Here is a 238,038-nt window from a genome sequence, read left to right as displayed (position 1 = left end):
CCCTGCGGAGGAAACTCATTTCGGCCGCTTGTATTCGCGATCTCATTCTTTCGGTCACTACCCAGAGCTTGTGACCATAGGTGAGGGTTGGAACGAAGATCGACCGGTAAATCGAGAGCTTCGCTTTCTGGCCAAGCTCCCTTTTCACCACAACGGACTGGTTAAGCGCCCGCATCACTGCTGACGCTGCCCCAATCCGCCTGTCAATCTCCCGCTCCATCCTACCCTCACTGAACAAGATCCCGAGATACTTAAACTCCTCCACCTGAAGAAGGACCTCCCCCCTGACCTGGAGTGGGCAATCCACCCTTTTCCGGCTGAGGACCATGGCCTCGGACTTGGAGGTGCTGATTCTCATCCCAGCCGCTTCACACTCGGCTGCGAACCGCCCCAGTGAGAGCTGGAGGTCACTGTTCGATGGAGCTAGGAGGACCACGTCATCCGCAAAAAGCAGGGACGAGATTCTCCCATCACTGAACCTGACACCCTCCACCACTCGGCTGCGCCTAGAAATTCTGTCCATAAAAGTTATGAACAGAACCGGTGACAAAGGGCAGCCCTGGCGGAGTCCAACCCTCACCGGGAACAGGTCCAGCTACGCAAACCAGACTCATGCTCCTTCGGTACAGGGACTGGATGGCCCTTAGCAAGGGGCCACCCACCCCATACTCCCGGAGCACCCCCCACAGGATGCCCCTGGGGACACGGTCATAAGCCTTCTCCAAATCCACAAAAGACATGTGGACTGGTTGGGCGAACTCCCATGCCCCCTCCAGCACCCTGGCGAGGGTAAAGAGCTGGTCCACGGTTCCGCGTCCGGGACGAAAACCACATTGCTCCTCCTCGATCCGAGGTTCAACTATCGACCGGATCCTCTTCTCCAGCACCCTGGAGTAGACCTTACCGGGTAGGCTGAGGAGTGTGATCCCCCTGTAGTTGGAACACACCCTCTGGTCCCCTTTCTTGAAAATGGGGACCACCACCCCGGTCTGCCACTCCAGGGGCACTGCCCCCGATGTCCATGCAATGTTGCAGAGGCGTGTCAGCCAAGACAGCCCTACAACATCCAGAGCCTTGAGATATCCGGGATGAATCTCATCCACCCCCGGGGCTCCGCCGCCTCGGAGTTGTTTCACCACCTCGGCGACTTCTGCCCCAGAAATTGGAGGACCCGCCCCTGAGACCCCCGTCTCTGTTTCCTCACTGGAATACGTGTTGGTGGGATTGAGGAGCTCCTCAAAGTATTCCTTCCACCGCCCGACAATGTCCCCAGTTGACGTCAGCAGCTCCCCGCCTCCACTGTAAACAGTGTGAGCAAGTTGTCGCCTTCCCCCCCTGAGGCGCCGGACGGTTTGCCAGAACCTCTTTGGAGCCGATCGATAGTCTTCCTCCATGGCCTCACCGAACTCCTCCCACGCCTGAGTTTTTGCCTCCACGACTCCAGCCCGCCGCGGTACCCGTCAGCTGCTTCCGGAGACCCACAGACCAACCATGCCCTGTAGGCCTCCTTCTTCAGCCTGATGGCTCCTCACCTCTGGTGTCCACCAGCGGGTTCGGGATTACCGCCGCGACTGGCACCAGCGGCCTTGCGGCCACAGCTCGCGACCGCCGCCTCAACAATGGCAGAGCGGAACAAGGCCCATTCGGACTCAATGTCCCCCTCCGCCCTCGGGACGCGGTTGAAGCTCTCCCGGAGGTGGGAGTTGAAGATCATCTGGACAGGTTCTTCCGCCAGGCGTTCCCAGCAGACCCTCACTGTTCGTTTGGGCCTGCCAGGTCTGCGCGGCGTCTTCCCCCACCATCTGATCCAACTCACCACCAGGTGGTGATCAGTTGACAGCTCTGCTCCTCTCTTCACATATGGCCGCAGGTCAAATGATACGACTACAAAGTCGATCATTGACCTGCGACCTAGGATGTCCTGGTGCCACGTGCACCGATGGACATCCTTATGTTTGAACATGGTGTTAGTTATGGCCAAACTGCGACCCGCACAGAAGTCCAATAACTGAACACCACTCGAGTTCAGATCGGGCAGGCCGTTCCTCCCAATCACGCCCCTCCAGGTCCCGCTGTCATTGCCCACATGAGCGTTGAAGTCCCCCAGCAGAACAATGGAGTCCCCGGTTGGGGCACTGTCCAGCACCCGTCCCAGGGACTCCAAAAAGGGTGGGTACTCTGAACTGTTGTTCGGTGCATAAGCACAGACAACAGTCAGGACCCGTTCCCCGACCCAAAGGCGCAGGGAAGCAACCCTTTCGTCTACTGGGGTAAACCCCAACGTACAGGCAGAGAGTCTGGGGGCTATCAGAAAGCCCACCCCGGCCCTCCGCCTCTCACCCTCCTCAGTAACTACTCATTAGTTCCTCATTAGTTCCTCATTAATTACTCATTCGTTCCTCATTAGTTCATCAGTAACTACTCATTAGTTCCTCATTAGTTCCTTAGTAACTACTTGAATTTTGTGTACCTTATTGTAAAGTGTTACCCACTTGTCTCCAAACTTTGTCCGTCTGCCATTGTGCTCATGACTCAACTATCTCATGCCCAACTCCTCATAAGGACTCGCTCCAGTCCCTGATTGGCTGACCGACCAATTTCGCAATACATGATGCGTTTCCTGCTGTAAAGCAGATTTTTTCCGTGAAATTTTGCCCCCGACAGCAGAAGCTTATTACAAAGATTGCAAAGCCACTAAGTAACCTATGTAAACACTGACAGTCTGATTTTACTGTGGCCACTGCCCTGTGCAACCCACATTATTTTCATAATGATATATTTAGGAGAAGATGCTGTCTGTTGCCTCTTCAAGGATTTTACTATAACTGATTTACAATAAAGAATATTTGACCAGAAAAGTTTATTAATTTTAAATTATTACAAAATGACCTCTTTTTCTTTTAACTTTTAGTAGTTTGTGTGTGGGCTGCCTTACAATTTTAAGTTGTGTAATGAACTTGTGAAGTCAAGCTGTTTCCTTTTAACACTGAATACTTTACGCACTTTAAATTCAGAGACAAAAACATTTACATGTATTCTATGAAAGGAAGTAGCAGGTAATTAACTACTTAACAACAACAGTACTTTACATATAAGCCAATTCCTTTTCAGAGCATTTCAGTGTATTGTTCTGCTAGAACTAATTTGTCCTTTGAGCTAAATCTGGTTATAAAAGCATAACTTTTGTTTAACACCTACTGTTGTTTCAGCAGCAGTTCTGTGACTTAAAAACAGTCATTTATATGAAAGGTTATAAACACGTTTCCCTTGCTTCATCAGGTTTGCTCTTGTGTGCGGCGCAGCTATGTATTTACTATCAATGGTCATTTATATGTTTTTATAATTATGGTAATATATAACCTAGCAGTTAAAAAAAAAACCTTTCACACATATTGCACCTCTCTTCACCCCCAAATCAACAAATGCATGCTTGCTGGGTAAAAACAGCAGATGCCACGGATGAGAAAAGAATTGTTGAAGGAGTTAAAAACACAGAAAAATAGTGAGACTGTAAAAGGCCAGTCGAGAAGAGAACAAAAAATGTGCTGTGTGGCAATGAATGCGTAGTAAGTTGGAATCACTTAAACTTTTTTGACATGAAAAGAAAAGAGGGTGTCATTTTCGGTGGCCTTGAACAGAGCTCCACTGATATCCACAGCTCTGTCGATAAGCACTTTCTCACGTGTGTGTTTCATCTCAGTTTAAAGTCCAAGACACACTGCTCATGCTGTCTTATTGGATGGCTGTTTGACTAGAGTGTCTGGATTTCCTCTTTAATGAAAAGTGACATTTCATTATGAAGGTGCCAGCCGCTGACATCAGCTATGGTGGTGTTTCTGTTGCACTGATTGCTGCAACTTTTACTGCTGTTGATGTTAATAATGGGGCAGATAATGATGCTGGCTGGAGTGCTGATGGGTGACCATAATGATGATAATAATGTCTTTAGATCATACATGACTAATAACATGACAGGAAATCTGTGACATTTTATATCAGGAAATGTGTGTTTGCTGCTCCACTGCTGATTCAGTGATGTAATTGAACACTGAACAGTGATAGAAATAGAAAAAACACCATCCGCAGAAAGTCAAGCTGTTTGAGTGACACGCAAAAACATGGCAGTCAAAGTTTATCCCCCCCATAATAAAAAAAAAAAAAATCAGATTTACCAGATATATTTCAGTTTCTGTCAGCAGCAGGGAGCAATGCAGATAGTTTTATGATTTGTAAGCTGGGCCATGATCAGGGCTGCTTTACCCTGCGTAACCTTTTTTATGAAATTCTACCTAAAATGGAGTGTATTAGCTCACAGTAATACAAAGTTTCAGTTTTGTTTTTTGAACCTGCCAGGATCACCAAATAGAATATGACACCCCCAAAATAAGCACTCGCACACCAGAGTGCTTTTCACAGGCGCTCATAAAACTGATGAAGTGCTAGTGTAGAATGAAATTAATTAGCAAAAAAAGGCTAAGAGACGTGTGATGGTGAGATCAACCTAAAGTACAGAGGCGGAGGGGTGGGTCGGAGTACAGATATAGCATCCAGAGGAGAATGAGACAAGGCGGCGGTGAGGGGAGAGCTGAGGGATAGGAAAATCAGCATTTCAATTACATGAAAGCAATTGTTTTTTATCTTGAGTGCAAGTTAATGAAACTAATTAGTCTTTGCGGCATGAACCCTCTGGCACGTCAGATAATCGCCAGAGGCTTAGATAGTGCCAGTCAATTTTTAGCTTACTGCAGTAGAGGAGAAAAACAAACAGGGTCTTATCGCTCCAGCAGGCATTACACCTGGGGTTTACATCAACTTCAAGACCTCTCTTCACCTTTCCAGGTTACTTAGTGGCCATTTACATGAGGTATCCACAACATAACACTTCTCTCTGCTACAAGCCTTCGGGTCCTTATAACAACTTAATTAGCATTTGATTGAGAACTCCACCAGGAAATTTGAATATCTATCTGGAATAGAACATAGCCACCCTTAGGAAGCCAAGGCTCCTGTCTGCTTTAAAAAACTGTGTGCATTTGATGCATTGCTATGCAGCACAGGTAGACAAAGACCCTCACATTTCTATGTAACAATAAGTGTATTGAGAATTTCACTTAAAGCCCGAACTACCCAGGAACGAAGACACCTTTGCTTTCTGCAAACCCAGACTCCAATACTAAGATCTTTTAGCAAAAATGCCTATGTTTGGGAAGTACTGAGCATACGACTGCATAAATGAGACCTGAATTAACGTGTGGGAGTTTGTAAATGGAGGTTTTGATGGTGCCATGCCATTGTTATGATGGCCAAAAAATCCAAAGACCCATTAGTCCAAAAAAATGCACCCACTGGACCAAAAGCACATTCCCCTAACAGCGCCTGATCTCCAAAACAAACAACCCAGTTGGCTGCAGTTTCCCAGCGGCATGTGAGCAACTGATCCCAGATGCTTTTACCAACCCTTCATGCGGCACTTGAGCCATAAAACATGGGTGTTTTAAGCCAAGCCTTTTCCTATCCCCAACCAAGTGTTGTATGTGCCTAGACCTAACCACACATTCACCACAGTGTTGTTGACAAATGATATGTATCCATGGTTTACAGAAACGTTAAATGCGTGTGTGTATTTTTGGAGAAATGGGACTTTGTTTTTGGGATAAAGGGCAGTCAGAAACAGTGGTGGCCCTAGCACATTTGGTGCCCTAGACGAGTAAACAATACAATAATATATCACATTGTAAAATAATAATAAAATGTATACATTAACTTACTAATTGAACTATGCGCCGATTTTGCAGTGATACTGATACCAATGTTTAAAATCACAATTATGCCAATAGCCGATACAGATAGTTTTATATTTTTTGTTGTTATTTGTTTTTCTTTTGTACCAGGGAGACACGGAAATCTATACTGTACCTCAGAATGAGCACAAATCCAATAATACATATTTATGAAACAACCTTTAACATAACCTTCTTTCACATGAAAACCATTTATAGAAAATAAGCAAAACACCTTTTTACTTTATATGATACATTATAATTCCCTCTTTAATATCTGTTTGATATTGTTGCGAAAACATCAACAAATTTCTCCTTCAAACAGCTGAATTAATTCAAGTTTCTCACTAAAAGCTCTTTTTACCAGATTACATTGAACACAGCGTGAGAGCATTATAATTTACCTTCGCCCAAAACTAATTTTAACTGAATAGCGCTTGAACGCTTCACAGTGTAAATCAGTGCAACCTCTGTGATCTGTTGGTTGTGGCCACCGGCTACTCAGAGGTAACGATAACTAGCTCTCCTCCTGCCGATTTCTACATGGATTTGTTTGTTTGTTATTTTCATGTTCATTCTCTCCACATACACTCCTCTCAGTAGAGTGGTGGTAGATGAGTGTCGTTTCAGCAGTACAGTGGTAGTTGAGTGGGCATCAGAAGGTTTTGTTGTTTTGACATGATAACAATGCAGTGTGTTTCAGGGTTCACATGACATTGGATAACTCACCCACCTCAACCAGAGAGCAGGTTAAGTGTGACAACCTGGGGAGGGGGGCGGCAGGGACCCAGAAAAAAGGCCTCTCTATTATTTAGTACGCTTTGCTATGTAGTTATGTTGCTTTGGCCTTAAGTAATATTTTAAAAATAACAGTAGTAAAAAAATAGTAAAAGATAAACATTGTGATTTTTTTTCTTCCGCCCTTTTGTGGTGGGTGGGACATTTTTAGACTAACGGGGCTTCAGATTTTTTGACTGTGGAAGAATGGGCAGTCCGTGTTTTGAGATATTTTTGCTGTGGATGTGGAAGGGATGTTGTCTTAACAAATTGAAGGTAGCATGGCATGACTTATTGATTTACAAATGTTCATTTGAGTTTTAAGTGAATTCTAAGAGGACACTGAAAAGAAGAAGGTGACACTGAGTTTGCAGTTCCAGAGCTGACAAAGGCCAGGTCAAGGTTTTGGGACCATAAGTCACACCCTGCCAGAGGCTCTAGAGCAGCGGTGGGGCTCAGAGGTTAGCAGGTCACATAGATAGGCAGGAGACTGACCATTCAAGGGTTTACCATTAAGCAGTAATAAAACTGATTCTAAAAATATCACATATACTTCACGCTGTCTGGTTGCTTCTCTTAGAATGTATTAAATCTGAATATACTCCAGTCTTTGCTGATACCAAAATAACGTGCATCACAGTAGTCAAGTCTGGAGGAGATAAAAGCGTGGGTGACCTTTTCTGGATCTGCAGATGAAAGGAGTGACCTGATCTCGGTTAAATGTCTCAGCTGGATGAAGCGGGACTGTATCACTTTAATCACCTGAGCGTTAAAAGACAACACTGAGGTTACAGGCCCCCCCACCTTTTTTTTTTTTTTTTTTTTGTTTAGCAATTGTCAATTTAACATCTTACAAGACTGTTTCAATGCAGTTCAGGTAGAGCCCATCAAAGAGGTGTTGTGTGCACAGAGGGAAGGTTGTAATAATAGAGACGTAAAGCACAAGGCCAAAGCGTTCCACTTTAGCTAGGACACAAGCACAAAAGGTTAGCTCTAGTACAAGGTCTCTGATAATGGTGTCTGGTCATGTAACAGGCCGTGAGAGAGGAGAAAATGCAGGCCACTTCTTGTATCAGACAGTGTGAGCAGTGGGAACTGTCTGAGGTGCTGAACTCAAACTGCAGCATAAAAAAGCAGTCAATGGAGATCTGTCTGTGGTGCTGAACCACCATGCACACTGGCCCGTCGCACCGGGAACAAAAATGAAGACAACTGAGACAGAAGCCCATTTCCTTGACATGTAACGTGAACTTTAGTTTATAGCATATTCATAAAACAGCTCTCTAACAGTTGCATGGAGGATTCATGAATAATTAATCTCTTTTGTTGTAACCTAAGTTCATCTGAATTGTTATCCATGTGTTTCAGTGTGAATGTTTAAGCCTGTTAAATATGCTTCTAGCAAATATTTTATGCATTCAGCTTAATTTTTTAAAATGATGCTTACAGAGAGCTAAAGAAAAAAAAAAACAGACCAAAAAAAAAGGCAGTGAGCGATCCAGAATTTAACTGAAAAGGTCAGAACTTTGTGGTGTTGCAGCGATAGATTGCCCCCACATTGATCTGACAAAGCATCACCTTGTGTTTCTTGTTTTAATACCAACTATCGATTGACTGACCTTCATGTATATAAATGGACACTACCCTCAATGTGGCCGACATGGATTCCTTCCACTTATATCTGTTTGTCAAAGCTCTTAGAACCCCCAGCTTGTCAATCAATAGTCAGAACTGCATGGGGATCTTTCGATCCACATCAGAAAGTAATGAAAAACAGTATTAGGTGCACTGGCTTCAGTCATGTTGTGGATTGCAGGAGGGAAATAGCTCTGTTTTGTAAAGCCTTTTATAGACTTAGGCATTATTTCAATTAGAGTTGTTGCACAGATCTGGGCAAAAGTAGTCAAAACCTGCATTAAATTATTAATCATTAAAGTCCCCATAAAACGGAAGTGAATATTTGAGTGTTATACAGTTACAGCTGGGATTTCAGTCAAATCCTTCACATTTGATGAAGATGGCTCAGAGGTGGGCGGGCTTAGAGTTTAGTGCGATGTAAAGCTACAGTCAAGTCCACTCCTGAACGGACTGTGGGTGTGTTCTGAATCGCATACTTTTTCTTTTTACTTTTAGGAGATACTGCAGCTGCCATAATATAGTATGTACTGTTGCATGCAGTATGCACACAATTGTGACATACTACTTTCTCATAACATCAGGCCTTGAACTTTGACAATCTTGCTTTTATATCCGTTACCTTGGAGATAAATCAAATGGCATTTATCTAGATGGAGATCTATCCAGAGAGCTCTGCTGTTGTTACTTTGCAATGTATGTAGTGTAATTTAAAAGTTATACCTGCACAGATTGCAGATTCTAACATATTATATTTGTGACAGTGAAATTACATCTGCATTTCTCTGTCATTATTATTTCTATAGTTATGTCCTTTTGTTGTTTGTAATGTTTATGATTATTTTGTTCACTTAATTAATATTCCTAGTATGACTGTTCAACTGGTCATCAGTAACTTGAATGTGCTGTCAGCCATCATTGAGATCTCTGACTCAGTCGATGTGACGTATACTCGGCTGTTCAGAGGATTGTGGGTCAGAATAGGCAGAAAAGCATGCTGGCTTACATACTGCAAAATCAGACCGAATGTAGTAGAACATTCTGGTATTTTTGGCACGCTGCATTTGACATGATATGTATTGGGACATATTAAATCTTTTTCTGACATACTATATTGTATGGTATTATGGGTGTTGGAACACAGTTTATATAAAGATAGATGCTGTGACAGCTCCCCAAAGTGAAGCCAAAACATCTTGATCGCCCCCTGATGGCTGGCTGCAGCATAGGTCATGTTAACTGATATGACAAGGGCCAAACTAAAAACTCAAAGTACACGCCAAAGTTGGTTTCTATCATTTTGGATAGTTCTTATCATAGTGATGTATGTTCAAGTTTTCCAATACGTTTGATTATAACCAGTTATTTAAAGGAGCTATATGTAAGAAATACAAAGCAAATAGTCGTAAAATCCTCCTAATATGTCACAGAGACTAAGGAATAATGTTCATATAACATACTGATCTCACCGACAACAACAGTATGGTCAGAATATTCACATTTAAAAAAATATTTTACGGTCCGCAAATCATGTTTATGTTTTGAATTTGTGTTTTGGCCTGTTGCACCACCCACCGCCATCTACCAGTCACGTAGTCAGTAGAGTCTCAGCGTCAGTTACAGTTACAACTGAGCTACAGCAGCACGGCAAGCAGCATTAGCAGTGTCCCAATACATAGCATTAGCAGCCGGCTCCTCCGCTGTATCCCGGCAGCAGCGTTACCAGCAGAGAAGCCGGACTTGCTCGAATGGTCCACTGGAAAACCGAAGATCAAGGACGCGGCTGCCGTGGCCCTGGGCAAACAAATCAGTCTCCAGCGTGCCGCTGTCCAACAACCTCGAATCCGTAGGGGAGGGGGGGCGGACACGACTCACAGCAGTATTTTGAATTTGAGTGCAGTAACCGTTTTGGCCACATTCTTACATACAGCGGCTTTAGTGCAATGAAAAGGGGGTTTGATGTCAAAGCGGGGCGTCCAGCCAGGATGAATGACTACAGGCCTCACACATAATGAAAACACTGGAGAGGCTGATCCTCTGACACCTGAGGCCTCACGTCTGGACTGGGTTGGATTGGGATGGGTCTAGTGGCTATGTGAGACTGATGCTCTTCAACTTCTCCAGTGCGTTTAATACCATCTGACCCCACATTCTGCGGGACAAACTTGAGGGGATCGGGGTAGACTCCTACCTCACCTACTGGGTGTCTTAGACTATCTGACGGGACGACCACAGTTTGTCAGGCTGGAGAACTGTGTGTCTGACACAGTCTTGAGCAGCACTGGGGCTCCACAGGGGACTGTACTGGCACCATTCCTATTCACCCTGTACACATCAGATTTTCAGCACCACTCTGAGTCCTGCCATGTCCAGAAATACTCAGACGACACTGTGATCATGGCGTGTATCTGGAGTGATGGGGAAGGCGAGTATAGGGAGCTGGTGAGGACCTTCACTCACTCACCTTGCCAACAGGCTGGACTGGTCGACCAACTCTGATGCCCTCTTCAAGAAAGGTCAGAGTTGGCTCCACTTCCTTCGCAGGCTGTGGTCCTTTAACGTGTGCGGTGACACGCTGTGCATGTTTTACAAGTCAGTGGTGGAGAGTGCTCTGCTGTATGCTGTACTCTGCTGGGGAGGAAGCCTGACGGACAGGAATAGGAAACAGCTGGATAAGCTCATCAGACTCTGACCCATCAGACTCTTTAATGCCTCAGTTGGGGGAGGAACCACATAGCTCATTCCCCTGCTCCATCTGCACACCCTCCTGCATTTTTGCACTTTCTACTTTTGTTATTGTATTGTGTGTTTCCAGAGTTGGGTATAACGCATTACAAAGTAACGCGTTAGAGTACTTTGATTACTTTTTGCAGTAACGAGTAACCTAACACATTAGTTTGCTGTTTGAGTAATCAAATACTTGAGTACATTTTCAAACAAGACATCAGTTACTTCCGTTACTTTTAGAACGCTGGTCCTTCAGCTCTGAAACAGCAACGACTGTCGTTTGGTTCTAATAACGGAGATAACGTTAAACCTGTCAGTCCGAAAGAAGCCATGAAGCCTGTGGCTCACTACGTGGTCGCAGAAATGCTGCCGTTGTCTACGGTGGAGTCTAAACAGGTGGAGTAGGACTCGCTGACAGACATATTTCAGACTCAGGACTTGCATTATGCCTGATACACGCTACACGACTTTTCTGCCCGTTCTGAAAGTCACTATGTCACATTACACGATTGCGGAGTCGTAAAATCGTGCCGTGACTTGGCCGACAGACATGACACACTACACGATGGTACTCAACAATTATCCCCGGTCGTCTTTCACGGCGTGTGTGATGTCATCGGGTTATTCTTGTCCTATTTTTATTACTTTTATTATTATTTCAGTCACTGTGTCTGTTCATGTGCCAGCCGACATGTTGTTGTAGTCACCTAAAAGCGTCAGCAGATGGCAGGAGCTACATTTGAAGTACCGTAGGCAAACATCCAAGCCACTGTATCCTCCACAAGCAAGTTCCTAAAAATGTTTTACAATAAAAGCCTATTTAGAAAATGGAGGGATTCTCTCAGCCGAGGTTATAAGGGACTTTTAATATGAAGGAAAATCAGGAAGTGTTGAGTTTGAAATGACGATGCAATGTGTTAACTTTATAAAGACAACAGGAGCGGATATAAAGTAAAAATATACAATAAAAACACAGAGGGATTAATAAATAACGGAGCGTCTATAATATAGTCTGTTTCAAATGAAGCTGGGAGCCTCTGCAGTTGTGGTGAGTAAAAGCCCCGCCGCTATTTGTTTGTTTGTTATTACTTTATGTCCGACCGTGAAGATGTACCATTGTTTGCTAGCTTGATGCTAATGACAGTACTCATTGGGTTGACAAAGTGCCTCTGCTGTTTCACACCATCATTTCCCCCTTTTACTCTGTGTGGTAACATCCCTAGAGGAAATATTAAAAATGCTGGGGTGTTGTTGTCATACAGTTGTCTACGGCAGCAGATCGTTCTGTGTTTCTACTGGTCAAAGTGACGGCTGTGATGGGAGAATTGGATCTCAGTGAAGGGCAAGTGGTCCATAACTTTAATTTTGGAGACAAAGTAATGTAGGCTTAGCACCCTGTGGTCCATTGCCCAATAGGAAATGTAGAATACTCAAAAGTACTTTAAAAGTGCTTGAGTTACTTTTCTCAGGGAGTAACGTTGGAAGTACTTTTAAAGTAATTGAGTTACTTTACTCAGGGAGTAACGCAGTAAAGTAACTGGATACTTTTTAAAAAAGTAACACAGTAAAGTACTTTGATTACTTTTAAAGTGACCCTTACCCAACTCTGACTGTTTCCATGTAGATTATTTTTATTCTTATTTTACTTTATTTTATGTTATATGTATATTACTCATTTACACCCTGTTTTTTACTTGACCTATCTATACTTGTAATTTGTATGTGCATTAGTCACTGGACACAACAATTTCCCTATGGGGATTAATACAGTATCTATCTATCTATCTATCTATCTATCTATGATTGACAGCTGTGAGTACCATTCAGTGTACGGGTGGGAACTCAATTCCATAAAGATTGTTATATGCAGACACTGGCTCCAAAAGAGGTCACCAGTGCAAGATGGAAGCGGCCATATCCGGAGACGCAACATCCATCTATATACAATCATTGCTCCACACACACACCTTCAGGAGGAGGAGGGACAGATGAATGGATTTCACTTCTGCCACCTTTCTTTGGGAAATAAAAAAACTAATATCCAAACACACATCTCTTCCTGTCTCTCTCCAAAGTGCTCTGTTAAGTAGCTACTACAACCCACAAACAGTGAAGTGATGTGACAGTGTGGCCAGCTTGTCACCCAAAGTCTCATTTGATTGAATGAACTTCTGTAAACACCCCTGAGTGCAGGATGAGTCATCAAACATTTGAAACCATTTTACCTGGTTTTACAGAAAGAGAAAAGACATGGATGTAAAAATTACTTTGATTCTGATTTGTTGTCGTATATCTGGCGAATCACAAGAGATAAATGGTCAGTTAAGACAAGGACACAAGATTTATCTGGAAAAATGCATTTTTAATTTCATAGGGACTTTGACAAGAAAATGTATTGCATGAAATCAATAAATATGTTTCAATATCAACAAGAAATCTCTATCTCTCTATATCTGAGGCTAAATCAAGGCCTGCAGTGCAAGTGCTTAAAACACCATGCTTTGATTGGACAAATTTATTATAAGCTCAGCTGCAGCCAGTAAAAACTGAGTACTTATTGAAGAGAACTACAGAAAAACTTGCAGAGTGAAGTTAGTGAAGTTATTTGGCTCTCATACCCAGTGCATGGGAACCCAGAATCTAGAGGGAGATAGAAGTTTGATAGTGAAGTACTGAAGCTCCAACTAGGTCAGAACTATTCCTGGTCTCCCACCATATGCTAAAAGGTGCTCCAGTATACTGGCGGTTGTAAGTGGAAAAATATCAGTGTAGCTGCAAATCCACTATGGGTGTTGAAACCTCAGGGTGGTTACTGCAGTGCAGCCAGTGTCCAGCAGCTGGTCAGCCAGTTAGCTCTCTAATACTGTGTATGCCTAAAACCCAGCTGCACAAAAGAGGGAGCGAGCCAGCGTGCATTTACCAGAGAGTAGCTGATTTATCTATTCTTTGAAGCTGCTATTTAATAACAAGGTGCGAGCTGAGTCAGAGCTTATTCTAAATCAATACATCAGGGAAAAGTATCAGAAATGTGTACTAAAATCTCTGAAATCTTAAAACGATTTCAACTTTATCTCTGGACTCCACTCATGTTTAAATCTGACATAAACCTAAAACCACTGCTGCTCTGTCTCTCTTGGCCCTCAGTTTAAAAACACACATGCACACACAAAAAAGAATTGGATTGGATGAGACTGGTTGAGCCTATAAATTATACTCTGGAGCCAAGGGCCACACTATGAACCACAACCATGTTGTGTAGAAGGCATGAAGACACGGCTCATACAGTTTTATGTTTATGTACATGTTCCAAGTGCGTTAGTACATATTCATGAATACATTGTGGTTTCCTACTATTATTTATTCCAGAGTACTGGGAAGCTTGCACAGTATATGATGTACTGTATATCAGTGCTGTGCACAAACCAATTTCACTGAATGTATCTGTTTGTTACTCAGTGGCAACCTCTGAGGCTGAAAATAAGCCAATGTGGAAGTGTCAGAAACTGCAGTTCCTTTAATGGCCACTGGGGGCTGGCTCCAAAACACAGTAAATCTCCATAGACTCGAATGTTAAAATGCCCAACTTTACAGCACAAATAAACATGTTTACAGCCTGGTACAAACAATGGTTTTGGTCTTTTTGGCTAATTTCAACATTAACGACAACTGTACAGGGGGTCGATTTGTTTATAACTCATCTGTTTGCGTGCATATTCAAGAGTGGGCTACATGAGTGACAGGCTCTCCGCTAGGCGACGCTACAGTCTTTAGTCAGATCCACCCCTCCCTCCTCTACAGCTCCACCCTCTCATCCAAGTATGGTCACCTCTGGCTCCAAAGAAGATGTCAACTGCCAAAAGGCCAAACTTGAGGTTTCTTAAATGGGAGCCCACTAACCAATGAGTGACATTTCAGTAGCTACACCCCTATTTTTTTTACAATCTGTAATGAACATGAACGAGAGCATCCGGCTTTTGCAACACTTAACAATGCTTACACACTGCGTTTTAAGTTTTAAGGCACCCGGCATCTTTTGTTGCATCAAAGAAGTTTTCCCCTAGCTTAAAACATGAACCATGCCTTATCACTAACCCTAACCACAAAGGGGTTTTACCCTAACCAAACCACAAAGGGGGTGGGGGTGGGGGGTGGGGGGGACATGCATTTTAACAGGAGGGAAAAACCTTAAGACAGGTAAACAGCCTTTGACACAACACCAGCATACTTAGTGCAACTGGCAATTCTGACAACGCAGCTACCGCTATTGCTGAAGCAAGCTCATATGAGTTTTATTAACAAATAAGTACAGATTCGAAATGAAAACACACTTATTTTTTATGCAAACTGGGCATGAAAAATCAAGTCCAAATGTCTTTAGTGCTATATCGTAGGCAACTGGACTTGCTTGAGTTTCTTAAAGATATTTCGCCTCTCATCCATGAAGCTTCTTCAGTTCTAATGGTCACCACTTATCACCCACCTACAGTGCAGTCTTGGGATCCATCCCTAGACAAGTTAACACCTATTCTCACCTGGACCCATCTAACCCTAATGACACACATGATGGCTGGGTGGGTCAACGTCTCACATGTGACCTCAGTGATGGTGTAAGGGTTCACACCCACACCCACTTGGATGAGAGGTAAAACATCTTCAAGAAACTCAAGCAAGTCCAGTTGCCGACAGTATAGTACTTAAGATTACCATGACCTGGATGACAGAGAATCTGCACCAACAAGTCAGAATGTCAGTTGCGTTGGCAACCAATCTGAAACTACACATTGAATTGAAGCACCCAACCAGTCAAATCTGTGAGTAAATAATGATCACATGATTTTATTTAATTTCTTTTAAAAGGGAGAAATAAGCATAAACTTGTTAATTTCTTGGACTGTGAACTATGAACATAAACTGGTTTATTTAAGTCTGTTTGAACTGAACTTGCGAAGTGTGAACATGCACAACACTGGTGTACATTGCATTTATAGGGAAGCAAAAGTTAATCATTTTGGGAAATACACTTAATCACTTTCTTGCCAAGAACTAAATGAGAAGATGATAATTATGTTATTCATATAGAACCTTTCAAAACAAAGCTGCAAATTGCTTATCAATAAAAACAATGATTCATCAAAATTAAGCTTAATCTCAAAAACATGTAAAAGACAGCAAACAGTATAAAACAGTATAAAAGTATAAAAAAAAAATGATAAAAGTGAGTTGTAAGTAGAAATTTAAAAGAGGTCACTGAGTTTGTTTGCCTGAGATCCTCAGGCAGGGGGTTCCACAGCTGACGGGCTTGAACAGCAAGAGCTCTGTCACCTTAACTGACAAATCAGCATTTTGAAACCATTAGCAGAACCTTGTGGGAGGATCTCAGGCAGCAATCAGGCTCATGGGGAATGAACAGATCACAGATATAGGCAGGATAATACTCTTCTGTCTCTGTGCACTCTGTGTGCTAAACATGAAGCTACTACCAGCAGTCAGCTGACTCAGCTCAGGACACTGGAAACAAGGAGAAACAGCCAGCCTTGACGGAGCTGCCCAAAGGTAACAAAATCTGCCTACAACCAGTTGCCCAGCAACACCAGCAAGTTACATCTACTATCCAAGAAATGGTCTGTCACAACCATCTGTAAAATGGTGATTTATCATTTTTCACACTTTGGTTTTCGTACAGTCAAACATCCAAGATATATCCTATGAATCAGCAAACTTCAGAGTTGCTTCGTTATTTTTGAACTGTTTCCCCCGCTCCCATTCTTTTAAGCTTCCGTGCAGATACGAGAGTGGTATCTCCTTAAACAAACTTATCCTTTCAGCATAAGATAAAGAATCGCAGCATCAACATCAAGTGAGACTTGTGCGTCCTCAGAAATTACAACATTGTTTTTTCATTCATGTCCAATGCCGCCGTCACAAGTGCCATGTGCCAGAAGAACATGCCACCATCACAGAAACTAAATACCCCCATCAACCTATTGTTTTTTTTTCTTGGCATCTCCAAGATGTGTCCAGGATCTTTAATTAAGTCTGCAGTGTCAGGAGGGGATGTCCATATTACTCCTCTGACATTTCAGCTCCACTGATATGGAAACCAGAAGTGCACAGATTCCATTAAGTGTGCAGGGTGCGTGGCAGCAGAACACGGGGCACCCGCGGGATTCCTAAAGTGGCATTTCCTCGGCCTGTCATATCCTCTCTGCGAGTAATGAAATCAGTTTGGCTCCTTCACTCCTAGCTCAGCGCTGTCTGATATATTTGGGTTTTGGTGAAAGAAAGGAAGAAAAAAATAAAGTTTAGTAGGGATTGTGACGAGGACAAAAAAAAAAAAAAAAGTTAAAATTGATTTGCATTGCTGTTTTTGAATCAAACATCTTTCACTGCAATGATAGAGACTATGATTAGATGGAATATAGCAATTGCTTAATTAATGAGGTGTTTCCACCAAGGAAATATATCTGTCTCATATTTTACTGTCTTGTTTATTTCCGTACAAGATTATATTCAAAGCACTACTTCTAACCAGACTCCCACAAAGTGCAGCACACCTGACTGAGCTCTCCATCATTCCCTTTTCCAGCCCATCTGCCTCATTAGAGAAATGCTTTCCTCACAGCTTCCATTAAAGGATAACATCGCCCGATTTCAGCTCAATTTAGAAATCATTAGATCCTCACTGCCAGGCTTTTAATATCCAGTAGAGAATCTTTCACAAGTACAGTTCTAAAATGCCTAAAACACGCATGGTTAGCGTTCCTAACTAGGAAAACTCTGATGCATCACAGTATAAAATCTGATCCCACACAGACCTGCTTAAGGTTTCTGAGAGGAGCCTTGTCTTTGTGTGTAAAGTCCCGACCAATAAATGAACCCTAACAACACCATCCTCAGACTAGAGGGCTGTGTCAGCCGAGCTGTCAGAGGAGCAGCTGGATTCTTTCTGAGCCGAATCTCTTGAAGACAATTGAACACTTTGTCTGCTACCTCACCGGAATGAAGCTTGAAGTGGGATTATCTGGTTATCTGCTTATGCCCTTGATATCTGCTATGACTGACTCTGCAGCCCCAAAAACATCAGAGCTGATGATAGCACAGAAAAATACAGAAGTAAGATTTTTGGGCTGCCTGTAAAGCAAAGGCTGAAGAGGGGGTGCTTCAGGGTGCATAAAGATGAATTCTTTCAATCCTGCTCCTGGAAATAAAATAAAACAGCTGGTGCTAACTGCTCAAAGGCAACAACAACACACACTGATATGCACTCCTAAAGGTTCTGTATGTTACTTTTTGCTAGAATTAATTGTTTTTTATCGCCAATGGCTGAACAGGTTGTAACATAGTCTAAAAGACTTCTCCATACTTTCTCGGTTGCCTGTAGCAGCCTGTGGACTGACTTCTAAGTAACTCAATTTCTTTCCTGGAAAATCCAAAGCATGTGACATCCACATTTCTGAATGCCTTGCTTCTCTTCAGTTCCACTACAGCGCTAGGGTTGCCACCTTGGATTTGTGAAAAAAAGGGATGTGGATAGGGAAATTCCATTGATTCATTCAAAAGTCAAAAATGTGTGTTATCTGAAAGAAACATGCAATATTTACATCTAAGATCATAGAAAAATAGTCAACCAAGTGCAATGATGTCCTCCAAGATAATATTATAATATTATAAATATATAAAAAAAAAATTGGGCATGGGGGGGGGGGCAAATGTCCCCCTCAATGTATATGGTGACTACGGCCCTGTCAGCATGCATAATTAGGCTGCAGTTGTCTGGGTGCGCAAAGGTGAAGTGGCTGGTCTTGTCATACAAAGTTTGATGGAGTGTCAACTGGACAATATGGAGATATTTGCATCTTGAAAGCCGGACTACACATGTGGATAGACAGGGAGAAACACACGCAAGCCCAAGACGTGGTAAGATATGATATTCCTCACTATATGAAGTGACTGATAACAAGATCTGTATAATGGATTGGAAAGAAATTCGTCAGGTTTTTATTTTGTAGACAATCAATCTGTATTTATAGCGTGATGGGATGACAGCACAATGATGTGTGTGGTGTCCTTGGAAAGCTCTGCTCCTGCGTTTTCATGTGATATGCGTGGCATTTCTGTGCGAGCCTGCATTTGCGAGTAATCCATCCAAGAGTAATGTGTGTGCAAAGCTGTATGAAATCTCTTTTATACATAATTTTAGTGTAACTTTATTATTTGTTTTGCTGTGAAAACATTCGGAAAGCTACGATTCCGCTGTTTCACGTGATATGCGTGGTTTCTCGCTATGACGCACGGTCGCGGAGAAAAACCATAGAGAAGAACAGGTGTGAATTTGGACGCGCTATGCTTCGTTCGGCCCGTAGGGTTAATTATAAATGGAAAAAAATACAAATTCAAACATGATTGGATGTACAAATATACTAAGTGAACTGTTAGGACTTCCCACAGCTCCTCTTACCTCTTTGCTGTCTCTCTGACACTGACACAGATGTTCTTGAGCCTGTTGCACTGATTCTGGATGGACTCCTTGGCCTGCTGCTGCTGCATTTTCCCCAAAAAACGGGACAAATTGTGTCCCGGGAGAGATTTTTTTTTCCTGGGACAGCTGATGAAAAAAGAGAACAATTCTGGGAAAAACGGGACAGGTGGCAACTCTATAAAGCGCTAAGTGTGTACCAGTAGTTAGCGTGTCACTATCACTGAGGTGCGGAGTGAGATGAAGGGACCGCGGGCTGTGCTAGCTAGTTGTCAAATTTGTGGTTTAATAAACAGGAAATCCTTAAAATGTAGTGCTCCACAGTGCTGAAAAAACTCCAACATCAGAGGAAGCGCTGACATGCGGAATATATCATGATATTGTGGTTTTAGCTGGCTAATGTTGCTAACACAGACGATTTGCTAGCTAGCTAGCTAACAAAGCAAAGTACTGGCTAATAAACGTAATTTAAGTCATCCAGGTATGACTTGGCTGCTTTACTGGCTATCTTGCTGTTTGCAAATTACTTTGTCAGCTAATGTGAGGAAGCAATCCAACACCCGATCAGTGCAGGATAGTTAAGTGAGGCCTACAGCTGGCTTGCTACCTTAGCTCAACGTTAATCGCTAGCAAAACACTGAATGGATTTGTCAATTGGCTAGCTTGCCAAAAGCTAATGTGATACATGATACTAAGTCAGTTGGTGTTAAATTAACTGACAATAACAGATGTAATGGCACAAAGTGCTTTGAAAGATGCAGTAGCGGCTGACGAAATATCTGTAACCTGAATGAATGTTAGCCAGCTTGCTTACTATTCTACATGGTACCTCGAAACAACAGCTTGCAATGTAATTTGCACACAGTAAGGTAGGACGATACGATATGATATGATACGATACGATACGATACGATATACTTTATTGTCCCACTAAGGGAAATTTGTCTTGGACTCAGCAACTGCGCCATAAATGCCTTGACAGCCAAAATGACAACAAACAATACATCAGCAGCCATACCAACCCAACAACAATGACATTACAGTATTGCATGTATCCCATAACATTGCACATAACACATACATATGCCATGCATACATAACACATGCTAAAAGATCACCATAATAAAAGCACTATAAAAATGATTGCACAATCTTCGGCCTCAAGCAGAATTGTTTAAAAGTTTGATGGAGGTTGGAACAAATGAACTCTTAAAACGGTTGAGTTTGCAGTTAGGGACTCTACATCGTCTGCCCAAGGGTAGGAGGTCATATTCTAAATGAAGAATATGGGATGGATCAGTCACTATCCACTAGTGGATCCAGCGGTCCAAATGAAATATAGAACATTGCAGACAGTAACCTAACATTACTCTAAATATGATTAAAATTTATTTTCCAACTCAGCCTTGTGTTTGTTACTGTTTTTGTCTACACCCAGGTGCTCTCTCATGGCTACTGAGTACGTGCACTGGAGTGCGAGCAACAGGAGGCTGACTGTGGTTCACATAAAGGCCTCAGAAAAATGTGTAATTTCTGAAAGTTACATACAGAACTTTTAAAAGCCACTGTCATTATAAAGTAACATAAGCCCTGATTTATTTTGTAGAGGATTTTACAGCTTCTAAGTTTTTCTATGACGTCTACCCTATATGTAAAGACCTTACACAGAAGATCAATTAAGACTGTCAATCTCATGAACCTGGTGCTCAGTGCCTCAGATATTCTTTACCATGAGAGCATAAATCTAATCACTCTGTCCTGTTTTTACATGGAAAAACTCTGGCTGGGTTTAAAAATGGGCTGCCGGCTCAGCGTCCTAAATTTCACTGGGCCCTGACAGGTTGATGCCATATTTACTGTATGAAATATAATGCAATGAGATGTGGCTATTAGAATGGCTGTAGCTCTTTTTGATCAGAGTCCTCTGCAGCACAGAGCTGTCAGTGGAGCTCCGTGAGTTTTTTATTGGGTCGGAGATGCACAGCTCATCAGGGAGCCGGTGTAACGGATAGATGGATCCTGTGGGGTTCGTGTATACGAGTGCGACACAGACAAGCTCAATAGGTCTGGATGTTTCTACAGGGTTGCTTTACTTACTGTTAAACAACCCTTTACAGCGTGAAAATGGAGACACTAACCCTTTTGGTTGTGAGTGCCTAAATGAGACAAGATATTACATGTAAAATATTTGTGACCTTGGAATTCTAAGGCTCTGTCTGCATTCTGAGCTACTCTGAGATACTGAGCTTTAAAGTTTCACATCTGAGATAGAAAAACCGATGCACAGCAATGTTCTTTTGTCAAAATGACAGGCATCCTGAGGGAACCTTAGATGTATAGCACTTTTAAAATATTTTGTTTTTAGAGCAGGTGTTTTGCCTATAGAACCTCAATATGTGAATGAAGTTATGATATCTGGGAAAAGAAAACAAGTCAGCAACATGCTTTAATTTAGACACTAAAAGCTTTAGTCACATCAGACATGGACAGATCTAAACCAGCTGTACAGTTGTAACGTTTCACCAACAACACATTTTAAAGCAATACAAAGGAATAAAACATTCTATTGATTTTTGCTGATATTTTATCTCTTCATTTTATGTTGGTTTTCCATTAGTTGCTGTCCCTTTGTCTGCTGTTCATCTTTTCACTGCTCCTTTGCTCTCTTTTCTGTTGCCTCCACTCTTCTGCTTGGATAAAGGGCTCAGAAGGTAAAGTGGTCGTCTACCAATCCCAAGGTCAGTGGTTTGATCCATGGCCACCATGTGGAGGTGTGCTTGGGCAAGATACTGAACATCAAATGGTGTGTCAGTGTGTGATAATGTTCTGTCTGATGAGCAGGTGGATTGTAGGACAGCCTTGGCCACCGCTGTATGAATGTGTGTGACTGCTGCTTATGTTCTGAAGCACTTTGAGTGGTTGCTATGACTAGAAAAACGCTACATAAATAAGCTAGAGTATGAATGTAATCCCTGTAATCAGTTTTTGTCTACTGAAGTACACAAGTTACAAGCAAAACAGACATGAACCCACTTCAGAGCACAGTAGACGTAGCCATGTTTAACAACTAGCAGCGAAAAAAAAAAAAAATTAAATGTCAGACTTCTACATATTAAAACCCCAGTTATAATTGCTGTCATCTCAGTTATTAATGATAACATTAATCTTTAACAAACATTACCATGAGCAGTGTAATTAACTTTGGCAAGCTATCTTTCAAGCTTGAGAGCTAATGTTAAAAATCCACTTTTCAAGTTCAAACAAGATAAAAAATGACTCTTAACTTAGCTGTAACAGTGCTGTTTACAATGTTATTCAATCAGGAGAGACTTAATTGAAAGAGATGCTTAAAGAGTAATTAAATTAAATTTATTGAGATAATGTACAACAGGAAAGTTGAAGAAAAATGAATCTTTGGCACAAAGACACAATGGTGATGTCATATTTTAAAGGGGTAGTGATGCTATGAGCTGAATGTGAGTCTTCCCAAGATGAAGTACAGACACTGGTGGTGGTGAAGGGGTGAGGAGCAATGGCTGAATGAGATGTGGAGCAGAGCTTCTGATGAAATCACTGGAAGGACCATCTTGTTGTGATGGAATGAGGGGCGTTTATGAGGGGTTTATTTCAACCCGTCTCCTATCGTCCTAAATTTGTTTCAAGTCACTAATGACGTAGAAATAATAGTTAGCATGTTAGCCGTTAGTCTAGATACAGCCGTAGTGTCAGACCTGTTAAAACTTAATTGAACGGGCATCCTTTCAAGTGCAAAGTGAGTCCACTAAACAAGCTTTTTTTTCCCACAAAGACCGCCTCATATCGTTAGGATAAATGTCAGAGAACATATAGAAAACGACATGTAAACGTGTTGTCTTACCTTACCGGTGTGGTGCCATGTTTGTTGTTTACCATTTAGCTAAGGCTGCAACCGGTCCCATTCCTTGCAACAGAGGTATTCCTCTTCTGTGGGCATTGGGGTACAGCATTCACATATTTATTTGAGCCAGAATACACTGACGAAGAGCTTTGTGAAATTGGAGAACGGAGGAGGAGAGAGAGAGAGGAGCAACAGGTAGAGGATGAGAGAGGAGGAATGGCTGCTGGAAGGCTTTAGCTCTGGAAATTGGTGGTGTAACATTACCTGTGAATGCTGTACCCCCATGCCCACAGAAGAGGAATACCTCTGAATACCTCCCAATCAAATCACAACTCCTGGATTAAACGGTAAATTTTGCCATGTCATTATAGACTTGTAGGATAAGATGCACCCACCCCTGCTTCCTATCCACATCTAAAAGCAAGACATTTGCAAGAGTTTTGCTCAGATGCAAATAAAGAAACAATACAGTTAGCTAGTTATGGCCGCAAAGCATCATCAGGCACAATCTGCCTCCACACCCTTGAAAGTTGGCACAAGAGTGGGCATCCAGTGTCTGACCGATGTGCCTCGCATTTCCCAGGTGGTGAAAAATGCAGCATGTGTCTCAGGCCTTAGGGCTGCACAAGGAAAATATGCAATATGCAATAACATTTTTGAATACCACTATAATGATATGACTTGCAATAACTACGCAGATATTAAAGTGAAGTCAGTTCTTGACTCAGATTTGCACAGCACCTCTGCTTTTGCCACGCTGTGTTTCCTGTATCCAAAAGCCAGCCCCTCTCTGGCATTCACAGTTTTGCCTGCACTCATCTTGCTCAATTAGAGAATGTCTAACAGAGAGGGCTCTGTTCAACAGCGTTCAACAAATTTATCATGTTGTTACCACATTCAAAGTGCAGTATCGCAGTGTTTCTTAATGTGTTTATTGTGCATGTTGACATGCTGATTTTAAAGAAATTCTTTTTATATTGTGCAGGACTAACCTGTATGTGTACTTATTGTATTTTTATGCAGGTCACCACATGACAGACAACACAGCAACACCCTCCAGTTCTTTGGGGATAGCAGCTAGTGAAGAATAAGAACATAGGCTGAACCAAATAACAATGAAATAACCGGCGAGTCCTCCAGCCCAGATCCAGCTCCATTGTGCCAGCTGACATTGACGGAAGCCCTGAGCCTTCCTATATGAGGAGCTCCTAATATCTCGTAGCCTGCTGATGACTGTGCCCTTTCTTCCCCTTTTCCCCATTGTGTCCAATCCACAGATTCGATTTACAGGCCTTTAAAAATGATTCAAACTTTTATTGCACTGCTCACTGAACAGAACACCACTGAAATGAAATATCGGAGGAACAAGGCAGACATATTTTATTTGAAAGTTTTACTCACTTCTAATGTCACAGCTGGCACACAGCGCGGGGTCAGACTTTCATTGTTTTAGTTTTTAAGCTCCATTTTGCTATGGCTGTTAAAATATATTTTACTATTTTCACAGGGGAAATGGGCAGCACTTTTAAAGGACACTGATATATAGTAGACGGTCATGAAAGGTTTTAAGCGAAGAACCGTGTTTTGATCATCTCCCTCCATTCTATCTTTCTCTCACTTTCTCCAGATTAATTGGATGCAAAAAAAAACCCCAAGGCCAAAGCAGTCACTTTGTCTCAGCAAGAGACAGAGTGAGGCCAGATATAGATCCATTTGAGACAAGATGCCAATAACACACAGTTATGATGCATTTACTTACTGTACTGGATGTGATGGAAGTGGAGGAAAATGGCTTGAAAGCTACCTCTAATGACATGCTACATTATGTATATAAAATAATTATTCAGACCTCACATTGCATAAATGTGGAGGAATTATTCTAAGAGCAGAAGACACTCTCCAGCCTTGCCCAGGGGCACTGCATTATATATACAGTACAGTAGGTTGGTATTGCATTAATGTATAGGGAGAAAGAGGTGTGAGGTGGTTGGTAAACTGCAGGTAGTGAGCAGTAAACACATTTCTCATCCCGTGCCTCTCATGGCAGCGTTGCAGTGAACTCATTGATCTGCTCACATGTTGAGGAGGGGCTGCTAAATCACACTTGGGAAATCATCTTTGACCTAAAATGTCACCAGTGGATTTCCACGTGTAAAATGGGCAGGGGAATGGAATGTTAAGAGGAGAGGACAGCCTTGAGAGGATTGTCAACATGGATTTCCTGGATTAGTGTTTGGGGGCAGTGGTGCGGAGTTACTGAAGCTGTGTTTGTGGCTACGGGACGGTAATTAATTAAAAGCGTTTGTAACGCACCCTGCTCCGTCTGATAACGCCAATGCTGATGCAATGTAGTGAAGGAGGAGGTTATCTGAGCAGACCGTGCCCAGAAACTCATTTCATTAGGCCGGCATTATCAATGCCTCTGCATCTTTTCTCCACATCTCTCTTACTGTTATTATCAGCCTCTTCTAAAAACACCGTACCGTGTTTCTTAACCGTCTCCAACCTTCACCACTTAAAATTCATCCCATTAAAGTCCAGAACAGTCAATTTACCAGCATGCTTTAATAGATGAGTCAGGAGGCAGGACTTAGCGGGAGATTGGAGCCGATTGCGCCCCTTGTTCTGTTCATTTGCACAGACCTCGGTTAATTGACTCCTGAGCAGCGATCCATTGGACACACACTATCTGCTGCCAGCCTCTTCCTGACCCCTCTCACGGCAGGGAACAAAAGAGCAGCCATTGTTTAAACAAACTGTTTGTTTTTGTCTGTGGCATGTGTGCAGGTACCTGTTTGTGTGTGTAAAACAGAGATAGGGAGAGAGACAGAGACAAAGATGTTTTTATCTGCTGCAGGGATAATGAGCAGGACGAGTAACAGGGAGATGAGATCAGCAGCAGAAAAGTACGGTATGGTAAGATTGATGTGGATACCAGAATGTGCTTAATGTAAGTCAGCAGCTGATTCATAGCTCTATAAAAGGGGAGAGTATGCAATGAACATGTCTAATTTTCTAATGATACATAGATAGCTGCGGCCTCTTATCTTTCCAGTTGTTCGACAGGATGCTATGGACATGCAGATAAAGCAGTAGAGTTATTGCACTGTACTTCTCCAGAAATTACCTACACTTTTAGTTATGAAACACCTTTAAATATGAACCTAGACAGGTGAACAAGAGGTCATTTGAACTCTCAGGTAGCTAATGATTGGACAGTTTTGGTGTCAGTAATGCTTCATGTAGGGAAAACAAATCCTGGAGACAAAGTCATGCAGCACATTACTGCACCTTATGATTATATTCATCTTTTCTAGTGGTCACAAAGAGGTTATAAAAAATGAGTGAGCATTTTTAGTCAATTGCAGTTGTACTTTCTAGTGACGAAGAGGCAGAAAACAGGCATTTTGTAACATTACTGTATTACTCACCGTGTGGTTGCTGCATCTCGCTTGTTCCACATACTTGTTATTGGGGAACTGCTTAAACATATGAAGCAGGACACAAAGACCAGACACTTCTGTTTTCTTATGTATCAAGGTAAATCCCCACGGTTAAGCACTGACACATTTTTTTAATAGCAACAAAATGATCCTGTTTAAATATACGTTATACATTGATTTGGAAGAGTTTGGAAGATTGCATTCTGAGGCCCTGTTTTGCGCATTGCAAAAAGTGAGGTGAAAAACAAAAAAAAGCTTGCTGGGCTTTTTTATTAATGCCAGCAACCACCCTATCACCTCCTTATCCTAACCTCCCCATGTAATCAATCTACCTTTTATTTTGGCGAGCTAAAACTACCTGCTTATTTTCACAGTAATTAGCAGCTAGTTACTAAAATGGACAGGCAGAACGAACTTGCTCTAGCTGTCACTGAGGGTGAGAGGCTGTCAGCAAATAGTTTGCTGGCCACAGGGAAACAGAGATATGTGCAGGTACGTGAGACCCTAAAAAACAGAGAGTGGATCATGAGGAATACCACCAGTGTCTCCTCCATTGTTACCCCAACTGTAAACTTGTTGCAGTGACCACCACAGGAGGCCCGCCTTTCAAATCATCTCATTGGACAATTAAGTTTGTTTGACTTAAGGCTCACACAAAAAACCCTAACCCAACAGCACAGAAACGCCATACATGTAACAATGCAAAAACAGCAAGCAAAAAGCCACCTCCAGCTGCTTAAACGTCTTCTGTGTAATCGGGGTCTTCCAGCACGATCTCATCCCTTCATGTCATATTTTACTGAAATGAAGCCCGGGGAAAGTGTTTTGCATCGTATCTTAATGCAGAAGGGGTCGGCAGTAGAAGGGTTTGACAGTTAGGTTTAGGTAACACAACTAAGTTATTTTAGGGAAAGGCTGGGGATGCCATTAAAAAACCTGTCTTTGACTGGTACAAACATGGACAAAAAAAAAACAAAAACAGCCAGCTATGAGTGGCGCAAACTGCACAACCGATGTTGTTGTTTGATTGTCTCGAATGCCAGTTTCCTGGGCCAAAGTCCTGTGTGTGTTTGACCTGCCTGCCCTGAGCAGACTCACAGTCTTTAAACTATGTCTGTTTCTCTAAACGTCCAATAATGGCACAGATGGGTTTACATTGGAGTTTGTGGAAAGCCCGGTGCGTCTCACAGGGTGTGATGCCAGTGGCACTGCCCAAGTGGCATATTTTGGCGCTGTGGGTGTAAAACCAGGTTGAGGGTTCACGATCAGTACATAAATTTAATAGTAATTCCTAGAATCACATATCTACTATCATAAAATCCTCCACAAATGAGCCACACCAGAGTCTGCTTGGGAGCAGACCAAGATCCACCACTTTAGTGCAGTTGTTGAGTCTGCACCAGAATTTGACTGTAGTCACTGACTATATACAGTACTTTGTTCACTTGTTTGCTCCAAGCTAAGTGGCTGCATCACACCTCAAATACAGTTCACTATGTACAACAGTTCAGTCTGTTGGTAGTTGCTGTGATATTCACTTCAGACTTGCCTATAGACGCACAGCACATAAGGTTAATGGCTTAATAGCCTATTATTAAGGTCTGAGTGATCAGATTATTGTTGATTCTGTGGCTTGGTCTTTTAATAAACCTTTAATGAGGATAGGTATGTTCTAAGCATTACAGATACCAGCGAGAGGAGCTCCACTACTAAAAGCTACTGATTCATTTAATGACAATGGTGGTTCAGTACAGTCACTGATGGTTATAGATTCGTAGACTAATGTGTGTACTCAACACTTTAACAGATTAAAGTCTGTATACTAATGAGGCAAATGCACCAGAGTTGGTTTAACAGAACCAATCAGGTTTGGTGTTAAAGGCCTAGCCTTCATCAGGATGGTTACAGAAGTTTTTCCTTTAATCGCACCAGCAGCGACATTTGTCAAATCACAGCTGGTAGGAAATTCTTGCTGAGTGCAACTTCGCCATGTTCTGCAGCTTTCACTCTTGCTTTGAATCTGAAGGCGTATCATACAGCTCTGACAGGTTGTGAAGAGTCTGGAATTTCAGAGATTGAGCTTCACAGCCCCTTGCTTAAATTTCTGCCAGGGGTCAAAGGTGACAGATGAGCTTGTGACAGGTGACACAGGCACTTGTTGGCAGCTGTGCCACAGAAACAGCAGTAACCATGGCAATCCAGAGTGAACATGTCAGCACTGGAAGCCTGAACACGCACTGTTCCTACTCTATCATTATTCTGCTACGGATACACCAGCTGGAGAAAGTGCCACAAAGTAGACTTCAAAACAGCCAAAACAATAACACATCTTGTAGAGTGAAACTGAACGATGCTGGAATCAATGTAACTGTGCTGAGTCCAAATATTCCCCACGTCTTTTCAACAAGAAGCATATATCTGGATGCAGCACCGCCGCTTAGTGACTCACAATTTTGGAAGCAGGGCATTGAATTTCACTCATAAATGTTTTAAAATCCAACAATATTTATGATCATCCACTTTTATGGCCAATCTATAGCAGAACCATTAGGCATGCATTAGTGAGTGAAGTATATTTGACCTAATCCTGGTCCTCATTGAGAAGTCAATAGCCTGCATTAAGCCTGCCTAAATAAAAACTATGGCCTGGTGATGTTTTTTGCGCCAGTCACTTGAGTACCACTTTCAAGACCCTCCCGCTCCACCTCCTGCTAATTGGGACATCATAACTTGAACATGATCCCTACTGTGACTATTTTAAACCTCAGGGACACAGAGGAAGAGGCAGGAGAGGAGGAAGGAGACACAGTCCAAGAGAGAGGTAAAAACAGACGGTCACATTTGGAACAGATGTATTGCTGCGTGTTCAGTGAAAGGAAAAGTGAGTATGTCTCTGTAGCCAGTTCCTTTCCACAGTAGTCCCAGGAGTACAAGTATCCATCTAATTACCTCTCCTTCAAATGACCTTTATATTTATGAGTTTGAATATTATTTGAGCTGCAGCTGGATTCTTAAAATGCTCCGAACAGGCTTATCAAATTTGTGTTTTGATAATTACATCAAAGCAAGGAGCAAATGTACAAAAACTGGATTAGTGGCGCCATGGCAGCTTCTATGAAAACAGCCTAATAGGCAATTTGGCGTCCTACTGAGTGCACTTCTAAGGTACAGACTAAAATATGAATATAACTGTTTTCAAATGCCACAGTGTTCCTTTTTCTGCTACTTACTTCTGAGTCACGCACAACCGCTGAATACAACAAAAGGTCCGATCCAAGCATTCACAAACAAAGGATGAAATCTTCCCTACTAACTCCTGATTTTCACTCCTGAGAAGAAAGAGAAGTCTGTCGGCATGGTTCCACCTTCCGCGCTTTGACAGCTGGCTGGTGCAAACCAAGACTGCTGCAGTATTGTAGCTTTGGGCGTGTGTGCTGTGTTTGCGAGATAAATGGCGACATGTGGAAGACTCTCCACAACACTCCACCTCCTTTGTCACCTAGTCAAACTCTCAGGCTGCTCTGGATCAGCTGTCTGGCTGAGGTGAATGGAGACATGAGGGGTGGGATGGCTGTCAGGAACTGTTCCCAGTAGCCCCTCGGCCACTGCGGCTTATCACGCCCTCGAGTGTGTTATATCTCCGTCGCTCTCATCACGCCCAGGGATCTACTGGAAAGTACAAAGAGAAACCTTCCGCAAAACGATCGCCTCACTTCAGCCAAGATGTTTCACATGGCTGTCTTCCAAGAAAATGCACCAGATAGGTTTCAGTTATGGCAACATTGTCAAGGCAGGCTAATGAGAAGAGACAGGTTAAACTGATTAAAATGCAAATGACCCTTGCATTTTCCCCAGAGCTTCTAAATGCTTTTTCCCAGTGCTTTTAAGTGGTTTGAGACGTTACATGTCTACAATTTGAATCCAATTTATAGACATATTGACCCATGAAAATCACATGCAAATGGGATCAGTCGCGCCCAGGTTAAGTGAGCGATCTTGGCAGCGGGTGAGAACTTTACGGCTCACAAATAGCAAACGGATGGCTGGACGTGGCCTGCTTCAGTCCCTCTTTCTCTCTCTCTTCACTCTTCTTCCTCAATAACTCAGCCCTGGCATGAATATAAATGGAGACCGGTGAAGAGCAGGGACCGGGTGCCGGTGAATGGCTCTCTGCTCGGCCTCTGACAGCAGCGCTCCCCTAATGGGTTCAGCCTGACTGGATTCAATCATGTCCCCTGATACCCTCTGAAGAGGATGCAAATTGTCAATCAGACCTCTCTCCCCTCCCCTCGTGCTTCCCATCTTTCGCTGCTGTCTTCACCTCGTTCCCCGTGATCATCCTGCCATCATTCACCTTGCACTTACTTCCCATTTCCTCTTCTTACATCCTTTTACATATTAGTCCCACCTCCTGCTCGCATGTCAGGCCTGTCTTGATTTGCCCCCAAGATACTGACATGAACTTCATCCGGGGTGAATAAAATAATGAGCGTGGAGAAGGTCATGTACATGCAGAATTCATCAATACATAGTAATGTGAGCTATAAAGGAGGCATCAATAGTCTAGGATGCATTTTTGAGTGTTTGTGCTGCACATTAGAGTCTGTGGCATTTTAAAAAATAAAAGCATCCCTCCTCTCTAATCATGGGGAAATAAAAACAGAAGATTTTACACGAGCATTTCTATTACTGAGAGAGGAGAGAGGAGTAACAGGTCCACTGACTCCATAAACACTGGACAGACCAGCAAAAATGAAAGAGGATAATTATGTTTTTGTTTAATCCAACCATTTTAGGCGAACAGCAACAGCTAGGAGGAGATGACATGTTTTGATTTGTAAAGGTTAATGTATTTATTGGATTGCCTCATAATGCAATCATATTTCATTAGCTTCATGTAAAAGCAATCAGACTGTGGAAGCACTTGCTGGGGGGCAGACACAATGAGGAGAAAATTAAACATATTTCCACACCGGATGACAACTTAATCCACCCTGTGGGCTACAGGTGCACCCAACCTAAGTTCAAAACAGAGGGGTTTCTTCATGAGGCTTATTAGTTCGTGCCAAACAATACTCAAGAAGCAGGCTGGGGTATCTTTTGTAGCCCAGTGATTGAAGACAAATACCATGTGACTGAAACTTGGCTGGATTTCAGCTAGGACCTTTGTCTCTGTCTGAAGAATAAAATATATAGTTTCTCACTGCCTTTCAAAACAAGCCATATGTGTGTTTTCTGATGTGAAGCTCCTATGGTTAAGGTTGGGATGAGTTTACACATAGGCAACAAAAGCAACTTCGATAAGGTTGCTGAAAGATGATAGATATTGCTAAATAAACTACCTGGTCAAGGTTTGGGAATAAATTTAATTTCAAAGCTTAATGACAAAAACAGTGACTCCGTCTCTCTTAGGGTGTGTTCTGGAAAAAAACTAAACATGTATTGGATGTGACTTGAATGCATACAAAGTCAATGGAGTGAGACAAGTGGGTGCTAACGTATGCAGCGCAAATTGGGGCCAAAATGTGTACGTGCTAATTGAAAATGTTTCAACTTTAGGGTGAAAAGTAAGGGTAATCCTGCTGCTTTTAGTCTCCACTTCATTAGCAAACAAATGAGAGAAAAAAGAGAAAGACTGAAGAAAAAATCAACTAAAGTTCTGACAGCAGGAAGAGAGTTGTCACACAAATGCACTCAAACACACACACACACATTTTACACAGAGATCATGCAATAGGGCCACTATGGAGTTCATTACTGTGACTTTGCTTTCTTACACAGAACCAAATAATGGCAGCATCTTGTTACCCCAGTGTGTGATTGCATCAGCATTGTTGGGGCAGCAAAAGAGACGTGACAGGTGTGACATGTAACACAACAGCACTGGCCTCTAGTGTGACATATAACGCACTTTGTAAACAAAAACTATGGCATTAAACTTGCAATAACAATCATTTACCGTGGCTGAGCTCGTCCCCTGCAGACATTTTTGGCTGCTGTTATTCTTCTTTGAGTTAGCTGCTAACTGCTTCTAGCTGCTTTTTAGATCGTCTGGTGGTAGGTCTTACACATAACACATCTTAAAATGTCAAACCCATCCCATCCATGGTCTCATCCTGCTGACTGTCCCTTTTACACAGATGTCGAATCGGCGCTGTTACTACCTCGGCTGCTGGCTTAAAGGCGAAACAACTCTGTCACCCCATTCCATGATCGTACCTTTTGTAAAGAACAACGAGGCTGAATAACGGTGCAACATTCCCACCTTGAACAGGCGGTGTAAAAGGGGCTACACATTTGTTGTGTGCGTTCATTACTACCTGCAAGTGCCATTTAACGCCTCTGTTCTGCTTTCCACATGGACAGTCACATGGATATGACATGATGTGGAATCGTGATGGGGAAACATTCAATATTTATACTCCACACAGGTTCCTCCTTGCTACAAAACAATACTCTCCCAAGCTGTAGCAGTGTATCAAAAACTCCAAGGCATGGTGCCACATTTGCACAGATAGGCAAAACCCCCTTGCACTGGACGCAAATTTGTGTTGCCTAGGATACCGATGACATGACCTGCTTCCCCTGCCATTGGCTGTCTTTGTTGGATGGGTTGTTAGGGTAAGAATGTCAGGGTCGGCCAATCAGAGGCAGAGTAAGGCAGAGTACGGCTGGTCATGCCTTCGTTATCCTAAGAAAAGGTAAATTCAGGCACAGAAGACATGTGAAGGGGCATGTCTGATGGTGTGATGCCGTTTTGGCCGCGTGGACACTCGTGACCCTCGTGGTTGCATCAAGCTTCCTGCTTAGCCTAACTGCGAATATGCAGTCATTTCAGTTACTCTTTGGGTTGAACGAACACAGACTGCACACAGATACAAAGATGTGGTGCTAATAAGATGCCACACCTCTTTGGCCTCTGACCTTGTGAGGAAAACCGTTCTTAAGTGATTAAACTGAGCACTGCTGTAGTTTTTCTGAGGAGGAGAATTGCATTATAAACCATATTTCTACACTGGGTGACAACTAAATTCATGCTGTAGGCTTCAGATGGACACAGATTCCTTGTGAATTCAAGAGAGGTCTTCATAAGTCTCATAGCTTGCAGTCCATACTACAGAGATAACAAAACACAAGGACATAAACCTACATGTATGACATGCTAGGCCGAGGTGTCCTTGTAATTTAAAATGAACATTTCTCAGTTCAGTTTCTACCATTTCACAATGTCAGACACATCCACTACCTTTTCTCCTTCATCTAGAACAAAGTTGAAATAGAACAAGTTGCTGCCGCCATGATCGATGACAGGGGTGATGCACTGCAATTAGCTGTGATGAATTGCAAGACTCTTTAGATGCTCTGTAAATAATTGATTTTAAAAAGAAACATCAGATGTAGGCATTCCAAAACTACAAGCATCAGTGTCAGCAGGTGATGTATGGAAGCCCAGTTAAGAGCCCATTTCCCTCCCATTCCACCGGGAGAGGAGAGGCCGCAGTAAATAACCACTACATTGCCAGAGGGGGGAAAAGGAAGCGAGTTGAGAGGAGTGGAGAAAATCTCCTCTACTCTCACTACCTTCCTTTCGTTCTTTCTCCCTCTGCTTCCTACTTATGCTACTTCGTGCATTCATTTCCTCCTGTTTCTCTCTTCCCCCCCTCCCATCTCTCCTCTGTATGTCTCAATCTCCTTTGCTTTCTTGCCCTCTCAATCCTGCTGCTTTCATTTCTGCGTGCCTGGCGGACGATTGCTGAAAGGAAGGTGGAATTGGATGCCTCCTTCACAGAGCTTTCCTTTGAGACTTGTAGGAGATTTTGTTTTGCTGGAGTGAGTTGTTACAGCTCACTGGCTCGTCGTCATCCAAAACATCAACTGTCTGTCACGGTCAGATGTGGCCCTCGAGAGTTCAAAGCATTCAGGACAACAAACATGCATCCATCCATCACGTCATTGAGTACATACACTTAGCAGACTGTGATTCATCTGTGACATGCTAAGATGTTTCTTTTTTTAATTTCCTGTTGTGATTTTCTGTCCTGTCCTGGATTCAGTTGCAGTCGTTATTATCTAGATTTGATGAGTCACTCTAACAGATGTGTGCTCTATAATGCCGTTTTCAAGTATGGCTGAGTCATCCCTAGTTCCTCTCAATGAACAGCGAGAAGTCCCTCTCTCCAACTCCAGTGAATCGTATTGGAAAAATGCAATCCTATGTGGGTGGAACTCTGGTGTTTGACATTCAGCCGTGGCTGAATCTTTCCTCGGGGCTTCACCGCTGCTTCTGACACATCATAATTGTCAGCGGAGGGAAAACGCTGAACACCGTTGTCTTGTGGCTGTAAAAAGTCACTTCAGTTCTTCCATATTACCCCAACCTGCTGAGTCACCAGTACATATAGCGACCGTGGCTGAAAACTACCCCTCGTTTTTTCTACCGATCTCTCCACAGCCAGGCAACAGAGGGTTTAATCCCTTCCCACAGGTTGAACCCATCTCCTTTCTTATCTCCCTCTCTTTCTGCTTCTCTTTGAGTGATGGACAGGCAGCTTGAGCCGTTATGGAACGCAGCCAGACAGGTCAAAGGTGAGCGAGCAGAATAATCCCTTTATGAATCCCTCCTCCCCCACTGAAGTAAAGCTGGCGTAAGGAAGGTCAGCGTGTAGGCTCTGTCCCTCCTCAGCATCAGCCAAAGATTGTACTGCTCTATTCACTCTCTTACCTTGAGAAGCACACCGCTGGCTTATCGCCCTGGAATTGGCTGTGCAGCATGAATGCAGCAGAAGAGAGAAGCCAGATGAATGTCTGAATGGGGCTCGGAATGTGAATGCCTTACCTGTTTCACTTTATCTGCCGCCTGTGTCTCTCTCTCCTCCCTCCTCCTCTCTCTAACTTTTATCTCAATCTTTTCTTCCACACATTCTCTAACTATATGTGCAGGCAATTGAATCTGGCTCTGATCTGTGTGTTTTTAAGATGACCTGAGCAAAGAGTGAGTCTTGTTGAAAGGGATCGTGCCTTTTTGTACAGTACAGCTTTGGATCAAACCTGCTCTACTGCAACACTGTGTCTGGGCGGATACAATATCAGCTGAAAAAACATTCAGGGACTCTGAGGCTTGTCTGAGCCAACTCTCATTTCTGCTGTTTTGCTTCTCCAATAAATGCAGGTCCTTGAAATAGAGACATAATGACAAACTGTGCTGCTTTAAAGCTACTACATATAGCTGGCTGGGTTTTATAAAATAAACACACATTAATAAGAGCTGCAATAATTTATTAATGAGAAATAATAATTCTTCCACTCTTCCGCGAAAGAAATAGTTCCTCAACAAGCAACAGACGGACGCAAAAACACACAGGAGCTATAGAAACACAGTGGAAAGCATGCTTAAAGATTATTTATGTGGGTTGACTATTTAGCTACATTTATCTGGATATCTCCATTAATTGTGCAATTGCTGAAGTAGTGTTCAATTATGTTAGCGCTCCTCTTTGCTAGTATGGGGGTGTCTGACTCTGGACAGGTGCGTTTTAATTGCGCTGTGCCAGAAGCAAGGATGTTGCTCCAGCATTTTCTCTCATAGTTTGGGCGCCAGTATGACTGCAGGGAGGATTCACATTTATGCCCCGTTACTGACATGATTCTCTCGCCTCTAAGCCAGCGTCAGAAAGTTTTTGTACAGTGGTGCTTTGCAGACAGTGGTTGGTGTAGATGGTCTTGGTGCCGGCTGCTTTACAGATCCGTGGCAACATGGAGCCGAGAAAGTTCACCCCCATGGGCTCTCTAGTATACCTAACCATTAAGAGAGAGAAAAATAAGTCCCCTAAACGTTTCAGAGTAACTAAGCTACACTGTAACAAAACAAACAGATGTTACATGTTAACTTACCATACATCGTCAGCGTAGTTTCGCTTTGGATGGAGAAAAAAGGCCGGTGGATTGGGTGGCAGCAGTGACAGATATTTCTCCAGTGAAGCGACAGGACACAATGGGTTCCCTGGCTGCTTGAACATAAATCCCCGCAGACTCTCTTTGTTTCATTCGCTGGCATCCTGGTGGTTTTTGGTGCATTCATTAAATGACAGCGTCACATATTTCTGACCATTTTCGTCCTGTCGGATGATAAATGAGTCAGGCTTCATTTGGCGGTTGCCCTCCTTAGCTCTGCGTCCCATATGCAGCTGCACATCAAACCAAACTTTGTTGACAAGACCCTCAGGTGTGTTTGGATTCAGTGCCTAAGAGAACTTGATTTTCTGAAAGTCTGCGTGTGTTAACGCTTGGTGGTGGGATGTTTTGTCGCGACCTTCTCGGCGAAGTTTCTTCACTACTCCAATGAAGACGTTGTTGCTGGTGGTGAACCCGGTATCGTTCATCAGACACCAGGATCGACTGATGGGCGGATCATTAATGTGAAGGTTAAGCCCCGCACGAAGGCCAACATAACTGCTGAAACCGTAAGCTTCACTTTTCTCGTTCTTCACAGTGGCATAAAACTGGTGGAGATCCAACCAACAATCTTGGTGATCGTTTTAAAATCAATAGCCACCTCCTTCTCAGCACACCAGGTCTGAAAACAGTGAACTGACCACAGAGTCTGTTTAACGGTCCCAGCTCCACCTCTTGCCTTTTCCAGCTCTTCAGTCTCTCTTTCATTAATTTCAGCATGTCTCCTTTCTTCTTTCTCTTCCTTCTCGATCCCATCCATCTCCTCCAGCCACTCATCCATGCTTAATCCACCCAGTAAATCAAAATTCACAACAAAATCCGACATTGTGATAGGTAACAAAACAGGTAACAGCTGCAAACGGTTTAATAATTAAGTAGGCGAAGTAATACAGTGATGCGGTGACAGGTGTATGGTTATAGTGGTTTTACAACGGCTTCCTGCCAATCACAATCAAGGCTTGGATCAACCCGTTTTATAAAACACATTATACATGTTAGGCAATACTTACAATATCGAAAAGGTGAAAAGACTATAAACCATATAGTACAACAAATAATTGTGGAATTAGACCATTAAACTCAGAGAGCGCAGACCTCCGCCAAGCAACTCGGATTTCCTGACATTTTATTATTTTATCCACTTCACTTCAACCGATCACCACCAAAGTTTTGTCATCTGTTCCTCGTCCCATTATCAACCTTTCCTGAAAATTTCACCAAAATCCGTTGAGAACTTTTTGAGTTATTTTGCAGACAAACAAACAGACAAACAGACCAACCTTAGTGGAGGTAAAAATACCAGAGAACATAGCATCAGTGTGGTTTGGTTGACCTTCTGTGTGTGAGCAGTGAGTTTGCTACATTCAACAAGCTCTCTTAGCTCTTTCATTCTCATAGTTACATGAATAAATAACTCTGCTGAATGCCATAATCACATAAACTAGGGCTGTCAAAATAGCTCATACATTTTGTCACATGATGGAGGCAGATGAGATGACACCGTTTGACCGCATGAATGGAACATTTACATTTAAAAAACGCCCGGATGGAACTGTTGATAGGAGCACTGTTCTCTGCAATTTCTGCACTAAGGAATTATCATACCGTCGGAACTACAAACTTGAAATATCACCTCAACGCAAAGCATTTAGCAGCGATCCCCGAGGTCCAAGCCAGCACAGCCTCTGATGCTAGCGCTAGCAGCTCGCCTCATCAAGCCACACTCGACCAAGCGTTCAGATACAGAGTAAATCTACCTGTGACCCACTAACTAACTCCCTTAAAAGATGGATTGCAATGGACTGCAGACCAGTTTCAGTGGTAGAGGATAGGTGTCCAAATTGTGTCCAAAAAAATGAAATTCATTGGAACTGACATTTTTTAAATACTTTCACAATAAAAGTTGATGTATGAGATTAATTTAGATGAATTAATCACAGAGCATGTAATCAATTAGATTAGTTTTTTAATCTCTTGACAGCCCTTACAAAAAGTAACATTAGATCTTATAGCATCAGTGCTGTCTCGTTGACCTCCTGTGTGTGAGCAGTGTATTCACTACATTCAACAAGCTCTCTTAGCTCTTTCATTCTAATTATTACATAAACAACTCTGCTGAATATCACAATTATATAAACACAAGCCAAACAGCTGAAAGAAAAGTAAGTTTTAAACATTTAGACGAAATCAGCATCCCAGCCCACCGTCAGGTACTGCTCAGTGCTGTGGGCATGCGCTTTGTGCTAATGTTAGCTGCTGTTAGCTGCCAAAAGAGAGACTGGTGTGCACTGGCTCGTTCTTAGGCTCAAGGAGTTTGTATGGATTGTGCTGCTGGGTTAGCTTCTAATGTGAGTCTGTGGCTGCGTGGCGGCTCATTCTTTGGTTGTGTGTGTGCTTTGTGCTGCTTTGCGGTGGCCTGTTCTTCGTTCCACCTCCTTCAGCAGACATGCCCCCAGTGTCTCGGAGCATAAAATACTGTTTTTTTCCCCACAATTTTGAAACCTAATTCTAAGCGATTTTTTTTTATTATTTAAATGTGGCTCGGTGGTGGGTGACACATTTCTCTGTGGTATGACATAGTTATTTTTGAGCTACCCGAATATGACAATGGAATAAATTACTTTATGTAAAGGGTAGCTTGTTGAGATGAATCCACAGAGAATTACCACACAATTTTGCAGTTCCCCTCAGCTCTACAGAGGTACTGGTAGGCTAACTGCTAAATAAGAAAGCTTGAAGGTAGAAACTAAAATTTAACTCAGATATTGTCAAGTCCTGTCATCTCTCTTGTGTGAAATTCTTTTGTGATAAAATACATCTCTGTTGCCGCAACTTTTCTTGTATTGGTTCACTTTCCCGGCTCTCGTCAACGTCATTTCCAGACACAGCAGGCAGTTGTTTTCAGTGGAAGAGCTCTCATAAATCCACTATACACTGCCTGCCCGGAATCAAACATCAGACAAAGGAAGCTAGTGACTACCTGGTGAACACAGTGGAGCATTTAGAACAACATATTTCCCTCAGGAGCTGTTGGACACAAAACTACTGTTAAATGGAGAGTTTTCAAATAAATGGTAATGTCAGCCCATCCATGTCTGCTTGATGTGTGAATAGGCAACTCTTTGCTAACCTATTAACTGTATTTAATATGTTGCTGTCTAGTTTACAGCTTGTTCCATTGCACACCAGGTGGCCCAAAAGAGCAATTAGTGCAGGTTTAAAAATCAACACTAGTGTATGGATGTGAAAATAATGTGACATGCATTTTGTTGCTGGATAACTTATTCAATATTCAACTGTTTGTCACATTTCATTGTTGAAATTTGATTAATATGGTATCTTAAACCAGAGTCTTGTCACCAAACAGTCCATATCTGTATTAGAAAACAGTCAAATAAATAAATCACTCCAACTCACTCAGACTCTTTGATGGATTTGTAATTAGTTAAGTAATGTTTAGGAACATTGACAGCTGTCATTCTGAGGGTGTTTTGAGCAATTGTATATTGACTACTTTTCCAATTTGAAAAGTGAAAAACAGCGGGTACTTTTTTTTTTTGTCTCCTTGTTTCTCATCAGCATCACTCTCTTTATCACGCTTTTTTCTCTCAGCGAGTCCCCTGTCTCATCAGTTTAATAGTGGTGTATTGAGCAAGGCATTTCCACAGGTGGTCTCTTCGGGCCAGAACCCAACCCCACTGTCCCCGGTCCAATTACAGCAAGAAGGAGAGGACATTTTTATTGGTCTGTGAGGGGACATTTCCATGGCTGCCATCATCTCCAGGAGTAGAGTCGTCTAGCGCTCAATTACTCCTCCATCCTGAACTGGCAAGGGGAAGAAAATGCCTCCTGCTGAGACCTGGTGAGTCCCAGCGCATTACCAGCACAGAATTTCTGACCTACTTCAAACACAAAAACCCCACAACTTATTTTCACTGCTACCTACAGTATATGATTGAATATGTGGCAAGTAATATTCCCTGGGAGTTTGGGTAGAGAGGCCCCAGTGCACAGACTCTTTAATAACATACTTTTCAATACAACACATAAAAAAGCATTTAAAGCAATTTCAATATGTTTGAGTGCAAAGATGCCATAAGCAATACATTATCTCAAAGGTGTGCATTAAAAAACAAGTGAAAGCCATTTTCAGAGTAATAATAGCTATGATTTGTATAGCATGTTAGAAAACAACATAGACCTAAAAAAAAAAAAAAAGCACTTTATATTCAAACAATCAAAAAAATGAATCCATGCTAGACTTATTTTTTTTGTATGCAGATGATTTGGTTATATTTCCTGCCTGCTGTGTGTACAGTACATACTTGTTTGTAATGGTACTGACTTTGAATAAGTGTCAAAAAGAATAATATAAAAAGATGATAAAAATAGAAAATGTGCCTTTCTTGAATTTCACTTACACTGAGATGGTCTTAGAGTGAGCAGGGAAGTCAGTTGTCTTGGTCAGCTCTTTATATACACGCTAATTAACATACGGACAGTGTCAAAGATTATCTGCTCAGTGCACCACTTGTGAATTATGTTTCCATGGCTTACTGCATGCTGCTTGAAATAAAAAGAGCAGTACACAGGGACTAGCAGTTGCTGATTTGTTTGCCAAGATTTATAGTGCTAGTCATATGTTCATCAACATAAATATGCCCACATGCCAGGCGGCGATAAGGGACCATATATAAATGCATATGCAGATAGCAGCATAATTGGTGCACTGGCAAACAGTTTCTAAAGTTGCACAGATTGTGTGTCTGATATGTAGTGAGAGCTGAGGCATAAACATTCATTTAAGAGTGGGTGACAAGAATGGGTGAAATGGCTGGTGCCATGTTAGAAAATGTTAGAGTGTTAGAATGTTAGAGTGACAAGCTGACCTCTATCAATTGAGATTTTTTACAGCAGCATAAGAGTCCATCAGAGGTCATTACATATCCAACATTAAAAACCAGCCATATGGCTTTGCAGGAAAGTGAAACATTTGGTGTTATTGGACTTCAGACACAAATAAATTTGCATATGGCATTTTTGTGGTGGAAATGAATTTCTTTGGATTGTTTGGCTAAATAGCATACAAATACAAATTGTAGGGGATCTACTTCAGAGCCAAGAGGAACTCCTCAACATTAAGTGTCAGTTGAGAATGCAGAACATTCAGGTACCCTTTAGAGAAATAGAGAACCATTCAATGGAGTGCTGTGCCTGAGACTCCTTTTAAGTCCCCTCACCAGCATCAGTAGCAGGAAGAGATCCTTAGTCAGTTTTTAAAAAAATAGTATGTGGCAGCAGGGAGCATGAACTAGGCGGGAGAGTGTGTTATAGAGGAGGCACTTGTGGTTTGATATCTGGCAGGCAGGACCACAGCAAGCCCAAGATTTAAGCACCAAAATTTTCTCTTTGCCTTGATCGAGGAATCTTGGAGCACTGAGCAGCTGACCAAAGGCAACATGTCCTCAATGGTTCACGTGATATCCAACGAATTAGCACCCCACGAATGACGTTACATACTTAATATTAAGTTACATACCATGTCTCTTTAGTGATAGCTAGTGTGTGTGTGTGTGTGTGTGTGTGTGTGTGTGTGCGCGCGTATATGTATATTTACGTATCTCTATGTGGGGTGGGAGGGTTGGGTTTTTTCTTTTCTTTTTGTTTTCTGTTTTGGATCTTTGCTGTTTTTAACCTCTGTGAGGCACTTTGTGTTACTGTTGTACGAAAAGTGCCATATAAATAAAGTTGATTTGATTTTGATTTGATTTAACATTACGTAAGTTAGGTTTACACAAGTAAAGTTACTTAGGTACAGGAAAAGAAACATGGTGATGACGTACCTTAAAATGACTCAAAAAATCACTTGGTTTTACACAGTTTGGAACTCTGGTCTCCTGGGGAAAGTCCTGTATTTTGTGACTCATTCAGCATCCTACTGCCTCCTTGGGTGAAATACTGTCTTCTTTATTCTTGTGAATGCATTGGTCATGTGTTCACAGCCTTTCCAATTATGTGAGTTATATATGTATCACTGGTTCATGATTGCATGAGATATATTGTAGTACATATACGTATGAACAGGGCATAAGAACAGCCTGCCAAAGGCCTTGGAAGAGAACCACTGGCACTGGCCTCATGACCCTATGCAGCGACAGCAAAGGAAGCAAACTGCTGTAAGGGAAGCAGCCTCAACTCCAATTCAGGTTGCCAACAGGTCTACTCACTCCAGCAACTGACTGGCAGGTGTATATGGTCTTCAGCAAGCAGATTTGACACCACTGCATTGACGTCGTTGAGGCCTGACATGGTCATACTGTTAGAAGTCTCAAAACAGAGGTTCGTGTTTGAGCTGACAGTACAACAGCTGATCACAGAGCTGGAAACAAAAAAGCAGACTCAAGAGAGAGAGCTGCCGTAGTAAAATCAGTCCTTACCTTGTTCAGGGGCAGGCTTAGTGTGAAGGCAGTCAGGACAAGCAGACAAATCGAAAGGGCTATAGCAAGCAAGCAAGCAGGCCATAACAACATTGAATGCCGAAACAACATACACAATCTGGCAGAGAAGGATCACTAGTAACTATATATGTGCCAGGTACTAATGGGATAGTAAGGGGCAGGTGCACAGATCGATGACAGGTGATAGCTAGGGATGCAAACCACAACATAACACAGTCACGCACATAATGCGCCAAACCACCACCACCTGATCCTCTCTCTAAGACTTTACACAGTGGTGTAATGTCACTTGACTTCTGCCTTTTCTTCTAATATAAACATAAACACCAGTGAATTAAAAAATGGCCCAATTATAGAGGAGTGAAGTGTGTCAGTGAGTGACTGACTCAAATTTGCCTCTTGATGAAAATGAGAAAGTAATTAGGGACGCGGCAGCAAAAATAATTTATGTTCATGGCTATGAAATAACAATTTGGCTTTGTGCTTCCCTTCTAGAGTTCATACCGACATGTTAGAGTTTATTCTCCCAGGATCTGCTGACAGTAGAGAAAAGCTAGAGGTAAAGCCCAAGAGGTTTATGTGTGAAGAACTGTATATCCACGAACCTTACCCTCTACACTTAAAATTCCACTGTTACAAATCGACAATATCCTCAAAGCCAGGTTCACCTCAGTAATGAACACCTGTGAGCAAAAGCAGAAAAAGGGCGCTCTGATAAATGTGAAATAAATTATTTCTACAGATCAGGCTCCTTCGTTTCATTAATCATCTTCTTCCCTTCACCATCCACCACTGAGCAAGAGTTGCCGCTTCATACTTCTTCCAAATGAATTTTCTTTCACTGCCTTAATCTTTCCTTATTTTTTTGCTATTTTCTTTCTCTCCCCATGTCTCTGCCTCCCTGTGTCACTCTGTCTTTCTCTCTGATAGAATGTTTTATGGAGCAAGTGTATATGGAGAGCAGGTTTACTAACACAACAACTCCCCTCATCAGATGAAGAAACGCTTGGTTTGCTCCAGTGAGAAATATTGAGACGTATGTAGGAATAATAGTGGACAAGGGCTCATTTTTTGAAGGGGAGCAGAAAGCGACTGGGGGGCGGGGGGTTTAAAATGGTATTTCGGTACAGCTAGCGGGTGCATATTGAAGCTTGTTGGCTGCACTGGTAGGAAGAATTTTATTAGCCAGAGGGAGAAACAGAAAGAAAGAGAATGACAGAATGAGAAAAAAAGACGGAGAGTGAGAGAGCGATATTGGCAAACCCTGCTGTTTAACAGGGCTGCCCAGATCCAAACACAGAGTTGGCCAGTGATTGGTCGGTTGTGGTTAGGTCTTGGCACGGGCTGCAGCGACAGCTGTTTGGAAATGATGGAAGCCCCCGAGAAGGGAAACAGGGAAGAGCGGGACCACAACAACAATCCAGAATTACTGTGAAATTCTGTTGTCCCAGTCCATTCTCCCAACACAGCTCAGACCGAAGCAGAATGGAAAATAGGAGACCGCAACAAATCAACAAAAGGAAAAAATTAAGATACAAATGGGAGACTCGTGTTGGTACTGCACATTGCTGAAAGGAACATGTAGTAATTGGATGCCTTCAATCTTAAGTTCTCCTCTGAGGCTTGTTTGTGGGCCCTGTTTCATTTCATGCCTTCATCTCAGTCCAATGGGACAGATCATAGAGACATTAAGCGCTGAAGACAAAATGAAATTCAACCATGCATGCTATTAACGCTTCTTACAAAAGGAAACATCCACAACTAAGCACATGTACAAATAAGCCTATTTATTGATAATCAAGCCATTTTGTGCAAATATAGCTTGACAGTGTAGAAGCACTAATCAATGCAGTAATTACACTGCAGTCCCTGCTTAATGTGAATCTGGTCACTTAACATGTGGCATGCTTTAACCCAATGGAGATCCAGATGGCAGCTTCACCATTCATAATGGCGTTCACGTTAGATTATTACAGAGAACTATGTGAATACAAAGGACGCCGTCCAAAGGCAACAACACACATCAGCACATAAAACAGAAATAGCTACCACACCACTCTTATTTTTCACCCAGTTTTCATCCATATGAGGAGGTCTCTGTTTAAAGCTACTATTTCACCCACCCAGGTATCACACACTGAGTAATCCAACAGAGTGAATAATAAATCCCTCCTGCATCTCTTTCTCCATTTTGTTACATTGTGTTTTTCTCCATTCAGTCTCTTCCTCCCCAGCAGATTGTAACTCTGTGGGGCTGTGCACATCTGGCTGTCAAATCACACTATGGTGTGTAAAGAACAAGCAGAGGTGATAGCAGAAGAAGAGATGGTCCAGGATGCCCTGTGGCATGGCACAGTAACCAAGGGCAAGGGCTTATTAACCATCTAAAAAAAATTCTACCTTTTCTACTAGACAACCAGATAACAGCAATCGAGATATTTTTGTGAGACGTACATCGACTATATTCACACATCACAGCATACAAAGAAATCACGGTGAAGCTGCAGTTCTGAGACAAAGTTTTCCCCGATATTCATCATCAAGTTCATCTGTCTGTACTCCCCCACAGTACCAACACTATCCTCACTGTCTGCCAGCTTATTTAGCCCCTCAGCTGTGTATTGTTGTGAGTAGCATAGGGTTCATTTTCTGTGAAATGTCAGACTGTGAGTGAGTCAGCCATGGCAGGTGCGTGGGATTGGCATATACTGTAAATCTCTGGTTAACAGTATAATGAGTTAAAGGGGAGCTCCTCCACATGGAAGGAAATGTGTTGGAGGAAAACATATTCCACACAAACAGGACTGGTTGCATGGCTTAAGCGCACGTGCACACACCCACACAAGCACACATATACAAAAGACAGTGGACAGTGGATGCCAGCAGATTCAGTTTGTGAGCATGTGACAGAAGGATGCTCACAGGTTCTTCTCAGGCTGCTGCTGCGGATACAAGTTTGTTTCGGTGGTGGGAAACATCCCAAAAAAGGGCAGGCCGTGAAAACAAATCCCCACTCATCACCACAAAAACAGGTAGAAAGAGCCACAGCCAGCTCGTAATGGGTAATATGGTGATTGCGGTGCCCTGATGAGGTACTCTGCCTTCTATTAAAAGTGCTGTGCTTGGAGCATATCTCACTCTCACCCCTCAAACGCTGGCAGGCGATGACTAAAAGAGGAACATTCAGTCATCCTCGCTCCACACCCTCTCCCAACTAACACACATGCATGTGCAGACGGACACACTCAGACACATTCAAAGTGAGCTGAAGGCTATACTCGCACGTCTCCGACATTGTGGGAAGGGGAGGTTGGGATGTAAAGAGGGGTGGGTTAATAAAGCATTCTTCATTTGCTGATGAAGTCTTGATGCAGAAGTGGGCAGTCTTGCTTTAAGACATGTGATCTGACTCTCTCACAGCTCTCTCTCTCTCTTTCCAGCTGGGCTACATTGTAATACACACACGCGCGCACGCTCACTCACACACTCGCTCTGCCTCTCTGACACAGACTCTCTACTTAGTGCGTTGGAGAGAGGACTGAGGCTCACACTATCAACACAGCTTCTCAATGGGGGGACGCAGCCAAGAGCAGACAGAGCAGTCATTCCACTGGAGCCTTCCGCTGCGCGCGTGAGAAGGAGACGACAAGTGAGGGGGGGTAAATTAGCTCCCTGTCATCACAACATAGGAGTTGTACTGACGGAGAAGAGGCACAGACTGAAGGAAGAAGAGGACAAGAGATCTGCACGTATGTGGCTGATACAGCAGTGACATGTTCAGCCTCCCATCACCTCAGATCCTGGCCAGTTTGTGACACAGACCCCTGGGTGTTTTGCTTTTGGTGACTGTGCTGCCAAGGATTTCAAAAGGACCCGAGCAGCAGGGGTCCAGAGGAGGTGAACACTGAGGTGGGGAGAAAAAACCCAGCATTTTAGATCTTTTTGTGCGGTGTTCGGCTTACCTGGTACTGGAATTTCAGGCAGGAATCCCTGGCTTCAAAGTATGGATGGATTTAAGACAGAGGAGTGAGTCTGACTGAGCTCCTTTCCTTGTGAACACACTGCTCAGGTAAGGGTGTGGGACTTTCGAGGAATACCTTTAGTGTTTGGGGATGGGATGGGTGGGGTAGGGGGGTTGATTTACTAGGGCAAGTGTATGTTAGGTAAAGAAAAATGTGTATGAATGGAGAAAAGGTGATGTGACTTGACTGGGAGACTGTATGCATGTGAGAAAATACGAAAAACAGCTTCCAGAAATACATCATGACAGAATAATATACATGACCGGTATGTTATATAACTTTTGAACAAGTGGGTAAAATAGACTTCTAATAATGACAACATTGCAAGTGCATTACATCTAATAACATGCAATAAAAAGTTGAGATGTAAATATAAGATGGCAGCCTAAATATTATGACACCTCGATCATCCTCTGTGGTTTCACCCTCCTGTATGACAGCCACACACAGGCGGTTTTTAGGGACTCATCAGTGAAGTTGTCTCCCCAGCAGAAGTAGTGCAGGCTGCGAGAAACAAAACGAGTCTCATTTTGTTAAATCAATGTTGCACGCAGGTGCATCATGCGCCTGCAGGTGTGACTGCTGTTTCCACTCCTCGACCGCATCCACTCTCTCACGCTGGACTTAACCAATTACGCACAGAGGAGCTGTCCTCCCTCGCTTTATACGTGACACTACAAAAGTGAGAGTGAACTGCTTTTCTTTCTTACCCGCGTGGAAATAAACAAGATGGATATTTCTACAAAAGCTCTCGTGCGCAATGGAAGCGAGGCTGCAACATCGACAGGAAGAGTTGTGTTTTCTTGAAAGCTGCTTTCTTTCCCTCTGAAGTTGCCGCTAAAAAAAATGATGCCCATGCCTGTTCGTTTTTATTTAAAGTCTACCGTGCGTCTCCACCTCTGGTAAAAACGCCGCTGGTAAGACCCACATTTTATTTTCGGCAAGAATGCCTCCCGATAACCGGGAGGAGCTCAGAATATGCAATATGCTGTTAACCATGCAAGCGCAACGATATTCCTGTGAATATGAAGAAAGCTCCCTTTTCTCTAACCACACAGAAATACTGTGTGGTTAGAGAAAAAGGAAGAAGAGGAAAACATACCCATGGGACCAGTTCACATTTCCACAAAACCGCGGATTATGGTGGATTTAGCACAGGGGTGGGGATTTACAATGTGCTGTTCATAATTGTATGCTTAATTTTCGCTGAATATTAAGCAGTCTCAATGTCACTGAGGGCACACAGCACACGGGTAACATTTAGCAGTCTAATAGCCTTAATCTCAGATGCACATCAAAACACAAAGTGGTCTAGTTGGAACACACAAAGCAAGCAGTGGCTTTTGGAAACAACTTACTGGATCAGGCCTGCTTTCATGGCACTTTGTAACATTCCTGTGTATACAGAGTCCTCGTTTCACTCTGAGATTTCCATGGTTTGAAGTTCATATTCAAGAGACTCCCTGGGGCTCACAGTCTGCTTTATATTCTCTTGTGTATTGAGATATAGTAGAATCCAACTTTAAAGGAGTGTTAGATCACACTGTCACATAGAGCGTCGCATTCACTCAGAGAGTCACCACCTCAGTGAAAAATGACACATGTAAAACATACAGTCAGTGCCTGTGATATCTCAGTGACACAGTGAGTGATTTCGGTGCAATATACTCCTCTCAAAACTGACGATCAGTCCAGGGATTATTCATTTTCTAAACAGTCTAGCTAAACAGGATGCAGTCGGCAGAGAGCCACAGTTTGGCTTGGAGGAGGTGGGTTGATGCTTTTTGAATTTCCCACTGCGGGGTCCTGAATGGAGAGAAGCACTAATAACACCTGGGAAGGAGGAGAGCCTCATTATTCAATGAGGGCTAAGGCGTGTCTCCATATGCTGGCCCTCACCAGCCATTAGGCAGTCGCTGAACAAATCTGCGAGAAGCTGTTAGTGCTTAGAAATGCAGTCTTTTAGAAACTCTGAGAATATTCAAGGCTGTCGTGTTGCTGTGTATGGGACTGTAATTTTCACCATAAAATTTTTACAGTCTGGCAGAGGTTATTTTCCTTTTTCTGCATTTCGGTATTTCTGCATGGTACAAGTCTGTTTCAGACTTCAACAGGTTTTAAGACAGATATTGACATGATTAACTTTCTGTTTCCTTGAAGCCTGTGTCTCCTCTTTTTATGTCTACTCCTAGTGTTATTATGAGGAAATACCTATGCACATACCTTTTAATGAATCACACTAGTAGACATGTTGTTCTGAATATTTCTAGGTGATGTCCACAGATAAAGCAGTGAACTATTTTGTGTCTTTTATTTAGAACACATTAAATCAAACCCAATGTTTGTGTTGTAAATATGTATGGAGACATGCTGTAATACAACTGTTTCCCTGCTGTTTCTCCCCCCGCTGTGTGCCGTCCTGCAGACACGGCCTTACCATGTCCTGGTTGATGGCCATGTGGATTAGCCTCGGCTTCCTGCTGTTGTGCCAGGCCACACTCTACCAGACCATCCAGCAGCACCATGTGGCCCGGCCCGGTCGCACCGACATTCTCACCCTGGGTACGTGTACCTCTTTGTCAGATTTTTCGGCTTCACAGTACCAGTGTTAGAGTGCGAGACGGTTGCCCTCGATGGGGCAGCAGTTCTCAGCCCTGGCTGTTTAAAAGCAACAGCGAGAGACTGCTGCAGTATGTCAGAATGATTTGTCACGGCACTGTACTGTAACGTGATGATTCACCGTGCTCGCAGTCAGGCAAAGGCGATGACTACTAATTGTGCTTCTAATTGCATGTGCTTATATTTAGTCATACTTCATCTTTCTATCCGTATACATTCTGTGCTATTAATAGAAGGAATACGTGGACAGTGTGTTTGACTTTGGTTCTTTGGCTGAGCTGCAAAATGCTTTCAAATAAGGAGCATCTTCAAACATTGTGAGTTAGCTGGTAGGGAGTTGATCTGTGTGTGCAGCAAAGACTTTTTGACTACTACACCCTGAATCTAGCTGGCAGACTGTTACGAGTAGGACAAGCTGTAGGCAAAAATCCCTGTTACTGTGCTAGTAGCCAAGGGAGCTTTGATCACTGTGGCTTAGATGGAAATGACAATTATGTTTCCCTCTTTTGCACTAGCAACGTTTGGCAATTAAGCCCGGCGCCTTCTGCACCGTAGGGGCAAAAGGGGAGGGTAGACGCCGAGGCGGATCTAATTCTCTGATTATGGAAAAGCTTACCAGCATTGCTTGTGGTGTATGTGGGAGTGTTACAGGGAAGGCAAAGGTTTTCTTGAGCAAAGCAGAGGCTTTCTTTAAGCTTCTAACAATGAGTGTGACTCCCATGCTGAACCCTCGTACAGAGTGGGGCTCTCTCTCCAGAAGCCAAGCGGCTGTTAAACATTGATGCTATCTTCTGCTTGGTTCCCTTTGTGTGCGTTGCATTGCCAAGCAAAAGAGGCAGTAATTGAAGCAGAGCAAGAGTGAGGGAGGGAGAAAAAAAAGTCCAGCATTGAATCCTCCCTACTTGTGTTGAACATTGGTGACTTTAAGCAGCATGTCGGAGAATTGGCTTACTTTTGCTTTGGAACAGCTGACACAGGAAAATCCCAGCTATGATAGATAGAAAGTTCTCAAAGTATCTCGGTCCCGTTAATTGGAACAAGAGGGTGAGGGATGAGCGACAGAGAGCTCCGAATGAATTTTTAAAGCCTGGCTTCCAGTTTTTCTGTGTTTTTTTTTTCTTTTTGACTGGTTGGCAAGTCGAGCTTGGTGCCAAAGATGTACAAGGAAGTGCAAGGCTCAGTAAGTGTCTCTTGAATAATGCAGTGGTCCCAAAGGAAAAGAAAGGAAAAAAAAAAATAAGAGCCCCCACCCCGCCACCCCCATCCTCTAACCTCCACCCCCGGCGTAGATCTAGAAGAGTCATCCAGGCAAAAGATAGTTATGGCTGAGGGTTCTCTGGAAGGTTTGCTGTCAGACAGATCTACTCACACTATGACTGCATACAACGCTAAGCCGTCTACGGACACGCACATGCTCACACATTTACACACCATTTTCTCACTGAGGCCATTATGGTGTGGCATTTTCATGGGCCCTCTGGGGATACTGGAGCTGTGTTCAGGACACATCAAGTCTGAGAGGATGCAAGCTTACACTGTACAGATGGATGATAAACACACACGCTGCTGATTTGATGCTTTTCAGTCTCAGATTTCATTTATTTCATTAGACTGATTCAGGCTGAAACACTCAATTCTGACTCACGTCACCAAGAGGTAATCAAAGAGAGATGTTTTACAGTAAACCAACCTTCCCACTGCGACTGATGATTCGTTACAGCGTTACTGTGTTTAGCACTCTCCAGAAAACTTTTGAAACCAAACAAACTGTGAAGGCTGACAGCCATAATTGGTGCTGACACTCATAATCGGAGTATATGTTATAATATTTTACTATCTTAATCAGCAGGCTTCCCAGGGATAATGGTCTGGGCGCTGGGTGAGAACACATCTCTGTCTGTTTTTTTTTCCTTATTGCTGCGCAGCAACTGTACAATTTACAGTATATCATGTTTTTTAAGAGGATTAAGCTGACATCAGTCTTACTCAGCTGTGGAGTGGCGTTAACCGATCTAACCAGAACTGCTCTCTCAGAATTGAAATGCTATGATGAATATTTGAATTAGAATTGATTTTATAATTTGAGAAGCTCTCTGGTTTCATTGAGGCCAGAGCCCTTCAGATATAAATAGATATGGCTATGTAGGACGTAGCAAAAAAAAAAGGAAAGATGTCTTGCCTTGAAAAAAATCCATTGGCTTTCATGCTTTTCTGTTTTTCCATAATCAAATAATATTTCTGTGTTTCTACAGCACGATGAAAAGATGAGTGTTATACACTCTGCCTACAGAAAATGAAGTTGTAAAATGCTTTTGTTAATGAAGCGTGAGAAATACAAGATTCAAAATGTCTTTGCCGATAAACGGATTAATAGAAATCGTGTTTTATCTTAGACTCACACATGCCTTCCCTTTCCTGAGATTATTGAATCATTATCTTTTTATTGCTTGATGACAAGATAGGTGAAACTGCCTTCCTGTACCTTGCAACGTGACATGCTTTGCTACTGTATTGTCTTCTGGAGGGTCACAGGCCAAGTTTTGAAGTGAAATAGGGGGTTGGTATTTGTAAGAAAACATGTCCTGAAATAAATTTTTTGAGGATCTTGGCGTACAGCCCGGCTGACTGTCTGAGAGACTGAGTGGTGCAAAAACTCACACACCATCCCACATAGACAAAGATACACAGACAAGGGGCTGCGAGGGGAAGTGAAGGTCATGTTGAGCTAGGTACAGATGTAATCCTCCGGCCTGTTGAAGCATCTAACAATGTTTGAGAAATCAGCTTATCTGCCTCCTGCAACAGTGAGCTGACAGTGCATAGCGGGGAAAAAAAAAAAAAAAAAAAAAAAAGCAGAAGAAATGCGACTGCCGAGATAAAGTTTCAAGATCGCATTTATTTATTTTTTTCAAATGTTTCCGTGACAAATCGGCATAGTCACCGCTGAGGCAGAGATTGAGTAACGAGTTGCCTGACTGCTTCGTCACCTGCTCAGGAAGCGGCGCTGCTCTCTTTCCCATGAGCCTCTGCTTTCACACAGCCCTCCCCTGCGTCCCAGCTAGAGCGGCTGAAGATTGATGGCGGCCTGATTCTGGGCAGCCAATTCTGGTCTCTCAAGAAATAATCCACTACATTGACAGATGAGCTGAATGTGACATGACACACACAAGCCCGGTTCTGCACTCTCCCCACCTGCCAACACAGTGAGCAGAAGTGTTCACTGCCAAGACCGCTGCTGCACAAACCAGGCCACTCTTGACAGCACATAGTACCGGACTCCATCACAAGTCAGTAAAAGTGTAACCAATTTACATCGTCAGTGCATCGCTGAAGTTACCGTAGATTGGTGTTAAATTGAAAGCGCTCCCTAATGTGGCGCCTCCTCAGTATGATACAGTATTGTCATTAGGCAGGTACTGTATTTATTTACCCTTGTTCAGCTGCAGTATGCATACAGTAGCCATGTTCATAATGTATGAATACCCAGAGGGGCAGTCTGAATATAACAACACTTTAGCTGCTGCTTTGTTTTATTATGACTCTGACAGGGCAGTTTAAGAGAGTCTCAGATCTAATAGAACAACATGATTCCTGTTCCAGGTGCAGCTGTAAAACTAACTCATCTCGTCTGTTACACTTTGATAGCAGTCTGATGCTGACGTTTTGTTTGACCTTTTTTTTGTGTGAGCTATGATGACAAGGCAGTGCAGTGTATATGTGCACTCATACAGAACTATATTATTAAATACTTTATTGTTTAGAGGTCCAGTGTTTAGGATTTAGGGGGATATATTGGCAGAAATGGTGATATAATAAGTGTGTTTTCTTTGGTTCATAATCACCTGAAAATAAGAATCGGATTTTTGTTACCTTTGAATGAGCTGAATATCTGAGCGTGTCCTCGTCTACGGAGTCCACCATGTTGCACTGCCATGTTTTTGTGGTAGCCTAGAACAGACAAACCAAACACTGGCTCTAATAGGGGCAGTCACTTTTTTCAATTGGCCCCTCAGTGAAGAGCCGAACAGTGTCAAGAAAAACACAGATGTTTAATGTGAAACTGCTCTATTTAGTGTTTTTATTGTTCGTCTGTTTATTTGGCTGATAATTCAGCCCCTGGTAAAAGCCTCCTGAATGTCTGGATCTTATGTTATCAAAGAAAAAAGGTGAGCACACATTAGCAGGTGCCGGGATAGCAGCCCGTCTGCAATGAGCTGAACAGTGTCAGATTTGTAACATGACGCTGGTTTATTCAGTGTTTTACCAGTTTAATCAGCTGGTTTATTTGTTTTTGAGTGGAAGAGACTTCTGCAGATAATTTAACTCCCGGTAAAAACCCTAAACTGCATAAAATAACTATGTAGTTACTGTGACATCACCCATAGGTTTGTGGACTGCTGTTTTGCAGCCTGAAGTTTGGCATTTTGGCCGTCGCCATCTTGTTGTTTTTTTTTTGGAGCCAGAAGTGACCATGTTTGGACGAGAGGTCATAGCTGTGAAGAAGTGAGGGGTGGTTTCACCAAAACTGTTTTTTGCACCAGCTGGACATGCTAACATGGGGTCCGTGGGGATTGACTCACTTGTAGAGCCAGCCTTCAGTGGCCATTCAGAGAACCTGCAGTTCTTTGGACTTCCACATTGGCTTCATTTTCCAGCACGAGAGGTTACTGCTTGGTAAAAACCTCCAAAACTAAAGTCCTAAAAGAATGCTAACCAGAAGTTCACGCTTGGCACATGGGAGAAATTTCAGCTGGTTACAATCTGCAGTCCTCATCACTAGATGCCTCTAAATCCTGCACACTGCTCCTTTCAATTACCTGCTGCTGTATCATAATCAAAGGCTCAGAAAAAATGATTCATCTGTGAGTGGTAGCCATAGCCATGCTGATTCTTGGATGTACATAAAAGACCGTTGTGCAGTCAGTACACAAAATGGGTGATGGTATAGCTGAAAAGGATGATAACTAATGCAGTGGTGCTGCTGTTATGTTTTCATCCCCTGATTTGAAATACAGTAGCTTGTAATGTCTAATCGCAGATGATTGGAAGGCATTTTAATGAGCTCATTGTTCAATGTGCCATAATGCTCCCTCAGTGTGGAAAAATCTTTGAGGTGGAAGAAAACATGTAATTACTTTGATTAGTCAAGATGCATCACATGGTCAAACAAGAGCAACAGCCTGAGCATCAGCAAGGATGTGTTGGGAGGATTAAGAAATGCATCTTTGACTTTAAGAACACAACATGTCAAAATACTGTAGTGCTCAGCTTTAGCTTTATGTATCTATTGAAGCTCAAGTTTTTTAACTTCAGATCTAAGGGCTGGAGTTTTCTAAGGAGGGAAAAATCTGACAAGATACAGTGTGTTGAAATAAACCTTGAACTTGATTTAGGATTGCTGTCTTTTGCTAAATGAGGACAGGGTAGAAGTCTGGAAGCCATACATACACACAGTATGAATTGATTTTTTTTCTCCTTCTTCTTTCCATTGGCGAACGGATGGCTGCTTCAGAAGATTGATGATTTTTCTGGCAGTGTTTGGGAATGTGAAGAAATTAGCTTCACTGGCTCACAAACTGAATGCACGTACCGTTTTCAACTGGGAACTCATTTCCATAGTTCTCAGACTCCTCATTACAAGTGTTAGCGGCAGAGACGCAAAAGTGAACACGCACTTTTTTTTCCAACGCAGTCATCTTCAAAGTGGTAATCTTGCTGCCTCGCTTCTTCTGTGGCGTGAGAGCTTTGATGAACAGCGTACCCATCCATACTACCCGCAGGAACAGCTTTCTGTATGGGCTCTCTGTGTTTTTGTTTTGCAATTAAATCAGCTTTATTTACACCCTCATTAAACTGGGGGGACTAATTAGTGTGAGAATTGATGGTGAAAGAAAATTCAATTAAATCACAGTCACTTGAATGGATGACGCCTTAATCATATTTTTCTATCACATCCATGTCATTACTGTCCAGGGTTGTGGGATAGCCTTTTATGTGGTTGCAGTGTAGGCATGTTTTAATCCGCACTACCTTACATGTGTGTATCATGTAAAACTACCTTCTTAAGAGCTAAATTAACCTATAGGGCAACAGAAATCATGAATTATATATGATATATATGATACAGATTTAATTAGAAACATTCATTTTTTGGAACATAGCATCTAAATCCTGCCGTTTGCCAACAAAGGAAGTAGAATCCTATAATCTACCTCCACATGGGATTATAATTGCTTTGAAAACTGTGGGCTTAGGTAGAGAGCTCATCTGCGCTATGTGATCTCACTTTCTATCACACAGCATGCCCTTCGAGGTAATGAAAGCAACCTTTCTAAAAAACTAGGCAATAACTGCCTTATCATTCAGGTGCCGAGCAGCTCTTTCTCCGTGCCTGGCCTCTTCCCCCAGCCCTCCATCGTCTTGCGCCCCCACCTCTCCCTCCTCCCTCCATCTCCTCGTCTCTATCGGCCCCTCAGACGATTTGTCATGGATCAGATGAGACAATTTGTCATGGATTAGTGCACTTAAATGTCTGTGTGATAGTGGAAGCAGTCACTGGAAAAGCTTAGGAATCCTATTACACTGCGTTTTATGGCCAGCGAGAGGGGAGGTAGGAGTGGAGGTTGAATTGGCACTTTCTATGGCCTGTGTGCCATTTCTTGACTTTTTCCAGCGCACATAATCAGATATTCACTTAGAGGTGAGCGCCACTGATGTGTCTAAACTGGGAAAGTAGAACAGAAGTTCGTTCTATACGTTCTTTCTCGGTTCACCACTTGTTCAATATGTTGCTATTTCATTGACTGTTGGCTAAGCCCCGCTACGGCTGCCACGCTTTCTGTTCTTGCACAGCACATTAGCAGTTTACAGTGATAACAGTGGTAGATGTACCTTTTAAAATTTGTTGTCAATTTTGAAACTATGGGCTTTTGATTTCACACGAAGTCAATAAAAGCAGGCTCTGTATACCTGGCTGACTATGTTGGATTTGGGAGCGTACCTATGTTCCCCAGGTTCTATGTTCCCCAGGTCCTATGTTCCCCGCTTTGTATGGGACCCCAAAAGGGTCCTATGTTCCCTGCTTTGTATGGGACCGGGGAACATAGAACTCTTTTTAATAATAAGGGTTCTATGTTCCCCGCTTTTCCCCAAAAGGACCCAGGGAACATAGGCCCTTTTTTTTTAAAAAAAGGGTCCTAACCCTAACCCCTTTTTCTCAAAAGGGTCCTATGTTCCCCGGCAACAGAACCCTTTTTAAGAGTTCTATGTTCCCCGGTCCCATACAAAGCAGGGAACATATTTCCTTTTGGGGAAAGCGGGGAACGTAGGACCCTTTTTTTTTTTTTCCCCGATCGGGGAACATAGAACCAGGGGAACATAGAACCCGGGGAATATAGGGATGACCCCGTTGGATTTTATCCGCTAGAATGCCAACTGTTGCTATCTGATACGATCAGCGGGACTAGCAACTGTAAGCTAATGCTAAAAAGCCAGAGTTGGTTAACAAGAAAGTCTTAAAATGACTTTTTAATGTTTCCATTTTATTTGTTTTAAAACAAGACCCATATAGGGGTCATAAATATGCTGTTGTTACTCTAAAATCTGATAGACTTGCAGTTTAGTTCCCATGCAGTGAAATGTTCCAGTCTTGAACAGGAATTATTTTAATGTAACCTGTAACCCAAGACATGCTCCTTACCTTTGGACAAAAATGCTAGGTTACTATTGTAAGTAGTAAGCTAATTAGCCAGACATGCTAACATTTGCAGCTTACGTTAGAGGACAAAAACCACGAATGTATAAAGAGAACCGGATAGAGTGTCAGAGACAGGGCCCTGTTCACTCCTATGAAAGTTGCTCAGTGGCGTGTAAAGGTAAAAAAGCTTGGGATGAAATCACCTTGACCTTCAGCATTCTGGTGGGCATAGAGCAAGCGCAGTAGGTGACCGAGAGCGAATTTCAACGTGCTAAGCAGCTAACTTCCAGTTTATCCCTCCGCTAACTTGAATAGGGTAAAAAATGGTTTAATTGTGTGGCTCCTATAGACTTTTGAAATGTCATCGGACTGATTGGATCAAATCAACATAGTGAAACGAGGGTTGTGCAACTCAGAAAAATATATCCACTGTTTTACAGATGTCTCTTTCACAATAAAATCTATGGGGAAAACTGTTTTCGGCTCCATTGCTACAGTTGGTTGATATCCAGTTTTGCTGGTCCAGTCTGGTGTTGGTATTCTGGCAAAGAGGTCCACATCAGCAACCTGTGCTGACAGCGTCACTGCACCAAATCCAACTTGTATTGCATTAGTAAAAAGTAATATGACAACATGATAAACATAATATTATGTTTATAAATGGATTAATGGAGCCACTGGTGTCTGCCAGGTGTTGCACAATTTATTAGGCTGGCATCGGCAACATGAAGGAGATCAAATTTCAGTAGATGTTGGAGGGGGACGAGCAGCACACGCTCATTTGATTTTTGGAGTGACAAAGGAAACATGGCAAAGTAAGTCACTCAAGAAAAATAAAACTGTACCACTATGCGACATTTTGAATTTGAAGCTGACAAAAGATACACCCTAACTGCCTGCAAGCTATGCAATGCACTGTTCTGAGATAAATTTTTGTCAGATGCCATGTTTTTTTTTTTCATATATGTAGCTCACTTTGAAATGGATGAAGAACGGCAGATTCACGAAGCTGTAGCGTAGAATTATGTAAACGATGCAGACTTATTTTACTACAAAAACCTAAATAAGGGGCCAGCTGAATGGGAGCAATCACCAGGGAAGTTTCTGGGAAGGTAAATGACCATCGCGAATGACAAGCTGGGTTGCTTGCTGTTGGCTGTATTGTCCTTGTCAGTAAATATCACCGTATGAAACGTGTTTTCTTTTTTAAAAAGTTAACAGTACGTACATAGGAAGATAGCAACTAGACTACTCACCCGAGTGATTACGTCTCTAGTTTGACCTCAAGCACACAGCTGATATTTATATGGCTTGTTTAAATGACATAACAGAAGTACATATTTAATGTGGACAGAGAGTTCTGATGTTAAGTGATGCTACGCGAAATTTAGTTGCTAGTTATTTATTATTTTCCACTCAGAGGTGGAGCCATTAAGTAGGACACCTGGTGAAAGTTGGTATACCGGTTTGGTCCAGTATTTGGTGAAATATCAAACTGGTTTGTGGCCCCACCCTACCCATCCCATCATGTTCTGGACCTGGAAGTTCTAATTCCGCATTTGGCCATTATGTAAAATTGGTTTCAAAGCCCACCACAGTGTCTGTGGGTTTGACACAAATGCATAGCTTTATCCATTTTGTTTGCTCTTGTGTTTTTTTGTTTTGTTAAGGCTAAACAGAAATCCATACATACATAGAGTGTAACTCTCACTAGAGGCTCATGCACACTGCTTCTCTGTGTGGAGAAAGGTAAAGCTTGACAGACCTGTTCTGCCTTGTTACAGTTGTTAAGTTTGACTGGGATGAGGTTCAGGATGTTATTTGCCTTTTAAGATTATTACAATATAAACTTCCCCCCGAATTGTACCTACTCATTTGTAGCCAAATGTGTGCAGTCTGTATTTCGAGTGCCTCTTACAGCAATAAATTATTCAGTGAGAAATAATCTATGTTTTTCTCACTGTTTCATATTCTGTCTTGGCAAACAGATCCTGATTCACCTGTGGCAATATTGCCGTGTCATTAGTGTTTATTGACTCAGTGGTCTTTCTCATCTCAAGCCTTTAACTGAGTGTACTCCTGTGCATTCTCACCCTCCTTGAGTGAGATTAGATTGTAGTAGATTAGATCCTATTCTTCTCTGATGTCAGATAATTGTATCAGACACAGTGCACAGGTGCTATTTAACACAGGTGGCTCACTCCCCCAATTATTTCCAATAAATGGAAGAATATGAAAATGGACAAACCACTCACACAGTGTTCAAACATCTGTTTAGCAATACCTTGAGATACACGTCTGTGTGCCACAGTTAGTCTATTTTCAGCTGTCTGTTTTAAATAGTCTTCTATCTGTACTTTTTTCTGTCAGCTCTTATTTATCTCAGCCCCTCGCAGCACTTCCATTTTATTTATACTAAACAGAGCAGCAGAAAGTTGCTGTATCATACATCATTACCGTCTTTATTCATACAATATCTTATGCAGCTTCGCTCTCACCTCTAGGCCCCTCAAGCCCGTTAGTAGCGTCTTGCTGAAGTGAAATAGCTTGCTTATGTTAATGGAGCAAAGAGACACACTGCCAGGTAATTGTGATGCAGCAGAGCTACTTCGTGGCATCATTTAGAACCACTGCGGGGGACAAATGTTACTCATTGAGTGTTTTGTTTGCAGAGGACTCACTTTGCCCCAGCAACTCATTTACCCAGTGGCAGTCAAATTAGGTTGTCTTAACCATACTACTAATTTACTTTCCAAATCGTTTCGCTGCATTACTTCTGTCTTTGTAGTCTTTTTGCAGTCAATTTTGTATTTTGTAGAACATGTTACCTCTATCTATCTATCTATCTATCTATTTATCTATCTATCTATCGGGTGTAACAATACATGTATTTGTATTGAGCTGTAGAGTATGAGGCTTTTGGGTCAGAACGCATCACATTACAAACCAAATGATACGTTGAACTATCCTTTTACATTAGAAATAACATTTGGAAAATAAAATATACAGCTGAAATCTGAAATTCTCAGTTTTAAGGTGTTCAAAGAGGCAGCCTGCACAATGCAACAGGCAACATGCTGACCACTATCAGACCAGAAATAGAAGATCTTTCAATAACTTATAGGTGTGGTCTTTGGAGCCACTTTGGTTTGGCAGAATCTAAAGAAAACCCCAATACTTTTAGCCATATAACTGTTTTTTTCAGAGGGCCAAAAATAATATTTTAGCCATGTTTTTCTCCTCTCTGGCTTCACTTCTGACATGTTAGGACAGATACAGATAGAATCATTGATTCTAAATTTAAGCTTCTGCCTTTGGACTGATCAATTGCTTCTTCACTGACATTTTAGCTTCTGAAATATTTAAAGTTAAATGTCTCTGTAACAAATATTTTAATATTAATAATGGATCACAGGACTACTGCAAGTAGTGGAAAAACCCACAGAAAATTATTACTCGACTCTGCAGTTTTCCTCAGTTCTACAAAACTTTACAGTGGTTTCAGCTCAGTGTTTTGATTTTCTGGTCCACAACTTTACTGTTTCGGTTCAGTGACAGGGCTCTTATGATGCTGTTATGGCCACTCTTTTCAGCTAAAAAGGCCACTGTATGCCTCGCACCATACAGCAGACTAACAAAGTTAGCTACTATCTGGTAAACATATATAAGAGAGCATTTCGCAACTATAGAAGCCTGATATTCTGTTCTAAATTGGTGGTGGAGACCAAAAACAGAGCTAAAAGGGAGTAAATATCAGACTTGCATACGAGCTTGTTTTCTGCAAAATTACTTAATGCTGGTTTTAAGTGCATCTACTGTATATTCTTCTGCTATCATGTTACCCCTCTAAACGTACACACACTTCACTTACATACACTCAAAATGTGTGAAAACCACTCTATCTTTGTACCTTCCGTGTTTCAGGATTGTTTTCACACTCATAATAACATGAAATTTGAGCTGCATATATTCAATTTGTTGCCAAGGTGACTTGCTTTCTCAGTTTGGCCCAGTGAATCATTCATTCGAGCCCTGACGGGACAAAAATGGATTATGGGGTTCGGAATTATGGAAACAGAAATCCTCTTGCTTGAATATGTCCCCTCTTGTCAAACGAATGATTGAAAGTCTGTCTAAATTTTCCACCCGGGGTGCTCTGTCAGCATTAGCTGAGGTCTATTTGTCTTGTCTGATGTGTCTGGATGAATCTATGCGGCTGCTGTGCCGAGGCAGCACCGTATTGTCTTATCACAGCTTTATCTGACAGCAGACGCTCTAATAATGGAACTTAGGTTGAGATGTCACAGTTAACTGTTCATCACTGCGGTACAGGATACGACAAATGAGATGGACACAGGCAATACCTGAATAAATGGGAAGGATATCTTATTTTAATCTTCATGTTGTGGTTTTTACACTATTGTGCATCTTGCAATGAATGTGCCAGTCACTTTTACTGTACACAGCGAGAATGGTGACAGACTGTTGAAAATGTAGCAGGACAATTAGTAGCCACTGTCCCTGCAATGTATCTTCATTTGCCACAGTATCTCCAGCACATGTCAGGTTCACTGAACATGGCTCAATGCCCTCATACCTTCCTGCTCGGCGCCAGGAGGGTGAGAGAATGAAGGATGAGGTGGCACTTGCATGTGTCTGTCTGTAGCCTAATGACCCAGAGGAGCTCTCTCTCTCTCTCTCTCTCACACACACTGTCTGTCTCCTCACTTTTATGCTCTTTGTCTTTGTCGTTCTCTGGACACCTCGTCTGCCTATTAGCTCTGCAGCTCATCTGCCGCGGGTCTTATCCCAATCTTATTCTTTTACTCACAAGCTCCTCTATGCGTCAGTTCCCTCTGTGGACTTGCCAAGAAAGACACGTTTAACTTCAATGATCATGGGGAAACTGAGCAAAGTTGGCAGGGTGTATTTGCAAGGAAATATTATTTAGAACCTCAGGCAGCCAGGCAGGCTATGTAGGATTTTCTCTTCCTCATCTCACGTCCCAGAGGTTTAAGTGGTATGAGCTACCGAGATTTTCCAACAAAAAGACCTTTTGACCTGCTTTCTGTAAGTTTTGTGAGTTGAGTTTAAATGAGGATTAATGCCTGCTCCGAGGAACTTGTTCAACCTTTTCCCTGAAGGCATCAGGGGAAGTATGAGGATGGCATACATGTAGAAAATAAAAATGTGATTGGAACGGAGCTGATAGAACTGAATACCTTTCCACATGCTGTCTTTGATCATGAAATATTTTCCTCTTCCTCAAGGATTTCAGTCCTCTCTGAGGCATAAACTGCAAGGCACACATGCATGCTAAATAAAGAAGGCTGGAACTGTACTGATGTATAACTGGATCCCTCACCTCAGCTTTTATCATAATATTTTTTTTCTCTGTCCTTGCGGAGTTGAATCTGCATCAAGGCCTGCGAGCTCAAGCTCCTTCATGAAAGACAAACAAAAACATGAGTTTTATAATCTCACAGCTTTTACATTGTAGGACATCCTGGCTAAGTCAGTGTGCAGAATAATTTCATCCTTCGCAGCCACAAAAGGGAAGCATGGTCAGCTGAAATAACATGTCTGTACCCTGCATCTGGCCTAAGCTGTGCGGGTTAATGTATACTGTTTATACCAGTGTTAAAGCTAAAAAAAATAAATCAATGTTTAATCTCCAGCTAAATATTCCTTTATTTATCTTTTTAACGCCCCCAGTTGATGGCCTGTGTTCCTGTAAATGTGTGTGACTTGGTGTAAGCGTGTAATAAAACGTCTACTGAGCTGAGCCAATGTGCTCTGCTCTCGTCAGGATCAAGGGCTTTAGTTTCGCTCTCAGCAGACGCAAAGAAGCACAGTAGCAGTGTGATGTTTCACTGAAGAGAGAAGAAGTACCTCTGGCTCACTTACTGTATATTAGCTTTTCGTATTACATTCCACCTCTTCCCCTGTTTTGCTGAGTGCAAGCCTCGTGTAGAGCTGTGCTCACATCTCGACACGACTCCCCCTCTTCTCTTAGGTGCAATCAAAGCGCAAGCCTTTGATTTAACCATGAATAAAATACAGAAATGTTTTGTGATACATTCAGTGGAGTGAGCAGCACCTCTGTCTCGCTTGAATGTTACAGTTCTCTCCCTCTCTCTTTTTTTTTTATTTAAAGAATGCGTGTCAGGCAGAGAGCTGGCAGACAGAGAAGAAGCTGGCTCTGTCTCAGCACTCATATTAGTCACAGTCACCAATATTATTCATTCACTATCTTAGTCACTTATGTCATACTTTCATATCTTTATCACCTGAGTGATTGGATGTCTGATATGCTCACGTGCTCTTAGCATGATAATTACACTCTGTACATGACAAAGCACCACCTTTACATGAAACATGGCTTCTGCAGGAGTTGCTGCCTCTCACAGTTTGTTGGGATATATAGAGGAGCTGTGCACATTCTGTCAGGGCAGTCACACCACACCGGGTCTCTGTTCAGCAGCATGTTGCTGTAGTGATGTTATTACAGTTTTGGATGATTCACATGAGAGGGCAGGCAGGCAGACAACACATTTTTTTTTTCTCGGCTCTTCAGCAAATGAGAAATGTCACCCACAGCTGCAGCTGGGGCAGGCTTGAGGGGGTACATATTCAAAGAGCTATGACTATTTGTTCCACTGGTGTAATGTAGTTGGCGGTATACACTGGAGGGTAGAGGAATACATGCCAGGAAGGGTGGGCGGTAAAGGAATACTTTGGGAGAACAGAGTGAGGGTGAGGAAGATAAAAACCTCTGAGCAAGACTCATTTAAGAGACTGGAGGTAAGGCTGGGTGGAAATGATAATGACAATTTTCCTGATAGAAATATAACAAATGTTCTATAATTACACCATCCATACAGCAAGAAAGGGGGTGCTTATGTACCTTGGGGTGCTTTCACACCTGCCCTGTTTGGTTCGGTTCATTCAAACTCAAGTCTGTTTGCCCCCTCAGTGCAATTCGTTTGGGCAGGTGTGAACACAGCAATCACACTCAGGTGCGCACCAAAACAACCTGACCTAGACCTTCTTGAAGAGGTGGTCTCAGTCTGGCTACAATTGAACTCTGGTGCAATTCATTTGTGGTGAGAACGTGTTCCGACCTCGATCCGCACCAACTGCAGTCACATCATACATTGTTTGGGTTAAACATGAGCATGTTACAGTCCTGGAGGATTATTAATGTGCACCTCCTCCTGTACTGCCTTATTTTGTGCAAGTTTTCTAGTTGGAGCCGCGCCTCATTTTCAAACTGCATGGTTTGCCTAAAATGAACAATGACAGCAAGATAGTACACGATGACCAGCGCTAAAATCTACCTGCATCATCCCTCCATTGTGACATTAGAAAGTATCACATTTATCTTGCAAGTGTACTCTTCTTCAACGTTTTGTTTACTTCCTGGATTTTTCCCGCATGGAAATTCTGACCAATCAAGAGCAGCTTTCTCACGCAAGGAATTTGATCTGGTCTGCTTGTAAATGCTGCCGTGAGAACATCAACCAACTCTAGGCAATTATGCAACTTTGTAACAAAATTAGTCCCTGATTCGGACCAAAGCAAGAGAACTTTAGGTCTGACAGCACCCTTAAACGCTAGTTGCCCCTTGCCATTAAAGAGAGAAGGAGTAGGGGAAGAGAAACTCGCAATCAAGGCTTACTGTGACATAATGCAATAGCTTGGCGACTAAGCTAATGAATTTGCCACATAACGTTAGCAACAGTAGCTGTAGGCCTGTTGGTAATGTCAGTTAACTTATCTGATACGTTACATCGGCTAACATTACTCAGGAGCAAAAATTTGCTTTAAACTTCAAAGAAATAATGATTTTTATGATTAACTGATAGCGTAATCATCGATATGAGCAGGTAGTTTTTATCCTCATCATTTTTGGCCCTAGCTGCAAGTATGAGTTCGATCTTGAGAATATCTGTTTCTGACACGCTGCTCTCTGCTCTGACATTGTGACATCCACCCTAAGGAAATTAATGTGTGTGCGCTGTGTATGCGGATGTCGTTCTTTGTGTATCACAACATTGTGTCTGGGGTTGAGATGTGCAAATAGAAAAGGATCAGTTCCACTCAAGCACCCACAGAGGTGCAACAGTGTTTTCATTTTCAACCTCGAACTTTCTGTTAGATTGAACCTTAGTCTTTTCATAACTCGGTGTCAGATGTGTCATACAGATTTCAGCCCTCAAAGTACTGTCAGACATCCTGACTTTTGATGACTTTTCTCACAGCAGAACAGCAGTGTCACTTCTGTTTGTGTCTAGTTAATAATAACTGAGTAATTTCACAGTGCATGCCAGATTCATATCTTATTCTGTGTCGTTATTTTTATTTACTTGTCTTGCTTAACCAAAGGACAAACTTTACAGTGTCAAATCAATCTTCAAATTAACTGCTGTTCTGGCTCCAAAAGATGCCTCAAATAAAGATAAAGGGATGTGGGAATAAAGTTTATGGCAGCATGTTTGAGGAGAGTTATTGCTTGTGGAGACCGTGTTCTCCTATGAGAAACTGAAAGCACTGAGAGTGAAACACAGTCGCCAAATATGTCAACAATCAGTGTGGTTTAGACTCCAACCATTAGGGCCAAGATTGGCTCTGATTTTCTTCTGTTTTGTCAAGTTGTGTTTGAAATTATTACATTTTTCTTTTGTTATTTGACTCATGTATGTCTATGTTATGTACTATACAGCAGGTGTTGACTCAAGTCCCAACTTGGACTCGAGTCATACTTAGGTCACAAACTTGATTGCTGTAGACTTGACATGACAGAATTAAAGAAGATGTACAACTGGACTTGAACACCAATGACTCATCACTTCACTTGGACTTGGGCTCTTTGACTTGAGAATACTTGATATCTTCCCCCCAGACCCAAAGATTAAAAAGTATGTTTTTTCAAAAATGAGCATCAAGTCATTTCATGTCCCATCATTTCCTGAATTAACATTAACTCTATTCATTCCCAGTATGTCGATGAACTACTTTGTTTGAGCCAATCCGACAGTATCCAATCAAGTTGCAGGAGAGAGCCAGGAAGAACCCAAATTGGTAACACTTTACTTGAAGGTATCTACATAAGAGTGACATGACACTGTCATAACTACGACATGACATGGTCATGAACCTGTCATGAACATTATGTACATGTCAACGTTTATGACTGCTGTCATTAAGTGTCATTTGGTTTTTGTAAACAAATTTAGTGTCAACTTGTCATGACAAAGACAACTTCTGGCAATGTCACTTTAATTAATGTCAAGTTGTCATGATCAAGACAACCCAAACAATGTCAACTTGTCATTACAAAAAACGAATGACACTTATTGACAGCAGTCATAAACGTTCATGACATGTAAATAATGTTTATGACAAGTTCATGACAGTGTCATGTCATAGTTATGACAGTGTCACCCTTATGTAGATACCTTCAAGTAAAGTGTTACCCTAATATTACATTACTGAACACCAGTTGGAAAATGACATCAGTGTTAATTTCATTTGCATACAAATACTACACAGTGCTAATCAAAAAACAAATCCTGTTGGTCAGAAATTACAGATTCAACAACTTCCAACAAACTTTTTTTTTTCTTAAACAAATTAGAGTACAACATTTTTAAAGCATTAATGATGTTTGTAAATTTTACATATTATTACTCTGTTATTAAAATTGCATTACATTTGATGAAGAGTGCATTATGACTGGTTTAGGACTCGAAATTTAAAGTTTAGGATTTGGGACTTACTCGTATTAACCTAGGAATTGACGCAGCTTGCCTGTCTTGACTTTAGACTTGAGTGCAAAGACTTGAGACTTGATTGTGACTTGCAAAACAATGACTTGGTTCCACCTCTGGTATACAGTAACAATTTTTACTTTGTTATTTAAGTGTTATGTAGTTCTAATCAGGATTAAGGTCATTATATGCTGCAGTGGTTTGGTTAAAACTAGATTTATATTGGTTTTGGCTTTGATCAAAAGTCTGCCAGAGATGCTATCAATACAGTTAGATCTGAAGATGCATAAACTGATATGAAATCACACACACAAAAAAACAACCAAATCAAATTAAGGGTTTATCTTTCATCAGGACTGTTTAATTGTTTCAAAACTTCTTCAAGCAGAAATGCATTTGATGGTTTTAGCTTTTCATGTGTGAGAATTTTATGTTTTTCCTTGTCATATAATTGTAAACTGAATATCTTTGGGTTTTGGACTGATGGTTGGATAAATCAAGAAATTTGAAAATGTCACCTTGGGCTCTGGAAAAGAATATTTTTCACTACACTTTGACATTTTATAGACCAATAAAAAAGAGAATGAGCTGATAAATCAGGAAAATTATATAAAGCTAATAAACAATCATTAGTTGCAGTCCTAGTGACAGTTTGATGTTTGATGCTCATGCTTTTTTTGTATCACTGCTTTAGCCTTTTTAAGTGTAAAGAATCTCAGTATCAAAGCATATGGCTCACTAACATACTGAGCAAGAATTCAGTTGTGTCATTGGTCCTAAATGGTGGGAACCATACTCTCAGTTTCAGAAAGTCAGCTGTTTGTGTGATCAATGTTTCACCTAACACCACTAGAATACGATAAAGACACCTGGAATTACCACTTCAGCGCTGAATCAATGAAGGAAGATTTTCTGGAGCTGGAGGAGATGAAAGTCCTACAGGTGTGCCTAACAGATGTTATCCAACATCAGTGCTGGAGATGAAGGGACCTCTATCACACTCTCTAGCCAGAGGAGTGGTGTGCTAATGTTAGTAGTATTGGTGATATTGGAAGGTGAATACGAGCCCCTCGTAAGGTCTTACAGGCTCTTGTGAACGCACCATCTCATCCTGAGGTGAATTGGATGAGGCGCAGAGTACAGATCTCGTAAGTCCCCTCTAGGAGTCATGGCTCTCTCTGCAAGGGCACTTGTAATAGGTGCCTTACACATGGGACAGCAGCCATAAAACAGTCTCATATTCCTTTTCATGAGGAAGAAGGGATTGTGTAGGCTTAAATGAGGAATGTGGCTCTCATACTGTACTTGTGAATGCAAATAAACACTAAAAGCATGAATGACATGGTTTAACATGAGTAAAGCAGTGTAAAACATTCAAAAAACCATAAAGGAGTTACTTGCTAATCTTGCCAACCTCTTATTGTTAGCCGGGCAGAATGCATGTCCCTATGCTTTGTTGCTGAATACGAGAGTGAAGACAATTAAATCCATGTTTTCTGTGGAAGTGATCCTGTTCAAGCTTGCTTCCATTTGGAGACGGCAGCAATGTGTTTGAACAGTGAGAAGACTTGGCCGATCAATCTCACGTCCCCCGTCCAATGGACTAGACTACCATCGATCATCATTTAGACGTTATATCTCATTCCCAGCAAGATGCTAGTTGCCATCTCGTAACATTTTCCTGTGGAAATTTGCATGTCTGGCTGGATTCACCTGTTTGTGTGCATCTGTGTGTTTGTGAGAAAGAGGGAGGGAGAGAGAATGAGCTTATGTGTATGCAAAAGAACAAGATGGGATGTGTCTGCCTGAGCCAGCCAACCAGCTTGATGCGGTGCTGTTGCTGAAGCCTGGCCAGACAGATGGCATCCATTTGATCAGGGAGATGCTGTAATGGTGGGCCAGGAGTGGCTAAGAGAGGCTGTTATTGGGTCTTCATGAGCAGGCGATATTTCCAGTCTGCCAGCCAGTGACAACTTTAACCTTTTTAAAAGCTTACCTTCTTTTCCCCTACTGCTCCACTCATTTGTTGGCTGATGTGCAAGATCGTTATCAGGACTGTCTCAGAGTTCACAGTGTGTATATTCATCAGTGTTTGCATGTGGACATGCCTGCCTGTCTGTCCACATTTCAAAGGTAATGCTAGTGTTTTTTTAACCCTGATAATAACCACAAGACCTCTGTGGGACCAAAATCAGTTATTAATTTAAACTGATTTATCTATGTAGCCACATCGTGATGTTACTTTTGGCTTCATGCCATTACCTATATTAAATTTTAGCATCAGGATGCTCATAATGAGTTGAAAAACATGGTAATAAAAAATAATAGTATAATAAAATTTATTTGATATAGCACCGATAGCTTTCTGGATTATTTGAAGGTGGTTCAGAGATTTGTTCAGGCAAGTAAAAAGAGTAGCCCAGTTGGGAGGACACAAAAGCATGGTTAATCATCCCTAGCTTAGGGTGAGACACCACAAACCTGAGATTTGCAATATTTCTTCGCTGAACAACACAAGTACGGGTAAGTGATTTAACATGATGATCAAAATGCATGGCCTGATCAAAGTATCACCAAGATTCCTGAAATTTGATTGTATAGCTGACAAAAGGGACACAATACTCCAGGCAACCGTAAAGCTATCTGAATCAATTATTGGAACCTCCGTCTTGTCTATGTTTAATCGTAAGTAGTTGTTTGTCATCCAGTCCTTGATGGCAATCAAACAGCTGTGAAGAGCAAGAAGTTTGTCAGTGCTAACAGGCCTAAACGAGACATACAGTTGAATGTCATCAGCATAACAGTGATATGATATACCCGTGAACTGGCTAATAATTTGACCTGGTGGAAGCATGTATAAAGCAAATAATATAGGAACTAAGACAGAGCTCTGAGGTACACCAGAGGAAAAAGCAGCAGTGTCAGACCTGAAAGGACCCAAGACACAGAGAATGTCTACGTTAAATGTTTACCATGGTCACCAACTTAGTTTAGCGTCTTAGTCCCATACTTTATAAAGATGGACAACATGACAGCTCCCCAAAAGTGAAGCCAAAACAGTTTAATTGCCCCCTGGTGGCTGGCAGCAGTATAGGTCATAAGCCTCCACCTCCATGTAAGTAGATGGGACATGGGTCAAACTGAAAACTCAAAGTACACGTCAAATAAATTTTTCCCAAACAAAGTTTCTGTCATTTTAGGTAGCTCTTGATCTATCTAATTCTTTGCTAAACTCTTCACTAAAAATCAAATATATCAACCTTGTGGTGGTGCTACATGAAAGGTCAGAGGATCACCACAATCAGTAGGTTTTATCCTCTGGAGACAGTGAATGTCTGCAAAGATTTTCAGGGCAATCCATCTGATAATTTTTAAGATATTTACGTCTGAAACAAAGGGATGGATGAACAGAAAATCAGACATTCCTCAGAGTCACACCCCTAGCATGGCTAAAAAGAATTGAGTGCATAAAATAGTGATACTTTTGGATCGGGCGGTCACCACAAAGAGCCTGACCTGTGTATACTATTGCAAAACATCTCTGTGACTGCATTTGTGATTTCTGGAGAGTAGCTCCATGTTGGCTGGATGGTATTTAACTACTCTAAGATGTGGTTTTGTGGCTTATACTGGTGAGATGAATAAACTATGCTGGCCAGTTCTCACTGTAATAAAGACACAGCTCTCCCAGATTTCACAGTATGATCTTTTATATGTTCTTAATAGTTTTTAGATACGTTGTATGTCATGGTGGGCTATATAGACTGTGGCTGTACAGACAATACATAATAGTAAGTGTATTTCACTGTTTGTTTTGGTATTTTTTAATGGAATTGGTCAATGTAATATAAAGATAAAACAACACTAGGTTTATCCTTTAAATATGGGAATGTGCTATGTGATACAGTGGGGAGCTTATGCTGGATTCCTAACCTATTTGTAGGATCTGTAGGCAGATTAAAGTGAACAATTAATTTCTCTGTAAAAGTGAGATATTATCCACAGTGTTGTTTGGTAACGTCACCCAAACAAGCTTGTTTTCGCTATTTTCCAGCAGCACCACTTATACAGATGGCTTCTTTTAAAGGTGTTAGATTTTAATGGGAATAGCTTTGTGCTGCGTTGTCACAGTAGTTTATTTAATCCATCACAGAACATATGCTAAGTACACAGAGTATTAATTTTCCTTGTACACACATTTGATATTAGATGAAAGGCATTAAGCGCAGTGTGTTTAATTTGTCTATTACACTGTGATTGTCTCCCCTTTCTTTTCTCCCTGTTACTTGTCACGGGGCGGACACATTTTCAGGATCACATTCGGCCCTTATCTCGTCACACTTATAAATCCATTTTTAAAAGGTTAGACATTAATGGCGAGAATCCCCTCCTTCCTCCTCCTCTTCTCCCTCCCACTTCTCAGATATGAGATTACACATTTCACCCTGAGCAACAGACAGAAACTAATCCCCAGTCCATGGGAGATATTAGGCCTATGCTCGCCGTGTGGCTGACAGCTCTGCCGGGCCAAATTTTGATATTGGGCATTTAACAGGCCACTGTAAAAAAAAAAAAAAAAAAAAAAAAAAATCCAGCTTCAGTCAGGCACTAAACCACACACAGATGCACATGCACCCACGCACACTCCCACACACTCGCTTTTGCAGCATCTGTGTGCATAAATGAAGACAGAAAATACTCATGGTTGAACTTACACACACACACACACACACACACACACACACACACACACACACACACAGACCCAAATCACATGTTTCATCCTTATGTTGATGAAAAACTGTGCAGCTTGATTTTGAGTATAGCTAATGTTAAATAGCAAGATAAGCATTGGGCCTATCAGAGTAAGTGTGATAAGTATCCCATTAAGTGCCCTATTGCTTCCACTTTCTCTCTGAATCAGTGGATCCTAAGTGGAGAAATTAATATTTAATGCCTCTGGTAGAGTGCTACACACACTTCCTGGGTGACTACATCCAACTCACAGTAGGTTTGACAGCATCAAACCAACCTTTTGACTCACCTTTCCCAGCAGTTGTCTTATCCAAACCTTGAAATGCCTGTATAACCAACATTTCTCAGCACTGCCCCCTTTTCACATTTATCTTTTTTTTTGTTTGTCAATTCACACAAACATGGCTACATATATATTCACGCTGACATGTCCATGTATTCTTCATATATCTTATGGGTGTGGTGCCAAACGTACAGTTTTGTGACATGGACTGGTTAAGCTTGTTGACAAATGTGCTAATGTTCTGAAGCAAACACACAAGTGGCTGCTGTTAATAGCACTATAATCAGCAACACAGTTTGAGATGTAATGACTAAAAGAAGGGTCACGCTGATGACCATGTTACCGATGAACCAGAGGAGAATGGAAACTGTTTCCAAACAGGAAGTCATTCTAGTTGTTTTTAATTAAGACGTATTCATCAGACTGTGGAGAAAACCACATTAACTGCTGGCAGTTTCTCCAGTGGCTGCTGTACTTTACAGCACTAACAATGGCAGCAGTGTCAAACACACCCTCAGTATTTAAATATGAGTAACTAGCGTTCGCTCTTTTTCTAAATGAGAGACAGACTGGACCGCAGTTTTAAGAGCCAGGGGTAATTTACACAGCATTTATCATGCATGTCCAATTCATTAGCATCTAGTGCTTTATGAGGGTATTATAAATTTCAAATCTGAAATTTAACATATGATCTTAGCCTTGTTAACAAAATGGCATCATATGATTCAAGTCTGAACAACAATGTGTGTGGTTTGAACAGATCAATACAAGGTGTTAATACATAGCAGGCCTTTATGTCGGCTCAGAAGTGCCTCACAAGTGCTTGCATGACACTACTTGTAAACACAGGTGTAGATTTCAGGGGGGATGTAAGGCAAATATTCCCTTCAATATTTAGAACATGTGAATTTGTCTCCCCTAATAAAAACATTTAAGTGGCAGAGGGCTTTTATTTGAGAACATTAAAGTCATTTACACCATAAATTGATACAGAAAAGGCAAAAATTGATGCAAAAATTCAACAGAATGCAGGAAATTAAGTGCTTGATGCTCATTTTTTTTCTGCCCCTCTGATGTTCAAACAAAGCCTTTGCCCTTACATGTGCTTATGTGGGTTTTTAGCAAACCATGCAGCGGTCTGACATTGAATTATTTAAATATTTCAAATTTTTTTAGCCATGTTTTCAGTTTTACTCAGAAGCAAACAACTCTTTGACATGAAACAGGCCTCAAAAAAAGGAACAAAAAAGGTGTGAAATGGAAGCAAGCGTTTATTTTTTTTCCTCTCACTATCTGTTCCCCTTATCACTCGCTATAGCAGCATGTAAAACATACATTTCAAAGTACCAAGCTCCTCATCGTTCCTGAGCTTAGATTAAAAGCTGTTCGCTGGTTGTACAAGATCATGTTAACGACACAACTTGAGTTTTGTCGTCTGAGGACGTTTCTTTGAGACCCCGTCAGTCAGTACCACATTGATGAGATTAAAGTGTCTTATGTCTCTTTAACAGCATGCTCACCGCTCAGCCCTGTGTACTGCATACATAGATGCCAGTTGATAGACAGCCAATTTTCTATTGTGCTTGTGTTGTAAATACAGCCTTGAGCTCTGGACGACATTAATGAGTTACTGTATGTGTGTTTAAAACACGAGCCGACACCAAGCCAACGCTAGTCGCACAATTGCAGAAGTGTGTTGGGAGTGGGGGGGGGGCGCTGTCAGCTTGTGTGCTTGGACCCTCTGTTCACACCAGTCCTCTGGTCTAAATCCAATTCATCAGCCCTTAATGGACTGCACAAATTGTCTCTCCAGGATCTTAACTCAAGGAGTGGACGGACTAAGCAGGAATAGAGTGGGAACATATGGTGCATAGTGTTGAGCACAGCATAAAGGCAGGGGCTGGAGAATTAGTCATGACATGTAAAGACATCAAGGTTTTTACAACCATACATCAATTAGAAATTTGTGATTTATTTCCCCCCAAGAAGACGGGAATTCCAGGCCATCCAGAAGAATTATTGGCTTAACAATTACTCAGGACAAAGTCTTTAATTCACAATGAGCAACAAATGTCAGCGTCAATTAGTTTCCCAAACTGAAATTTCTCTTAGGAGCTGAAAGTCACGAGAACGGCGTGTCTGCATTGTGCACGAGTTCAAATGCGCGGTTTGAACTCGTGCAGTTGTCACGCTTTTCATTGCAATCACAGTTGGGAAGAGCGGAACCAATATGTGTGTGTAACAGCGGTTGTGGGGCTGAATGTCACTGCTCACATTTCCAGCGAACATGCACCTGCAACTAAAATTACAGATGGCAAGTTTCACTGGCAATGAGCGCCTGTCGCAGAGCAATGTTCAGTGGCCGGTGGATTCAGCTGTGAGTGGTGCGGTGGAGATCTGAGAGCTATCCTTTCTCCTAAAAAATCCATTTGCTCCCTCCATTTCCCCGCATTTGAACATGATCACACAGCTCACAGGGCTCAACAGCAGCAACAACAACACTAGTAAATTGTCACTCATTTACTCAGGGGCAGCAACACTTACTGGGCACTCTGTTCAACTCCATCAGGCCTTTGATCCCATTTGTGACTGGCGTGTGTTTATGTATGTGTGTTTGAGCGTAATACGCACCAACAAATAAATAGTATTTCTCGGTAAGATTCGGGGATTCTGCTGAAAAGGAGCATAATATCACAGCTTTTCAAATAGGAGCATTTACTGTCGAAGTTTCACTGCAAACACACCTTTAACTCTTTCGCCCCCACAATGTTTTCTTTTTGTTTCTCAGTGTGGTTTTCCTGCCCTCTCTCCAGCTGTCAAATTACCACCCTTCTGACTTGTTTCACTACAACTGATTACTTAGTACAATTTGGGAAGAAGAGTAACACAGGTGTTAGACTGTCTTGCCTTATCTCTTTTTACTTCCCTCCCTGTGTTTTAAATGGAAAGGAGAGTGGGAGAGAATGAACCCATCTGCACCAAAATGACTCATCAGTCCTTTTCTAAGGTTACTAACACCCCTAACAATCCAGGAGCACAAACAGTCCCCCAGCTACTACTGCTACAACATCACCTGTTGTCAGAAAACATGCCGCAAAATCCAGACTGCACCTGCCAACACAGAAGCTCAGCAAGGAAGCTTTTCTTTTTCTTTTTTTTCTTTCTTTTTTTTTTGAGAAAACATCTCAGCTTTTATTGGAAAATGTGAAAATAATCTATTATCACGACCCTATTATTAGGCCTAATCACAGTTTTGTATTGTTCTGATCGTTTTCCGGTGACTGTGTTATGAGAATCAGTTTAGGATCAGTGAGTTTATCACTGGAAGTGGTGGAGCTTTCCCTTCTTTGAATGAGGGACTCCTCCTTACCTTTTCCCTGCACTCTTGCATGCGGCTCCCCTGACCTTACTTCACGCTCCACTTGGCAGGAACACTTAGAGACTTCTCTCCGTCCATCGCTGTTTTCTCTCACCTCTCCCACACCTCCGCTTTCTCTCCCCAGCCCCGGCATAACTGAGGAGATCGACTCTCCATGATTTTTTAATATCGCCCACATCTTGGGCCTCCGTGGCTGAGGTGAGCCGTGTTTTGTGTGATCAGTGTTTTCCAGACTCTACATCTGGTTTTAATCAGGATATCATCTCCCCACTTGGGTCTCCTGAGACAAACATGTCCTGTCCTTTTCACTTTCCTTCCATCACCTTTTGCCTTGCACTTTTCCCTCCACCTTTTGCTTTCCCCTGAAGTGTGAGCATGTTATTTAAGTCTTCGCTGTGAGAGGACTCCCCAGGTAAAGGGTAGAGAAAAGGTGTACGGTGTGAAACGACAGAGAGGTTCCATTCGGAGGTCAGTTACGTGATGGAGGGTAAAGCCGGGGTAATGCACATCGATTGAGCCGGGCAAAGCCTTTACTGAAATATAAATCATCACTAAAATCACATCCTCTGTTTTATTTTAACCCTGTGTTTTTTTTTGCCACCATCATCCACCTTGAATGAGAGTTTGACACCTGTGAACAAAGGCATATAGCTCAGGATGCTAAAGTAAAAGACGTGTGAGATTTTAGTTTATGTTCACACTCTGCTGTATAACACCTGACATAGAGGTGCAAGGCTGTCATAATAGCTCTGCGCCAACAATTCAGAAAGCAAACTTTTTTCAAAGTTATAGGTGTCGCAGTGACAAGTTAAAACTTCTTTGTAGATTCAGTTTTTCTTCTATTTTCCTGCAGAGATTTTTTCATGGATTCACTTTGAGGTAAATATTGTCATTTGTGGGATTAGAGTGGCAAGTCGTGTACAGTGCAGTCTATCAGAGGCTTTTTACCTCTCCGGGTCTCTTAGTGCTCTGGTGTGGGTTGGATCAAAAGCGCTCATCAGATCAGAGGGATGCCAGAGCAGGCCTGAACCCACACCGCAAAGGTCACGGTTCACTCCATTATTCATCAGGCTCCCATGCTAAAGCCGCCGAGTGTTAAGAAAGAAAAGAGAAGGCGAGGGAGCGATCGAGAGATTGATTTAGAGAGGCGTCCCCCTTTCTATACCTGTCCTCCCACAGAGACCCCTGCCAAAAAGTCCTCCTTAGCTATTCCAAAAGCCCCAGCTCTCCTGTGGATAAGGAACAAAGGGTGAAAGCAAAATGCATGAGGGAGCAGCAGAAAGGGAGAGGTAGCAGAGAGAGAGCACCTCCTTCTTGTGTGGCCTGAACCGCCACCTCAAACACCACATCACTTGATTTAGCTATCTCTCCTGTCTCTCAGCACCTCTCTGAGGTCGGAGACCAAAACAGAAAGATGTCCTTTATCTCTACAAATATGACGCCTGCAATGTCACCTTGATGTCCGCGGCTCCCGGCTCCACTTTGCTCCAAGACTCTCGACCACTGGCCAAGATGAGTGGAGTTGCCAAGAACAGAGAGAATATTCATTGGGTAGGCTCCCCTGAAATGTTCCAGCCTCTCCCCATCACCAACAGCTGCAGCACCACCACCACGAAAATATCACTGTGTCATCTAACCCTTTTCTTAACCTGTTATATGTTCTCCAAAGGATAGAAAAGAGCTGAAAACACAAAGCCTGAGATGGGGGTGACAAAAAAAACCCCAACACATTCACACTTTTCCTGTGAAATCTAAATACGTCTGGGGCCCTTGTTGTACATTCTGTTCAGCTATTGTATTCCCTGCGGAGAATACATGCTGTAGCTGTTCCAGGTTGTTTTATTTTATTCTCCTATGCGGTGCCATGGGCTTAGCATTGGCCGTCAGCAAAGCTCTATCTAAACAGTGACCCGCGCTGTGCAGCCTCTCTAGAAATCCCAGTGTCCTCGCCACCCTGGGGAATGTTTCAGGAAAGGAGCACGAGAGGTGAGATCTATAACTGGACACGTATCGCTTTCCTCTCCTCATCCGCCCCCGCTATCTCCCCTATCCCGTCGACACACACCCGTGCACGCCACCTCTGCAGAACAATGAGAGGATTCTGTGATCCCCTGTTGTGCAAAAAAAAAGCTAACTCCCCCCACTCAACTTTTTTTTTTATAATAGCAGCATACAGTATCAGCAGAATTACTGCGGCTCGGCTTCGACGCTGCAGCAGCCTTGCTAGAGTGTGTCAAGCCCAGAGGGGTTTATGGCTTTGATCTAACGCACAATACCCAGTGTGTGAGGTGGAAAAGTGTGCGTACGCAAATGAGCGCACGGCTCACCCACAAATGCTCGTACAAACACACACACACACCTCCACAGACACACACACATACACACACACACACACACATCCCCTTTGATATAGTTCCAGGCTTTTAGTGGGTGATTAGGAGAGGCGACCCAGCTAAGGTCTGGAGTGATAGGAGGAAGCAGGAGCCTGCTGCTCTTTAGTTAGAGGAAACCAATACTCTGTCTGTAGATAGAGGAGTAATTATGCTCAAGGGTTGAGGGGAGAGAGGAGTGAGCATTTTAGAGTACTAGCCAATGAGGGAAGGATGCTTAGGGTGAGGGTGAGGAATACTGTGCTGGGGGGTTGATTTCAGATTTCCCACTGTGTCACCCCCACAGACAGCAATTAAAATTTCTCCAGAGGGGTTTTCTGTGTGTGTGTGTGTTTGTTGTATATATATGTGTGTGTGTGTGTGTGTGTGTGTGTGTGTGTGTGTGTGAGAGAGAGGCTAAGCATATGTGTTTTTACATTATGGTGCAGGGTGCGGTTGTGCATGAATCCATTCAATGCTGCATAAATGCAGTGGAGGCTGCTGCCGCGGTGCATGCACAGATGTGTGTGTGTGAGAGAGTGCACACGCCTGTTTACTGAATCCACTCCCAACACTTGTTGGTGGTCTAAGGGCTATGAAATATTAATGCGCCCTCTCTCTTAATGATTCATAAATTGTATTCCGATACTCGCCATTCTGCTTCTCGTCGCTACTTTCCACTCCCTATAATTGGACCGTTGGCTTGGTTTAAAAAAAAAAAAAAGAAAAAAAGTGCAGTGTGTGGAGCATGAGATGAAAATCAAGTTTCCTCCCTCCTCACACATTTTAGCAAGCCGCATGCAAGTGCTGAGGGATCGTAATGTCAGTAAATAGTATTCATGAACAAATGCTCTCCCTGGGAATGTGTTCTTAGCATTCACACCGACACTGAACCGCGCTGTGTATTTGGCCGGGAAAACCGCCGCAGACTGCCAGTGACACCTTACAAAATATCAGCTTTAGCAGACAGGAAACGAGGGAATGCTTTATTTACTGTAATAAACCCTCCATTATCAGGGGAAAGTTCAGATATTTTTTTCTTGCTCTCTCTGTCTCTCCTCACATTAAGATATGGCGGGGCCTCACTCTAATGTGTGCTAATCTAAAAGAAACAGATTCACATTATGTTTGCTTTATTTATTTATTACCCGGCATCGATCGGAGCCACGGAATCACCACTTAGGACTAAATGAAAAGAAAATAAGCTTCTCACTCTATAGCTTTTTTATCTGCCGTTTCTCTCGGTCCCTTAGCCCTCACGTTGCTCTCTTTGTGATTCAATAACACTTTATGAGATGGCAACATTAATATTTGGACAGGAGATCTCCAGTGGGAGGAGACAGGCTGCTTTAGATGCTTTTTCTCACCACCTTACACTGTCTTTCAGCTCTCTCATACACACAGCTAAACACACACACACAGGCATAACTGGCTCATCTGCAAGACCAGCTGGGTGTCTGCTTACAATAATAGGTGAAGTAATAAACCGTAGAGCTCCACTTACTTGCCTGTCTCCGTGTAACTCGTTGAGCTGATTGGCTTTAGATGGTGACGCGTCTACACTCAGCGAGAGCATACATTTGTGCTTTAGATGAGCTTTACCGTAATCTCCCTCATTACACACACACATGTAATGAGGGGTAAGCTGCTAAGGCTTGTGTAGCAGGTGGGTTGCCATTCATGTCGAAGTAGAAGAATCAAACAAACATGAATTCAGCATGAAAAAGAACACACATGACTGCAGACCTCCTTGTGGATAAGATGCAAAGACATATACAAAGTCTGCCACGTGTATGTTCAGTCACGCTCACCTTCGTTCAAGGATTCATCAGAAATTATCAGTCCCGCTGTAATTCCCTCCTATATCGCTCTCATGAATAGAAAATGTACTGAATATTGCTGATCATCAATCATTTACACACTAGAATGATCCTATCATCCATATCTCTAATACGTAGAAGACACACAGAGTGAGTTGCATCTTATTGTGATTTCTGAAAAAAGGAAAGCAACTGAACAATCAGCCCAAAGATTTAGCAAGAAGCACTCAATAAACCAGGGCCAAGTGGCTCCTCAATCACCCCCCGAGCCCTACTGACTACGGCAAAGGTCAGTTCCTCTGAGAATCCATCAGAACGACCGACCCTAAGATATCTTGGCCGGTGACAGGAGCCTCTTTGTTTTCCTCTGCCTGAACCCATGCTGACCAATGACCAATGAAGATTGATTCAGGATATTATGGGTATATCAACTTCCAGGAGCTAATAAAGCTGGTGCTGCTGTACAGAAAGACAAAGACGAAATGAGATGCTGGTAGGAAAAACAAGCCCAGTGGCCAGAAGAACATGTTGGCATTGTACATTTCTCCAAACCTAGGATACATTTGTATGTGTCATAGGTATCATATCGACTTTTCTAAAATAACATAGTTCTGATTACATGTACATGAGCTTTGTCTTCGGGAAGTGGAGGGGATGGTGGATGGTGTGACATCTAGGCGAGATGGCTGCCAAGCAAAAGACCTCTGTTTGAGACTAACAAAAAAAAAAAAAAAAAAAGTTATTTTTGAGCAAGACATCTGCAGTATTTCCAGTGGCAACTGTGCCACCACGACTGTGTGTTTCTTAGTGAGACATTTGAGTTATTCTTTTTTAGCCGTGATTGTGCCACCAAAACTGTGTTCAGTCAGGACCATTTTAGTCAGAGAAAACTTGATTTACATTTGCAGTATTATATTTGGCGGTATGGCTATGTTCTGGGGCCTCTCCACATTTCCTCGGGCCTACGCAGAACGCCTCTTCCACGCGCCTATGTGGAAAGCATAAGGTGGAGAGAGCATACCTCTCTGCCCTTCCACGTTCAAATAAGGAAAGCCTGAGGCAGAGAGCAAACCCCACTGCCCTTCCATGCGCATACATGGAAAGCCTAAGGCAGGGAGAGCAGCAGCAAAGACCCCCCAGGAACAGAACAGAGCAGCGTCAATGACAAACAGAGATGACACTGATAAGTCAGACACAACATGAAAAGGAGGAGCTGGGGTGGAGGCTGGTTGCAAAGCAGCTTGCAGAGAAAACAGCAACAGTAGGCAGGCAAGAGCAGTTTAAATAGGGTGCCCTGAATGAGATTCGCCAATTGGTTGCATAGAAAGGAATCATGTGATCTATCAGCTGGCTCCCTTCCATCAATCAGCTGCTCCATCAGTTGTTTGGCTGTTTGAGATCAGCTGATGTAGCTCAGATATGAGCTGAGATTGACAACATGTCCTATCTGAACTAACGCTACGCTCAATTTTTTTGGCAGGACATCAGCAGCATTTCCAGCTGTGATTGTGCCACCAAAACCAGGTGTTATACGCAGAGACATGATCTTTTCCTGACCATAACCAAGTGGTTTGTGCCTTAACATAACCACATGTTAATCACAGCATTGCCAAAACATACAGTTTCAACATATCTGTTACACAATAGCCTACAAATAGAGCTGTACAATGCCAACATTTATTCTGAGGTTTCAGTTGAGGAAAAGGGAAAACTGTGCTGCAGACGTTTTCCGTGGGATAGCATGGACTTATGTGTGTCAGAGGCCAGAAATGTGCTGATATGTGATGTAAGACCATGATAGCACTTGCTGCAGGGCTGGAAAAGTAATACATTTCACAAGACAAAAAAGTGTAGGGAAATATTGACATGGGCTGGCATGTGCATACAGCATCCGCACGTGATCGCTGTAATGAGCATATCAACTGTCCATCACCTCACTACATGTGTCAGTACAGACTGAGTATCCTCCCACTTGTGCAGTGTTGTCATGATAATGTCACCCACGCACAAGCGAGACAAGTTAACATGGCTGCCAAGGAAAAGCACAAGTGTCCACTGTCGGTTAGATTAAGCACAAAACATACAATTACTCCCTTGGTGCATTTAACACATGGCTGAGTAGGAAAGTTAAAATTCTCGCCAGGATGGTGGACACACATGGGGCTAGTCACAAGCATGCCGAGCCGTCTTCTTCATTGTCTTTTTTCATTTATTTCATTTTAATTATTTTTAATGAGGTTAACAGAACAGAGTCTGGCAAAGAGAGAAAATAGCTAGCTAGCGGGGAAAGCTTTTTATCACTGGGACAAAGTAAAGGTTGGCTGGCCACCAGTATGATGAAACACAGTGACATTTTTATCATCAGTCCTTACATAAGCTATTCCTGAATACAGTAGGTACAGTGCTGTTTTCTATTGAGATAACTCACCAAACTTTCACAACTTTCATCTTCTGCTTTTTCTTTTTTTTTTATTGCACTGCCACACAGAGCAACACACTCATGTCTGTGCTCCCAAGCGTACAACACGCAAGTCATTAACTGCCCCCACATTTCCTCCCAAAATGAGACACAATACATTCTGAGGCGTGCAACTATGTCCCTTCTTTTCCATCTAAGTGATATATTCAAGCCAGCAGCGACCATCCCTGTTCATCTTTCCACCCACTCTGGGGGGTATGTTGTGATGGTTGGAGACGTGCGCTCAAGGCCCCCGGGCACTTCCACATCTGGAGCCTGCCACTACCGCTCTGATCCAGCAGGCTCGTGAGCTGCAGTGATGACCACCACAGGCCACCCCTCATCCAGTGTCCCTGTCGTTGCCATCTCCTCTGGGTGGGTGGGGGGCTTACACCTCCGCCAGCTGACACGGATGCTGTCCATGTTTATGTATGTGTTAGTTCTAATAATGTTTGGTTCATTTATGTGCCAGGCTCGGCGTTGGTGGACCACCATAATGCGACTTGTCTTGCACTCTGACTTGCCTGTCTGCTACATTTCTGTACTGCCGACAAAGGGCATTGACTGAGCATTGTCTGAGCAATGTCTGTTTATTCACTCGCCTCGGGGTGTTCCAGCACAAGCTGCTGCATAGACTGTAAATGCCTTCCCCACCGTTTCTGTCGCTGCCTCCCACCTACACCCATGTCAATATGTCATATTTATAGTATGCATTGCACAGCATAATAGCAAGTGCTAGCTTTTGATTAGGTTGATGTCTCACGGTAATGCAATTTGATGCTATGTATGGAGGGGGAAATCGAAAAGGACCATTCTCCCAAGATGTCCTTCACCGCCAAACACTTAGTCTGCCTGATGTTTCACCCCATGTTTAAGATAGCAGTGGAGAGGGAGGGAGAGGAGTGCCGAGTGGGAAGCAGAGGCCAGGAGCAGAGAGGAGTGGAAACCTAATAGTGAGGGATGGTTCCGTGACGCGGCCCTACAGAGAGAGATAGCCCTCCATCTCACTTATCTCCTGTTTGCTCAATTTCCTCTGTGTACGACAGTGCACCTGGGGTCTGGCTGCAGCTTCCCAATGCTCCTCAGCGGCAGCCCCCGCGAGATAATAGCCAATCCCGCTCTCCCCACTCCCAAATCAGACAGGGCCAAAGGACCTTGTGCTTTGTTTAAGATTTCCAATGAACAAACCCATGTCCCTGTGGCGGCAAGCCATTACAAAACCAGACAGACTTATATCAGACTCCTTTTTGCTCAGCTAATAGCACAAAGAGAGAAAAAAATGAAAGATCTTTGGTCTCAGACAGAGGTCGTGTCAACTAAAAGGGGTTATTTGGCTATTGTGTGCTACAGGATGATTACTCCATGGATGATAAAAAAAAAATATTCCACTATGATTACCTTGAAGTCAATAATCCAAAGAGTCACCTCAAATCAGAGCATTACTTACAGTATGATTGGCTGGTAATGGGTGTGGATTGTGTGAGCGACACGGCGCGCCGATAACAGCGATAGCAAAGCACTCTGTATACAAAGTTACAGAGCTGCCACTAATGCTTTGATGTCCTCTACCATTATCCTCCCACTCGACACCTTGTCTTTGTGTTTGTTGAAGGAGTCAGATGCAATTATCAGATGGCTCTTGCGGCTGCGTCAATCAGTCTCCGGTCTCCAAGATACCTAACTTCTCTTTCAACTTGGATGTCATATCTGTCTTTATTAAAAACACAACAGCTGCTTTTTATGAAAGCAAGTCACACTCCTCGCTTCCATCCTCTAAATTCATGTGACTGCTGAAGACCTCTAAGTTTGCAAAAGACTTAAAAAAAAATAGCTGATAATTGGATATTTTTTCGTAGCATTTACATCCAGAGCTGTTGTGAGAAACTGAAATGACTGTCATGCATGAATTCTGAATGAGTTTTCTTTCTAGACATGCTGTTCAGCAACCAGTTTCGTCACAATTTATCTGTGTGTAACAGAAATGCTGGTAGATGAAAAAGCATGATGCTCATTTTGCCTCTTGGCCTTCCTGTGGGGTACCAGGCTGATACTTTGTGCAGACAAATCTGTATTTCACAGTGTCCGGGAGTGTCTCGGCCTCACTGCAGCAGAGATAGGCCAAACAGATAGACCGATATAGCATACAGTATCATCCCAAGGGTACATTCTTTCTGGTCAAAGAGGAAAAGAACCGCAGGTGAATCGTTAAGAAATCCAAACCCTCAAAAACCCAAGCACAAATCAATGAGCAGAGCTGCCTGTAAGGAGCGCGCAAACCAAACAGCCTTCGACTTCCCGATTGCCGCACTATCAACATTTCATGTTGATGTGACGGGATCGGCAGCACGCTGGGAAAACCACTTGGGCCCTGTCCATCAGGGCGGAGACATACGAGCCGCTGAGGCCCCTTGGAGATGAAAACACAGATATTACCTACGGGCACTCAGGCGCACAAACACAAATGCAAACTCCACACCGACTGGCACACATTCGCATATACAGTCATGCTTGCTCACACATATTATGAGCAACAGAGCTATCAGAGCTTGTAAGCTGCAAATCCATTTGATATGAGACATCCGAACAGAACAACAGGATAATCAGCAACACCCTGATATGCGGCTCCTCTTTCACTGCTCTACAGTACTTGCCACATTTCCTCCCCCCATGCTCCTTAGTTGTCTACAATAAGCCTCACTCTGAAGGAATCCAATCTTAATATGTAGCATACTAGTGAGGGCTTTTAATGTCTCCTGTTTCTGCACTCTAAAATGCCAAATCATTGCTAACCTACTTAACCTAGCACCTCCGGAAAGGGTGAGAGATTACAGCAGACTTTTATCCCTCCAGTAAAAACCACACTTGCCAGAGAGAGAGATCGGGTGGGGTGGTTCTTTCTTAATAGTCCCCTCTCTAACTAATGCTCTTAAATGATAGATTAAACAAGGAGACTCTTGGTGGTACAGAGGGTGGTGGGGAGATCCAAGAGATCCGTGAGTGAAATCAGAATTAGAGACACATGATGAGGGAAAGGGAGGGGAGATGGGAACAGGAGTGTAAACTGCACACGGCTGGAGTGGAGTCTCAACACAGTCGAGTCTTTCAACACACAAACTCTAAATAATGCAGGTTTAGGCGCACAAACCCCACCTCATAATGTTAACTAAGATTCTATACCACATGCGGTCCTCATACTAATCAATTAGCACTTATGGGATGAACCAACATGCCAGGTTGGGTGTAATGGGAGGCAGTTTAAGCCTTTTATGGTCTTTTATGGTTTATGGTATACAATGGATGTGGTTCGTTAAATAAGGCCTCAGATTCAGAGTCGTCTGGAGGGCTGCCATTAAGAAGGAAGCAAAAGGATGTAGTAACTTAGACCCAGTCAAACCAGGGTTCATAAAGAAACAGATGGTGCTATAGGCCGCCTGTTTACACTACTAGTCTTAACTGCGGGGACATTAAACACACCCACATTGGTATACTCACTCACATTAGCATGACTTGAACTTGGGCAATGTCAAGATAAAAGTCAAGAATGCTTGCTAGTTTATGGAATGTCTGACGCCATTGTAAAATGCAGCAACGTATCATTGAATGCCTTTTTTCCTGACATTGCTCAGGCTCAGTTTAGAGATGCTGCAGTCACTTCTCTTGCCTCTTCGACGACAGCCGGGAGGTGTAAGTTAACTTTTCCTGTTGAAGAGAGGCACTTAACATTGATGTGTGCATGCTGAGATATTTGCTGGTTCATTAACTTGCGAGTGGACATGCTGTGCTTTCTCCCGTGTGTGTGTGATGTCTATGTGTGTGTGGGCGCAGATGCAAATTCATATTGTACATTTTTGCATACCGATGCATGCATCCTTTGTAACTGCAACGTTTCAGTGCAGCACTCTGGTTGCCAACACTGCCCCCCCCCCAGCCTCCTTCTAACACTTGCTCACATTCAGTCGGCGATATTCTGTTTGCCTGCGCCTCCCAGCTCATTAAACGTGCCGGCGTCTTTTGCCTCACAACCGCCGTTATCTAAGAGATGTGCAAACACACAAATAATGACTCATCTACATGTAATTATATCAGATTATTGTCACATTACAGTCACATTACTGCCTCTTTATCAAATGCAATCTATGCAGAACCCCCGCAACTGTCCTTCCGCTTTTAATTCTAGAAGGCATGTGCTTTGACACGAAGTTACATATAATTAAATATAATTGGCGATGTCCCATAAAGACCTTTCTCCTCTCAAGAACAGCCTGATGATTACTGGTTGAGATAGATATCTCGCACAACGCCCGGCCACTGTGCCTGAATGCCACAATTTATTAGTCCAGTCGTCGCACTGGAAATCCTCACTCTCAGAAACACACAAATAACTCTTCATTATCCAGAGAGGATACTGTGAATTCTCTGATTCCATTATGCTAAGAGGAGTCCTGTCAGAGACAAGGAAGCACTTGTGTAATTTGCTTTTTGAATGATTTGTCTCGAGCAAATTATGAGAGCGGAAATATGATTGGATATCATAGTGGGGCAGAAAATTGCTGATGGAAAGAGAGACAGGCCAGAGAAAATAAAGAGCGTAGAGAGCAGAGCGTGTAGTCTATAAATGTTTTAGAACAACTGATACTTGTATTGATGGTCGAATGTGTCTTTGTCAGATAAAAATTCAGCACTGAATCTGGCTGTGAAGAAGCAGTGGGTAGGATTTAGTGGCATCTAGCGCTGGGGAATGCAGATTGCAATCAATTGAATCTTTCCCCAAGTGTCCTGCATGAACTCCTGGTTAGAATTTCTTCAGTGTTCTTCTTCACTTCTACTTCACTGTTTTTTTTTTTGTTTGTTTTTGTTTTTTTTTAACCAGGGGCCAAATTACCTGCAGAAGTCTGTTCCTCTCCAAAAACAAACAGACCAGGTGATAAAAAATCAATAAAAACACTGAGTGAAGACATTTTAATGTGAAAATCCAATGGGTTTTATTCTTTTAAGCTGTTGGGCTGGTCGCGGAGTGGCTGCTAACTACAGTGGCTGATGCGAAAACGTGAATGCCCCTACCTGGAGTGTTTGGTTTGTTCGTTCTGGGCTACTGTAGAAACATGGCGGTGCAACATGATGGACTCTGTACGCTTCGCCCCCTATGTAGATATAAATGGCCCATTCTAAGATAACGAACACACAATTATCATTTTCAAGTGATTATAAACTGAAGAAATCATATTACATTCCATTTCTGCCATATATGTCTCCTTAAATCCTACACACCGGACCTTTAAACATGAAACATCCTGCATGTGCAACTAGCTCCCAACCCTCGAAACATTCAACACCAGCGCTATAAATGATCAACATCTAAACTTAACTTGTATGCTTTTTCAAGAGGAAACAACATGTCACCTTTTATACTTGACAAAAAGGTAAAAATACCCTGACTTTGCTGTGCTTGTGTAGTCATGGGCTCAGTTAAAAATAATACTTTGGCAAACAAAAGTGTTATTAATCCCTACTATGGTTCTTAAAAGGACATATGTGCCTCAGAGGGCAGACTGCAGCTTTTGTGATAGTTAAAAACTGAAATCTATTAGACAGCCAGGCCTTGGAAGTGTAATTAGGCAGCTACCTGGCAAAATTCTCTCTGATGCCAAAGTTTTCAAAGCCCACCTTGCTTCAAAGCAAAGGACCCCTGAAGAAAGGAATCAATTAATTCATTATTTATTATTTACTGACTATACACCGGGATAAACAAAATCTTTTTTAAGCACCTAATGCAACCTCTAAGCTAGGCTCCTAGGAGAATAAACAATGGCTGGTTTTAGTCCTCCATTTCTGGATTCAGTCTCTGCATTTCCTTTCATTGTGTTTGCCACTCGCTGCAGTCTAAGAGATAGTAATATTCAAAACATATGTGCTGTCTGCTTGCAATTATATGACCATTTCATAAGAATGTGAGAGGAAGACTATAGATGGGAAGCATAAAAGAGGTGAGTAAAATCAAATAAAGTGACTAAGACTTGGCAGCATAGTGACAAATGGCAGCTCTGACTCTGACTCACCTTAGGGTGAGGGCCTGGTCGACACCGGGTGATGCTGATGTTGAGTGACGCAGCAGCCCCATTGGCTAATGGGAGCTAAACAAAGCGTCCCCCTTCACACGCTTGGTGACTGGACTGAAAGCAGAATCTGCCTTTCTCACCATGCATTCTCTGTCACACAAATATTTATAATTTCATAAAGAAAGTATTCTCGTTTCAGTGTTACATGCAGTGTAACACATCACAGCATAGCATTAAATTAGTTTTTACTGGCTTAATATTTTTAAACCTACCCAGGCATAGATGTTACTGGAGCAAACATTTCTATGTGCAAATAATGAGGTTGTTTAATGTTATTAAAGAGGTGCCAACATGATAAATGTGTTTTAGTTTAAATCTGGAAATATTGCATTTTTCACTGACCATGTTAAATGTTTTTGGTATTGGAACATAACACAATAGAATATAACAATCTGGGAAACAACAAGATGAATGTAAACCTGAAAATGAACCAGCAGCAGAGCACTGAGCCAATCAGTGTCGTTCAAGGTGAAGCAAACTTTGCCTCCTGACTTTGCATGAGTCAAGTGAAGTCTTTTAACTCAATCAGCCCTCTCTCAGCACACATTTCGAAGTCTGTTTGAAGATTCGGCTGAATTAAGTCACATGCAACAAGCGGCAAGCGAATGTGTGTAAGATTAAAGGCGCATACACAATACGGAGCCTTCGCTGATTACTTCACATTCAGCTGAGATGAGGATTCACCACATCTGCACATATGACTGTGCACGTCAGTGGGGAACTCCTTTCATTTCACATCATAATTTAATGATTCACTGCACATGAAAATAGCACGAGTGCTATGGAGAGTGTCAACATGCCGTCACAAATATATGTTCTAAAGCCAGCAGGGTTTGACATGATTGCTATCAGCTCTCGTTGTAGAGGAGCTGCAGCAGCAGACACTGAGGAGTAAATCACTCTGCATAGATGATTCACAGATGAGAAATTAAGTATTCAACATCTCAGGGAGAGTGCTGTTATTGTAAATAATGACCCTATCAACCTCCCGCATTATGCACAAAACCTGTTCTTCAAACATTACAGCTCGACCGATGTTGTTATTCAACATCAGTAGTGTTGTCACACTGCTACGCCAGAAGTAAAGCTTCCTCTGACAGCCATGCTCTTATTGCCTAACACTTAATTAGCCTTTGTCTGCCATCTGATTTCACCAGCTATTGAGCAATGAATATTTTCAGAAGAGCATCCTTGGGCCTGAGCAAACACTACATCATTAACCCAAGGGGTCTTCACCCGATGAATCGCTGAGCTAGAAACAGAATAAGGTCCAGTGACACGCAAGTTGCTTACAGAACGTGTGAATATAACAATTAATATATTTGACCCTAGACTTCACATTCTTATCCTCACCATCATCCGTTGTTAGGGAAGTGTTTTGTAATTGTTGCCCTCAGATGCTAAGAACCATGCAATGCTATGCAGTGCAGCAGATTCTATGCACAAGGGTTGATGGTTGCCATGGAGACAGATATCTGGACTACCTAAGTTATGATTTATAAAAACACCCTCAGGTATGTAGCCTAGATACTTGAGGCTCTCAGAGGAAGAAACTTCTTGCCTACAAAAAAGTGTCTGGTCAGTCAGGAGTGGGTTTTAAATCCCTCGCAAACATCGTGGCGGTTTAAGAGTCGACCTTTGAGACTTGCAATGGAAAGAAAAACTACATCCTGGCTATTTTGCAAACCTGGTCTGAGTTATGCCAACGGTGTGAAGTCAGAGCAATGGATAATAATGGAAGCAAAATCTGTCAGGACTTTTGGAGTTTGAGTCGGCTCAGGGGCTGTAACCCAAGTGAACTGGAATCATTACGACCTCTTGGACCTGGCTCTGCAGAAATAAAGCTCCGTGCTCAGAGCTGAGGAAAAGGAGGTCAGGGGCCAAACGGTGGCTGGGGAATGGGTCAGTGATTACAGTAAGAGGCCCGGTCGCTCATCGATCCCTCGGCTCAGGCTAGAGCGGGTGAACGAGTGGAGCTCTCACAGACACTACGAGACAGAAATGGAGCTGATGCAAGGAAACAGGAAGAGATGGGGGCCAAGGAGAGGCCAGGGACACTGAGAAGCAGAGGCATGCACTATGAAGTCTTTCCAAATGAGAGTAGGAAGGGCCGTGTCAGCGAGTGTAGTGTAGAGACAACACGGAATGTGTGAAGTGAACCTGAACTGAGCACCCCTGGAGAAATGCTCTGTTCTTGGTCTAGTGGTAAACTAAAAAAATAAATAAATTTGGTGTATTCAATTTTCTTCCCGGAGCATTTGTGTGCAGATACGCACTCTATAAATATAAGCTCTACCTTGACATGTGAAATACTTTTGACTGCACCAAAACTTTAATTACTTTCCAACATGGCCGTGATTATCTCGCTCGCAACCATTTCTTACTGAGAATCACATACTAATGTAGTCCAGTAATCACAGTGAGTAGGGCTTATTGAAAAGCTAATTGCCTATTAGGCTCAACTTGTTGCCTTGGATTTTCCTAGCCCCCGTTATGAGGCTGAGGACTAAAGGGCTTGAGAAAAATATGAGGCGATGTTTTCAAACTTCAGAGAGAAGCTGTCAAGCTGTAATGGAAAATGCCAAGTTCTGCGATGATGGTTTTACACAGGCGGAGCAACAGAAAATATTTATAAAGTTTCAGTCACTTCATCATGCTCCGCCTGCGTGAAAAGACTGTAGCTGAACAAAAATACTGAAATTACCAGCAATATTGTGTGCATCTAAATTTGCATACAAATACACAGAAAATGTGTAAGGTGAAATATGGTGGTGTTTAAGGAGAGTTTGTTGTGTTTAAAGGTCCAGTGTGTCAGATTTAGGGGGATTTAGTGGCTTCTAGCTGTGAGGATTGCAGATTGCAACCAGCTGAAACAACACGGTTTTTACCTTGAGCCAAATTATCTGCAGAGGTCTCCTTCTCTCCAAAACTAATGGACCCGGTGATTTAAACTGGGAGAAACACAGAATTAAGCAATTTCACATTACAAATCAGTGTTTCTCCCAGCTGTTTGGCATGTGGGAGACGGGCCGCTAGCCCAGCACCTGCTAATGTGTGCTCAACTTTTTCCTCTAATAAGTTAAGATCCAGATGTCCTGGAGGTTTTTACCGAAGCTGAATTATCTGCAGAGGTCTCTTCCTCTGGGGTGGGGGGGGTTCATACCACGGGGTAGGGGCGCCCCTCTGTGTGGAGTTTGCATGTTCTTCCCTGTGTCAGTGTGGGTTTTCTCAGGGTACTCCAGCTTCCTCCGACAGTCCAAAGACGTGTGTAAAGCCCAGTTAAGACCAAAGGTTTGTGACAAGAGGAGCTGAAACAAACTACTGTCCTGCAACATTCCAAAAACCTGCTGGTTCAATGCAACTAGATGAGATCGTGTATCATCTCTATGCAACAACTCTCTGTATCTCCACTCTGCTTTCCAGCTTTTCAGGCTGATTTTGTGGCTGAATATAAGTTGTAGTTTCTTAAAATATGAAAGAAGATAGTGATAGTGAGATACTGGCTACAGTTGTATTTGTAGTAGTGATGAAACGGCGATAAACTTAAGACGAGCATCAGAAGGATTCTGTATTCATAATAAATACACCACAATAATCTAAGTAAACAGTGCCAATTAGTTAGTCAATGACAATGTGTGTGTGTGGGGGGGGGCATAACACATGGGGATGGAAACAGGGCTCGGTGGGGACAGAGCACCTGGTGCAGCAGTCATTTTGACTTGACCAGCGGACTTCACTACAAGCGGACTGGCTGTAGAAACAGGGGACCTGCCTGACGTTCTAAAACCAGCTACCGGCGATTTGACCAGTGGAGCTGCAGGTGACACCATCAGCCGGCTTGAGTCGAGTTCAGACAGCAAGTTCACACCACTGCAACTTTTTTTCCTGCAAAGTTCTAAAGCGGTTTCGTCTCGTTGGGAATCTTTGGTCTGAACTGGTCTTCAGTCCATGTGTGAATGTGAGCATGAATCTGTCTCTATGTGTTAGCTCTGTGATAGTCTGGTGACCTGTCTAGGGTGTACCCTGCCTATCGCCCAGTGTCAGCTGGGATAGGCTCCAGCCCCCCTATGACCTCCAACAGGATAAGCGTTTGGCAAAATTAAATGTTTTCTTCCTTTCTAACACAAATGTGCTCATTGATTTAAAATGTGTGTTTTTCTGATGCTCTTGTTGTGGAGGGGTCTGCTCATTATGGTGGGCAACACGAAAACATGAATGGTGCTATCAGGAACCAGTGCTAGATTTGTTTGTTCTGGGCCATTGTAGAAATATGGCAGTACAACCTGGCGATCTTCATAGATGAGGACATACTTCCTATGTGGATATAAATGGCTCATTCGAATGTAACAAAAACACAGTGATACTTCTACACTAAAGAAAACATGGCTCTTGTATTATATCCCCTTTATGCCTATGTGCCCCTAAATCCTACACACTGAACCTTAAAGTTATGTTCACTTCCAAGTTTCTGGCTTATTCTACCAGACAATATACCATCCATACACTCTGAATCAAAGAGTATAGCTCAACTCTGACACACAAGTATACACACACACAAAGTGGACAATCTCATCAAATTGTCCACCCACTCCCACAGTCAGCCCCACTTCTTCTCTGCACTATTATTTTCCTTTCCGAGACCTCTTCATCCCAGTCCCCATGCAGCCCTCACAGTCATTTTACCCCTACTGTGTTAATCAGAGGTGGTGGCTCCAGCAGTATGCCTGCAAGAGTATACACTATAATCTGCCTAAACACACACATGCAGCACAAGCACACACATACACACACTGCACTTGTGCTTATAGGTTGAAATCAGGCTGCTTGGCTCGCTCCTGTGAGTAGAAGAGCTGGATCAGGCAGCAATCTGAGACTATATTGCGCTGATGATGGCCTGAATCGTAATCACTACCTGATGGTACTGAAGGGGCCCACTCAGACCTCAGCTCCTAGCCCCGCACGCCCCACTGCCGGACACATATTATACCCCCCGTCCACGTCCATCATAAAAATGCAAAATGATGTGTTTCGTGCCTCATACACCTCCTCCTTTCATTTTAGACCCTGAGATATCGCTGCTGTTTGATTTGGTGCCACTTAAGACAAGAAAGTGATTCCTGAAATTGTGGATTACCATGCCTGTCGAATGGTGGTGTTTAAAAACAGCCACGACCAATGTTTCATCCCAGCGCTCACAGAAAGCAACATGAGTTTGAGCCAGAGCCACCCCCAACTGAATGCTCGTGGGTATGCTAAATATAGAAACCATTTTCCACATTTCTTTTCATCAACACCGGGGCCATTGCCCAGCATATCATTTTCTCATCATGCAAATTGGCAGAAACTTGTACCATTTGCGTTGTTCATCTATTTGGCAGAGACAGACTGTTCACTTGATGGGGCAACGTCACAAAGCTAACTGGAGGGTTCTGCTTGTTTATTTGACTTCAGTATATTGCACCGTGGTGGAATCGGAAACATATAAAAGTGAGAGACGAGACTGAAGGAAGTTTGGAAGTGTGATTTGATGTGCTGATGCATATTTATGAACTTGATGGTGCAATGACATGTGAAGAGTGAATGAGAGAATACAGCTTTGTGAGTCCAAATTAAAGTTGTCCTGTAAAAACTGTCTTTGTGATGAGAATATGAACAAAACCGAAATAAGATACAACTTGAACAATGATTATAAACCACAACAGTCTGCTGTCCCTTACAGTTTAGAGTTGTGGGACTCTCTAACTTATAAATGTCTAAATAATTCATGTGTCAGCTTCAACAATAAATCAAAAATACTTATACAGTATATTCATTTTAGGAGGAGTAGACAAACTCCAGCCAAACTGCTAGAGGCAGTAAAAAGTGTTTGCATAGTCTGCATGCTATTGGGAAAATATAAATAAAAAAAATACATATATGAATAAATAAATAAATAAATAAATAAATAAAGAAGCTGATAAAAAATAGTAGATAGGGATGAGAATACAACAAGAGGAGGAGTGTCTGCTATTGGCAGGATCTGGCAAAGTGCAGCAGGATAGAGGAAACACACAGGAGAGGAGCCTTAGGTTTCTCATAGATCAGATCTACTGCCACTAACCACACCTGTGTTGTCACCTTCACTTCACTCTAACTCTTTAAGGAGGGAATATGTAGCCAAGAACTCTGGCTGATAAACTCTAACCCAGTGAAAGCACTACAGAATCTGTTCTGTCGCTTACTTGAGAATTGAGGTTACGTGCTTCGGGCACTCTTTAGGTAGCATATTAACTGCACTACATGTTAAGAGATAAGGCAAAGGAATTATCAAAAAGCTGGCCGCTGCAGCAGTGCTTTAACAATGGCTGTCAGCTCAGACCTGGGTCACGTAGTGCATGGGGCACAGCATGGTCACCTGTATTCTGAATTTCTGTATTTCTTGTTTAAGTGAAGGTTTCGCTCCATTTCTCCTTTTCATACATTAAATATGTTTTGACTATATTTAATGATGTGTGCCAAGCAGCGGTGGGAAAAGTACAGAAAAAGTTTTCTTAATTAGCAGTGACACAGTATGAAATACCCATTGATTGATTTCAGATTTTACCCAAGTAGAAGTACATAAGTATAACCAGCAAAATGTTCTTCAAGTATCTAAAGCAAAAGTACTCGTAAGGCAAAATGGCACCATATGTATACATTATTGGACTAGTATCAAGGATGCATTTCCTAGACGTTATAGAAGTATAAAGAAGCATAAAATGGAATCAGTAACAGCTTATCCTGTTTGGGGTTGCGGGGTCCCTGGAGCCTATCCCAGCTGGCAATGGGCAGGGGGCGGGGTACACCCTGGCCAGGTCGCCAGACTGTTGCAGGGCTGACACATAGAGACAGACAACCATTGGTGCTCACATTCACACCTACGGCCATTTTCGAGTCACCAATTAACCTGCATGTCTTTGGACTGTGGGAGGAAGCCGGAGTACCCACAGAAAGCCTACGCTGACATGGGGAGAACATGCAAACTCCACACAGAGGGTCTCCCCCACTGGGTTTGAAAAAGGAACCCTCTTGCTGTGAGGCAGCAATGCTAACCACAGTACCACTGTACCAATATTCCATTTATAAAATGGAATATTGAACTAAAATACAGGTACCTCAAATCTGAACTTGAGGGTCCAGTGTGTAGGATTTAGGGGCATCTATTTGCAGAAATGGAATAAAATATTCATAACTATTTTTTCATTAGATTATAATCATCTCAAAATAAGAATTGTCTTTTTGTCAGGTTAGAATGAGCCATTTAAATTTGGGTATGGAGCAGTTCCTGTTCCACAGAGTCTACCATGTTGTCATGTAGCAGCCTTGGATGGACAAATAAAACACGTTTACATGCAGTAGTCGAGCTAAGCTCATGGCTTGGCTAATCAGTCAAGACGGACTTCTCGCCTTGTCTGAGTATATATTTCTGTATTTCTACAGTTTCTAAGTACGTCTGACTCCGCCTCAATAGGCGGCGCTGTGTCCTTTTTTAATATAGTGCGTACTGCACTAGTTCTGGTTGACTCAAAGAGGAAGCTAATGACGAATGAAGCTGTCGGAGCATGAATGTAGTTTTCTCGTCCGTCCAGAAGTGCGTCTTCTGCTTTTTGGTCACCATGTTTGTTTGTTTGTCTTTCCGGGAGTTACTGAACTGCTGTTACGTCATCTCCTTCTTCTTCCGGGTGAAAGCCTGCGAAAGAAAAAGTGGTGCATGCGCAGCACGCAGAGTCCGACTCCAGTCAGTCTAAGTGGATACATGCAGCATAGTTCGATTTTCAGTCGAATTATCTCAGTGTGTTAGTCCAATTTCAGTCGGACTAAGCAGTTTACATGCATTTAATAGTCCGGTTTCAGTCGGACTAAGCCAATAATTCGATTTTCTCAAGCTGCGTGTACACGTACTGACTGACTCTAGAAAGGGCCATTCACATTTTCGTGTTTTTGTGTTGGCCGCTGTAGTTCTTCTACATGCTTGGCACACAGGAGAAGTTTGAGGTCAGCAATCTCACTGCTAGATGCCACTGAATCCTACACACTGGACCTTTAAGAGCAGTCCTTGAGTAAATGTACTTACACTCCACCACTGGCAACAAGAGCACATCACTGATTTAATTTAATTTTTTACATCTAAGCCTCTGTTTTCTGTCAAATTTAGCCTTATCAGCTGATGTTGTTCAATGATAATGATCACTTCCAAATCAGATTTTGCGTCCCATGTGTCCATTGATTTAAATGTTAATTGTGTGGCAACTTGTTGGTAGTTATTTTACAAACAGGCCTATAACAAGATGATGGGCTGAACCAGCAGGATGTGGTGAATATGATTTAAAAAATATGTTTTTGCTTATCAGGTGTGTCCTAAGTGGATAACATACAAATATAAAAAGTGGTAGATGTCTTAGCAATTTATTTTGATGTTGAAATCTTAAATCATACATAGTGTGGCCCAGTTCCTGAACATCACTTTGGGCTGATTATTGTATCGATTTAAGATATTTTAGATAATTACCTTTAAGTACAGAGCTTTCTGAAGAAGTCTATACATTTTTCAGTAGGGCACCCTATGCAGCAGACTTCTTAATATCTAAAGATGTCAACAGCATACATAGTAAAAGCCCTTTGACCAAGAAAAAAATTTATTCAGACTCACGTCTTGGACTATATTGCTATTCCCCTCCGCAGAACACACTTTTTTACAAATGCCAGAGTCTCAAAAAATGTTGGATCAAAATCTTAAGTCAGATTTTTTTCTTCCCCAGCAAGTACTTTTTTTTGACATGGGTAAAGTTGCCACAAACATCCAGACTTTCAGTGCTAGAGAATTCCAGCGTAGAAAAGAACTTGTGTGTGCTCAAGGGAGAGAAAAATTGTCTCCAAGCATATTTTGTGAGGTGAATGATAAAATGATGCCCACAGGAAATGATATAGTTGAATAGTGAGCAGAAATTACGCTTAGATTCAAGCAAAGTTGCATTTTTCTTCCTGTGGTAGGTCCTTGGCGCTTGTCTGACACTTATTCCACAACGATGTGTGTGGGTCTTTGAACATATTTCCACTCCTGCATGGCTCTCCTGATCTCCCACTGCTACAAGACTAGTGACTATTTTTTTTTCTACATATACGAACAGAAAGGAAAGCAGCAGTTCTTCTTCCATGTCTTCACTCTTAATTTGTTGTAATCACACGTCTTATTTCTGAAAGCGTCTGTTCACAGCACCACAGCTTGACATACACAACAGCCGAGATGATGCTCTTATTGCAGGAATGGAGGAGAGAGGGGAGGAGGACTGTGTGTGTGCGTGTATGTGGTATGTCAAGTCAAATTGTTTTTACATTTCATCTTGTTGGCTCTTTATCTATTCAACTGTTTATCTGCATCTCTGCTGGGGTATGTGCAAGCTCCTGGCGTGCGTCTCTGTGTATGTTTGTGTGCTGCAACTGCCAAAGTAAGGAGGCAGGCAGCTTGCTGTGTCAAGGGCTGTAGGGGGAATGTTCAAACCCCAGTCAGCGGGGGATTGTGTGTGAAATACAGATGTTAGAAATGGCTCGACTGTTTGCCTATTGTTATCATTGCTCTTTGGCTAAGAGAAGAACAGTCTTGGGTTTTGACTTGACAAGGGAGAAACAGAATGATAAATTGTCCCACCAGCTTTCATCCAACCCGCCGCCCCCATGCCCCCCCCCCCCCCCCCCACCTGCATGACAGCCCCACCCTGCTGTAGATAGCAAAAAAAAAAAACCAACAGATTACAAAGTAATACACAGACAGCTACACAATGAGCAGAGGAGATAGGAGTCTCCACCCTCTTGTCTCACCAGCTGCCACACAAGCAAACAGGGCATCAGTTAATAAGGCAAAGGGGGATTATAAAAGTTTCTTTGAATGAGTGATTTCATCTGGCTGAATGGGAGAAAGTAGAGAGACTGACAGTTAGAAATATGTACATGCAGTTATGTTTATATAGCTGGAAGTGCGCATGTGTAATGATGAAATTAAGACATTAGAGTTGTTTAGAGGGGAGCACTGTGTAAAATAATCATGCATTCTGAGATTTATGCGCCTCATGATAATAATTTTAACAACACTTATTTTCCACTAGTGTTATATATACATGCTAATTAGCCAGAAGAACAAAGAAGTCTGCTCTCTGATCTCTCCCACTGAATGCTGACGATGGGCAGTTTGGCTGCAGCAGTAATTAAGTCAAGCGTGTAAGTTGCTCAACAAAGTAACTTGTAATGTTCCTCTGTGAAATGAGGTCTTTTTTTAAAAAAAAAAAAAAGAAAGAAAAAGCTAGACACAACAGAGTAAGTTTTCAGACGTGTCTTTAGCAGATATGCCACCGTTTGAACTGTTTGTGTGGCCTCTGTGCCGGCTGACACTGCGTAAAGGAGGAGATAACAAAACAAAAATGTTTGACAGTAAAAATAGCATGGAACAGAAATCCTCTGGGCTAATTAAAGACTGGGTACATAATGAGAACAAAGTTAGGTGTTAGTCTGAATGCACTAATTAATCTGCAGAGACCATTGACATGGTTGTGGCCATGAATCTTTGCTAATGAATCCATGCATTTTCAGGGAAACTTATATGAACAGAAGCAAAATGCTATTATAGTGTGCTACACTTTGAGACCTTTAACCTCACATGCCCGTAACTCACATCCCCCACATGAATAGCATAGCACACACTGCACTCCAAACCATTCTCCTCCTCCAACACACAAAACCCACATAAACTCATCACTGTCAACCCACCATCCACCTCCCTATAGGAAAAGTAAAAGATCTAAACTCCTCCACCCTGAGCTGCAGGAGCACTCTGGCTGATGTGTAACATTAATTTCTCATGATGTCAGTCAGCTTTCATCAGCGTTAAACTTTAGCATACCCACAAGATGACCGTCCGGGACAGACGTAGGAAGACACCGGAGGGCTATGCGAGAAGATGACTGTCCCCTCCGCCCTGGTGGTGGCATACCCCCACCCCACTGTGAACTGCCATCACAAAAAAAAAGGACAAAAAAGTGAAACTTATACATTTTAATATCTTCTGCCTGGATGCATTCCCTGAGCTGCACGGTCATGTTTCCCAGAATGCCTTCACTGGCTTTCCAATTACAGTAGAGAACAAAACAGGAGATAGGAACAAAAGTGTGTAATGGAAACCCACACTGCCGGGGTGTGTGTGGGTGAATGAGTTGGTGTAGGTTGGTGTCTGGGCTGCGTGGTTGATGCTATATCTAGGTTTCTTTCACTGGTGAGCATGTGCAATATTTAGATACATTATTATATAAAAGAGTGATATAAAGCCTTATGTAAATCCTCAGAGTGATAGATGATTATGTTCTTCTTTTAAGCTGTGATCGTCTTACACCATATGGTACTGCATGCTAAAATACTATGGTTATAAAAATGTAAATTTTGCCTCTGTGTATGAGGTTTTGGTCTGAAGTCAATCAGGATTCTGGGAGCGCATTAAAGCTTTTTCACACTGCTTTTCACTCTGTGCAAGACAGTGAAAAAAACTATATGTCTGCATATTCAACAGATGTTCAGAGTGTGAAATGAAGCAAGCTGCCATTATGCAGTGAGAGCACTTCCAGGTTCATTCTTAATAAGTTTTATGCACGTGCAGATTAAAGAGTTGGGGGGCAACAGCGACACAGAGTGTGACCTCGCACCACGGGTTAGCTGATAGCTCCCGCGGGAACGCAGCGAAAAATTGTTAACCGATAGTGATGCGGTGGATGGAACTTAAGATGCTGGCTGCAGGGCTTTAGGAGCTCCTCACAGTGTTCAGACGTTGTGGGCAGAACAGTGTTTCCATCCATCATGCATCACCTCTCCATGATAGCATAACTTCCACAGCCAGCTAGTTTTACATTATGTATTGTGAGCCAAGTGGTCTTCTGCAGGCTTATTGCCACTAAAGGAGCAGCCAGCGCCTCTCTCTTACTAAAAGGATTTTTTTTCCCTCTCTCTGTCTCACTTGTTTGCCTTTTTGCATTTCCATGAAGAGGAAGAGGCTTTTAATGTAGCACATGCTGGTGCTACACAGAGAAAGACCTTCACTTTCCTACTTTATCATTGGTTCAAGTAATCCAATTGGTCATGGCTAGACAGGAGCAGAAACATGTCTCTGCGTTATCTTACAGTACTTTGAGCTCTGAACTTTAATGATTTTTTTCTTTTTCTTTTTGGGTTGTGTGGGAGAGTGCGCTTTCATCTACCCCAGTGATAGTATTGGTTTATTAAGTGCCTTGAATAATCCTTAAAAATCATTCCCAAGTGCCCTGTCCCCGACAAGTGGGAGGAGGGTGGAAAAAAACTAAAAACAGTTATTCTATTTTTCAGATGGTGGATTTTGTGATACTCTCAGTTCACAGTCGAAAAACCATAAATGAGCAATTCATAGTTTTTTTTGGGGGGGGGGGGGGGACGACGACACTCTTTGTTTGTTTCAAGGCTGCTGTCAAAAGGGGTTGGTGCTTTGGCACAGAGGAAAAGAATCTCACCTCACACAGTTTCAATGAATGACTCTGTAAAACGTGGTTCACCACACAGTGTATAAATATTCAGTCAACGTGCACTCTCCATAGGGATCTATGTGGACTATCAATATGATGGATTAGTCTTTGCCTACTGGAGAAAAAAAATAATTACTCAAAGCAATAATTACACCAGCCCCATGCTGAATTGCACAACACTCAGCCAGTAGATAAGATTTTATTGTCAAAGTGCTGAAGTGAATAACGTCCAACTTGAAGGACAAGTGGAGATCAACAAACTTCACAGGTCGTCTGTGTAGATGTTTTGTTGTCTTTTGTTTCTTGAAGACGTATTTCACTGCTGGAAAGATGGTCTTTTCATGAAGTAAGGCTGTCTATGCAGTAGAAGGATGCAAATACTTTTGAAACTGGTGCTACACGAACAGAGAAAACAGAGAAAGATAGGCTGTGGCATCAGCTTTTGCTTAAGAGGTAAAAAACCTACAACAACCGGAATGCACTGCACCACACCAGACCAATAAACTCTCCTGTTGGTGGGTTACGTAATGTGAGCTTGGCTATAGTGTATCTGCAGCCACAGTTGATCTGAGTTTTGTTTAAGTTTAAAATAAAAGCTGGTTGCAGCAGAGTATCCCTTTAAATAAGTGACAGCTTATTGCAGCTTATATGTCCCAGATGGCCCTGTGTTTCATATCATATTCCACCTGAAACACTGGATTTCAGCTCCCCATGAGGAGTCGCAATGTGGAAATTAGCCAACACTACTCAGCAGAGGTGGGAGTAAGTCACACATGTGCAAGTCACAAGCAAGTCTCAAGTCTTAACCTTCAAGTCCTTGCTTTGAGTCAAGCAAGTCATATGCAGTTCTAATGATATGGTCAAACATTAGCAAAAAAGACACAATCATATATCTTTCTCTGTGAGTTTTGTGGAGAGACAAATGAAGTTGGAGGTCGTGGTGTTGCATACCCCTGATCTCTTTTTACTGCTGTCATCAACACCATAATTCTCGAATACAATACAATACAATTTTATTGTTTTTGGAACAGCCTCCTCCCAGTGGTATAGTTGATGAGATGGGTGGATGAGTAGGTTATCAAGCAGGAAGTGGGTGTACTCTCCTATATTTTCCAGTGGATTTTTGGCTGATAGGTGGGTATACTAGTGAATCTGCTTTTACGTCTGGATTCTTGAGACATGCTCTTGTTGAGGACTTGGCTCAGATTAATCTGATCCCGTTTACTTCTTGCAACGGCATGCCTTTGCTGATGTTGACCCCAGCAGGATTCAAACCCAGGACCTTCTGCGTGGAAGACGAGTGCGCTAACCACTACACTAGAGAGACCCCATAGTGAGGTATACTGTTAATGGCCAGAAAAAGAGGTGGGTATACCCTGTATACCTTCCTCTACATCCTCAATGATAGCTGCTCCGTGTGCTGGCCTCTGCTGGTCAAACGCTTTCTATTAGGTTGCCAGGTTTGCAAACATATCACGAGAAATCACCCAATTGTGTTTCAAAAACAAACAGCAAAAAGCTTCTCAATATCTATAAGAATACAAATATTTAATTCTTCTTTAGAGCCATCTCACTCAAATCTAAGTCAAAGTCTTTTGTCAGTGTTGGTCAAGCAAGTCTAAAGTCCTCAAATTTGCAACTCGAGTCTGACTCCAGTCAAGTCATGTGACTTGAGTCCCCCACCTCTGCTGATCAGAGCCAAATACTCTATGTTCACCACAGCCTCTGGTTTGAAGTTGATGTTTCTTGTGGCTGGGCTGGACCAAATGTTACCCACACAGATCACCCATCCATTATTTAGAGCTGGATCTTGTATGGCAACCCTTAATTTGGTCAGAGTTGTCAGTAGGCAGTTATGGCTGTTGGATAACTGAGTAAAAATGTGAGTGATTTCTGAATGCCCTGCCACATCATTACAGCCTCTTACAGCACATTCCTCCAATGAGGTGTTGGACTGCCGGTTGCATATTAATGGTCACCTCACTTGTGTTTTTGTAGAGTACACAAACACACACTCAGCGTTCTGTTGTTGATATGTTTATTAAATTACCAAAGTCAACAACAGCAGCGCATTCAGCAGTTTAATAAGCTCTTTAATGGGAGAGAAAGCTGTTTGATTATGACTTTCCAACTGGGGTTATGTTGCTTTGGACCTCTGTATGAGCTTGTCTGTTCACATGCAAGTTCATCGTATGGTGGAGATAAGCCCATAGCTAGTGAAGAAACAAGCCGTGCTCCAGTAATTAATTTATCATTGAGTGACAGTTAAGCTGTGGGGCAGAAGCTCGCCTGTCGTTGATAAACAGATAGGAGTTGATTTATGCACAAGTCCAGGGCATGTGCGCTTATCTTCATGTGTTTCTCTGTCTGCTCGTTTCTTTTTGGCATGTGCGCGTGTTTATACATAATGCAGTCACTACACTTGCCCCCTCCTCTAGCTGTGTTTTTATTTAGGTCTCAGAGTCTTCCTTAAGTTGTTTCATAGTGAAGGGATCCATCAAGCAGGAAAAACAACAGAGGAGCAGAGGTCAATTGAGAGTGAGGTGCACATCAGAGGAAACAATGGTTGCTGAATTATTGAGTCCTTCCTGTCCCATCAGCCATTTGTCCCAGGCCTAATGGGTTTCTTCTCTAAAAGGCAGTTGGAGAGAAGGTTTTCTTCTGACATAAAAAAAACAAAACTGGGCCTTCCTCCTGAAAACAGGAGTCTCATGCCTCAGCTTGTTTGGGAATCCTGCATTCAAAATGAAGTCTTTCACTTTCTCTTTGGGTTATCACATTGCTTCCAACTAATAGATACATTTTGACTGCATTATTAATTCAGAGGAACGGTGTCTGAGCTCGTCTGAAACACCGTGCCTACACCCCCCATGGTGCTAGGGTAGGGATAGGGTATTTTTTAACACACTCTCACATACACACAGACATATATTGAAAAAGAGGCATTGACTGACCAGCTGTCTGCAGCCACAGAAGATTCTGTCTGCCAGCTCCTTCGATTAATCCACACTTCTCTGGGCTGCTTAGCTTTAACTCTCATCACACCGCTATCAGTCAATATGAATTGAGTGCACACAAAAATACACACATCTGCACACACACATCAGAAATGTGTCCAGTGACACAGACAGACAGTTGGTAGATACACTGTCACACACACACGCAGCCTTCACACCTTTTCCGGAGCATGTGTGCTCCTGCAGGTTTTATTGGGTGGGCCGCCATCCAGCCATGAGTTCAGGAATCTGGTCTGTCAGCTGGCAGTTGAGACACGGCAGGTGTCTCCTCAGCACAAAAGCAAAGTCAAGGGCCAATAAACAACCACAGCAGGAGAACCCAGGGCCAAATCAATAGCGAGACCATGTGTTCTCTCTGTACTAGTAGCGAGATCTTCTTAATCACATAAAAGCTCGCCTGCTCCTTGCTCATGGCGGTACATTCACACGCACCTCCGCTTCAGCGACATGGAAGTGACACGCTGTGGGCTGCAAACGTCTTCTCTGGAAAGCACGGCATCAGTCGGTACGCTCGCCCAAAACTACAGCTGTTATCCCCCAGTGCCTGTTTGGGCGTGATTGCTGTCAGGTCATTCAAATCAACACATGGGAATCACATCTGCACACATCTACAACACATCTAATTCGCTGAACCGGTAATGTTTTATCTGGAAGCATGCGATGTTCTCAAATGGAAAGTAAGTGTTTTACGTCTCGTGGGTTGAATGCCAACTTGCAAAATCTGCAATTCTTCCATGACTGGAAATGAGAGGAAAAGATGCATCCAAATATGTTGGGGAGTCAGTTGGCTGGATGAAGTTTGACTGAGCTTTGAGTGACTCACGGTGAACTCAGATGCACTCGGGCATGTAGTTACTATGCTGATGTTGTTGAAAATAACTCTCTTTTCTCTCTCAGCATGTTAACTCTGAGCTTTTGTGGAATATAAAGTGCTGTTAGACTCGTAGGACAATGAACCCAGTGCCTATGAGGACAATATATCACATAAATCATAGAGGAACAATTGCTTTTTTTTTCCTTTAAAAAGCATGGGAATTTTTATATAACCTCTCTCACTGTCATCCAGCAATTAGAGGGCTAAGTAAGGTTTTACAGCACAGTATACAGTTAGAGATGTAAAGTGAGAGTCAGGGTGCAAAATGTGCATCCAGCTTATGGGACGACTGATTAATTTCTACTCCATTTTCACTGGTTTATTTTTACACAACCTCAAAGACCTGATTTGTTTCATGGCACAAACATCGCATGAATTCATTAAACTCCTTCTTAACTTAATAACCAGGATACAGCACAATGCAATTTTCCTCTTCCTCAGGATGTTGTTGCACCTTGGAAAAATAATTTTACAGCTTTTATTAAGGTTATCTCCCTCCCCCTCAGCTTTTAAATCTCCCACATTAGTTGGTTTTACGGTGGCTGGAAATATACTTCCCCTGCCCGTTTCTAAATTCCCTCTCAAGAGGTTCATATATCGGCACTGTATGTATGTTCACATACACCCTCAGACTTCAAAGACACACGCTGTCAGCAGCAATCAGCCGACCAGAAGATGTTAACCAAGTATAGATGGCTCCCCTATAGAGTCCAATAAAAAGCTGCACAGCCTTGTGGAGCTGCAGAGCCTCGTTGCCGCTGATTGGTGTTTCCTCAGCCTAACAGTTCGAGCAGTCAGGAGTCAGTCTTTGCCCAGAGCACTGCTCAGACAGTCAGACCCAGCAGTCACATTATATTAATGTAGATACAGAATTAATGAATAATATAGTGGTGGTGCAATGTTAGATTCTAAACATATTCATAATGCATAGCAGAGGCAGCAGCGTGTGCCACTGTGCACTATGATTGTTTTGACTAATTCTTGTATGTCGTCAACAGCGTTGTCTTGAGAACAGAACAAAAAAGGCTTAATTCAACCATGTAGGCACAGTGCAGCACTCAAGTGTAAATCAGCATGCACACATTACAGTTATCTTGGTTATCTTCAACAAGGTAATTGCTTGGGCCCATTCTGGATGTATTAACTAATAATAAGCATTGCAAGAGGAAGACTAAGTGTATTCATATATAACAAAAGATCTGGGCCCGTACAGCTCTGTAGATTACAATGCATCTTCCTGATAGTAGCTCTGATGCAGAGTGCTCTCCACTTCTGGGGAATGTTAGCCCTTTTTTCCCCCCTACTCCAGAATATATAGATGACCAGGCTGTTCTCATGCACTGGTCATACATTTACCTACAAAAAGACATACACCACAATTCGTACATAACCCCACGTAATCATGAGCCAGTAAATTGTGTATAACCCACATAATCAGGGAGGCTGCTATCACGTGACCAATGCGCTGATGGGAGTTATGGTAAATGAATGAATGACTTTAATTTCGGTCTCATAAATCTAGAGAAACAAAGATTATTTCACACAAATTTTCTCACTCTCATTAACTGAATAAGGAATAGGCTGAAGCCTCAGGCTTAGTTTTACCTATCCTACATCAACCAAAGGATAACCCAGAATATCAACAATACCAAAGAAAGAAAATAAATAAATAAATAATTAAAAACATTATTATAATCAAATTATAATCCTCAATTATTTTACATTTTCATCATTTTAGATTTTAAGGCTTTGAAATACATCTGTGTTGTGGCGGTGGATGGTCACAAAACACAGGACTTTCCCCAGGAGACTGGTGTTTGGAAGTAAGTTATTTTAAGGTATGTCATCACCATGTTTCTTTTCCTACACCTAACCAATGTAACTTAACTTACCAAAACCTAAATATGCCCAACCATGATTCTTTTCCTAAACCTAAAGGGTGGAGGGTATGCACATCCAGAAACCTTTACATGTTGGATCAGAAAATCAAACTAAGGCAAGAGCCAGACTAGACTGTGGTTACTAGCGGGGTGTCTTCCAATTGGAAGATCGGCGTTTTGGTCCCCTGCTCCTCCAGTCCGTGTGTCAAAGTATCCTTGGGCAAGATACTGAACCCCAAATTGCTCTCGATGGTTGTTCCATTGGTGTGTGAGTGTGTGTGAATGGTTACAAGGAAGCAAGTGGCACCATGTATGGTATCCTCGACCACCAGTGTGTGACTGTGTATGTGTGCATGGGTGAATATGACACGTGGTGTAAAAGGGCCTTTAGTGGTCAGAAGACTAGAAAAGTGCTATACAAGTGCAGTTCATTCCATTTAATGATGTAATGTATTAATCTAAAAGAGATCATCATCCTGCATCAGTCTCTACTTTTCCTAAACCTATCCTAGTAGGTTAACAGTAATATTACATTAAAAACATAGCATAATTCATATGTCACTAATTTATTAGATATCATACAATCCATTGTATTTGCATTTTCATAAGATATCATATGAACTGTTACATGAGGATACATTGAGACGAGTGGTGGGCAAACAGTGGCAAACAGGCCAACTCCCTCCAACAGCAATATTTATCCCCACTTGAGGAGAGGCACACAAAGCAGGCTAAGCTCCTCACTCTGCATCAGGCTGTGCATAGCACTAATATGACGTGTAATAAATCTCCCAGAAGTATAACACAAATAAATAACATAATCCACTTCATTTAAATGAAACAAGTACCCCTTAAATTAAAACACTGTTTTGTTTCCACAGCTTAAGCCTGAATAGATTAGATTTATGTCAAAACATTTCTTTCGTTCAACTATAAATGAAGCGGCCCACTTTTTCTTTTTTTTTTTTTTATCATATGTGGAGAATATATCAGTTCCATCTCAAGTGTTGCAGTGAAACACAGAAAATACATCTGCATATATGAGTCATTTTTGTGCCAGCTGAGTATTAACATAAGCTGCTGTACCTCTGTTAGCCTGGATTTATTAATGGATGAAATGGCATCTGCTCTTTGATACAATCCCAAAACAAACAGTTTTACATATACATGTTATTTTCAAATTAACTCAAAGAAATAAAGGAATTAAACATATTAAAAGCATACAAATGTATGTACATTGTGGATGGCTGTAAAATATGGGAGCGTATCTATGTTTCCCGGGTTCTATGTTCCCCACTTACACAAAAAAGGTTCTATGTTTCCCGAGTTTTTTTAGTAAGCGGGAAACATAGAATCCTTTTTGGTTGAGCGGGGAACATAGAACCCAGGAAACACAGAACCTGGGAAACATAGGGATGACCCCATAAAATATTACCCTGTGGTAAAAAAAATACTAGATAGGTTTGATGTGATCACTGACCCCTGATGAAGTAGGGCTTGGTACCAAACTCAGTGTTAGCCAAATTAGGTTGGTACAGCTGAGTACCGATTCACATTAAATCCATTGGTGCCAAATGTCGGTATGTGAGAGCATATGTAGGTGAGAATGCTGTGATTAGACAAGAGGCAGAAATGCCACTGCAGTGCTGATGTGCTGCAATAGTTTCATCTTCTGTTTTTTCTTATATTATTTTAGTAATAGCTCAGAGTCATTGCTGGATGAGGAGACACACATAGACACGCATACACACTAGGGCTGCCACGATTAGTCGACTAATCGATGACTAATCGACTATTAAAATAATTGGTGACTATTTTAGTAGTCGACTAATTGGTTTGAGTCATTTTTCATAGAAAAGTACTATAAAAGTACCCCAAAATACTCTTATTGCAGCTTCTTACGTTGAAATATTGGCAGCTTTGTACACTCTCCCGTGACCATGAACTAAAACCCTTTGGCGTGAGTAGGAAACAAGACATTAGATGATATAATTTTGGGGTTTGGGTGAGTTGGACCAACATTTTTCAATATTTTAACACATTTTTTGATGAAATGATTAGTCGACTAATCGAAGAAATAATCAACAGATTAGTCGACAATGAAAATAATCGTTAGTGGCAGCCCTAATACACACACACACACAAGCAGATAAACGGACAGAGACAGAAGATTAGCTTGATGTGTGATTAGAACAGAATTGCATGTTAGTCTAAGATGTCACCCCTGCAGCTTATTCAAAATCTTGAAGAGCATGGAAAAGCTACTGTTAGATATTGTTACCCAAATCTAGGTACTGGAACTGGTACCAGTATTGGTGCAAATGTGAACAGTACTCAACCTTATGAAGTAGACTAACTTAGGTAAATCAAACCAGTGGTGGTGGTTAGTAAATAACACTTTAATTTCCTTACTTTCATACAGGCAGGACTGTCACATTCGTCCATTTTTTTGCAGCAAACATTATATACATTAGGGCTGTACCGGACTCAGAATTATGTCAGTCAGCCATTTTTTATGAATATTAGATGATTCTTTTTTTTTTTTTTCATATAAAGTTTTAAAGTTTGAATGTGGCTCAGTGGGACATTCAGTTTGACAGCAGCAATCATGTAATATACTGTAGTAAACAAGCTAAAACCACTAACACTGGATCGGAAATGTGCAACATCATTTCTTCCAGACACTAGTTATCAAACAAAATACAGAGACTGTGTCATATTAAGTATCTTTGAGCTGTAAATCACCACTTCCAAGCAGTAGAGAGAAGATAATGTTATCTCGGTGTCTTACGGTGGAAAGTTTCTCTTCCTCTGTGCTGCTGCATCACAGCTGTCTGTCTGAGTAGTGTGAAAGTCAAGAGTGCTCATTCAGCAGCAAAATCTGGAGACCAAAACGTCCCCAGAAGTATACTGAAAAGCACACTGACCAGCAAAAAAAACAACAACAACAAACAACTGTTCAACTTGAGGCAATCTCAGTCAACTGAGGGGTCTCTGACTGATGATTCGAATCTCCAACTTTGGAGAGGCAGCCCTGATACACATATAAAATCAAAAGCTGCACACACTTGTCTAAGCTTTTTTTCTGTTTGGTCAGTCAGCTACTTTCATAAACACTGGTCAACTGCCACTAAGGTTTCATATCAGACATGTTATTTATCCTGAGGGTAATTGCAACGTATACAAAAAGACTGAAATAGCAATAAGTGCAAAATATAAAAACTAGGTAACAGTGAGGTCCAAATAAGGTGCTATCCAGTATATACTGTACACACCTTGCCAAAAACAGGTTAACAGTATGGATGTTAAATATAGTAAGGGTGCTTATAAATAGGTTTGTACAGGGTCAAATCTGACACAGTGTTAAAGTTCAAGAGTGCATGGTTAATACAAAATGTTCATGATTATGTCCATGATATTTCCATTAATGTTGCAAATTATGTTCGGCTGTGAGGAGTTAAGTCCTAATGACAAAAATCCAACAAGATACAGTGAGAGACAGAGGTCCTCATGTCATCGCTGCCCATCTCTTGGCCTGAGGTGGATAGAGTAGACAGTGCAGTGGAGTCATATTTAATATATAATCACTGTTATTGTCCTCTTAAGCAACAGCTCAGTTTTTAAAGTGGAATGAAAAAAATATTTGACACTCTTTTAACCAGAAAAGATGAGCCACTCGCAATATTTTTCATAATTTTAGTCTCAGTGTCACCGTCTGACAAGCTGTAACGCCTCCCTGATTAAATTCTCAGTGTCAACTCCACCCTTTAAGATTAGAGCTGCTTGTTAAAAACTGCTAGCTGTGCACATAACATCACAGAAAGCTTTAGTTCCTCGATTTAATGCTATGCAGAATATATATTTTATATTTTATATACAGTATTTATGGGTGAGAAAATGCTTTGTGGATGTGAGCCAAGAACTTCTAAGATGACTCTTCCTAGGATAGAGAGGGAACATCCCCTGTGTGGGATCTGTTATACACACCATTTAACTGAAAAATTGTGTTTTCTTTTCAACATATCTCTGCAGCCATTAGTGAGGATTTGCCCCCACTAGCAAGAAGTTTTTGGTGCTCCGGCAGTACAGCCACACGGCTAACAGCCTTTATCACGACTTGGGATCCACCAGAGCCCGAACAATTACAAGGGCCTGTGTTCTTGTGAATATGTGTCACGTTAAATTTGCCCTGACAGGAAGGAAGGAGGGAAGTGAGGACAGAAATGCTGTAGGGATTAATGTTGAGCTCGGAAGCCCATTTCTTCAAGGCATTAGCTGCCTGGTGGAGCGCTGAGGGCCTGACAGGGAACTATGACACAGCGCGTTGAGCCATTTGGGAGTGTTACAACTGAACACACACACGTTTTCTTGAACCCCAAGTGTTTGTGAGTGTAAGCTACCGCACGGATCACACACCTAACACTTGTATACCTCAGAGAGAGCAGGTAGCTCTGAAGCGCTCTGCTGTGCATAAACAAACATGACCGATTTTTAGTAGCAATAGCATGTAGGACACACCTTCAAAAGTTGAGTGTTCTATCTAAATAAATGCGTAACAAATAAATTATCATTACAGAGTATGAAATTTTAATAAATGGGAGAGGACATAGTGCCAACAGGACCCCAGGCCACTAAACACAGAGGAAAAATAGAGGTTGATAAATGATGCAGGGATGCATATACTATCTACCCACACCCGTCTGTGTTGTATGTAAATAAGTTTGGCCTACAGGTTTGCTCTATCTGAAGGGACGGAGCTCTAAAAACAGGCCAGAGGATTTCAGATTGGTGTTTTAACGCTGTGACCTTTGAGTGAGTTGAATACATGCAGACAGCAGCGTGGAGCCTGATGAATAGCTTGGGTCTTTTCCCAGCTGGGAGAGCAGATGCTGAGAGGAGAAACAGAACATGTTTTTCTATCCTCCTGCACTCTCTTTTTCTCCCTGCCTCTAATCTTATATTAGAGATGTGGGGAGAGGGAGAGTGGTTGGTTGGGAGAGGAGGGGGTGCTCAGGAGATGACACACTATTAACTCTCCTGGCGTTAATCTTAATGCCTCATGCTAGAGGACTATACACAATCCATTTTAATGCAATTAGCTCTTGCCAGGAAGGATGAGTTATTCAATGGGAGCATAATTGCATCCTCAAGTTTTTACACTGGTTCATTCCAGAGATGTAATTACTTTCATACATGGTTTAACACATGGAGCCACTGACACATACAGTGTGTGCACGTAGTCAGCCACTCATGCGTACACAGTCATATGAAATTAAGTTGACACGTAATACATCACACAATTTCACCTGATTATTCAAAGTAGAAAAGTAGAATTGGCCGGCATCAGGTTTCATCAGTGTTGGCATTCACAGAGAATTCCCAAGTAGCAGATCCAGACACACAGGGTCTGGAGATTGATGGGCTGGCTTTGGATGTGTCACCCTGAGGGGGACAACTGTGTCTTCCTGCTGTCCTACAAAGCTTGCTGTTTTGTATTAAAATCAGGATGACAAAAGCTCCAAACATTACCCTTTGTTATTTCAGAGGAAGATAAAGTGGGATGCACAATAAACATGCTGGCATTTTTCCTCCCTTGGTCTGTTTACCCCTTCCTCTCTCTTGCCATCATCACTCTTTTTGGCTTTAAAAGTCTGCTTTGTCTCAAGTATTTCCAAGAGACTTGGCAACAGCATCCTCAACACATTCCTTCTTTTTTACCCGCATCCAGCTCTCCTTCCCATGAGTCTTCTATTTCCGTTTTAAAGTTTGTCATAGTCCATTGATTAGGTTTTTGTTTATGATATCTATACGTGACAGATGGAAAGTTGGAGTTGAAGTGGCTTTTTTCAGAGTTGATTTCTCTCTCCCTTAAGGATAATAGACTTTGAAAACATGAGGACATCGCAAGATGATGACATCTAGTTGAGAGCTATTGCAAGGATACAGAGCACAAAGAGTGGTTTCTCAAAACTTGATAAATTCTTTCGCTGCTCACCGTGAATAGCTTAAACACTAAGTCCCCGCTCCCTTTCCGCCCTATTGTAGTGTATTACACAGAAGGCAAAGATGGAAGGCTTACAGCATTGTCCCTGTGAGGCCAGTGCTTAACTAGTGATGTCTGTGTAAATAAAGGTTCTGTGTAATGGGGGTGGGGGGGGGGGGGGGCAGAGACATAAGCCCAATGAGCTGCCGCAAGGGAGATTGTTCCTCTGCTCTAAGTCTATAAATAATGGAGATGAAAGGGAACTAGGCCTTGAAATTATGTTGAGTGGCCCTGGGCAGCCCATGGGCCCCTGTCAGAGCCAGCGGGGAGAGCGGGCCCTACGTCCACCCACAACTCCAGTCCCAAGCCTCCAGTTAAATTTGGCAAGACAGCGATGCTCAGCCATTTACAATGAGGGGGCTGATCAATTGTTATGCAACTGTTTCACTTCTCCTGCTGTATTTTATTGAGCTAATACACAGCTATGAAGAGAGACCAGAAGAACTCACTGCTGTTTTAAAAGCTTTATTTTGTTGTTGTTGTTGGCATCTAGGAGTCACATGGGTCCTAAAATGTCAACAATATAGAAAACTCGTAGAAAAATATCTCATTTGCTAGAAATTTCCAAAGAGTCTGGGCAATTCTTGGTTATAAACTAAACCTTACAAAAAACTGCCTTTCCCTATTAACAAGCTAGCAGAGAAACATACAATACATATCTGGGGATACAATGTATATCATTACGTGGACATTCACAATATACTCCTTAAACACAACTTTAACCCATTATTAGACAGCACTAAGATAGACTTAGCTAGATGGTCAAATGTCCTAATTTCCTTAGCAGAGCACATTTATTCTGTTGAAATGACTTGCCACCAAGATTTATATTTTTGTTTCAGATGGCCTGTATTTTTCTACAAGTCGTTCTAAACAATTGAAAAAATACATCTCTATGTTTTTTTTGGAATAAATCTAATCCACGTATGCCAAAGGTATATTTAGAAAGGTTAAGGCCAGAGGGTGGACTTGGCTGACCCAATTTCCTACATTATTACCGGGCAGCAAACATATCCAAATTCCCATACTGGATCGGCACATTTTCCAACAAAGTAGGCCCAACTTGAACACTCATGGAGCAACAGTACAGCTTCCCAATTTCCCTCCAAATCCGGATATCCACATTGCAAATTCCATTGTTTAAGACTCCCTTCGAATCTGGAACAGCAAACAAGCATTTTTTCTCTGCTAACAAATAACCACCTTTTCCTTCCGTCACAAATAGACTCAGTGTTTAGCTGTGGCAAACAAATGGTTTTACTTTTTTCTCTGACCTGTTTATCGATAATATTTTCACTACATTCGATTACATATGTAAAAATGCTGATATCCCCAGAACAGTTTTTTAGATATTTGCAAGTCCAGAGTTTTGCTAAAAAGCATTTTACATCCTTCCTTTGTATTCCCCCAGTCAACCATGTACATTACCCATTAAAATTTAAACAGTTATGTATGATGAAATTAAATTTTGATCATACTAGCCCTTGACAAAAATCACATGATCCTGAAGTTACTCAGACAGCCTTTGGAATGATCATTTCTCTCAGGTCGGGGCCCTCACCGCTCCTGTGATGAACCATGTGTCCTTCGCAGTGGCTCCCTCCCATGTCCCACTTATGTTCAGCGGCAGCAGCAGGAGCAGAATGTCCAGATGCAGTGAACCCTGCTCTCTGTAGCAAATCGCTGATAAGCCGCTTTTTCAGGCAAACTGAACATATTCTGCAGTGTTGCCTGAGACCCTTCAAGGGCTCTGTCGATCCCCCGACCCCTGCGGCACGCGTGACCTTGACTACAGAAGCTGTTTCGTATACAGACAGCTGTCATGGCAGAACTGTGACCGGAGGTCACTGATGATGCAGGGGGGATGCACACCAAACCCCCTAAAGCACGTAAGACGCAGTATGACTGACACCTACACACCTTCAACCTTCAGGTAGCTGCTCCCACACACAGACGTGACCCCTTTCCTGCCGTGAACCACACACGTTTCATCCGGGTGAGTTATTACAGTATGTCTTGGCACTGGAGCATCAGATTTCTGCTGCTGAGTTCAGACTTAAACCCACAGTGGACCACACATACAGTATATGAATGTGTAGACACACACAGTTGAGCCGGAGCAATCTGACAGTGCCTCATTGCCTTAATCCTAGACTCCAGTAAGCCATGGAAGTCATTATACTGACCTGCTCTTCCATGTTTCTTTTTTCTCTTCCGCAGTAACTGCCAGGATTATTTAGATATGTTTCACCTCTAAGCTGACTGGATGCTGTGCAAATGCATGCAGTAAGTAAGTGTGTGCTAATGTGTGTGTGAGAACAAAAACATCTTTCGTGCCTATTATTTCTTCGGCTGCTGTTGCGTCTCGCACCGAAAATTGGCACAGAGGCCCAACACGAGGAGAAAAATTTACATGGCTGCTAGTGTGATTCTACATAATAACCCTCACCGTAACCCACTTCAGTGGAGAAAAAAACTGACGCCCAGCCAGAGCCAACGTGTCTATTACCATGCTCTCATGCTCAGGCACGTCTCGTGATGCAGACATCCCGCCAACTCATTTATAAATGATCTGAGAGTATGATACAGCCTTAGGAAAAAAATAGAAAAACGTGTAACTGTCCGAGTGAATTTCACTGACATGGTGCTTTATATAGAGCAGACTGGACTTCAGAGTGGAGAGAGCGAGAAAGTGAATTCCCTTTGGTGTTGAACTCGACTGTTGTACCTTCTGGCTACAGTCGTGGACACACGAGTCCCACTGTGACATTCATTTCATTGGCTTGGTGGTGCAGTATTTACCATTCTATTCCAGCACACTGTGTAAAACACACCTTTTCTGGTTACTGTCTCCCTCACCAGTGCTGCCGTATATAAAACATTTTCTAAAGATGAGGACAGTGAACTGTTGAGGACTTAACTTTAACAATTTCCCTATAAATCTTTCAGTCTGGTAGCTGTGTTAATTTACAGCAGCACATGTCTGCATAATGATAATGCTGTTAGCACTAAGCATCTCTGGAGGAACTATCTGGAAGTGGAACACTCTACTTGTATTTATCTCTGCATGTCCCAGGGAGGCATGTGGGGAATGTGACAGTGGCATCTCTTGTAAAACTGCTAACCCATAGCTCCAGCTTTGGCAAGTATATAAATAAACAAGCTGATACACACATTAGCAGATTGACAGTCCCAGAATAGAACACAATGACAAAGCGATGAGCATGGGAGTGGAAACAAGGCAAGCCTCAAATCTCTGATGAAAATACCTTGGTTAGGTATCACCAAGCTCTTGAGTACCAAATCATTTTGCCATCATCACTGTAATGAACTGTTTTTCTTTTTGTCTGAAACTTGTCAGATCCATGCCCAGCAGGGCTGCCAACTCATATTGACTCTTAAGACTCACCCCAGTGACACTTTTCACACACTCTCACACCACACGTCCATGTTCTCACGCAATAACGAAAAACTAATTTATAACTGATAACATCGTGACACAAAAAGAGGACACTGACAGGGCATGGACAGACGAGACAGAGCAGCACAGTGCAACATGATAAAACACTGTGGTCAAGTAGGCCGCTTGGGTTTTGATGTGTGACTATTCATGCTTTTATGGTCACATCACAGCAAATACAGTGGAAACCTTTTAAAGTGATCACATCTGTCTGGGTCAAATTGATCACTGTAAACAAATGATTATTATCAGGCTGTTCTTGTGCACTATTGGTACATATACCTACAAAAGTAATGCATTTGTATTTGTATATAGCATGGGCTAGTAGTTAGTGTATAACCCATGTAAGTGGAAAGGCTGTGATGACATGACCAATGCACTGACAGCAGTAAAAAAAAAAAAAAAAAAGTAGTAGGTAGGGGCAGGTAGGGGTGGTGGTGGGTCAAAACAGTAGTGTAGTATATGCACTACTTATTTTACTGGCTGCTTACAGTACATGCACCTATCAGCCAAAAAGCCATTTGAATATATAGGAAAGTACACCCACTTCCTCCTTGGTAATCTACTCATCTACCTGGCAGTACACCTACACCATTCACTACAACTACATCACTGGGTTAAACAAACACAGGACTTTCCCCCACGAGACTCATGTTCAGACTGCCTGAAACCAAGGGAACCTTGAGTTATTTTAAGTTATGTCATCACCATGTTTCTTTCCCTGAACCTTATCTACATTACTGTACTTGCCTTTAGGGAAAGAACGTAACTTTATACAAAGTATGCTACAGGACAACGCCATCTGTGGGGTGCTGATTTGTTAGATATCATACGAGCCACTGTATGAGGATACATTGTTATTATGACAGATTCATTTTGTCTTTTCCTTCATTTCTCATGTGATTACCATCTAATTGATATGTACATTTATTACATGAATATAATGTAATGAAATGGACGGCTTCACTTCACTTATCAATTGACTTGGATCGGGCGTCTTTAAGCATGGGTGCTTGTCATGTATGCATTTGTCTCCTCGTCTATTACTAGCAGCCATGACTGTTTCTCTTTGTTTGAGTGGACTACACAAGGGAGCCTGAGGAACACCAAGTATCTCTGCTGCATCTCGTTGGCTTGTTTTTGACAGTTTGTCATGAGCTTCAAGGAGACTATGTTTTTCATTCAGAGAAAATTACTTTCTTTTTCCCATCATGATTTCAATATGCGTGCAGCACCAGCCTCAGGTAGCCAGCTGGACGCAAAAGGGTTACCACAAGGCAAATTATGATTGGATTAAATTACAAAATATAGAAATATGAAATATACAGTAGAGGGCTGCATTGGGATTGGGTCCCAGCGGTCCCAACCCAAATCTTGCGCGGGCGAGACCTTAACCTTAATCACTGCGTGATTATATAAAGGTAGGAAAATAAATAAAATACAGAGGAGGAGTACAGAATATGAAACAGCCTTTATTTCCTTAAAAATTAAATGAAAACAATGAAATAGGAGCGCTATTCCTGACCAGTGCATCAAAAGACATGCAGGCTAGGGAAATGAAACAAACAACCCCATGAATCTTTTTATTAATAGCCTATAAAATGACGTGTTTTCACCTGCGGGACGGGAGAAGACACAAAATCAATGCATCTCTTGTGCGGGCATAAATTCTCAGTTTTGCAGGAGCGGGCGGGAGTGGACATACACATTGCGGGTGCGGGCGGTAGTGTAACACACACGTTGCGGTTACAGGCGGTAATGGTCAGAAATTCAGCGGGAGTGGGCAGGAGCGGGGTGAAGAAAACAGTCCCGCGCGGGGCTCTAATATACAGTATACGAATGACTCCGTCCCAACCTTTTAGATCCATTAAAGCAGTTGATCACTGTAACTGAATCACGTTAAACAGTTTCAACTGTATCAATAAGTCTTGTGGAATATATGACGTCACCATTATGACAACAACAAAAAAGTTTTCTCATTTGGTATTTAAATTCTGTACAGGGTCAGCTCAAATTACATCACGCATTAAAAATATTCCTTTTTTCACTCTCCTAAATTAAAAAATAAATGTTTTCCTTCAGCGGTTTGTTAATATTTTTCAGTATGATCCTGTTCATCATGACCCTGACAGTGATCATGCAAAATGTGAAGCTGTATTTATGTGCCTTTTTTTTTTTTCTTAGATAATTAAGAAGGCATGTGAGCTCAAATACACTAGAACCTTCATACTGTCATGTGCTCATATTTGACCTGTAATAAAAAATCCTTAATAGGTTTGCTAAAAATTTTCAATGGAGTCCTCTTCAGGTTGACTCTGACAATGTCCATGTAAAACCTGAAATCATCTTACTATCTCATTCCAATCTAAATTGAAATGTTCTCAGCCCTGATGCCCACTTCACCTGTGTATAACCTACAGTAGACTTACTATCCATCTCAGGAACTCTCCGGTTCTTGTGTCTTTTACAGTTTAGTTATCAGTCCTCAACATGAGAACCTCTCCTTGCTCTCTTGAGATAATCCCTGGTGAACACTTTTCATTCCCCAGTGGCACAATTAGTCCCAGCATCCTCTCCATTAAGAGCTAACTGATATCTTGTCCTTTTCTTGTATCCTGCAAACATGCAACCGCTTCTTAAACAAGGGTGCACACTGACCATAATGAAAACAGCAGAAACCACAATCAGCCAATATTCAGTTGTAAATAAGACTAAAAATAAGACTTAATACCAATTCTCACAGTGAACGATATTTTAGAAAAGTCTTTGCTCTGTGTGTGTCTAATGCCCTCATCCAGTCCTGCTCTACATGAGACCAACAGAGATACATTTCATTGCAAAAAGTTTCATATTGTACCTGAAAAGAGTTTGTCATGGAGCTGACATCTGCAGCAGAGGTTTTCCTGCTGTAAAGCTGCCCTGACAGGTGACAGATAACTGCTGTATTCATTCAGCAGTTTTATTATTGATAGTAAGCCTATAGGTCTGCTGTGTGGACCATAAAGTAGCAGTTTTATTGTTAAATAAAACATTTACAGAAAATTCTCTTTGTAGGGGAGCATGTGGTCTTTATGGCTGCAGTCAGTGTAGACACTGTCCTCCCAAAATAACAACAGCATCAGTCATTTCAGCAAGAGCCCTGAAACAATAAATGCCTATATTCAAGTGACAAAGTCAAAGTAGGAAGTAAGGTGACGTTGTTATAAAGCCACAAAGTGGGGTGGATGGATGGGTCAACAAAACATCAGACTTTAAATTGGGAGACAGTTGTCTGTTTACTGTCTCCTACCGACAGACAGGGGCGGTTTCTTCTAATGATGACCACAGTCATTCCCAAACCTAAACTTTAACCAATTAGTTATTATAGTTACCATGGCAACAAAGCTCCCCTAGCCTTAACAAAGTAGTTATTTCAACCCAAATCACGCAGTTTCAGTTGTTTCTTGTGTCCAAACCAACAGACACTTGTCAGATCATAAAACAGATTTATTTATCAACTATATTTTTTTCGTTGTGTATTTTATTTATTTCTGCGAGTGAAGTGACTCAAGCATGAAACTGAACTATGATAAAACCACATTGAAATGTTTAGTGGATCAGGAAGGTCTCACTCCTAACTAGTCAAATACCTGATGCTTGGTCAGTGTCCCTCGGCAGCAGATACTGACAGAGGCACCCTTTCACAGCAGTATGAGACACACCGGAGAGCAGAATTTTTGGAGCAAGAACGTCTACATAGGGCAGGCAGGAGGGGAGGTGAATGGGTCAAACAGACTCCGGACTTTCACCCTGGAGACCACTGTTTGTTTTCCATGTGAGATCAAAGGTCACTTGACATATTTTAAACACTGTGTGCTGTGTAGCATACTATGCTAGTGACCTGTGTCATGTGATGTTACAAACCATGCTGTTTTTTTCTAAACATTAGCATGTGCTTTTTTTGCCTAAAACTAAGTACCATAACACGATTTTTTGTTGTTGTTGTTGCTATGATCAAAGGTTATTTCGCAATGAGACTGCATACATTTAACAAGTGTAAGCTGTGAGGAGTAAGTTTATTTGTGAAAAGACACAAAGCATGTAATGAGCGTTAATTGGCATGCCATCCCTGAACATCCAAAACTGACACTGGAAGGGTAACTAAAGCATCATAGTTTGGTGCTGGAGTTGGCCCTGGCACCAAACCATATTTGAGCCATTTACAAGTAAACACATTTCTGTAAAACATTTATAAACAGAGCACAGGTTGCAATTAAGGTCATTCTAAATTTAGACCTCTCTACAACCTGCTTGCTTTGAGTTTCAATCAAGCTGTCCTCTGTTAATTTTTGACAAGGCGATGCACCCCAGGGTAAAGCCAGGCACATTAACCTTGCCCATCCTCCTGGAGCATCTGCTGCATGGTACCCTCAATCAAGGCTGCCCTTCCACCAGAGGTGTGACGGGTCCTCTGTCATCCCCCTGCCTCACAACTCAATGCTGAAGATGGATAGGTGTGAGCCCCCGTGCCCAGGTGAACTACAGTGGGCCCTCTCTGCTATGCTGCTATGGTGCTGCCAGCCCACCAGCTGACCAGGCTGGAGCTGACAGCTACCTGGCCCAGGCACAAAGCTGGATTAGGCAGCAGAGAGCTGCCAGCACTCTTCTGGTACTACAGTAGGACCACAAGCCTTACGACAATTACTCAGCAGGTCTAATTCTGTGTAAAATCAAGCCCACGTACGACATCTACTAACAGTGTTAGTGTAAACAGTTGCTTTAAATACCCAAGGTGACTCCAAGGTGGTACCCCACTGCCTACTGTTGTCTGCAGGGTAATGAGCTGGTGTGATTGATCAGAGGCTGTCAAGGGACATCAGCTGGAGTCCAGCCAGTAATGCTCAACAATCAGCATGGGACCACCATCAGAGGGCAGCCGTGCTCGGACATAAGCTGCAGGGATGTCCTGCACCACACTGCTCACTACATCAGACCTCCAGAGCAAGAGGATTGAAGAAAACCCCACATACTGTTTTTCTGTCTTTCTTTCTCTTTTGTTTGTTTAATTTTAAAGGGCCGTCCTGCTGCATTGTCACAGAATGTCTGTGCTGCGTTCAAATGTTGTTGGTGTCTATGTTGTGGCAGCGTATCGCGGTGTCATGCTTTCCATTTTCCTGAATAACTATATGATGTGGTAATTGCATGGAGCCACAGATAATAACAGCTGTGGTGAATGTTAGAGGAAAAACACATTTTCTTTGTTTTCTTTGTCAGCTCTCTGCTGGCATCCTTTTGCACCATTTTGTGTTTTTTTTTTATTCCCTGTTGCTTTCACACTTTGATTGTGTGTGTCTCTCAGGAGTCTGTGTTCATAGGCACAGTAAGATTGCCTCTAAACGGGCCACTGGTCTCTCATGGTAGGAGATAGAGTCGCCATTATTCAGGCCCTGGCTTCCTCCCAGCTTGCCTGGTCACCCATCCCCAGCTGAGTGACAATGAGGCTGGGCAGCAGAGGAGGCTCAGGGAGGCGAATATGACAGGGAGCAGGCGGCTGTGAATATGGATGGAGGTGCTGCTGGGGAGGTGTGGGTGGTGTTTGGTAGGAGGGGAGGAGGAGGAGGAGGAGGAGGGGAGCCACAGAAGCTGTGGATCCAGAGACCATTCCTCGCCTGTCAGTGAGGTGGCAGAGCGGACAGGCTGCTTCTGTGCTGAGCTCTCCCCGCTCAAGAGCCCAGTAACGCTTAAACACCATGGAACATCCAAAAAAACGTTACTGCTCAGTGACTGTTCAGCACAGGACTACACATCTGAGACGCCTCTTGGCTGCAGGGGCTCAGCAGAGGGAAGTGTAACTAATACAGGAGATAATAAATAAATGTGGTCACCATCTATTTCAAAACTCAAGAAACTGTCAAAATGGCTGCCTTTTGTTGAGATTCCATGATAAAGAACCTCAGTTCAAATAAAAATCCTTTACTCCACACTAAAACCCAGAAAGGCATATTGTGGTAATGACTCATTTTCCTTTTGAAAATTGATAATACAGCGCCTTGGATCCAGTCATATTGATGAAAAAGATTCATGGCCGATGATGTGGGTTTTAACAATGACAGCAAAATTACAATTCATGTCTCACCGCCCGGGCTTTTGCTGCAATCTTTGTGGATATTGTGGGAAACTGTGACTGTTATTAGAGCTTTGTCTGTGTTGAGCAAATTGAGGATATATCTGGGATCTGTGGTTGATCTGAGCGCCTGAGAATCCAACTGCAAACCTTGCAATTATTGCCACAAGTGATGTACACCCTATGGGACTCGGGGAGGGGCAGGGGCTGCTTTCTTTGAGGGAAGCACGGTGACTGGGCTCAGTTCACAGGGAGCTGATACTGTATACTGTGTGTGTGAGTGCATCCATGGGTTCACTCAAGGGTTTCTTTGCTGTTTTTTCTGTATGATGCTTTTCTTCTTGAAGGTTAATTGAATTTGTTGAACCCAGAAATACCCCTTTTTTTTTCATTCCAGAAAAAAAACATATTAGTTTCACCACCAGCAAACAGCAAAAATAGACAAAGCAATATAGCAGCATTTTGTAGCCAAACTAGAGTGGTATTTAGCATGTGTTTTCCTCAAAAGTTACCAAAATGAGGCATCTATCTTTTTATTTTTCATAGGTACCTGGCTCAAAAAAAACCCCACCCACAAAAACCAGCAGTCCAACGCATGACTGCGAGTGTGCAGCAGGTAACATTTCTGTGGGAACACTGGGTTTCCCTGAATTATGCTCAACTCTGCTACCATCGATCAGCACCTCTGTGTGACGGCAGGAAATCACATCATATTACTAGCCCTTCGCTAATGTAGTTAGCGGATATTGTTCTGAGGCGAAGTGTGGACTCGCCCAATGTGATTAAGCCCTATGATGAATTTGCCCTGTTGTTTGGAGACCGTTAACTGACTAGAATGATTGACCTGAACCAAGAGCCTTCTGGGCATTTATTGATGTTCCCCGAGTGTTATTCCTTTAATGACTGCACTCTGATCATTGCCAGCTTTATGGCTTGAGGGAAGCCAAGTTGAGTTAGCAAAGTTAGACTAAATGGAGTTTTAGAGGTTCATGGTCACAAAGCAGGGTTACTGTGCACACGTGGGTTTGGCAGAGTGTTTATCCCCCAGATTGCTGTTTTTACTGAACATTTGTGACGACTGTACGGGCTTTCAGATAGGTAAAGGAGAGCCAAATGCCTGGAGGGCTCAGTTTTCGTACATGTGAGGATGTTAGGCCTCTCCTGGGGTGAGGCCTGGCAGTTTTAGCTAAGACAGAGTGGTCATGGTACTCCATGAGTCCTCTAGGTTTATTTTCAGCAGCCTCAAGAGATACGGGAAAGGGGAGAGGTCAGCAGGTTGAGAATTACCCAGAGTTCCAGAGAGTCATCAGAGAAAAGGATGTGTTTTTTCCAGCAGTGAGTGGTCCTTTTCCTTGCCTCTTTCTACAGTATACTATCTTCCACTATATGACAATGTTTTGTGTGTGTGTGTGTGTGTGTGTGTGTGTGTGTGTGTTTGTATATGTACACGTTCTTGCACTAGCTGATGCCCTACATAGGTTTAAGTGTAGTCTGTCAATCAGTGGGCTATCTGTGCACTCAAGCAGTCCCAAGAGTCAGACCCTTACCTCTTAAATTGACTCCCCCTGGCCATTTTGGCAGAGAGCTGGGGAATGTGAGGAAACAGAGACCAGAGCCATAACAGCACAACAGAAGATGGGTAGCAAGTGTATCACGCACTCACCTGAGTACAGTCTGCACAGCTGAGGATGGGTCAATAACAGCTGGGGTGCATGGTAAAAATAAACACAGGTTTGGTTTTAGTTGGGGAAAAAACAAGGCTACAAACTCTACATGCATCTCAAATTCGAAGGAAATGAACAATTTGGTCCGGTTCCTCGCAGTTCGACGTTTGTTGTATATCATCCCTCTTCTCTCTCTACACTCAGTTCCTGTTATTTCCCTACTCTCGTCTCCCCAGTAGAGACATAAAAAGGCCCCAAAACACTTGCTTTTTCAGCTCATTTAAAGCAACAGTATCATTTAATGTTCCTGACGTCACTTTTGTCAGGCTTCGTAGGTGGACACAGGGAACCAACGCTATTGTTTTATGCTGTTTGAATTTTGCACTGACTACTGCAGCCCTCTGTTAATTTAGAGCCAGATGAAAGCTCAGTTTATTCTGAGCTCCCTGTTTAGATATTCTGATCCATGGGCCATCTGCGCTCATATGGAATGTGTTATATTGCAATTTGCAGTTCGTACAACACTGTCAAAAACAAATCTGTCTTGTAACTTGACTAACAGCTTCGTTTGTCATCGGTTATGTGTTCTTGATGTTTGAAATTGTCAAATAAATTGTGAATTTGTTTAATTTGTTTTTTGTTTTTTTCCCATCTTGGCATTAAACTGACATTTCAGCCAGTCAGTTTGACAGAGCAAACTAAAAAACTTTGCCACTGATAACTGGTTGCTTCATGTTACATCAACAAGGAACTGTTGGATTTCTCTCCTTTAACACAACAGCTAAGGCACCTGTATTGTGCACATGTGACAGCAGGTGACAGGACATCACACGTTTCCCATCCCTCTTTCTTTCAGTGTTAAAAAGCCTTGTGTTTTTTTGGGGTTTTTTTTCCAGAGAGATGGGGGACAAAGAAAATGCACCTTGTGTTCTCTTTATCCCCCATCTCCCCGCCGGGTAAATGGACTTACTGTTAGCTGAAATTGTAGGTTTACTCATTCACAACGAGACACTACAGCACAATATTTTGGCAATTATCTCTTGTGTTGCAAGCCGCTTTATGAAAGCAACAAATCCTGTGTCCTGATCTTCCTGTACCTAGGCGACGAGAAAAAGGCTACCCTTTTTCTGAAACGAGGCACAGAGCACCAGAAAAAAATTAAGGATGTCTTCATAGGATTTTTCTAACAAATGCAATAGCAATGCATACTGTACAATGTCATACACAATATACACTGGCTATATACACATCTACTATTATGTTAAGTATTCTGTTATCAAAATTATTGTACACACTGTAGGTTGCACAAACTCCATGAACTGTGTGCATGTTGGATAACAGCCCTCATTTAACAAGCTGTTGCAGATATACTTGTAAATTTCTCACACAACCAACTCCTTTGTGCGAGAACACTGCCCACATGCTTATGAGTGTGTCCGGCCCATTAGTTGCATGCAAGCCTGTCTATCATGTCCATGTTGTCGCTGTGACCTCACGTTCCTCCTCCATTCCTCCACCCACACACACTGACCCTGTCCCTGACCAACATGCAACATCCCAGATGTGTAGCTGCCCGTCAGCACAGGAGAGGATGCGGATCGTGCCGCATGTTGATTTGAAAACAGCCGCTCACCATACGCCAACTTCCCACTCACAGTAACAATGAGCTCCTGCCTACAGGTACACACACGTTTAACAAGGCACATTGTTATTGTGCAATAAGAAAAGGACCTGATTAGCATCTATGTTATAGGCACCATGTAGTGCTGTGTAAAGAAAACACCATGTGAGTAATGCAGGTGAATAAACACCAGATGCATGGTGAAATGTGGTGACGGCGAGCAGCCTTTAAAGTAACACTTGGAGTCAACAAGAAGACAAAATGAGAGAATTTAAAACAAGCGATCAAAGCGCAGAAGGAAATCATTGCATATGACATTTCTTACATATTCCTGAATATATTACACAAATGATGAATGCATGTTTTCCTAATGATTCCATTGGATTACAATGTATCATAGATGCTGTCGTTTTGCGTACACCCCGTGTTCCCTAAAATATAAATGTTCGATGCGGAGTGTTTCTGCATTTTTGCTCCGTCGCTTTCAATTGTTGCGCACACAGCAGGAATATTATGGCTACTTTAACAATGTAGGGATTGGAGAATCCATGAATACTTAATAAGTGTCTGGTAAAAAAAAAATGATGTAATGGTGATGTAAGCCACTGAAAGCCATTAATCAGAACAGTTAAACCTGAGCCTTGTTTTCTGCTCCAATTCACCTTTTGGTTGTGTCCTTATGAATCTTCTTTGTGCTTCAGTGGTGTCTGTACATACAACATACTGTAGCGTGTGTGTGTGTGTGTGTGTGGTTTGATGTGCGCTTCTCTGTGTTTGTGTCAGGAATACTTTAGAATGTAAATGAATGCGGACTGTTGAGATTTGCGAGTTCTATATGGACGGTCCAGGACAAAAGCCTTTGGTATTCACTTTGAATGTCTGTTCAACACTGATGTCAGCCTTTCAACTGCTGGAATAAAACAATGTAGATCCCTCGCACAGTAGCCCTGAGCTCTGCCATACGTTTGCATACAAGGATCTGAGCCTTAGTGGGGCTGACAATATCACTTCATGACTCACTGTACGCACAGTGGCAATCCTTTGATCCCCATCACTTTGAGTGTTGGATGTGAGACACACACACAGACACAATGGGAGGCATTTTGCCCCCTCCACAGGGGACGCTGATGCATTCAGTAGCGGTGGTGGAAAGTAACTAAGTAGATGTAACTGTACTTTACTGTAATATTTCCATTATTTTGCTACTTTATGCTTCTAAACTACAATAATTTAGAGGCAATTGTTGTGCTTTTTACTGCACTACATTTATTTGATAACTTACATTGCCTCTTTGCAGATTCAGATTAGTAATATAAATTATACTCAACGATGAATTTATGTTTTCTTATCATTAAGATGAGATTTCATTATTCAAGAGGAGAAATTAAAGCTACTACTAGTATGCAAAATAATTAAAATTCCCCCAGCTTTACCAGCTGCAACATTAAGGTGATTAACACATGACTGCATCAGTAATTGCAGCGGTAGTAGCTCAGTCCGTAGGGACTTAGCTGGGGAACCAGAGGGTCGCCAGCTCAACATGGACCACGCATGGAGCATGGACTGGTACCTGGAGAGACATCTGTTCACACTGTGGGCACGACATGTGCCCTTGAGCATGGCATCAAACCCCTAACTGCCCAGGGCGCCTGTACAGGACATCTCTCCATTTCATGCAATTTCCCCTCTGGGATTAATGTGGTGTATCCTCTTCTTCTTCTTCTTCTTCTAATTGTAATCCAGTAATATCATATGCATTTTTCTGAAACAGGCCACTCTGCAGTACTTTTACATTAGTGTATGTTGATCCTAATATTTATGTACCTTTCCTCAAAGGTATAAGAAGGGCTAGGTATTGTTTAAAAAATTAAAACACCAGTACAAATACCAGCACCCTTAAAGTAATACCGGACTTTTATGAGCCTGTAGCCTCCAGCCAATAACAGCACTCAGATGGTAGTCACCAGTAGTGGCATGCATCCAAGAGATAGTTGCGAAAATCACAGCGCCCTAAAATCGTAAATATAGCATGGCGAAATGCAAAGCGGACAAAGCATTTCCCAAACCAGAGTGAATCTTGGGTTGGCTTTCAGTTTCACTGGTGAGCACTGAAGGAGAGGACTGGGCAACATGTTCTCACTCCAACCTTATCATATATCATATATCGTGGACTTTCCACGTCCAGATACAACATGAAAGGTACCTTGGGTGTGTTGGTTGTTGACGTTGTGGGACGCCATGTCAAGTTCTGCCTGTTACATGCAGTCTCTTTCAAAATACACTTCATTTTTCAAAGGAAATTTACCATTTACATACAGTCTCTTTCAAAATAAAAGCACTACGTTGGTGGGGTTTTTTTTCCTTCAACAACTTCAACGCAGGTGGTTGGGTTTAGGAAAAAAGAACAGAGTTTGGTTTTATAATCTTTCAGGACGCAAATACCACTCAACCAAGTGAAAGTCAGTGTTTGTTGGGCTGTAGTTAGATTGCTAAAATATCGGCTTTTCCATTACAACAAATACAATACTGCTACAATAGTACAGTAACTTGCAGCATATGTAGGAGGGACCAGGTTTGAATGTTGTGTTTACAAACAGAAGCCGACGATTCCTGCATTATATACCTTTAAGTATATTCTGAATGCACAACTTCTCCTTGTAACAAAGTATTTCTACCCTGCATTATTGCTACATTTACTTCAATAAAAGGTCTGAGTACTTCATCCACCATTGCTCAATGGAGCCAATTAGAGCTGGAAGCATTTAGTGATTCATGCAACATTTGACACATCCCAGTGGATCTCCCCTTCCCTCTCTCTCCCTCTCTCCCTGCTCCCTTTCTTTCAATCAGTCTGTGTATGTCTCTTACTGGCAGATGAGAATGAGACTCCTCCATCCTGTTCAACTCCATTAAGCAGCTAGTGTGCCTCAGTTCACCACAAATCATAATCTGCTCATGGTGAGAGGGACTACTCAGTGTGGACGGGACTTGACGCCAGAGAGTCACATTGAGTTTAAGTGTGGGAGTGTGTGTGTGTATGTGTGTCTCAGAGAGACAGAGACAGTCAAATTGAATTATTTGCATGTCACACCTAACACCCATCATACCTACACTCATGTCATCCCCCCGTACCAAACATGTATCACTGTCTCGCTGCTGATGTGACATTTCCTGGTACATGGATGACCGCTTTTTCAATCTTTTCCGCTCCTAACACGGAGTGTGCTGGGGCCTCCTTCTCACCTCAGCATGGGATCAGGAGGGGGTCACAACGAGACCTCCCCCCGTGCAGACCTCACAGTGGGACACAGGAGGACTTGTCAGCCACCACTGCACCACATGTTATATTGATAAATCTCGCCCAAATTCAGATACGACAGGCCAGCGTGTCACTGCAGCAAAACACTATTCCCCACGTCTCCCAAGTCAAGCAAGATGGATCTATCGCTGTGCTGCTTTAGTCAAAAGTGTTTGTGTGATTTCTCTGTTTTTGGAAGCTTGTCGCAAAATTTTTGTTGCTGGTAATAAGAATTGAGTGATTGACGGAGAGGGTGGAAATGTACGGAAGAAAGAGTGAGAAATACAGAAACCAGTGAATTGATGTGGTCGCTGCCTGTTTTCTCTTTCTTGCTATAACCCTCTTCCTCTCCTCCACCCGCTCTAAGGCCATTATTAGCATGCATGAGTCTTCCGTTCCTCAGTGCTCTTGGGGAGGCTCTCACCCGGCCAGTTCATATTTAGTCTCCTGAATGAAACATTCATAACTCAGGTATGTGGTCTTAAAAACAATGAGTGCTGCTGCTTCAGAAAGGCCTGCATCAATCACAAGCCCGGAGAAGCCAAGCATGAGATAAAAAAAAGGACTAGTGCCCTTCTTAAAGCGATTTGGGCTCACCTCGGGGGTGGGTGTGGGGGTCACAGGCACACCAGTTCCACAGTGGGATCCACAGAAACTAACAACATCATTTGCATTTTCAGGGACCACCCATGTCTCAGTGGGATTATTATTTTTGCCTTTCAGCTGCTTTATCTCTTAAATACACACAGCCACTACAGAAGTGCAGCCTCATGTTAGCTCTGCCTGGTTTATTTTCAGACTTCAGCCTCCCTCGGTTGTGTAACCTACCTCTCAGCCCCCGCTATTTTTCTGAACACATTAGTGCTGAATTATGGGTATGCATCATGTAATTATTGAAGAAATGCCCACAGAAAAGGCTGTCCCAAGAGACTCAACTGTTGTTATTGTTGTTATTATTATCATCATTAGTGCTATCAGCTTGTCTGCAGAATAAATATTCTGGCTCTCAATTGTAGGACAATTGCTGATTAATCCAGTACAAACAAGGCCTTGCAATTTCTGCCTCAAGAACAAGCACAAAGAGTTCCTCTGCTCAGCAACTCCCTCTATCTCATACCACATCGGCCCTTTCCCCCACTCTCTCTCGTCCTCTTCCCCTGCTGTTGAATCTCCAATTAAACCACTAACATGAGAAAAAGGGAGCACCGTGGGACGCTCTGACCACCCAGCGATAAACCTCTATGGGAATCTAACAAGAACCCCCATTTCTCCATCATTTCGCCTGCTCCTCTCACTTGCAGTTGGACTCCATCTATTTGCTTTGATTATATTAAATAGTGCATTTCAATTTGCGGTCCAATCGAGACCCTATTGGACCCCCTACCTCTTTAAATTTCACACCCCTGTGGGTTTACTCACATGAGTAGCTACAAACAGGAAAATCACAGTTTTGGTGTCCAGTGTACACAAACACCTCAGTGGATACATGCAGTTACCGATGCTTCGGTAAATGGTGAACAGTAGCCTGCAACTCACTACATGCCTTTCCTCTTTCTCTGTTTTTTTTTTTTTTTTTTTTTTGGCTGCCTTTCTTTCAGTTTTGAAATATCAGAGACAGCTGCCACTGCCATTTTAGCATGCGATCCAGGTGCTGTTAGATTGTCTAAAGGCTCCCCAGTGCTGGAGAGAAGGCAGAGCCTCAAGGTCTCCTCTGCCAATAAAGAAGGGGAACAGGTGAAAACAGAAAAAGGAAATTAGTAGCAGTCTGCTCAGTCACACACACGTACAGGCAATTGCCATGTCCCAGAAGAATACACATTCTCCAAATTGTTTGGCTTAAAAAAACAATTTTGAACAAAGTGAAGCAAAACAGGGGTTATATTGTACATACTTGAGACTGCTTGGTAAAATGCCAGCTGGTGTAAGCAGCAGAGCTTTTCCTCCAATGAGAATGTGTTCCAAATGAGAGCTGGTGCACAGCTTCAGTCAGAGGAAAGGGTGAGGACGATGTCGTAAATAGTGTTGGCAGTCAGAGAATTCACTAAAGTATGGCTTGGATGTTTTTCAAGTCTGTCTTGAAACAACACTTAGTTCATCTTTATTGGTTATCATTTGTTGCCTGGGTCCTGACCTTGGAATTCAACCACTCCACCAAGTTGACTGCTTCGTCTGGCAGCATGACATGCAGTTTCTTGGTTAAAATAAACAACTAAAAGCGCCATGGGGTGACTACAATTAGCCAATCAGTGTCACGGGTCATTTCATTGGCTGGAGGCAAAACATGACTCTCCACCACAGGGCTGTAGGCTACACAGGAGTCTTAAAATGTGGTCTTGTTGTGTTATTGGGAGCCTGAATAGAAGGAGTCATGGCTCAAAACTCAAATTTCATCACATACCAGCTGCCCGTCAACTATGGTTAAGTACGATAAGACGAAAGGAATGGACGGAGGCGATGATCAGAAATGCTCACATTAGCAGCGCACACCTCATATCAGGTTAGGAAAAAGTGTTTACTGTTGTAGGGATGAATAACGTTATGTGGATTAAGAGTTATCATGTCCACCAAACACAAATTGGGGAGGTCTTCAGAGGAATATTTGATTACTCTGTAATGCTAACTTTTTAGTGCATTAGCTAATGTTAGCTTTGATAGCAAAACAAAACAGAGGAAATAGTTCAAGTGTGGTAAGTGTGGTATTGGCATAGTAATCAAGCACAAAGCCGGCCATCCCACCTTCACCAGTCCTGTCAAATCATCCATCCACTGTATGAGAGCATACAGGTCGGCCAGTCTGATTACGCCGGTCAGTGTTTACTTTTTCAAGTAACACTTGCAGTACAGGAAAAGTGAGTGACCTGACATAGTGCGTTCGTAAAATCAGAGCCCTGTTGGTCGAAGCAACGGAGCATTATATTTCTACATTTCTACACGAACAACGAACGGTGAAGTTAATCACACATTCACTCCACTCGGCACTCTGCTGCCCAGAGTCCACTCCGCCACTCTGAGAGTGCGGTGCTCTGGATAACCGAACGGTACATTCAGACAGCGCTCCAGATTTACAAAGGGTCCAGTTTGTGCCAGAGTGCGCTCCGACACTCAGAATGAGTATTTCTGAGTGCTCCCTACTCAGAGACTCGTATCATCTTCCTCTATTGTCAAAAACAATACAACAGAACTTAGTAGCTAGCACTGGCTAATGTCTGTGGAGTATTGTGTTGCCCAGCTAAGCCCCGCCCACCAAAAAACATCATACTGTACATGGTACTAACAATAAAAGGGTCTATAGACAAGATGGAAGCTGCTTTTGAGACTGTTTTAAGTCGACATGCTTTCTCAAAATTATAATTTGTTTTGACTGCTCCACTCCACTGTTAAAACCCTGGCAAAACAAGTATGTTGGCATGGCTACACTTCAGTGTGGACTTAGCATGACGTTAGAGTCAGGCGGATATGTGGGTCTTTCATAATTGGTTAGGGAAAATTGATGACCGTCCCCTATGATAATTGGTTAAAGTGGATGCAGTGTCAAACTGAAGATGAAAACGAAATTGACAATCCTGTCCAATATTATGTAATATCATTCGTCCTCTTCATACTTGCCATTGTCACCACTGCATAGTACTGCATTATTATTATTATTATTGTTATTATTACAATTAGAATTATTATTATCTTACTTGTAGCTTTAAGGATACTGAGGTCATGTCCTCTGTATTTTTCCCCAGATATTTTGGGGGGTTAAACCTACAAATGCAGTTTTTTGGGCCACTTGGGAGAAGTGGACTCATTTCTAAAATCCTTGCTACAGGCATGTTTACAGCGTAGTTGCATAAGAACAAGATCACTTCATGGCCAGTCTGGAGGAGGAATGATTACAAACTACAACTCTTTCAATGCACATACTTCAACATAACAGAACTGTATAAGGATGGACTTTGGAAATTCTGATCCTATCCTTTAAAGCTGGTAAATAACAAAGGAGCTGTCATGTATTATTTTCTCCCAACAAAAGCATTAATATGCATGTTTTTATATATAATGTCAAGTATAAATACGCCCACCCTGTGTTGACTGTTATTTCCAGAGCCTAAATATACAAAATCTTAGTCAGCGTCATTGACCGCTGCTATTTTCCTGTTTCCATGCAGGTTGCCTTCATGATGCAGGCGGATGTCACCTTAGAAAGAGTGTAGGTGTTGGAACGTAGGTGTTATTGAAAGAGGAGAGAGGGAGAGATGCAGACTGGGTCCAGTTGTGACAAAAGTGAGTCAGCCAATTGAAATGGGGTTGGTTGCTGCCTTCCTTCCTTCCTTCCTCCTCCTCCTCCTCCTCCTCCTCCACTCTGTAACTCTGTAGGGATTTAGTTATTGTGTATTTTCTCTCCTGTTTGGCAGGTAGTTTTGCCTGATAAATGAGCAGCATTTGAATCGAACAAACAGAGCAGAGGAAATTGCATTCAACAGTAAAAAAGTTTCCTTATCCTTCTCCTCTTCCCACACTCTTTTTTTTCCTTCTCCTTCTTTGACTGTAACAGCTGAGCAGGATAGGTGACAACGTGTGATAGTGCTACTCGAGCTGGGAAAAAAGTGTAGGGGGCATCTTTATGTCTGGCAAAATGGAAATGTTGAGAACTGGCACTCACATACTGTACCTGCTCTCAGTAGAAGAAAGCTGTAGAAGCCCTGTTCCTACCAATGCCAGACACAGGCTCATTTTCTCACTGAGATGAAGAAAAAAAAGAAATGTCTTTCAACCTGCATCCGCTCCTCTATGCTGAGAACAAGGGAAGCTTTCAGTTGAAGTGGAGTATTCAGGCGAAAGAGCGAGTGAGAGAGAAACAGACAGGGAGGAAGAGGGAAAGTGAACGAGGCAGTGAGCTTGGTTCGGGAGCCATTTCATCACTCATTGTGTTGTGAGACTGTCCCACTGCTCGGGCTCAGCGATGCCAACTGCTCGGAGGAAAGCCTCCTGCTGAGTGCTGTCTATTGGCTTCCACTCTGAGAAGATTTGAGGCAACATAAAATGAGCAATTTTGCATAATGCTAACCTCATTTCTGCAGGAGAAATTTTATAAACTTCTCGGCTCTATATTGAAGTCAAACCCTCATGAAAAACTGCCACTTTCAGCCTTTGGACATTATTGTTTTCTGCTAATGTGGTTCAGCACCTCTGGACTGAGCTGCAGTTACAAGTGCATTGTCAAACCTGCCACTTAGTGTTTCAATTTATTTCACTTCAATTCAAACATGGAACATTGTAATTGAATGCCAGTTTCACCACTGCAGGTGACCTCCCATAGTGAAAATTATGTTTTGAATAATGACTCAAACAATAGTTGCCCTACTGTGTCATGACCCTGTTTCTTTAATACTGTGTCAGCATTTCTTGCTCCAAATTCAATTTGCTTTTGTTCACCACTCAGTTTTCTGCAGGGGAGGAATCACGTGTGGCTTTTTCTAACTGCTGAACACAGGTATGAAGGGCTGTTCTCACCAAGAATGGCTACAATGACAGCAATAACTCAAAATATATCCTTTTAAAAATAATTCTAACCCAGGTGGATGGCGGAGTCTAGACCACAGCTACATATAACAATGGCTAACAATATCATTGGTATCACTTTCAAAGTGGTTTGGTGAACAATAGAAACACTGACAGGCAATCAAAATCCATCCCAAATTACAGGGTGCCACGTTTGCTTATATAACCTAATATTAGGCTGCAAATTACACATTTCAGTTAATCTCTTTAAATAGATGAAAAAATATAAAGCTAACTTGTCATCAGACCATAGCCAGTGGGTTCCAAGTTTGCATTTGCCAATGTGTTGCACCTCACAGACTGTTTACCTGCAATTCAAAAGCCACTGGTCCATACTACTCCGACTACAAACAGAAACCAGAACGCTTCCAATACCAAGCTCCTGTGCTGTCAGCTGCAGATTCTGCATATTAATACAGTTTATAGAGATTATTTTACCTTAGACATTCACCCAACCGAGACTTCTGAGGTTTGTTTCGTCTTGACTGAAGTCCTCTTTCGCAGTCTCTAGGATACCACAGGTTAATGTTGAGTCATACCAAAGTATGAATAAAATTTGTCTTCAAAAGATGGTAACAAAGTGTTGGATTCTCCTAACTCTTCTCATCTTTGAATAATTTGTCCTGAAACCATATCCTTCTGGTTCTCTTTTTGTTTATCTGCACAATGTACAGCAGTAACAGGTCAACACAGCTGGAGTGCACAGCGCATGCTTGGCACCACTGTTAACAGAGCATTACTGTTCATCATGGTGGAAGCTCACACCCTTATTATTATAGTTATTTGTGTGTGTGTGTGTGTGTGTGTGTGTGTGTGTGTGTGTGTGTGTGTGTGTGTGTGTGCTAATTACCCCACCGAAAGACAGATTCCTTTGCAGCCAGGAGCTTATCCCTCCAACATGACCCCTGAGTCAGAACTAAAAAGGGTCACCAACACGAGACCTTCATTATACCTCAGCCCCATGCAAATCAACCACACCGACAAACTCCAGTGTTTCAAATAAAAAAATAAAAACCATTTCTGAAAAGGTTAGAGGGTGCCCCGTCCGCCTGTCTTGGAGTCGTCCTTTTCCAAGGTGAGCTCCCCAGCGCCATCATAATTGAAAATTAAGTATTTGCCGCGGTATAATTAAATGGTGACTTCTGAACTCAAATGAGACCTCAGACGCATATTAAGAGATTAGGGCGCTTGGATCTATTCACACACACATGCTCACACACGCAGACATGCACAGTCAAACACGCACACATACAACGACAAGGTAACAAATGGTGACAGCTCCTTAATTATCACCCTGCCTAAGTCGTTAAGGCGCAGCCTCCTACATCACCTTTCGATTTCTGCAGCCCATAAGTTCAGGGAATATCTCATTTATTTTTAATTAATTATCAGATAGCACCATAAAGGTGGTGGTAACAACGAGGGAGAGAGCTAGACAGCTCTTCGGGGGCTAATTCTGGGGGCTTCACTAGTGAACTTTGAGTTTTGGGTGAGGTGGAATCAAAAAAGTTGTTACTCTGTGTTACTCATATGAAAGAGATATCTATTTAAAACACTATTTTTGGTAACACATGGACAAACACTTAAGACTACACAGTGGACATTTTCACAAGCTTTCATTCAGTCGACACGCGTACAAAGGGTCCCTGCACAGCAGCTTAATTGAAACAGATTAGTCAGGGTGAAGCTTCTGGACCATCTTCTGAAAGTGCTCGTCCAGTAATATTATTTTCATTTACTGACCACTTGCTACCTAATGTCTCAGTTCCAATTATCTCCCGCTGCAGAAAACTGTGAAATACTATTATTACTTTAACTATTATAGATTCCTAATGACTCATAAATTAAAGTGGAGGATATTTCTGATATGTGGAACAGAGAGAAAAATGCCGAGAGCCTTTTTTCCCATTTCAACAAATGGAATCATCAGTGGAGTTTGGTTAGTATAAATCTTTTAGCAATGTTAATATAAATATGATTAATGATCATGGATGTTGGCATTTTTATCCACACAGAATTATCCATTAGTTTGATTGGGCTCACTTACTTTCACTTAAATTTATTTCATTTTCTTTCTATTGCCTTCTGTTCCTTTTCAGATCTTGATTGCCCCTGTCAAGTTTTAGAAAGCTCATTTCAATGTATATAAATTAAATAGTCCAGGAAAGAAGTATCAGTTGGCAGGGTGAGGATATCACACCATCTGTAAAGTGAAAATTATACTCACTGATATGTTCTATTTTCTCCACTATTGATAGTATTTGAAGTTTTGTGGGTCAAATAGCAGATGGATTTCAGTCTAGTAATAGCATCACTTAACCGGGATCAGCACAAAACCATAACAATCACATCAATCCCCTTACACAAACTGGGAGGGGATTGTTATGCGTGATGCTTTGAGCTTGGCAGTGGTTTAAATTGATTAGCACGCAGTGTCTCCTACTTAGCCAGAGAGGAGGTGTGCATTTAAAAAAATCACAACAGCCTTTAATCTTGGCCCTGAAACGAGGGCAGAGCAAAGACAATCAATAGCATTAGAATGTAGTTCTCACTCCCACTTATCTCTGTCTCATTCTGTAATATAAGGAGTAGAGAGAACAGGAGTCTTGAAAAGGCTCAGTGCATAATTCAAGCCAAATGTCAGCAAGCTATATGGTGATGTCAGGAAATATGGTTGGGGCCCGCAGCAGCTCAGGGATCGCTTAGCGCAGCACAAGGCCAGCCATTCAACCGAATATCCCAACTGGCTGCTTCAGAGATTGAGTGAAATCTTTTGATATCGACTGGATTTTGGACTTAAGTGTTTTTCCTCCGGCTCAACCTTATTCACTGACTGCATGGGAAATATTTCAATGACATATTACACTTCATTTTGTATCTCTCGCCTCTGTCCACTGCTGTATATAGCCGCCTGCGCGCCATGGATAAATCACTTCCCAGCCAGCTTATTACATGAAATGAAGGAATTCATCATGGTGACAGTCGGCCGTTGCGAGGCGTTCACTGTGATTTATCTGGGAGAAATTGATTGATTCATTAACACTGAGTGAACAGTGCTTTGCTGTGGGGGCAGCACGGCGCATACCTTGCTGCCTTCCACCGTACGTGTTGAAGGAACTCGTCTCCAGTATGGAGGTCTTTGCTGGAGCGTTCCCTGTAGCTGCGTACAGGGGCTCCTATGTGGCCAGCTCAGCTCATTACCTGGCCAGTGTAGTCAGTGGCCCGGAGCTGGGAGCCGGCACTTTGTGGCAATGAACAAAGAGTTCCTAATTAGTTCACCCGTATGCCTTCCGACATAATGGAGAATGTCTTTTAGTATGACAAGGCCTCCTGATTTAACTTTTGCTCAGAGACACTGCAAAGTGAACAGGGCTGAATTACTTCTGGTAGCATGGCTGATGCAAGACCTACACTGAGTCACACATGACAGTTATGAATGCCCTTTACAGTACCGTATATGAAACGATCAATACTTTGAAGCTTTGCTTGAGTGAGCTGAGAAATTCCGATGTGTTCAACTTAGTGTCCTTCAAGGGATGCGCATGCACTTTCATGTGAAAACTTTGTCATATCCAAGGCTGCAGTGTTCTTCGAGGGATTCAATACAAAATTCAGAGGATCTGCGTTGTCTGGACCAGAGACTGTATAAAATAATGGACATAGCTACTGTGAAGTCGCCCATTGGTTTTTGTTCTGGAGACTTGAAGACTCAAGTTTGGCATTTTGGCGGTCACCATCTTGGTTTTTTGGAGCCACAAGTGACCATATTTGGACAAGAGCATGGGGCAGAGGGGCAAGGGGTAGACGGCCTTGACTCAAGCCACCCGTCATTAAATATGCATAACTTTAAGCCTAAATAAAATATATAAGTGGGTAAATTGTATAAAAAGTCACCCACAGCAGCTGTCGTGGGTGTTGAAATGGACACGGTTCTCAACATGGAGGTGGCTCAGCTAGCGGATAGCAGCTTACCGTGCTAACTCCATAAACAGCAATACATAATGGCAGCAGTGCTAACAGAGCTAATGGTGCTAACTCTGGAGAACTATAGAGTGGGTGCTACATTTCTGCGATGACAGTATCTTGATATCTGCGATAACCACTGTATGAGTGAAGTGCAAAGCAGCGGCAATAAGCTAGCCAGTGGGACATGTACGTGCAACCGGACCAGCTTACCACAACAAAGCACAGAGAAGTTCTGATTTCAACACAGACAAGAGGAAGTTGACTTCATTCTCTGCTTGGGACTACATCTTTACATAGCAAATAGTAGTTTGCTGCTATATTAATGCTCTGAGTGTAACATACAGAACCTTTGAATGCACAACAGGAAAAATGTGTTTGACAGTGCTTAAGGAGCTGATTTTATGATGGCTAAAGTTCCAGGTTTCCTCCCTGTTACCTCTCTCCTCTTCTTGGAATGTCTCTTGTGTCAGTTTTATAGGTAGCTTACGTCCTTTCTTCTGTTTAGTGAGACAAATCAAATGGTTCCCACAAATTTTGATCTGATATGGTGATTTCCAAGTGTTTTTCAGGTGCCTCCCTTATAGCCAGATTGTGCATGCGATAGATCTGTGATTGAAAGTCTTCAGCTACTCCTTGCAGGACTGACCCATATTCACGCTTCTGTTTATCTTGTGAAAGAGGAGCTCATAGATACAGTGGGGAAGTTTTGTTGTGTCCTCTAAGAAAAGTTTTAGTTGCATGTTGCGACAAGGTCAGTGAGAGACCAAGTCTTGATGAAGAAAGGAGGAAAAAAAGGCACGTGCCTTGTGATGAGTTATATGAGGAGACACAACAGTATGGCGAGCTTGCTGGCTGGCAACCTGTTCCATCTGTCTTTTTATCCAACTTCCTCTTCCTCCGTCTCTTTTCATTCTTTTCATCTGCCACTTTCATCGGGCTGCAACTGAGGATTATTTTCATTAGACATTCATCAGTGTGTTTTATGTTAAGTCTAAAGAAATAAAAATAAGGAGAGGTCCAAATTCCCAAATCCTTACATTCCATGTTTTTCTAACTCAATTAACAACATGAAAAAGTAAAATCCAGCATCTTCACATTTTAATTGCTCCAACCAGCAAAGCTCAGTCAGTCAGCTGATCCACCACTTTGGTTCAGCTTGAATTTTTGCTCAGACATGCATGATTTTCACAGAAGGAATTGTTATCACTTTGGTGACCCCTCAACTTTTCAATGCGGCTCAATCAGGTCAGACTTTGAATTTGTCCAACTAAACTAATGACTTTTCCTCCAGCCTCAGCCTTACTTTGTTTGTAGTGCTAATTGGCATGGACTGTGTGAACTTCTCTAAGCACACCCGCTATTTTGGTTTATGCATATACACCAGCGCAAAGTGCAAAACGGCTGGCTCTAAGCCAGAGGCATCACTGGTCTCATCACTCTGGAACAGCTGTGCCAATCACAGGGATGCATGACAATAATATCTCAACAAATGAAAAGACGCTTCTTCAGGGAATCATATTGTGTCTGTATGGCACAGAGCAGCGTGATGTGAACACACAGGACCACATCTCTGCAGCCATAGGCAGATGGTGTGCTTTCTTTATTTAATTTGTACAATGATGATAGACACAAGGAATTAAAATGTTGATGAAGCTGTTGATATGATCGCATCAATCTGATGATATCTAACGCAGTGTGACACAACAAAGTTTGCACCCTTATGCGTTCCATGAATAAAACATTAAATAATACAATAGTTAAAGAAAAGTGGAAAGGAGGCAGGACTGGTGAGCTGCTGTAATTTAATGTATCCTGCAAAACACAAAGTTTTAATAGACTGATACAAGTGTGTGTGGTGTCACTGTATGTAATTAGTTACCATGTGTAATGGCACATCCGTATTGGCTGTGACAACAGTGTAATAACCAAAATGCCAATATCTGAAAGGTGACATCATAATACTAGGAAGGAACAAGGATGACAAATTCTTATATTCATATCAGAATTTGTCATCCTTGTTCCTTTATGCTATTGCTTCCACTGTAAAAGATGCTGCTGTGCTACAATGCACTGAGAGTAGGCACCATAGAAGTAGAATGGACAGAGAGGACATTGAACTGTTTGCTGTGGACATTTGACCAGCTCAAAAGAAAATTGAGATTGCTGTTAAGGCGCTGTTATTATGATGACAGCTAGCGACAGTGGAGCCATAAAGTGTCACACTAACTAATTTGAGAACTGCGTTTTTCTTACACAAATTTTCCCTATTAAACAGAAAAAATACAACTGTGGAAAAGACACAACTAAGATGAGTGCATAATTGCCTTGTTAACTGATCGTAAAACAAACTTCATTCAAACTCTACAGAAACAAAATAAAACTCACCATAATCGTCTAAGTTAGTCTTGTTAGTCACCTAGTTAGTCTACTCTTCCAACAAACACCAGCTCTGGTTTGATCAAAATAAATCCTTAAAACACAGGGTTAGATGTGAAAATATGCTGATCTACATGCTGTTTATCCCGTAGTCTCTCATCCTCTGAGCTGTACGCTGAGCAACGGCTCTCACTCATTCTTCGTAGGCAGCCACAGTAGCCTACATTAGGTTTCAACAAACATGAAATGAATGGCAACAAAAGAAACAGGGAAATAACAGTTAGGTATATATAGATAGTAATATTCTAAGAGTAACAAGCTACCTACTTGAAAATGTACTGGGGTACTCCACTGCTCATTTGGTTGTTACTGCAAAACCTCACCTCAGTGAGCTGTGACTTGGCTTGTTCATATGGAAGTTAGCCCACTACAACGGTTGCAATGTCAATGGTACACATACAAATGGCTGCTGATCTCACCATCTTGCTCTGTTCATTTGAATGAATATGTCTGTTTGATTGCCTCCCCCGGGTTGGGAGAGAGTTACTGCCTCAAGCGAGGGAGTTCAAGTATCTCAGGGTCTTGTTCACGAGTGAGGGTAGAATGAAGCGTGAGATGGATCAGCGGTTTGGCGCTGCATCTGAAGTGATGTGGACACTGCACCTGACTGTTGTGGTGATGAGGTGGCTGTGCCAGAGGGCAAAGCTTTCGATTTACTGGTCCATCAATGTCCCAACCCTCACCCATGATCATGAGCTCTGGGTAGTGACCGACATAATGAGATCATGGACACAAGTGGCCGAAATGAGTTTTCTCCTTGGGGTGGCTGGGCTCAGCCATAGAGATAGGGTAAGGAGCTCAGACATCTGGAGGGAGCTCAGAGTAGAGCCGCTGCTCCTTCATGTCAAAAGGGGTAGGCTGGGGTGATTCAGGCATCTGATCAGGGTGCCTCCTGGGCGCCTCCCACTGGAGGTGTTCCAGGCACGTCCCACTGGTAGGAAGCGCCGGGAAAGACCCAGAACACGCTGGAGGGATTACGTCATCTGGCCTGGGAACGCCTTGGGGTCCCCCAGAAGGAGCTGGAAAGCATTGCTGGGGAGAGGGACGTCTGGGGTGCTTTGCTCGGCCTGCTGCTCCTGCGACCCAGCCACAGATAAGCAGATGACAAATGATGGATGTCTGTTCTACTCTCATTCGATTTCTATGGTTGACAAGCATATCCTCCAGGTTGTAAGCATGCACTGTTTGTACATTTTCCTGTTAAAAGTAAAGCACCAAAATTATATCCCACATAATAATAGGCCAGTAATTTATGATAACCCACATATTTTGGAAGGCTGCAATTATGTGACCATTGCACTGCACTGACAGAAGTTAAGAATGGAAAGGTCCTGAGCAATCCTTAAGGTGGCAGGTTGGGGTGGTAGATGGGTCACAAAACACAGGACTTTTCCCAGGAGTATGGTGTTTGTAGTAAAGATTCCTATTTTTCTTTATTTTGTCACTTTTTTCCCTCACTTACCCTTACTTTCTTTCCTCCCCTTTCCTCAGCACAGATTGGTTTCATTTAGGGTTGGGTCGGTATGAGAAAAAAAAAAAAAAAAAGGGTCCGATTTTTGTGAAAAACCTCATCAAGTCCGTAATACCGGATTTTCACCATGTGGGGGTGCACCTGACTCATTTAAAATAAAAAAAAACGACCACAGGACAACAGAGTGACAGTAACACGTTGTTTCTTTTATTCCTCACAAATAAATTTTGCAGCTTACTCAATCAGTGCAAACAAGGGTTGCCTCCTTCGTCTGGCTCAAAGCCAAAGTGTTGCCATAGTGGCGCATTCTTTGATTTCTTCAAGACTAAATTGTCCGCCATTATCGACTCCCCAGGCTACAGTATAGGCCTCGGCGCATGCGCACTCGCACCCCCTAGCTCAGTCCCCGCCTAACCCCCACTCCCACCCCCCTCTCTCTCCTGCTTGCTATGTGCTTGCTGAAGAGGCAGACACAGGTGCTCACGGACTCGGGCGTACTATAAGCGGAGTGGACTCAGGAATGTCGGAATGTCCGCAGTCATTCAGGCTTCCATAGTCGAGTGCACTTCGGCGTTGTAGTTTCCTGTAAAAATGTCCGTGAAAAATCCCCACGATGTGAAAAATACATGCCGAGCAGTCTTTTGTGTGACACTGGTGCGTGGAGCGGAGTCCACGTGGTTGTGCTCTCCGCGCACAGGGATTGCGGACATCCGCTTTTACCAGGTGGACCTTCGCGGAGTCCGCTCCGCGTACGCTCTGCCTGAGTATGCGGTCCGGTCGGTCTCAAAAAAAGAAAACCTGGTCCAAGACGGAGTACCGAACCGAATTAGTATTACCAAGAACCGACCCAGCCCTAGTTCCTTTCACTCTTTGTTCAGTCATTAACCTGATTGAGTTCACCTGCTCAACCCCTAGTTAAACTCTGTACACCCCTTCACTCATTCTTTCTTTGTCATCACATGGGGTGGCGGTGCTTCACAACCCATGTGTTTGCTTCCCCCTTTATGTTTAACTGTGATTTCTTGAGTTTGGGAAAATAAACCTTTGTGTGCAAAAGAGAGTTTCACCAATGATGTATTGTGACCAACGCACATGATAGTAGACCTCTCCTTCTGAACCTCGTCCTTAACAGTGTTTAGAACCGTGAGAAAACTTATGTAAACTTTGACTCATTTTACAGTACGTCCTCACCATGTTTCCTTTCCTAAACATAACCACAGTAACTTTACTTGCCCCAACCTAATCTCCGCAACTTTACATTAATTACATAACTTCAGGTTAAGGACGGGGCTAATTCATAGATATCATACAAACCACTGTATGAGGATACGTTGCTCTAGAATTCACAGACCTGAGAAAAACAATTATCTGTGTCTCGCCATGTTTCTTCTTCTTATCGGAGAGGAGGTGCCCAGCTCCACTCGTGACGTCAACAAAAATCTGCACTATTCTCAGAAGGCCACATGCCAAATTTGAAGGTGATTAATTAAATTCCAAAGAGAACAGGCGGGTCTGAAGACATTTGTATTTTGTATAGAGTTGGCATCTGCCTCAGCCACAGCAACTCTGAAAATGAAAGATAAGAGACCTTTCAAACACATTTAAACAAGCTGCCATTGTGTGCAGCTGAATGAGTCTGTCTGCTTTAAAACACACAGCGGTTTACTGTTACAAAATGCCATCAGTTGTGAAAATGGATAAATAATGGAGCTCTTCCAAAAAGGTCCGCAGAGACAAACATAGGGGTGTCATAGTACAGTAACTACTGGGGATTTACTCTCCTCTTGTTGTGATCAACCATCTGTTGCTGAGTCTTGAGAGCGGCACTCTAATTTGATTTGTGTGCGAGAAACAGCTGGCAAATATCGTTATTGCATTTTCCTCCGTTTAGAGTGCATAGGTGTTGACGGATCAGAGCAATAATGTGAAAATTAATGTACAAATTACCCCATGATGAAATTAATCAAAAACATACTTCTTTGCAACAGTGTCAAGCAAAAGACATCCAGTACAATTCCATTAGGTTCCATTTAGGAACATTTCCTTGCACCGTGCTGAATGCCTCCTTTGCGTGACAGACTTAATTGCAATAATTGTATATAATAACACATGAGAGTCATTTGAAAGTCTAATTTGTGTGTGTATGTGTGTGTGTAACAAATCATTTTTTCTGTCCCCTTCCTGCATGTACTTCATTTTGGCATGCATGCGTCACATCCCCATGCATGCTCTTGAAGAGCGAAGGTGCATTTTTATTGTAATAACTGCCAGCCACTGAGGGCCGCCGGGGTAATGAGAGCCTTGCGTGGTGCGCTCTGCCCTCTTTGAACATGTCACAGTTCAGTCCGGTCAGATGCTATACCTCCCTCCTACACTCCTCTGTTGGAGATGTCTTTAATGAGGGGAAGACCTGAGACATGAGAAGGGAAGGCAGGCAGTGAGAAAAGTGAAATGGAGACATTCTAAGACAAGTATTAGAGTGAAAGATAGCTTTGCAGTGTGTGTGTGTGTGAGAGAGAGAGAGAGAGAGACACAGAGAGAAGTTGATGAGTCTCTAACAAGCGGCTTCATCAGAGTGAGGAATGAGCTGCCAAGCAGGATCTTTCTTTTGACCTACCTTGGAGAGCGATGGATGGATGGATGGATGGATGGATGGATGAATGGATGGACAGATAGATAGAGAAAGACATAACGGAGAGAAATAGGGACAGCATCTACTGAAGTGCTGTGCTCAGGCTCCTTTCTTCATTGCCTTGTCAAGGCAGCTCTTGTGTCTACCTGGAGACAATCACTTATCTCCTATAGCTCTAATCCCACAGTCACGACATGGAGCACCACTGGTAAACAGGCAATGACCAGGCAAATGATGCAGCGGATATGATGGATAAAGAGGATACACACGGTGACTGCTGCTTTTGGCACCATACCAGCTATATCTCTTTTCAAGTTGATGTGTTAAGGGGCGGAGGGTGTGTGTGGGGGGGTATAATATATGGATGAAAGGTAGATACCAGCATGAAAACGTAGTTAAGGTGGACCTTTATGTACCTGAAAATTGTGTTTAACCTTATTTTTCTCCTGGATAAAATATTCACTAAATGTCAACACAATTCAGTTTTTCCAATATATTTATTTTTCTTTGAAGGGAGATTTTCTCTGGTTGCTTTCTTGCTCTCTCTCCCTCTCCCTCCTCCTGCTCTCCTCACTCTCTTTCTCTCCATCACAGAGCTCAGCGCATGCATTGCTCCCGCATTAGTATGCACACTGAGTTCAGTCACACTTTGATGTGCAGCCACATGATTTCACAGTCCACCCTGGTGGCACAGATCAAATTTACAGGTATGTAGAGGCAAGACTGATGACGAGATTCAGGTTTTCATTTCATCTCTACTTAAGGGTTTCACAGTTACCAAACAATATAATGCCCAAGGTGCAGGCAGTGTTTGTGAATAATGCTCAAGCAAGACTCTAAGAATTCGATCATTTTGGTCATTTTGTCACCGTAACTTTGCTTAAGCAAATTTTGAGGCGACAGGAAGATGCATGGAAAACTATTTTTAAACATTTAATCCCTCCTGTCGCTGCGTTTTTTGCAAGTAAGTCCTCTCGTAAGAGGGAGTGACCTTGAGAATCAGCACGGGCACCAGTTCAAAACAAAGTCATGATTCTAATCTTTATAATTAATGGCTACAAGAGCCTATGTCATTCATTATGGCTGATATTTAATCTCGTAGATGGGGGGGATAGTTTCTGTGACTGAATGATGGCATATTTCAATTCATGATTGATTCCTCTCTGCGGAGGATTGCTATGGAAGATGAAGTAATCACTCTCAGTCAGAAAAGAAAAGAGTGAAAAGTTGGGGCTTTTTTTTTTTTGCAGAGCTCCAGCATCCAGTGAGTCAATTCAGTGTGTTCCTAGAATGTTACAAGGTTTGATAAGAAGCCACAGGAAGCTTAAAAATATTTGATTGCAATATTATCTCCGCACACAGAGAAACATAACATGCAATTCATATAAAAAAGCTCTTAATAAACACTTTGACAATATAAAAGTATTGGTTCAAAGAGATGTCAGGAGTGGGGAAAGTTTGTTGTTGTCCTCATCTCTGCGGGACATGAGGCAGAGGCTTGTTAATGATAGACTCATCAATCATTTTTGTAATGAATCATCTCACTCATTGCTCTGGTACGTGGTTCATTTTTCTCTGTTGTGGCCTCAACAATAGAAACAGATGAGACCGAGACTCTTCTCCCACTTGTGTTACCACATCAAGATGTTATCTCCAGCTTAAAAGCTAATCAAGGCGACAGTAATGATATTGAGTGACTGAATTGTGTGTTTTGATGGATATCGCTGTGAGTAATCTGATGCCAAATTGTGTTCCAGTTCTCATATTGTTCCGATTTTAGAGTCTGCAAATAACTGCGCTCCCCTTCTCCGCTCGCTCTCACCCCCACCAACCTGCCCCCCCACCCATCTCTCGTCTCGCCTTTAGTCATTTGTCATAGCTGTGATTCTTTCCCACAGGTGAAGAAATGGGTTGAAAACCCATTTTAGTGCCCTGTGACACAAAAATAGATTATCATTGTCCGATGTCTATTTGGCCTCTAGTTAATCTGTTGCACATTGTGTACTGTGCTGGATTTTCAATAGTCTCCATTCTGCTCTCTGATAGGATTGAGAACCCGTCTCTAAAGGTATCTGCAATGCTTTATGAGGAGGATAATTAGCTTCTACAGTAAAAAAACACCAGTGAGTATAGTGAGAATTAACAGTGAAGACTCCTCTTGTCAAATAATCTTACACACATTCACTGGCTACAGTTACATTTCATCATGGGAGTGTATGGCAACAGTCCCATTTTTGCGATGCTTTCTTTTGGTGGAAATTTGAAGATGGGTTCGTTCAAAAAAGAGTTAATCCAGCAATATAAATACCTGACACGTCTTTATTTTATCTATTCAATACTCATGTTGATGCTACAATCACATGGAAATCCAACATTGCCACAAAACAGTCCTGCATTGCAACATTTCCCATAATGACCTCATACAATCAGATATACACCAGGGGTCTTCAACGCTTTTTAGGCCGATGACCCCATAGCTCAAAGACAGATGGAGCAGGGACCCCCTACATGTAAAAAAAAACTGAGTTGCCTTTGAGATAGCTCTCTGAATATTTTCTTTTCTTCTCCTGTTTGTGTTCGCCTGTAGCTGCTAAGTCAGCAGCAGTTGGAGCATGGCTAGGTGTGTTAGCCTCACCCTCTGCACTATCACAGGTGCTTCTGACATGTGCACAGGGTTACCACATTTGATTTGTGAAAAACCAGGACATTTGACACATGACACAGGGTGTTAGACCACATTTGCAAACATACTGGGCTCTAGTTTCACAGACCGGGCGAGGCGGGGGCGCAGCGCACCTGTGCTTCGCCAACTGGGTGTGGCCAGGCAGATTTTGCAAGTTTGGCACACCGTGCGCGCTGGCGCAGCTACTCCTCTTCCCCACCTCTGTCCCTCCTACCTGCGCAAGTTGGAAAGAAGGAGGAGAGAAGGCGTGAAGTGGGTTTTACACACATCACCAATCAAATGAGCCCCTCTCCTCGCCCTTAAATGCGCTGCGAGAAGGCGTAATGAGAGTTTACTCAATTTGCCATGGCAGAAGAGAGCAGCAGCGTCAGATGGCCAAACTTCTCCCAGGAGGAAACTGATGTTTTGGTCCAAGCTCGCAGTGTCCAAATATACGGAACTGCGAGCAGACCTCCACGGGCTGATGATGCAAAGGTAGCCTGGGAGGAGGTCACTGCAATTGTAAATCAATGTTGCGTTTCTCTCGTGCGCGCGTGTGCTCTCTCTTTCTCTCTCGCAGTCTCACTCTGTTTCTTTTCTTTTGACTTTTCTAAGATGACAGATGCTGAATATATACTCCCTATCTGATGCTGTGGCTGTTTGTGGTTGGCTGAGAGGGATGTGAACTCATTAGTTTGTAGCTGTGTTAATCAAATCAGGTTGGGTTTCCATTACACGCCAATCCCCTTTGATCTGACATCAGATGTGACGGGACAGTCGATATAGAGATACATTTATGTGCTGATTGCAGATAGTTGTATTGAATAGTGGTTTTGTGGCTATTTATTGCATTATTAATGTGCCTGACATTCTGGAAACCTGCCTGTGAGGTTTTGGTGACGTGTGCGCACCGTCCGCCGGTCAGCCAAACTTCGGCTTACACTGGCTGCGCTCCGCCTGCGCTGACAGTAGATGTGGTTTCAGCTGGCGAGCTTTTAGCGCACCTTCGGTGAAGCCTTTTGGCACGAAACTGTCACTGCACCAAGATGGATCTGTTGACACCTCCCCCTGCTGCGCCGCCACACCCATCTCAGCGCACCTCGGTCTGCCAAACTACCAAACTGAGCACGCCTCGGGTTGCGCTGCTCGAAACTAGCTCTGCGCGGGGTTCGCCACCCTGCGCCACGCCCTGACGTGCAGCTGAGCTGATAACACTCAGCAGTCAGATATACGTAGCTGTTGCCCTCCTTTTTGACCATTTGTGGGTCTATCTTCAATAACTACATGTTACCATTTACTGAAATAACAAGAAAAGTCATTAATGTACGAGTAATGCAAGTATGGGTTTATACCACTGTGATGACAAAAACAGGCACGAATAATCTCCAGTTAGTCTGTAATGGGTTGAAGAGACTGGCTGCCATGGACACACATACATTTATAGATACCTATGAACCATTTTTGTCAAGTCATTTCAGAGCGAACCAGGCTTTTGATTCATGCAGTGATTTATCAAAACTGACATTAGACATCTAAATCATCCCAACAGCAGCAGGAGACACGAGAGCAGCCTAACTGCGACATCCGGTCAGGGGCTTTCAAAACAAAATAATCTCTGTACTCTGATGTGGCAGTTATAAAGTGTATAGCTCTGACAGTACGGCAGGGAATACAGTAGTCTACCAACTGCACATGATAATGTAAATGACTGGACAGCCTACCTAAGACAGCGACAGCCCATGCAGCAGTTGCTAGGTAAACTCTCGTATATAAGTATAGGCATATGGCCAATCATCGCTGTGCGTAAAGAGGGAAGTACGGAATAGCAGTAGAAAAATCAGGATTTATTTAGAACTCTGACATTCTGAATTAGGAGTGCATTTTCACAAGAAAACAGATCCTGGGAAAGGATAGTCATTTTCCAGGGCAGTCGCTCAACAAAAGAGAACAGTAACGGGAAAACCAGAACATGTGGAAATCCTCGATGTAGGGTGTGTCAGAGTGTCATGCTCAGAAAGTTACTTTACAATCCATAATGGCTCATTAGAATGTTCTAACACTCTCAGTTATTATGGATAAGTGTGCAAGTTGATTTAGCATTAGCTAGCTAACATGATTGGATTCATGGGTAACGTTACTGTTGTGAACTGTACTGCACTACTTTGTTGGAATCATGTTACAATGTATTTTCAAATATATTTGAATTTTTGAAGAAAAAAAAAAGATAAAATGAATTAAATTCTCAAACAATATTTTGGGGGCTCCTCTGCCGTAACTTTGAGGACTCCCTAGAGGTCGTGGACCCCCCATTGAAGTTATAAACACTATGGCAAAGTATTTTATGGTTGACAAATTTAGATAATCTCGCAGTATAAATCATCATGTCTCCGTCCCTAGTTCAAAATATATACTGTATATAAAATAACAAAAGTAAGAACTGTAGACTTAGAAAAATCGCCATCGATGCAATTAGTGGAACTAATGGTAGTTTTCTCAGTGGAATAACCCCCATGTCCTTTATATGATCCATGGATCAATGATTAATGATAAAAAATGTGATTCAAGTGTTTTTTGTAGTGTATGACCTATCTTCTAACAGGAAGGCATTAACAAATGGCAGGGACATGATCAAATTAAATAAAATGTCTTCATCCACAATGACATATCGCTCTTGGTGACAGCTTCATGCTCCTGTCTTGTACACAACACTCTTCTGTCCTTGACGAGAGCAAGGTCAGCGCTTAATGCATCATCTGACATCGTTACTGTGCATTGTCAAAGCGGAGCTAAGTGTTTAGCACATTGATTTCCCTCCCTTTTGCTCTTCGTTGGATTGATCATCACATGGAAGTCGGTCTTTGTGAAAGTGATCAATGCTCTGCCATGCAATTATCATCTCATAAATGCATCATTTAAAAGCCAATATCCGTTTTAATAAGGGGCATAGTGGAAAACTGCTCATCATGTACATGTCAGGCACATGACACTGGACCCACAGAGAATCGCAGAACACGAGCAAGTGCTGTAAGCTCTCTGTTAATAAATCCCCAACATCCGACACATCTATAGAATATGTAGTCAGCGAGACATCGCATGCTGTACATGCTTGAGACCAGCCTGCTTTGGCTCAGATGGGCCTCTACCAGTTGCTTGGCAAAGCTTTTCACAGCTTTCCAGCCACATTTATAGCCTGGAGTTATGTGTTGATACAGCACATGTGCTAGCGCATTTAAGATGATGTTTGTTCCTGCAAGTGTTTACAATACAATAAATAAATAGATGTATTAATAAGAGAGCATTAGCAGACAGACGGTGAGCCGCAGCCACCTGCCTTAATGCTTAAAGGCAGCATTAAAACATGCAAACATGCCAGTGAGAGGGATACGAGCTTATTAATGCTTATTGCATATGGAGCCCGATTTTGAAAAAATCATACAACTCCCTGATTGCCCAGCTTTACAGAAAGCAGACAGATTATTTGCACAGTAAAGTGCCCTTTCTCCACATACACTACTCTGGGTATTTTTCGCATGCATCCATAATTTGATGTTAAGTGCCTGCTGATGCATTATGCATATTAGATAATGCATTGTGTGTAATACAGGCAGACCTCGCCTGAACCTAGAGTGACATATCGTTCCAGACCCCACATGCACAAGCCCCGGTGTGGCGTGATTGCTGTATGAGACAGCCACCATGTTCCGCACATCACACCTCCTCAACCGTGTCACTCTGTGTAACATTCAAAACAGACCTTAAACCAGACAGAAGATCTGATGTATAATACTCAACAACCCTACATAACATTTCATAACTTTATTATTAGCCATTTGCAGAACTTTTCCCTTTCTTTTTCCTTTTTAGAAGAGGTGAACTGAAACTCATGGTCTCTATTCAAGCCATTTTCCGGGGCTCACAGCATCCAATTGTTTCCCACCAAGGAATGATACCTTTTTGAAGGCTGCTCTATGGTGCCGTTCAAAAAGTCAGTTTTGTGATTTTGAATGGACAATTTAGTTTCTCATTTCGCCATCCGACTCTCATTTAGAGCGAGCAGTGACCTGTGTCATATGGACATTGGATGGAGGTCAGGCACCGCCAACTGTACTGCAGAGTGCAGTAAAACACAGAGAGGTGCGGCCATACCTGCACGCTGTTTTGTAATGACACAGGGGCGTACAGACACACAGCAGAAGAGAGGGATAAAGTATGAAACAAGAAGTGATAAATGGAAGTTTGTAGACTTTATCTAATGCATCTTTTTATGTGACTGTGACAGCATGTAGTAAATTCCATACAATAGTGTTACTGCCACTGTGCTGCACTATTTCTGGCTTCACCCTCCTGTCATGGAAATAAGATAAGCGCGATGTAAGCAAAGGGACACAAGCCATCTCTCCCCTTTACTGCGGGGTTTTATTTTGATGCCACATTTAAAATGCAATGAAGCTCTTCTCCATACAAAATCTAACTGTCATGCGTATAAAAGAGTATCCAACAAAGTTATCCTTACACCTGAAAGACCACAGAAGTAGGTTACATCCTGCATATATTTACCATAATCACCCCCTTTTTCCATTCATCTGTGAGGTAACTTCTGAGAACTTTTAATGTGTTTTCTCCAAAGCGATGTTTTTTTATTTTATTTTTTTATTTTCTAACCTGCCAGCTATTAGTTTTTCATTGCTTTTTCTGAACAACCATGTGGGTAATAAAAGCTTGAATTGACATTTAAGCCATAATGGTTGTCGGCAGCCCCTGTAAGTGCCCCTCCCTTCACTGGGCTTGAGCTTGGCAGTGGGTCTTCTTGCAGCGGGCTGAGTCCATGACACGGCGAGTTATATATGCCAGGGCATTACAGAGCCCTTCTTAATCCGGTTTGTCACGCTGCTCCCTCTGGACTGGGGTAATTTCATGGTGCTGAACTGGTATTGATAGAGCCTTGGTAAATGAGGCACGCAGCAATCGTTAACTTTAATAACCATAAAGATGTGAGCATTGGAGTCATACAGGCCCACGAGAGGAAACCCATACAGGTGATTAAGAATCGACCAGGGCCGTGGCCAGCAGCACCTCGCATCTCTTATTCATACTAATGGAATTACCTGTTAAAGATGTCAAGACTATTACCACCAATGGTGCAATTGCTGCACTATACTTTTCCTATTCAGTAAACTGGAGCTCATTTTCACGTCTCCTTGCATGAAGAACACCTGTTAAAAACAAGCTGCATATTAAGATTTCCCCCTTGTTCTCCTCATTCATCAAACCCATTCAGAGTAGGTTTCTGGAAGTTGGAGCCGCTGTAGTCGAGCAGTATTTAGTATTCTGTAACTACAGCTGGATTCAGAGGTAAGCCATACCAGCAGAGGGGAAAAAAACAACATTGATTCGTGTGACTCCACTATAGCTGGGTCAGTGGTTCCTGTCAGTCAGCTTGAGCTCTGGAGTGTCTTTCTCCCCTCTCTCCCCCACTCCTCTCCCCATCTCCCCCTCCCTCCCTCAGGTTTGTGGTAGCTCCAGGCGCTACTATAGCTGCTATGTCCACTTGTTTGTCTACTCCCATTACTGTGGGTGATGCTGCCTTGGGAGGAAAGTGAAATCCAGGCCACAGAGGGGTCAGTGAGAAACCAGCCTGAAGCCTTCACACTGGCTGAGGTCAGAGAAGCCATGCGGATCACTGCAACAGGGTGCTGATGGGCGCTTGATAAATGGAGAATCCACTCCAGCTCCTGATGCACCAGTGACACTCGGGTCAAAGACGATTTTAAGATCGGATAAACAATGGTTAACAAGGGCTGAGATTAATTTGTTTGTTATTCTCGGAGACAGTCGGCACTGTAAAACGTCCCAAAGCTGGCATTCCACCTGCTTCTTCTTCAGAAGTGTTTTAGTGGCGAGTTGTGCAAGCTCCTCCGGTGGCGTCCCTCCTTGAGGCTATACCTTTTATTATTCATTGGTGGAAGTCAGCCCTCTGGGAAAGGGCTTCAGAGTGAGAACAAGTTGCTGGGGCTCAAGCCTTAGTGGACGATTTACTCTCAAAGGCCAGGAGAACTTCAGTGGCGCAAAAACAAGTACTCCATGTCCAAACCTTAAGAGGACTGCTGTCTCTTCATGTCTTTTACCAACAAAGGACTCTTTCTCATGTGGATTGCACACAGTCAGCGTTCATGTTCACACCTCAGTCTGTGACATGCTTAACAGTATGACTGTAATGTGTCACATGCACAGATATATGCACTATGCACGCAGTCACTCTCTGCCTGTCTCTTATTCTTGCTACTTCACACATTTCTATACTCCACAAGGTGTGATTCAGAGAGCATTAGCACCACAGATGTGATATACTAAATCCTGAAGATATAGCAGTGAGATTTCTCTTTGCAAACTATTCATTTTATTAACTGCTCCTGTTACAGAAATAGAGGATTTCGAGCAGTAAATGAGGGTTGTGTAATTTCTGATAAAATATATAAACCGTATCAGTTGCCAAGAGGAAGGACATGAAAAGTTGTTCCCTGGCACTGCCTCTGAGGCCTCCATTTGGAATCCACTCAACGGTGCTTTGTAGCGTGTTTAAACATTATCCTAAGTAATCAGGGGGAGTGTTCATGAAGTTCTAACTTGATGTTTAAGTAATGAAAAGCTAAATTCTGATGAGCATCATTAAACATATATGCAGTGGGACAGCTGCCCCACAGCCACTTTGATGCTTTTGCTTCTTGAAACAGATCATTAATATTCTTCCTCTATTTTTCCCTTCCCTCAAATCTGAACAACATAAAACTAATCGGAACAAACAGAATGGAGCTTTTTTTAATTTTGGACATATCTGACATCTTTTCAATCAGATGCGTTTTATTATGTTTAAAACTGTGCATCACAAGTCATTAAAAAAGGGGGTCATTTTCCATTATGCATGATTTCACAGAGAGAGAAGTTGACAGAAAAAAACAACTCAATAAACAATCTGATGCTTAATAAAACTTTACGTGGGTTTGAAGTGACTTTTCTGGCGCATGGTACAAAGTAACTTTGTTCACTCACGGCCGCGAGAGTCTCAATTTGTCTTTCAAATGTGCATCATTTTCAGCGATGATTTGAAATGCAGCTCCCGCTCGGCTTCTCGAATAAGAACGGTGTCGAATTTACATTTCTTAGCTCTACACATGTCTACATTTATTTACCGACAATGGAAACCATAATTCCTGTCGCCATCTCAGATGTAAATTGACAATTAGAAGTGGTAAGACACCTAACACAGAAGCACAGGGGAACAACAACAAGCCCACAGAAAAGGAAATGGTGAAGAAAGATGGACTGTGGTTGATGCAGCAGCTGCCTGTCTGGCAAAACAAAACAGGCACTCCAGCATGCAGGCGGAAACGGCTCATTTTCACCTGAGTGTGCACTGATTAAGTTGTTATGACGAGTCCTTGAGAGGCTTAAGTTTTCCCGGCTGCTGTGTTCCTTCCCTCGGCCATATGTCATTACTTAATAACTGTAGCAGCGAGAGGAGCTCTGTGAGAGAGAGAGCTGGAGAGAGAGGAGGTGACAGAAATGCTTGCTGATGGTGAGCCAGTGATTACTGCTCTTGGCCACTCTGCATAGATTATAGTTGTTGACGCTGAAGCCGAGCCAAGATGTAGTGGGAAAATGTTGTTTGTTTGGGTTTTTTCCCATGGTGACATTGTCATGAGCACCTGCATTTATCTTTGTGTCAAAAATTGCCAGATGCAGAGAGATCAGACGGAAGCAGAGTACGTTCTTTGTCACTCAGAGGATGAAAAGAAACTGTCACTTTTACTCCTGTGAGCGCAGAGTATTTGGTCGAATAAACTGTCATGGGTTTGTCATGACCTTGAGTTTATGCACAGCCTATCATGATTCAAGTGTTGTGGTTCTCGATGGTGATCAACATGGGTTTTAAGCATCTTAAGTTGACCATACCGACCCAAATATAAGACAACCTTAATTATAAGATGCCTGTTTTTTCAAACACCTGTTTTTGTATGGAAGTTTTTATTGGACTTTATTATTCGTAACCCACACAAGACAGTCTACAAATGTGTACTATGATCCACTCTTTTTACATTTGTGCTGTGCAAAGTCATATCCACAAAAATACAGCGTGATTTGCAGATGCGCATAACTTACTCTGTAAACACGTACTTTAATTTCACACAAAAAAAGTTACAGGTTTTACAAATGTAAAGAGTTTTACCACAGCAAATACACATGAAGTCATATTTACACATTGGTGGATCCATTTCTACATGTGAAACTGGATTTGTGCATTTGTGGATCATTTCCTGTGAGTTTGTGGATCATGTGATATTTGTGACTTCTTTCCTATTTGTTTGCGTAATTTTGTCCAATTCCTATTCTTCCATGATACACATTTTTACACTAGTTTCCTTGAGAGATGATTAAAGGAAACGGCTCGTCCATCGTAATCCAAGTGCCCTGAAACCGCGGCATGCAAAATTGACTTGAAAAGACGTAATTTACTCCACTTTTATAGCATCATTTCTCACCGTGGTCAGTTAGCCTGCAGGCATGCTGTGTTTACATGGCAACTTGCGCGAGACTCGAGAACTAGCACCACCACTAGCCATCAGCTAGTCTCGCGCGAGCTGCCATGTAAACACAGCACGCCTGCAGGCTACCTGACGTGGCCATTTCCTTTAATCATCTCTCAGGGAAACTAGGGTAAAAATGCAGCTGTCAGTCATGTCGATCACTACTCGTGAGCTGCGGTCAAACTGTCAAATCAGGCAGCGCTGATCAAATATAAATGAAGATTCTGTTACTGCATTGCCTATTTCTCACTTGAAATGTTTCCAGGAACATATTTTAGTGTACTGTTTAGCTGTAAAATGAGAATGTTTGTGACCCGGCCGTTATGTTGGAAACAGTCAACTGAAGTACCAAGCACCGCCCTCCAGCCAGACCAACTTTGTCATGTTACAATTAAACAGTACACTTAGTGATTGACAATAGTGATTAGCATGATTGACAGCTGCGTTAGAGACGCCTAGGCTCGAATTGATTGTTTTTGTTCATGTGCAGTGATGCTACTGGAAGCGCTACAAGGCAAAAGAGGAGGCAGAGGAATATATATTTTTTCAGAGGTTATCTGTGTCATTTAGTGCTGTGTGAATATAGTGATCGTTTCAGCAAATATGACACAAGTTTTTTTAAAGTTACCAACTACAGCTTTAAGGCTTAATATAAATCTCACATTCGTGTAACTTGTCTATCAGTCTACTCACACACTTTTCTGTCAGGCTCTTGGAGCAGTCAGAATAACTTTCTCCGGCAGTCTTTCTGAGCTCATCATCAGCTGTGACAGCCATAATTCTCGGCTGCTTGACAGATGATTCGGTCCACACAGTCCGCTTTCTGCGGTAAAGACGTCTGGAGACGCTTTGGACTCGTTTGTGCTCATCATAAATTTATTTCCTCCATGGCAGCAGAACACAAGCCTCCAGAAAGTTTTAGGGTTAAACTGGGCTCACAAAACATATTAAGGGCTGACTAAAAGTCACACCATGAAGGAACAAAAAAGACCTTAGGCTTGCGAGATTAAGGGTACAAACAAGTCGTAATGCAACACTCTCTGTAGGAGTCGGTGTTACAGTGCTACTCTCTTTGAACACTAATTGTCTATTTGTAATTATTTACACTTATTTGGGCCAATATGGTGCATTCATGTAAGTACAATCTAATGTATATGTGCAACTTTGCTGCCTGTAAATGTTACCAGTCTACAAATCTTAACCTCTGAGTGCCCTGCAGAAAATACTCTGATATGAAGTATGCCTTTTTTATCCTGAGCTTCCATTCCTTCTCCCACTATCTATCTCCACATTTTACAACCTTACCTCATTAACAGCTCCTAATTGGCCGTTGGGCTAAGCTGAAAACAATGAAGCATTGATTTCCTTAAACATAATCACCTCATCCAGTCATTTAATGGCTGCTGTCACTGTGGGCCGCCAAGAGAAAAATGACCAGTCAGTGGTCCCATCGATGCCCTTCACCTCCCCTCACCAAAGGCTAGAGTGCACAGCCACCCACTCCATCTTAGCGGGTTGGTTTAACCCCTTTCGCTGCCTGACAAGCTCCAAGCACTACATCCATCACCACCTGCAGTCTTAAGTTGCTGTGATCCCACACTTCACCACAGTGCGCACACAGTTACTGTTGTGCACTTGAGCGTTTCAGCAGAAGACGCACCGTCTATATATTATGGAACGCCACTAAATATCGTATGCACAAATAAACGCACAAACAAACTCATAGTGGCCCAGACACATACTCAGACGCAGATAATGGATGGTCATTTACCCCACCCGGAGCTCCCAGCTACCTGAATGAAATTATGTCTCGTCCAAGTGGCCATTTGTTGTCTAAGTGGCTCTCGTGACTGGCCCAGTAGAGTCATCGTGGAGCCATTTACACTGCTCTGTCCTCCACATGCCAGATGGTTCATAGTGATCACGCCTAATGTCCACCTGGCTGATGGCTGGACCTCACCCTCTAGCTGATACACACACAAGCATGTGCTTTTGTGTGCATGTGTGTGTGTTAGGGATAATCCGGAATTCTGATGGCAAAAATTATAATAATCATCATAATGATCATAATAATCAAAATCTGAATATCGTGTATTCAGTCAATGTCCAAAAGTAAAACAACAAACAACCATATTTCACTGAAACTTAACTTTGGTCATTTTTTCAAGCTGAAGCCTCACAAACCATGTATCCCTCACATTACTAATGATCAGTTTGGAAACTGCAGCATCGTTTTTATACAGTAGATTATTGAATGTGCCTTAGGTCAACCATTACCAACAGCTTTTTTGGGATTGTTGCAGCCTAAAATGAATGATTTCACAGCAGCTTTTCTAAAACATTGTGATGCATATTGCAATGCTTTTAGGCTTTTTGTTTTTCCAATGAAACTGCAGGGCAAATGAAAATTGTGTTGTTTTTTTTCTTACAATGTATTTAAACTCAGAAGTACTTTGTTCTGGGAAGAATAAAACCACACTGCTCTTAGTTTGTGATTTATACTACTCTAATGTTATCACTAACCATGCATATTTAATCTAACTCACCTTTATTCCTTCGATACTTGCAATAGATGTAGATGCAGCAGCCTGTCATGGTGATCTGTCTCGCCTGCTGTGAATGTGTTTCAGCCATTCTCAAGGTGTTTTGTGGTTGCATCTGGTGCAAAACTGTTTAGCCCCGCTTTCGTGCAGAACATCAGGGAATCGCCGTGCACGGCCTTTAGCAGTATTTTTTGGTTGGTAAATGTGATACATTCATGCTGCACAGGTCTGCATCCTCACAACAAGGAAACAAGTTGGGGGACGTCATGCAGGGGACTGACTGGCTGAGATCAGTGAAACTCACATAAAATGATGGGTCAAATCTGCATGGTCATGCAGAATTCACACAGACTGGCTGAATTTGTGACATCATGGCAGAACATTTTGGAGGGGCTGATATTTCTTTCAGTAAAGTTTGAAAATCAGTAGACTGGGACTTGGTTGATATACTGTAGGTTATCATTGCTCTGTTTTTACTTTAGGTTATTATAATAACTTCAGAAGACATTATTTCCTTTTTTTCCTAATTGTGTTTGGGGCAAATTTTCAGTTAATGCTGAAATGACTCACACGTTGAATTAGTCTGCCTTTCCATTGTGGCAGACTTTCTTCTAAACTACAGTATGTCTGAAATGATGAACATGACTTATGATTCATTTATTGCAAGTCTTCAAAAGTTTTACAGTATTTCCTGTGCAACTTTTGGAATAGAGAATGGCTGTAGTACAGCTGAGGAAGTGCACTCAAATCAGCAGCTTGACATTGCTATTCTGTTAATGTAAAATTGGTGCTTTATCTTTCTGCCTACCAGCTGACCAGTAACATCCAATACCATTTGTTCAACAATTTCATCTTTATAAACCCTAAGCATTAAATATAACTCTTCTAATAAACTCTTTCCAACACTCCCTCCAACAACAACCTCTATGTAACTGAAGCTTTGGTGTTGTTGACTTGTATGTACAGACATTTACAGCTGTCCCTGACTATGTGTTACTATCAGTGTGTTACAGGAAATTGTGTAAGCATTTGCAGTCTGAGCTAATATAGACAATGGACTCAAGTTTGATACACAAACTCGCTTCTGTGCTTAAGTCCCACTGACAGAACGAATTCAAAAGTCACAGAGTGGGACAAATTCCATCACATTAAAACAAGTAACATTAATATGATGGGGATTTCCTTTTGTTGACCCTTGTCAGATGTGCGCTGGTTACACCTCTGTAGTGTTACCTCACAAATCAGGCTTTGAAGCTAGCTGAGGGAATTCGAGCCAATTTAGTATTCTGTGATGCAACGTAAAGTCGTCACTTATTCAGAGATCTGCTTTGACTTGAAAGCCAGTCTGCAGGTCAGGAAGCTGTCAGTAAAATATTCAACAAGCCAACTCATTGTGGGGTTTGGGGTTTTAGCACACTCAGGGGATATTTCTCTTCACTTTTATAGTCTATGTTCTGCCTCCTCCTGCCCAGAAATATCTAACAACAAGCGCTGAGAGAGTGACATTAATACTGCACGACAGCGCGGTCCAGCAGGACTGCAAATGTTTGCCTTTTTAATCCAGAACTCGGCGGCCTTTGGTCTGGCCACGGCAGACATTGATGGGAATGGGAGACGAAAACTGTTGCCAAACTTGTCCAGGCTGCTGGGAGCTCAGTTCCGTAATTCATGACCCGAGCCATTTCAAACATTTGCACAACCAGAGAAACACACACCGGTTGTTGTCATGCCAGTGGAAGCAAATGCATCGTCTCACCGCAGAAGGATGCCCTCTTTAAAACTTGGTACGACCGATTGAAATAAGGCACAAACAAGATGGAATGTGGCATTTGGTTGTCTCCCCTTCTTTTTGCACTCTATCCTCTATTCTGTGTATTGGAGAGGATAAGTTCAACCCTCCTCCTCTCCTCTTCTCTCCTCTCCTCTGTCCAGGGATGAGCTCCAGTTTAATTGTTGGACGCTGGTGTCTGTTGCGGTGGCTGTCAAGGGAAGATAAAGAGTTTTTCCTGGGGCGTAAGGAAAGGGGAGAGCGGTGATGGAGGGCCTCTCTCCTGCAGCTCCGCTGGCTGCATTAGCCCCACGCTTTATAATTGTGTGAAGGGGGCACTTCCAGTGGCTCCCTCATTACTCACTGGCATGGCCAGTACCTGGCAGCCAGACACACCTTGTCCTCTAGCTCTCTCTGTGCCTGGCTCACTCATTTCAGGATGTCCCTCCGCTCCATCACCCCCTCTCACTCCCCTGGGCAATCCTCCCTATTGTTATTTTGACCCAGTACCGCCATTGGCACATTTCGCCTTCTCTTTTCACAGAATTTTTTTGACATCCTCTTTTGTCAGACTGGGACCTATTGTACAGCATTTGCTCTGACCGATGTCACCTATGCTTCAGAGTTAATGCTTTAGTGTAGTATAGCCTAAGACTGTATTGTTTCAGTCATGGGACTCAAAGGTGTCACCCATCTAAGTCTATGTCTGAGGCCTGTGACTGCCAGGATTCCCTGGAGAAGAAGCGTAGACAAATGCTACACACATATTGACAACAAATGAAAGACACCAAGGGTGCAAAGACAGGCACATTATTACACAGCAAGTGCATGATGTGATCTTCATCATAGGCTGATTGGTATGGAGTGAGGACAGCCAGCACTGAGTGAGAGGCAATTAGATGACATAATTGAGATGCCTCGAGGGCCAATTTGTTACACATACTTACAGTGTAAGTGCTCAATGATTGTACTGCAGCGTGCCGAGGTAGTCGAGTTTCCCTAAGCCCATCCTTCATTCACACTATTGTTGCTTATTCAAATCTTAAATGTTGATAAAAATGTATGTATAGTCAATAAAAAGTTACTGTTGTCGTATGCTTCAGTTCATTTTCAGTGACATGTTTCCTCTCTCTCACATGAACTGACCGTGCACCTCGTTGTCTGTCTGTCTGTCTGCAGAGGGAGGTACGTGTGAGGTGATTGCCGCCCACCGATGCTGTAACAAGAATCGCATCGAGGAGCGTTCGCAGACAGTCAAGTGCTCCTGTTTACCGGGGAAAGTGGCCGGGACGACACGCAACAAACCCTCCTGTGTGGATGGTGAGGAAGTCTTCTGTGTTTTAATGTTATGCTGCTGCGGACTATTTAGGATGGACTGTTTAAGACTCTTGTGAGGGAAAAAGTCCTTGTGTATTGTGATATTGCTATTGTGCCCAGCCCAGTATCCTTAGGAGTTATGTACAAATTACATCCAACATGCCAACATTCTCTGCCAGCACAGGAAGTACTGTGCCCTGTAGAGAGAATAACACCATTGAGGTCGTTTATGGGCACGTAGCCCGTTTGACTTTAATGCAAGAGGCTGGAATTTGCAATTTAGCATTCACCATTTTATTAACACTAACTATAACCTGATTATCTGCCATAATTAGTCTTTCCCTAACCATAACTATAACCATACTACAGCTGCCATGAACAGATACAGCAAGAATAAAAAAGTCATCCAATATTGACATTCTTTACCGTCAGTGTTTTCTCCAGAAGTTAGAAATACTATAATTCATAAATGAAATCATTCCGAATTAAAGTTTCCAAGTAGTTTACATGGGAAATATTCATTCCAAATGAGGGTATACATGGGAGATCAGTTTAATCACCTTTTAATCGCCTGTATTTGGGTCCGTGCAAGGTTTGGGGCGGGGAAGGTTTCTGATTAGATAGGGGACAGGCGGATGTTACGTGTTTACATTTACCGGAAGAAAACACTGTAGTCCTCGCTCTGGATCACAAGATGCGTGACGCCGCCGTTCTTAATGCCTTTTTTGGACTTGTTTTGCCTATATTCTTGAAACAGCAGTACAACAACAACCTTGTTCTGCTAATGCTTCGTCTGTTGAGGAGGAGAAGGGAGGTAGAAGGTCAAAGAAGGGACATAGAGGACCGTGCTGTGGTGAATGGAAACCGCTGAGTGCAACAAGTCCGACTGCTCTATCTCAGCCCGTTATGTGCGCTATATACGTCATCGCGCCAGAAGGGCAACGAAACGAGCATGCGCAGAAAGACTGGAATGAACTTAAAGAGGAAAGAGTGTATACAAGTGCGAGAAATTCTTTCATTCGGAATTAGAAACGGAATATTCCAGCCCCTTACATCGGATTGAATTTTCAATCGCATTGGCCATTTTCATTCCGAATTAGGTGTTTACAAGATCACTTTTAATAAGAATGAACTTTCATTATGAATGAGAAGGGAAATAAACTGTCCATGTAAACCCACTCACTGTCATGAAACTAGATTATGATATTACAAGTTTTATTGCAAGGCAGACCATTTAAATAATAGTTATGTAATGGATAGACTTAACTTTTACAAAAGTAATCCCTCTCAATGATCACTTATGACTCATTAGAATCCTGCAGCAGTGTCTTTATTGCCAGAGACCCTGCCATCTGCCCAAATTTTTTCTTCTTATATTGCTGTGGTCAGGGTGTTTCTGGGCTGCAACCTTCGGGCAGTGGTGTGTAGCCATCAGCCAGTAACAACGCACAGGTCAGGACTTATAAAAAGGTAGCCAGGCAGCACACAAGACAAAGCTACAAAAACTGCAGACGCACCCCTGAAAACTGTGAAACAGCAAACTGAAAAAGCTCGTTTTAAAATGATAGTGAATCTGGGGTCAGCTTTCACTTTCCATGGTGAGCACTGAAGGAGAGCGTTGGGATAAAAAGTGACATGGAGTTGGCCTGTTTTCTGTCGGACAGGTAGGTGCCAGTGGTTAGCTTAGTTAGCTTGCTAAATATTGGCTTTTCCATTACAACAAATGTAACACTTATAATAGTAGCCTGCAGTGAACATACAAGCGGAGTAGAGAGGAGGGACAACGTTTGAAAGTTGTGTTTAAAATTCCTGTATAGTATATCTTTAATTATAGTATTACTTTGACGATACGTGTATTATTGAAATACTATATAAGATATTTCTCATCCACTTATTCTGCCATGACACGTGCAGAATAGACAAACATGACATTTCGGAAACAGAAGATGGTTCCAAGGTGAGATTAGCAAGTTCAAAAATACTTATTCTTCATATTCTTTAATAAACACTCAGACAGAGAGCTGCAGCTTATTCCAATATAACTTTCTCCGTTGCCTCTCAGTGATTTTTCTAATAATAAACATACATTCAACTATTAGGAGCCCAGTAGCAGTGTGCTGCGTGGCATCATGGGAGATAAAGGATGATCCAGTTGGGTTGTTGAACACCTGAGCAGGGAGCACGTTGCAGATCACTTTGCCTAAGGCGGTTCAGGCTGATGGAAATGAATAACTAATAAACACAAGTCAGGGAAGCTCCAGGCTAGTGCACCTGAATTACCTCAGCTGAGAAAAACAATCAGGCAGAGGCAGCTCCATGGGAGGAAAAAAAGAAGCCGACAGGAAGTCACAAGTCTACTGAGACAGAACCGCGATGCCCCTATCACTCCACAGAGCTCATTTATTGCTCTTCAGTCTTGATCTTTACACCCCCACCTTCAGCTGAGATCAAAGTCATCTCTCCGACTGCCCTCTCGCCAAGAAGTGGCACCAAAATATCTTCATTATGAGGGATGTTACATGAAGGGTCAGACAGGCCTGCTCAGTGGGCTTCACAGGGTTGGTTAGCCACAGCTGACACTCAAGAAAATCCTAGAATATAAATTAGACATGCGCCAAGGATGACACGTGAAAAACTTGACTCTCTGTTTGATGAGAAATTACCTAAAACCCTGCAAAACTTTTCAGCAAACATTTAAGTTTTTAGTCCTTGAGACATCCTGTTCAAGGAAGGGATGTAGTGTTTGCCCTGTGGTTGGACACATCTCCTGAATGAAACATTTACAGAGCTCTGACCTTGAGATGCAGACTTTGTTGTCCTTGCAAACAACCAGACACTGTCTCTTCCACTGCACCCTAACAGACAAGGGACTGTGGACTCTTTTTATACAGCATTTATTCAGACTGTGTCTGTTTCATGGCCTTAAGACAAACGTAATAAAATAAAATGCCTGAAAACTTAAACATTATTCTGAGATATTGTCATACCCACAACTAAAAATGACACCTCAGTTCTTAAAGCTCCCCTCCAGACTGTTTTACTTATACTAACTCTAATATTTTGTCTAATATTTTTTTTTCCCAAATAAAAAGTTATTTAAAAAAAAAAATCTGAAAAGGGAAGCAGATTTACTCTTTATCTCTCTAAGGAATTCTGGATCTGGCCTTCACCCAGCCCACCACCGCTGTTTGCGGAAGGTTTTAGGTTAGTTAGTGTAGTGCCTCGTACAGACCCAGACTCAGATTTGGAGTCTGTCATGCACCAAAATCAGCAACTAGCCAACGTATCAGAATGCTAAGTGCAATAAGCATTTTTATTTGCTTTATGATTGATGTGTTAAAGACATAGTCTGTGTCCAGTGTTGGGTAAGGGTTACTTTAAAAAGTAATCAAAGTACATTACTGCGTTACTTTCTAAAAGAGTAACTTTACTGCATTACTCCCCGAGTAAAGTAACTCAATTACTTTAAAAGTACTTCCAACGTTACTCCCTGAGAAAAGTAACTCAAGCACTTTTAAAGTACTTTTGAGTATTCTACATTTCCTATTGGGCAATGGACCACAGGGCGCTAAGCCTACATTACTTTGTCTCCAAAATTAAAGTTATGGACCACTTGCCCCTCACTGAGATCCAATTCTCCCATCACAGCCGTCACTTTGACCAGTAGAAACACAGAACGATCTGCTGCCGTACACAACTGTATGACAACAGCACCCCAGCATTTTTAATATTTCCTCTAGGGATGTTACCACACAGAGTAAAAGGGGGAAATGATGGTGTGAAACAGCAGAGGCACTTTGTCAACCCGCTGAGTTAACGTTACTGTCATTAGCATCAAGCTAGCAAACAATGGTACATCCTCACGGTCGGACATAAAGTAATAACATTAACAAATAGCGGCGGGGCTTTTACTCACCACAACTGCAGAGGCTCCCAGCTTCATTTGAAACAGACTACATTATAGATGCTCCGTTATTTATTAATTCCTCTGTGTGTTTATATATTTACTTTTTATCCGCTCCGTTGTCTTTGTAAAGTTAACATATCGCACCGTCATTTCAAACTCAACACTTGTTTCAAATTAAAAGCCCCTTATAACCTCAGCTGAGAGAATCCCTCCATTTTCTAAATAGGCTTTTATTCTGAAATATTTGTCACAACTTCCTGTGGAAGATACAGTATACTGTATTGACAGTTTACTGATGGCGCTTCAAATGTAGCTCCTGCCATCTGCTGACGCTTTTAGGTGACTACAACAACATGTCGGCTGGCACATGAACAGACAGTCTTGTACAGTTCTGGCAGTGACTCAAATAATAGTGACGCGTTAAGTTACTCGTTACTGCAAAAAGTAATCAAAGTACTCTAACGCGTTACTTTGCGTTATACCCAACTCTGTCTGTGTCTCAGATGAGTTATCTTGTAGAACAGTAATGTCTGCGGGGCAGGACTATGATCGTATCTGCTTTGACAATGTATGGTTTAATGTGCATGGAGGTGTATTTGTATTTTGTATTTGTATTTATATTTTTGCGCTCACTATATTATTGCTCTTCTTTTTATTATGTTTGTAGTGTCTTGTAAGCCAATACTGGCTGGGCACCTTTTGTTGACACTTGAAATATTATTTACCTGACCTTTACTTTATACTTAAGCAATATCACACTCGAGCTCGTGATGTTGTACTGTGATATCGTCACGGCTGTGATTCGGTCGTGCCGCCTCGTGCCTACGACCGAATCACAGCAATATCACAGTACATCATCACGAGCTCGAGTGTGATATTGCTTTTATACAGCAGTTCAACAGTTAAATAAGCAACGCTGATTAAGAAATGCTGAAAAATGAGGACAAAATAGATAATTTAAGCATTTTATTTGTCTTCCGCCAACAAAAATAGTTCCCTCAGGACTCCGCTGTCACCGTTGCTATGTAACGCAGACATGGTGCGCCAGGCACTTACTCTTTACACACATTTATCTGCACATTTCCATTAATTGTGCAGCCGGTGAAATAAGTCTCTGGTGACTGCATGGTGGACTGTCGCTTCACAGGCACAGCCAACTCTGCCTTCTGATCTGACAGTATGTTGCTTTTCTCCAAGTCATTGAGCTCCGCTGATGAAACACTGACAAACCTGGATGTGTGCTCAGATGGATTCAGCTTCTCCTCTCCCTCATCTTCCTCTGATGACCATTCATAGTTCAGTTCAAAACTTATTTTAGGAAATAAATCCATATTTTTGGCTGTTTGACAGTGGATGAATTAATTAGCCTACAACGCAACTGCTGACCTAACTGACACTAACCGTCAGTTTTGATTTGATTGTTGATTGCAATCAGCTGTGAGGCGGAGTGATACATACACAGTGAAATAACCGTGATGTTGTACTCCAATATCATCACGGTTTTACTGTCTCTCGACCAATCAGATTGCAGGGCCGGAACTAATTGTTGTATAATGTTTGTTAGATTATTAGCTTGAAGGCTAACTGGCAGGGGCTGACACTGTGTTAATTAAGCAATATCACACTCGAGCTCGTGATGTTATACTCGTATATCATCACAGCTGTGGTATCTCAGCCTGAACACAGCTCCTCTACAGCTTCTCTCCAGGAAACTACGGTCAAGCCAGAGATCAAGGAGGAGAAGGCAGACAGTGCCGAGTGTCCTCCCTCCTCACACACATCAGCCCTCCTACCTTTGCTCTCCTCTGTCACTTCTACCGGAACGGAGATCTGTGTGGGTACATCAGACCCTAAAAAAGAGGGAGGATCATGGGGAGTACCACCAGTTGGTCCAGGGGTTTTGCCTCGATGATAGCTGTTTCCGGGCATATTTTAGGATAACTCAGGGGCAGTTTGACAACTCGCTGTCTATTGTTGAGCCATATAGCTCTGGGTATCCAGCAGCTGCTACCACCAGTTTCTCCTCCATTGTTTACCAACTGTAATACTCGTGACCACCACCGCCTCTCAAATCATCCGATAGGACAATGGGGAAAAAATGGGATGACATGGGGCGTTGTTCTGCTCTGAGTTGAAGTTTTTTCAACTGAAAAATTTCAGAGAGCACCAGCAAAAATGCCAGGCACCAAACGCACAGAAACTGCAAGCAAAAAGCCTCTTTCTCATTAAAAACATTCACAAAAGGTGCCTCCAGCTGCTAAAACGCTTGCTGTGCGATCAGGTCCTAAGACAATGACTGGCTTTTGTATTTGTGACGTACTTAATCTAGCTTGCCAGGTGTATGTTTGAATCTCAGATTTTAGGGAAATGCACAAATATTGTCCTCTTTAACGACAAACTTTACACAGATACAAGTCAGTACAGTCAAGGTTGGACATTTTAGAGGACATAAGAACATAATATTACTGCATAGTTGTCAATGAAGGGGACTTAAAGATGAAAATCATGTGATTGTAAAAGTTGCCAGGAGAAGTTTGACAAAGATATATACGTCAAAACCTAAATGACATGGAAGGTGGAGATGTAGGAGCTATTTTTAACACTTCACGCCTCTATGCCTCAGGCTCCCACAGTGAGAGAGTCCTTGGTATTTCTGTATTGATTAACAAGCACTTATCGAGGGAGTGATGATAAAAATGAAACGACAAGTCACTGAGCAGCAAGCTAGAGTACTGAGCACCACTGCGCCACAATGAAAGAGTTAAGAGGACATGACCTCTTCATTATTTTATTTCCTTTAGCTGGGGCCTTCACCTCCTCTCTCGGATAATTTCCACCTGCTTGAAAGTGAATCAGTCTGTTATTTATTTAACACTGAAACCATCACGGGATAAGGGCTGAAGGGCAGACAAAATAATTATGTGATTATTCATAAGAGCTCATCTGTAGTCGGAAGTGCCACGCTTTGCAAACACGCCATTTAATTAAAGGATCTTTTTTTTGTAAGTGTGGAAATAAATGGACACAGGAGGGGCGAGGGGGGCGCTCCATTCAAGGGTTTTGATTATCTAGGAAAGGTGCTCTAGAAAGTTGCATGTGTTTGTCAACCGGGCCCTGCAGGCTGCCGGTGCACTATGTGAGGGATTATAGACTTGTGGAGTCAGTGGTCTGTCCCCTCCGCAGCGCACCGGCCTGGCCCAGATGGAGCTTTCTCCCCAGGTCCCGGCATTATTAATGTTCCGTCCAGATGAGGAACGATGCAGCAGCCCAGCTCATCTCGCCACCCCCCTGGGGGACACCTGCCGCCCCTGTACCATACACGGGTTATGTTCCCACAAAAGAAAAAATAAAAGATTATAAAGAATTGCCAGTGCTCTGATAGAACAAATCAAAAGTATATCTTCAGAGGTCATTTGGTTTGGACACACATACAGAGCCTGGAGGAATGAACACTCCTTTATCTTTGGCCAAATTCATAGGAACAGGCTGTCTCCCCGATGTGCTGTATTATTGGTCATTAGCATCAAACTCCAACATCAAAGCACACAGTGAGGATCAGTCCCATTGTCGAGTGTTTACTACCTTATGAATGCAGGCCTCGTGGGCTTATTCCAGTTGCTATTGGTAACTGTTTGGGCTGTTATTAAAATATGGGAATGTGACGACAGCTTGCATTGGGAGGTGTCATGCTCAGTGGGGGTCTGCTGTCAGATTATCCCTGTAGTGGGAATTGATTATTAGCTTTGACAAGGAGAACTATGTCCCAGTTATGTCAGGGCCAACGAGGCTCTTAGTGAAGAACATCCCTTTTAACAAGTCAAACGCTCATATCTCTCCAGCCTCGCCGGGCCGATCACATGCACTCAGATTAGGCGCTCATCACTGCACCACTGCCTTTATCCCAGTGTATGAGACATGTAAGCCCTCAGCCACAGTATGGACAAATACACACACACACACACACACACACACACACACACATATGCACTCATTTGCTCGACACATGCATGCAGATGCCCTAATATGCACACATGCTACCACTTTGTGTTGTCATGTAGCTGCTGTAGCAGTAAACTCTTTCAACAAGGGATGCACGCAGATGCCCGCTCGCTGCTGATCACTGATGGGGAATGAACCCTTCTGTTTGGCTGCAGGCGCGTATAGCCGAGCATGACAGGTTGTCATGGTACATTTGAGATACATTCGGGGGGGGGGGAGACACACATGGACGCTACTTGAGGGGAGGGACAAGAAGTGCTACAGATCTTCCACATACATTACTGGTCAAACAGATGCAATCAGAATATCATAAGCATGCTGGAGTCTTTTAAAGATTATTGTTTAATAACTGTTATTAGCAGGAATGTAGTTGATCACACAGAGCTCATTTTTACTGGCAAACCTTCGATTACAAGAAAAGTACATGATCTATCACATGTACAGTATTTCACATGACCCGTTCTCATTACCAGACTATTAAATATTGTCACAGCCCTCGTCATCTCATACCAATGCACAGAGATGCCATTCCTGTGTCTATAGCCCCGTTTCCACTGAGCAGTACGGTATGGTACGGTTCAGTGAGGTACGCTTTTTTTCTGTTTCCACTGTGAAAAGTTGTGGATGGTACCAATGGAACCGTTCAGTACCATCCCCATTTTTGTTCACCCCCCTGTTGGGGTACCTAGCACACAGATCTGGTACTAAAAGGTTGAGCTATGAACAGTCTGCAGTCTGTTGATTGGTTGATAGTAGGAGTTAGTTGTGGCTTATGTAACCACTGTTCATACATTGCAAGTTTTAATACATTAGTAAACTGTAACTAAAAAATAAAGGATGTTTTGCTGCCTCTTGCAGCAGCTGTTGTCTGAGAAAAAATAACTTAATTCACTGAGCCGACTGCCAGCAACTCTTATCTTTTTTTTTAGGATTATTTTTTGGGGGCTTTTATGGCTTTAATGGACAGGACAGTGAAGTATGGAGGAGGGGACAGGACTGAATAGCTGAAACTGAACCCACAGCCTCTGCAGCGAGGACACTGCCTTTGTATAAGGGGTGCCTGCTCTATCTACTAAGCCACGGATACCCCAACTGCCGGCACCTTTTAAGGTTGAACATTTATTTGTAATGTTACTCAATGCATAAGCTGACAACGTGAATCCATCAGCACACCTTAAATTTCAATATGACAACTTTGACCATTCCATTCGTTTTTATCAACTCTCTTGGATGACTTTTAGTGATGAGTGGATCTTCAGGCATTTAGAAATATATATTAATTTCAACCAGATTATGTGAACTGGGTTTATCTCAACCCTCACTCGGAGAAAAAAAAGCATTGCTGAGCATCGTTCCTGTGGGCTATGGCAACACTAAACCCCTGTGCTTGCCTCAGAAGGACTAAATGCACATACCTGCGATTTTTAAATATCCTATCGAGAGAGACTCTCACTGCAGCCTGTTTGTTTTTTGTTTTTTTCTGAAAATGTCAGCATGCAACCTCGCTCTGTGGATGATAAATGAGGTGCAGACTGATAAAGGAGGCAATACAGTGAGTGCTGGATGGAGCAGTGAGTGACAACAACCCCGCCCACATGAAAGAGTACTGTTTGTGTTGGAAACGGGGCTTATGTGACGCAGAGCTGAAACACATTTTGACACATGGTTAATATTGTGAAATGAACGCGGTTAGGTTTAGGCAACACACTAAATACATTTGTTGGGTCACGTGATATAAATATGTCACATGAAAGCCCGGTGCATCTCAAAAACACTAAAGGGTGCCTTAAGCGTGGATATCACACACCAAGGGGCATGACAAAGCAGCAGTGTTTGACACTCTGGGAATATGAACAGGAGATCAGGTGGCACATGTGGGTTTCAGACTTTTTACATGTGATGCATTTGGAGGCACATGGTATTCAGACATTTCATGTGTGATGCATTCACAGATACATGTGGTTTTTCCAGTGTTACACATGTAAAAACATTTAATAGGCTACATATCTGATCTGCAAGGGTTTATTCATTGCTATACATGATTGTATGGAGAGCAAGGTCCAAACTGATAACACCCAAGAACAGTCAAGAAAACATCTCGTCTTCCTATTTTAAAAATCCCTGCCCTCCAACAGTTCGCCTCTCATTGTTCTACAGCCCCCCTGCTACTGTATGCAGTTGGCAGGAGGCAAACCTGCTGCAGATACTGCCTGAGGGGATGGACAGAAGGAGCACATTATACTGTACAATAGAAAACAATAACTCCATTCTCTTACTGACAAACACACACGGGCAGACATAAGGAGAGACTAACAAACAATGAAATTCTCCTGGGTCAAAAAAAAGATGTTTGTGTCTTTGGAAAAGTTGGAGATAATGATTGTGAAACAGGTTTTCTCCTCCATTTTGTCACATCCCACCAAGCTCTCACAGCATCGACGATGTGATTAGACTCTCAACCTTTAACCTGCAAGGAGAGGATCTGACCCTCAGCTGGAGCTGAAAGGTCATCTTAGTTTAGTTTTCCTCTCCTTCTCCCTGTCTCTGTTTTTTTAAGCAATATCATATTTTCTTTCTGCTCTCACTACTGGAGTAACAAAGCCTGTGGTTGAGCTGAGAGAGAAGTAAAGAAACATAAGGCAGCTGTGTGGGAGATACATTTTCATAAATCGCTTTTGTACCCACATAAAGGAAAGGAAATAACCACACAACAAAAGGAGGCATTGTTCAACCATTAATAGGTACACACCTACTCACACACACACAAAACCAACTCCACAGGCACAAAGTTACACTCACTCATTGATGCTCAAAATGCACACAGAATCAAAAATTGAACATATTTTATAGTGCATTGTACTGTATACTGTAATTGCATTTACCACTATATCACATATTTAAGTTGTAACAATTGTGATCCAGAATTACTCCACTTGCTTCATCACTTTTTTTTTTTTTATGGGTCTGTAAACTACTGTTTTTACTGAATGAATCTGAGGCCATGCAGAAGGAAAATCTGTGGCATTTTTATGAATTTATTTGAATAATAATAATAATGATTTTTTTTAAAAAAAAAACTTGCAGATAATAATAAAACGAAAACACAGGAATTTTTACTTCAGTGGTAAGTCAGCGGGTGCTCCGGTGTCCATTACAAATTCAGAAATTCAGAAAAGCTGTGTGATTAGAAAGCCGAACAATGTTTTCTGAATAGCTAATCAAACCACGGCTCTCTCGTTTCGGAGAGGGGCAAAGATTAACGCAGAATAATGACTCTCTGAAGCTGACCTCAGGTTCAAGGGTCCACGTCTCAGTCCTGCTGTAATTATACACTCGCTACATTTGCTTCATGCTCCTGTGACCCTTTCAATACTTTACTGCTGTTGCACAATGCTTGCACTCATACCTCTGTCTCATTAAGATGGAAATCTCAGCTTCTTTTTTTTTTTTCATCATACAGTTTACTGTTACTCTTTTGCTTACTTGTATAATTAAGTGAATGAATGATTGATTGGCTGTTTGTTTGCTTAATAAGTGGGTAATCAGGACACTTGCAGAGCACTGATATAAACTAGGTAATCAGGTAAAGGGAAGAAATAAAGAACCTTCTTTTAGAAAGTGACCTGAATATGAGAGAAAGAGAAAGAGAAAGAAAGAACTGAAGTGTTTACCATGTGGAAAACATCGATCCTCCACCCCAAACTGTAAATTTAACCCAAAAAAATGGCATGAGAATTTAAAGCCTAATTGCTTTCTGCTCCAGATCTTGGCTGACGGCGACCGATTTAAGTGAGTCACCAAAAAACAGACGCTACAACTGACACCATTGGAAAGCCATCGTTTTTGCTATGATTAATTTAAGTCCACCAAGTGCTGCGCGGGCCGCTCCAAGTTAAAAAACATTAACTATTCATTGAGCCCACAGACACGTATTCACATTTTGACACAGACAAAAATCAATTCACTTCCTCATCCGTCAAGGTGTTCAAACATTCTGCTACCTGGCAGGGACGTGTCAGCGGGTTCAATCCATCACAGTGCACGCTCACCAGTGATCTGACAGATGCACTTGTAAAAGGTCCATCGCTTCATGTTTTTCAATCAATTCAAGTCCCACTCTCGGTTGTTTGTCCATCAAAGCTAAATACTCCGGCCTGCTACATGGCTAACATCTTGAATCAAACGCTCCTGCAGTCCTTGTTTGCTGATTATTCCAAGCCCATCTGTCATCTTTGACAGCATACAGCAGCTACTTTATGGTAGCATGTGAGGATCGTGTTAATTGGTGTTGGTGCTTTAAATCACACCGAAAGGCTTTCAGCTTGTAAACAGATGGATCTGAAAATTAATAGTTGGCCCAAAAGGGGTAGTTGGGACGGTGGTCAACTGTCAGCCGCTTACTCCCACCTCCTTATGCACTCCGCAGCAGACACAGAGGAGGAGTAAAGTTTGCTGATGTTGGAACAAAGGTTGTACCCTCTATGCTGACGGTTGCAGCGGGAGTAGTTAAAGTAAAATGACTGTTGGAGGTCAGTGGTCACCAGAGAGTGATGCATGGATCTCGGCCCAGAGATGGCTCTTCTCCAGTGGTCAAGGTCGAAGCCAGATGTCCTGGCCTCAGCCACGGACATGAAGTGTGTGTGTTCACATTAGACTCGTCTGTTTTTTTCCTCCTGGCCATCAAACCAGACATGCCATTAACAGTATTTGGTCGAGTTTTCTGAGATGGACCTGCTGTATTCCACACAGGCTGACTGAAATAGATATTTAAGGCATGAATCAAATTTTTTTTATCATGAATATTTATAAAATATATTTCATAGCCACTGCTCATTAAAGTTTTACTCTCCTTTTACTACAAGATGGGAAGCTGTCAAGGCATTAATTAGGGGTGTGCAAAAATGCTTCTTTTTTTCTTTTAAAGATGGTGCATTAGTCACGTTATCTGGTTTGTGCTGGGGAATAATGCTGCAGCCTTGCTTTAGTTCACAATTTCTGGGTGGTGACATATTTTATGACTAATAATTTGCAATTTGTCAAGACTCTGGTGATCTGTCTTTAATCTTGTAGGCATAATATGTAGTCAATAAGGAGGCAGCACTTACTGTGGCTGGATAGTTGATTTTCAAGCTAAAGAGTCATGACAGGTGCTTCAGCACAGCCTCATAAATACACAGTGTCCATTCTTTTAAAATATTGGCATTAGGCAACTTTATTGATATCACATGATTATGTGCTACCATTTTTAAGTTCACCCCCTACATACTTTAAGACATGCAAAAATACAATGCTTAGACACATAATTTGAAGTGGCATTTTGTATACTATGTTCAATTACCAAGTTAAAAATTCATTAAACTGCATATCATAATGATTTGATACAACAACACATTGTTATTAGCGCTAACCACTGAGCAAACACGTTGCCATCTTGAGCTAAAATCATCGACATTAAAATACTGCTAACAACATGGAAAATACTCTGACATATTCTAATGGCCAAAACAAACCACAGAAACATGTTACCAGTCAAAACAAACAATAAATACAGTGACGCCCGCAAGCTCGTTCATGCAGTCGACTCAAGCTGTTCTGATTCATACACATGCATCACACCTTGCTCCCTATATGTTAATCACAAAACACATTCTCCCAATTGAGTGGTTTATTTAAGATGCAGAAAAATTCCCTGCTCTCCCACTGCTGCCCTGCATCAGCCATTTCAGCCCCACCTCCACCCCAGCATACACCTGCAGGCTCCAGGCTAGGGGGCGAAGATATTTAATCATCACTCCCCAATAATTCATGTAAAAATATCTGCGGGGAGTAATGAGGCCGGAGTCTAGATGCCAAATTATAACTATTGTGTTCGATACTCTAACTGTTCTGCTGCTGTAATAAACATTTTAAACATTAGTCGTCTGATTGAAAGAGAAAAGTGCACTCAGTAGAGTGCAGATCTCCGCCAGGCACCCACCGAGGTTAACTGCAGCCACTCTAGACAATTCTTGTAATTCCAGCAGAAGCAGCGCAGTGCATTTTAGAAATGTCCCAGGAGCTAATAAAGATATGTGCCTAGAAGCACAAATATCAAGGAAAAAAATAACCATATCAACAAAATCTCAAAGTCTACAAAATTGGGCAGGCAAAACACCACAAGCTTCTGATGTGGTACAATATGAGGCTGTGCAGCAGATGGAACAAAACCAGGTCCCAGCCGGACCGTGTAGAGCTGCGCCTGGTGGAATTGTCCCTCCTAGCTTCCCTTAAGCTGAAAACACACCATCATATCCACCTTATTTTTCACAGAAACACGGAGGCAAAACAGAACGCAGCCAGCTTCCGTTTTTTTTGTGTGACACTTCCAGTCCAGCACTCTTGACCACTGTTTAAATGGGAATCGCCTTGTTGTTTACCTTGTTGAGTTTAGCTATATATATATATATATATATATATATATATATATATATATATATATAATATGTATATATATATCACATTTTTCACATCACTATATCACCGTTTAGACTAATCTGATGTTTGTAAAGTATATAAACACAAACAAATGTTACTATTTCTGTGTGCACGTTTAGTAAAAAGATAGAAAAACAGCGTACACGTCACATATTTATTTCTCACAGTTGCGCACACGTTTGGCTGGCATGCAGAAGCACCGTCTGTGTGTCTGTGTGTCGAGGGTGCGAGAGGCTGTGTACCCCGGTGTGTTTTTTCACTGATTCGGTTCTGCAGGTTCTCGGCTGGTACACTGGAGACGGGGATCAAGCAGTTTGTCTCACTCGGGATAGATTGTGCTTTTTTGGTTCATAGTTTTTGATTGACATGCGATTTATTCACGTTTAGAGGGAATAAATTTCCGTTATAACGGAACCGTGGGCACGGTTATCAAAAAAAACGGTAGTTGATCACTATTTACTTCCATGTTTGAAAATAAGGTGGATACATCAGTGGTGAGGAGAGGAGCTGAGCTGCCATAGGAGCAGAGAAAAAGAGCTGCTACAGGAGTCAGTATGTACAAGCAGAGACCCAGTGGGGGAAAAATGCATTTAATTCCAGTGGTGGCAAGGCTAGAAATAGGAGAGTGGCGTAAAGTGCCACAAGGCAGTGCGTCCAGGAGTGTCAATGCACGTCTAGCGAGAGACAAGATGTCATCAAGATAAAAGTGGGTCATGACATGTCAGGTATGGAATTAATCTGCAGATGCTGTGGCTCAAAATGAGATCAAACTTTTCTATAGATGACAGTTTTTCAGCCACAATGAAGGCCAAAATGTGGCCTGCAACAAAAAAGCTGAGCTGATTTCCGGAAGAATCACGAACCCAACTGGCAGGTTAAGAGGAGTGAGGAGTCAGCAGTCAATGATGGCATTAAACAGTCATTAAAACTGTTTTTTCAACAGTTGTGAATCTCCGCAACCATGAGAGGTCAGTGCACAATAAATATTAGGCTGACTGGTCCAGTAGTTTGTGCAATTAGCTCCAGGCAGACAAATGCGCACACACACAAACACACACTACCAAACACATGAACCTCTCCATGCCTTGTAGAGATAAAAATCAATAATCCAGGTTGTGGAATGGCTCCTTTCTTATTAAAGAAAAACACTGTACAGGAATGTAATATTGGCAAACATAGAAATAAATAGTGAACACAGTAACTGTGAAAAACTGTGTAATGCAAAGTAATTCAGGACTCCCCTTGTATAAATCACTGAGGCTTCATATGCACACATTTCAGGGCACAGAGGCTGAGGTGATTTCAGTTCTGTGAAATACAGTAAATATCATTCATCTTTCATGCAAAGCGCCTCTCATCTCTCAGCACCTCATGTGAAGCAGCTCCTGCGTTGTTTTTCCTCCTTCCCTCTCCCTCTCTCTCTCACTCTTTTCCTGCTTTCTCTCTGCTTCCATTTTAAGGAACTGATTTTTGCTTTGCAGGTATTACTTTACCATTTTTAAATTTCAAGCAGATTCATTCATATTGTTAAATATAAATCCTCCTCAGTTGGTGGCATAATGAAAAACAACTTTTCCATACCCCCTCCTCGCTGTGTACCCAGGAGACAGGGCTAAACAGAGTGGTGGTGTCGCGGCACATCATCATCACGCGGTGGAACTGATTAAACGCATCTCCTCAAGCCTAGTCATAATTTGCCACTTAACAAGGAGACTGCTAAGTCCTGTTAAGTGGCAACCCGTAGTTGTGGTGTTGCACCTAAACCACAACTGAATGTAAACATGATTAATGATGTGAAACGCATATTTAGCCCATGGATGAAGGCAGAGGGAGAGAAGGCAAGAGAGAGAGAGAGAGAGAGAGAGAGAGAGGGAGCACAGTGGATGATGGACCAACATGTGGTAATTAGTGGATAAGGTAAACAGCCATGGGGGGAGCTAAAGGGCGGGTTCACAGCCTGTTAGTGGATGCTCTTATTCTGGCAGTGAGTATCCTCGGGGCTCATGGAGGGGAAAATGAAGGAGGAAGTCAGGAAATGCAGCAAGTTCACTAAGCAGCAGTGGGTTGTTGCTCTGTGTCCACCCTGGTATATTCGCATGTGTGTGTGTGTGTGTGTGTGTGTGTGTATCTGTCTGTCTGTCTGTTCACACAGGACTGCAGCACGTTCTGTGCTGTGAGGGACTGCACTTTAACCGTCTTCTTTCATCAGTTGGAAACGGCATGTTGCTCATACTCACAATTGATTGGTGGTTGGCCTGTAACCTTGGCAACACAGGCTGGAGGGGAGAAGATATTTTTCCAGTGGTTCAAAAAAAATGGGTTTGGAAAATGAAATGATACTGGCTAAACTCATCGCATTCAGTCATTTGACCTTCATATCCTCTTTATGTTAACATGATGAAAGGATGAAGAAAACATATTATATGCAGAAAAAAAAATCTGTTTGGGGAAAATATGACTTCTCACCTGAAAAACTGCTTTGAACTTTTGCTGTCAGAAACCTCAGAGGGAGTGCGAGAGACAAAAAAGTTCTTCAAACATCATCTTTAATAAATGAAACAGAACTTTCAGAAATGGTTTAGATTTGTGTGCCATAATTTAATTCAAAGAGAGCTTCACCATGCAAGACGTCTGGTTTTAACAAAAAGAATGAAACACCAGAGAACTACATGAAATGCATTTGTGCAACAGTGCTTTTTAGCTTGCTTGCTGTATATACTCCAGCACGTAATACAGTTGTTCATTACAAACGCATCAAGCATTTCCTCATGTGATTAATTGAACATATGGACGATGGTAAGTTAATTAGGAAAACATATTTAAAAGATTTCTTTAGGGACGTCTCACATATCATGAAAGGTGTTTTGTGCTATCATCCAACACCTGTAACACATTTCAGATTCGTTTTTTCCAGAAGCACACACACACATGCACACACACACACACTGTACACCCAGAGACGTGTGGAGAAAGAGGAGAGGAGGGAGGGAGATCTTGACGAGAAGATGAGAACATATTTGTTTTTGTCAGATAGCTGGAGGAAGAATTCAGTCGATGTTAATGAGAGGCAATTAGTTTTGATTAAAAATGAGATTGCTCCCCTACATGCAATGTAGCTATATCAAAACAAAATAATGATTAATTTCTGTTGGTATAAGACATTATTGTCGACAGCAAAAAGTACCCATGCAGCAACGATACAATTGCTCTGAGGCCGAAGAAGGAAGAAAAACATCCATTTAGAGACTCGGCTGGGTGTTCCTCTGGAGTAGCTTGTAATCTAGTGTGTGGGTGCTGGTGTATGTGTGCGCATATGCAAGTGTGCCTGTGTAGAATATGTACATAAAATATGCTTGCGTGGGAGATTTGGGCATGTGTTCGACTTTTTTTTTGATGATTCCGCCTACATTTTAAACTCTGGTTACTCTTTATGTTTTTAATTGTGCTTTTTTATTGTTTATTTTACTTTCACGGCTCATTATATGTTATTGCAGACGCAGCGGCGAGGCTCTTAACAGAAACCAGTCGTTGGTCCCACATGACCCCAATTCTTGTCGCCCTTCATTGGCTTCTAGTAAAATACAGAATTGATTTTAATTTTTTTCTAGTGACTTAAAGGCCTTGCATGGCCTGGCCCTTGTATATATAGTCTAGTTGTTGAGCCCTTATTTAAACTGTCAGCTACTGATTCTGATCGTCTTTTTAAAGGTATGCTGTGCAAGATTATTGGTTACCGTTTGTGAAAACACTTGTCAGAGTGAAAGTAAAATCCCAGATTTACTCTCATTTGGCGTTTTGCTTGCTATATTTAGAGTGTTTTTGGCGCTGTGTCTATTGGATGCCTGCTGCTTACTGTCTGGTACCTGGTCGCTACCTTATTTATAAAGCCCCGACCTCACCTGAGCGCTGTGGGGGGTACACGCCCATAAACGTCCCAAACACCGAATCTAAGAAAATACAGGCAGAGGACAGAGTCTCTGCAGAAAAATACCCCACCACACACTTCTAGTAGGTCATAAGTGATAACTGAGAAGGGTTAATTCTGCTATAGTATATGTATATTTCATATATAAAAATACATATATATATATATATATATATATATATATATATATATATATATATAGATATATATAGATATATATATATATATATATATATATATATATATATATATATATATATACGGGTTGTACATATATATATATATATATATATATATATATATATATATATATATATGTACATATATACTATACTATACTATACTATATATATATAGAGAGAGAGAGAGAGAGAGAGAGAGAGAGAGAGTCTATACATTTTTTTTAGGGAAAATCCTGCACAGTTTATCCTTAAATCCAGAGGTGACAGTTCTTTTGTGGCTGAAGCTACAAAACTTGACCAGCCTTCCTCATTGCATTAGATCTGTTGAAGCAGCTGCTGCTCAAAACTCATTTTGATAGGTTAACCTTCTTTTACCCACTCTCCGTAAATAGATATATATATGTATACTTGTACTTGTAAGTGTGTATTTTCTCCTCTATGTGAAGTAACTGTGATAGAAAAGGATTTAAATTATATTATATATCTAAGGTTCAGTTTTAAAAACAATTCTTCTTTTTTTTCCGATGAAATTTACAACTTAATTTGTCTCTTTTTTTTTTTGGTTAGTATTATCAGTATTTATATTGGCATCTGTATGTGCATACATACATACGTACATACATACATAAAATAACACTATAACACCAAGTACATTATATTTTGGTAGTTTAAATACAGAGCGTAATATAAATATTTCTGTACACCTATATATACACACATACTTGTCCAATGAAGCTCATTCTTATTGTGATACTGACAGAGTGTGTACACAGGTGTCTGTGTGATAAACTAACCTGCCTTGTTACATGTCTGTGCTCACCTTCCCCAGCGTCCATTGTAATTGGGAAATGGTGGTGTGAGATGGAACCGTGTCTGGAGGGAGAGGAGTGTAAGACTCTGCCTGACAACTCTGGATGGATGTGCTCCTCTGGGAACAAAATCAAGACTACAAGAGTGAGACCTCACACACACACACACACACACAGACACACACACACTTCAGCCTGCATGCACAGACCTACACTCGCAATGCACAGATGCATACGCACATGTGCAATACATGCATTCGCCTGCTCTGTATATGCTCTGTGCTGTATATACACATTTAAACCAGACTATGGCTACACAGTGTCCAAAAAAAAAAAAACAATCATATTGAAATTATTCTGACAGATATTGCAATTGCAATATGAGTTATGATTTTAGTGGGAATGGTAGATTTTGCGTTTCATTTTCACTGAAAATGTTAAACATAAATAATATAAAAATGATGATGATGTCATTATTTGCTGGAGACTGTACCAAACAAGTATGATTTGTAGGCCAGGGCATCTCTCTAGCACCACAATGCTTAATTTGTATATTGTAACACATTTTACCTTTAAAATTTCAGCTCCTGCGATTTGGATATTGCACATGGTCATATTGCGATTTAGATAATAATTTGATTAACTGTGCAGCCCTAACCCTGGCACACACAAAAATATCAGCGTGTTCACAGAGGCACACATTTTCATAGAGTATGTGTCCAAATGTCAGACAGGTTTCACTTTACAGTTCAGCCTCTCTTCTTGGACTTTAAATTACTGGAAATAACAGGCCGCTGTGTTTGAATACTTTGATTAAATGCTTTAACAAAGCTTCCCTGCCAAATGCCTGCTTAATTTTTAATTAATCTTCTGCCATGTAACAATCAAACGAGCGCAGTGTCAAAGCTGCGGGTTAAAAGGATGTGTCACACTGTATAGAGAATACTTAAAAAGCACATCTGTGCCCTCAATATAACAAGGTGGACTCTGTTAGGTGTAAGCAACCTATCTAAGGGCCCATAGTAGTAAAGAACAAACATAAAGCAGGCAGTAAACAAACAGGTGAGCTCTGCCTCAGGCCACACTCCTCTCAGAGATAAAGTTAACTGCCACTCTGCTTCTCCACTGTCTTTTGGCTCTGTAAACTGACTCCGAATGCGGCATGCAAAAATAATGAAGGGGAGTTAAGTCCTCGAAGCCAGCAGTCCAGCACTGTGTGACAGGTTGATCACCCGATTTGTATTCATTTAATTGACTCACCCCCCTACACCTGCTCGTGATCAGCAAACCTCCTGTCTTCTCTTAGAGCTTGGTGACAATGACTTTGAATAGAAGCAGAGACTAATGTGCTGGTAGGGAATGAGGGAGCAGCCAGTGAAGGTTAGACCACACGGGGCTTCCCAAGGTTGTTCTGCAGATTTATATGTCAGTAGATAGACATAAAGCTTTCACTGGACCCCTTCACAGACACCACAGGCCCAAAATTTTCAGAAAGAAGTTGATCGAATGTGGTCTTGCCATCCTGTCAAGGTAAGGTGTGGTACTTGGTTCACTCTAAAGAATGCATCTCTAATTCTCAATTCAGTCCTTTGCACAATTTGAAATAAGTAAACTTGAAAACGTGATTTTCTTTATATAACAGATTATATATATTTTTAAGATACATTAATCAAGATTGTACATTTCTGCACACAAGTGGAGGAGGAGCATTAATGCATATCTATGAGTAAAATGGCTTTCGTCTAATTTTATTAAAACCTGAAAAGAAGAGGGCCAAAAGGTCAGGCCGGAAGCTGCTTTTCTACCCAATACACACGTGTCCTTTTTTCTTGACCCTCTCTTTGCAGAACACCCAGCCATACTCCCCTTTTTAGCTTCCGGAAGCAAAATGCAGAGGATGGGTCAACAGAAATTGAGCTGCATTCTTGCTTCTGTAAAGGTTAGTCTTTTTCTCAAGCTGTTCTTTGTTTTTGTTTTCCCGTCTCTCTCTCACACACATCACTATACTGCACTTGAGTGTCGGGCGGTAGAAGTGGGACCAACTCATGTTCAATGACTTCTCATTAACCCAAATACTCATGTGCGAAATAATCAAGTGTGTGTTTACATGCTGTGCATGATTAGGCAGGCGTGACACAAATACTGAACGCACCACCACCCACTGTAAATATTTATCACTCCGCACAGGCAGCGCACGCATAAATAAAAAGTACGAATTTTCATGTAAACGATACCTAGATGGGTAAACGTGCATGTGCTGCAGCACTCATGGAGTACTGTAGAAACACACACACACACACACAGCGCCAGGTCCACCCCTTAGCAGAACCCTGTTGTCTGTGAACAGTGTAATGGCAGGATCAGTTGCACTTCCTTTCATTGCCTCCTTTGTTCCATGTCCTGTTTTTGCTATCGGCCACTGTGTGGGCTTGATTACAGTGCCTCACGCAGGTCTGCCAATCCCATTAGTCGCTAATCTGTGACATGCTACTTGCTCCTCTGTGTGTGTGCTCGTGTATGAACACACGTGTTTGATGTGTTTGATATGTCTGTGTGTGTGTGTGTGTGTTTCGTGTGCGCGTGCTCACACGTTTGTGCACGAGACCCCCGGGCAGGTCTCTTCCCTTTTTCGTTGTGTGGCTTCTTATCAGGGGCCACTTGATATCCTGATCCCCCCTCTGAGGTCTTGTTGAAGCAGCTATCGGCACACAGCATAGCCCACAGGCTACATGAAAGGCCTTTTTATCCTGCACTCTGCTCTCTTTTTTAATCAACATTCCTCATTCACCTGCCTCTCAGGCCAAATTGCCTCATTTGTATTTGTGCTGTCACAAGCCAGCAAGCTCACAACACAGCATTGTTTTTGTTTGTTTTTTTGGGTTCTTTTAATTCTCAGCTGTTTTTATTTCACCTGCAGGTTTTTCATTTTGCTCTGAAAAGTGTCAGTGAAGCACAATAAGGCAGGCGCACACACACGCACACACATGTTCACGGTTAAAAAGACTCCATTGCCATCTTTCATAAAAAAGGGGCATGAAAAGTAAGAAGCCAAAACAAAGCCAGTGCCTGACACCCATGTTTCTTCTTTTTCTTTCTTTATGTCTTTCAGAGAGGGAGCCCTTCATTGCCTGTTCTGTAGCAGCAGACAAGGCAGGCCCTTTTGTTTGTGGAAGTCACAGTGAGAGCGAGACTGGGGAGCATCTTCCAAAAACACTCGCCCACCATAGATCTGCATTACCCGCTCTGCTCACTGAATAGATCAATCCATTTCTGCTCCCTCCGAACAATTATACACCTTAAGAGAGACAGGCAGAACGAGCGGGGCTGTAATGAAAACATCGCCTCTCCTATTCGTTCTTCTCCCCTGCTTTTCATGATAGCGAGAAGAATTATGTTCATTTGATAACCTTACTGTTAGTGTGCTAGATTGAATATGAATTTGTCATCAAGGCAGGAATGTCATACATACGTAATACAATCCTCATCAGGCATTCAATGAATTTTAATGGCTTTTTTTTTTTTTTTTTTTAGTTGTTTCACAGTGCAACTCATGTACAGTTGTATTTTTAAACTGCATAAGGCCACAGCATTTCTGCTATGGAGTCTGTAATTGTTCAAATCAGTAAGTGCTAAGCATTGAACTCACCACCATCATTCACACTTTGCAGTGTGTGTTCCATTCAACTCGTTTGACATGATTTACTTGCTGTTCAGAGATCCACATGTCCCTTATTAAAAGGAGCAGAGGGGCACTTTTTCAAACAAAATAACACACTGTGACAGGATGTAGCCCATCTGCGAGACAGTTTCAGAGCAAAAGTGACCTGCCAGCAGACGCATCACCATCTATAATTTGTCAAATCGGGAGACCGCACGCTGCAGTTGATCAAAAATGAACTCCGAGCGGCCATGCCACAGACAGTTCAACTCCACCGACAAATCATCTGTTCCATCTCTGTGCTTGACAACACCTCTCCTCCTCCTTCAATCCTGTATAATGTCATAACAATGATAAACATAAAACCATACACAAATGGTAAACAGTGTCTCGTTTGAGATGAGTAATAAAATGCTTTTTAAAAACGTATGAAATTATGAGCCGACAGATGCAGAACACGCTGCTAAGAATGGCCAGGTTGACATTTTATACAGTTTTAGGGGGAGGAGGAGTGCTACTGATTAATTTATACCCATTTTCTTTTTCCATTGTCAATGTCACATTAAATGGATCTTAATGTATTTTGTTGTCTGGAGTCTTCTGTTTTTAGAAGGTGCTGTTTAGTGCTGTTTGAAGAGGTTTCTCAGCTGGCATGATTGATTTGTTCAGCACTAAACAAGAAAGGGGGGAAAGGGTAGGCTGTGTTTGCACTAAATTCTTTTGCTAAGGCAATTGTCCTTGGCTCCTTTTACTAACTGAAGACTGAGTAAATTGCAATTTAATGCAGCCAGAAAATTAGAATGCAGACGGCTTAGTTGCCAGCAAGGATGGGATAGGCAGGAAATCCTTGAGCAATCCACTGCTACCTGCTGCACTGTTCATTTGAAGAGACAGAGGACAAAAAAGAACAGAGGACACTTTCAGTCATACACACACACGCGCATGCACTCACACACACGCACATGGGTTGAAATGACAGCATTTGCATACAACCCCTCTTCTCCCACTAACAAACCTCTGGTGGATTGTTTCTGAGATGGAGAGTGAGCCGTAATGTGTAACCTGTTACTGCTCTTGTTCTGACAGAGGTCATTCTCTGCTATAACATTCTGATATGTCGTTGTACAGTAGATGATACAGATGCAAATGCCGGACAGATGAGCCTGGAGGATTACTGTGTTTAAGGATCAAAGGGAAAAAGGGACCCAATCCGTACAGAGAGAGACACTGTCAAAAGACCTGGAGGTGAAATCAACATGTTAAATCGGAGACTGTGAAGCTATTTAGAGCACACCGGGGAACAGCTGCCGTACAACTAGCCTAACTAAATAGGCATGATGTAGTCAGCAAGGGAGTGCGTCAGTGCTGCTAAGGGTTTCCTTAACATCAGGCTGAGAGACAGCTCATTTTGACATCTGTCTTAACAAGTCATTCTATCTTCAAAAAAAAAAAATTCTTTGAATAGAAAGCTGCCAGTGGGGTTCCACTTGTTTCTAGTGATGCTTCTATTGTTTCTGGAACTTTCTAGAATCCGTATCATCAAACCAGATAGATCTATTTTAGTAACAGGAAATGTTTAGAAATTATTAATCTACATCGAAAATAGAAATAATATGCAAGTAGTTGCCCACTAACCACACTCGCATAGTCTGGTCCTGTCCAAATTTAATAGATTTCTGGCATCTGATATTTAACACACTTAGTGTAGGATAGCTGTCTGGAGCCCCACTACCTGCAGCACCAAATTCCCACTGACAAAGCAAGTTGTTTAAGCAGAAGCGCGCTATCCCCCCCTAAAAAAGAAATGGCGGAGTAGATTCTCGATTACATCAAACTTGGAGGAGTTAACAGAATTCGTTTGATTTGTGTTCCTATTGTTTGTATGGCTCTTCATAGACCACTTCATTCTGACATCTTAGATATGTCATTGTTTACTGTCCATAATACTGGTGTAAAAGATATGAGAAAGAAAGAAACAAAAATGGGCAATTATCTCATTTGTTAATTCAAATAAGTGCAGACGTTCATGTGACAACATTGCTGAATCTGCACCTGGACTCACTTCTGTTCTGTGTTCTGGTCCTTGACATATCACCAGACTTAACTTCTCCACAAAGGCCTCAAATGTCTTTGAAATCTTTTAGCAGGTTTTTAAGATACTAACAGTCCTGCTAACAAACTAACATGACTGAAGACACACCTCGATTAAAGAAGTATTTTACTCCTGGAAAGATGGTCCCTTCCTAAAATTGGGCTGCTTATGCAGTAGAAAGACACAAATATTTTTATAAATTGGTAAAAAAAAAAAAAAAAAAAACGACTGGCCAGGTCACTAACTGTAAAACTCCAAAGTACAGGCAGGCAGTCCTAAAATGGATCCAAGGCACTCCGACTGTAGTTAAAAATCCTTTATCAATACATTGATAAAGCACCGGGTTTCAACTAGAGTCTTCATCAGTGTGTAAAATGCACTTGAAACAGGTTTGCAATTTAAGAAGTCATGTCATACATGTCACATGATATATCGATCTAGCCCTACTAGACCAAAAAAACAACAACAACACATACTATAAATAATTAACATGCTTGTAACAAGAAAAATGGTTCAATGCCAAATAAATAAAAAGGAAACAACAGTGAAATAAAATAAGAATTGTTGTAGAATATTGAATATATATGTATGTATGTACAGTGGTGGAAAAAAGTTTTCGGACACCCTTAAAATTTTACACAATCTCAAATATTATCATGAAATATTTGTGGAAAAATCTTTTTTGTGTTTCAAAAGGTGTGGCTGCATTAGACAGATACAAACAAATACAAATTATATTTTTTTGTTTATTGTTTACAAGAAAAACTAACAAAACTAAATTCCTGACAGTTTCAATATGTCAGTTCTCAACATTGTCGGTGTCAAAGTCAACAAATAACAGAGAATGTGTTCAAAACTGAACAAAAAATAAATAAACCATCACATCATCAAAATAATATTTAGTAGTCCTGCCACTGGCACGTAGTAGAGCTCTAATCCTGGCTGGCATGTTCCCCACGAGCCTTTCACACTGTTGAGGGGTAATCTTGTCCCATTCTTCTTGAATTACTGCTTTTAATTCTTCTAAATTCTTTGGTTTATGCTTTGAAACAGACCTTTTGATAATCCACCACAGATTTTCAATGGGGCTCATGTCCGGGGATTGAGCTGGCCACTCTAAGACCTGGATACTGTGCTCCTGCAGCCAAGCTCTACTGGCCTTGGATGTGTGGCAAGGGGCATTATCTTGTTGAAACATCCAGTTTTTACCTCGACGGAACAGTGCACGCGCAGAAGGGAGCATGTGGGTTTCGAGAATGGTACAGTACTTGGCAGAGTTCAGTGTGCCATCAGAGACAGTGAGATGACCAACACCAGCAGCACTCATGCATCCCCAAACCATGATACTGTCTCCACCATGCTTGACAGTAGGTACTGTACATGCTGGAGATAATGCTTCGCCTGGCCTTCTGCGTACCCTCACATTAGTAGGAGGAAGATAAAGCTGGAAACTGGACTCATCTGACCACAAAATCTTCTTCCAATTCCTGGCTGTCCAGTTCTTGTGTGCCTGGGCCCAACGACGCCGGGTAACCTCTGTCTCTCATTGATCAGGGGCTTCTTGATAGCCTTGTAGGACCTTAAGGCATGATCTAAAAGTCGGCCACGTACAGTGCGGGTGGAACACTGGACACCAGTTTGGTTTGACCACTGCTGCTGAAGCTCCTGTGATGTCATTAGGCGGTTTTGCCTGCACATGCAGATCAGGATGCAGTCATTTCTTGCTGAAGAAACCCTTGGACGCCCAGATCTTGGTTTGTCTTCCAAGCTGTTGGTTTGTCTGTATTTCCACAGAGTGTATCCAACTGCTGAAGGACTGCATCTGTACTTCCTGGCTATCTGGCGGCAGCTGTACCCTTCCTGGCTGAGAATCTTTATCTTCAGGCGTGTTTCCTGCGTTAGGTTCCTTGTTTTAGCCATTTTTGTGTCTGAAGAACTTTCAAATGTGCTGGCTTTATGTAGACATGAAGCTTGGCAACAAAAATTATGTCTTTCAATAAAAAGAACGACCTTCATCACTGGTACCAAAATGACCCAATACTCAAAATTTCTTATGTATTTTTATGGAACCAATCAATTTTAAGTTTTTAATGGCTTTTTTTTAGGATTTATTTAGTATTTTAGCTGTGACTGTACTAAAAGAAATTGCACTTGAAGACCTAAGAGTGATTCTTAATGCAATATTTCACAAATGCATGGGGTGTCCAAAAACTTTTTTCCACCACTGTATGTATGTATGTATGTATGTATGTATGTATGTATAACTCATAATAACTCACAAAAGGATTTGACAGTAGGGATACATTTAAAGCTAAATATTAAAAAGCAGGAAAACTTCATAGGGCTTACAAAGGATCACCTCCAGTAATATATATATATAAACATGTCAGAATCATGTCAAAGAGAAAGCATTTTTTTTTTCACATTACTTTTTAAATTGGTGCTACATGACCAGAGAAAACAGAGGAACAGGGCTGCAATATTTGCTTTTGCTCAAGAGGTAAAAAACCTACAACAACTAGAATACACTGCACTACACCAGACCAGTAAATGCTCCCACTGGTGGATGGTGGAATGCAAGAGGCTTCCCCAAGAACAATATAGCAGCCGGCTGGTAACAAACGATCTTGAATTACAGTTAAACAGTGAGCTAAAATTTGTTTCTGAAAACACTTGAGTCAAGAAATAGGCAACACAGTAACAGAATCTTGGCTTGGTTGATCAGCACCAGGCAACAGGCAACAATATGGTGCCCACTTCCTGTTTACAAACTCTCATCTTACTGCCAAACAGTGCACTAAAATATGTTAATGAAAACATTTTCGGTGAGAAATTGGCAATGCAGTAACAGAATCTTAGTTTATGTTTATGTTTCTTGAGTTGCTTCTATATTGTGTGTGTACGTGGTGGCAGGCAAAAATAAAGAAGCACAATTTGAAGTTCAAGAAACCCTAGAGCCAGCAATGGCGACAATTTGAGCTAAGAGATGAGCAGGGATATCTGGACGCTGCAGAGGGACGCTTTACTGTAGTTCATTTACACACACTGTCCACATTGTTATGATACAAAGCTGGTTGAAAATCAGCAAAGTGCCCTTTGAAGGAGAAAAGGCAGAGCCACAAATGATTTCAGAAAAATCTTTACGTATGTTGATTTAAGTTTAAAACTGGTGAAACAAGTGCACCCCATTGGCAGAAAAAAAAGAGTTAATGATCTACATAATTTGCCAAAAGTAAAACTTTTTGTAGTGTATCAAATAAATCTGCCAAATCAAACTCAGTCTCACAACATTATAACTGCACTGCATTATGTTTTCATACACGCTCATTGCTGATGCTAAATTAAACCCGAATTATAATGCATGAGAGTCTCCTGCCTCTCTGATTGTTCTTTGAAGCATAATCTCCCAGTAACACACAATACAGTGGGTGAATACAGGTGCGCGTGAAACTCTACCCACAGAGCGTGGTCAGTAAACTCATTTGGCACTCTCGCCAGCATGTCCAACATATTGGCGCTCTGAGATTCTCTATGTGCTACAGCTCACACAGTCCCAAGCATCATCCTACGCAGTCAAATCCGCACACCTGGCTACCACCTGCCAAGCCTGCTGGAAATGTCATGGCTGTATTTCTTAGTTGAACAGGATTATGGGATTTCTAATTGGCCCCACAGTGTGCTGGGAACTTAGGTTTCCAATCCAACTGCTCAATCTTAAAGCAGGTAAATAAGTGGAAAATGTGATGAAAGTGAGGAAAAGAAATATTCCGGAAAACAATTACATGCTTTTGCTGCATAGACGATCATAAGAGGGCAAGGAACTCAACTGTTGTAGACATCATGCACACAGTTTTTATCGAGCTCCAGGTTGAGCAGGATGCTGAAAAGAGGGACGTTCAATAGCAGTCTCAAGGTTGCACAATGTACCTTTGAAATGTGTCCTGGTCTGCAACTGAGGCTGAATAAGAGTCCCTGAACCAGAGTCACAGAGAGACAGCTCAGACTCCACAGCAGGAGCCCTGATCCCATTTAGCAAAGCCAAAGTAATTTTATCGGGTTGGAGGAAAATCCTCAGTTGTCATTGGCTGGCTTGGTACGAAGGTGCACACAAGAGTGGTTGTGGGTGTGGGTTGGGCAAGCTAGGGATGTTGGGGATGTGGCCAAAATGGTCTGAGATAAAGTCAAAAATATCAATTTGTGAATCAGATATACACAGCATGGAAACACACCAGGGATTTTTTGTACAAAGAGCTTTCCAGATATTTCCCAATATACCTATAAATGCCAAACACACCTCCATTTTCGGTGCTGTTTCCACTCGTATAAGCTGTCTGTTTTTAGTAGCAGCGGGAACCGGGAGGTGAGACGGGGCTGTACAAAGCCTCCACAGTTCAAAAGACTCCCCCTTGTTTTTGAAACACGCGAACGGAGCAATTCCTCTGGGTCTAATCCTCGCACACTTGTATGCCTTTGTTCTATCTAAGTGTATGTGTGTTTTCTCTCCCTTCCTCTTCCTCCTCTGTGTTGCAGATTCATCCCAGGACCTAACAGAGAGCTCCCATTGCAGGGCCGCGTGCCAGGCTCTTCCCTTCATCTACCCTTTCTCTTCCCACCGAACGGACTAAAACTATTACATCCACGGCTACTGACTGGATTACCTGGGACCACAGAAAGGATATCCACCCAGATAAAACAGCTTTGCTCGCGTGGTGCCAAGGATTTGAAACCAGACTAATCCCCTGTTTGATCAATGAGCCCCATGTTGGTGACTCTCCTCTTCCACACAGCTGTGGCCAGTTTCCGACCTACTCTCCCTCCGTTTCCCTCACTCTGTCTCCCTCTCGAAAACTGAAAAAAAACTTAGCAGGGGTTATTTAGAGGTTGTTAAAACATTATGTGAAGACATTTGCCCTGCCTGAAGGTAAACCAGTTTAGGAGCTTACATGGACCTAAACATGGGATCAAGAGAACTGAGGGCAAAAGGAGGGAAATTACCTTGATATCCTTTTATTTCTGTGTGGAAGACATTTGTTTTTGACTCGCTACCCCCAGCAGGACAGCGTGGCTGTGACAACGCTGTAGAGGTTTGGTTGAAAAACACTGGATTATCAGTGACGGACACCACTAGCAGCCTATGATGAGTTAATGAAGAATCTTTGTGAGGCTTTGGGATCCTCGTGGCCTCGCCTTCATCCTTCACAATGGACATTTTGACTTTTATTCGTGGGCATGCCCGATGTAAATTCATGAGCACTCCTTTTCTTTGTATGTAAAATAATTTGTGTATATATACATATATAAATACATCACATATAAGGTGACAGATCCAAGAAGCTGCAAAATATATTTAAGACTCTATTAGGAGCTCGAGCCCCATGGTGGAATATTGATCAGCCACTGAATATAAGTACAGTTCATACTTAGTCAGAGGCTGGTGTCTAAGTACAGTGTGTATAGGACTGCTTTGCAGTATGCTTGCTTTGGAAAAAGCCACAACAGAGTCATTAAAATAAGTATTGTTCACTTTTGTCATTCAGCAATGTCCTTGGTTAAGCCAGAAAACGCTTGTAGTTTTTGTAAAGATGAGGAAAACACTGTATAGAACTGCCTCACAAAAGAAAGCGGCACTAACAACAACCTCTGAGCTTAGGGCAGCAGGGAGATAGAGCAACAGTGGGACAAACTAGGACCATAATCGGACAGTTAGTGTCCATTTCTGTTGTGGAAAGTGGTCATGGGCAGCTGCTTGACTGCGTCTGTCGTGTAGATCTCCTTCTCACACACCAGAGAGAGATGATTTATTCAAAAAGACAGTGAGAAAGTATTAGTCACAATGGAGAAACATACAGTTATCCCCCAGTAGATATAAGTACATTACAGGACAGCCTTATGAGAAATAAAAATGGTTTTCTATACTGATATGCTGTCTCCCATTCCTTCATATGGTAACTGATATTCTGAAAAATATTCCTCTTTTGGCAATTTGATATGTTGTAATATGTGGGTGGAAGATCTTGTCAGAGTTTCATTTATATGATATGTTAACATTGTGAAGGGAGTTTTTGCTTGAGTAAACAAGCAATCAACAACAGCGCAAGGCGAGTGTGAAAATGACTTACGGGCAGACGACACACACACACACATGTGGTAAACACACAAACAAATCTGTGGTGCTTCATTTATACAATTCCCTTTGTGGCACGGAGGATTTATCAGAACAGCGCATTCAATTCATTCACGCAATTAGAATAAAGATTTCCAATATCAGTGCAGGCAAAATTCCAGATGATTTTCAATATCAACCTCCTCTCCCGGCTGATATGAGATTCGTTTCTTCTCCCAGTGGACGCACTAGTGTACATTCATCATTTAGGAATTTGGCTACTTTCATGGAGCCCGGCGCCTCGCTGAGCAGTCACAGAAGGTATGAAAAAGACAGACGCATCAATCTCCCAGCGGTCTTGCCAGAATCGTGAAGGAATATGCAAAGAGAGAGGGAGCAAAAGCGTGTTTTTTCCTCCTCAATGAGCCGTTCCCGTCTTTGTTTTCTCATATCTAATAGGATTCACTGTCCTGCAGTCTTATTGAGCTTGTGCGAAAGAAAATGAGTCAGGGAGTGAGTTTGTGTGTGTGTGTGTGTGTGTGTGTGTGTGTGTGTGTGTGTGTGTGTGTGTGTGTATGAAAATGTCTCTGGGTGCTTTTTTTGTTGCTGTAAATGAATGCATGTGAGTGTGTGCTTTTGTCTGTTTTACCATGCTTCTGTGTGTATTTTCAGAGAGAGTACCCAGAGTCTGTGAGACAGGCATCCCGCAACGGCGTACTGTGAAGATTATCCTCAAATTCAGTGCTTGTGTAGAAAATCAAGGGATTTCTCCCTCCCTACTTATGCAAGTTCTAAGTGGATTTTTGCTTAAAAGGTGCTTGGGGATCAGAAATGGAAGAGGTGCTTTTTCTTATTCTCTTTTATGCACTCCTTAGCTCTATCCAGCAATGATGGAGTCGTGCTGTGGAGGGAGGTCCTGCTCCATTTTAGGCAGAGCAGAAAGGAACGCAGCATGAATAGATAACAAGGGCCGGTTCCTCCTTCCTCTCCGCGGTGCTGTGCAATCTCAGAAGAGAGACATCCATCAAGTCCTGCCGACCTCCCACCGAGACACAGAGACAGCCATGTCCACATCACACTGGACGGCTAATCAACGCCTGACAGCAAGGACAACCTTTTTCATACAGCCAAGACGTGTGCAGAAGACACCGGACTGTGTTGTTTATAAAACTTGCATTAGTAACTTCCAAGGGTATCTCAAGTAAAACACAAACTTTTGCCTGACGTTGAAGTTAAATGCTCAGTTGCTTTTAGGAGCTTTTAGTGGGAGCCTCCACTCCTCTTTGACACCAATTCCTGTGCACTTTATCACATCCATATTCTTTAATTATTTTGCATAGCAACCTATAATTTGTGGAAAGGGCAGACTCCTTACCTGTGGGGGCTTTGCGGTCTATAATTATAGTCATTATGGGCATGAGTCACTGTGAATGTCGCATTTACAATTAACATCCACTGATGCTGGACAACTAAGAGCATCTCAAAATCATCATTACGCTCAAACTTAGTCTCAATGAAAGCTGTTCAGCAACTTCAGGCATTATTACAAGAGGCTCGTCTGCCATAAAAAGTAATGATATCAGACGATCTTATTTTAGGCTAAATTCCTGATTAATCATTTTAATCACTGGACATAAGAATTGGGAAAATTGCATATCGTTACACACAGCTTACAGCTAACAAGCTAACTAGCAAGTTAATGATGAATAATACTTTTCAGGATTACATAAGCCATGTTTCTACCAATCACTTTCAGTATAGTACCCTTAGATATCCCATGCAGATGTGTACCTACACCGGTTCTGCATGTGCAGTGTAGAAAGTACTCTCAATGCAGGCAGGCTTGTTACTCGCTGCTCCATCCAGCTCTTGCTGTATTTCCTTTTCACAAATGATGTTTGCACCTTACAGATTGTCCATGGAACGGGATCGCATGACACTTTCAGAACAAAAAAGACAGGTTGGAGGGATTAGAGCAGAGCAGGGACGATGCTCTGCCACTGTTTTTTCTGAGGAGGAAATAGAATATTTTCCATTTGCACAAACTGGTTTAAATTCATATATTTTTTAAGTGCTTGAAGATCCAATCGTCACTAATCCATATGTTCTACAAAAGAGCCAATTAAAATAAACAGAATGGTCAGAATTATCATATTAAGATTGAATATGTGTTGATTGATTCACTAGGGCTGGGCAATATATGTGCAATATATCGATATATTTTCAAACAGGATATAGATTTAGATAACACAGTTTATATCGTTATAGGGTCAAGTTGCATTATAAAACGCGTACCAGTGTGCATCTCTCCTCTCTCACACTCTCCGTGCAGCTCCGCCCCACTCGCTCACTCAAAAGTTCTCCAGCAACGCTGAAAGAGACACAGAGCTGCTCCTCTGTTAAATCTGTTAATTAATCTGCAGTCTATAAGGTGCATGTGCTACATTAAATCAGTCTGTGAGATGAATGAAATTACCGCAGTAGCACACGTACAACACACATGTCCTTTTCCACTGTCACTTTTGGCCATATCAAGTCAAGTATGCTGCGCTGAAAGCAGTGATATCTCGCCAACGACCCCGCTTCTCCCCCTCAAGCAAGCCGTGTGTGTTGTGAGATTCTACTCACCTCTGTCTGCAGGAGACCAGAGAGAAAGGCGTTTTTAAAAGTCTCTGTGTGTTCAGCTTTCAGTACTTTTGTAGCTTCTAACGGAATCGCTGTGGTTCAGAGTTTAGTTTCTCTTCTCTGTCCTGCTTTTACTTTAGATATCTGCTTTATTTTACTATTTATGTTCGCTATTAGAAGTTGTGTGGAGTTGCTACTCGAAAACAAATTTTTACAAAACAAAATAATTGGAGACTTTTATTGAAGAATCATTAGCAGAACCTTGCTAGCAGCTTTTCTTCAATAAGGACAAGTCTAATAATGTGGCAGGGAGGAAGAGTTGCACCTCTGCAAACAGCTCAACTCCAACATGTAAGCTTCTTTTACCTGCCTGCTGTGGAAAACACATGCAGCAAAAATAACAGGGGACTTTAGCCGTGGATCAGCTTGCAACATGCAACTGAACATGTAGCTCTTTTTATAGAAAATACAGAGATATACATCGTGTATCACCATTCAGCCTGAAAATACCATAACGTGAATTTTTGTCAATATCGCGCAGCCCTATGATTCACAACATCAGCTCTGAGTAACATGCAAGAAAATTGAACTGAACTGGAGAGCTTGGTGGAAACGTAGCTTTAGTCATTATAAAGATCAAAGAGTTGATACAAAGCAGCACACTACTACACTTTCTCTAAAGTCTGCAACTAAACAGCAAACAGCACACCACTCCTCTGCTGCAACACCATTGTTTGTGACAAATGAACACACACAGTGACGGGTACACAATAAATCACTGTCATGGTCCCATGACACTGCGCCATGACCGCCAACCACGACTACTCTTGTCAGCGAAATGACTTGGCAGTCTATGATTGTCAGCAGCTGCCATAATGACAGTTTATTTCTCTGCTGTCTTACCATTTTCTTTACCTTATTTCCCCTTATGTCTCGACCCAAATGCAACAACTGGCCCCCGTCGGGGACGGCAATGTCGTCACAGACCAGCCTCAATGGGAGATTTCAAACTTAACACTGCCCTGTTAAACAGAGAGCATTTTAATAGCAGTGTATCCATGCAGCTGGACTGACGTCAGCACACAGGTTTTCAATTTCTTGCCACTTGTGATCGAATGAATGAGAACTGGGTTTAAAAAAAAAAGAAAGAGGGACCAGGTAGAGAAAGGGAGCTAATAATACATTGTTGCCAGCCTGAGGGGAGTATACACACATGCAGTGTACAGTATATTTCAAGTCACTGAGATTTAGTCTTATTCCACTCCAACTGTACCTATACATCTCAAACATTACAGAAATGTACAGAAACACTCACTTTCAGTCATTTGTTTTCATGACCTTCTTATAGTGGTACACAGGGGATGTGGATGCCTCTCTAGTCACTGTCGATGCTGTGAGCAGTCTGCTGTTGTCAGAATGGGACCATAACACAACAGGACGAGGACAAGCACACCTTCAAGCTTAAGAAGCTTTTACCTGTGAAATGTTCTATTTCATATGTGAAAACCAAGACATGCATGTGTGTTTTTATATATACTGAGTGACCAGAAGTGCAGGTGCACTGTAATCTGACACAAATAAAACACACCTTGTGTCCTAGCATTGCATCGCATCACATCATACTGTTAGCCTTAGCATTTAGTGTTTGTTTGTTTTTTTGTTTTTTTTTCTGGTCACTGGGTGTATTTATTTATGTATTTATTCATATTCAAATTATGTTTAAAATATCACCTGCCTGCATAATTTGGGAAAAGCACATTTCCTTGTATACTACTACATTTGTTATGTGTTCAGGTATAATAATAACCAGGGACAGGTTGTACTGGTTCTTTTTTATTTTTATTTTTTCTTAGCGGAGGTCAGATGAAATTTCATGTTGTCTGTCCAAGTTTGTATGGAGAGTTCACAACAGCAGCCTGGCCTTCAGGCTGCCTGCCAGAGACAAAGCACTCTGCCGTCAGTCCAAACCTGCCCACACACACAGTATGATGCGGTGAACTTATCTAAAGTTTGGACGATGGAAAGGAAAAAAGTAATGCGTTTGTCTTGCCTACACACTGACTGAAAAAGTTTTGCCATGTCACTGGGTTCACACAACATCTCTTTCACTCTCTGGTAAGGTACCTGAGCTTCCATAGATGTTATTCTGAAATGCGAGAACATTTTCAATCAGTAGTGCTATTTAATAACACCTTCAAGTCGTATCCCAGTCTTTATATTACAACAGGTTTTGCCGCAGTATAGTGACAGTTCATATTTTATTTTATGCGACTCCAGTGACACCCACATGATTGCCAGTTTAAGTTGTCGAGACATTTTGGCCTACTTAAAAGAGAAAAGAGGAGAAAAAAAAACACTTTCCAGCTCACATATTTCTACAAAGGGAACATTTAATGAATTTAAACTCACCACCTTTTTCACACGAAAAACTGTTAAGATGAATGTCTGTGTTCATTCATTATCCAGCTCTGTCTCGTCTACCCCTCACCGCTCAAGGACTTCTCACTGAAAGTCCTTTTCATTCTGTTGCCTTTGAAACTGAATCACTGTCCTTTGTCATTGAATATATCACAAAACGGCAAGCATGAAACCATAACCACAATAATTCATAAAAACTTGTGGATTTACATCACTAGAAACCTCACTTTCCCCAGAAAGATAATTAATACAATACAGACAATCCAGATCAGAGAAACTGTTTTGAGATGACACCGTTAAAGATCAAAATATTGTGACATCTGGCAAACTTTGAAATAAAAATAAAATGATACCACTTGAGAGGGTTGAGAGACATCAGCATTGATCATTTATAATAATACAATAATTAGCGGCTAAACATAGTGCTGGAGTTCTGTCATTTTGCTTTGGAATAGGCTAAGTTTCAGACTGACTAAAATGCAGCTGGTTCATTGAATCTGGAAATGGATTTAAGCAGTTACCTACCTTGCACAGTTTAATGCACTGCCTGTGCATTTTATTGATTTTATCTATGTAGAAAGCCATTAATGGCATATTAACACACTGTTAGAAACAGCTCTCTGCAGAGTGTTTAGTCTGGGTTAATGGTTAAGGTGATTGTCTAATGGGTGCAGGATGGAACCGCTTTCCCCAATTCCACCCTCAGCCAATGAGCTGCTTCGTTCCCTGCTATGCAAATGAGAGGCGCAAGGGCAAGCAGGGATTGTGAAGGACACAGTCTTTGGACCAGGAGGAGACAGAGCTATCCTGGAGGGCCAAGCATGCCTCATTTAGATTCAACACTATCATTTCACTTAGGCAGGTGAAATCTAAGTGCCATGCTTGCACTCCATACAGTGCCAAGAACACAAGCAGGCGTTTCCTCGCATAAGCAATAGAGACAGTTGTGTGTGACCTGTAGTTGTTTTGAAAGTCTAGTTTAGGCTATCAAACCGCGATTTAGTGCGAATTACCATAATGTGCTATCCAGGCCCTAAATGCATATAACTCACAGACAGCCTACGCTGCTTAGCAAATCACCATAACGCAGCAACAAGCACACAGACACACAGGCAGCCAAAAGGGCAGAACACCTTCCTTCATCTAAGTAGCCACTATAGCAAACCTTGCTGCAAGAATGTAATGTTAACATGAGCATGGTGCAGAAATCAATTTAGATGTCATTCCCATGACAGTGCCCCGGCATGACTGTCTAGGGTATTTCTATTTCGTATTACCTTCCCCACCTTGTTTTTCCCCCAGCTATCATCCCAAATAGAATAGTGTCTGTGTCTCAAGGCGATGATCATTGATCCACAATGGAAGTGAGATACTACTGCCTGAGCCATCAGCACAATGCATTTTATTCCTAAGGCCACATTGATGAGTGCGACTAGAACAGACAGACCATACAAAAAGTCCTGCCGTAACACATGACTTAAATGGCTGCTATGCATCATGATGCTGTGCTCAGGACTGCAAATTACCCATGTCATTAAACAAACCCATCTCCTGGAAATTGCATTTGTATGTTACTAATCTTCCTCCTTAATTACGTTGTTGTGGCAACAAAATTGCTGCCTGGATTATGTTCAGAGACAACATTGCTTTCAGGTAAGGAAACACTACATTAATGTATTGTATCACATAGGCTGCAGAATGAGGTGGATGGCAAGGATGGTGGGCGTACAAAGTGCAGGATCTTGACACCAGAACTTGGATGCATGTCCAGACTCATGTCTTAGGTTTAGACAACAAAAGCACTTTGGTTAAGGTAAGGGAAAGATTGTGATTTGGGTTACATGTTACTTAAAAAAAATAATGGTTTTGTTACTACAAGTGGATACTGTATTGTACTGTAATGTGAACTGTATACACTTTTGCGATTTGCCAGACACATCAATAAGAAACATTTCCTCATTATGTTAATAGAAATTATAATTTATGTTTTCCACATTTGCTGTCTCATAAGTTGTATATAAAAATAATTTCTAGCAGACAGGGCCGCATTACATTATATTCCAGCGGCTCTACACGTAACCTGTTCCTCCTTACTATATGTTTACAGGAATAAAATGATTTGGAATTAGTCTACATAAATGATAATATAAAGGCTCACATCTCGTAAGTATGGTACTCTCTTTGATGTCAAATAGAGCTAAAGTTTGGATGATAGCATCGCAATATGCTGTATGACAAGCCTTTATGGTCACAGTTTTGACACAGGCTACCACATGACCACTGCAGAAAATCAGGCTAACACTGATTCAGAATGGCATTGCTGCCAATAAATTGTATTTCTGCACACATGGATGCATAAAAATCAATGCAAAACATCCAGAAAGCCAGTGCCCTGTTCACTCTTTGTCCCTCATGGATCTATTAGGGAGAAATAGTTGACAGCCCTCTGGATAGATGCAGTCCACATCTCATTATTATCTCAAATAATTTCATATTCCATGTATACTTGCACCACTTTGACAGTCGTAACTAGTTACACTCACCCACATACAACTTTACATCAGCCATGCCAAGATTATTTGCTTCAAAATAGACTGTAGTTCTGCAAAGCTGCCATTAGAGGTTGAAAATTGGTACATTTGGCCATCAGGTGACTTGTGGAGCATTAGTGCTTTTCTTAATTAGTTTTTCTGCTAGCTGTCACGATGTTAACCACCCTACCTTCCCTAGCAGACAGCTGATAGAAGACAAATATGTGCATGTGTGTGCCTGTGTATACATAATACCTGTGAGTGACATGAAGCTGTCATTATGCAAGCTGACAAACTCAATAGAGGCACTGTTATAAAAGGTGAGTTTCATCAAGAGGCAGTCAGCACACACTCTCCACTATCAAAGCCACAGCTGGTTACATTTTTGAAAATAACTTTGCGTGATATTTGCTGAAACTCACTCAAATAAATCAATCAATTATTTGTCACAGAAATATACAAGGTACAACTCCAGTGAAATGTGATCCCATGTGTTTAACATCATTCATTCATTAATTTTTCTGTAGCTGCTTATACTATTGGGGTCGCTAGGGGCTGGAGCCCATCCTAGCTGACATTATGTGAGTGGCAGGGTACACCCTGGACAGGTTGCCAGACTATCACAGGGCTGACACATAGAGACAGACAACTATTCATGCTCACACTCACACCCACAGGCAATTTAGAGTCACCAATTAAAAAATCAAAAAAACTGGCACATGCACACCTTTGAAGAGTCTCCTGAACAGGTGCGTAGGAAAAAACTTCAGCAGGTCAAGAAAGAAAAAAGATTCCCGCACACTGTTGCCAACCTTGCAAAATATTTAATGGGACAAGGCAGCTACGTTTCGGTCATTACAACCTTCGTCAGGCAGTGTTGAAACACTGAGTACAAGGCTTAAATGATAAACAACTCAACAGGAGTAACCAATCACAAGCCAAGTAATCAGCATCACAAGCTGTGTGTGATTGGGAACAATCAACAAGGTATACAACCCATCCAGATGACATGAAAACAATTACCACCGTGAACAAAGACAGCTGAAAGAAAGAAAAGATACATCAAAAATACATTTAATACTCAAAATTCATAAAGAACAAAACATAAACATAAGTGTCAACCTCGATAACACTGTATAAAACCTAACTAAGCTACAAAAGAGACCAGTACAATGAAAAGTATTAAAGGGAGGAAAAATATTTTAAATGGAAGAAAAAAGTGCAGATCTAGAATCTAAGTCTAGGAGCAAATCTAAATTATGTCAGCAGTAAAATAAAAAGGGCTAACTGCTGTCACAACAAATGTATCACAAAAGAGCAGTGATTATACAGTAGGTGAATATTTAGAAAAAGATACAGTAAACATATCTACAAAAAGAACTCCAGACGTTCCAGTCAGTGTAATATGCTCTGCCAAGAGGATCTTCAATATCTGCATAATAAAAAAAGACAGCATTATTTTAAGATACATCAAAATGGTCACAAGGTTAGGATACAACAAGAAATAAGCAGCCCTGGGCAGCATAGCATCAAGTAATCAGAGCATCACATTGAGGAGCAACTCATCATTAAGGCCTTTTTGTAAAGTGAAGATCCAATAGGCTTCATGTCTCTTTAGCAACAGATCATGATCACCACCTCTAGGTGGTAACAAAACTTTTTCTATTCCATAAAACCGTAAGGAAGAAATGTCATGTTTTAGCTCATTAAAGTGAACAGCAACAGGATAATCCTGGTCATTCCTATGAATAGCACTCTTGTGTTCACTAATGCGTTGTTTTAGTTTTCTGGTAGTTTTACCAACATAAGATAATCCACACGGACAACGCAATAAATAAACAACGTGAGTAGAGGAGCAGGTGATGACACTTTTGATAGGGAATTTTTTACTTGTATGTGGATGACAAAAGTGTGTCCCTTTAGAGGTATTGTTACATTGTGCACAATTTCCACAGCGGTAATTTCCATTTGGGAGTGGACTGAGTAGAGTCTATATAGGTTGCTCAGGACTGTTCTTGTATGTAAAATTAGCATGTACCAAAAAATCTCTCAAATTACGATCCCATTTAAAAACAAATAGAGGGGGATCTTTAAAAATAGAGGAAAGGTCAGGATCTGTCTGTAGAATATGCCAGCGTTTTTTAAAAACTGACTTGATGACATGAATTGGGAGAATAAGTAGTCATACAAGTAACAGAAAACTTTTTCTGGTTTCTATTGCTGGTAGATAATAGTTCAGTGCGGGTTTTCTGGAGTCCTGTGTTGTAGGCTTGGTCAACCCAAGACTCAGGATATTTGTGTTGAACAAATCTAGATTTCATATCAATCGCTTTTTCCATAAAGTCTGCAGTAGAATAACAGATCCTGGCTTTTAGAAAGACCTCTCTTCAGTGGTGTGGGGTGGGAGCTGGTGGCTAATAAAAGTGTGTTTTTATCTGTCTCTTTTCTATATAAAGTAGTAGACAAAGAACCAGCGCTCTTGAAAATAATAGAAAACTGGTGTAATGGGAGATTTAACAGTCATAAATGCATGTTCAGCAGTAGTGATACTGCTAGTCACTACTGCTGAACATGCATTTATGACTGTTAAAACTCCCATTACACCAGTTTTCTATACTCTGCCAAAAATTCATAAAACCTATGTGGACACTCCACCTGGCAGACCCATTATCGCGGCTATTGGATCATTAACAGAAAAAATCTCAGCATTTGTAGACCATTTCTTACAACCTTTGGTCACAACATTACCTTCATATACCAAAGACTCTATGGACTTCATCAACAATATCAAATCTATTTCACAAGTGGATGACTCTCATATACTGGTCACTATGGATACTGAATCCATTTACACCAATGTTCCATTTGATGAGGGTCTCCTCGCCACAAAGCATTTTTTGGACAAAAGATCTGTTTGTACTCCTAACACACAATGTTCATTGGACCTTATCCAGGAAATTCTTACCGCTAATTAATTCCTCTGTGGTAATGACTATTTCTCCCAGGTCTCAGGAGTGACTATGGGTTCGAAGATGTCTCCCAGCTATGCCTCCTTGTATGTGGGTTTCTTTGATCAAGAACTTATCTTCTCGTCACAGCAGAACCCCTATCTTCAATACATCTCTCACTGGAAAAGGTATTTGGACAACATATTCTTCATATGGACGGGCCCAAAGATGGTGCTGCAGGAGTTTCATAACTTCATTAACTCCAAGAATAAACACCTTCAATTCACACTATCATCTGACAATAACAAAAGAACTTTTTGGACATTTTAGTTATTAAGGAAAACGACATGTCCCAATTTAATCGCATCAGACGGATCTGCAGCACAGATGAGGATTTCAAAACACAAACAAAAGAACTTGAAAAACGATTTAGACAAAGGGGATACAAGGAAACCTCGATACACAATGCCTAATAAGCTGTCTCCAACATGACATAAACTGAATGTCTTATTTAAACTAGATCTAAAAAACAGACTATGGAACTACATTTGCTATGCAGTATTCACCTGTTTCCAGAGACATTGAAAAAACTATTAAAAATCACTGGCATATTGCGGAGACTGATCCTGCCCTGAAGATATGTTTCCCCAAACCTCCCTGAGTGGTACACAAACGATCCCCCAGTCTACGGAATATGCTGGTGAGAGCAGACCCCCCCCCCCAATCACCTTCTCACTTTCTCAGCGACATTCCTTCTGGTAACTATCCATGTGGTCACTGTCAGCAATGTCATTTCACTCAAAAAACAAACTTTTTTAATCATCCTCCTACAAGAAAGAAAATGAAAATTAATGGTATCATAACTTGGCTCCATGGCTGTACATTTTTCAGAGGCGAGGCACATATCTCTACTCTCAGATACACTGGTATCGAGGTCATCAAACAACCACGCAGAGGGGAGGGTTAAACTCTATGTTACTCAAACGGGAGGTTTTCTGGATTCATACACTCGGCACTTTGGCCCCTAAGGGACTCATTGGATTTTGATATTAGACCTTTTCTGTGACTTTTTCTTGTTCAGTATATATGTTTTGAAAATAATTTTCAAATGTGTGAGTGCATATAAATGATAATGTTAACACTGGTGTTTCATTTCCCTACAAAATTAGACGCCTTCTTTTTAAGATGAGTACTTTATGATGGCTCTTAGCCTGAGTCCTACTTTGGGAGTACGAACTAAATTGAGATATAATATATCGTGTAAATACCTTCTTTTTTGTCTTAAACCCAGCCCTAAGTGTATAGGTTATAGATTTTTTATGTATGTGGAAAGGGATGTCTGACTCTGTGTACTTTCCTGTGTATGTGTGTTTTAGAGATCACTCTTTATATATATGTTGGACATTCACTCATATGTATATAATATATATATTTTCCATGTATATTTTTTTCTTGCTTATGCCTGTCTGTTAGTCTTTATATTTGCACAAGTTATTTATTTTATTATATCTTTCTGAACAATGCATGATAGGTATTTAAACATGGCGTTTCCAATGTTCTTGTCATAAGTCTGAGGAAGATCCTGCTGGCTCGAAACGTCACACTATGATTGAATAATTTTTTATATGGGAGCTTCAATTGGTGTGCAGATCATCTCTTTATTTTTTACGTTTACATGCACACCATATTCCTGTATTATTCGGAATATCCTCAATATTCCAGTTGTGCACGAGTCATGTAAACACGTGCATAACCCGATAAAGGTCATATTCCGGTTGGAGAATATTCCAAATAAGACCCCTGGCATTGTGACATGTATACACCTTAACTGGATGCCCCTTACCGGAATATTCAGTAACGTCTCGATTCGCAAGAAATCCTGGGTTGTTGTTATGGTTATGGCAAGCAGGGAGAACAGCAGAACTGGCTTCGTACCTTCATCCACAGACTTCGGGGTGCTCTGGCTGGCGTTTACGGCATAAGCTGGAAGGAAAAGTCCATACACTCGTTTTCTTCTTGCTCTCGTCTTCCATTGTTAAGGACAAAATGGATCAGCAGGAGAGTTATAGTTAAGTTGTGGTGCAAAAGGAGACAACACCATGGAGGGGCATGTTGGATGCATGCATGTTATTTTCCCTGTATATGCTGCCTCTTGGACAGATTATTAGTCAGTACAGCGGAATCTTTTATCATTTTTATGCTGATGATATTCAGCTATACTGCTCTTTTAAAACTGATGAGTCCGGCCAATTGTCTATTTTAAATGATTGTTTGGATGCTATTAAAAGCTGGATGTCTGACAACTACCTCCAGTTAAATTTTAATAAGACAGAATCACTTATAATTGCCCCGGAACACTCCATTCCTGTCATTAAGCATTCTTTGGGGCCTTTAAGTGCTCATGCTCAGCGTACCGTCAGAAATCTAGGTGTCATTCTTGACCAGTCCTTGTCCCTAGACAGTCATGTCAGCCAGCTCATTAGCTCTTTTTTTTCCATTTGAGGAATATTGCTAAATTAAGATCTGTGGTGACCAGAGTTGAGATGGAGATGATTATTCATGCTTTTATTTCCTCTCGTTTAGATTATTATAATGCTCTTTTTACCTGTTTAAACCAAACCACTTTGAACCGGCTCCAAATTGTCCAAAATGCAGCTGCTTGGCTTTTAACCAGTAGTAACAAGAAATCACATATCACACCAATTTTATCCTCTCTGCACTGGCTACTGATCAAATTCCGCATTAATTTTAAAATTTTGGTTTTAACTTTTAGAACTTTACATGGTCAGATGCCACAGTACACTGCGGACCTCCTTCTCCCGTACTCGCCCAATCTGACTCTTAGGTCCACTGACCAGATTTTACTCACCATCCCTAGGACCCATTTTAAAACCAGAGGTGACCGTGCTTTTCAAGCTGTTGCTCCCAAACTCTGGAACGCTCTCCCCTTCTCTCTGAGATCCACAGATTCCTGTACTATTTTTATGAAGCAACTTAAAACATTTTTATTCAGACAGGCCTTTGGCTGACTGATTAAATGTTTTTACCTCCTTTTACCTCTGCTTTATTGCTTTGTGATGTTATATCTGTGAAAGGTGCTATATAAATAAACATTAGTTACTTACTTACTTGGATACAAGACCATGGAGGGGCATGTTGGAGACAATACCAGAAATTTTTCATAGGGGTTGGCCATGTGGGGCCACTTAAAATCTTGAGGTGGCACACCAAAACTAAAAGCCATAATTTCAGGATTTTAATATACTGTTGTAGTGTATAGGCTGGTAAAAAACTATCAGAAAGACTTAAGGAAACGCCTACTGATATATACTTTGGTTTATTGTGTTACATTTATACTAATGATCTAACGTGCATAGACTAATAACAGTACAGTTAACATTTTGAGTTCCACAATAATCTTGTTTTATTGTGTAATGTATGTTTTAGGTGATTGTTTTTAAAATAGGCTAGTTATCCTTTTCCTTAAAAACACACATATACAGCTTAATTTAAAGGTGTACGTTTATTGTAATCAGAACAATTACTGGGAAAAAGCAGGTACTGGCAGATACAAACAGAAGCAAGGACAGAAATACTCATATCTTTGCTTTATGTAACAATTTCCCACCAGGGATCAGTAGTTTCTGATTCTGATTACCAGGCTATACAGGAGGAGGAGATGGCACCATGGATGGAGGAGGGGCGTGTTTGAGGAGACGGCAGCATAGACAGAGGGGGGGCATGTTGGAGTAGATGGCACCATGGATGGAGGAGGGGCGTGTCGGAAGAGGCGGCACCATGGATGGAGGAGGGGCATGTTAGAGGAGACGGCACCATCGATCGCGGAGGGGCGTGTTGGAGGAGACAGCACCATGAAGGAGGGGCGTGTTGGAGGAGACGGCACCATGGATGGAGGGGCATCTTGGAGGAGACGGCATGGATGGAGGGGCACCATGGATGTAGGGGCGTGTTGGAGGAGAAGGCACCATGGATGGAGGAGGGGCGTGTTGGAGTAGATGGCACCATGGATGGAGGAGGGGTGTGTTGCAGGAGACAGCATCATGGAGGGAAGAGGGGCGTGTTCGAGTAGATGGCACCATGTAAGGAGGAGGGACGTGTCAGAGGAGACGGCACCATGGATGAAGGGGCGTGTTGGAGTAGACGGCACCATGGTTGCAGGAGAGGCGTGTTGGAGGAAACAGCGGCAAGGGGGGGCATGTTGGAAGAGGTGGCACAATGGATGGAGGAGAGGCGTGTTGGAGGAGATGAACCATGGATGGAGGCAGGCCGTGTTGGAGGAGACGGCACCATGGATGGAGGAGGGGCATGTTGCAGGAGACGGCAACATGCCCCTCCTCCATGGATGAAGGAGAGGCGTGTTGGAGGAGATGGAACCATGGATGGAGGCAGGCCGTGTTGGAGGAGACGGCACCATGGATGGAGGAGGGGCATGTTGCAGGAGACGGCATCATGGACAGAAGAGGGGCGTGTTGGAGGAAAGGGCAGCATGGATGGAGGTGGTGTGTGTTGGAGGAGACGGCACCATGGATGGAGGAGAGGCGTGTTGGAGTATGTGGCACAATGCATGGAGGAGGGGCGTGTCGGAGGAGACGGCACCATGGATGGAGGAGGGGCGTGTTTGAGGAGATGGCACCATGGATGGAGGAGGGGCGTGTTGGAGGAGACGGCACCACGGTTGCAGGAGGGGCATGTTGGAGGGGAATGCATGGAAGGAGAGGCACCATGGATGGAGGTGGTGTGTGTTGGAGGAGACAGCACCACTGATGGAGGAGGGGCTTGTTAAGGAGACGGTACCATGGATGGAGGGGCGTGCTGGAGGAGAGGGCAGCATGGATGGAGTGGGGGCTAGTTGGAGTGACGGCACCATGGATGGAGGGCCGTGTTGGAGGAGACGGCAGCATAGATGGAGGGGGGGGCATGTTGGAATAGACGGCACCATTTTTGGAGGAGAGGCATGTTGGAGGAGATGGCACCATGGATGGAGGGGCATGTTGGAGGAGATGGCAGCATGGATTGAGCGGGGGCATTTTGTAGTAGACGGCACGATGTTTGCAGGAGAGGCGTGTCGGAGGAGACAGCACCATGGATGGAGGGGCGTTTTGGAGGAGACGGCAGCATGGATGGAGGGGGGGCATGTTGGAGGAGACGGCACCATGTTTGGAGGAGAGCCGTATTGGAGGAGACAGCACCACGGATGGAGAAGAGGCATGTTGGAAAAGATGGCATCATGGATGAAGGATGGGTGTGTCGGGGGAGACGGCACCATGGATGGAGGAGCGTGTTGGAGGAGACGGCACCATGGATGGAGGTGCGCATTGGAGGAGACAGCAGCATGGATGGAGCGGGGGCAAGTTGGAGTACACGGCACCATGGATGGAGGAGGGCATGTTGGAGGAGACAGCACCATGGATGGAGGAGGGGCGTGTTAGAGGAGATGGCACCATCGATTGAGGAGAGGCGTGTTAGAGGACATGTAACCGTGGATGGAAGAAGGGCGTGTTGGAGGAGACGGCGCCATGGATGGAGGGGCGTGTTGGAGGAGACGGCACCATGGATGGAGAAGGGGAGTGTTGGAGGAGACAGCACCATGGATGGAGGAGGGGCGTGTTAGAGGAGATGGCACCATGGATGGAGGAGCTGCTTGTTGCAGGAGACGAAACCAAGGATGGAGGAGGGGCATGTTGGAGGAGATGGCACCATCGATTGAGGAGAGGCGTATTAGAGGACATGTAACCGTGGATGGAAGAAGGGCGTGTTGGAGGAGACGGGGCCATGGATGGAGGGGCGTGTTGGAGGAGACGGCACCATGGATGGAGAAGGGGAGTGTTGGAGGAGACGGCACCATAGATGGAGCGGGGGCATTTTGGAGGAGGCGGCTCTATGGATGGAGGGCCGTGTTGGAGGAGACGGCACCATGGATGGAGGGGCATCTTGGAGGAGACGGCACCATGGATGGAGGGGCATCTTGGAGGAGACGGCACCGTGGATGGAGGAGGGGCGTGTTGGAGAAGATGGCACCATGGATGGAGGAGAGGTGTGTTGGAGTAGATGGCACCATGGATGGAGGAGGTGCGTGTTGGAGGAGACGGCATGGAAGGAGTGGCACCATGTATGGAGGAGGGGCGTGTTGGAGGAGATTGCACCATGGATGGAGGGGCTCTTCTTCTTCTTCTTCTTCTTCTTCTTCTTCTTCTTCTTCTTCTTCTTCTATAGGCGAATCGCTGCCCCCCTCAGGTTGATTGTTGCATTAAATAAGAGCATTTCTGGTAGGCCAGTAGCCCAGGGTCTTTTCTGAAATATGCTGAAACACAGGAATATGTCAATTAACATGTAAGCAGAATATTCCAGTTGCTGTAGCGCATACAAACACCTTATTCGGAAGATTACCTTAACCAGAATATTGACCTTAATTGGAATATGGTGTGCATGTAAACGTAGTCACTGCCACCATCACACCAGTCCTTTTCACTGTGCAGCACACATCTCCTCTCCTTCCCTTACCAGAGTCCTCTGCTCCGTCAGCTCAGCATACAGAAAAAGAGTCGTCTGGTTGAATGAAGCTATCCAGGATTCAGCCATGTTTCAGTGAATCATAGGATATTACAGTTCCTGGAATTCTGTTGGAAACCAATGCGGCTCAGAGGTCATCCAGTTCATTTTCCAACGCCTACACAATGGCCAGCATGATGCTAGTTCAGCTAGTCTCTCTTCATTTTCTCCATCTTTTGTTTGTTTACTGATGTGTACATTTGAAAACCTTGACCTGGCTAGCAAGTGGAAGTAGAAATAGAAGAGAGAACAGGCTGGTGAGTTGATTTCTCCATCCGGATGAGTGATTCTCAGCCACACACCACCACCATACAAGCCAACCACAAAAAGCACCACCAACACTTGCAAAACAGACATAAGAGCATAAATTGAGCAAAAATTCAGCAGAGGTGACAGAGAGGCAATTGGAAATGTCCACACCTATGTCATATACATACAACCTAGGACTATGTAATGTCATGGAATGAAACAGATAACCTGTGAAAAGAAAAAACATGTTCCTCCTCCTCGTCCTACTGCTTCCAAAGGCATTCACTAGAATCTATGTAAGGCAATCAGAAGTGCTACAAGGTGATAGCATGGGCGGAGGAATGATTTTTTTTTTTTTTTAACAGATTATCTGTCTCAGAGAGTTTCAGCAAATATTATGAAAGTTATTTTTTTTTATACAAGTTACCCACTACAGCTTTAAGGGATGCTGTCTTCACCAGTCTTTCATTAAGATTGGAAACTTCTGTGTCTAATGTAGAGTTTTGTGTGACATAAGAAATTATATTTTGTTGGAAAATATTTTACTCAATGGCCTTATGTTTCAAAACATAAATATGTTTAATTAGGGATACTATACCAAAGTGAAATGGTATATCAAACGCAGAAACACTTTCTCTTTGTGTTCAGCCTTGTGTTCAACACGATGCTCCAGATGTTGTTTTGCAAAGTCGTGCAGTTCATTTTCGTTTTCCAATAAATGTTCCTGAGGCGGGGGTGCTGGTGGCTTAGTGGTAGAGCAGGTGCCCCATGTACAAGGCTGTTGCCGCAGCGGCCTGGGTTCGACTCCAGCCTGTGGCCCTTTGCTGCATATCACTCCCCCTCTCTCTCTCCCACCTTCACACTTGTCTGTCCTATACATTAAAGGCTAAAAAGCCCCAAATATATATATATATATATATATATATATATATATATATATATATATATATATTCCTGAGGCAAAGACACTGTAGTTACTATAGTGTCTCTTGTTGTCGTGACCCAGTGGTGGTCAGTGGGGTGCACCTTTCAATTCTGTCTGACCACCTACATTTTGAGCTGCTCCCTCAAATGACCCCTGACTTGAAAGGCACTGATAACCTATTAGAGTGGGCATCATGGTGATATAAAATGCACTTACAGCAGCAACAGCTTTGCTTCACTGAAGCCATCTAGTGCACAGCAGTTCTGTGTGCTTAATTTTCAGTATAGCAAAGCTTTAATGTGAAAGGTTCAACTAGAGTGAAACTGTGCTCCCCAGGTACAGTGCACAGCAGGCTGACGCGGGGATGTCCCCTGCCACTGCTCTCATTTCACGTAACACTTGCAGTGCATTTTCCAGGAGTGCTCAGAGCGAAACTATTTAAACCCGCTCCCCAAATGAACAACTTAGTAAATGAATGCCTGGACTGTGTCATCGATTAAACAGCACAGTCCTTCTGCTATGATTCATAGGCAGGGTGTGTGCACTCAGCCACATAATCTCTCTTTTTCATTTCAGCACCTCCAGAATTGCCTTCTAAACACAAATAATGACGGTGGCAGCAAAGCTCTGCGAGTCTATCCACGAGCTCATATGAAGTGTGTTGATCATTTGGCTGATTCATAATTTTTTGCTACCCAGAAGCTCAGCTCTGTGCTGCAGCAGTCAGATATTTGTTTTACTGCATGCTAAATAGCAATATGTTGCTATTACACAGGGTATATATTAAAGACAATGAAATTACACCTTCTGAAGACACTGTAGTACTTTAAAGAACATGATGTTTCATTGCTGTGTGGAGACACTAACACACAACATAAGGTCTGAAGCACATCATCTTTGTCTTTTTTTAATATCCAGCAAGGTAGCACATTGCTCAAATCGAGCTTTAAGACAGCTTGGAATATTTCTGCTGTTATTACCGAGGTTCATTCAATTTATTAAAGCAAAAGTCAAGGTTACAGTCATCAATAAAGTCCTGGTAATACGGACTCAACTTCACAAGATTATGTCATGCCCATTTCAGCCATGGTGTGTAACATGGCGTGTAATTTTCAGGCCTACCCCCGACTTTGTGTTGTGTGGCAAATGAAAGGAGTGAAAACCTTCCACCTGAACTGACCCCCTCTTTATTACATTAATCACACTCACCTACATTAAATGAAATCCATTTAAATACCCCTAGTTGCACAAATAATTTGTGTAGCCAGGTTGAAAGAGTTGGGAGTCAAAGGCGGCATAATTAGACGGGACGATTCTGAAACCTAATACAAGATGTAATTAAGGAAATTAATAAGGTGCCAGCCCCCTTTCACTGGGTGCTCCGCCTGATGATTAATCACAGCCTGGGCTAATTTGATTTGTGACAAGGAAAGGGATGACTTGGTAAGTCAGTTAGGAGAGCCCAGTTCGACAGCATATGACATTAATAAAACATGAATAGTGGGGGCTCGGGGAGGAACGAAAATCCACTCGCGACCCACATGAAGCGATCAGATTAAAGAAGACTTTGGATAGATAGCCTTGTGACAAAGTCAATGACAGGGGAGTGCCTGGAGGTTAATTAATATCAATGTTATAATATTCTTATTTTGGAATAACCAAGCTCAACACCTTTATAGATAAATAAAGAAAAAAAATACTCATATGGAGGTGAGGGTGAGGTAAAACCAAACTATATTCCAGACACAATGTGAACTTTAAGAAGCTGAGAGCACTGTGTGATGGATCAAAGCAGGACAAGAGTAAAAGATGAGGGCAGGGCATTAATCGCTGTGCCCCCGGATTGAACGATGGGTGGTGCAATCCCCCTTTCAGAGACACACAGAGCCTGGCCCATGGCTCGAAAGGTCGCAAATCATAGGACATCCAAAAGCATGGAGATTAAGGTTTATAAAAGAAGGGTATGCCCCGTCTATTGCTATGCTGTCATTGTAATATGACACCGCACACCTCCTGCTCTCTCCAGGTGATTGTCTGTGACGAGCTGAGTGCAAGCAAACAGTATTTTATTCCTCTTGTGGGTTCAAATTGATTTGTCCTATATTTGGGCAGGTAAGTTGGAGGGGAGGTATATAAATTGTTTGTTATTGTGTTTACCCCTCCAGAGGATAAACATAATAACGCCTGTATAATATAATGCAATCCTAGTTTCATATTAAATTCTTTCTTTGAGAAGCATATGATGTTTGATTTTGAGCTTTAACACCTCTGCCTTACAGATGTCTCGCACAGATAGGTGTTGAGGTGTTAAACCCACTTCAATAATAATTAAAAGGCAATGGTACAGCATGTGTATACAGATGTTATGGTGTCTATCACCGGCATGTGCAATGTCTCCACCTTATTCCTGAGGGCACTACTCTAGAAATGACTGTGGGTGAAACTTCCAGTGCAGCTGAAGTAGCAGTAAGTGAGTTGGTCCCATAGACTGTCTGTGGTTAGTCCCAGTGGCTAATGTTGGTGGCTCACTGCCAACGCTGGTTCTTTTCAAAAGTTTTTCGCCTTCAATTTAACAAATACTGCTTTGTTTTTTAACAGATATTTAACCGAGCAGCAAACTCTGGGACTGAAAAATGAAGCCAAAACAGAAGTGCCAAAAACAGTTCTTTATATGGCTGGTTGAGGCTGGCTTTGGAAGCCAGTTATTCCTGAAGACCCCCATGTTAAAATGCCCAACTTTACAGCACATATAAACATGTTTACAGCCTGATTTTTTCCCTCTAAAGCTACTTTCCCAATTGATGACAACTTTTTGTGGGTGACATTTTTTTATAACTCAACTGTTTACATTTTCTTAAGGCTTACAGTTATGCATAATTAAAGGCAGGCCACTTTGAGTGACAGGCTGTCTGCCTGAAGTGTCCTCGGCTGCTCAGTCAGATCAGCCCCTCACTGCTCCACTGCTTCAGCTTGTTGTCCATATATGGTCACTTCTGGCTCTAAAAAACAAGATGGAGACGGCCAAAATGCCAAATTCGAGGCTTCAAACTGGGAGTCGACAAATCAGTGGGTGATTTCACACTTACTGTGCCCATTATGTTTACAGTCTATGTATTTAACTAACATTGAATTAGTATTTTATAAAATGTCCTTGTCCTTGCACCCAGAACAAAAACGTATTGTTCGTGTAACCGACAGTACAGTTTTCCTAGGAAAAGATTGCCATCCATCCCGTATAATACCAGATTGTCCTGTATTAAAAAATAAAATGCACAATCTCTTACTGAATCAATATGGGATGAGATTTGTCCTGTATTTTGTGCACACCGTACTCTAATGCATGTTTTCACATGCTTGAAATGACATAAGATATAATAAATACCAAAAAAGTTTTGAGAGCGGAGAAGAACTTACGCAGAATCTGTGGAAAAAAAAGACACCTAGAATGACAGGTCTGTTGTCACTCAATGTCACTACGTGATATATCCGTCTCTCCCTGTCTGACTGCATTCTCAACTTACATTTGAGAATAACCCTTTATAAAATAAACTCAGCAGCAAACCTTGAATTGTGTGTTTAGTCATCTAGGCTGAGAAAGTGTTGCTGACTTCCTGTACTTCCTTCATATCACATAATATAATGTAATATCATGAAGGCCTTGAGTTATTTATTTTACTACTGCTTTATATTCCCAACATTTTTTTGTGATTTTTATCATGATTTTTATTATGTTTGTCTGTTCTTTAAACACATCTACTGCACGTCTGTCTGGCCTGGGAGAGGGTCCCTTCTCAGGTGTTTTTTTTTTTTGGGGTTCCTTATCCACTGTGAGGGTCCAAGGACAGAGGATGTCATATGTTGTAAAGCCCTCTGAGTCATAACCATAATTCATGCAAGGTGTTATGGGGGAAGGAATAAGGTGGATGTGTCATATACATGCAATAGCATACAGGCAAACACAAACACATGGTATGGATGCAACTGCAATGAAAACAATTATCCATTTGCAAACACATGCATGTTTACACACTGACACACTTATAAAGAACAAACACATGATTACACTTTCTGCTAGGAGCTAGAGTATCCCCATTGTTGCCAAACTACTGCCCCCCCCCCCTCTGTTTAATCTCCCAGGTGGGTATGCTTGACAGGGTCATGACCTGACCCAGGGGGTGTGCACGTGAGGGAACCAACCCCCGGAGGGCTGCAGCGAGACCAGCCTCAGAATGACAAAATAGTCCACAGCCATTAGAACCGAGTCCCTGTAGACTTTGCTGACTTGGGGAGTTTGTCACACACACTTACTGTGGTGATCCAGCGCAGATGCTGCTAATTAAGATGTCATAAGCAGAGAGCGTTATGCACGGCAACACAGGCTCTTTATCCATTTCATTTATAGGATGTCATGTATGTGCTGAGACATGGCTATGACACACTGTAATTGCATATTCATGGGTATTTATAGAGGGAACATTTATCAAGGTTGAATGAAAGCCTTCTGTGACCAAAAGAGGAAGTGTAGTCATTGAATCATAAATCAGAGCTCTCCATACAGTAACTGAGCAATCTATGAAATGAAAAAGAATCATGTAACAGGCCACTGTTAGAGAAATTTAGCATTTTCCTTAAATATGAAAGACTTATGTCATTATTGATGATTGATTTCAGATGTAAAATGAAACCTGATTCGGCAACTGCATAGCCCATTTCCTGTCTCGATTTATTCATAAATTGAGTCCGATGGATGGTTCAGGAGAAATTTGACAGAGATGCCAGGGCACCAAACCATGAATATCCAGTTTCAACATTGGATGCAAGGACTAGCAAAAACCTATTTTACCCAAACACATGTAGAAATGTTTTTTGTTGATGTCTATGTGAAAGCAGAAAGTGGTTGTACAACTGTTATACAACCCATTTGAAATAATATCTGTCTTGAGCTAATTTACCCATGGCCTTGTCAGACCTCAGTGACAGAGGCAGAAGAAGTGTGGGCTGGCTTTGACAGGCTAGAAATGATGGCAAGAACTGTGAAAAAAATAAGGGTGAGGTTATGAGAATATGATGGACATAATTAACTGTATTGACCGGACATGATGATACACACTGTAAGTCTGTACACATATTTTCCCAAAGAAATGGAAGGAGCTGGAGGTGGAAACAGGTCTAGCTGTCAGAAATACAGCATGTAGGATGTGAGTAGGTGTAAATAGCAGTCAGGCTATCTGGCTGAGCTATGTCGTGCCCTGCCAGTTGTAATAGAGATATGAATGTCCCGCTGACAGCCAGTAGCTACCTGGCCATGGGCTGCTCATGAGGGGAATATTTACTTTAGTTTGAGGGAAAGCTACAGCATCAGCCAAGCATAGTCATAGCTCTAACATTTACCCTGAGCAAACAGCGAGATATGTCCCATGAATGAAAGTCAATACACCTGTCTGATAGCCAGACAGACTGGCAGACACACAGTCAGATCTATCCATGACTCAGTGTGCTGCCTCCAACAGCCTCCTGCAGTGATGCACAAGATGTGCAGGCAGAAACTAAAAGGTCAATATAAGTAATGACTTCTACTCATTTCAGTGCAGCGGAGAGTGCTGGTGCTTCAAATAAGTATGTAAGGAAGTGAAAAATAAACTAAACTTTAGGCCACGTCCGCTTCACCCGAGACTCCCTGGGCGGCAGAGGAGCCTCATGATTACAGGGAGCCATAATTCAAAAAGACAGCACCAGTTTGAACCCCTTTGACGGTAAGCGTCCTCCCTGCTGCTGTATTTCTACATTCACCGACCGTCTGCAGTCTGTGACTGTGTGCCGGGCTGAATGTGTCTGCCTGTGCTGTCTATTTTTCCCCTCTCCCAGATGTTGGACACCAGTGCTGCCGCTTGGCAGTGGATGCAGATGCTGCCATTGACTCTTTGGTCAGTGCCGCCAGCTGAAGCCCTTCACCGGCACAGTGCTCTTCCTGGCAGCAGTTGCAGGTGTTGCCCTCACTGACGTGTACAAAAGTTCCTTCTCCTGCCAGATTGTGCATCATTACACTGGTGATGTTGTTCAGGAGAATGTTGTGCCATGACCTCATCAGAGACTCTTACTATTTATGTTTGTTCTTCTCTGTTCTTTATTTTCTGACCTTTCACGCTGTCGTATCTTTCTTTAGCTATTTTGTTCTATTCTTCACTCATCACAGATTTTTTTTTTTTTTGTTATTGTAGAATGGTTTCCCCAATTTCATTGTCATTCCCATGGTGTCTTCAGGTTATTTCAGATGTTTTTCTTCCCCTACTGAATGGGTTGTGATATTGTTTTTCTTTCCTCTTCTATTTTTTTTGTTAAGTGTTATATAAATTTATAACAGAACAAGTGAAGACAGGGAAGTATAAACACCCATTAGAAAAAGCAAGAAAGAGACATAGGATAGAAATAAAAGGGTTCTTCAGCCCATAAACAAGGATTCCTGTCAACACCTTGATTTTGTGTTATTTTGAGTTTCGTTAGGTTTTAGATAAAGTCTTGGCTTTCATAGTATGAAACTCTTATTGCCATTTGCAGTTGATAAATACAATTTTCAAGCTTGTAAAGGCATGATGCGGCAAACACCTGTCGGCTCCACTCTGATCCTACTCAGCACCACTCTCCCTCTATGTCTCCCTTAAATTATGAATGAAAGCCTTAATGTTATAGCAACAAGCAGGACCCAGCACAGTAGGTTTTGTCTTGGCTTTCAGAATATGAACATCTTTTAAACCCCAGTGGCTCACCACTGAGCTCGTTCTAAGCAGCTTAGCGGCACACATCAAAATACAGCGTTAAATGTTTAAACTTTCGTGACTATGGACATGCTATACATCGTTAGTTCAGTTAGATTCTTCACAATTCAACTGTTCAAACCATGAGCACTAAAGTGTCATTAGCCCCTTTTACACTGCCAGATTTTCCGCAGATGTTGGGCCGTTTTGCCGGCAAGCTGCAAGCGTTTAGACACACAGAGCCGGATTGGCAAGTTGATCCGAGGTGCCCAATTTTCCGCCTCGTAGGGTAGTCATATTGGCGGAACCCTTTTAGTTTAAACAGACCGAGGTGGCTTTCCGCAATGGTAGGGGCTGTTGAAGACTTGTGGGAGGAGCTGTTGATGACCCCGCACGTGCAACCCACTGGCGGTGGATAAACAGAAAACAGCTGATAGCAGGAATTAGCGAGCAGCTAGTAGAAAGAGCAAAACGCAGACCTGACAAACACTGTAAAGATGAGCAACTGGGGAGACAAGGAATTGCACACCCTCCTTGCCCTCCCAAACGAAGAGACCATTAACCGTCAGATGACGGGAACAGTGAAGAACCCTCCCACGTCACTGGTTACGTCACACACTGAGCTACACGTTTTGTTACTTGCTCACGCCCCCCATTGCCCCAAAAAAGGCACATTCTGTATAAACAAAAGTAGGTAGGCTGCATTTTGCTGCACTCCCCAATTTTGCCTTTATACTGCCAATGCTGAAAAAAGACTGATAGGGCTTTCCTGCAAATTTGCACAATTCCTGTTTAAAAAGGGCTATTCATTCATTTACCAGCATGGTAAACAAAACAGGCAGGATAAATGCGCTAACCCCCAACCTTTGAAGCAGTCAGAAAGTCTGAATCCAGTCCTTGATTATTATATTCCTTTAGTCCACAAGGGTCCACCGATCAAAAGATTTCATGTGACGTCCATTGCTAACTGTGTGTGCTAACCTTTCTCATCCTTCTACAGCTTGTTGTCGGGAATGCTTGTTTTTGTTACTTTGTTACTACAAAATAAAAGTGTCCTTCATTTTTTTTGTGGGTTTTTTTTTCATTACGGGAGAGCACCTGGAGTACTACAGCAACCCACTGGGCTCTGTCATGAATATATCTGTAGCCACCGTACTACAAATTTTCAAGGCCTTTGTCTCAAACTCAAGGCTCGGTGACAATGTAATGCGGCCTATTTTGCTTAATATTAGGAGTACAAAAACAATACTGATATCATTAGAATCTCTTCTTTACAACAGCCTCTGGACCCAGATGGAGGGGGATGGCAGGTTAACACAGGGGACATATATTGTTAATTTTGCTAACTAGGGGGATCTTGTCCTCCCCTCAAATCGCCTACCAGACATACATTCATAAGTATACATAGAAAGAAAACAATTGTAGACCTATTACTATGTAAAGGAGGAAGTAAGAAGGGGAATGGAGAATATTATCTAATCACTACCACTGCTATAGGAGTAAAGTATTATTTTCACCACTATCAGTACAAGTAGTTGAATTACAGATCGTCATTGTGTGTATGTGTGTATGTGAGAGAGATGGGGTGGGGGGATGTGACAGTGCTGGCAGGGCCCTTACTGCCACACACCTGTTTCCCCGTTTTTCAAGACCAATGCTAACCTTTGAAAACCTTTCAGACAGTTACTATTATGGAAATAAATGAGAAAACTGAAGTGTCCTTGACAGAAATATTGAATCCAACAATGTCCAGAACCCAGACCAAAGGAGTGGGGGAGGCCACTCGGATAAAGTCCTTATATACAGACACTGATTTTGTATATGTCTCAGGAATTTAACACAACAGTCAGAGCACATCTGTGATTCAGAGTCTGAACCAGGATTTTCTGCATATGGCTCTCAACATGGACGTGGCTGAGCTGGTGGCTAGCAGCTAATGGTGCTAACAGTGCAAACAGTGCTAATAAGGGAAACATTGGTGACAAAGCTAACAGTGTTAACCGGGGGGAACTGGAGAGTGGGCAGTATACTTCCGGGACACAGCTAGTCCGCCACACCATGAGTCGGGACACCGTTATCAGTGGTAAACACCGTATGAGTGCAGTGCAGAGCACAAACTGTAAGCTTAGCCATTGGGATACACACCCAGCTGGCACGAGACATCAATATGTCTTCAGAAAGATGTTGGGACTTTTACGCTTGACAGCCGTTAAATTTTGGTTGGAATGAAAGTCAAGTTGACGATATTTTAAATATCTAACGATGTTAGAATTTCACGTTGTGTGGACGTTAACATTTTGATTTTTTGCAAACGCTGGGTTTCGGTCTCAATACTACATGACTTAATGTTGTTATTCTACGTCAACATGATGTTGGCTTGAGAAGCTTGGAAGACGATGGATTTTGGTTGCTTAACAACACAACTTCATACCAACAAAATATTGTCATCTGTCATCAGTATTGTACGTCAAATTGACGTTGGCATTGGACACATTTCATTGTGTGTCTCTGTATGTTTGTATGTATGTACAGTTGCAATCAAAATTATTCAACCCCCATTGCATATTAGGTCTATTGGCAAAATATATAATTTCTCTGCTGTTTGCAATAAACAAATTACACAAGAACTGTTTAAGTAGTTCGATGAAACTAATATTACAAGGGTTTTGATCCAAATTCAACACAAAATGCTACTTTTAATGACTAATGCAGTCTCAACATTATTCAACCCCTTCATGACAAGCATCTTCAGTACTTAGTAGAGCACCCTGTTGCTGTTATGACCTGCTGCAAACGTGATGCATAGGCAGACAGCTTCAGACAGCGTTCCTGAGGAATCTTAGCTCATTCCTCATGGGCAATGGCCTCCAGTTCAGTAATATTCTTGGGTGTGCGTTTTGCAACCACCTTCTTCAAATCCCACCAGATTTTCTATGGGGTTCAAGTCAGGCGACTGTAACGGCCACTCTAGAATCTTCCATTTCTTCTTCTGAAACCAAGCCTTGGTGGACTTTGAGGTATGCATGGGATCATTGTCCTTTTGGAAGGTCCAATCATGCCCAAGCTTCAGCTTCCTCACAGACGGCACGACGTTTTTACCTAAGATTTCCTGATACTTGACTGAATCCATCGTGCCCTCCACACACTGCAGGTTTCCAGTGCCAGAGGCAGCAAAGCAGCCCCAGAGCATCACTGAGCCACCGCCATGCTTCACTGTAGGCAGGGTGTTCTTTTCAGCATATGCTTCATTCTTCTTCCTCCAGACATACCGTTGTTCCATGGGCCCAAAAAGTTCCAGTTTTGTTTCATTGCTCCACAGAACAGAATTCCAAAACTTCTGTGGCTTATTTATATGGTTTTGAGCATAATGGAGCCTACTTTTCTTGTGCTTTTGGGTCAGTAGTGGTGTACGTCTTGGAGTCTGGGCATGGAACCCTTCAGTGTTTAGTATGCACCTTATTGTGCAAACTGAAACCCCAGTGCCTGCTGCCACCAAGTCTTGCTGCAGGTGTTTTGCAGTCATGGTTTTTGACCACTTGCCTCCTCAGAAATCTGGAGGCAGCCGCTGATAGTTTCCTCTTTCTGTCACGTCCAGGTAGTGTAGCCACTGTTCCTTTAACTTTGAACTTGTGAACTATGCTTCCAGCTGTATCTCTAGGAACATTCAGAGCTTTTTCTATCTTTTTGTATCCTTTTCCTTGTTTGTGCAAGGCAATGATTTCTTCTCTGAACTTTTTGGACAATTCTTTTGACTTAGCCATATTTCTAACATGCAATCAAACGTCACTCTCAACAAACCCCTAGCCAGTCCAGGTATTTATGTGTTCTATCTCAAGCACACCTGAACTAATGAAGCCCTTGATTAGTTGCACCAGGTGTGCTTGAAACAGGGGGTTGAATAATTGTGATTAGTTGCACCAGGTGTGCTTGAGACAGGGGGTTGAATAATTTTGAGACTGCAGTAATGATTAAAAGTAGCATTTTGCGTTGAATTTGGATAAAACCCATGGTAATATTAGTTTTATTAAACTATTTCAACTGTTCTTGTCTACTTTGTTTATTGCAAACAGCTGAAAAATTGTACATTTTGCCAAAAAGCCTAATATGCAATGGGGGTTGAATAATTTTGATTGCTACTGTATGTATTCTTGGTTTGTGTTTTAATCCTGTGAAGCACTTTGTGAGTTCTCTCTGTGAGAAGTGCTATACAAATAAATTTTACTTACTTACTTAGTTACATCCTGATAATGAATTTTTGTCATCCAATATTACAGCCTAAATTCAACCTACTGTAATATCAACATCTCAGTCGCTGTGTGTAAAACCATAATTCACAAGAATGCTGCATTTTGTATCCTCTTCATTCCTGTACGTTGCTGCTTCTTGTTCTCACTACAGCTGTGGCAGAAATCTTTTGTAAATATGTGAACAGCAAGGTGTTTGGCATTTCTTTAATAGACAGTAAAATTAGTTTGACATTTGTGTCTACTGAAAAAATATTTTCATAGATTTTTTCAAAGATTATTTATATGAATCATCTTACAGTACATATACAGAGATGACCTGCTTGTCCTCTGCTCAAAAAACCTTGACGTTGTAAACAGACATATGCGGCTAACATCATCTCAGGCAAGAATGAAAATGAACAACTGTGGATGTTTACACAGTTAATACATCAAAGTTTAGCCTATATGTGCGAATATAAAAATAAAATCTTTGAAGTGCATTCCCTAAATGTCACATAGTAATATTGACTATAACTCTACCCCTCTGTGTTGTGAATGTTAAGGTTATTGTAATTTACATACTTTTTGATATTTTCGTTCTTTTTAAATGTGCTGTTTTATTTCAGACATTGATGTGTTTGCCTCTTGAATTTCCAAAACTGCACTAACATTGATCGCAAGCAAACATGACAAGTTTTTCAAATAAAGCCTCAAGTTCTCTCAAGGACTCTTCATTTCCTACAGCTTACATCATATAGAGCCACATATCCTCGAACTCACTGGAGGTTTACCCAAGGACAGTCGTTCACATGTTGACATCTGTCAAGGCAGCTGAGAATGGGGCAGACAGTCTGATCTCATGGGCTTTTCACGCATTTACACTGCAGCAGACGTCACCTCTTCACACAAGCAAAGGTGTGCAGAGGTAATAATGAGGAGATGGTTTATGACTTTCCCTGTGGACATCTTATGCTATTACACTGTCTAATGAGCAGTTATAGTACCCTTGATCATGGCCCAGGGTTTCCTGTGCATTACCTGCCAAGCATACAACAATCAATTAAAAAGGACCCTCCTCTCGTGGGTTTAAATTACCAGCAAGATGGATACTGCAGAGTGGAGTGGCAGGATTCATGAAGAAATGGCAAAAAAAAAAACATACAAAGATAATTAGTGGTGTCTATTATGGGACTCATTTTTGCCACTCCATATAGAGACATCAAGAAGGCTTCCTGTCATGCTGTTAGGTGGGCTTTAAAATCTTGTCTGGAATAGCTGTTAATTAGATTGTGATCGCTGTGGGGCGTCGGGAAGAATGCACATGGACCTGGCTTTAACTCCGCCAATGAATCTTTATTCCAAACAAGTTTTCCTGCACTCTTGTGGGGTGTGTTTGTGAGTGTGGTTTAAAAATAGAAATAATGCCAAAAAAAGGAGAAACAAATCACTTTCCCTGCATTAACAATAAACTAGAAAAATCCCTCTTGCCACAGAGGTGGAAAGACTACTAAATATTGTTATTATGATATATGATGCTAGAATTAAATTAAAGAACCACTTTAGGCTACAAAATAAATGTATACATAAATGTCAACATGTAGTGTAACAACATGAGCAATATGAGCCCCGGGGCCAGACATATAAACGATTTGTACGCACAAAACCATGCGTATGCCTTGTTCCACATATGAATTGGTGTTAAGAATGTGCTGTGTGCATACTTAAGACCAGGCGTACACATGGTTTTAGCTGCGGGTGATATGATGAGGAGGAGAGTGAATAGGCTATAAATTCAGAGACAGTTAACACTGTTTTAGGTTGTTTGCCACTTTCACTGATTGTGCTGGAGTTTTGCAGTTTACAAGCTGTTGTGTAAAATACCAATAAAAGGCGGATTTATAATTTTTCATGATTATTTTCATCAACATTTGAGCCAACATCTTCCTGTTAATGATTGTTTAAAATTATCTTCTATCAAGTGTGAAGCACTTCGTAAATTGTGGTTCAACATGAGCAGTATGAATGAATAACTGATCATCCCTCTGACCTTTAATAATAATGATTGAGATTTTTTTGCACTGATAGTTTGCGGCAATGTGATGAATTAGGCCGGAGATATAGTTGCTTTTTAACCACGCATTTGCATGGTGAAAGGCTGCATCCAGAATGTGACAAACTTGCCTATGCACTACGCGTTACTGGAGGATTCCCTGAGAGTGTACACCAGAAAAATCAGACCATATATAACTTCCAGATTTGCATGATGTAAACAATAAACACAACAACACCTGAGAAGGTTACCATATTGGCTGAAACCAAATGTAAAAAGTCCTCGAGACTGTTTTACTCTTTGCCATGGAAACGGTCAACTGTCACTGCTGTCATATTCATATATATGTTGTATAAGTGTATGAACAGTGTCTACTCATCTGTCCCTGCAGATAACAAGATGTAAATCCCATGTATAGCCTTTTTTGTGACTGAACAAAAATATGTTCATACATCTCTATATAACAGGCTACACGCATTCAAAACCAGTAATGTTTGTAAATAAGGACAGGACTGTAACTCAATAAATTGGGTATTACTAACATTAGAAGACCTTCCGGCCTATAAGACTGATAGGCTGCAATATCAATGCATTTTCATTCCTTCTACAGCGTATGCTTATACATTTTTCCTGTATCATGATGTGGTTGAATATTATTTCTTGCCTACACAATGCAAGTAGCATTTTAGTAGGCCTAACTATCAATAACCATTTTACACTTTCATGGGGTTTTTTCGGCAATTGAAAGAATCACAACGTCACATCCATATGACAATGAATTGTGGGTAATCAAATCAGTAAAGGCTGCTAAAGGCTGCTAAAGTCTGCGTCCCAAGCAGACTCTCTGGAAGTCTCCAGAAAGTCTTGAGGCCCCTTCTTGACTGGATGAATTGTGGATTTGGACAGCACTCGCCCGCAAAGTCCACCAGTCTGCAAGTGTGTCCAGACATTTGGATTTAGCCATTGTTAATTCTGAGATCTCGACAGAAAAGGGCAACGGTCATCACTGATGGCATGTAAGATCCCTAAATTAGACACATCATGATAACGGCCAGTATGTTTCTCACACTGCCCCTGCCGTTCATGCCTGTATTGCATCTTAAGGAAGCGTAGCTTTAATTTCTGAAGATATGCACAGCCAACAGTCCAAACAGACGCAGGGTACGCGAGACAGCCATTGTGTGCTGGTAATCACATTGTAGTTAAAAGCAAGTAAGTTAGGCCTATATCTTCAGCCTTAGTGGTACTGTTACTTTAAAAAAAGCCACAGCTGTGCATTATCATATCTGTTGTACACACTGTTTTAGTAGAGGATCTATAGAGTTTTATGCATCAGGGGCCTGATGTCCAAACCAACAGTAAACTCCATTTATATCACTTTACAGCCTGTGTGTGCAGCTGATCATTAGTCATAAATATACATCAGACTTAATCACAGTAACTTCACGAGAATTAACCACAAAAGACACAAATATCAGGCAATTCAACAAAAATAAACAACAGTATATGGACCACATAACTTAATTATCCTGACACAAAACATGACCAAAGCAGACAAAACTGAAGTGTGTCCTACCTATAAACAATGCAAACTCCGCAACAGCTACAGCACTAAACACAAAGTTAAAAGCAACAGGAGAAACCACACAGGTTCCACACACCATGTAACATTAGCGAGCTCAGTGAGTGAGTTGATGAACTCCACTGTGTGACAGTCATTGTGAGTCCTGAGCCCAGTGAAGTCCTCCTCTCTGCTCCTTCATCTCAAAGCACAACATAACCAGTCCACTCAGCCTGTCTGTCCCACTGTCCATGATTCTCTGTGACACAGGCTCCTCAAAGTTTTGATATGTTGAACTAAATAAGGCTTTTCAGTCACATTATAAACAGCTGAAAGTACGCACATACCTCACTGAAGGCAAGAGTGAAACCGTGGATGCAAAATTGGGCATTCAGCAATTAGCTAGACGCAGTGCACCTGTGGTAACATCTTGGGTGTGTTTGATTTTGATCACTGAGCATGTGCACCGGGTGGGGCACAACATGAGTGACTAACTGGGGCAGATAAAATATTTTTTAACTATACCGAGGTGCAGTAATATCATTGGCTACCCGCACCCCTGACACGCACCCTGGATGAAAGATGGTATAATTAGCTAAAACGGGTTAGCTAACATAGGATATTAGAGTGCAGGCATATGACTAGTTCAGCCATTCATACGTCTTTTTAATGAAATATTTCACAAAACATGCTACGTACCTGACAGGCCAACATCTTCACTTATTTGTTGCTGTGCAATACTGGTCCTGTTTTGTCCCTGTAATGTTTCAAGTGCCTATTCCAGACTACTGGATGGCAAAATGGACAAAAGTAGTCTCGATCCCATGACTAAATGTAATTTCTATCAGGTTTCTATCCATCTGTTAAGACAAGCAATTTCCTTGGCCTTCCTTTGTAATGGTAAACTTTATTTCAGATTTTAAGAGTTGTTTGAATATCCATTAGCCTTAACTTATCCGATTTCTGTAGGCTGGATCTTTAGTACTGGCATGGGCTTCTAAGTATTTATTGAAAATAATAATAGAAATATAAAATTCTGAAAGAATTCGTCTTTAACTGTACATTTTTGCATTTTCATATGATGTGAAATTAAGCCTTTAAAAAGGTATGCTGGGACCCTTGACTCAAGGTATAATGATTTTAAAGATGCTGATGTGTCCAGGCCTATATAATGATCACACATTTTGTGTAACTTTTAATACAGCTGTTGAGCAATTAATGTCTGTATTCTGTAAAACGTTTCTTTAAACACATTTATAAGGTCAAGCATTTTTATTTGCAGGTTAATTAAGGTACTTGAGATTTGATTGCAACAATTAATTCTGCAGATTTTCTGATATTGTGACAGGTTTACAGTTACAGTCTTAAACCTCACGAGCTGCATGTTTGATATTTAGGATTCATACTGTGCATTCCAATACCCATACTACTACTCTATTTAGTATGCCAGAGAAGAATGCAGCATGCCAAAAAAAACAGGATGTTCTATTGCATCTGATCAGGTTTTACAGTGGGTGTGTTTCTCATAGCAACATTTTCTTTTTACTTTCAGAATGTACTTCAGCTGTCCTGAAAAAGTTTGTACTGGAGGGCGCCAAGTAGCTCAGTGAGTAGAACAGGCACCCCATGTACAATGGCAATGTCCTTGCCTCAACGGCTGCGGGCTTGATTCCAGCCCACGGCCCCCTGCTGCACGTCATCCCCTCCCTCTACAATATCACCTCATCAAATAGTCTTAAAAAAGTATGTACTGTTGCATGAAGTATGGATACAATCAGGACATACTATGTCTTCATAACATTACGCCCTGAACTGTGAACCTCTTTTTCATATGAAACCAGATGGAACTGTTTAACAGGGACACTTAGTTTAGTTGAAGTGTCACTATCTGGGCGGGGGGCCCCCTGACAGAGTTCCCTAGCAGACAGAGCAGGTAACAAAAACTGGTAAGTGAAAAAATAATTCATCTTTAATAACTCACATTTTGGTTCTGATGAAGTCAGAACATCAGATTAATGTGTTGTTTTACTCCATGTTTCCTGCATCTGGACACCTGAGTGTGTCTCTGGCTTTTTGTTGGAATATGCCTGATATTGTTCTGTAGACTGCCGTGTCTAATATTTTTATGTTAGTGTGTATGAGAAAGACATGGTACTGACTGAGACAGGGCACTTGGCCTGTTCTGTACCACCTCTGTCAATCAGCTGTCTCTGTCTGTCAGTGTAATGTGGGAGGTGAAGGTGAGGAGAGCTAGCAGCATGGACTAGTTAGTAGAAGCTCCGGGATAGCCAATTAGCTTAGAGAGTTGACAAACAATGAAATGGAGGTTTCAACACTGTTACTTTATTCTACAGTGCTTAACACTGACTGTTCATGCCAGATCTCCACGGCACTATGTTCTCTTATCATACATGAGTAGTAGGACATAGCCAATATAACCTGCACCTAACTCGTTACTGGTGAGAGTCCTCTCGCGTGGATGTCAGTCAGAGTAGTGTGGCGACACTCTGTGATCAACTCAACTCAAGTATCACTACTAAACAAAGTATCAGCGATGGTGTAAGTGGCGACAGACTGGCATGATACAGATAAACAGAACCACATATAGGTTGAAAATATTCTACTTCTTTTATTGAAATGTATGAATTTTGCATGTTTTGTTTGATAAAGAGAAGAGAAGGAAGTACAGATTTTTTGGGGGACATACCAAACCCTTTTCTGTCATACCAAATAGTGTGGGAGTATGGGTATCAGAACGCACAGTCTGCCAGTGAAGGACTTGCGTATTGAACAAGTGTCTCCTCCGGGGTGTCAACAGAGTGCTGACTTTATATATTGATGACTTTAATACTAATTTTCTTTTGTTCCCTTTACTCTGTGATGGAAGCAACTTGAAATGTGGCAAGGTACAAGGCTTGTGATAAAACATGTGGGTCAAAGTAAAAGTTTTAAAAATACCCCAACAAGTACAACTACATGAAGACTTTGTTACAGTAACAAGAGTAAAGGTAGCCTAATTCGTACTTCCATCCACTTGTGTAACTACTGTATTTCTTCAGTGTCAAACTGTCAGACTTACAAAAGTCTGAACAGGTGTATGATGGCCAATTTTGAACATTTTTGGTATTTATTTTGTCTTATTTATGTGCATACAAATATTAAAATAAATATTTTAAAGGCACAACCTGATCTCAATGTGAGCCTGCGTCCTACCAAACAGATCAACAGTTTGGTTGACACATAAACTCTCTCACATAAAACTACTTCATTTATGGTGCTTTTGCCACAGGCTTTTTGTACTTTAAACTCACCCAGTCTTTACCCTGCAGTCCACTTCAATTTGCATGTACTTGTTAGGCCAATCAGAACAAACCCACCACAACTCCATCCAGTACCAGCTGTGTAAACATCTGCAACACCTACTGATGGGATCAACAATGTTTTCAGCTGAAATAGCAACAGCTATATGACTTACCTGCAGCCAAGGATGACCTTGTCTGCTGCCCAAGTCTTGCATGACACTCACTTGGGATCCCATGTCAGCATAGAGGCGCCTCCAGGGTATCGCACTGATGAGCGCTTCCCTCAGTTTGGCAGGGACCTCCCTGACAAGGTTCTAAGGGTGTGTAAGATCACTGATGTACATGGAGCTCTTGTTCCAGACCTTGCCATCCCCATTGTCCCCTTCAGCTCCCTGTCTATCATCAGAGGACAGAACTGTGAAGGTATAGGGCAGTCGTGCTTTCTTTAATAAAGTATTGTATCAAATATTCTTTTAAACTTTGTCTCCTATCTTGTTTTCGTCTCAGCCCTCAGTATCCTTGGGTGTATTAGCTCAGGTTAGCTGTGCCCATATTCCTGTTAGATACAATGATGTGTTAGCTTTGAGTAAAAGTGATAAATGCCAAATACTTTTCTGGCACAAACTAATGTAAGGAGATAGTTTGGATCATTTGAAGTGGGGTTGTATGAGGCACTTATCTATAGTCATTGCATTAATTATAGTAAATGTCAGTCAACATGCCCACAGTTTGGAAAAACAGGCATGAGTACAGGAGCTAAGCAATCTACTGCTGTGAACGGGGGCAGCAAAATATTTTTAGCCCCCCAGAAAAAGCCCCACCTAAAAAAAATAACGTTAGTTTAAGTGTATGAAATGTTTAGAAAATTGTGAACACTTTACCTTGCTACAGACAGCCCTCTCTTAACTCTCTCTCTAAGCTCTTAACGACTTCAGTTCACCATCTATTCTCTCGTCAAATATTCTCTCGAAAATATTCTAAATATAGCGTACACTTAAACTTATGTTAACTTTTCTAGGTGGGACTTTTTAGATGGCTGAAATATATTTTGCGGCTGCCCCCATCCACAGCAGTACATTGCTTAGCCTTTGTGTCGGTACTCCTGTCTGCTTCTCCATACTGCCCCCTAATAGTTGACCAAACGTTAGTTGACCTTGAAAGGTCATTAGTCTCTAATCATCAGTTAAAATTACAAATGATCTTCTGATTGCTTCAGACAAAGGACTTGTCTCTGTACTTGTTTTATTAGATCTTAGTGCGGCGTTTGACACTATTGACCATCAAATTCTACTGCAGAGACTGGATCACTTAATTGGCCTAAAAGGTTCTGCACTGAGCTGGTTTAAATCTTATTTATCTGATCGTTTTCATTTTGTTGACGTTCATAATGAATCATCCTTACGTACTAAGTTTGTTTTGGAGTTCCGCAAGGTTCTGTGCTCGGACCAATCCTATTTACTCTATATATGCTTCCTTTAGGTAACATCATTAGAAATCACTCTATAAATTTCCATTGTTATGTGGATGATACACAGTTGTATTTATCGATGAAGCCAGAAGAAAATAATCAATTAACTAAACTCCATAACTGCCTTAAAGACATAAAAACCTGGATGAGCACCAATTTCCTGATGTTAAATTCAGACAAAACTGAAGTTATTGTTCTTGGCCCCAAACAACTCAGAGACTCTTTATCTGATGACATAGTTTCTCTAGATGGCATTGCTCTGGCCTCTAGCACTACCGTAAGAAACCTCGAAACCTGCCAGATATTACCACAGTAGCCAGAACTATAACTATAATATTATTACTTTCATTAATGTTAGTAATGTTGTTGTTGATGCAGGACAACAACATTACTTTCATTAATGTTGTTGTCCTGCATCTCTCTCTCTCTCTCTCTCTCTCTCTGTCTCTCTCTCTGTCTCATTGTGTCATACGGATTACTGTTAATTTATTATGCTGATCTGTTCTGTACAACATCTATTGCTCATCTGTCCGTCCTGGAAGAGGGATCCCTCCTCAGTTGCTCTTCCTGAGGTTTCTACCGTTTTTTTTCCCCCGTTAAAGGGTTTTTTTGGGGGGAGTTTTTCCTTATCTGCTGTGAGGATCCAAAGGACAGAGGGATGTTGTATGCTGTAAAGCCCTGTGAAGCAAATTGTGATTTGTGATACTGGGCTTTATAAATAAAATTGATTGATTGATTGATTGATTGATTGATTGATTGATTGATTGATTGATTGATCGACTGATTGAAGTCACAGAAAGAAAAAAAAAGAGGTCTATGAGAAGCTGTGCCTTGTCAAAATATATCAAAAGTTATATGACTGGACCATGTGGGAATTTAATTTGAAAGAACAGACACAGGAAGTGACCATGCTCAGCAATCAGACAGGAGTCACGTTAATTTACAGGGCTGGTACCCGCAGTTATTCCACAAGCTAGTTAATAACATGTTGAGCAGGAAATCCAAAGTGTGGGATCATTCTGAGAAGGTGAAGGACGAACCCAAGGTGATATGTAAACTCATTTTCATTTGTCGACTAAACATGCCCTATTATCCGAAACATGTAAGTAGCTACATGCCCATTAGCCACTTAGCACAATCATTACTGCTTTGCCGACAGCGCCATTAACAGGCGGCTCACTCAAGTGTGTGACGTGCACTTGTAGATAAAATATAGGTCTATATTAATGAAGGTTCATTAGTACGGTTTTGTATTTCTCTGTAATGTAGCACAGTGTTAACAATGTTATTGATACTATTCTTTCTCACACCTTGAACTCAAACCATTGTGTTGCCCCACCTAAAATATATCATTTAATTATTACAGTATTATCATAAACATGCAGGCGACTAGTGGACTAATGGCCCTAAATGACGACTATTGGTCGATTAGGAAAATTCTTAGTTGGGGGCAGCCCTAATCTACCATGTAATACACTGATTATGGCTAAGTACCTCATACAACCCAAAATCAAAAGATCCAAACTCTCCCTTTAAGTAAGTATGGTACTTACCGGACGCCCTTGTGTTTCTTTTCCAACATTCAGCCTCTTGAGACCATGTTCTGATGTTAGACACCTGCAACAAGAGGCAGTATTCTTGTCCCACGCTGGGCCTAAGTTTCCTAGCTCCATCTTCTCTCATTACAGAATTACTGATTGTATCAACTCAGTAATAAGCTATTAGCTGATGATTGTGTTCTCAACATTCCTTTTGTTACAATAAGTGTATTAATTATTGCAGATGTAATTATCAGCCCATTGTTCCTGTGTAATTAGGCTGTCACTAATGAATTTTAAGAACTTCACCTCATCACAGGCTAATTGATTCATCTGACTCTAACTAACCTCTTTAACTGAAAACATTGCCATTGCTGTGGCCGTAAACAGTCTCTGCACCCCATCTGTTCCACAGCTCCACAGCGACAACAGCCACCATTTTGTTATGAGCTCAGCTCTCGCTTTCAGTGACCCAGAAATGTTTCCAGGCAGCTCAGCAGCCTGATAGGCAGCTTTGTTTAAGCTGGTCTTGCAGCTCACCATCATCACCACAGAGGTTAATGAAGGATGTTCGTACTGATTGGAAACACACATCAGCAGCGATGTCTGGAGCATCAGTCCTTTTGATATAATGATGGGTTCCTTCACATTAATGTCATTGGTTGTCACTAATCTGCCGCCATAGTGTGATTTCCCTACGAGAACCTGATTCTGTGACTCTGTAAATGGAGGTGAGCTGTGATGCAGACTTTATAGTCTGCTACGTGCTTTACTTAACTGGCTGTGTGCATGTTTCCATGAGGACCCTAGCTTCGATGGAGCCTCTCTGTATGAGCATAGTTCTTGTTAATGAGTCTGGCTACGGCCAGTTAGGGAAATGAAGCAGATGCTTAATTTTCTCTTTCTCCTCTCCTCAGTGGATTGGCTGACTTTGGGATATTACACCCAAATTAGTGTTGTGAAGTGACAGTTTTTCCTCTCATTAGCACAGTGTCAAGTGTGAATCAAAGCCCCTCACAGTTTTATGCAGAAACACCCATCCATACACACACATGAACTCCTAATCCAACAGTCATTTGACCTTTGGCGGGAGGTGTGATTTATTCTGGAGCCACTTTATGCACATTCACACCACCGAGATAACCTCTGTGTATACTGAGTCTGCAGCACGAGCAGCCCTAAAGGGCCATGGCTCAGATATCCTTGTCATGTAACACCTAAAGACAGTCAAAGGTCAGGCAGTGAAGGAACAGAAGGGCCACAGATGGAGCTGCACCAACTGGCCCTGCTCTGCCCTAGTGCTGTCACATCACCACGCACCTAGCCCGGACCATCCCACCAGCTCATCCCCTGGGGGGCCAGACCAGCTTCTTCACACACACACACACACAAGGACACACGGGACCATACATGCACTGCCTACTACACACTACCACACGGACACACACACACACATGCTGAGTGGATTAATGAGGGGGAACGTGCGTTTCAGTCAGATTCCGAGGAGTTTAAGTGGAGGTCTGCTGAGTGTGTCCACGGTGACCCCCAGGCAGGATGGGAGCAAGGAGGGAGAGCAGGTGGTCAGGGGTCTGGGTAGCGTGGCATCTCTCTCTCTCTCTCTCTCTCTCTCTCTCTCTCTCCACACACACACACACACACACACACGCCACATACATATGTATGTATATATATATATATATATATATACATATATATATATATATATATATATATATATATGTATATATATATATATATATATATATATATATATATATCCCCTGGCTTTCAGCCAGTGTGAAATGTACAGTCCATTAGTACACTTGTCTCAAGGACATGTCAGTGTGACCAAGAGAAAAATTTTATTTATTACAGTTTAAACCAACAACATAAAGAGTGTTTGCTTCTATACTGGACAATTATGAACATTTACTGTCATGAACATGGCAAAAAAAAAAGAAGCAGCAGCAGCAGTGAAACATTTATTAAAGCTGTATCATTCAGAACAGATTTCTCACTAAGTTTTAGGTTTTCTGCAGTTTGCATGTTTCCAGAGTGATTAGTCAGCTGTCAAAGCTATGGTCAGTCCAAAACCTCTCTAAGGGACACGGGTCTCTGTGCACGAGATCCAGGATGTAAATGAATGATACATTACCGCTGGCTGACTAACTGACATGGAGCTTGTCCCACACACTCTTTTTGAAGTGTAGTCTGGACTACATATGTCAAGTGCATTTATCATTAGCAGAGGGCTTAAGCTGTAAACAGGCCACATCATTACCAAGTCTAATTACATTTGGGTCCAAGGTCTCACTGCAGACAGACACCGGCACTCACACAAGGGCACACTTGCAAACACACACACACACACACACACAGAGTTGTCCAGTGCAAGAAACAGGCAGAAAAAAAAGCCTCGACTACACTCAGTTGTTAAAATAGTTCACTTTAAAACTGTCCGTCGGATGATCGGAGCCTGCAGAGTGAAGCTGTTGCTACAAATATTAACTCTTCTTCCCCTCAGAGTGCTGATACTAATCTTATAGTAAGTAAGCAGAAATATTATTTTCTGACATCATTCCGAGTCCACTGTTGCAACTGGGAGCCAATATGCGTATCAAGCTAGAAATTGGAGTGCAGTGGTATAAAGTCAGTCAGTGTAACGGCTGAACATCTCACTATGATGCTCTCACATCCCAGTGGCAGCGCTGACTCTCTTGGCAGGAACTATGATCTCCAGTTCAAGCAGGTGACACCAACAGAACCGGCGGCGGGTTTTGACAGGACCATGCTGTATTACACCTCGGACTTCATCAGCGTGGAAGGTCTGGATAATGATCTGATGCCCAACGATCAGCAGCGCCATGATTAGCACTGACAGCCTGATGACAAGAGTGCTATGACAGCAAAAGCTGTGGTGAGAGACCCAAGGGGGGAGAGTGAGGTAGATGCAGAGAGAGTGAAGAGGAAGAAGTGGAGGAAGTATGTAACAAGTAACGAGAATAGGTCCCATAACACAGTGTGACGTGGAAGCATGAGAAAAAAAAAGAGAGAAATGGTGATTGGGAGAGATGTTTATGTGGTAAATACAAACGTCCATTACAGCAGAAAACATAATCAATATGCCCTTTTATAGAGCCAGCTTGCAAACAGTGAGACATTCCCTGGTGCTTGATAATGCCACCAAAATTATTTCCCCCCTCCATCTCCCTCCCTTTTTTTCTTTCAGTCCCTCTCCCCCTTTCCCCATCTCATACACCCTCGCTGCGACAATATGTCATGCAATGGATATAATTGCAATAATGCAATTTGGTTTGGAGGCGGATTGAGAGAATAATTGGACTCAACCCCAACGAAGTGACAGGCTAATGATTTAGCATGGCCACTGGCTATTGTGAGAAGCGAACGCTTTCAACGCTACTGAGCTAATTTCCTCTGATGATGGTCTTAGCGCGTTGTCTTTGTGTCGGCACAGAGGAGCGCATGGCCATGAGGCGGACAGCTAGATGATGTAACCCACCCACCCAATGCCAAACAAACACATGTCTCTTGTCTGGGAGAGGCCACCCACTGCTCTCAGTTACTTCATGCACAAAATGGGCCTCATTTGAAGTAAAGATAAAGCAAATCCCAGAGCAAGACAAAGTCCAAAAAAAAAAAAAAAAAAGCGCTTCGTCTCTATTCACTTTCCCCAGACACACGAACTCTGTCGGAAACCAAAGAGTTGCCAAGAGGAGGGAAAGCATTAGCATAGCTATCATAGCTAATTGCAAAGTCTTACGGTAAGGCAAGACCAGGGCTTTGAATTACTGCGGCAACTGCAGTCAGTCAGGTCTGAAGAAAAATGTGAATGTGTATGACTTTGAAGTAGAAATGATTCTAGTGTTGTACTGTACAATATTCAAGTGCAATGTTTGTGATGTATTCTGATAGATAGAAAAAAAACAGGCAATATACAGTGAAAGCACCTTATGGTACAGCTGTACGACTTGGTTCAAAGAGAAATTTGCATTTGAATGGAGCGAGTGCCCATCACTTCCACAACAATAATAAGGCAGCAGCGCTTTTACCAGTGACCAGTGTTGTGAAATGTCACATCTTGATACCTCGTCTGTTTGATGAGACGAGAATAAGACTTCAAGACATTTTCTCCTACTTCTGCAAAGTACAGCTCAAGTGAAACAACCACAGATAAGCTTGTTTCTCAGTCTGCGGACATGATGCGAATGTGAAGTGTGCAAAGTCAAAAGACGCTGGGAAACAGTGCATGCTTGTGTTTGTGCGCATTTGTGTGTGTGTGTGTGTTTGTTGGCAGAGTATGGCTTGAAACCAGGCTGGTGAATTTATTTATATCAGCTCGTTTCATGAGCCCTGCAGCTGGCGAGATGAAAGGGTTACCACAGCATCGGCGGGGTGTGTGTGTGTGCATGTATGTATGTTTCGGCGTGTGTGAGAGCGGATTATTAATGACTTTCATCCAGGTGAAGTGGGGAAATCTCACACACTTATATTAGTTGTTTTCTGACATTTTGCGCCAGAGGCAGACAGAATGAAATGTTTTGCTATGACAGTGTTCCTCTCTCTACCCTTTTACTGACACACTATCATTTTTTCTCCTCTCACTATCTCGCTCTGCTCTTCCTGTTTGTCTGTTTTGTTTCCCTCTGCTTTTCCTCGTGCAATTTGTCCTTCATCTTTCCCATTCTATCACTTCTTCCTTTCTTTCTCTCTCTCTTGCTCTTTGCAGCCATCTGCTCTTTTGTTTCTCCCTGGCTATGTTGTTGTCATGCACTGGCATGATGGCTTACCCACCATTTCACAACAGAAAAGCATTACAAAAGGAGAACACAGAGAGAGGCTGAAAAGGAATGGAGGTAGAGAGGAAAAACTATACCTGGCATGCATAGAATCACCACGGCTGGGCGAGGTAAGGGCTAAAGGAAAGAGAAAAGCATTTATAAAGGTTAGCACCAGGAAAGCCTTTCTCTCTACCCCCTGCTCACTCTCTCTCAGCCAGAATCAATGCTCCAAAATCCCCCAAAGCCAGATCCTCTTACATCCTATCAATTATTCAACCTGCCTCTTTTGTACAACCACTCCTGTTTACAAGGACTGCCTGGCCAATTGTAAATGTTTGTGTGCCCGCTGAGCCCCCATCACCTCCCAACCACACACGTTGATTACACAGTGATTTAGCTCTATTCTGCCATCCCCCGCTGCCCCCCACATCTGCGCTGACGGGGCATCTGTCAGCCTGGCACAGAGGCAGCCGTAGAGGCGGATAGCCCTGAGCTCTGAGGGCAAACAGGGTAGAGAGCGGGATGAGAGACGCCAGTCACCACCCGTGGAGCTTGTCGGCAGGGCTGAGGTCTGGCTGAGGGCACGGCATCTGGCTGCCAGTCCCGGCAGATGTGCAGCCACGCTCAGGAGGCTCTGAAAATATGTGTCTGAATATCAGTCTGCTCTACAGCACCAGCAGTATAGCTGGTGGACAGAAAATATGAGTGTCATTTCTCCATGCATGCCTTTAATGAAATGTTCCACCCGCTCTGTTCTGTCTCCCTATAGTTCCCTCTTATAGTGGGTCTTTTCTGAGAAGCTCAGACATGTTCCTCTGTCCGTACTGTAAGCTAAATGTATATCTACTGGATACTGAACTTTGAGTAGCCATTATTTTCAAAGCTCACTTGTTCTTTTGTGTGCATCCTATTCTATAGCTGGTGGCTCACTGCAAAAACCTCAAGGCTTAAGCCTTGATGTCATATCCAGGCTAGCTGTTGTTCCACTAGCCTCTGTGATGGCTGTGTAATGCAATCTCTTACTGAGGGTTTCTTTCATCTGGTTTTCTAAGCTAGTCATTTTAACAAAAATAATAATTCA

At 42.1% G+C, this 238,038-nt stretch overlaps 1 protein-coding gene across 3 annotated transcripts; it reads left to right on the top strand.

The window, feature by feature from the left end:
- The first annotated feature begins 46,602 nt into the window (after nucleotides 1-46,602).
- Nucleotides 46,603-192,771, top strand: LOC125896527 (chemokine-like protein TAFA-1). 3 transcript variants are annotated; one of them, XR_007450285.1, is made up of 6 exons: nucleotides 46,603-47,193; nucleotides 49,572-49,708; nucleotides 161,709-161,849; nucleotides 181,163-181,287; nucleotides 182,990-183,081; nucleotides 191,423-192,771. XR_007450285.1 is itself a non-coding variant. In XM_049589142.1 (5 exons), the coding sequence occupies exons 2-5, from the start codon at nucleotides 49,585-49,587 to the stop codon at nucleotides 191,438-191,440; spliced, it is 408 nt and encodes a 135-aa protein (XP_049445099.1). In that variant the 5' UTR covers nucleotides 46,603-47,193; nucleotides 49,572-49,584; the 3' UTR covers nucleotides 191,441-192,771. The 3 variants fall into 3 exon arrangements, 1 of the variants encoding a protein (XP_049445099.1); XR_007450286.1 differs by lacking the exon at nucleotides 191,423-192,771 and adding an exon at nucleotides 184,252-185,326; XM_049589142.1 differs by lacking the exon at nucleotides 182,990-183,081.
- Nucleotides 192,772-238,038: the final 45,267 nt, after the last annotated feature.

This window comes from Epinephelus fuscoguttatus, linkage group LG1 (assembly GCF_011397635.1).
Source record: "Epinephelus fuscoguttatus linkage group LG1, E.fuscoguttatus.final_Chr_v1".
Taxonomy (NCBI): domain Eukaryota; kingdom Metazoa; phylum Chordata; class Actinopteri; order Perciformes; family Serranidae; genus Epinephelus; species Epinephelus fuscoguttatus.
This window is presented reverse-complemented; position numbering and strand designations above follow the sequence as displayed.

Coding starts and splice junctions, on each gene's coding strand:
- LOC125896527 (XM_049589142.1), top strand. CDS start 49,585: ATGTCCTGGTTGATGGCCATGTGGATTAGCCTCGGCTTCCTGCTGTTG. Junction 49,709..161,708: donor CACCGACATTCTCACCCTGG/GTACGTGTACCT, acceptor GTCTGTCTGCAG/AGGGAGGTACGTGTGAGGTG. Junction 161,850..181,162: donor CAAACCCTCCTGTGTGGATG/GTGAGGAAGTCT, acceptor CACCTTCCCCAG/CGTCCATTGTAATTGGGAAA.